This window comes from Simochromis diagramma, unplaced genomic scaffold (assembly GCF_900408965.1).
Source record: "Simochromis diagramma unplaced genomic scaffold, fSimDia1.1 OVJJ01000663.1, whole genome shotgun sequence".
Classification (NCBI taxonomy): domain Eukaryota; kingdom Metazoa; phylum Chordata; class Actinopteri; order Cichliformes; family Cichlidae; genus Simochromis; species Simochromis diagramma.
The window spans coordinates 724,208-970,003 of NW_024387049.1; the positions used below are offsets into that span (position 1 = coordinate 724,208).

At 41.1% G+C, this 245,796-nt stretch overlaps 1 protein-coding gene and 1 long non-coding RNA gene across 7 annotated transcripts; one reads left to right on the plus strand and one right to left on the minus strand.

Moving 5' to 3' along the window:
• Positions 1-13,138: 13,138 nt before the first annotated feature.
• LOC120741870 lies at positions 13,139-30,926 on the minus strand. Its single transcript, XR_005697704.1, has 4 exons — positions 30,912-30,926; positions 20,128-20,132; positions 14,444-14,450; positions 13,139-13,366 (listed from the first exon to the last, which is right to left on the minus strand). It is a non-coding gene; the product is annotated as an uncharacterized LOC120741870 (long non-coding RNA).
• rnf220a (ring finger protein 220a) lies at positions 22,099-186,411 on the plus strand. Of its 6 annotated transcripts, XM_040044965.1 has the most exons (15): positions 22,117-22,491; positions 34,816-36,019; positions 143,589-143,718; positions 151,645-151,696; positions 155,232-155,327; positions 158,597-158,639; positions 161,268-161,392; positions 162,806-162,935; positions 169,364-169,556; positions 169,664-169,719; positions 169,811-169,922; positions 175,309-175,420; positions 178,818-178,988; positions 179,409-179,483; positions 184,464-186,411. In XM_040044965.1, the coding sequence occupies exons 2-15, from the start codon at positions 35,365-35,367 to the stop codon at positions 184,533-184,535; spliced, it is 2,022 nt and encodes a 673-aa protein (XP_039900899.1). In that variant the 5' UTR covers positions 22,117-22,491; positions 34,816-35,364; the 3' UTR covers positions 184,536-186,411. The 6 variants fall into 6 exon arrangements, with proteins under 6 accessions (XP_039900898.1, XP_039900897.1, XP_039900896.1 ...); XM_040044964.1 differs by lacking the exons at positions 179,409-179,483; positions 184,464-186,411 and adding an exon at positions 179,074-179,386 and having other exon boundaries at positions 22,099-22,491; positions 161,268-161,314; XM_040044963.1 differs by lacking the exons at positions 179,409-179,483; positions 184,464-186,411 and adding an exon at positions 179,074-179,383 and having other exon boundaries at positions 22,106-22,491; positions 151,648-151,696.
• Positions 186,412-245,796: the final 59,385 nt, after the last annotated feature.

The following is a 245,796-nucleotide window of genomic DNA, read 5'->3' on the forward strand; positions in this document are numbered from 1 at the left end:
TCAGGCAGCCTTTGCAGTCGTCTTGCGTTTAGTCACCACAAGTTGCAATCGATCACAATATAATTACCAGGCAGCAGGGGCGATTTTAGCCCAAAATGAATCAAAGCACCCCCAAAGATTTCTTACTTTTTTTTGACAATATTTGCTGTTTGTGTGACACACTACTAAAAATATAAAAAGCATACAGTACTGTACTTTTTTGAGACGTAACATTTTAACAACAAATGTATAGATAACCCCCCCTCCCTCCCAAAATGGTTTGTTCCAGCTCACCTCTCCCCTACTCTGGCTCTAGCGCTCTGTCTGCCAGCGCGATAGTGGCGGAGAGACGCAGTGGAGCAGAGGTATAAGTGCCTGGCTTAAAACAGGACATATTAGCTGCATTTAACCTTCAGTTACTCTTTATATAGTTAGGTAGGAGTCAGACCATGTTTCTTTTTAGCTGAAAAACATTACACCCAGGTAACCTGCAGTGTTGAAAACGTGTTTTCCGACAATGTTTGCTACTTTACAATCCGTCCTGCTCTGTAGTAAATTCAGCAACATTTGACCGTCATGTTGCTCCCATTGAAATGTATACAGCCTATTTAAAATCTAAAACTTTAAATTGCCTGCAGCCTACTGTTGTTACCACTGTCCTGTTTGAAATGGATACTAACTAGCTAACTGACTGAATGCCCATTAACCTTATAACTCCTGTTGTGTGTGTGTGCGTGTGTGTGTGTGTGTGTGTGTGTACAGAGAGACAGCCAGGTTCATAATGGACATAAGGAAGTTTTTTCAAAAAAAAAGGAGCCACATTCAGGTAAAAGTGTAAAATCAAATGATCCGTCAATCAAGAATAATGTTGGATCAGTGTTTCAATGTTTATATCTTTTATTAGATGTTCATGTGGTTTGGTTATGTGCCTTTTGGTTGATAGTAAACTGAGAGAGGACTTTTTGTTAGTGATCTTAATAGAATTATTTTCATATTAATGTAATTTTTCATCTAATTGAATACAATCTATTTGTGTATGATTGTCAGTCCGAAGAGGGAGAGAGGAAAGAGGAGAATGTGAGGAGAAAGTACAAGGTCAGGAAGAATCAGGTAAGAAAACAGACAGGGAATAGTGACAGGCACAACAGAAACTATTAAACTGACAAAGAGAAAAAACCTGATTTTACTCACACAATCTGGAAGTTGTGTTCTCCCTATTTTAAAGCTGCTATACAGAATCTGCAAAACAAACTGGGTTGAAACATTTTGACCCTCTTTAACAACATTCCAACATAACATTATAATTGATTGGGGAGATGAAAATTTATGATATATTTTATGTGGTTCAGCCACAACTCTACTAAAACCTCAGCCAGTAATAGGTAGGCCAACTTTTGGACTGTCCAGTTGTCTGTATGACTGCCGCAGTACGTACATCACATTTGCACACTATCAGAAAGTGCCAAACAGCCCTGGTGGAGTGAGGAGCTGTAAAGAGAAGCAGAGTGCTCTGTTTATATTCTAAAAATGTTTTAAGCTTGTTTCAAAGATTCTGTACAGCACCTTTAAATGTTTTCCAAAAGCACACATACACTTAGCTTATCAGTGTTTCTCAAACTTTTTACAGTGTGTACCACCTGATAAAAATGTCAAGCTCTCCTAAGGACCACTATGAAAGCATGAAAGTCATAAATCTTACAGCACAAAATTATTATTATTAAATTAGTAAAATTAGTATCTGCAATAAAGATTTTTTCATACATTGTATACATTCTAACACAGGCAAAGTTGCCTCCATTTTTATAGTTTTTATTAATATTTTGTAATAATTTATTTGTAATAATTTATTTTGTTTTGGAAGTGTTTTTATGTATCTGTATTATATTATACATACGTGAATATCTGTCCAAAAATGCACTCAGTTTACTTTTTACTCACTATTAGCATCATTCATTATTCTCCCCCAGTAATTAAGGTTAGGATATGTATTTTTTTTTATTCCAATCCATTCTTCTTTTGCAGCATTTAAATAACCTTGATCAGATTTGATGGTTTTGTTACAGACTTTTCAAAAAAGTGTTTTGCTTTTCTTTTACAAATGTGGGGATTAAATTGTGTTAAAATGTACAAAACAGTGATGTCGTGTTTTGTGACGAGGACCCAGGCACAGAGAGACTTGATGAATTTAAGAATCTTATGATTTAATAAAGAAATTTGCAGACTTGCACAGAGATGGTAAAATTATGATGACTGATAACGGAGACAAAGACAACAGACGATGGGGACAGGGAGGAACAGGTTAAATGCACCAAAGTGACAGTCAGAGAGAACTCGGGACAACATTTAAGGATGCAGGGACTGACAGAGGCAGGTTTATCTTGCCTGGCTGGGCAGCTCTCTGGGTGCTCAGCACCCCCAAAGCTCTGATCCTAGAATCGCCCCTGCCAGGCAGCCACCAAGATTTTTTTTTTAGATTCATGCAGATTGTTGTCCTGTTTTTACACATGTGACTGAGCCATTAGCTTGCTAATGAGAGGTAACTTCATCAAGCTGTCCAGTGTTAGATGGTTTTTCGGTTGAGCTGATCTGAAGTTTGCTTGGCTAACATTACCTCAGGGTGGTGGTGCATGAGACTGGTCATAGTCTTCCCAGAGTATTTTAATTCATTTAACAAAATATGCATATTTTGTGTATCGATACAATATCACCTCGCAAAATAGTGATTAGCAGAAAGATAGTGCTTTATCCTCGCTGCTGTTTTGCTTGCTCCCAATGCCAAAGGTGAACTTAGTGAAAACTCTATTGCATAAACTATGTTTTTAATATTTAAAAGGTACTGAGTTTCAATGTGACATTCAGAGATACATCTGCATCGTTCAACAGACATGGACTTGTAACTGTGGTACAATAGAAGATGGAAAAAAGAAAAAAAGAAACAGACTAGCAAGGACAAATGTTTTAAAACAGCAGGAGAGCCATCAATCTTTCCCTAGATCAATTTCCTAAAGGCCAGGGGATCAGAAATAAAGCCAGAATGGGGTTAATCTGTGGAAATTATTTTGTTATTAATAATAATTTCTCAAATATCTAACAGCCAGGAAAGATGTACTGTAACACTAATCAAAGCTGATGGGAGAGTCTGTCTTTGCACATCGGAAAATTTCCCCTCCTTGATTGCTGTAAGTGGTGAATGGATTTAGTACCTATGTTTAAGCACCAACTAAAAGATGAAATATATTAATTCCAATGTATTTCACTTACCATGCTCTCAGTCGTGCAGCATTTTAACCTCTTCTTGATAATTGCAATGCGAGTTTTTGTCATAAACAGTTGCATTCAGTTCTATTGGTCCTTAGTAGCTCAGCAATTTTAATTATAGAGTAAATGTACCCTTATTCACTTTAATTGCTGTTTTGCTCATAAATAGTCACAATATTATGTTGTTAATCGATTCAATGGGCTAACTGTGTGTGTGTGTGTGTGTGTGTGTGTGTGTGTGTGTGTGTGTGTGAAGAGTTAAAACAGGCATAATGAAGTAGCAAAAAGCTGCCTTCATCCCCAGACCCCTGAAACAAGCAATTACGGCTAATTTGTCCTTTTAAGAAGACAAGGAAGCCATTTGTCCTAAAACACACACACATGCACACACACGAACACAATGAGAGAATATTCATGTCTTTACCTCCCCCTCCACAAACACTTAAGGGCTAATTATTGTTATTAGCATCATGCTTGAAATCCCTCCACAAGGACATGTCAGCATACTTCAACATCTGTATACTTCTTTCCGTTCATCAAAGAATTGAGAAAGATGGGGCGAGAGGAGGGAAGAAGTGACACATAAAAATGTCCTGAGATCACCTTGAAAAGGTCTAATCAAAATGTTCCACACTTCCAACTCGTTTTGTTTCACACACAATGACACCATTTCGCTACAGCAGTAATTGCCTCTCACAAAATATCGGCCTAATATAAACATGAATATTGATTTAGCCATAAGCATAACCATTCCCGTTATGGCTTTGTTATTTGGATTTTTAGTATTATTTCAATTTCAAGGACATTATGGACAAACATGTTTGTTACAATGAGCGTATGTTTACCATAAAGCGTGGCGTAGACAATAATTCCTGTTTGAGATCCATGCTATAAGCATGCATGAGGATCAGTAAACTGTGGGTTACATATAATGTATTGCAATGGAGCAAAACTATTTAAAAAAGTGTTTCACAGCAGTGTCATTTAACCATATAAACAATACCGATTGTGCTGAAAAGCCACAAAACGAGCAGCAGGTATATTCTTGCCTCGAAGTCCACCTTTGTTGTAGCTTTTGTGTCGCATTAATAATTATTAATTACAGCATGGGATGCTTGGATACGCTGCTATGATGACAACCATGCACATTAGGTAGTATTGGTTTGTAATGGAAAACCAGTCAATCCGAGTTGAGTCGTGGCGATCTTTGGCAAGTTGATCTGAGTAGATATAAGTGGAAATGGGGCTCAAGAGTACCTTCATGGGTAGGCGTTTATAATCACATAAATAATGACTCTACATTAAATTCTTTCCATATGTCTTAGCTCATCATTTTAACTTACAATGCTTTGATTACACTCAGTTGTGGACACGAACACGGGCAGCTATGGACCTGACGGCTGAGTAGTCATTCCTGTTCTACTTATTTGAAGTCCAGCGCCTGGGGCCCATGCTCAGTTGGTACATTGTTATGTAAATTCTGTGCAGGCAAGTCCGGACAGACCCACATTCTCACTCTCTGACGAAATTTATGTCGCTAAATATAGTCAAGACTTAATGGGGAATGGCAACTTGTATCCACTCATCCATCCATTACTTTTGTCATGACAAGAAGGCGGGTATAGTTATAATATAGTGTATAATACTGTCCTACATCCCATCATGTTACCAATATAATTTGGGGAAAAAGGGCCGTGTAGATATGTAGTGTTGAGGTCAGGCTGATTGTGCCCTAGGTTTCTCTGGAACACCCAGGCCAACAACCACATATGGTGTGTTGAACCCAACATGAAGCAGAGCTGCTCCTTGAGTTACTTGTTGCTTGACATTCACCCTTATCAGTCAAGAGGAGAACCACCTCCTACAACTGGTAGCTGGATGAATGCAATCAAAAAGTATATTCCATATTTTGGTTACTTTTGTCCTAGACCTCTCCTTTTTCAGATCTCTAGATGAAAGCAATGGGTAATTATTTATATCCTCAGCTGCCTTCAAATTGTGACAATAAAATCATCCTCCATTTCTGATAGTCAGTGGTGTCAGGAGAATCCACAGTCTGTGGAAGAATCTCAGTCAATAGCCTTTCTCAACAAAGCAGCGTAAATGCAAATTTGTCTCAGTTCAAATGGCAAATTTGCATTTACGCGTTTATTCAAAAACCTAAATTTGTGTCGATTTAGGTTTTTGAATAGACTTCACTTTACATTTAGTCTGAACACCGCGCATGTGGCTTTACGTTTTACATTTTGGTTTTATCGTTTTAAATCATTTCTGTGAAGACGGTGATGCACAAACAGAGTAGCTGTTATAATAATACCTGTGGCTTTCTCCTTTAAATATAAGAAATACTATCAATATTGAGCTCACCATGCGTGTGTTTATCTTTGCTATTATTCCAAAACACAGTGAATGGGTTTAACCACTTGACCGGTTGTCCTTTTTTTTGTAGTGGCCACAAATATGTGCTGCTGAATCGACACCGACACTCACACTGACACACAAAATTAACTGTCTTGCTCTCAACTCTAATGCATCTGTCATATCAGGGGTAAGCCCCTTTGATCTCTCTCTCCCGCTCTTTCTGACAGCTGGCTTGCTGCTCACTGGTCCTAAATGAATTGATATTTCTTCTGGCCACTTGAATTTGTCACTTGACTTCTCTGTGTAATCTTCACTCCTTTAGTGGCTGTTGTGTCTGCTCATGTGCATGTGCTTAGAAACCTGGGCGACACAGTTCTGTGTTTTGGATGAAAACCCGTGGCTAATAGAGTCGCTGACTGTCAGGCCACCAAGTCAGACAAAATGCCTGGAGAAGGCCTTCATGATGAACCTGTCAAAGGTGATCTCATTTTTCCTTCAAACACAACAATGGAATGTAATCGCCTGCAGAAGCATGACTAACACAGTGGAAGAGAATTCAAAATTCACTGGCAGCAGAGACTTTGACTCTGTGTGTGATTGTTCGCATGCAGCTGCACTATATTTCACTAGGCAAGTTTAAGCTGACTTACAATGTGAACTTGGCACGCAGTAAAACTTTGTGATTCGTTTGACACATACGGGTGAGACACTGTAGGTATTTCACATTTGCTTGTCTTGATCTTTATGTACCCTTGGCTGCTACATGTCTCGTTCATTGTACCAAATTAATTCTGTGCACCCAATTCAATGAGAAATGATTAAAATATAACTTCAATCCATTCTCCATCGGTGTAGAATATGGCTGAGAGTCATATATAGAGTCAGACCTAGAGGATTATGCTTATAGAGAAGTTTTTGGGTAATTGAGTTCTTAGAAGGTTCTTAAGTGCCTCGTGCTGCCACCAAATACGTTCACAGAGACCCAGATTACAGACCAAGCTCCTGGCCTATATTCTTTCTGTTGTGATGGAGCATGTCATCAATAAAGCCCAGTGCAGTCACTTTCTATCTATTCTACCTTGGATATTGCCATCTGTGCTTATGCTACACTATACGGATGCCAGGAGGAATGCCAGGACAGATTTTTTGAGTTCATCCTTCTGCAGTCAGCTACAGCTGAGTCTGTTGCTACTGCTGTAAAAGAGCATCTTGCTACCATCCTTCCTGAAGATCAGAAGAGTAAGCTCATCTGCCAGGTGTATGGCGGAGGCCGTAATGAGGGATGATGCTGCAGGTGTTCAGAGAAAGATCCAGGACAAATACCCAATGCCCACCACATCCACTGCTGTCCATATCGGCTCATTCTAACAATGTAACAGGCCACATAGCCAAAATGAGAACCTTTTTTTTCCTCACCTGGGTGGATTTTCCTTTGTTTCTGATCACCAAAGTGTACTGCTGCTCTCAGTAAAGTAGTTGCCCATGGACCACCAACACCTAGCAGCACTGGATGTAACTATCACAGCTTTGCCATCTGTACATCGAAGACCTTACCTGCTGTTTTGAGAACAACCCTGACCCTGGTGGCTTTTACCCCATTACTATCAGTCAAGAACTTTTCCCACGAAGCTGAAATACACAGATTTTAAATTCTTCCTGAAACCTTTTAACAATATCATGCTACATGTGGACCTTGTGTATGCCAAACTCCAAAAGAAGGACATAGTTTCAGTTCACATGGGGAGAACCCAACAGTATTCCTTATTTTCCAGTTATCATGATTATTATATTTATTTTTCTATTTTTTATCTGAGCCACAGGTGCGTAACCACAATCAAGATGTGTGCCTTATGTGACTTCCTTCTCAGACGTAATTGTTTCAGTTTATTCTTTCATGAAATGCTCCTTTTTGGCTTTAGCTTTGTGTATTGGATGCATACCTGTAGCTGGTTGTTGAGGGGTTTGATCCTCTCTTCTACATTGTTTGCCATCTCCCTCCATTCTTCCTCTTTCTTCATCATATACATATTTTCTAGCTCATGAACTTTTCTCCTCACTCTTCTACTCTTTGAGCTCCTCTTTGAGGGTTTCCCCTATAAATTTGCAGATGCTGTTTCAGTGTTCTTCCCTACAATTCATTTTGTTTTCTTTTATAAGCGGGACGTCCGATTGGGCTCTATTTTAAGCTCTCCTATTTCTCAGGGATCTTTGAAGTTGTTTGTTTTGTTTGAATTTTTCAACAGCCTAGCCTACAGACTTCTTTTCTATGCCTCTCTTCAGGCAGGACAGTCTGCAGATTTGTTTTGGTTTGTCCACAGCAGCTGGCCAATACAGATTTTGGCCACCAAAGGCAGCATTAGTCTGCACTGGCACAAATGCCTAAGTAATAAAACTGAGAAATGTAGTACACTGTTTAAGAAAAACACATCCAGTATCCAATATTGTGACATTTCACATTAAAATAACACAATCTGTAATACTTTTTTCGTAACACCACTGTTTTCTTTAACAAACAGCAAAGGAACATTTGAAAAACACAAATGTTCAAGCAGTATTTTTAAAAGTTCTTGCAAATGAAATTTACATTTCTTACCAAAAGCAGTGATCTGATTGGTCAGATCTGTTTATTTGGATCCAAAAAGTAGAGACTGTTTCGAAAAATAAATGCCGCAAATTAGTTTTTAAATTTTGCAGTCAGCATGAACAGGGACTAGAAAGAGAGCACATTTCTCCTTCTCTTCAGTGGCTCCCTGTTAAATCCAGAATCAAATTTACAAATTCAAGGAAAGGAATAATCAGACCCCATTCTATCTTAAAGACCTCATAGTACCATATCACTAAAGCACCACACTCTCAGACTGCTGGCTTACTTGTGGTTCCTAGGATATTAAGTAAAAAAGTAGAATGGGAATCACTGTATTATTGTAGGATCTTTACTTTAGAATACAAAGCGCCTTGAGGCAACTATTGTGGGTTGGTTTCTAAATAAATAAAACTGAATTGAATTGACGAATGGGTGAGTCCAAGAAAAGGCAACAAGATTGCAAGTTTGTTGCACACGGGCGCGACAATTTTAGTTGTGCCTCAGGCTCCAACCACTGTCTTCACTAGTGTGACTGTACCATAAGAGTGAAGCTTATCTCACATTGAACTGTTAAAGTGAAGTCACAGAGTGTGTTGAGTGACAAGGAGTGTTAAGCAGCTCAACATGATACAGTAGCTCTATGTAAATTATCTTTATGTGTCCCAACTCTAATGGTTAAAGTTATTCTACATCTTAATAACAAATGCTGGCAATGCGTAAAAAAAATATGTGAATATAATGTGAATATAGGAATGTGACTGTGGTTCACTTTGCTCTCTGCATACAAAAAGCAATGTTTTTAAATATAGATATATTATAATATATATTGTAATTGTCGGGCTATAAGCCGCTACTTTTTGCACAAGCTTTGAACCCTGCGGCTTTTAGTCAGGTGCGGCTTTTCTATGGATTGTCCATGATTTTTGTCATATCGTAAGATGATTTGTTTTATTTGTTCCGCTGTTGTGCGGCACTACGTTGCCTGGTGGAAGGGCATGTGATCAGACACACAGTATCGGGGTTCAAGAGTGGTATGTTGGTCACATGTCCATCCGCCAGGCAACATAGTGCCGTACAAGTAGCGCGAAAAACAAACTTCAAAGTAGCGCTACGCGTTCAGCAGGAGGCGTGGATGATGAGCGGCGATAAACTTACTAAAAGCAAGTTATGCTCAACTCCACCGGTGGACTCTGACAGCATGGAAAAGTGTGAAAACATCCATGATCACCAATGGATTTCGAAGGGCTGGACTGCTGCATGATGGAGAGGAGGACACCGCCACGGCCCTTCTGAGGGTGTTCGACTCCGACACTGACAACGAGGATTTGTTTGGTTTTGAAAGTGACAACGAATGAAAGACGCTGAGAGTGGATGACGAAGCCATCCTGAGCCTGTTCGTTTCCGACACTGGAGAAGAGGACTTTGGTGGTTTTAGTGCGCAGGAAGAAGAGAAAGATGGTGGTGAATGACTGACTTTTCTTCTTGTTAAAGCCGTGTCACTGCACCTGAGCCTAAAAGGTAGTCCGAATCTATTTTTCTGGTGTGCTGTAGGTTATTGTTATGTACTACATTTGTTACTCATTTATGAAGCACAGTACATGTTTCGTACTTGTAATTACCGCTACTTGTACATATACCTAAAAAGTTATGCAAATATGTACCCATAACTTGTTTTTCAAAATATTAATAAAAGGGGTGTGTCTCCAAACAGCCATCTCTTTCCTGACAATTCCCTTTGTGCATATTCTCTTACGTATGATAAGTCAACATTGAAACACCTGCGGCTTTTAGTCAGGTGCGGCTAATGTATGTACAAACCAGGATTTTCCCCTGATTTTAGCTTGTGCGGCTAATATTCAGGTGCGCTTTGTAGTCTGGGAAATACGGTATATATATATATATATATATGTGTGTATATATATATATATATACAAGGAAAAGGTGCTTTATATGCTTTTCTCTATATTGGTTTGCTTGAGTCCTTATATGCGTCTTTCTTTGCCTCTGTCTGAGTCCAATCACTCTATATCACTATCAAAAGAGCTCTTCAGAAATATGGCACAATAATATTCAGCATAAAATCAATGGCTTGTTTAATTTAAACAGGGAGGAAGTGGGGAGGCTGGGTAATTGCAGAGAAAGGCCCACAAATCAGCCGTCCTTGTTATCCCATTTGACGGACCATTAAACGTCTGCAGGAATAAACATTATTTTTAGTTTAACTACCAGCTTCTGCCGGCTATAGAGTAGATGGGTGAATCATTCTAAAATTAAATAAATAAAAGTGGTGTTTAGAGGCACAGAAGTCTGGGCTGTTTGTTTATTCCAACATATATATATTTACCCCATCTTATTTCTCTCTAGATGGTCGTTTTTTGTTTTTTAACAGTTGATCCAAAAAATGTTTCCACTCTAAAACAGGGTGACCATTTTTTTCAAAAATACATTGCAGCCTGCATGTGATAAGTAAAAGTGTTACATCCCAAGCATTATTTTGAATTGTAGTTCACACATTACTTTTCTTACAAATAAGAAACTAACACAAAAACAAATAAAATCCACATAAACATGCTAATTGTGGTATGCTCAGAAGTTTTGTAGCTGTAGTCTGCTGGTCCAAGATGCACTGATCAGCTACAACCACTGGCAGGTTAATGTACCAGCTGCACAGGCTGGAGAACATCTGGTGACAACCGGTTACATAGAGACAAATCTGTACTTCCTTAAAAGTTGCGAGTGGTTGCTTGAAGTTGCTGCGAAATCCACTGCAAAGCCCCGATCACACGGGCCTATAGACCAGTAACTGACCTCCTGATAACCACCGGTCAAAGGATAAATATATTCCCTGAGAGGTTAGTGACTATTTGTGGGAGGTTGCTTAGATTTAATTGGCTGCAAACATCTGTCTTGCTGCCCTAAAAACCTCCTTGTGTTTGTTTTCAATTTTGTGTGGAAGACATCAACTTATCTGCTATCACTTGTGGTAGCATCTCTGTGGGCATGTAAGGTGTTAAAAAAAATGCTTTACTGTAATCCAACAGACGTGTATAGATCAACAATGGATAATATGGAATGTGGGATAGAGTACGACCGTGCAGCGTTTAAAGCGTGGAAGTACTGACATTACTTGGAGTTTGATTCTGTAAAAAGTGACAAAAACATTAGCATCTGCTGTACACTCTGGGTGGGAAGAAAACTTCTTTCTGCAGCGAAAAATTTGACTTCAGATCTGAGCAAGCACTAAGCATCTTCCACGGGAATGTGAAATTCACAGAGAAACCCCTGGATCCTCCCCACTGACATGACCGCTGCGGCACTGGGAAAACCTCCACCAGCCCCACTCCTGCTAAATGGGTAAAAATAGGTTTAAGAGCAACAGGACTTAATGCTGCTGAATCTTTGATTTTATTTATTTTTGCTGTGTTTTACTTGTATCTATTTGAAAGAGTGGGTGTAAAGACAAAAAAATATTTTATTTTATACGCTGGAATATGCAGGAAATAGGTTTAAATGTTAAAACAAATTTTTCCAGTCAGAGACTGTTGCATATAATTGCATTTCTGCTTAATGCAATGAGCATAAAGTTAAAAGATTAAAACTAATAAAACAATTTTTTAAAGAAACCTTTTCATTTGATTCAATTTTATATGATGGATTATGCAGAAAAAAGAGAATTGGGCTGAAAGGTCTATTGCTTTATAATCAGTGTTGGGCAAGTTAGTTTGAAAAAGTAATTAATTATAGTTACTAGTTACTTCTTCAAAAAAGTAACTGAGTTAGTAACTGAGTTACAAGATTGTAAAAGTAATTAATTACTTGAAAAGTAACTATTGCGATACTTTAAAAAAAATGTTTAGCCCTCTGGGGTCCAGGGTATAATTGGCCGTTTTTAACTACTTTTGATGTTTCCTCTACATTTCACCTTTAAAAACTATTTACTTTGCCTTGTTTGGTATCATCCTTTTCAGCACAACCTCACGTGTCTGAATTTACAGTTATGTTTTCATTTTGACATACTGTATTAACACAATTGATCTAAAATCAGACAAAAAACATAAAATCTGAGTAGAAAAAGTTACATTTTTTACTGTAACAACCACAAACATGTTCGTTGAATCATATTTTTAAAATCCTATGCACAAGTTTTGCAAACAAAGTTATTTGCAGCCATTTACCTTTTACCCTTTTGTATAACCATTTCAAACTACACTGTAAAATCTAATTAGTTCCCAGAACTCAAAAAAAATTGAGGAAACTCGTTGCCTCAAAAAAATTGAGTAAAGCTTAGCTAAAAATGACTAAATTAGGACAACTTATTTATTTTGAGTGCTCTGTACGAGCTCATTTGTTCCCAGAACTCAAAAAATTGGATCAAGTTTACGTAGGATGACCAAGTTAGGGCAACTTACTCATTTTGAGTACACTATACAGCCTTGTTAGTTCCCAGAACTCAAAAAAATTAAGGAAACTCGTTGCCTCAAAAAAACTAAGTAAAGCTTACTTAAGATGACTGTTAGGACAACTTATACAGTGCAAGTCTACAGTATTAGGAATAACTTGATATTTCTGACTGTACAATACTAATTGTTTACCTACTGACAAACATTTCAAGTTCAACTGAATGAAAAAAACAATTTGTGGTAACCTGAATATGATTAAAAAATAATTAACAACACTTTTTGTAATGATGTTAAAATGAGCCCAACTTTTATTTTCAAACACAACAAAGTATAACAGCCAACATACTGGACACTTTTCTTTTGAACAACAAACAATTATATTGCCATCACTGTTATAATCTTACAATGAAACAAAGTCTCAGATGTAATTATTCTGAAAATAAGTTTAGGCCTACCACAACTTTGTTTTGTACTTACATTACTTATATAATCAAAATAAAATATTTGTTGTTCTGTCACAAGTGCAGTCTCTAATTTAAACAACACATTCTTTTTGCATTCCAACACATGAGCTGGAATGTTGTAATATTTTAAGGATGGCTTGTTTCCAGTCCAGGCATTACTGCCTGAATGACTGTCATGGATCCAGGTGATCCAAATGTAGGTGCAGAAGAAAGTCTTTAACTTCCCTTAAGTACAGTGGCAGTGGATGTGGGTTGGAGATGCAATGAGCTTGAACCTGCAGGCGACCATTTTCACTCACCACACCATCTGTGACGGAGGACTCATCTCTCCTGGTGTCCTGCAAGCAAACAATCATATTTTTTGGAACATGAACTTAATTGCTTTCTTAAAACATTTTTTTTTCTGCATTTGGTATAAAACAGACTCCAATTTGGACAATCTCAGGCTCCCTCCCCACCGGAGAGGTGACATTCAATGTCCCAATTGTCAGTCTGGATAGCCGTGACCACCACCCAACACACAATAATGTCATGAAAGCATCATTTTATGCAAACATAAATAGGGCTATGCAAACATGGCCAATAACTTTCATTCTAATGATGTGCAAAATGATTTGGGCACAAAACAAATTTTGCTGTTAGAAAACTTGCAGACTTCACTATATACAGTGTAGACCCTCTAAACTAAGTTTGGGGGATGTGATCTTTCAAGAAATGCAGACCAAACTGTTGTTGTTTGTTTACTTACACAGCATGTCTTGTAGAATTAACTGGAGTCACCAGCAACAGCATAGTGCAGTCATATCTCAAGTCTAATAACAGAAGACAGGAAAAGATCAGTAAAGAAACAACTTCCCCAAACCAAAAAACAAATAAAACAATAAGTAAAACAGGCTGATCTAAAGTATGATTAAAGTTCAGCCTGATTAATATAAATGTCACTGACAGTTGCTAATATATTGGAAAACCAAAATACTTACCACTGAGTTGATGTCTTTCTGTCCAACAGCAGGAGTGCTGGTCCCGAGCCTCAAAGACAGTAAGAAGCAAGCAGAGGGAGAAAAAGCAGAACATTTTTCAGAAACCGATTTGATCCTTAATGGCTGTGCAATCATTGTAACATAGAGTTTGCTTATGTTGTTAAATAAAGGCTAGATTTGACATTAATAGATGTCACAGATGTTCAAAAGCTGCCACAAAGCATGAAAAAAAATGGACGCCTCTGAAAACTTCGGTGCATTTTTGCAAATATGTGATGTCTTGATAAATCGAGCAGATATTTGAACTTTACACAACTACATTCTCGCCTGAAAATATCTTAAAGGTTTATTTTGTGACCCGGAAAAAGTAATACGTTTTTAGCCGCGCTCCTCCGCCGTTGCCGTGCTTACAAGTACGCACAGGCTCCGACAACCGTGGCCGACAAATGCGATCCTCCTTTTCCCCAGACTACCCTTTCTGGGTGACAAAATAACCTTTTAAGATATTTTCAGCCGAGAATGTAGCTGTGTAATGCTTTTTATTTCAAACAATCAACAGAAAATTTCACAGACATATTTTTATGTAAGGTTTTTAAGGCTGTGGTGTTCATTTTTAAGTAACATGAGCCCAGCGGCAGCAGCAACGCTAGGCTAACACTAACTAGCTAGCAAGATTATAAACCTGGTGCTAAACTAAGAGAAGCCACAAAATCAGTTTGAATAAGAGTAAACATTTACTCACCAAGCCTGTTTGTGACCGATTTCACCCAGCAACCACTACCCAAGCTGTCAGGGAATACACATTTTTCCCTAGTGACTGGAGGTTGCAGGGTAGTTGCTGACCTCTCTCTAGGTCTGCATGACTGAGGCATAAGTAAATTGGTCGATTATCTCGTTACCATCAAGTTATCTGATGGGAAACTCTGTGTCCTGGCAATGATGTGTATGTTACTTTAACTCGTTTACCACCTACCTGAACGTTGTTGATGACCAAGCACACCGCCCCCCCCAACAAAAGTAGTCTATTTTAGCAGGACACTACACAACAAAAATATTCATTACAGGCTCTAAGAACATGACAAAGAGCCAGGGTAGTGACCTGTTCTTCAAATTTCCCTGATTTACATACATGGGATTTGCCTGTTTTGATGGCAGAAGGCACACCTACACAGTCTTAGGCTCATGTATATATAAGCATCTTGGCACAGCATGGTCCCGTTTTAGGTTCCACGTAGAGTTAACACTAGACTCTTCGCCAGTCAGTACATTTTGTTGTAACAGTGCCAGACACTGAGCATTTCTTTTCTTTTTTGTTGTTGTTGTTAATTTTGAATAAAATGAAATTTTTTAAAAACATATATTTCCTACAGACTTGACCTGTGTGACTGCACTGCAACGTGCAGTAAATAGGAGGGTTTTGTGTGGATAAAGTAGACATTTTTAACCAACGTGTAACAATCACGTTCCAGTCCCTCAGACTGCAACTGGGACAATTTAGTGCAAGCAGTAATGTGGAAGTTAGTTGGAGTGAAATCGAATGGTTTTACTAGGTGGACGATGATAGAAGGCCCCTTCACCATCTTCACCTGACTGGCTGAGAAAATTAGTCATTCTCTTTCTGTCATTGCAGTGACCCTCATATTTTCCTCTTTTTGAGAGAACAAAGCAGACGTGTGTCAGATAAAAGTGCAGTGTGTTAGATAGTCACGTTAGCCCCGCTCCAACTCCCATCTTACTTTTACAGATAACATATTTTGTTGTTGCCCTTGATAAAAGCGTCTCCCCTTGGGAGATGTCAGAAATTAACTTTATCTGGTCTTTAATTAGGGTACATGTGCTCTGGTGCATCTCTCACACACCCCTAAACCCTTCCTGCACCCTCCCCAGCCCAGCCCTAACACTGTCATTTTCAAAGCTATTTTAAGACAATGTGTGATTATCTGTGACATTGCTTGACATGTGCCTCAAGGCTGTCTCTCTCTTCACTATCTCGGCTCTCTTCCTCTGTCTCCCTCGCTTCTTCTTTCTGTCTTTCTCTAATCAAAAAGCCAAACCGTGCAGACAGCTCAGAGCAAATAACAAGTCACTCCCCGTGGATGTTTGAAGATGATGGCGCGACCGGAGCAGTGAGGGAGAAAATACACTGTGATCGTTCCCAGTCTTGAAGCCAGCTGAATATTACACATTTCTGCACAAGCGTCATCTAATCATGTATTTGTTTGTGGCTTGTTTATTGTGTAGATTTATAGACAGGTTTATAGATATAATGCTGAAATTTAGAAATTTAAGAAAAAAGAACATCTGAAATGCTAAGCTGTACGGAAACAATCCCCTGAAAATAAGATTTTTTTTTTTTTTAAGTATAATTCATTACTGGGGCGAGAAATATCACAAAATTTGATTTCCATATAGAGATGTGTAAGTATGAGGTGAACGCACCACTTATATAAGACTTCTGAAGGCATTTTTATTACTACAAAGTGATTTTTCTTTTTTCTTTCTTTCTTCTTCTTCTCATATAAATAGTTATTATTTTGTTTGATATAAAACAAGGTGTACACAACTAGTAACGGGAAGCAGGAGTACATGATTTTAGTAACTTGACAGATTCCACTTCCAGTTGAGGCTCAATATTAAAACATCTTGTGCTGACTGTGATAGATAGATAGATAGCCTCACCTTTATCCGTATATTAACAAGCAGCGGGTTACTGGAGCTCTGGGAGGCTCTAGAAAATGGTACTTTAGTTTATTTCTTTTCTTTTAGCTCGTTCTGGAGCTATAATAGACAGTTGGTTTATGTGGTAAAGTACATGCCATATTTTCCAGACTACTGAGGTCTGAGTAACATAGATTTTGTTCTGCGATGGTGAATGTAAGGCTTTGTGCAAATGTAATACTCAACAGGCATCAAAGTAAACTAGAAGTTATTGTTGGAATTAGCTAAAGCAAGCAAAAGTTTGAGTTTGACAGAAAAATTTGAATCTGCTCTAAAGCTCAGAGGCATATGGCCATTTAACAAGTCAGATTTTGTAACTACATTTTTTATTGTTAAATATTATTATTTTCTGAAATAAAAAATATTGTCTAACCATCGTCGCATCCTCCAGTCATATAGCCTTAATAGCAATTTTGTCACAGCCTCAATATTTCTCTGAACTTAACTCTACAGTTTTTTAAGTTTAAGAGAAAAGTTTCTTTTCTTTTTTTTGATAAGTTCTGCAGTTTTTTTTTTTAAATCTCGGTGAGAGGGACGAGAGTCTTGGATACAGAGATGACATAGATACTGAATACATAATGTGTTGCTAATGTCACATCATATAGGATATTTAAAAATAGTTTATTTTTACAATAATTACCTGGTGATCAGTTTTAGTAGGAATTGTTGCCTGAAACTGGCACGTCAAGTATGATTCATTTTGTCAAACGTTTGTATTTCATAGGTTTTCTGATTCCACGTCTTTTCCCCTTTTTTTGTCGTGCCGATGAAATACAATGATAGAAAATGCTTTAAGCGTACAGTATTCAACTCTACCACTGGCAACTGGAACAAATTCAACATTTATATGAAGGCAGGTTTAGATGGCAGGCAGTGAAACATTGATGAAATTACCAGTCTACCTTCCCTCAGAACGTTACCCATGTATCATAGCCAGAGCAAATACCAAATAATTACATAATTAATCAGATCATGTATGTTTCCCTTCCCTTCCTTCATTTTTGTTCCTTTGTACAAGAGTCAAATGCATGTAATCACTTGTTCGGTAATGTAATCTGATCAGGGCCATGTAATTCTTCATTTTCCAACAGCTCCCTGGAGCATCGGATCTGAGAGGGAGATGAATGTGGCAGAGTCTGGCCCTCCTCTCTCCATCTCTGCTTCTCTTTTCTCTAAATGTGGCTCCCTCTGTGTGGTTACCCGCTTGGCTGTGGAGCTGCAGGAAGTTCGATCTCCAGCCATAAGACATTATCCCTCCTTCGCACTTGTCTCTCCATGTGTCTATCTGTCCATCTGCTCCCCTGTTCTCCTCCCCTCCTCATCTTTCCTGATCTGTCCTCTTTCTTTTCCTAAACCCTTGTTTCTCCCCTCTTTCTCCTTTCCCATCTCTTCCTCCTCCTCTCTCCCTCCAGTGGCGACACCAACCATCAGGTCCCATCTATCTGTGTGTACGTCAGCAATTAGAGCGTTGTGGCAGCCAAATGCCAGCCATGTCCCCAAGCTACATACACACACACACTCTCAAAGGCTGTGCCCTGACAAAACAGCAAGAGAACAAATCACACCATAATTTATACTCTCGCTGCGCTAAAATCTCATTATATTACAGACATATGGATTTGGCGGCATGCACGGCTGGGGAGCCAGTGCTATAAATTCCACCAATCGTAAATTATTAAAGGAAAGATAGAAATGACCGTCGCCTGTCCAGATTAGCTCTAAATCACACTCAAACACGGTTTGTTTAAGGAATTAAGTCCCATGTGGTGTTAAAGGACATTACAGGGTATTTCTAAAGTCACTGGGTGGTAGGGAGGGTCAAGTATGAGCTGCCTTAAAATATCAAAGGATTATGGGTTCAAACCATAAAATACAGAAGGGCTTCCTGGTGTGAAGCATTGTCTTTATCTGTTTATAGACCAGCCAGATCAAAAAAAGATGCAACATGCCTTCACTGCACCTGTTTTCTGTGCTTTTCCATTTAAATCGAATGTCTGATAGTGAGGCCAACAAGCAACACAAACAAAGGCAGAGCACAGCTTGTCTCAACACCCTCTCCACTGCACTCGGCTCAGTCTAGCCCGCCTCTTCTGGAGCTTTAAAAAAAAGGAATTCAATTTAAGGATAAACCCGGCCAAGCCGAGGTGAAAGCAGGTTGCGAGAGGGCAGTCCTGGCCCTCTGCTGTCAGCTCAGCTTTTCATTATCACTTGGAGATGTCAGGGGTTTCATAACACCAAAACATGACTCAGTTCAGATGGATATAAGAAACCTGCTGAGAAGAAAACGAGTCCTGATGTTAACCTAACCCGAGTCTAATAACATGTAGAAGTGCTGTAGGATTTGAGAGTCCAGGCAGATACTTTTCTGCTGTTTTAATCCAGCGATCTTACCCAGAAGTTTCTATGATCATGTTGGGGATGCAGACTCTTACTGATTAAAATACTAGTTATTGCTTATTGAAATTAAATTTCACAAAGCCTTCTAGCAGTTCTTGAAGTGACCTTGGCTCAAGTGGTTATCCATCAGTGACCAGGTGGTGATTCAGTCCCTCAGCCATCCATTTACCCAAGTAGCAAGACGCCAGGTGAATGTGGTTGTGTGTTCACACCAGAAACACATTTTAAAGCACTTTGTAGAGCCAGCAATGTTAAAGGGTGCCAGATACCATTTGTTAAAACTGTGACTGTCTTTATTGAGAGCACCAGGGAAATAGTGTGATGCTATTATAGAGCCGTACAGTCCACACAGGTACGGAGTTTCAACAAAACCACAGTTAATGACGAGAGACTCCCCAAGAATCTTTCTGAAAACCAGCACATACTAGTTTTCGAGTTAAACCCAATTTGACCATTTTTGTGGCTCTTCCTTCGGTCCAAACTGTCAACAAACAGATGCCCACAGCTCATTTAAAGTTGCACCATTTCAAACTGGTCAAGTTTTAACTTCTTACTAGGCAGTTATTTCGAGTGATGTCATGCTCAGCTAAAAGTGAGGGGGCAGCACAGATAGCTGAGCAGTGAAACAGGTGCAGGTGAATCAAAGTGCTTCCTTGCTTCCTAGTCAATACACACAGAGGCAGCATTTAAAAACAACGGGGGTGGGGGGGGGGGACTTAAGGGTGCCATTAGACTTTGAATGGAGGGGGATCTAATACATGGATGGCCCTCTTCCTCAGTCACCCCATTGACTCCAAACTGAGCCTATTAGCAAGACAACACATCACTAATGGCACTGCTACTGCTGCTGCTGCCCCTCATGTGTTTGGAGACCACCCAGCACACACACACAAAACCCGTTTCCCACGGTATTGTTAGCTAAAACATCAGTATATTATAGCGTGAAACTCAGATCAAAGTGTGAGTTCCACTGGAAAGGCAACCACTCTGACTAAATATGTTTGAGGCCATGTATGAAGACCTGAAGAAGCAGGTCTAATCTGCACAAGTTGTTAATTGTTTTCATTGTGTTAATCCTCGCACCAGAAATCTGGAATTCTTGTTTGCACACTGAGGTAGATTATGTCTTGAATGCTGATGTGAGAAAAAAGTGTATAATAATGACCGTCCCTTATAGCAGGAGAGGAGTGATTTATAGATCTCAGATCTCCTTTTACTTATTTGTGGCATATTAAGGACGAGTGGGCTTTCTTCTGTGATAAATCTTTATTGCCAGGAATTCTGATATAAAACAAAACTTAGTGTCCCCCTTTATTTTGTGTCTGTACACTGTTATAAAAATGGCTTTTTTCAGTCGACACTCCTTCATGTTTTTGTTTGTTTTTGATGAAGGTGTCACAAAGTGGTTTTATATTTTTTCCATACGTAGTTTTTTTCTTATAGTTTTTTTTAATCCAGCAGATAAAATGCACCACTTGCACAAAAGAAGTTAGCTTAGAAGACAAGTGTGTAAAGCAGTCTGTGATGTTGGTCAATTCCACGTCTGACCAGCAGAGGAGTGTAATGGAGAAGGAGACAGGGGACAGCAAAGCGCCCTCACTGTCTTTCACTCACTCTAACATGCACATATACTCATTGTGTCTTTGAGTTTGAGTAATTTCAGCACACTCCAAATGCCTTTTTTTTTCTTTTCAGGAATAGGACTCTAGTTAACAGGCGGATTATACCAGAAGCTGCAAAAAAAGGCATAAGCTAAGGAAAATACATTTCAACAAATCCTTAAAAACGTTTACTTTAAGGGCTGAGTTGAATAAGTTTAGTACTGTACTAAATAATAATAATAATAATAATAATAATAATAATAATAATAATACTACGTTCTCAACTTAACAAAAAAAATCATCTGTCTTGTTAATATTCTGCAGGTTTGGTTGATCTTGGCTGGGACTTTAGCGCACAGCTCCGGGTTTAGTGAACTTCCTTCTGTGTGACTAACTTGAGTCTCTAGTGCGCACTTTATAAGACTGTCTGGTAGTCCACCTCTTTTTGTTAAGAGGTGGACTTCATTGGCTTTATGGCAAATAGAAGTCTCTCCATCTGGTGAAAGAGGAAAACACAGAGAGAGAGGGAGAGAGAGGGAGCGAGAGAGAGAGAAGGGGGATAATTCATTCACTTTGCGCACAAAGCGCAGTGGAAATCACCCAGGGGAACGAAACACCAGACAGAGGGGAGAGGCAAGAGGAGGAGATGGGATGGTGTGGTGTTAAGAAACAGTCTCCACACATGCGCGAGGTTGGTCATTCGTAAAACAAAAAACAAACACCCCCCCCCCCAACAAAAAAAGAAAAGAAAAAGAAAAACTTAAAAAACAAAAAAAATGCCTTAATTACGTTTTATTTTTGTGGAATTCGAAAACGAAACGTCACTTAGATTAAGTTATTAAAACGGCAGGAATGTTAAACGCACGTTAAACGCTCTCGGGATATTAACACTTTTAGGTTACTAAAAGAATATCTTTCTTTCGTTCGTTCCCAGGGAAGGAAAGAGAGCTTTCCTGACTCGGGCCGCTGTGAAGGCCACGCACGATAAACACGCTCACATCAAAATGGTTCGCAAACGATTATGAAGTGAAAGTGTGGAGTTTTACCCGAGACGGGGCACACAGACGGTCTGCGTGTGTTTGTCAGTCATTTAGCGATCCGAGCGCTGCGCGGCAGCACTGCACCTCAGAGCGCACTGGACCCAGGACACCCGCTCCCTCCCCCGTCTTCTCCATCCACCCCCACACTCCCTTCTCAGAGCCTCGCGCAGCCCAGCTCCAGCCTCACACACGTCGCTATTGAGCACCCCCCTCCCTCCCCCTTCCACACACACACACTCTCACACCACCCTCCCCCCTCACGCCACCGCTCACGCCTGCCGCTGTCTCTGCGATCCTGCGCTCTCTCGCCGGCTTCAGTCCTCTTTCTCGCACTGATCGTCCCTCTCGGTGTTTCGATAGAGGGGCTGCACGCGCGATTGCGCTATTGATACCCACTTTACAGTGTGTCTGTGGAAAGTCACCCTCTCTCTCTCTCTCCCCTCTCTCCTCTCTCTCTCCCTCGCGCTCTTCTCCTCCTCTCCGGCTGCTCTTTGGTAAACTAACAGGGAGGTGTTAACTACTTTTGCTTGTCCAAAGCGCCTCCCGTTATCTCCGGCGCTGCTGCGCAAGAGCCACAGGGGCCAGAGCTGCTGATACTCTACCCGCAGAAAAGTTTTCAGCTTTTTGTGAGGATAAAAAAGAAGAAGAAGAAGAAGAAGCCGGAAACCCGGGAATCGTCTTTATGAAAAGCGGATTCATCCACGGCAAGGTGAGTAACACTCGGAGTTTTTTTGTGTTGTTGTTGTTGTTATTGTTGGGTTTGAAGCTCACACAGTTTGTGCTTCCACACCTTTCCGCCGCTTCTCTCCGCTTTGGAAGCGCGTTTCGAGTCGGGAAACTTTTTCTCGGGGATTTGTGCGCCGTAAGTGCTGCGCGAGGAGATTTCCACGCGTGGAAAAGAATGAAATATATATATATATATACATATACATAATTATATAAACAAATCTCTTAGTGAATGCGTGTGCGTTTATATTTGTTTGTCTCTTTATGTATGCGCGCGTGCATGCGCATATGCGAGGTCCCCAAACAAGAACAAGATTCTTGAAAGCACTCGCATTATTTCGTGCGTGTGTGGATGACATTGTGCGTACATTACCATGGCCGAACACGACCGCCCTACAGCCGCACCGCGCGATCTCACTGCAACCAAAGGCTGAACTTTGTAAACTTTAAACATCATCACTGGAGATAAAGACGGATCACAGCTGCTGGAAGCCACCTGAATTATCGCCAAAGCCTGCAGTCAGTCAGAGAAATGAAATAAAATTTTACAGCCTTATTATTTCTGCTCCTCCTCTGGGACCACTTTTGTCTTATTAACCGGCGATTATAAGCGTCAGTCGCGGGCCTGCTGTGACTATATTTATTTAAAAGTTCGGCTTTAGTTCTTCCCATGAAGGTTACAGGGGTTCCAGCTCACTGAATGCCTCCACCGGCGGTTTTCAGTGGAAGTTACTGTTGCTCTGTAGCACTAACGCTCGTAATGATGAGGGCATGTGGCTCAAACGGCCGCATATTGGCTCCGTTAGCTGGGGTTTAATAAACACTCACATCAGTCAGATTTTAATGCATCACAAAAAGCGCAAATAGGAGTTTATGAAGGACTTCTGTTCCACAGCTTTGGCATCACTCATCGTTCTAAACTCTTCTGCGTTTTAATCTTCAAATTGGAACTCATATTTATATCGATTATCTATTCAAATCATACAATTACTGAAGAATTATTTGAAAAGGAACACAAGAAAAAGGAGGAGAATAAAGACGCCGAGGTGATTTTGCATTTACTTCTGCTGCCACGAGCGGCTGTAAATACTCCTCTTAAAATGAAGCTCTCACAGAAACAGACGGCGTAAATTTAAACAGAAAAAGTGCCACTTTGTGTACTCCCTTGCGCTTACACGCAAGCGTGTGCACACACACACACACAAACACACGGGCCTCAACTCTGTTGGAAAACACCTGTTAACTAGGGAGCACAGTGCAATTTACATCCTTCCCCCTAAACTAGATATGCGGCACCCAGCCGGTGGAAGTCCCGGGGGCCTTCCAGCTTCATGGCCGAGCACACAGAGGCAAAGTGCGGATTCATTTAAGCGGCAGCTCCCGCTGCTGCTGCTGCGTTTGCATTTTGGAAGACCACATTTGTAACATTTTTCAGTGCTTCATCGGCGGGAAAAATAATAAAAGTAATTATTACTGACATTAACAATTAACTTGATCGTTTCTTTTATTTAAGTATTACTTTGGCAAACAGATGTCACGCCCCTATAGTCTGTGTAGTTTATGCGTTTCCTCTATTCACTTCAGGCCTGACGTGTTGAATTTTATTTTTTTCCATTTCTCTAAATGATTAAGGACTCAAGGAATCAAACAGCTCGTGTTAATAGTTAAAAATATATATATTTAACTTTTGCTCACTCTTCTGTTCGCAGTCTCCCTGTACTCTGGCCTTGTCAGTCAGTACTTTTTATTTTATTTTATATTTTTTATGACGGACTTCATAGAAGGAAACAACACAGCTCTCGAGCACGCGCCCTCATCCACGCGCATTAGTGGGCAAAGACGGAACGCTTCTGAGAGGGAATAATAAAATTAGGAGTCTGGGAAAAATGCGGCACACCTATTAGCAGTAATTTCCAAGTTAAAAAGTCCTCTCAGCTCCGGCAGTAAATCGCGCGTAAAAACGCATTTTGGAGCAAAGGTGGACTCGAGGCGGGTCATTGAACTCACAATTATAGCCCCTCCGAAATAAATAAATGAATAAGTAAATTAATAAATGAATGAATTAATAAAAATCAGAAACTCTGCTCCGGGTCCAGATCCACTGATCTGGTGAATCACTTTCGATTGATTTTATTGATTGTCAGATCAACGAGGCCTGACTTCTAAAGAGCAGCCGAACCTTTTTCATTTTCCAGCCAAACACATTAGCGAGCAATAATTATCTTTTAAACGGCAACATGTGCTGCTGACATATTATGTCCAATTACTCATATAGATAACAGTGATTTATATCCGAGGCTTCCGATGGGGACAGAACAATTTTGTAATTTATTTTGCTCTCATTTACCGGTGAAGAAAACGTTCCTTTCTTCCATATTTAGCGGTATCATTTCTCCACTGAAAGCTCCGATACTTATCCATTTCCCCCCGATATATCAATGTGTTATTGTATAACATTTCAAAGCACTAATATTCCAAAGTTGATATCCATGCATGTAGTAGTAGGTTCATTTTTTGCGTAGGTGGTGGTGTCAGTTTTCTAAAATAAGCTTCAAATCACAGTTAAATTTTTACATTTGAAATAAGAAACTTATAATGATGTATTAAACTAATTTCATTTTTTAAAAGTGTTTCTAATTTAAAGGCTCTTTTAGTCCAGCTTCTCTCGCTGGACTAAAAGAGCATTGGCATAATTGGCATTATTTTTAATTTGGGCAATTTAAAGTTGTATTTTTATCTGTATTTTTATTGTGATTATTTTTAAAATAGTTACTTTTTTCAAATTAAACGTGCCTGACTGTAAAACTGTGTCACGCAGACGCTGATGCATGATTTTATTATTTTTTTTGGCGTGTTTTCAGACTTGGTGATTCATAGGCTGCCGCTTATTTCTCGTGTCATTTGACACGAAGCAGGCTTTGCTTCATAGGCAAATTTAAAACGCCTTTTTAATACTTTACGTATTTATTTCTCTTTAAGATAATTCTTATTTTTTTATTTATATTTTTTCTTCATTTATAACTTTTTTGTGCTCTCTGTTATTAAATTCAGAGAACAAGAATAATGAGAATAATTTATAATGTATGTATCCAAAAATATGAAAGGATTAATTAATTATTTTTAATGGAAAGAACTTAAGTGCACTTTGTAATTGAAAGTATCGAAATACTTCATTTTCTTATTTTATTTTATTTTTTTACTTAGGCCTATCCTCTCTCTGTCTCTCTCCCCCCTCCTTGCCCTTCCTACATAAAAAGTCTGCAGGCGCACAAAAGAGAAGGAAAAGTGTCGAGTTCGAGGGAAAACTAACGAAAGATGATTTATTCGTCAGCGCTTTTGATTCTACCCCTCCTCCTGCCACCTCTGTGTTCCTCTCCCTCAGCAGTCAGCTGTTAATGCTCGCCGCTGATCTCGTTTGCTCCCCTTCTTTGCGCACAGAGCAGTGGACTAAAAATTAATGTCCATTTCACACCTCTTTCCCGGATCGATAGCTGCAGGGGAGGGGGGGAGGTGTTATTTCATTTGGAATCCAGAGAAGCGCCGCGTTCCGAATAAAAGGAAAGCCTCCCGCCTGCTTAATTATCAGGAAACCGGCTAAACTTTTGCTTTCACTGCGGCACCGCTGATCGCTCCAGAATCACATCTATAATCAGATGTAGATGCTGTGCGCCTCTGCCGCCGTGTGAGAAGCTTTTCTGCTGCTTCCCGTGTTTTATTTGTTCGTCTCTCTGGAGGAGGACAGTAATTAAGATTTTTTTTCCCCTAAAGGCGGGACTGTAACTTGTTGCAAGAAGCGTTTCTTTTCCTTCCAACTTTCCCCCCACCTCTCATTTCATTGTGAACAGCTCCCAGAATAAACCCGCTGTAAATTCACCGTCATTCAGATCCGCGCAAACTCGTTCTCATCCAAACAGAGGCCATTTCTCACATTTGGAAATACTAAGGCGTCATGACGCGCGCATTAACACCCCCCTCCCACCCCTTCTCTCTCCCATAGTAAATTAACCACGATCCGCTCAGTCTCGACTAGTTTGATGATGCTCTCTCCCCCCCCCCCCCCCCCGTTTATTAAGTCCTATCAATATGCACTAATTCCTCATTCTTTATTAAAAGCAGAACCAGGTCCTTCTCCACTTATCCGACATCTCCTTCCCTCCCCCCACGCATCCGAAATCCAGAGTGCGTTTTATTATATTTTGTTGTGCTAATAAACACTGGAGCTTATTTGACATGCAGACGGGTAATTGAAATAAACGCGTCGCCGGTAAATAACAAGTGTTTGAACACGCAGACACGAGAGCGAGGCCCTCCTTGGAGAGAAAGTGCGTCCTGCGCCGTCTGCATCTTAAAACTTTGTGTCATTGTTGTCGCGTTAGCGCTGATATAATCACCGTAATTAAGTGCGGAGAGCCGGATGCAATCATTTAATGGCTGGATATTGTAGGGCTGTCGCGCTTATCAAAACCCACTAAATGTTTTCCCTCCCTGGAAATTGCAGCCTGTCCGCAATGCAGAGAGTTGTTTTTTTATGAGGAGGTTTTGATTGATTTGTATAATACTTCATATTTGAACTTGAAGCAAAAGTTTTTATTTTATAGTTTTTTTGTTTTGTTTTTTGTACAAATTACTTTCATGTCATCATATCTATCGATTTATATTTAAGAAAAAAAATCATACTAGATATTTTAACATGAATGAATGTGCTTTGTCTATTTTATTAGCTATGGAAGCATTATTAAATCATATTAAGGACCTATGTGGAATACAGGCCTCCAATATTGATGTCATTATTTTTTCTTTTACCAACCAGCAAATGAGAATTCATGTGCAGTCTTAAAGTTTATCCTCTCTCTGCAAACATGCAATTATTCCTTTTATTGATGACAGGAAAGGGGAGTAGCTCACGTTCAGTCATTTTTCTGCTGGACGGAAATCACTCCATGGAGGGGATGCGGCACTGTGTGTTTAATGGTTTGATTGCATTGGAGAAGGCAGCCACTGGTAATGCCGTTATAGAGGGAAATATCACTTGGAGACGTTATTGGCAACAAGAGAAAGTCAAAGAATTAGCCTAATGGGGAGAAGGAGGTGGTGGCGGGGAGAGAGTTGTGTCGGGTGTCAGATACTTTCTATTCTCCATATTGCTCTGTGTCTCTGTGCGTCTGTCTCTATCTCCTTGCACCACCACCTTTGCCCCCCGCCCAGCCGCCACATCATATCTCTCTCAGGTTTCCCCCCTATCCGTCAATTACACTATGAACCGGATCACAGGCTCCCTGCTTGGAAAATAAGCTAATATTCACCCACCACCCCCCTTTCTCTCGCTCCTCTCTCCTTCGCACACCTCCCCAGAAGACACCGTTGGTGCATTTGCGTCCATCGATTGCACACAGGCGCTATTCGTGTAGCCTACTTATCATTTTTCTCTGCGGCCAGCGAGTCATCCAGGCAAGAAGGAAACAAGACTGATACAGGGAGGGTGATCTAAGCAGCCAGTGTGGAAATGTGCACACACACCTGCAGAAGCGTCGCCTTTTCACATCTACAAATCTGCACACAAAGCAGACTGATATCCACATAGCCACTTTATGCTCTGTGGACGGCTTATGATAAGAAAAGGATCTGGTTGTTGCTTGAGCATCCTCCTGCCGCCTGAGGCCGACTTTTGACCTCTGTGATGAGCAGAAAGGATCATCGGCGTGAACAGAAGTTTCTCTCTGGTCATATCATTGATACTTACTGCACAGTAGAGGATTATATTGCAGCAAAAGCTGTAAGTGAAAACAGTGTACCTGGCAACAGTTTTTCCTTGTTAAACTGGAGCTAATTGGCTTGCACGCAGCCTGTAGAACAAACCGGCCAGCCGCCTGTCTGCCTGCCAGCCTGCTAGATTAGTGGCTGTTGTTGTACAACCCGGCACAGCAATAAAGACTCATAGGAGGGTGGCTGGTGCCACACACAGTCAGTTCCACTCCTGCAGGATGGAGAGCAAGCATGCCACCTGTTTGGCTCTTTTGTATTTGAAAAGTCAGAATTTATAAGGATTATGTCTTCAACAGAAGACGGTCTTTTCTGGTTTTAACTTCACTGTCATAAACTCAGGTACACCTTCCATATTAACAGCACCATAGATAAAGCACAGGGAGTGGTTTAAAAGAACTAAAGAGCACAGGGTGGTCTATATGTTTAATTCTATGAAAAGCTGTGTTTATGTGCATCAAATTCGATACATCCAAAAATTAACAACATTATTCGAGCAAACAAAAAAACAACAACATGCAGATACTTCATTAAACCAAGAATCCAGCAATTACCTTTGATGATGGTGATCCGTGAGCTATGGAACAGTGTGCTTTTCTCATTTAGCCTTGCCTGACACCAGAAATTAGCTGGCCCCGCTGAAGTAGGCCTCGCTGCTGCTGCTGTCATGAATAAAAATTCCTGCCACAGGTCCAGAATCATTTCTGTGTGCAGGCCATGACTCTGCGTCTCAGAAATCACAAAGACTCATTTGAGAAAGAAATCCCTTTTTTACTTTGCAGAATGAATGTCACAGAAAGCTTCTGGGAAAGACCAAAAAAACACACAGACTCTCTTTATTTCTGCATTTAAACATTTGGAAAGAAAACACAAAATGAATAAATCGCTCATGGTTAAGCGAGAAAAAAAGTCAAGAAAATCTACAGAGTACATCGCACTCTTGTCCAATCATTATTGATTTTACTGGTGAATATTGTGTCATTATCCACCCCAAGATGATATCTGTATGTGTGCGCGTGCTCCTCTTATTAAATCTAACTGCAATATTTTTCACTGCTGATGCATACATCTGCGGTTAACTGCAGCAGCTGTTGACTGCAGCAAATAATGTGGCTACAGATTTCATATCAGAGAAGGATGAGCGAAGAAGAAAAAGGAGAGGAAAGAAACACAAGAAGAGATATTCGAAAGACATTTGGAAACAAAATTAGGGCTTTAGAGGCGAACGGAAAGACAAGGACAAATAATATGAGCGAGAACAAGAGAGAGGAGAGAGATAAATGCGTGTGATTCTTATTCACAAGGACGTTTGAGCTTTGCCTCGCGGCCAGACATGAATGAGTAGATTTCAATAGTATCGACTGTTGCTTCGGACATCAGCAAACACGCATGTACACACACACACAAACACACACACGCACGTACACACACACACACACAGAAACATCTACTAGAGCACAAACACTGCTGTCTGTCTGGAATACAGAGCGGACCTGTATGCAGGTCAGCTCACACTTTTTTATGCTAAAATGCACGCACAAGCACACTGTCCTTATACAAGCCAACAGTTTACTTATGTTTCCCTCTATGTGAGCAGTACAGAGCCAAATATTTAATATCTGACCGTTGGGTTTTAAATAGCAGTGTTTTGTCTTTACTTTCGGCTGATGCAGTGCTCTCTCAGTGTGTCTTACTCTATAGCTTTGTTTGTGCTTAAAGCTTTTGTCGTTTCTGGCAGCACAGATTTATGTTAATGACTTATTCAGAGAAGGCACCAGAGCTGCACTCGTGTCAATTACACATTATGTGGATGCTTAGTTAAAAAGCCACCTATCCCTGTTTACTGAAATGCCCCAAACTGTGACCCGAAGAGATCAGAGATATAGTGTGTGTTTTATGATTTTTTTGGGTACATGTTTGATTTCATATCTATGAAAATGACTGCTACCAAGAATATAGATATTTAGATATAATTAATAAATATAAATATATATATTGTGTGTAAACCTTTAATGTAGCATCTATTTAACTGTGCTGACATGCTGAGGTTTAATAGTGTACGTTGAAATGATTATGCTAAAACATAATGTACCAAAGCTTTCAGAATAGATTGCAGAAGCTTAGGATGGATTTTAAGAGCTGTAAATTGTATCTGAAGTGTCAGATAATATTTTGTTCTCTGAGTTTTGCTGTCTCGCTTTTACACAATATGCTCACAGTGTTAAAGTCAAAAGCCAGGACTTCAGCATGGAGGCGTCTGTTAAACTGCGCTGCATGGCTTTGTGTAGATTTTTTCTAGCGTTCATTTGTCTATACATACATGATTTGGTATGTGTGAGTGAATCTGTGTTTGTGTGTGTGTGTGTGTCCACCACAGAGATGCGATGAATGACACAGCTTGGCCTGTCTTGTAATAGAATGTAAGAGTGGCACTTTCATGCTTGTCAACAATCTCTAAATATACCCACCGACTGGGAGGTGCACGCTAACACACACACAGACACACACAGACATTTAGACAGGCCTGCGGTTTTGACTGCTTTTCTCTCCATCTCCATTAGAGAGGAAAAAAAACTGCTTTGCTTCCCGATAGTTTTGCAGATACCCCTGCACACACACACATACGCGCGCACTTGCGCACACACACCAGTCACAGTCGACAGGATATTTTTATAACAACAATTGGATTCCTCTCCGTTCCATTCCAAAACTCAAGTCGGCACATTGGAAAACTTGATTTGACAAGTTTCAGCGCCGCTTTGGAGCAGCAAAAAAGCGTCAGTTACACACTCGAAGCAGCCATGCGGGAAAAATATTTATTCCAAGCAGTCAACAAAAAGGAAGGCTCCGATAAAAAAAAAAAAAAAAGCTTGCTCTTTGTCACTAGTGTAGTTGTTTGGAGCTCAATTTCCCTCCTGCGTCTCTGAACCTAACATTCCAAGCTGTTTAGGTCTCTATACTCCACATGTTGATGAATGAGGTAATCCACTGCAACATCTGGGCGGCAGAGATAGTGATCCTAACTTATGAAAAGCGTCAGATTATGGCTGACCTGAAGTGATGTCTTGCATTCATGATTCCACCATTAAAATGTCTCCAACTCTTGTTTTTTTTTTTTCTTTTAGCTAACAAAGCAATCATATAAAATTCAATGATTATCTTAAGAAACCAATAATAACGTTTATGGCCACATTCACCAGTTATCCTATGTGGAATCTGCGACTCCACCTGCTGCCCACCTCCCAGTAACTCATAATTTCTGAGTAAGATTCCCTCTCAGAATGATGTAAATGCACATTGTTGTTGACACCGCAATTTCGCAGATTGGTACAACATTGTCAGTTAAAGTGCAGACTCGACGTGAAGAGCCCCTCTTGCTGTTTGTATTTAATATCGCCCTGACAGCTGTATCATTCTTGCACACTGTAATCAAATTATGACAGCGTGGTAAATGTTCCCCTGTGACATTTTCTATTATAAAATGCATATACCCGGTGTCAGACATTGTGTGGGTGGTATCCATCAATGGCAAATGGGATTGTAAGTGGCACGGACCGACATTATGCATATTTGCGTTAGATGTAATTGCGCTTGTATATTGATGATATACATAGGTGTATGTCATCTAGAATTATGATTGTTTTTTTAGTGATGAAGTTAAAAAAAAAGAAAAAAGCTTTTTGACACTTCTTTTCATGTAATATTACAAATACACAGATTTTAAGGCCTCGAAAACACACACACACACTCATGCTTTTGTGCGTATGCAGGACCACCAAGCCAGAAAGCAGCCAGATTATGTGAGTCACCCTGGGAGATGAGATATGTACCCTTTGCTCTGTTATCACACCCTTTCCTTCCCTCTGTCTTCCTCACCTCTCACTATCTTATCTATTTTCTTCTTCTTCTCCTTGTTTCCTCACCTCTAATTTTTCATCTCCCGCCTTCTCCTCATCTCTCCTCATCTCTCCTCTCGCCCTCCCTCGACTCGCTCCTCTCCTGCTAAGGAAATATCTAGTGTTCTCTTATTGGATTGGCTGCTTCACGTTGGCGGCCCTTCACTCGCTGCCCGCCGGCCTGTTGGGTAATGATAATAAAATTGAAATATCTTAGTACTTATCAGTGTATTACCTTGCTATCAACACCTCAGACACACTCCTATTTTAGAGGTTACAGAGGAGAAAGAGCGATCTGATATACGGCGTGAAGACAGTGGGTAGGAGCAGGGAAAGAGAGGGGGTATACTGAGAGACAGAGGAAGCTGTGGGACAAAGAAAGCAAGTTTTGTTGTGGTCACTTATGGAAGGTGTTATTTCCTGTATCGACTGCGATAGAGGAGAGAGAGCGTGGAAAGGGGCGTTGGTGGGCTAGGAGTGAGGCGTGTAATGTGACTCTGTGGCATCAGTCCAGACCAGAGAGGTGTGTTATTGTAAGCCCTTCTCAACACTCCGTGCTGGTCTACTGTACATTTGCGGTAATGTAAAACATCTCCCCCACCAATCTCTCTGTCTCTGGGCCTTCTCCTTTCTCTTGGCAGTTGTTGTTCTGCATGTTTGTGTGTGTGTGTGTGTGTGTGTGTGTGTGTGTGTGTGTGTGTGTGTGTGTGTGTTTCTGTGTGGGAGGCAGAGCAGCGTGCCAAAGCCAAGATCAGGTTTGGAAATTGATTTGAATGAGTGTTGTGGACAGCTGATAGCTATAAAAGATTTTCTCCTTTCATTTCCCAGGGAGTTTCTCCTTTGATGTTGGCTGCTAGTCAACACAGCTTTGAACCTTGTCTAGAGAGGCTGCTACTTGATACTGTGTGAGTTTGTATTTGTTGTGTGTTTATGTATGCACAAGGCTTCACGTTTGACCTTTTTTAAGTTGCATGAGTGTTGAATTTTGATGGCACGAGTGAGACTTTAGATTGCTTTTTTGGGGGGGATAATATATACATATACATGGTACACGTCATATCACTCCTGATAAGCTGTTAAATTATGCATATTTTCTCTTAATCTAGCGCTAAATCCCACCGCTGCGTATTTGTAACAAGCACATCTTTACCTATTCTAAATCTTAACATATTGGACCTTTAACAAGGCAGCCACCTTCAAATTGCCCTTTGGGGATAAAAATCTCTGCAGTGTTATTCTGTCGTTTCATCGGCTGCCTCTCTGCGTTCCTCTGTCCGACCAATCGCATGCTACAATCTAATCCCCGGGAGGGAAAGATTCTAGTCTGTTGCCACGGATGCCGAGAGGTCGTGGGGTCAAGTACGGCTAATTTATTCACTCAGTCAGATTTCCTCTGGCTCGTGGATGGCAGATGGCGAGGCCTGATATGATATCACCCATCTGAATCACTCAAGGGAAAAGGGAGGGAGGCAGAGATGGGGAAGAGAGGGAGAGATGGGAGGGATGAGAGGAGAACAGATTGACAGGAGAGATGTAAAAAGAAAGAGAGGACAGATTAAAATTGGGGGGAATTAAAAGTGGTTAGATGGAGAGATAGGGTAGCATAGCCTGTGAGGATGCAGAGTGTGTTCGCCCCACCAAGTCGGGGCGCTGAGCTGAACATTGAGCCACACAGGCTGTTATCACATGTGTGGGTGTGGGTGGAAGTGTGGATGTGTGTGTGTGTCCTTATCTTAAGACAAGTGGTTCTGGTCCAATAATATCCTGGGAGATGGTAAGAATAAGCGGCTTAGACCAAGATCTGAGATGGAAGAGGGAGGGAGAATAGCTGGCGCTAGGGAGATGAGAGGAGGAGATGTGGATGGAGAGAAGAGGAAGAAGAGGAGGAGGGGATGGATAGATTAGGATGGAGGACAAGGAGGGGGGCATTTGGAAAGAGATGAGACGTAGAGGTTTGCAGAGATCGTAATGGAAAGATGTGATGTGGAAACAGTTTATAGAAGTTTTTTTTAAAGAGAAGGAGGAAAAAAGAGGAGGGCAAACTGAGAGAAGTTTGTGGCTTGAAAAAGTTCTTGGCTTTTTGTCAAAGGGCAGGGATTTACAGGATTTGATCAACAGTGTCAACTCGAGGACACTTTTTCCCAAGAGGTTTTGAGTTTGTAGCTTCAACAACAGTGCTTAAGAACACTCTGTCCCCCAAAGGCTTTGAATTCAAGCCTTGGCTTCCAGCAGCTTCTTTATTAAAAATTTTCCACTCAGCTCCTCTCCTTTCCACTGCATACATACTGAGAGCAAGGCATCGATCTTTGTTGGAAAAGCAGCACGCCTCTTGTTTCTGAAAGTACCTATCATTAAGGAAAGATGAGGAGGTCTAAGATAAATGTGAGAGGGTGTGCAGAGGGATTTACATTTTTACTGTGGATATAAAGAAACAGATGAGCTGATTTGAAGCCCTCTGCAGGCACAGCCAGGACGTTTCTGAACTACCAAAAATGGCGGAATTGACGAGAAGTCTCAAGTAAATACCTGAATATCTAAATTAGTTTATGGGAAGCTTTCAGTTGAAAGGTTACTTTGCACTGAATCTGAAACATTATGCACAGCTCTGAGTCTCAGTTGAAATCTAATGCTTGTGTTTTGTGTGTCCTCAGTTTGGTGACCCCCCTGAAGATGCGGAATCGGCTTTGACGACCTACAGATATCCACCTGTCCCAGAACATTCAACTTAACCAACAAATCCAGCAATCAGGAAGGAGAGAGGAAAAAACGTTATCTAGAACATTCATTGTATTTAATATCAGCACTAACCTAATCCAGACTGCTACTTTAGTGAATGACAGAACATGCCCAATGGCATATACGAGGCATGGAATGATCTGAACTGAACAGAGTTTGAGTTTGGTTATTTGGTTAGAGGCAAAATAGAAAACTTTAGTTCCACTGCAGAGAAATGAACTGAATTTAAGCTAATCTGAACAGATGTTGGCTGAGTCTTCATTTTCTTCAAAAACACTCTTTTCTCACTAAGGGCTGTTTTTGGAGCCCCTTCCTTCAACAAGCCAAAACCTTCAAGTCTCCAACCCGGATTCCCTTACTTCTTCAGACCCTTTCCAAGGGTCTTGGACATTGTTTTTAATCTCATTGAGGAGGAATAATTTCCTCCTTCTGAAATTCCCGCAGCCTTCTTTGTCAATCCAGACATGGACCTCCACCGGGCAGCTTTCAAGATGGAGAGTTCCTCCTACCTGCCCAATCCCCTGGCTTCCCCAGCTCTCATGGTCCTGGCCTCCACAGCCGAAGCTTCTCGCGATGCTTCCATTCCCTGCCAGCAGCCGCGTCCCTTTGGTGTGCCAGTTTCTGTGGAGAAAGATGTCCATTTGCCATTCAACAATGGCTCTTACACTTTTGCGTCAATGTACCACCGCCAAGGCGCTGTCCCACCAGGGTTTCCCAATAGGGACTTTCCTCCATCCCTCCTTCACCTCCATCATCAGTTTGCCCCACCTAACCTGGACTGCTCGCCCATCAGCATGCTGAATCACAGCGGCGTTGGCGCCTTCCGGCCCTTTGCATCGCCTCCAGAAGATCGGGATGGGGCACCAGGAGGGTATCAGTCTGCTTTCACCCCAGCCAAGCGCCTCAAAGGGTGCCTAGATGCAGAGTCTTCACCCCATCTGCGGTACTCTGATGCTGAAGGGAAAGAGTACGACTTTGGTGGTGCACAGATCCCTCCCGGGGGCTCCCCCAGCAGCGCCCTGAAAGCAGTGGAAGACAGTGGGAAAAAGATCTTCGCTGTGTCAGGCCTCCTGTCTGATAGAGAGACTTCATCCAGTCCTGAGGACCGCATTGAACGCTGTAAGTAACCATTCATATCTGTTCCACATCTCGTTTAGCCACATCAAACTATGCAAGCACAAGTGTGACAAACCACAGGAAAAAGTAAATTAGTGAAAACCTAACAGTATGAGCATACAACATACAGTACTAACATTAATGAGGGATTATGGACTGGTGCTTTCAACCTTTATCAACACACACAGTGAAAGAATATCCATTTGTAGTTATCCCTCCTGAATTAGGCACCTGGAAAATCTATAACCAGGAATACTGGGGCATTGGTAATGTGTTGGAGGCGTCTAGTGGAACAACACTCAAACACTTTACGTTGACATGTGTGTCACCTTTCTAAACCATGTTGAAAATATCTAACACATTATTGCTCTAAGGGTGTTTTCCAGGATAAACCCGAATAAATCCCCATTTGCTCTTGTACGATGACAAATTTATACACATGCAATGACTGAGCCAGGTTTTTTTTTTGCATTATACATTAAACCTGTTCTAGATATATTGTTTCAGATATGACAGGTGGCAAAATCACAACTTAAAATATAATAATCTTGCATTAAAAAAACACCCAAACTGATACAGTGATGCAGAAGGGCAAATTTTTCCCATTATTCTACATGCAATTATAATAATAAGGCTTGCAAACTAAACAGATTTACACATAAAGGCACACAGAGTCCACTGTAATTCTAAACTAACTCAAAGTACAACTTGCTGCAGTGTGTAAAAGAATGCAAATGTTCACACATTAGCATCACACACACCAATAAACAATCACATCAATGTTTTTCCTGTCATCATCTCTCCCAGCTTTCCCTATATCCTTGTTTCAAAAGCCCACAAGCTCCACTGGTCACATTAGCATTCACCAGTGGAAGGATGCCATTTGGCCCTCATGCACTGGGAATCTGATTAGTGTGTGAGCATGTGTGTGTGTGTGTGTGTGTGTGCATGCATGTGTGAGTGACTGGTTCAGAGACCGGCCATGCTCTTTGCCATCAGCATTCATCATAGCTCCACGCTGGCAGCCCTGTTGCCAAAAGATTTACCCACATACCCAAAAGCTTGGCAAGCCATGTTTGCGTGTGTGCGCGCAATAAAAGGAAGGTGGAAGAGGAGCTGTAAGAATTCCAAGCGCAAATACGCAAGCATGGGCAAACACTCTTCCACAAACAGCTTTTAGCATGAGCGCCGACAGCTCCTACACATGTCAACAAGCTGTATCGGATCCCAGTGACAAATTAGGAGAGAGGCAGACGGCGACGTGCTTATGGTGTATAATTTAGGCAGTCTTCCCTTTTTTGGTGTTTTTAATTATTCAGCTTTTCTTCTTTTAACTTAACACAGTGTCTCACCTTTGTCGGCTTTTTCTACACTCTTCCTTTTCCCAATCCTCTTCCATCTTTGATCTTGTGTGTGTGTGTGTGTGTTTGAGGGATGCATCCTTGATGGAACACATGAGAGACAGAGGCGACGACCTGAGACTGATCCGATAAAAAAGACCACTGCGGGAAAGACAGAGAGGGTGAGAAAGAGAGGAATAAAGGGAGGAGGAACAGAAAGGAGGAAATTGGGAAGATGACACCCAGTGGTTTTTGCAGGGGGTGGAGGGTAAGAAGGAAAAGAAAGATATCAAAGTGCACAAAATGCAAGAGAAAAGGAAACGAGAACAAAGAGAAGGAAAAGAGAAAAATCTCACAGAGTATGTGAGGTTCATTATGTTCCAGATTTAGCTTGAAATCTAGGCCTGTTTCACGTGAAGCTTAACATCTGTTTGTGGCAGCACTAAGGCACACCTGCACTGCCTTGCTCAAGAGAACTCTGAATGGTGAGTAACACACTACGATGTGCTCATAATTCGTGAGCAATAAGACCGAGGGCAGAGACAGAATGGGAGATGGGTACAGGGCTTCTGTGCTGTCTTTTGGAACGGCTGAATCTGTATCTAATCAGGTTAAATCTTGGCACAAGTAGCCGGCACCTCTACCATAGGCTTCTAATGCAATTGGATGTGCAGAGGCACTGCTTACAGCAAAGAATTATGGGTTCTCCTTCACTGGTTTTGGCTATCCAAGGGAGGCGTAAAGAACAAACAACACTTTGGTACAATCCCATGAGAACAGCGCCCTTGCTGCTTCACACACACATTAGCTAACTAGCAGCCTCTCTCTGTGTGTGTGTTTGTTTGTTTTTTTTACACATACATGAGGCTATTTTTTACTTCCACTGTAAAAAAAAGAAGAAGAGGTTTTTAATGTTCAGGATCATACAGTGGTGACCGTGAGTGTGGTCTAAAAAACGTCATTATTATTGACAGGCATTTCCTCAGGTCAAATACATAAACTAAGATATCATGCTAATTTTCATTTATAGGGTGTAATGTTTTAAACTCTTAACTAAAAAATCCTCAGATCTCCAAGGAAGTTTGCTTAAACTGTCCTGCTTAGCTCATAAGAGTGCATCCAGTGTAGAAGTGACATTGTAAATTTCAGGGAACTTTGAGTCCATGTAAGCCATTAAATCTGCACCTTATCTAGGCTGGGGTTATTTATAGTACATGGGTCTAATTTATGGTTGCTAATAAAGTACTGATATCCTTCTCTCCTTCCAAAACACTAAATTAATTGCATGTGACTTATTGACAAGATTAAGTTCAAAACTTGCTTGTTGCACAATTGTAGTAAAAAAAAAATTCCAATAGGTGCCTAAGTTAGATTTCAGACTCCAGCTTGCCAGTGTTATCTCTAATTACTTACAGAGCTTTGCATACAGTAGTCGGCCACAGGAAAAGAACAGAGCAGAGCAGTTATGGCAGCAGGTATGATACTGATTAAGCAGGTTGCCAAGTGGCTTGCAGATGCACAACAACTCTGAGTAGGTTAAAGCAGCTTAAATAAATGAAGATGATCAACTGGATGTGTACAGGGGTATAAACTGAGCTGTGAGCTGCTGTGAGCTAGCTGATTGGGATTGTCTCTGTGGCCTGCCTGAACTAGTTCTATCTATCTATCTATCTATCTATCTATCTATCTATCTATCTATCTTGCTCGCAACGCCTTCACTTCAGTGCTATCAGGAGGATGCAGATCTTGTTGCTCATGAATGAATTTACACTTAAATTCAACCCATTTTCACCCCTCTTTTCAGTCACGTCTCATGCAAGTTAATCCCAGGTTAGAATGCGAGATTTCTTTTGCTCTACACTTAAAAAAAAGATTTTTGAAAAACTCGAAAAACAATGTAACCCTAACTTCTTTGCATGGAGTTTGCCTCATGCCACTCCAAGCAACAGTGGCCTACTCTGTGCTAAGCCTCCTTAAATCCCTCCACTGCACCGGCAGGCACGTTGGCTGTTAACTAAACTTGCTAACCTGTCAGCCACTAAACCGTCACATAAAGGCCCCATCATGCCTTAAGAAGACTATGCATGTCATATTATGGTAAAAGCTATTACCATTTACTGTATTCACACTGTGGGATTTTAGCAGAAGAGCAAAGGAATACAAAGTGGATGAGGGTTTATGTCAGTAAATGAGAGAAAGGAATTATGGGATGTGTGATTGGTATTAATGCGAGTGTTGACAAATGAAACAATCCACCCTTGCAGTGTACTTGTTTGTTTGTGGAGGGGATTTGACGGTTTTGCGTGACGTGTCAGTGTCACGTTCCATCATCTTTGCCCCCGTCTCCCTCTCTCTTCTCTCGTTCTTTTTCCTGCATCTTTTCCCCATGTTCCCATCCTTTTCCTCTTCCTCTCCCTGTTTATTTTTTTGTGTGTGTGTCTCCCAATAAGAGTGTGTGACAGCTGTAGTCTGTTTGTTGACATTCTCTCCGCTCTCCACATTTACAAGGCTGAGAGATTTACACTGACCCTCACCCCAAATGCCTAGTCCAACTTCCTTGCCTTTTTTTTCTTCTTTTCTTTTGTGTTATGTTCTACACACACACTTTACATACAGGAAAAGTAGGTGAAAAGCCTTATTTAGATGACAAATGTTAAATTTTAAAAAGGAGCAGAAACGTTTGGCAGGAAAAGAAAGTCCAGAAATTTTTGTAGCAACTGAATGAGGGGAAGGAATGTATGAAGGAGGGAAGAGTAGAATCAGATAAAAGAAAGGATGAAAGAGCAGTGGGAAGGAAGGATAGGAAGAAACAGGATGGTGAGATGTTGAGCTGAAATGCAGATCCCAGCTGCTGGACTGAAATAAAAGCAGAAGAATTCTTATGAAAACATGACCGAGACAGGTAGATAGTGATAATACCTACGAAATCTGATCTTTATTCAAGAGCTTCCTAATCATCAATCCAGAAATTAGACCTCAAAGCCTCGCTGGAAACTTTTCTATTTGAAGGGAACGGGTTTAAAAGTCCCATTTCTCTCTGTATTCCCATCAACCAACATCAGGCACAGCTGTTAAAACACACAGCAAGACTCCTTCTCTGCATCCTCCTCTTCGCCTTTCTTCTGTTCTTTTTTTGGTGTCGCCTCCTTTTTTCGCGTGTGTTTATGTTCACCCTCATCTAAAACAGAGCAAATGTCATGTGTGTTGTTTCTTTTTGGGGCTGAGTTGTACAAAAGAAAAAAAAAATCCACGGTAGAGAAAAATAAACTGTAGACGAAAGAGCAATGAAGTTCTCAGAAAGGGATGATGGATGATGTTAGCGGGTGTCAAAACAGATTTTGTCTTGGTTCGGGGTTTTTTTTGTTTTTTTTTTGGTCCATCTTTAGCTGTTAGCGGTCATCACTGTGGGATTCCTGCACCCCAATTCCCACAGACTGACTGTCAGTCAAGCAAAAATTCTTCTACTTGGACTCTTTCTGTCTTTGATTTATTTGGTTTTTAAAACGTTGTATTTTTTTTTGGTCCTTTCCATTCCTTTTTGGGTTCAGAAAGGATTCAGAAACACTCATCCTTCTCCTTGTCCTCACATAACAATCTGCCCTGCTCTTCACTCTTATCCCTCCCACCCACCACCACCACCACCACCACCACCTTCCATCTCTGCCTGTCACGGTCTAGTGGCAGGGTTAAGTTAAGTAAGAGTGTTCTAATAATTAGGACTGGGACTCGCCTGCCTGCTCTCCTGTGTGTGTCTTTGTGTGTGTGTGTGCATCTTCCTGTCAGTGCTTAGCCAGATGTTAAAAGGCTTGTCCCTCTCATGTTGCCTCCCTGTCAGTTGCCAATGTGTGCCACACACACACATACACACACACACACAGGATCATGAGGGACTGTCCTACTTGCGGTAGCTTTGTTTACCCTCAAGTGTGAGCCCTTCTGCCCTTCTGGCAGCTCCCCCAGGGTGAGGAGTGTGTGCGTTTTTTCCCTGTCAATAACAGCCTTTATGCATCCAACTCATATTTTCCTCATATAGCAGTTATAACATGTGAGCACATAATCATTAAAGGCTTCTATTTGAAACAAAAAGCAAAAAGAAAGGAAATATTTTCATATTTCTTGTTGTAAGGAATATGAAAATATTTATTTACTATCGCTCTTTTATGCAAACTCCCCACCCCCTTTCTCTCTCTGGGTGGTAGCTGGAAGCAATTGTCTACTTATGTGTGTGTGTGTGTCAGTTGGTGTGACTCTTGCAGTCATTGTTGCGATGCTGCGCAGATCAAGGATTAGTTGCTTCCTGTCGAGCCTTTTGTCTGCCCAGCCACTCCATTTCAACATAGATCACTTTTGTGTGTGTGTGTGTTTGTGTGTGCATGAGCAGGTTACACAAATGAGCAACTGAGCTGGTTTAAGACACATGAAGGAGCGAGGATGAGATGAGAGGAATCCCTCTGCAGCACTCTGCAAAATATTCTCCAGCCTCAAAAGTGATTTCATCTTGTCTCCTATAATAGGACACCTGCTAACACGGTGACATATAATAACCAGCTTGTTTCCACTGCTGCTTTATTTATCGAGAAAAACTAGAAGCATGTAATAAGGATAACACTCAAATGAAAGGATGTTACTTTGCAGGCAAGTGGTTGCTTTAAAATGAAAGTTTTACACATACACACACACATGCACTGGTTCCGGAATTCCACTTTGTTCCCTCGGTGACATCAGCTCAGCCAATAAAAACCCCCGTGTTAAAACTCCGCTGAGCCTCATACAACTGCAGCACACCTGGCAACACAACACACATTTCTTCTTCTTTTTTTTAATATGGACACACAAATGCACACAATCGGCCTCACACAAGACCCTGGCGTGCCATAGCCCCAAACTGACCTCTGCGGTGTGCTGGCTTTTAAATTTTGGTACATTCGCGGTGCTTCGTCTGAAGAAAGCATGTGACAGGACTTTAACAGCACACAAACCTGATTTATTGCTGTTAATGCTCGTCGGCACAACAAGACGCAAATTGTCATAAAAGCAGCTCAGATATGTTCTTTTTCTTAAAGCAAAGGTCAAGCAAAGCGTTCTGTAATTTGTGGTTTAACTTTCCCCTAAAGGAATCTAAGTTAATGCAAAAATGATTGCCGGGTTACTTTATGCACCTTTAAGTTTTTTTCCTCGGAGGAGCTTCGGGATTCAGACACCTTTTAATGCAGACGTATTAAAACATTCCTTTTTTTCCTGTTTCCTCTCCTTTATCTTATCCTGCCTCCTTTGCCCTGTTCTCTCCCTCCGCTCTGTCCTCCCCCCTTACTCTCCTCTCCTCAGTAATCTAATCTGCAGCCAGTTTGTGGATGCAGTCTACTGTGACAGACCCCCCCAACCACCATCACCACCACACACACACACACACACACACACACACACACACACACACACACACACACACACACACACACACACACACACTCCCCTCCCACTTTTCTCACTTTCACACACACAAACAGCAGGCCCTTTTCCAAAAAAGGCCCACTTCTTGGCAATGCCCCCCTCCTCCACCACTCCCTCCTCACCCCCTCTCTGCCTTGGTCACACCCTCTTTAATATTGAATTATTCATCAAATCTGATTGGTTCCTGCTGATGGCGGCCATGATGCGAGCGAACGATTTGTGTGTGTGTGTGTGTGTGTGTGTGTGTGAGTAGGGGTGTTGTGGGTATGAGATCGTTAGCGCTTCTCAGTGCATTGCTGCTTCACAAAGCTGGACCGGCCCATTCTTCAGTACATGCACACACATGTGCAATTTAATATATAATTATTTTTAATGCAACAGGAGCCACTAAATCATTCCATTTGCACCTGTAGCTTTGTGGAAGTAAGGCCCAACTCTTTGAATGGAAAGTGTGTTTTTGCATAACTTTTCTTCAGGATGGAAGTTGTCATTTAGTTATATGGCAACTTGTGTTATTGCCACCAGCGCTTCCTCACTGGTCTCCTCCATCCGAAAAGTTGCCCCCACTAACCCCTTATCACAAAAGCTTAACATCTGCTGCAGGAAAAGCCCCCAAAGTCACTTGTAAAGGTGAAACAAATCAATAATGCATGTTTTATATGCATGCCAGAGTATGTGTGGATGTGTGTCTGTGTGTGCACGCTCATATGATTTGCATACACCAGAATCTATACTATTCAATACTGGGAGTGCGCTCTGGCATGTGCAGAGATTTAAAGGTTCTATTCGCTCTTTAAGTCTGATGTCATTAAACGCTTCCAGGTTCAAACTCTCCTTCAGTTCTCAACCTCAAATGGACACTGCGGCATCACTGAGAGTTAAAAAACTGTCTAAATTCTTTCATCTTTAATAAAATGATCAGTGTGGCTGCACTGCCGGGGGTAACAATAAAGTTTAACATCTAGAAGATTAGAAGTTAGCAAACAGTTAGCTTGCTTTCCATCTAAAGATGACATACCATGTTCTGACTGAGGGATTTCTGACGAACTGAAAGGTACAACTCTACTATCACTTCGGACATAAATGAAGACAGAAAACCAAACAGCAGCAACATTTGTAGGGTTTACTGAAGTTGGGCTAGCTGGTATATAACGGTGTGCTATGTGGTGGCTAGATACAGAGCTATGGTTAGGATACTATAAAGACATTAGCACACTGACACTGAAGGGTGAACGCTAACCTTTTTTTCCCCTAAATAAAAGTTAACGTGACAGTCTCCGATTGGGTAGAGACAAACACAATCGCAGGGCAGCAAAAAGATGCTGTAAACGGACTAAACTCCACAACTCTGCAATATACTTTTGCATGGTTTTGGATCCTGATCTCAGTTTTATGTACCCATTCAAATCTTTGTTAGCCTCAGAGTGATTCTTTTCTGACCTATTCAAATATTTTGTGTCTGAGCTTTAAAACATGCCGCAGATGAATGGTGATAATAAAACCGTGAGAGGCAGACAGTGACTATTTTTAGGGGTTTGTTCAGATTAAATAGAACAAGATACAAAGCATTAAAACACGTTAAAAAGACAACAGCCTTAATGAGTACAGTGTAGTTTGGACCCAGAAGCAGGTTTCATACATCATCACTTAACAGATAGAAGATAGAAGACTATGTCCCATCATCCACTTAATAAGCACACTGCCTTAATTCAAAATTTATAGTTAGTTAAACCAAGCAGCCTTTGAAAGTGCTCCAACTAAAAGGTCATCTGAAAGCACTGGTCTGAATGAATCATCCCGTGCTCATGTAAAGATACTTCAGCAGCAAACATAATGGTGCGTGATTAGGTTTGTCCACAGCGCTGCCTGTACCTCCGCTATGCTTCTGTATGCCTGTGAAATTGCATTCATGCTGCAGACTTTGTTAAAGGCATAAACAGTCGATGATCACGGATTTGCCCGCACTTCAAAGAAAGATGTGGATAAAGAACGGATGTTTGCGCACATGTGTGTTTGCGATCCCAGACAGCTCGCAAGACACTTCACATTGACCTCGTGGTGCCTCTGCATATCTAGGAGGCATTAGAGGAGCCGAGCCCATGTGTCCACGAGTGTGTTCTTTAAGAGCTGTGCAGACTACGTAATAATCTTTGTCGGTGATCACATCACAATTTTGAACACAGTGAAATTGTGCTAAAAAACAAGAAAAAATACCATATGCACAGCCAAGTGCCCTCTTTAGGTTCTCTTCTTCAGCCTCCTTATTTACACCCCTTTCCTTTGCTTCCCCCCCTGTCAGCGGGGGTGTATGGAAACCCAGCCCACTGTTCAGCAGATGAATAATTTAGCGGTGTGTGTATCATCTGTTTACCGTGCTAATCCATCTGTCAGCAGGCACCTATCGATTCGCGCCTGCCTGGTAATTGTGCATCCGTGCCTCACACACACACACACACACACACACACACACACACACGCAAACACACGCAGATGAGCATCCACAAGCCCACACATTTAGTATACACACACACACGCTCACACACCTATATGATGTGCAGGTTAGCTCATATTCAGTTCCTGGAGTTGTCAGCTGGCTCTCTAGACAGTTCATTTACACTGAGTCAAACTGAATTTAGGGTCAAGGTCAGAAAAAGTGTCCTAACATCGGATGCAACACATTGGAGAGTTTTTGTTTTAGAATATTTGAAAAGGTTTTTTTTTTTTATGTTTCTTGAAGAAACCCCCCCCCCCAGAAACATCCATTAATATATAACATTCATGTTCTTGGATTTAATTACATTTTTGTTGGAGCTATAATGAACATGTCTGTCCATCTGTTCATCCATTCTCCTCATGTGAGACTAGGTGTTGAGCAATCAACCTTGGCAAAGAGGTACATCTTAGCTGATTGTTCTTATATATATATATCACATATTATGATGTAGTTGTGTTGCCTGTTTATCACCTACAAATGTAATGCCTTCCAAAAGCATTCTATAATTTTAATTTCACGTTAGTAATATCGTCCCATAACATCTGAATTATATATGCTATATATTTACATCATTCTTGACACTAAACACCTAAAAATAATAACAATAAAATCACAGACCAAACAATACCATAGCATGGGAATCTATTAGTTTGCAGATGAAACACTTTCTTCAGTGCCAGTGACATAACCACAGTTTTAAAACTCCTCAAAGTACTCTTCCAGATTCTACTTAAAGTAATCAGTTGTTGATCAAAGGGATGACTTTGATCTGAAAAAAGGAAGAAAGTAAAATGTGTAAAATGTGTCAGTGAAAGTGGGAATTAGGTGAAATTGAGGAAGAAAGAATAACCTCCCTTTCTCATTTGATCGTTCTGAGAGAATTATAGCTCCTTCTTCCATCCTTAAATAATCTCCTTGCTGATTTAGGCAGGATTGTCTCTAGTCATCGCAGTTTCCCATCTTCACCTTCTTTCCTTTTTCAGACAGACTTTGTAGTTCAAGTTTACGAAAAGCTTTAATATTAAATACTCAGTGCTGGGGCATTTTAACTTGCTGCACAAGGAATAAATAGTTATATACAGTAAATGTAATACTTCATTAAGTGATTCTGAAATGTTAAAGGAGACAGACAGAAAGAAAGTGAGGAGGGAAAGAGAGAGGCATCGTACTACCAGAGAGAACGGCGCTATAATGAATCCATGGGTGACCACTGATGGTTGTAATTATCAAATGGCTGGTTTTAAAAGCTCATTGATTGATGTCATTAGCTCCATGAGTGATTACTAATTGCTGTTCTAGTATGTTAAGCACACGGGACGCATACACACACAAGCGACATACACATGTGAAAACATTCATGAAACACACACACACACACACACACACACACACACACACACACACACACACACACACACACACACACAACACACACACATTCCCATGCTTGGATCTATGTGTCAGATTTGATTATATAGGGGTTTTTTAGCGATTGAGGAACAGTAAAATGAAATAATATACAGTGTGAAACATGGCAGGACTATATGTGTTGCTTTTGCATAAAAAGTCCACATTATATGATTTATTTAATGATTGTGGGTCCTTTGATCAGCTTTTTAATTACTAAGTAGGAATATCCAGAAAATTAGGTGATTATCTACTTAACTCAGATTTTTTTTCTTTTGCTGTGAGACTTAAGTCCCATTCACACCTGTTTACCCTCATTATTCGCCCTTTGTCAATTCATGTTTGTTTATCTGTACAAGAATTCTTGCATTCACTTCTAAAAGATTTTCATAAATAACAGCAAATAAAACCACAAACTGTTATCTGCTCAGGAGACACATAATCCAGGTCGACTTTAAGCTTTAAATATACTGAAGAAGAAATAAAACACATTCCCAAGGATGCCAAATTTTGCCTGTTTCTTAAAATTGCTGACATCTCCAAGTTGGGCAAAAACACTTTTCTTGAATCTGTGCCAACAAACTCTGAATGTATGGAAGCTTCTGAAAAGGTCCCTTTTGCATCACATTGACCGAACAGGTTAACCTTGATTTTTTTGTGAAGAGGTAAATTTCAACCTTAACGTTGACCATTTTTTAAAAACCTAGCCAAGTTTGTTCCTGTGCCTAAACCTATCCAGTGAGCAAAATCTACTGAGTGAAAACCAAACCAAACAAAGGTGCACAGCGCAGAACACTCTGTGAACTGCTGTTAACTCTTTGACAAACTTGTGGTATAGTTCAACGCCATGCTTATGCCTTTAAAGGAGGATGGGGTGCATAACCAACTGCATCTATGTGAAGCGTAATATGTGGTCCAACAAACGTGTCTGTCTGCATGCATGTTTCTGTTCAGACAGCCCTTTGTACAGTAGAACTTTGCTCCTCACCACAGCTGGCTGATCGACCAACAACATCACAAGCCAAGAGTGGCCCACAAACCAGTTGTGCCACATTGTAGACCATCCAGTAACAGGGCTGTCTGCAGGCAGACTGGCCATCGCCAGACAGGAGCGGACAGCGAACGCACCGCCCGCATTGAACCATAAATTCCGCTGTATTTGATCCGTGGAATGTGAATGTGTTGAAAAATAGCAAGTAAATCAGGCATAACTTTGCAGCATACCCCAGTGTAAAGCAGAATGACATTTTAGGCAATAGAATGTGGGAATACCATTAATATTTAAGGGGTGTCAACTCACGAGACCCAAAGGGATATTTCTGGAAATAAAGACAAGTGGTGACTAGCAAGGCATTACAGAAAGGCCTACAAGATATTTTTTATATACAGCTGTCCCTGCTTAAATTCTAACTATTCAAAAGGCCCACTTTGAGTCTAAATTACCATTACTGCTCGATGTGTTTATTTATGTCCTCGGGCGTCGCACTCGTTCCTCTTTGGTTTCTGCATGATTGTCTGTCCGGACCTGATTTACGACACTCGCCGGCGGTGTTGGTAGATCGTGTTCTGCTGTTCAAACCTGGATTTCACTGCCCTTCTCTCGCACCATCTCTCTGTCTCACACACGCCCACATATGCAGTCCAAACATATACACACTGAGCAGGGTATGTAGCAGGGTTCATTTCGATGTGGAACGTCTAATATCACGTCCCGATGGCAAAAATGTTCGGAATTCTCCCCTCTTGGAGAAGCGCTTCATCCATGTGTGCAAGTGTTTTCTTCCATCTGTTTTTTTTCCTATATGTGTCTGTGTGTCTCCATCTGTGTGCGCATGTGTGTGTGTGTGTGTGTGTGTGTGTCAAGGGGTGTTAGAAGCAGGCAGGGGCTTAGCAGAGCAAAAGAGAGCAAATCTGTCAGCTCTCCCTGGGCAGACAACCCTTCTGACCCTCATTCAAAGACATATTGATTCTCCTCTACACCCAACAGGGGAGCGCGTGTACACACACACACACACACACACACACACGTGCACGCACACGTGCACGCACAAGTGTGTTGCACAACCTCTTTTCTCCTTGCTTCATTTACAAGACTTTTTTCCTGCAACATTATTAACTAATCACATATGTGTGGAAAAAGTGGCAATGAAATGAAATCATTTGCGTCTACACACAGGGCGATTCATTCGAGAGAGATTCACATCTTCAAACACCGTCTGACCTAGTTTGTTGTTCTTTGGGGTTTTCATTTGTCTTGCTCTATTTCCTGTCTGTTACATACTTGGTTTGGTTTGTATAAGAAATATAAACCTAGCATGCCACAGAGACAAGCTTTTCTCTTATCTTAACACTGACACCGTATTAAACCTCGCTGTGCACTTGTTAGCTCTATCTTGTTTCTAAGAAACAAGCCTAATGACCTATGGGATGTCACCAGTCGGGGCTTTGCAGACTGTTAGGGACCCATTGTGTGCTTTCGTGTAATTGCCGGAGTGTTGTCACACAAAGCTCGGGTCAGAATTTAAAGACTAGTGGTGGGAAGATTGAAAATCAACCTCACAAATCATACTGAAGATGGTGTTAACTAAAGCTTTTTGCTGTGTGCTGCCAAACTTTGTGGAACAACTGCAGGGCCCGTAAATGACAAGGCAACAGTAACTGCGCTGGACTGTGTTTAGTCTGTGCGCCCTTCATGACACGATACCAGAGATGGAAAAAGTCAGAAAGAAGAAATTGTTTGTGTGTTTAAAAATATCTGCGCTAAAAATCTTTAAATATTTGCAACACGCATTCCTTTCAATATGAGACGCATGCTTAGCAGAAAATGCAAATTTACAAAGAAACCATTTGCAAGGAAGTGGTTGTGTTCTCTAACTGAAAATATGATCAAAACCCACTGTAAGAGAAAGTAAGATAAAGGTATCTCCCTTTGGTTTTTGTATGAAGACATTAAGTAAACTTAACCTCTGCTGTGCATTAAAAACAATTTCATACAAAAACCCTGTTTGGCTTCACTGCTAATATAGCTTAGCATAAAGACTGTAAAAAGGAAAAAACTGTCCCCCAAAATTGATTAATAAGCATGAACGGTAAAGGGAAATATGAATATTCTTTTTCTTTTCTGACACTTTCACTGCTCCATGCTTTAGCTAGTTGTGAGAACTCAAAAGATTGAAGTTGTTGGCTGGAAAACCAAAACAATGAGCTGAAAGACGCTAAAGCACTTTGTTAATTTGAGAGGAACTCTTGTGGCCATCGTGATAGTTCTCTCTAAGTGTGTCACTACAAGCCAGAATGTACACATTAAACCAGTAATTTGGCACCTCCCTCATATAAAACCCCTCAGCAGTGCAGCTTTAAAGAAGCCAGCCTTTAGATTTCTGCCAGGCTTGAATCTGTGCACGAAAAACAACACTGACTTTGCTTCAATGTCAGGAAAGCTCGTTGCACATATCTGTGAGTATTGGCGCTCACTGTTAGGTCACATGTCTTGCGACCCGGCCCAGCACCTCAGTGCAAGGTCTGTGGTAATGGCTGGTCACCGGGGGCGACCGGTCGCGGCCGTTTGTGTGGTGTTGGAAGGTAAAGACTTGACATGCTGGGTTTGCTGTCTGCAGCGTGGTTGTGCCGTGGTATAATGTCGACGGGCCACATGCTGACCCTACCACTACATACACTCACACACAGACACACACCCATAACACGGTCAGTGGTATAAGCTGAAAAGTGCCGGCTGCAGTAATGAAAGGCAGGTGCACCGGAGGCCAGCAGAGGAAGAGGAAGAGAAAATGAGAAAGGACAAAAAGAACATGTGAAAGTCAAAGCAGGTGAAGAAGAGTGACTGATTTGTGGACATTTGTGGACACACACTGTGTGTGTGGTGCGTGTGTGACAGAGATACAGGTGTTCTGTGTCTAATAGTAAGATGGATAGAAAACAAAAAAGCAGAACATGTTTCCTCTGTGTGTGTGCGTGTGTGTGCGTGTGTGTACATATGTTAATGCGCTGTAGCACCTGATGGCACTTTGGCCAACCCAGTCCTGTCATCACCGCATTCATAATTCACATCAATACACGCACCCACACACACACACGCGCGCGCACATCAATAAGTGGTCAGAATGCTAATTGTGACATTCGACCAGGGTTGACAAATTAACCACGGCCTCTTTAAATATTCAAATCCTCCTGAATTAAAGGTGCATGTCACCCAACTGACACTTTTAATTTATATAACCTAAAAGGAGAATGTGATGGCTGTGAAGGTCTTGGTTAAATGGTGTATAATCAGTGTGGGCCCACACACATTCTTACCAGGTTTGATATCACGGTCATGTTAACGCGCTTGATAAAGAATACTCAGCTGTTCCAAGCGAAATAACCCACCTATCATTTGTTTCATAACATATGTAGATATGTTGTTTCTTTTTGTTACGCTATTTCAAAATCATTCTTCCACAATTGCCTCCTAAGAAACAAATGACACAGTTTTCTTTGTCAACCACTAACATGCTGAGGACTTTAGTTCTGCTTTGCTCACGCACTCTTACAATTTGTGGATGCCACGACTTCTGATTATGCGTCTCCCATAAATGGAGGAGTGCATATCTGAATTTGAAATCATAAACAAACATCCTATACATCCCCTCGTCTTTATCTGTTTCTGTCTCCCGGTTCCTTTGTCACTGTCTCCTCTATTCCTCTCTCTCACACACACATACTTAACACACAGACACACACAGAGCGGGCCACAGATGGCATGGTGGTGTCAGGGCGAGAGGGGTTTGTTAGGATCAAAAAGCTCCAGTGTGTGGGCCCCCTCCACCCTTCACTTGCTTTCTTCTTCTCTTTCTCTTTCCGTTTGTCATTTTTATTCCTCCCCTTCCTCTGCTTTCAATCTCGCTTCCTCTCTCGCTCTCCCTCTCCACCCCACCATGCCTTTCTTTCTCTTGCTCCGTCTCTCTTCATTTTTTCCCCTAATCTGTCCATCAGAAGTGTTGATAAATTATTCATGCCCCTGTCTGTCCCCGAAGCCTTGTCACCTCTCCTCCATTCGCCAGTTTCCCTGCTTCCTCTCTCCTCTGTCGCCTTCATCCCTTCCTCCTCCTCCTCCTCTTTGCTCTCATCTCCTCTTTCCTCTTCTCCACCTCCTCCTTTTCCTCTCCACTCTTGCAGAAAGCTCGACCACACACGATCTAGCATCTAAAGCCAAAGTGGTGCGAGTTAATAAAAAGATCCTGAATTGCTCCAGAAACTTGAAGTTTATCCTTCAACACTCATGGTTTGTGTCAAATCGATTGCTTACAACACGAAATATTGTTCTGATTATAGGAAAGGCATTTGGGAAAGATTGAATTTCCCTTTACTGTTTTCTTTAGCAAAATTAATTGAAGCGAGATGCACTATTTAACTGAACTTGGCGTTTACTGTCTCTTTTAGTGGATGGAACAGAAAAAAAACCTTTATATCACAATTTAAAAAAAAATACTTATATTTAACCCCCTGCTTCCCATATGTGACCAGATCGAGTTCAGAACCAAAGTAAGTAAAAGAAAGACAGTAAAGCAAAAGAGGTCGAATGTGGGGAAATGTGCAATAGAAGAGGTAATCTTGTGGCTAATCCAACATGCTCTCCCCAAACAATTAAACACTTGTTTATGTCTGCTTATACTGTGGGGCACTTCCACACACATGAACACTCGAGTGCAGTTTTCAGAGAGATAAAGTTTGCTGCGGAAAGCTATTAATCATAGGAAATCCAGATGAATACAAAGTTAAGGTGTCTAGTGATTAGTGATAAATTGCCTTGTATTTCCCCATAGGTGGTGTCTGTTTGTGCGTGTGTGTGTGTAAGGATTGCATTTTAGATGTCTGTGTTTGTTGGCTGATGCGGGGGTGTAAAGCACTTGGGCTGAACCCTCGGGACATTAGAATGCGACTGCGTGCGGGCGTGTGTGCAGCCACGTGTGTGTTTGTGTGTGTCACGTATGGCCTCTCCCTCAAAAGATGGGCCTGTCGCAACCACTCTCATCCCGTTTACCACCACGATTAATACATTTTAAAAAATGTCCCCTCCACTTTCCCTCCGCGCCATTCACATACACACACACAAACACACACACACAGACACACTGTTCGCTATTCAGCAGAGGTTACTGCAACATCAGCAGGACGCACAACACTGCCTTTAGAGGCTGATCAATCTGTACTGCTGCTCGCACTGATGAATTACAGAAGTCAAGAATGAAAGAGAGAGGGGGGGGAGAAAAGGAGGCAGGGGAGACCGCGGAGGAGTGAGAGGGTGAGGATGAGGAGAAGATAAAAGAAGACAAAGATGTATGTCAGGGAAGACAGGGGCAGGTGGAGGAAACGGCGAGGAAAACATGAGCCATAGATGGTATGGCGACGATGGTATCGATGAAATAACATACGGGTGTAAAGGGGAGGCTAAAAGTTCTTGAAGAAAAATCCAGGGAAGCAAACACCCCAGGAATAAAGAAGGAGTAGAAGAAATAAAGAAGATAGAAAAACAGAGCAGGCGCCCATCACATGGATCTCTCATTTACTCGTGGAGCGAGTCCGAGAACAGACAGACAGATGATATACAGAAGCCCGGCGCTTGAAATTCCTCCCTTGCTGTTACAGTTTGAGAGACAGGAGGAGTTTATGGCCGGGGCGATATGTTAGGCTTGAATAGACGTCTTTGTTTTATGGAATTGAGACTCTGTGACGTTGTGCTGTTTTAAAGAGTGACATAGGGTTTGGAGGTTGATAATATGTGCTGTGTTTACAGGTGAGCAGTACTTTGCTACAAAGGCTCATACGGTCATAGACACTAGTGGTGATCTCTGAAGAATCATTGTTCAGGTGTGCATTCGTCCTTACGTCCAGGCTGGACTGGTGCAATAAGTTATTATCAGGTTGTCCTAAAAGTTCCTTAAAAAGCAAGAGTGTTGACAGGGACTAGAAGGACGGAGCATATTTCTCCCATATTAGCTTCTCTTCATTGGCTCCCTGATAAATCCAGACTTCTCACACAAAAGGTCTTAAACAATCTGGCCCCATTCTATCTTAAAGAGCTCATAGTACCATATCCGATAGAGCACTTCACTCTCAGACTGCAGCCTTACTTGTGGTTCCTACTTGTGGATATTTAAAAGTAGAATTGGAGGCAGAGCCTTTAGGCCCCTCTTCTGTGAAACCAGCTCCCAGTTTGGATTCAGGAGACAGACACCCTTTCTACTTTTAAGATTAGATTTAAACTGTTCTTTTTAAAAAGCATATAGTTATTGATTGATGAATGGATTGATCAGGTGACCCTCGAGCCTCCATTAGTTATGCCGCAATAGTCCTAGGCTGCTGGGGACTTCCTCACTCACCGTGTGTTTAGTTTTTCCTTCCCACTGTCACCAAGTGCTTGTTCACAGAGGCTCATAGGGATGTTGGGGTTTTCTCTGTGTTACTGTAGGTCTTTACCTCATAATGTGAAGCACCTTGAGATGACTGTTGTTGTGATTTGGTGGTAGATAAATAAAATTACATTGAATCATATTGCTAGTTTCACATTATTTAGCCTACATCCATTTCTCAGAAGACACTGTTAATTATTCCAGTTCATTCCCTCAAACAGCTAACCATATTCCAACTTGAGAAAAAAACGTTGCACCAGAGTTCTTCCCTCTATTCACTCATCTGTTTTCATTTTCTCCCAAACAAAAACATAAATAAACTTTACCCTCCATTATGTGAGACAACATGTGAAATATCTTCTTTTTTTCCCCCACTTCCTCCCTCTCCCCCTATTCTTGCTGGTGATAAATCCATAGCTATCTATGACAGCTTTGTTGCTGCTGCGAGGCCCCTCCTGCCTTGTTTAGCTGTGATTCGAGCCGACAGCTTTAGGAGCGTGTCTTTATTTAAGAGCTGCTGTAATTACACAGGCTTTAGCATATGTAGACGGCCAGATATGATTCAAAGCGCCACGACAGGGGAGAGTGGAGCTCAACGGGTGAATGAGAAGAGAGATAAAGCACAATGGCAAGAAGACCAAGAGAGCGAGAGCGAGAGAGAGTGAGAGTGAGGAGATGGAGGGAACGAGGGGTGGAAAGAGACAGAGAGGGAGAGATATGGTGAGCAGGGCAGACTGATAGAGCAATTGAGAGACGAAGAGAGGGCAGTCGGGAGGAGGGGGGGAGAGGAAGAGATATGGTTTGGCAAATAAAAGAGCAGCGCGGTGCTGCTGCAAACTGTTCGCCTTATGATGCCTCATTAGGGCTTAGGGCTGCAGATAGTGCCTGTTAGAGAGATCTATGGCCTCAGCGCTGAGAGAGAGGCAGAAGGAGAGAAAGAGAGAGGAGCAGATCATGACAGAGGGAGAGAGAGATGCGGTAAAACAAGAAAAAAACAGAAGAGAGAGAAAGGCAAAGATTAAAGGTGCTATGTGCGTCATTTAGCTTTAACACAGGTCATGAAGTTACATATAAATATCGCATAAATATAATGCCAGTCCACTGTTGGGTCACAGAGGGCATTTTTCTGTTGGAATCTCCTTGATTTTGTTTAAGTTAACCAAATACGAGTCCAATGGATTATCTTCTTACTGTAATGATGGCATGTGTATTATATATATATCTGCATGTACCTGAACTCCTCTTTAACATGTGGGCCAATCTGAACTTAACGGTTATGCAAAAATTGTATCTGCGGCAGAATTTTCTTTGACTCGCCACTAAATATTTTTTGTTTTGTACTCATTGGCAGTGCAGTCCTTGCCACAGATAGTCAGCTGTTTGCAGTTTAAAAATATAATATACCTCTTATTTACATCATATGTACATCATATATTTATAATAACCACGATATTTAGAATTTGTTAAAAATGCTCTTATGATGATATAATAATGAATTCCTCAGTTGTTTTCTTTCATCTCTTTTGTGGTGTTTACAGACTCTCTCAGGACCTTCATGCATATTTAGTTTAATGAATTTCCCAGGAAAGAAAACACTTTTGAAACAAAGCATTGTTGCCATTTTATAGACACCGATAATCTAATTTTGTGACAGCTCAATCTTTAAACAATCCTGTCTTTATTTTCAACTTTTTGCTCCCAGTGCTTCAAATGAACAAAGATGAGGGTTAAATTGATTGACATGATTTTATTTTGAACCCAGAAAAGGAAACAGGAAAGGAAGGAGGACACGTGGGACATGCAAAATGGATTTTTGCAAATGCTATAAAGTATTTATGCTTTTGACAGTGCAATTAATACAGTATACAGAATAGGATGGTACAAAAGTTAACAAATTTAAAATCTTGCACAGTTTTTCTAGTAGTGTGCTCTGCAATTTTATCCCTACTGAGGGTCTGCGATTGGTTCAGCTGCAATGTCTGAGCCAATGCTGGTCTGAAAACAGTCTAATTTAACATGAGATAAGCAGGAGAGAAAACAAGCAATTGTTCTAAATGAGGGACAAAAGTCGGTGAAAGGCGCTGCGTGTAAACAATCAGACGCTGTCCGGGCCACAAAGGGAAAAGACCAATGGCTGCTAAAATAAATGTCTTCTTTAGCATGTGTCAGAAAGATAGAGGACTGTATATCACTGGACTACACAAGCACTAATTAGGGACCGGTCTTTAAAAAGGATAGAGCGAGGCAAAGAAAGAGAGAGGAAGAGAGAGAGAAAGACAGGAGGAAGACTGAAGGAGGACCGTTAATCCACCACCCGCTTCTACAGCAGGGAGCGTGTTAGATGTTCCACCATGGGAGACGGCCATAAATTAACGGCACAGCCTTTAACGCTGCACAAGCTCACAATGCGATACAGATGCAGCGTTACATTGTACATGATACCAGCTGACACAAGTGTCACCACTCAGTGATGAATTACTTTCATCAGAGAGACTACACAAATCAGCTGCCAACTGCTCCCTCTCTCTCACACACACGCAAACACACACACACACACACAAACTGTGAGGGGAAGCATAATCAGGAGGCATTTTGCTACAGTTATCCAAAGTAGTAAATCAGAAGCTGTTCTTTCCATCATGAAAGGCCGTTCCTTATCTGCTAGCTACAGGTGTGTGCATGTTTGTATATGGACTGATGGTTATCTTTATCTTGTAGCCACAGAGGGGTCTTTTGTGGTCTGCTGCTGATAAGCTGTCTGCACACATACCTAACCATAAATCTAGCTAGCCTCTACATTAACCAATATTGGTGCTAATGAGGCATAAGGAAAGGGAAAGTGCACGCAGCGTGATCATATTTGTTTGTGTGTGTGTGTGTTTTAATAATTGCTTTGTAATTTCCATGGGGATCTTGTCCTGGTTTCCTGTGAAATTTATTTGGTAGATTCATAAGAGCTGGATACCTAGTGCCTCAGTGGGCCTCAGAGACTACTTTGTCCCACATACGGTGCAGCCGTGCTTGCGTTAAGACCAGACAAATGTGAACATATGCATTACCCACTGCCCTCAACCCTACTTAGGACCTTCCCCTTTCCTAATCATAGCACGCTTGCAGAAACAACAATGTACAGTTCACTCGTACGCCTCCGACCGCCTCTCCATGGCTCAGACACGCATGTCCTTCATCCTAACCACCGCTATTTCCCTAACTGCTGCTCGCCTCGCCCCAAAGGACTCCTTCTACTTGCTGATCATAGGCATGATGGCCTGCATGCAGGACGCTCTGCAGGGTGCTCTAGAAGATGTAAGATGCAAGGTGACAATTGAGCAGACCCCTGCATTCGACCACCTGTTCCCCCAAGAGATGAAAACCAGCTTGAACTCAGTGGAAGCAGCTGGAATTTTGAGGGAAACATCAGCTGAATGAAATGGTAAATGGACTGGTTCTTGTATAGCGTTTTTCTACTCTACCTGAGGACTCCAAGTGCCACGTTCACATATTCACACCCATTCTTACGAGCACTTTTTTCTATGCGTATCTGCTTTCTAACATTAACACAGAACACATTGGGGTTCATATACCAAGGATATTTGGCGTGCAGACTGGAGCAACACCACCAACCTACATTAGCAGATGACCTGCTCTACCTGCTGAACTACTACTTGTGCTCAAAATGTGATGTGGACGAACATTTGTCACTGAAAACATCTACAGGTTTTTCAGCAGGGAGAGTGAACAGGTGGGGAAAAAATCCACCTTTTAAATTTCATTATTATCATCTAGCAACAGGTCCACTTGGGCAAACAAGTTGAATTAATTAGTCAGGCAGAGTTGCAATAAAGGCTTCTAGTGCTGAACACTTCAAACGGTTAAAAAGTGACCACAGTCCATTCACACTAATAGCGGTTTAAATGGGTGCAAAATGTTTGGTCTTCCTCAAATTGTTCTTCCTAATTGGACCTATTGACTATTTGTGCAATCACAGTACATCACTATGCACGTACAGTAGATTAGAGAGTGGAACAGCAGCCTCTCCTACATCTTTTTTCTGTGTTTCTGCCTCTCCTTTTGTCCCCTTCTCAGGGTGTAATTTGCAATTAAATTGAAAGATGCTTTAGCGGAGCGCCCGTTGAAGAATTAGCAGTGTTGACAAAAAGGTTTGCAATACGTAATGATGGCAACAATACAAAGAAATGATTAAGGTATAACGCAATCATTTATGCTGCCTTTGTTTTCTCTTTGCATATCTCCTTTTGCTTTCTGTATACCAGCAGGTAAACAGCCTCATAGCTTGTAGCGGTTATGTGATTCAGTAGCGTGGCGCGTTTCCGAATGGTAATTTGCAGAAATGAAAACTTAATCAAGCGTGCTGCAGAAGTGGTCCTGAATAATTTAACAGCGAGGGGAAGGATAGGTACGAGGAGGAGGAGGGTGTCAGGAGATGAAGGGAAGGATGAGAAGAGTTTCTTCCCTGTGTGCACCACTCTGAGTTTACTTTTCTGTTCACCGGTTCTGTTTTTTTGGTAAATGCTTGTTCACGTAAGGCTTGTTGTGGCTTACATTTCTTTTTCATTTTCCCCGTCAAGTTTTTACCATCTTTCATGCTTTTGTTCCTTTCTCGTTTGGTGATTCCTGTTGTTTCTTTGCTCCCTCTGCTCTGCTACTATCATTTGCGTCTTCCGCTCTTCACCTTTTTTCAACAGTCTTTCATCTTTTTTCCATTTCTTGCACACGTCACAGCCGTTCATGATGCACTCGTTTTGGACAGTGTATATGCAAAAAAAAACAAATCTTAATTTGGAAGAGTTTATCTTTGTCAGATGCTTTCTGAGAGGGTAATTAATTACTTAGCCCCACTTAAACTTTTAATATCTTCCTTTTCACACTCTATCCTTGATTAATTTCTCATCCTGGGAAAGAAAGAGTTTCATTAATACAAAAGCCATTAGTCTTCCTGCAGAAGGGAAGCCCATATTTGGTTGTTACAGATGAATCCCTCAACCCCTTAAATGATTAGAGAGGTACAGGATAAACATTTTTCTTCTTTGCGACCAGACTGGGGAAACGCTGCAGATAAGTGCCAGTAATGGCCTACTTCTGCCATGCTTTCCCCCCCTCTTTTTTCTTTTAATAAAATCAACCATGTCACATCATAAAGACACCATCCACTGAAAAATGATTTATTCGACTCTCTTTGCAGTGGCAAAGCGTTGACTGCAAAGACAGTCAACGCTTTGCCACTCAGGCTGCTGATTGAGCTGATAGAATTATGATATTTTTGCAGCTTACCGCAGTTCTAAGTGTAGTGTTTTTGTGGTGACAGCATCGACATTTTAGACATGACTGGTTTGGTAGAGCCAGAGAGAAGCAACTGTTAGACGGTGTGGCACAGCAGCTAAGAAAGCGCTGTAGCCCGAGCCAGAAAAAAACATAAAACTTTGAATGATCACGATAAAAATGCACTTCTCCATTCAGAAGAAGGGTTGCAGTCAGAGAAAGAGCGCGACTAACATCAAGGACAAACGCAGATGTTCTGTGTAGCTTTTCTTCATCTGAGACATCCATTATACGCGTACAGCAACGCTGTAATTAGCCTTATTGCCTAAAGGGGGCGGCAAAAGTTCCACACTAAATATTTTTTTACCCGATAATTGTAATTTTTTGTTATAGGAGCAAAGAATGTCTAATTTATTTTTAAGCCTAGATGGAATTTTTAAGGACTTCAGATAAATAATAATTGATTGAGTTTTTTTCAATGCAGAGCTTCTTCATAATTGTTTCTCAGTATTTGGAGCAATCTGCTGCTAAACATGCAGACGGTACTTGTCTCGTTACTTTTCCCTGCCACTCTCTTTGTCTGGCCAAACTATATACTTGTGCAGATTGGAGTGAGAATGAACTGCAACCCCAGATTCTAGTTTGTGAAAGCTCTGCGTTCCTCTTCTCTAATGGAAATTAAGGGCTGTGTGTGTTTGTGTGTGTGTGTGTGTGTGTGACAGAGAGAGAGAGAGAGAGACTTGCCGTGCTTTTGTGACACGGCCTCGCAGGACTCCGATTTTATTAAGTACCCTTTAGAGAAGGAGTGAGAAACAAAACAAGGAGAAAGTCTTTCTCTGTCTCCCTCTCACACTGTCTCCCTCTCTCTCTTTCTGCCTCTCTCCCTCTCGCATACACAAACACACGCACCAAGACCAGACTCAGAATTTTATTAAGTACCCTTTAGAAAGAGTGAGAGTGAGACAAGAGGGGAAAAGTCACCGGCAGCATGGTAATCAGGCCTGCTAACCGAGACACCGCGAAAAGAGTGGAGTTTGTTAAAGAAGAAAAGACAGAGAGAGGGGGAGAGGGGGGAGGATGGGGGAGGTTTTCAGAAAACTTTTTTGTAAAAGCATTGAAGGAAAAAAAAGGAGGGAAGTAAACTTTACATGCAAATAGAAAAGAGTTTTCCTTTAAGAAAATAAAAAAGAAACAGTGGGAAACAGGTGTCTTTTTACTGCAGTGCTCCGATCAGCGACCTTTCTCTGGGGTCATTCATGTCCTTTATTTATTCTCTTTGCACAGTGTGCACACTTAAATAAGCTTAATGGTTTAAAGAGCTATTTTAGGCAACATGGGTTAATGTATCATTTCATATTACCGGATTTCTTCGCTGCCATAATTACATATGAAACTTTAGTGACATCACTGCTGCTTAATTAGATTTTTGGGATTTTTTTTCTTTTAGTACATCCTGTCTTTACTTAGGAAATGTTAGGTGTTTTTACGCTTCATGACAAAAAAAAAATAATGCCCTATTCTGATGTGTAAGATGCTGATGCTTCCCATCAGTCCCTTAGAGTTTAGAGTGTGTGACAGGAAACTTTGAGACATTACGTACATGGATGTAAAGTGCCTTGGGGAGAATGGGGGACAGGGAGGGACGGGAGATAGCAGAAGGAGGAGCTGGGTGATACCTTGCATGACTGCGCTTTCCCCAGCGGAGCACTGCCACACACACACACACACTGAGAGACGACTGGTGTGCGGGTGGCTCCCTTGTTGGCAAGGGTTTCTGATTTCACGGCCTACTGGGTGGTGGCATTCAGCCTCCATGAGGCACCCCTTTTTCACCCTTTAAATCCCCACCACCACCACACACACAAACTGACCCATCCCCTTTGCTCTGTCGACCTCCTAGTTTTCTAGTTATTGCTCCTTTTCCACAATCTATAAATTCTACATTCAAGGCTCATTTTAGACATAGAATTTCACTTGCGCCACAAAGCTCATCTTGAATGATTAAGGATCAATATAAAACAGGTTTTTTTCACTTTCTTTATCTTACAAAATTACTTAATTAAAAAAAAGGGATAAAATAAAGTCCATCTGAGCAAGGCACACAGTGCACAAAGTCAGGGGTTCAATTCCCCATGAACTGAACAAGACACTAAGCGGCCTGTGGTTTCATGAAGAAAAGCTGATAATGCTGACAAGCAGCTTTTCTTTTACTGAATACGTAGGACAGACCCCCTGCCTTCCCAGCTCTCCCTCTGTCTCACACACACACACACACGCTCCTAAACACAAGTGACAAGAATCTCATCGGGGAAAAATGGTGGATGGAAAAATTAGCATTTTGAGTAAGTGTGTCCACTAAAGTTGAGGCAGATGATGCATTCTCAATCTGGACAAATGATAATTGATAGAGAGAGAGAGAGCGAGTGGGGGGTCCTGTCTGGGTAGATCAGCTTGGACCGAGGGCTCCAGGGGTCAAGAAACAAGAGGTCTCACCCACAGACACGCACACACAGGCACATTGACGCTACTCTGCATGCTTTTTCTCAGCCATTCAGGCTTTGTTATGTGGGAGAATTTAGTGCTCGGCAAACGGTCAGTAAGCAATCTTTAGCTTCTCCTTTGACTTAATGAAGCTCTCCATCTCTGTCTCTTTGACTCTTTCTCTCTCTTGGTCTCTTAGAGACTCTAATGGAAGAGCTATGATGAATTTGGGTCACAATAAAATTTACAGCACAAACAAATGAGGCTCAGAAATTCATGCTCACGACTGTGGTAAAGTACTGCTATAGCAGCAGAGAGTATTCAGTTTTGTTTTCTTATTGTTGACAGGTCTCACGATAAGACTAAAAATATCAAAAAATTGATCTTTTTAAAGAATTGCCCATGTTGGCAAACTCCTCATACAGCTTTGTGCCATACACTACTGCTGCTGTTCAAAACTCATCTTGTGTTGGCTTATTATTTTCTTCACTGTGTTGAAGAAGCATGCTGTAGCTTAATCTTTTTCTGAACTACATGTACAATCCCGGGACCTGTGTTAATCCACAGCTGAAAATAGTACCCCCCAAACACACAGAAGTATTTAATAGTTGAGCAAAGTTTGCTGAGAATTGCATCCCCTAAACACTTTTACAAAATTACTGAAAATAGTAATAATAATGATAATTTTGAGACAGGATCCATATTTATGGCCTTTTATAGGATTTATAACAAGGAAAAGGTTGTAAAAATCCAGGACAATTATTAAATTAAATTAAAAAAAATAGTTAATTGCTAAACCAGAAATATTTTTAAATATTTAAAATCATGTAGAAAATCCATACTGCCCATCGACCATCTCCGCTGACAACCCGTAGTTACTCATATTGCTATACAGTTGAGTTGTGCGTCGGTGGAGCTCGGTGTCAGCAGTTAAAAGATACATTATAATTGCAGTTCTCCTATGGCAACTTATTTTTCGCAGCATGTTAGTTATCTCTTTAAATTATTATCGATTTCTTCTTGTGATAATTGATTTCTTTAAGAGTAAGTTCCCAGTGAAATGACCCGCTGGGCGATGAGTATATGTGTGAAAGAGAACGTATTAGCTGCAGACACCCTATTCATCCTCCCCGCTCTTCTCCTCACTTCGTTTTTCAGACACTCACTAAATGAATCCCCCTTTTTTGATTTAATGCCGAGCGGCACTAAGAGAACCTGTTGAAGAATCACTTTCCTGAATTTCGTTTTGGACAATAAAACACTGCCCAAACGTAATTTAAAAAACCCACACGGTCCCTTTTCCACTAGTCATTAACCTCTCATGATACTTTTTAGGAATTACACCATAAAGCCCAGAGTTTTTAATGGGCACAAATCAAATATAGGCCCATGTTAATTTAATTAAGGCCTTACTCCAAAATGTCCGGCCTTGGTCCAAATATTTGAGAAGAGCAATACTTTTTCCCCCTCCTCCAAGTTGATTAAAATATGTGATATTTCACATTAGTTTAGTTTTTATGGGCAGTGAGGTAATTCATTGTCAGTAAATGGCTTGTCAGAGTGCTCTGTGAGTGATGTAATGCTATGAAGTCTATCGTTTGAATTGCCCCTTTGCCTATTAGAGAAAATCGACTTCTGGGCCCATTATTTGATTATCTTGCAGGAAGTTTGGAGAAGGCCACTGGCATCATGTTATGGGAAAGGATCACATTTTTCAGCTTTAAAAGTGGGCCAGTGGTTTTATACAGCATCTATGCTTTTATAGTTTGAATTAAAGGCTCTGGACTTATTGGAGATATAGAATAAAAAAAAACATATTGGTATTGCTTTAACTGCTTGCTGTTTCACCTAATTGTAATAATAACTATGAAAAAATGAAGTCTTACTATATGCTTGTGACATATGCAAATGCCTCTCGATTCATTTATACCCTTTAATTAAAATAAGTCAGGTTCCCACTGGCTGTAAAAACACTTGAACACGTTCTTCAGGTCCCGTGTCAAGGTAAAGCCTAATACCTGGGCCTAATTAACACACATTTAAAAATACTCATGATGCAAATTACCATGAACATCAGAACAGGGGTGCCAAAGGGGTAGTGTGGTGGAGGGGGGGGAGTAAAAGACAAGACAAGATAATTTCAGCTAATGCATATTTATCTCATGGTAATTGGTGTGCACGGCCAGAGAAAAGCATGCACTTAATTAATTGACATGGTGTGTGTGCGTGTGTGTGTGCGTGTGTGTGTGTGTGTGTGGGGGGGGGGTTGCAAATGAGTTGGAGGCACTCAGTGCTGCAGAGGGGAGGGAGAGATGTAGCAAGAGGAAAAAACAAAAACAAACACAGTCAAAGTGTATATATAAGTCTCTTTTTTTTGCTATTTCAAAATAGTTGATTTCTTGGACTTTTTAATTATTAGATTCATGTTGTAACGACACTGGAATGTATTTTAGAAAGATATAAATATATTAATCAGCATCCAAAAACTTAACCCTATGTAGAAGTACAAATGGCTATCCTAATCCTAATCAGGAACTTCTATAAAAATAATAATAATAGTTTTTTAATTATTAATTTAGGACAGAAAACATCCCACATTTCATATGAATGAAACGGGCAATTCATTAGCCGCAACACAGTGTAGATGGCTGCAGGGAAACCACTGCACTTACATACACTGAGTAATATCACCAAGAATCAATATAAATAATCCCATGCCTAGATTTCTGCTGTGTCATTTTTAATTACTGCATAATTAAGGTTAAATTAAATGGGTCTATTTTGGCATTAAAATCATTGACCGTGCATTTTGCTAACAAGTGGGACATGGTGGATTTCCTAAACTGGCCCTAAATGTCTGTCCCAGTTAGTCACTCCATGTGTCCCTAAAGCCACATTTCAGAGTGGTTTTGTTTCCAAAATAGCTGTGTCTGTCCACCTCGCCCCGTGTAATTTGGTTTGTGTGGCTGGGCCTATGTTAAAGGGGCCCTCACGCACGCACACACACACACACACACACACACACACACACACACACACACACACACACACACACACACACACACACACAGACTCCTGTATCTCTCATTTATTTATCTACGGTCTTCCCTTTTTTAAAGGGAAAAAAAGAAGAAGCTGGTAGGACGTAGAAGCAGGACCTTTCACGCCTGCCTCCCTCTTCTTCTCATTTCCTCCCCCCCCCTTTGCTCCGCCCACTCGGGGAGGCACAAGAATGAAAACAGAAATGTTTTTGAACACACACAACACTCATCCATTTCAAGCCACAGATGGTCCTTTGAATGGAAGCAGGGGCTTCTGTTGTTGTGTGTATGTGTGCGTGCTTGAATGTGGGAGTTTACCCTCGCTTTTTTAGCCTGTTCCCCCTCTTCTTCTTCTTCCTCCACCTCCTATGTGTCCGGGCAGCCGTTTTGCTCCTTCGCTTCATTCTCTCTTTGTGCCTCCCAACGTTCTCTTTTGGAAACGTCTTTTGTTTTGGACCCACAGCCACTGACCAATTCTGCCTTCTGCTCATCTGTCCCCAGTGTCACCTCACACATCCTCCTATGTGTGTGTGTGTGTGTGTGGGGGGGGGGGGTTCAGAGACACAAAGCATTACTATCAAAAATATAGACAAGTGCCCTTATAACAGTGCTCTACAGAGATCACCACAGACAAAATATAGCAATGTCACTGTAAGATAGAAAAGTATAGACTGCCATTTAGCATGACGATGAAGACAAGTTTGGATTTATTGCAAATTTATTGTACAATTTTACAGCAAATGCAGCAAAAACTGCGCTGGCAGACACTCACACAACTATCCATTTACAACATCCAAAATATTTGGAAAATGTTTACAAAGTGCTTTTATCTTGTGGAAATACTCTGTGGAATATTTGCACACATGTGCACCTCTGTATGTGTGTAAGGGATTATCATACAGTGGCACACTGTTCTCATTGTATATTCATCTCAAGGCCCCGTGGAGAATCTGGCATTAAGGCAAACACATGGCCACTCAAATTGGTCAGGGTATCACTCAAAGAGGGTAAAAATCATTGCTACTGTATAGCAATTTATAAATCCAGCCACCTGTTTCTCTCACACACAGACACACACAGTTCCACAACGTGTATTATCTTTCTGCTTGTATGAATTCTACCAATGAAAGCAGCTGCCATAGTTGGTGGTCCCAGATATATGTTGAATTTTACTTGTATGTAAAATGAAACCGAATCCTATTTGGTGTGCTATTCCCTCTGTGGCGTTATTTTATGGCGTGATTTTAAGCGTCTAAATTCTTCTTGGACACTGTGGGGGTAAGGTTTCTTTGACTTGTGTGAATGCCTTCAACTATCAGCAGTGCATATTTAAAGAGCCACTTGTGACAGACCTAAAGGGGAAGAGCTCAGACACCATGAGAAATGGCATGTTGTTGCTTTTTCTTCTGTCTGACTCATTTATCTTCCTCTCCTTTCCTCTCCTCTACTCTCCTCTCCTTAGGTGGTTTGGGTAATAAACACACTAGCTTTCTGTCTGTCTTGCAGTGTTGGCAGGTTGAGGCCTACTTAACCAGGCGAAACCGCTGCTCTTTTCTAAGTCCCTTTGAATGCCTCCCTTTGTCGGCGACACGCTACCATGTTAATGTCATGTACCGTAGAAATTGCTGTGGCTATGGCTATTAGCTTCGGCGCTAAAGTACAGAGAGTGATGGAGAGAGAGAGAGAGAGAGGCTGCCACAAAACCCCACTGGTTTCAAATGCAGACTATAATTGCATTGCTGTGAAGAGGGTTAGCCCTTTTTCGCCCTCCCCTCTCTCTTCTCCTCTCAAACTATCTTTTCCTCGGCGACCCCCACCTCCGTCTTTCTCTCTTTTCTCTTCCCTTTTTGTGTGTGCGATTTGTCCCTTAAGCCGGCGTAACGTCTCGGCCGAGGCCGCAGAATGTGGAGAGCAAATTGGAGGCAGAGCGTGAACAATGGAACATGCATCGCTGCTGGGGCATTCTTCTTCTTTACTGGGAACTGTGGGAGGGGTAGAGGGAGAGAAAGTCATTTTGTGAGCAAACTCTAGTGCAATAGACACCCAGTTGTAGACTGTGAGTGCAGTGAAGTGTCTTGATGCTGGGTTTGCGCTAGCCAATACGAAAGTAATCCCATACTCATACATATTTCATGCATGTTGTTGGATTAAAAAATATATCTAATTATGTATTCAATGACAATAAGGTTTGAGGGGAATATGAGAAAAAGTATATAGGGACATAGAGGTAACATAAAAAGGTTCTGGCATTTAAAATGGGCCTCATTTAAAGGGGACTTAAAGTTAGGACATCATTATTTTTCTTTGGTTTTCAGGTTTTCTATAGCCTGTCTAGTTATTGTGAGTCACCCTATTTGTACCCTCAACAACTTGTAGCCCAAGTCCAAGTTAGGCTGTGTGTTTTCATTACAAAGGGCTTTTTTTTTTTATACATAGAAGGATATTTCTATGTAAGTTTCACTCCTGTGAAGTCAGATCCCACAGGGAACACAACTGACAGGAGGTGATGAAAGGAAACAAGAATCCAAGGAAAAGAGTATAGATATGGAATATGTACAATAAGCAAAGCTGAAAAGCACGAATGTCAGCAGGGAAGCGAAAAACAAAACACTGGAGAGCGAAATAGAAAAAAATGAGGAGGATCCGTGCAGCACGGTTCAGTCATTCAGCCAATTTATTTATTTATTTTTCTCTGTGTAACCACATATTATCATTTTCTGGAGCCAACGTCTTCACGTCTGACTTCAGGGTCTACCTGAGTAAAGGCACTTTTGAAGTCAAAAGTCTCAAAGGCAGGACGGGACAAGGCTGAAGGAAAAAGCTGAGAAAAGAAGTCAAACGCAGCACATGGAGGCGAAGAGAAGCAGAACAGCTTGCCTGGGCTGTTGAATAGCAGCGAGTATCATTCACATTGAGTCAACAGATTAGCGACAGAGGAAGCTTAGCTATTCCTGGCCTCCCTCATTCGATGTTTTCGGAGGCCTAATTTGATTTTTCACCTCCCATTGTTTCAGCGCTGTGTGCCTCTAATCCACTTTAAAGTGGAGGCAGCTTTCATCCTTTCCTCTCTGTCTTTCACTTATTGTTGCTGCTTCCCTCTTTCTTTTGTCACTCTTCCCCTCTTCCAACTTCAAATGCAAATGTACATTTAGCAAAATTAACAAGATACATTTTCTGAGCAATTTGCTGAAAGTTTTTTTTTAAACACAAGTGAGCTCTTACCTGCCACCTTCAATGCACATTAAATGTGCTCTAGCTTAAAATGAAGTATATTTTTGAAATCCTTTGCAATGAGCAGCTTGTTGGCTCGGTAAATCTAGTGAGATGTTAGCAAGCTGTTCCGTTTTCAGAGTAATGTCTGCTACTGATAACATATTCATCTCTTGGTATGTTTGTCCCAGCATCATTGATCAAAACATGTATTTTTAGCTAGCTAGCTGTGTGTTACTTTAGCTAAAATGCCTGTACTCTTTTGCTAGCGGTAAATGGTAAAATATTGTGGAAAAACTCTGAAAGCATTTTGCTTGTATTGCTCTGTATTTTGCAGTTATTTTCATCTTTCCATCTTTTTACTACAGTAAAAACTATAACTATATTATACATGAGGACAAAATTCATCAAATCTCCTCTGTCTTCTTGTCTCTCTCAGTTTCCTCAGTCAGAGTTGAAGAGCTCCGACAATTTCTGATAGTAATAAAAGCCTTCGGGGTTGCAGGGGTTTGGATCGGACTCAAAGCGCTCACCTCCACTAAGCCTCCCCTTTCCACCCCTGGCTGTAGGCTGTATTAACCCTGAAGAAAAGTGGCCAGAGGAGCAGAAGAATAGTTGTAAAAAAAAAAAAGGGGTGGGGGGAGATGGAAATTGCCACCAGAGAGAGAGAGACCCCCACCTCCTACCACTCCTCCTTTTTTCCCCTTCAGTGAAAACAGCAAAATGACCAGCCCCTTGGCTCAGTGACTGCGCTCAGCTTACTATAAGGGAGCTTAATGCACCCAACCCTCCACCCCATTGACCACCCCAACCCAAACTGCAGCTGAAAGAGGGGTACCCCTGCACACACACACACACACACACACACACACACATCGACTCCTTTGGTGTTGGCTCCTTCCCCAAACCATTGACTCACTGCTGTTGCATTTACACCCACCTCCATCACCTTTCTCCTCTTCCTATCATTTTATCTATCCATTCATTTTCCATCACTCCATTTTTCTCATCTTTTACATCTCTTCCTCCCATTCTCAAAGTATTTTGGGGAGCCCTTGAAGGCAGAGGTAAAGTGAAAAGAAACAGTGAATAGAGAAAAGCAGGCTGTCAGTACAATGTTGGGTGGGTGAGCGTACTCCCCTGTATTTAAAGAACCATCTGTCTGGTTTTATTCGAACAAGTTAAGACACTTTTGTTTCTCTTTTCCACTTTGTTTTTTTTTGTAATATACATTTCTGTCAGTATTTTTAACTATTTTTTGGGACTAATAAACCAAATTTTCTTTTAGTTTTTCCATAAAAGTTAGAAGAAGTGCGCACATTTCGGTCATCAGGTTTGCCCACAAATTAATAAAAATGTAACAAAAATGTAAAAGTTAACACATTTTCTGTTAGTGTGCACTTAAAAATAGCTTGTAATATCTGCTTTTGGATTGCTCTGTGTGTGCATGTGTGGGTGCGTGTGTGTGTGATGGATTAGCTCTGTTAGGGGCTCAGCGGTACACTGATATCTTTGCTCAGTGCTCACAGCATGATACACAAGATACTGGCACGTGTCTCACACACACACACACTCATATGTGAGCAGGGATTTGGTGTCCAGCAGGGTGTAGACGACTCAGTGGTGAGCTGTCACTGTGTGTGTGTGAAGCCTTGTTCTTCTAACAGTCCTCTAATCCTTCTAGAGTGGCCCTGATAGCCCTAATGACACACATTGGGACACTACAGGGTGCTGCACCTGTATGTGCGTGTGTGTGTGTCTTGGAGCTATCACCACTCGCTGTGATAACTTAACATGATACTTTTCCCTTTTCTCTCCTGCTTTTTCTTCTTTCCTCTTTATTGAAGTAACCCCCCCCCCCCCCCCCTTTTGTTCTTGCATCACCAAAAGCAGCACACTTTTTTTAATGTGAGATGCGAGCTTTGGCTTTAACCAAAAGGCAAGCCTGCTTCATATCCAAAGAAAAAGAAAAGAAAAAAAAATTCCTTAACGTAACTAAGAAGAGCGCCACAGAATAGTTCGGGCACTCGTTTAAATGTTGCGTTGACCCCAGTTTGGGTCCTGCTCGGGCTGTCGAAACACTCGAGAGAGCAGAGAAGTGTCGGCTCCTGGCACTGCAGCAGCAATGTGTTGGTGACTCTGCCAGCTCCGCCAACACTCCATGCCCAGTTAGAGCTGCAGCAAAGCAGACAAAGAAAGTGATGTGTTTGCCTGTGTGTGTTTGTGTGTGTGTTTGAGAGAGAGCAGAATGACAGTGACATCACTTCACAGGAAGTTATGCTGTATAAGTTGTGATCCCGTCCACTTGGTTCTGACTTTGGAAATAGGCATCTATTTAACTCATGTTCTAATTTGTGGGAATTAAATATTATATTTTTGGCTTTTTATTTACCTTCTGATGTTCTGACCTGCGATTTGAACTATAGTACTATATATAAGGTATATTTTACATTGTGGTTGCTAAGCAGCTGCAGAAAACAGGCTCACACACTCGTAGCACTGGAAGAAGACTTCAGAACATAAAGCTACTAACGTGCTGGCTGTCTTCATAGACTCATAAACTAAGAGATACCTGTTAACCGAAACAGGTGGCTTAACTACTGTCAAGCCCCCAGCTATGAAGCGAATGGCTTCCTGTACACACAGATGATCTACCTCTGTCCAAACACATCCTCTGACCCACAGGAAATGTGTATTTCTCCCTCAGTGACAGCTTCCAATGTATAGCGCAGACACTTCCAGAGTGTGTGAGACAGTGTTCTTCTCCCTCTGCTCTCCATACTTTTTTTAATGGCCATTTCTGTTCCAATTCAGACCACGAAACGCAAACATCGCTCAGCGCTGTTTTCACATGACGGAAATAGAGGAAAGGGAGTGAAAGAAAATGAATGGCAGAAAATTTTTACTTGGCAAGCGCTATTTTCTGTCCGCTGTAGTCAGCCTAGCTAATGTTTTTTTGTTTGTTTGGTTTTATATATAAAAGAAATCCATACAAAAGGGACGGAAACAAGACATTCACTTTACTGTTTTTAGCTCTTTATTCGAGAAACTTTCTTCTCTCTGTCTGTACCTCAAACATCCCCTTTGCTTCTTTCTACAAAAAATTACACGGCAAAGAAAGAAGGAAAAGATAAAACGGCACATGTAACAATCTGTTTGCCTCTGCGTGCTTGTCTATGTGTGCATGTGTGTGTGTGTGTGATGGTAGCTAAGTGAGGTTAGATTATAGGGTCTGGTCTCTGAGTGGGAGGTGGAGGGAGGTGCAGGGGGGTAGTGGTGCAGGGACAGCTAGTGACATGATAGGACTCCTAATGGTCATAATTGGCAGTGGCTTTGACAGCAACTATATGATAGCTGCACAATATACACAGCCGTAACTCTGTGAGTAAGCCGAGTGTGTGTGTGTGTGTGTGTAGAGGGGGTTTGGGGGGTGGGTGGTGGTGAACGTTTCTTTAAGGAGAAATTTACACAAAATTGCAGCTAGGTTGTTGAACTGCCTATTTCTCTTCTTTCTTTGTGTGTGTGTGTGTGTGTGTGTGTGTGTGAGTGTGTGTCAGATATAAATATTGTATGAACACAGCTGAGTTGGCTCCTGACAGGTGTAAAAGATGTCTGTTAAGCTTGTTTCCCTCCTACCTGTTTTCTTTTTTTGGTTGCACTTTTTAACATTTCTTAAACCATAATGCACAAACACACACTCACACACACATGCACACACCCACACAAACCCACATACATACACACGTAACAATGACACTGTCGCCATTTCTTTCAAAATGAAAATCAAACCGTCAACTGATCATCCAGCCACCTATCATGACTGTTATTGCTTCATCATATTTTACAGACAACTACATGCAGCTCAGTTATTAGTAAAGCAGAGTTTTGCACTTTGACAACATGTGCAGCATGCATAAAAATGACAGTACTACAAAAGCTGCAGTGCATTTAAGCAGGCATTGCTTGAACATGTTTGTGTTCACAAAAAGAGGTACAAACAGACATTTCAATCAGCAGCGGCTTGAAAACAAAAATACCAACAATGAAGGAAAATGTTTTATTTTGACTCAACTTTCAAAGGTAACACATCAGGCAGAACAGCAGATTTCTCTCAAGAGTCAGAGACCAAGACGGGGGAGATGCAGGGAGAGGCTCGCAATCAAAACAGCAGACGATCTCTTGCACCTGAGTGAGCAGCAGTGTGTGTGTGTGTGTGTGTGTGTGTGTGTGTGTGTGTGTGTGTGTGTGTGTGTGTGTGTGTGTGTGTGAGCGAGAGAGAGAGCCAAAATGCTTCCTCTGATCTTAGTTCAAAGCCAGTAGGGGAAGAGACTCAAAGCATTCTGGGTCCACGGGAGAGATGGAGGGAAGGAGGTAAAAGAAGGAATGGGGGATGACGCAAAGGAAAAACAAAGCAGAGCAGAGATAGATGTAGCAAAGATTCCCCCGGATGACAAATCATTCAGAGCACAGATAGATACGTGGCTTTGAAAGAGTGATTTGGTCACTTTAAACGGGTCTCGATTTGTGTGGAATCCCCTTTCATTGCTTTAAGATGATGCTAAATTGTTGATGACGTGAAGGTCGAGATGAGAAATACGAGGACTTTGGTTAAATACTTCTCCTAGATGACAAAAAAAGATTGAAGGTGAAATGTAAAAAAAACTTTGGTTTGATGCTGTTGGATCTAAAACTGTGAAATAAAGTTATATTTAATTTGATATCACATCGAAACGAGGGCTTCTGAATCAAACTTTGAGGTTATCTTGAAAAAGCCTTGCAGAAGAGCGTTACTCTAAGAAGAACTTGGTGCCACTGAAGGGCAGCGGGGGTAAGATAATCTGTGGTACTTGAGACAAACCTAAGATAGATAATACCGTAAGTCAAGAGATGAGACTTTCAAACCACAGCGTGTGTGTGCGTGTCTGTGTGTGTCTGTGTGATAGGGTGAAAGGAAGAGTCTGATGGTCTTAACAGTAAAACTAATAGTGGATGACTGCCTTAGCTGGAGGCTCAATTCTCTGCAAAGTTTCCAGCTGCTCTCAAAGACAGCACACACACAAAACTTTAAACACAGACAGGGACACACACACGCACACCCTCAGACACACACACACACTTTTTGGAAAAGTATAACAGGAAAACGAAAATTGACGGGAGTCATCTTCGTTTTCAGAGATCTCATGGGTTCATCTTAAGATAGATGGACGAGAAGGAGCGAGAGAGAGACAGGGTTCGCAAGGGAAAACAATTTGGAGAAATATACGCCTCCGTTTCTGTGCAGTTTGTAGACAGTAATGCGATGTTTTACGGCATGCTGTCTGAGTCTGTTTCCTCTCCCTTTATTTAATTTGGGCTTATAGTTTCTTCGCTATATCTTTGCTATAGTTTACTTTGAAAAGACACTCGCCATTAAATACCACGTCACTCGTGTGTGTTTATCTGTCTGTGTGTTGCTTGTCTTGGCCATAAAGTTGAAGTTGTAAAGGTTAAATGCACATTTGGCCACTAAAATATGCAGACAGTCCTTTTCTCTGTGTGCAAGTGTGTGTGCATGTTTGTGTGTGTGTGTGTCCTAACCAGTGATGGTCAAGGTTTTCCTTCGTCTGGCAGGTGGTGGGTGGCTGGACACCCATCTGTTCTTATTCCTCCCCCCTACACACACACACACACACACACACACACACACACACACACACACACACACACACACACACGGACAGGTTAGGTCTGTTTTTGTGAGAGGAAGGTGTCACGGGTCAGCGGGACAGGCCTGGCCAGCTTTTTTCATTGGTCGACCCCTACTTCCTACTTCCTAGATGACCCAGCGCCATCTGGGGAAGTGGTTGAGAAGAAGAAGCCTCTTGAGTGGTTTTTAGCGGGGTTTCCCACAGGTTACCCCTCGGAGGCCTGTCACTCCAATGAGTCGTAGAGCCGCTGCTAATGATCAAACCAGCCTGGTCACGAACATTTTCACCCTCAGGCCACTCAACCTGTCGGTGGAATCTTAAGGAAAGTATCTATGTAGATGATATGAAAATTTACCAAGAAACATAGCAACAAATTAAAAAAGTAAACCAATATACAAAGGAGTTTAAAAAACGGATAAGAGAGAAAACAAAAAGTCTTTGAGGGAAGGAGCTGAGAAAACGAGACACTAGGAGAGGATGACAAGATAGAAATGAGGGAAACAGAAGAGGACATAAAGAGGAGAGGAGGAAGAATGGGAGAGGGAATGACTTGAAGGAAGGAAGATTAAAAAAGAGGAGGGAATGTAAGAACAAGACAGAAATGAGAGAGGAGGTGATGAAAAGATAAGAGGAAATTAAGAGGGAAAGAACATGATGCGGAGAGACAACAGAATGTATAAGGAGATAAGGTTGGGGGGAAAAGATGAGCAAGGAGAAGAGAGAAGGAGACAGGAAGCTTATTTACAAGTCACCCCTTTTGAGGTCATCAATGTCAAATTTCCCTCTTTGCTACCTTCCTTCCCACTCCATTCTCTGCTACATTTCTCCCCCCGTCTTCTCTTTTCCTTTGCCCCCGCACCTTCTGCCTTTACACTCCTCTACCTCCTTCCTCTCCCAGTCTCTCCTGTTTATGAAGGTAAATTTATAGGTCTACCAGGAGCTGTTAGCTGGAGGTGGCCTCCGCTGCTCAAACCACAACAAGGCTTCGCCCTCCACATGGAACAGAAAGAGCATAGTGGGCATACTGGGCTATTTCCACTGTCACACATTACACACGATAGCACACTCACACCTCCCATTATCTGCTAATGAGCATCCCTGTTTTCTTCCTGCTTCCTTTCCTAAGGCCCTCCTCTCACCATCATGTTCCTCACAAGTTGTTCACGGTTTTGTTTTTTTCTTCTTCTTCTACTTCTTCTTTTTTTTTTTCTAGCCTTACAATGCTCCCTCTAGCATTTTTTATAGGTCTACAAGGAGCAGTTATCCAGTGGTGGGCTCCACTTTTTAACCAGCACATGTCGTACTGTTTTTCACACACTGCTGTTATAAGTCAGCTCACTCACTACATAGTTATATCATTTACGTAGTGTCTCGTCCCTGCCAGGCATTTGTCTTATTTTATGCTGTACTGAAAAAGAAGCAACAAAAAAACCCCTCACTGCTTTTTAAAAAAATATGTTGCCTCAGATTAGAACTGATCGCACATCAACAAAGTTTAAAGCTTTTAAAGAAAGAAGGGAAGCTGAGGATGAAGTTAGTACCATCTCACCTTATAGATCTTGGGAACAACACAAAAGCAGAATTATCCTCACATCCTTCAATCATGAGGGATTTTTAAAAAGCCAAATGATCTGTTTGTCAGTAAAAAGGAAATGTAACATTCACCACAAACCCATTTGCCTCTTTTGTAAAGTTGACGCATGTTTTGTTCTTTTCTTTGCAAAGTTAACTTTCTCTTCTTTTTTGTCTCCACCCCTTTTTCTCTGGTGACTTGTCCTGTTGTGTGTATCACCTTCGCCTTTGCCTTCTTCAATTCTTTTGCCTCAGGTAAGTTAATTTTTCCTCTTTCACACATTCAGACAAAACATAAACACATGCCTAATGTGAGTTCATGGCAGCGAGAGAAATGTGAAGTGACGGACAGGATGGGGTTAGTGTAGGGGGGTGGGGAGGATTGGGGATTCCAGACTTTAATGAAGTCACCACGAGGAACGGCCTCAACTTGTGTGGTTCGCTCTTAAAACTGCCCCGGTCCCCTCAGCAGCACAAGGTTACAGAGCATCAGTCAGCCACTGCTGAATGGCAAATTAGCTAGCCTCACACTCACCTTCTAATGATAGCTCTTACTATGCATACACACACACATACACAAATTCTTCTCACATGTGAGGCTCATGTGTTTTATCCCCAGTGTCTTAACACAAGCGCCTCAGTAATTCCAATTACTGGATCACAAACATCAGACAGCTATGACCAGTAATATGCTAATCAAACAAACAGTTTCATGATTCCTCTGCACAATTCTCCTGTCTTTAACTTTGTGACTCTTTTTGTTCCTCTCAATTATTTTGCTCACATTCTCTCTCTCTTTCTCTCTCTCACACGCACACATAAACACACACACACACACACACACACACACACACACACACACACACACACACACACACACGTAGTCACACACAGTGGTTGTAATTCCTTGGGGTAGTCGTGTCAGAGGTTTTTACAGATCACTTGTCATCTGGTGGGACCAAGGTGACATTTCCTCTTACGACCCTAAACGTGAAACGCACCGCGTGTCTTTGTGCGTGTGTGAGTGTCTGTGGGGTGTGTGTGTGTGTGTGTGTGTCACTCTTTAGATAATGAGGGGTCTATATGCAGGGTGGCAGCATATTAAATATGTAACAGCAGGTTGAAAATGTTGGACAGAGGTGGCTTGTCACAGTCACACACACAAATAGACACGCTTCCTCCCTTTCTTTCTCTATTTCCACCTCCCTCGGCTGTTTTGTCTTCCTTCGGGGCAGACAGACAGGTGTTTGGCTGGCTCTGCAGAGTAATTAGTCTTGCAGACATTTGACACTCAAACTTACAGACGTGTGATTTTGTGAAGAAGGAAAACTCAGTGACTACTTGTGTGTGCGCTGTTGGACTGCAGGGTGCAGAACAAACACACACACTCTAACCCTCATTTCCACTGGCTTCTAAGGGTTTTCCTTCTTAACTACAACTCTAAAAATTTGGGGGTATTTATTCTGTTAGACTTCAGATTTCCCTCAGCTATGGAGAATTTGTCCCACGGGCTCTCAGTCGGTCTTACTCGAATATCACCAGCGTGTCGGTGTTTAAACTTCTTTGGCTGAAGAGATTTTGAACTCTTAGCATGGATGAAAATGTTAATTCCCAGTGTTTTTATGCAAACCTAGCTGGACTGTTGTTAGGTTGCTAGGATGTTTTCCCAGCTATTCCACAGCTGTGGCCATGCAGTACACACACACAGCTGCAAACACATAAACACACACACACACACACACACACACACACACACACACACACACACAATTTGGCTGTTTGTACCATTCAATAGGGGTTTCCACCCTCTGTTATCCTCTAAAGATGCCCCTCGTAAAGACCCCAATCTATCTCTCTTTTGTTTTTGTCTTTCTTTGCTTCTCTTTCTCTCTTCTTCCACCTTTCCCTCTCTCTCCATCTCTTTCCCCTGCCTCCAGCCTTTTATCACCTCTGTCTTTAGCCTCTCATTTTCTCTTTACCTCTGCCAAGATTGATTTCCTTTCTCACTATTTCAAGCAGCCTTCTGCCGTGCTCTCCAATATAGTCAGTATAGCTTACTAATATGGACACACAGCACACACATGCACACAGGCACGCGCACTTTTGAGAGTCACAGTAATGGGATTAGAAGGGTCTGCTGAAATATTGAAGAGTCCTGATGCAAATAATGAATAGGCTGGCAATGTATCTGGATAAGTGTATGAGTGTGCTTTAAGGGGGTAGTGCAAGTGCTTGGCTGCACTCTGAGTGTGTGAGAGTGTGTGTGAGAGTGTGTGTGTTATTTTCAGAATGTAATGTATAGTGGGTTCATTATGCAGTTAGTACAGCCTGGAGGTGCAAAGAAGTTTGAAAGCTCAAGCGCACAAAGCAGCACATAGACACACAAGGTTGTAATACCTCTATTTATCACCCAGCACTCTTCTCTGCACACCCTACAGTGACGCACCACCTACATCTGTCTTACATCAAGAGAATGGGAGGAATACTTTTGTGATCTGTGTGCTGTGCGTCTTCATGCATGTGAGCAAAGTATGTGAGCAAATGTGACAATGGTTGCTGTGTGTGTGTGTGTGTGTGTGTGTGTGTGTGTGTGTGTGTGTGTGTGTGTGTGTGTGTGTGTGTGTATCCTACTAGTGTCTAAGGTTGCTGGCTGAGTGGAGGAGAAAATTAGACCTGATATGATAGTCATGCTTCACACTGTCAGTGTGTGTCTGTGTGTGAGTGTGTGATGACGGTCACTGGAGCCAGTAGCACACAAAGACAGCAGAATATCAACAAGGTTTCATGTGAAGCAGACTGACTGTGCACAGATATAAGAAAGCAATTGAGATAGCGAGAACTGTTGAGTTTCGCTGTTTGCTGATATTCAGCCAATGCCAGCAATTTTTTTTTTTACCAGCATCTCTAAAGCTTGATAGTTAGCACTTCTCAGTAATCAAAAATAAAATCAATGTTTAAGTAATGAAAGATTGGTGTTGGAGTATCTTCTTGGCTAGGAGTAGTGACCTTGGCATAAGACAACTAGCAGAGACTCAAACAAGTGACTGAACCCACTCAATAAAATGAGCTACATCTTTAATAATCAATATATAAAAATTGTAGAGCAGCAGACTACAGTCAGGCTATCTTCCATTCAATCCGATTAAATTTTCTGAGTTAGCGTTCAAGCAATAAGTAAATGCATATATACATAACCTAAGGACATTTGAAAATGCAGAAAGTCCAGTTTTTATTGAGTGCCGGTCATAATCAGATAGATTTGACAGATTCTCGTATGAACATCAAATAAACCAAAGACAAAATTCCTTGCAGGAGTTGCTATCGCATCCTTTGCCTTACCTCTAAGTTCTTATGCTTTATAGCACTGGTGTGGTTTAATAAGTCTCAGTCCCAGGCTGACTCTAAATTTACTCACTTTCAGCTTCAGGATGATGAAGCTGCAAAAGCTTTTGTCTAGTCCATTGCCATTTCTCTCTCTCTGCTTAGATTAGACTGTTGGAAGAAGCTAGAGACACAATCCAGAGCTGGTATAATGACCTGCTGGCTGTTATCAACTCACTCTTATGTTAAATGAGACAAGAGAATGGATCTGAGCAGTCAGTGGTTAGCCGAACGGCCACAACATCTAAGCAGCACAGACAACATTGTGATTGATTCTCCGGTTAGAGGATGGAGAGGCGAAGAGTGGAGGTTAGAGATAAAGGAAGAGGCACCAGGTAAATGAAAGCGGGGGAAGTGCATGAAACCACATACTTGAAGTTGCCTTCTAGTATGGAAAATAGAACACAGATCGTCGGCACGATAAACAAGACAACGTTTCGAAGCCAAGCGCAGACGTCTTTTTAAAAATCACTACTTCTGACAAAGCATATGAGCTCTGAGGTGGCCTGGCATGAAGACAGCGTATGCAGTTCATCTGGGGAGTGTTTGGAGTATTATCAACATATGAATCCACAAAGAGAAGTGGATTATGCATCAGAGGTTTGAAACATCGCTGATGTGTTTGTTATACTTGAACGGTTTCAGTGGCATATCCCTTTAACTGTTGAGCTGATTCTGGTATGAAAGTTCCGTGTCTTTAGACGAGCTTTCTTATTATTTTTGAGCAGTTTGTAGTCAGCTGCCGCTCAGTAAGTGTTATCCCAGTAATTAATTCATTCAGATTCACTCGTGACCGTACCCTACTGGATAGGAGGTCATGACTGACAGGTGTCTGAGCCAATAGCATACAGGTGTAAATCCCTCCCTTAGGAATAGAGCAGTCCTAATCAAGCCCTTGTAATACACTAGTTCTCGTTAGCTCCCAGGGGCTAATTAGCATTCTAATTACTGATTGCAAATGAGAGCTACGCTGATTGTGTTCCGCCTGTGAGTGGAGAGGCTCGAGAGAGATACACAAACACACACACACACACGCATATGCATCTCACACACATACGCTCCGCCATACTCTTATACACACTGAGTGATCGTCGTTAAGAAGCTTATCATGCTCTTGTTCCTCTGTGCTTTTCCAGTCCCCCCTCATCTACGGTGTCTCATTACGATCATAATGCAGTACATATACACACACGCAAGTCCGAACACACGCATTTACATAAACGTGCAAACACACCTACACACACCTGCAGCGATGAACATTAAAGCTGGTAATAAAGAAACAAACATAAAACATTATATACTGCCAAAGTGTTGCTGTTGTTCCTACCAATTAACAGAGCACTGATTTACTGCTCGGGGGGAGAAAACACACGCATACACGCAAACCAAAGACGCATCACACACTCACAAATACACACACATTAGTGTATATGCATGTGAAAATCGCATTTGGTAGGATGGAAGAGTATAAAGTGGACTGAGGGGGCACAGATAATGACAGACTAATACCTTATTACAGCACAGCATACAATATACCGATGTAGGTTTGTACATTTTTGTGTGGTTTTTGAGCAAGTGAGGGAGGGAGAGAGTGAGGAGGAGTCGATAAGAGCAGCCTCACCAACAGCAAATCATCATGTTATGCTGCTCAGTTAGGTGCTTTAACAAGGCATCTATGCTGCACTTCAGTCCAGTGTCTGTGTGAGAGTGTGTGAGTGCATTTGAGTGTGAATGAATGAGTGACTTTTGCGGTGTGTTTTGATTGTTGCAGACAATTGCAACACTTGTTTTTCTCCTTTTCCCGTCACCCCCTCATCCCGACTGATTTATTTCTAGAGGAACGTAACCTTACACTTTTATTCAAATTTGGCCTCCTTGCACCCTTACCTACAAGTCTTGAAGTTTAGTTTTTTTGTTTGTTTGTTTTTCAAGTCATATGATTTAATTTTTATTCTTTTATTTTTATTTTGACTGTTTGTGGATTTGTGATGTGGATTACAGCATTTGTGTGGCCAAGACCATGACTGCTTTACCCATTAATCAGAAGACAAACAGCATTTGTCTTTATGGTAGTTGATAAAATGTGGTACACATCAACATTTGTGGTATTTTTTCAGGATAATCTAAATTGAGTGTACATGGCTGAGGATATGCAGCTGACAGCACTATGCTGTAAATGTAAAATTTTATACAGTATAATATTTTTACTATAAGAATGGATATTGGATATGGATGATAATGGATATTTCTTTTTGAGAGTGTTTCTGTTTTAGAAAAGTTAATAGCATTATTGTTTATTATTAAAACATTTTTTATTGTAATGTTGTGATTTGATGATTATTTTCTACATATTTTGTCATCCAGTTATGCGCTGCTGCAAAAATACCATTTCATATGAATCATTTAAAAGCTAATGAACCACACACACACACACACACACACACACACAAACTGTTACCTGGGGTATTGTCTCGACTTAGATTGTTCTGACCATATTCTGTGTAAAATTGGTGGAAAAGAAGCAACAGTGAAATTGGAGACTCTCGCTCACTCTCTCTGCCAGTGTGTGTGATGTGATTGATGCTCGGCAACCGGTGTTTACTCTTGTTGGCCAATTGAAAACCCAGCGTGGCAGGCTGGGAAAGCACAATGGGGAGAGGAGCTAAAGTGGCGGTGTGAGGTGCCGAACACTGACACCGAGACAAATAGATAGAAAGCTGTTAGAGTGGAGGGGACATGGTGGGTGGGAGGGAGGGAGGACAAGGCACAGACTCCGCTGAAAGGGAACATTAGATTTGATTTCAGCAACAGAGAGGAGTATAAAAAGAGAAAAGGAAGAAGGGAAGGAGAAGAAATGATAAAGGAAAGGCAAGAAGAAAGGGAAGATATGCCAATGAAAGCTAGTGAACAATAGCTAATAAAGATACCCAAGACACGCAAAGGCATAATTTGAGTGATTGATGGACAAAGGCAGATGGTTTAAGTAACAGAGAGATGGCACATTAACGAGTGTGAGAAAGAGAGAGGCAGACTGAGAGAGAGAGAGAGAGAGATGGAGGAAGAAGGAGAGTGAAGAGAATGGGAGGGATGGAGGAATGGGGATAGTGGACATCACTGTCAGCAGGCCTTTAAATGAAAGGCGACAGTGTGTGTTGGGGAGAAGATTGGAAGGCATTAAGGCCTGGCATGTCCTGTGACACTCTGAGAGGCAGAGAGACCCAGAGCGCGAAAAGGGAGAGATGGGCCAATTGAATTCTTCTACCAAGTGCCCACTTGTCCATGTTAAATCTCTCATTGCATGAGTGTGTGCATGCATTCCTGTAGTGTGTGTGTGTGTGATCCCGAAAGGTGAAGTGATTTAGTGAGAACAGAGGCGAAGGAGGCTCTATAACAGCCATGCTGCCCTCGCCTTTGTTCACGACCAAAGCCATGAGCCTAGCTTATCGGCTGCACAGATTACTGATGTATCAATGGTACCTCCTGTATGTGTGTGCGTTGGGTCTGTGTGTGTGTATAAATGAGAAGGGGACAAAACAAGAGATCAAAATACGAACGTTAGACCAAGGACGTCTAAGGAGTGTAAAGCATCAATACTTTGTAAATTTTGACGACTTCCAATAGATTTATGACACGATCCTTTATCTTTTTGTGGGTGAGGGAACATAAAAGACCCTGAAAAATCAGAGAAAACAAAAGGTTTGTTGTCCTTCAACGTTGCCTGTAATAATGAAGTTTTTTGTACAGTAGGGGCACACTTGCTGTTCTCCCTATGCATTGATTTGAGAGAGCAACTCTGGAAGTCCTTTCACCAGTGAGGTCTATAATGTTTAATGAGGTCAAAACAACATACTGATGGAAAAACCGCTGAAACTAACACCCCTGCTTCTTTCTTTTCTCCACTTCTTTTTTTTTTTGCGTAAAAGATTTCTCACAATTTCTTTTTTTCCTTCCCCGTGCGCAGACCTGTCTATCGAGGAATATAGACAACTATTTGACACATATAATCAAGCCATCAATATGTACACATTACCCAAGACCAGCCCTCCTTAAAGCACTCAGCTCTGACGGGCTTGGAGATGCTTATTTCCTTGTTTGACCACAATGAAACCACCTTTAAATGTGTGTATGGGATGGGGGAGTTGCACGACAGAGAGAGAGAGAGAGCGAGAGAGAAAGGGGGGAAGATTAGGAGGGAAAGGGGGCTGTTTCAGAGTGTGTGTTTCTTAATAGAAGGTGGTTAGAGGTTTCACCCTGCACCCATTTTAATGTGCTCCACAATTACAGCTGTCATAGCTTGAAGATAATGTCTCAGGCTGTTTTTTTTCTCTTTTTACACACACACACACACACACACACACACACACACACACACACACACACACACACACACACACACACACACACACACACACACACACACCAAAGCGGTTAAAATATGGCAGACAAGGAGCAGGCTCTTGCTCATAAAAAAAAAAAATCTCAACAACCCCTATGTTCCATGTGTGTGTGTATGCACTAAAGATGCAACATGGCTGTGTGGTCCATGCCTCTTGCGTATGAATTATCACAGTGTGACATTGTGCAGATACGAGCCCACAAACATATGTGTGTTTGCGCGTGCTTGTGTGCGACAATATTTGCTTTGTTGAACGAGCCCCTTGGTGAGAGTCAGGGTGTGGGTAGCATTCCGCACGTAGCAGCAGAGCTTTTCTAGTCACATTAAAACACTGGCTCACACTTTAAGAGCTGCTCTAAAGCCTCTTTTACATCAACAGCAGGTACACAGGAAGAAAATATGAAAGGCTTGCATGCATCATAATTAAAAGAATGTAAAGAATACTGATCATAGTTATGCTCTGACTTTGCAACAACTGAAAGATTTGAGTCAAAGTTAAGCGAGAGTCATAACATTCAGGAAGTTAAATTCAGACCTCACTGATAGATTATTATGTCACAAAACAGCTGAAAGACTGAAATCAATCTATATAAATATATATAGGTATTAAAATGTAAGGTCACTGTGTACTTCATGGACTCACAAAAATAAGTTCTGTTGATGTTGGGCAAGAACAGTCAATAAAGGTGACTTAAGATAATTGCATGCATCAGTCGTATCATTATATACTCTGCAAATACACTGTCAAAGGTATTTGCAGGGTATGAAATTAAAATGCCTTGCGCAGTAGTCTACATGGACAGTGGTTAACAAGCCGCTCTCAACTTGGAAACAGCAGTTAAAAACAGACTTATTATAAGGTCTTTTTAAAAAAATCTGCTCTGGAGCTTTTAATGGTGTATAACGCACAGAGTTTGGTTGTGTCAGCATTGAACCAAATTACTTTTCAAGCAATTCCACTGTTGCAGGCAATTGTCCAAAGCGGCCATAAAATCACGAAGGGTTTGTTAAAGTCTCCGTCTTTTGGTGTGAGGTGGTCGTAAAACTTTAGTCAGAGCTGTCTTAAGTCAGTCTTTTTCTCACATTAATGTTCAAATAAAATCAAACATGATTAAAATGATTATACGCTCTTTTGTCTTTGGCCCGTGAAAACTGCAAAGTTCAATCGCATGATTGCTGGCAACACCTACGCGCTCTGTCCACTCTCCCAGCCAGCATGGTCTCCATATTCTGTAGATCTTTTTTTCTCTTTTGGGCCTTTATTTTTTTGCAGAACAAACCGTTCGACACACAAAGCTTTCATTTTGTAGTTTAACAGTTCTTATTCTCGTAAATTTCCATCTACAGCACAATGTCCTTTGCAATACCTTGACTATAAATAAAAAGTCTGACTAAGACACATCGTCTTCATACATGTGAGAGGATTTCAGACTTCAGTCTTTAATAAGACTTCTTCTAGTATATGGTAGGCATTACTGTAGTTGCCAGGGAACTGTCAGTGTTCAGATTTCAATTATTGTCTGAGCCGTTAACTTCTTATGAACTACATTGAAATTCAATATCATAAAATACTCTAGCTCTGAGATTTATAGCATGAAAAAAAAAAAAGAACAAAATCTTTGACAATTGTGACACTGAGTATCTGTGTGGGTCTGTTGACCTTTTTTTCTTTTTCTTTCTGTCTTCCTTCCTTCCTTCCTTCCTTTCTGGCTTCCTTCCTCCCTTTCGCTGCTTCTTCACAAGCTTGAGATGAATATGACTGCTAAATGGTGTGTTGTATTGACTTCACCTCTTCGATATCTGACCTTGCTGTCATAAGCAAGGTAACCCCAGGCTTTGAGTGCTTTTGGTATCTCCTCTCTCTCTTGCTTTCTTTCTTTCTGCCTCTGCCTCAGTCTGCCTCTCTTTACTCCATCTTTGAGTGCTCCATAGATTGGTAACATGACCTCTAATTCTCCAAAGACAAATATGTGCGCGTGGATAAAAGTGAGAAAGAAGAAAGGAAGAAAAAAAATGTCTGAAGAAGAATCGACTGTGGTGTTTTAATGTCATCCATTTAAGGCAGTGACAGGAGATTACACCACATGGTGCACGCACACAAACACACACATGCAGAAGAACTCATACACACATTTGGCTTTGGGGTGTGTGAAATCAAATCTCTCCAAATCTCTATTCTGGCGTCACGGAGGTGAAGATGCAAACACAGATGATCACTGCTCGCACATACACTCGCGCACATTACATGCATGCACGCTTACACAGATGCAAACACGTGCATTTGACATACACACACATGCAGATGCACACACAGAGGGGTAACCCTGGTAGATTTATCAGTGGAGGTCTGCAGCACAGTGGCTGCCTTTCTCATTTCATAGGCCACCGGGGCAGAACAGGCATGGGCTTGTTCAAATCCAACCCAGCAAGACCACCTCATACATACACACACACAGAGACATGCACGCACGCTCGCAGGCGCAGACACACTCGCAGATGTGTACGCGCTTTCTCTTTAGCGGCTTAACAGATGCCAACCAAAGTCGGTGGAGAGGAAAGGAGGGAGGGATAGAAAAGGCGAGACTGAGACAAGCTGGTGGAGGAAGGAAGGTAAAAAAAAAAGAGAGATATTGAGTAGTTCTGAAGAGACAAAGAGAGGATGATCGACACTAACCAAAAGATGCAGAGAGAGAGAGAGAGTCATGCAGGTTCCTCAGCACAAATACAGAGATATCATGTACATGGACAGCTGGATGAGTGGTTTCTTCTACCATTGTTGAAGCACGCACACACACACAGACACAAATGCGAGCAAACATGGGAAGGACAACTGCACTGTGTCTGAGAGCTTGTGTGTGTACGTCCTATGTGTGTTTGCACATTCTCAATGGAGAAAATCTGTGTTTTCAGAGTGCAGTGCTGTAAGACCAAAATTTAATTGGATTCTTTGGAAATGATGCAGGCTTATTGGTGTAATGGCTTGCTCATGGTGCGGTTGGAGTGAGCCCCTGTAACAATACCTAGTGCCTCGTTAGCTTGGCAAGTGACACACACACACACACACACACACACAAACATATGCTAAAGAGAGTGTGTAACAAGCAAGCAAGTCCATGGGTGGGTTTGAAGCTTTGATGAAGGGACCCTGTAAGTTGAAAATGGCTACTGTCTGCAACGAGAGCTCGGTAGGAGGACAAATGAGGACGCCATAGAAGCACACGTGTGTGTACACAACATACACATTGTATCATTTAAAGCATGTGACGCTTCCTCAGATCAGATATTTTACATTTTACAAATGGTTTGTAATAAGTTAAAATGCTCGGTTAAATAAAGTACAGTCATGCCTTTTAGCAAACACTACTAAAGTCCCACAAAGAATGTAGCCTTTGGATGATCGTCTGTCTTCGTTTCCATGGTATCACAACTGACTGGGCTTCTGGAAATGACGAAAGGCCCGACTTGCTTGTTTGTCTCTCTCACTCTCTTTCCGCCTTTTCCCTTCGCTCTGTTCCCGTCATAGAAAGATCAAAGCGTTTTGTCTTACACACTGCGATTTCAGATGAGCGGTGACACCTTGCCTGGCACGCATTCTTCTTCACTCAACCTCGGTGGCTCTAAAAAAAAAAGAAGAAAAAAAAGCAGGCCAATGTAAGCCCTACAAGAAGGTATGAGAGGACAGAAGGTTAAGGTGTTCTTTGATCTGACCAGTTTCCGCTGAGGAAAAATAAAGAGGCAGCCAGGGAAAAATATACAAGGCCCCGGGTGGAGCCTGAGCTTCACCCGGGGGAGGCGACCCAGCGGATGAGCTCTGTGTTAGGCTTGAGCGCTGCCTGGCGGGCCCAGCTCTGCTTGTGTTATTCTAACATGGTTAGCACATGGGCTAAACTCCCCAGTCATTTATTTAACACAGTGACTCCCCGCAATGCTCCCAGATGCCACAAGGCTAAAGGGAGCTACAAACACCTCATGTGAGGCCAACTCTACAGGGCAGCTCCTTTTTTCTCATAACTGCTTGTAGGTTCTACCAGTGGGAGGATAAAGGCGCATGGCTGTGCAATTAGTGCACTCCTCTGAGTCCTCTACTGCAGTACTGTGACCTGATTAACATTTTAGAGGTCCAACTGCAAAAATTGTCGGAGCCTCAGAATCATCTACAAAGCCTGTGAGGCCAGTGCCTCAAACCTGCATTGTTTCTAAAGGCCTCTTGTTTGCAAAAAGAAGTTCGATTGTATAGAAAAGCATGAGAAAATGACCTCACTGATGACTTAAATTATGACTGCAGTAAACACTCTCTGGAGAAGGTTATGGTCTTAGTTGCTAGCTTCAAGTCAAGTTCTGATATCTATGGAATTTAACAAGTCCATCACATATGAACATACAGTGTCCTCTTTTCTCAGTTATATTCGTTCTTCCTTCTTTCAGATAGCCAAAATTCAAAATGTCAGGGAGTTTATAAACCACTCTGGGCAGGACTGAAAGGCCCAATAATTAGTGAATAACATAGTGAATCTGGAAACATTGTCCACTTTTTTTGTCTGTTGAATTAATGTCTGTTTGTTCTGCAGCATGAGCTACTAAAATAATGATTCAGCCAACGGTGCAAAATCCAAATATATTCTCTTTTTTTTTTTTTTTTAGAAAACAAAGAATTGCAGCCAGTCTTCATTCATAAGAAGATGAGGATGTTTGTTTATTTTTTGAGAATAAATAACTGTTTCAGCCAATCAAGTAAAGCCAAAAAGAAACACAGCAAATGAGTGCTTTATATCATACTTGATTAATGCTTTCTTGCACATGCAGTCATTCACACACACACACACACACACACACACACACACACACACACACACACACACACACACACACACACATACCAATACACAGGAACAAAAACAGTCATTGGATCGGATGCCAGTTGGACGCTCACAGTTTTAGCCTTGTGATATTTGGCAACCTTGTTCCACAAAGAGACAGTACACACAGTCCCCTGTGGGCAGCTTGCTATACCACAGAGTGTATTTGTGTGTATGAGCGTGTGTAAGTGTGTGTTTACCTAGCGAGCACCAGCAGCTGCGTCAGTAATAGCTCTCTAAGCTGCGGGCTAATGGCAGAACTCAGAGAACGGGACTCTAACATGGATAGATGTTTAACCCCGTTTAGCCCTGATCTGGAGACCACTGGGCAAACACAATGCACACACACACACACACACACACACACACACACACACACACACACACACACACACACACACGCACACACACGCCCAGTTTTAGCCCTTACTTCTTTTTTGCTGGCTTTAGTGATGTGTGCATAAAGGAGACACAGAGGGAGAGACATATAGAAGTAAATGGGGGGTACAACATCTTTCACCCTATATATCAATCCTGCCTCTTCTCCCTGCTCCCGTGGCAACAAGACCCCACACACAACAACCAAACCCCAAATCATCAGCCCTCCCACCACCACACGCACACACACATTCACACAAGAGCAAACACACACTGTCCTTTGGAGAGCAGGAGGGGGCAGGTGGTCACATTGGTAGAGTGTGTATTGGGGGTTGTTAGCGTTTAGGGTTTGTGGTTCTGTGTGTGTGTGTGTGTGTGTGTGTGTGTCTGCATCACAGCTTGGTCATTGCTCAGCCAGCAGTCTATTGTCCAGTCCCATGAAGTGACTGTGAGGTCTAATTAGCAAGTTAACAAGTTAAGAGGTGGAGTCTGTCAAATGCTTGGCTCTTTCACCCTGAGGGTCAGCCAACCTCAGCTGAGCATGTATATGTACATGTATACGTTTGCATATATGTATGTGTGTATCTTGGACAACATGTTCTAGAGACTGTCATCAGCTCTAGAATAACTTTTTACTGAGAAGCCAGTAGTGTAATAATCAGTGTGATGATATGTTGGATCTATCTGGGCATCTTTACCAGCTTTGCTGAGACTCATTTATACCTTAAAAAAAAAAAAAAGAGCAAAGTTTAAATTCCCATCTCCATCCTAAACTCCCTCCCTACATTTACTTGATTTTCTTATTTGCAGCCTAGATGCCCACAGTTTAATGTACTGCATAGAAGCTGAAAACATTAACTAAAGGTAATTATCACAGTGTAAGCTTTTAAACTATTATTTTCTTTAATGCATTCTCTTCTAACCACTCTCTGCACTATATAACACCTGTACCATACTTTCCATCCATTCCGCATGAATAGGTGATCCATCTTTTCCCTCTTCTCTTCATCGTGCTCTCTCTTTCTCTATCTTATGCACTCTCTGTCTTTCTCCCTGTTAATCTGTCTGTCTCTATATCACTCCCTCAATGAACTGAAGCTCTCTACCTCCCACAAAGGCAGCACCATATTTCTCTTCTTAAACGTTGGAGGCACTGCACATTGTCTGCTGTTCTGTGGGACTTGCCTACAATAGGATTGGATGGCTCTGTGTGTGTGTGTGTTTGAGTATATGTGTGCATGGGGTCCCCCCAACCTCCCTTTAAGAAGACAAAGACCCCAATTTGTCACCTCATGTCCAGCTGTTGACCGGGTTGGTTCAGTTTGTATGGATGTGTGTGTTCATATGTGCAAGTGTGTATGTGTGAAAATGGGGTGAAGAAAAACGGGGAGTAGGCGGGGGGAGGAGGGGACTCTTTCTGCCCCAGTACAGCCTTTGAGGGGGGGTAGAAGGTTAGTAAGTAAAAAGAGGGTAAAAGACTTTCTGCCCCTTTTCTGTGGGAATGTTTGTGTAAGAGGACAAAGCAGAGGGCACTCTGTGTGGCTGTGTGTGGGAGAGAGAAAGTGTTTCGGGGGGAGTGGAGGACTGAACGGCTCTCAGGAGTGGGAGGAGTTTAGGCATACAAAACACCCCCAGCCTTCTGCATCTTCTTAATTTATCCCACCTTTTATTTTAAAAAATGTCAGGACTTCTGTCCTTACACAGGAGTGTGAGATTTTCTGTGTGTTGTGCACTTCTGTCTAGGTGTATTATATTTACTTTTCCAGATTTCTTTTGTACAATATAGTGTGAATTTAATCTGAAAATGCACTGATCAGAGTGTCCTTGGTTTTGATTGTCTAACTAATTTGGATAAAGTGTTGTTTGTGTTTTGAGCGATGCCTCCTGTTCAACTGTGCCACATCCAATTTCCTTAAATACATAACGTGTAATAACTTCAAAGTTTCTTAAGCTCAAAGATTTAACACATGAGAGAACAATCAACTTAAGTTACTTTGAAATTTTTCATATATATGAGCTTGCTAATTAAACAGTTTTGAAAGGAACAGATTGCATTGATTGATACTGAACTCCGAGTTGCTCCAGATGCATTCATCAGAGCGTGAATGTCAGATACAAAGCACTGCAGAAATAATTGTTTGTATGAATGTGCGCGAATGGGCGAATTAGGCATGTTGTATAAAGCACTTTGAGTACTCGAGTAGAAAAACACTATATAAGAACCAGTCCATTTACCAATAAGGATACTATTACTAATTATGAACCGTCTGTCAATCTAGCAAGACGACCACAGGCTCAGCTTTAGTGAAAAATAACAGATATTCTTCTTAATGAACCAAACTCATTCCACTTTTACAGCTTCTGTATTTTGTATCATATCCATTCTACCAAAATAGATTGAGGCAGGTTATTTAAGCAAATTAACAGCCTTCAGTAATTCAGTACATGACAGTCCCTTTTGCTGCTTGCATATCCCATTATGCCCCAGGTCTTCCTACACCTTAGCGCCATGCTGCCTGAGGCCCTCTTCGTCCCCTGGCTGGGCCCTCTCATGTTGTGACTCCTGACAACTTCTCCAATTTGCTCTGCTGTGTGAAGGGGCAGGGAACACATTGATATCTTCCCACCTACGCACACACTCAGGAGCAATCTTCTCCCTGCACGTGCACAGACACATGCACAAGCATGCACACACAGCAAAGTCATCAATATCCTTACATTTATAAATGATCTGGCCCCGGGATAGAGTTTCAAACCTGTGGGGCCCTTCTGCCCCCTGCTTGTGACACACACACACACACACACACACACACACACACACACACACACACACACTCAAAGAGTCACACTCTTCATTGGTCATTGATTGCCTTCTCAGATTTAACACAGCTCCATCCGTTGTTTGAGCAGCAGTGGGGACCTCTGTCTCTGCCCATGTTCATCCCTGTGTGTGTGTGTGTGTGTGTGTGTGTGTGTGTGTGTGTGTGTGTGTGTGTGTGTGTGTGTGTGTGTGTGTTTGCATTTGTATTTGTACAGTCACATCAGCAAATTTAGCTACCCAGTGAATCAAGGTCAAAGGAGTAGCACAAGATTACCCCATATGGAAAAGATATATATAAATCTTATAAAGTTTGTATCTGTCTTTTGTGAAAAGCATACAAGAGTGAAAACAGATATAAGATCCCTTGAAAAATTATATAAATGAAACTTGTTTTGGATACTTACTAAAACAATATATGAAAGTAATGAGAAAGTGGCCACTTTCATGTGTAAATCATATAAGCCTTATATGATTCACTATATGAAGCAAGCCAAATCTGATACAAGTCTTTTATAAGTTTTTTCTATTTCTTTTCCATATGGGACCTCTCATGTTAGCCGCTTAGTCACGTGATTAACAGCATGAAAAAAATGAACTGAAAACAAGCAAAAGAGAGAGAGATAGTGGTTGGTGTATCTGTTTCAGTTTGTATGAGCCATCCACTGACTGATGTCAAACTTTCTATTTATAGTTTCAGATCATGTAGACACATAGATGTATTCTATGTTAGACTCTTGGAGCATTTATCTTAGTCCAATTCTCAGAGGGTTAAACTTTGCTTTCAAAGTTTTGCTTACTAACAGCAAAATACGTTTGGTTTTAAAATAAATTGTCACTGTCTTTAAATATTTAGCCATTGAAAATGTGATGTTACTGAATAAAATACTTTTTGGTGATCAAAATAAATACTTAGCATGCAGAATGCAAACTTACTGTAGATTACTGTAAATTATTATGCTGTAGACATTTTTTATATTCATAGATTATCAGTAAAGCAGGAATGTTAAAGTAAAGCTCTAAAATATAATGTAAAAGACATCAAAATGTAAATGTACTTGTGCTCACTGATACTCAAGAATAATGTCTAAAAGAATGCGTGCACTCAGTGCAGCCCACTCACAGTGAGATGAAGGGTGGAGGGGGTCTTGATTTTTTTAACAATAATTTGGATGTACTTATTGATTTCAACATGTTTTGCTTTTTTCATCAAACAGCAGTTTACCTCACTGAAATCACCAAATGTAACAAAACTGTTAACCATAAAATCCCTGCAAGCCTCTTTAAAATAAAGCCACATAGTGTTTGCCATTACCAGCCCATCTATACGCACTCGCTCTGCCTCCTCACACTCCGGTGTGCTGCGGCTCAATGTAGATTCCTTAAAACCCGATCCTGTCTAAATTTGCAGGCCTTTCCTCATTGATTTCCCCGGGTGAAAATAAGAGGATAGGAAAGCATGTTAGACGTCTCCGGAATCAGAGCCAATCCATTAGGAACGATCAATACACTGGCAGAGGAGAGAGAGGGGGAGAGAGAGAGAGAGAGAGAGAGGCGGAGAGAGGAAGACGTGAGTGTTGACAAAACCAAATAAATATAGACGCGCAAAGAGAGGAGAAATCAGATTAGTGTTGAGAGAATCTAAGCACAACACTTTTAACCCCTAACCTAACAATCTGTGTTTACACCACAGTAAGGAAAGAGGGGGAGGCGGGAGGGAGACAGAGAAAGAGGAGCGCCGGGGAGGAGGGAGCTTGTGGTCGCGTGGACAGTACGTCTGTTCCCAACTTGAATTTAACAAGGCTTTTTTCTGTGTTGCTGGGTGGCATTAAAACTGTACACACATGCACACACACACACACACACACACACACACACACACACACAGAGTCAGACAGAAAATGCACATAACTGTTGACATGCGTGCTATTCACATAATTACTGTGGTGGGGAATAATGTGACTTAGGATTTACGGTCATCTTGCGGTGCCATGAAGTAAGTCTTTTCATATAAAGATCATTACATGGTTTCAGAGAGGCTGAATGTGGGAATATAGGCCATATGTTGCTTAGTAATGATTCTAATATTGTCTCTCTTTCTCTGTTTTTTCCATGTGCCTTGTTCTCCCTCTGTTTGGCTTCTCCTCACAGGTAAGTCCCCCCACCCACCCACTACCTTTTGTTCTTTCACCAGTCCACAGAATTAAACAAAAACATCACATTGCACCCAAGCTTAAAGCTGGGCTCCAATCTTGATTTGTAATGTGCACATACTCAAAAGCGGAGCATGCAGAATGATTCTGACACCCTCTAAATGAACACATAGTCCTCACATATTTATCCCCTTAAAGTAAATTGAACACATGGACATTACATACAATGGCAGAATGTGGAGAAACAGATTTTTTTCGATTGCACCTATAAAGTCTATATGGTACACAGTGTGTCATGAGCGCACCCCACCCTCAAGGTTTCACCCCTTACACACACATCATCATGGCTGTAATCAGTATCAGTGATATCTTGGCATTTGCTAAACTGAACATACGGTCTTTGCATACAGCAACGTTGTATTAATGATGCCAGTGTAAGTGCAGAAATGGAGTGTGTGTGACTGAGGGACACAAAAAGGTACGCAGACAGTCCCTTTTTTTTAATACTTCATTTTGAGGTCACAGAAACACACACACACACAAACACACACACACACATGTGCGCGTGCATGCTCGGCTGCTACCCAGATGGAGGCACAACCTGGCAGAAAATAGCTGCCACTGATTAAATATTTAGCCATCATTGAAGTGTCACGTTTTTGGGTGTTTGCTCTGCTGCCGAAGCAGTGATGCTTTCCCCAAAGAGGAGTGATTTGGAAAAATTTGTACTGCCAATAACAGTAATGCACACAAGCCAAAAGAATGTTAGAATTAGATGATATCTTACGACTTTATGAGATTTCTTTTGTTTTTTTGTATTTTTGTCAGTCATTCCTAGTTATATTATGCTTGTACTTTTCAAGATTTACCTTTCACCTTTGCTTGATTCACATTTCAAATTCTTCCTCTCTTCCTCATAAATCCAGTGTTGAGGTTGTTACTGAAAAAAATAAATAAATAATGTATTACACGTTACTTGCTTACTTTTCATAAAAGTAATGCTGTACGTTACTCAATTGCTCACTGGAGAAAGTAATTTGTTACACTACTTGTTGCATTATTAGTCAGTAAATGGACTTGAAATGCACATAATGTTATATAATTACCAGTTACACAGACCAGACAGTCCCCAAGACCAACACAAATTCCCATCCCATTGAGGACACACATACAATCTTTTTTTGATTTGTATGTATGAGCACAAAGCAACACTGAAAACAAGCCCCAGATCAAAAATAAAGACATGGTCGCAGAGATTCTACTATAGAAACATCCACAGGTGGAAATAGAGGCTACACTACTCCGCTGGAAGCCTGACTGCTTATCACTGCCTTTGTTGCCTTTGTAAGTTAAGGGTCCGGCTGCTGGGCTAGGGTTGCCATACACTCAGCTTTTGCATCACTCTGGGTGCTTGGCTAGCTTTGTGTTAACATGCTGTCTGTGCAGATGCTTGCCAAGACCAAAAGTTGTGTTAGCAGCAGTTGTTCCTGTCCTGGACACAGTTTGTGTTTCACCATCGTACTCTAGTCCTTTAATGCAAAAGTGTCCACATCTCCACTCCTGAAAAAGCAGTAGTCCACGCCACTTTTTTCCTCCTTGCACACAAACTGAAATTAAAAGAAAAAAAGATTTGTTTGATGTTTTTTTTCGTTAGACCCAGCACTGTATACATCTTATACTGGACCTTGGTGCAGCCACCCCAGCTCCCATGTCCAAAAGGTTTGAACATAGTAGGGACATCCCCAATCTTTAAGACCGCACAGAGACAAAGGTTAAAAATAAGAGTTTAAAAAAGAAAAAGCTACAATCTTCCATTTGTTTTATGAGTTTTATAATTACAAAGAGTTACTATAATGCTCTTTTTATCTATATTTTCTTTGGCAAAGAAGAAATAAATGCCTCCATTGGAGGACACCGTTGACATGTCCTCCACTTATGTAGCCAAATACACTCACACCCACACACACTAATGTACACATATTCGAGCAGACAGACATGAACCCTTCTCTGTTTGACACACAGACACTGTCATTGTGGGGTAATCATTGGCCATTAGGATACATGGAGAAAGACAACAAAGCAAAGTGTCTTCATAGCCGAACTGGTTATTTTCTTTCGCTCAATAACCATAAAGGAAAGGATGGTATTCAGAGAGCAGGCACTGTTAAGGTCATATATGTAGTTAACATCCACTTGAGCTTCAGATGAAATTATGTTATGGCTTTGTTATCCTGTTATAGTAAAGAGGAGGATGGATTCAGAGAAACAGAGACATTCACAGAGAAAGTCTAGACAGAGAGACAGAAATGATACTCTTATTCCTCTCAGTGTTTTCCCTTGCCAGCAAGCGAGTCACAAACACCAACTGCCAGCTTGTGTTTGAATTGAAGTCCAAGTGCAATGAGGCATCTAATACAACTTAATAGGATATTCTGTATACGAACCATCTTTTGGAGCATATGGCTTAAAAAAAGTCAGATTGAATACAAGACAATGTTTGAATACAAATCTATAGGTAACGACATCAGTATTTCACGTTGAAAACGGGAACCATCTATCAAAGTCAGGGTTGAGGAGAACGCCTCTTCACTCTTCAATATAAGTCTTTGATGGGAACAACATGGTAATGCATAACGATCGCTTGAATGTGATTATCTGCCGGAGGGGGTGGCCAACTATTTTCAGACTGTAGAGGGTTTGAGTGTTTTTAACAAAGTCAACCCAGACACTGGCACAAACCTCTACTGTTTGAGAAAGGGTCATTTTTATCCTCAGTATCAGCACCAGCATAGGCACATATGCTGAAAGCAATAGAGGCTGGTTTCCAGCTAGTCACTCCCCTGGAAAGTGTGGCCATTCAGTTGTGCTGAAATACTCAGTGTTTGTTAGTTATGTGAATACATATACAGTGGGGCAAAAAAGTATTTAGTCAGCCACCGATTGTGCAAGTTCCCCCACCTAAAATGATGACAGAGGTCAGTAATTTGCACCAGAGGTACACTTCAACTGTGAGAGACAGAATGTGAAAAAAAAATCCATGAATTCACATGGTAGGATTTGTAAAGAATTTACTCGTAAATCAGGGTGGAAAATAAGTATTTGGTCAATAACAAAAATACAACTCAATACTTTGTAACATAACCTTTGTTGGCAATAACAGAGGTCAAACGTTTACTATAGGTCTTTACCAGGTTTGCACACACAGTAGCTGGTATTTTGGCCCATTCCTCCATGCAGATCTTCTCGAGAGCAGTGATGTTTTGGGGCTGTCGCCGAGCAACACAGACTTTCAACTCCCGCCACAGATTTTCTATGGGGTTGAGGTCTGGAGACTGGCTAGGCCACTCCAGGACTTTCAAATGCTTCTTACGGAGCCACTCCTTTGTTGCCCGGGCGGTGTGTTTTGGATCATTGTCATGTTGGAAGACCCAGCCTCGTTTCATCTTCAAAGTTCTCACTGATGGAAGGAGGTTTTGGCTCAAAATCTCACGATACATGGCCCCATTCATTCTGTCCTTAACACGGATCAGTCGTCCTGTCCCCTTGGCAGAAAAACAGCCCCATAGCATGATGTTTCCACCCCCATGCTTCACAGTAGGTATGGTGTTCTTGGGATGCAACTCAGTATTCTTCTTCCTCCAAACACGACGAGTTGAGTTTATACCAAAAAGTTCTACTTTGGTTTCATCTGACCACATGACATTCTCCCAATCCTCTGCTGTATCATCCATGTGCTCTCTGGCAAACTTCAGACGGGCCTGGACATGCACTGGCTTCAGCAGCGGAACACGTCTGGCACTGCGGGATTTGATTCCCTGCCGTTGTAGTGTGTTACTGATGGTGACCTTTGTTACTTTGGTCCCAGCTCTCTGCAGGTCATTCACCAGGTCCCCCCGTGTGGTTCTGGGATCTTTGCTCACCGTTCTCATGATCATTTTGACCCCACGGGATGAGATCTTAAGCCCCAGATCGAGGGAGATTATCAGTGGTCTTGTATGTCTTCCATTTTCTGATGCTTGCTCCCACAGTTGATTTTTTCACACCAAGCTGCTTGCCTATTGTAGATTCACTCTTCCCAGTCTGGTGCAGGTCTACAATACTTTTCCTGGTGTCCTTCGAAAGCTCTTTGGTCTTGGCCATGGCGGAGTTTGGAGTCTGACTGTTTGAGGCTGGTGTCTTTTGCTTGTGCTCTTGAGACAGGTGTCTTTTATACAGATGATGAGTTCAAACAGGTGCCATTCATACAGGTAACGAGTGGGGGACAGAAAAGCGTCTTACAGAAGACATTACAGGTCTGTGAGAGCCAGAGATTTTCCATGTTTGAGGTGACCAAATACTTATTTTCCACCCTAATTTACGAATAAATTCTTTACAAATCCTACCATGTGAATTCATGGATTTTTTTTTCACATTCTGTCTCTCACAGTTGAAGTGTACCTCTGGTGCAAATTACTGACCTCTGTCATCATTTTAGGTGGGGGAACTTGCACAATCGGTGGCTGACTAAATACTTTTTTGCCCCACTGTACAGTGGAACCCCGAGTTACGAAATTAATTTGTTCCAGAGCACCTTTTTCCATCGCCTTTTGAGTGAGGCGATGCTGGCTGAAGACGAAGTTCTTGGTGGAGGAGGAGTTGGCGGAGGATGAAGAAAGCATACGTATGCATTAGGGGTGCAACGATACACAAAATTCACGGTTCGGTTCGGTTCAATACTTTGGTGTCACGGTTCGATATTTTTTCGATACAAAAAAATGTTCATGCTTTTTTAATTTGTCATTTATTAAAATTATAAATATATATTTTAACTCAAACGTACAGTTTTTAAATTTAATGTTGCTGAAACAACAAAGGGATAAAATAATAAATCTATCTGATCGAGAAATCACTCATCTTTGGAAAAGAGAGTTTATTACAGAGAAATGGCTCTTTCCAAAATAAAAGCTATACCATACGCTTCTTCTGGGCTATATTCTCAGCAGCATATTAAACATATCAGGTCCCCATAAGGAGAATCACGTGCTAACGGCTGTCTAAGTGACTCGGGTAAAGTTTGTAGCATGCGTGCTTGTTGTTTTTGTCTGCTTCCACTTGTCTTTGCACTAGGATGATGTTGGAATAAATGTGCAGTCATATTCATTGTGTTCCCACTAGTGCTGTCAGCGTTAATCTGAAATGAGATGAAATCTCCGTTAACGAGCTACCGCGGATCGCCCCGTGCGTGGGGCTGGGCGGCGGCAACACGTTAACGAGCAAACTACGCTAACACACTAGTTCCCACCAGTGTTGCCAACTCCACAGTAAGGAAAATCGCTATTGGCTGTCCTAAAAGTCGCTAGAAGTCGCTAAATGACGTCATCGCCTAATTTGCATAATTGGTCATGCTAATGTAATTGTAACCTGCGCTGTTGGAGAGAGAAATAACATCGTGGAAGAGAGATAAAGTCAGTAAAAAACGTCTTAAATCCATTTATAATTTATATCTTTTAGCAATTATTGTTTTTTAATGTCACAATTCCAACCCTGCTCCTTTATCCGGGCTTGGACCAGCAAAAGTGACCCGAAATAGGCACTCTGGTGGAGTTACTTTGTGTGTGTGTGTTTATAAGTATTTTAAAACCTTGTGGTCCACAAAACAACATAACAGTAAAAGAACTGACTGCGTTACAGTCAGTGCGGGAGCAGCGGCTTCGTTCATGCGCGATTCATTTGCAGTTTGGACGCATACCGTATTTTCACGACCATAAGGCGCACTGTGCTAAAAGGCGCAGTCTCAGTTATGTGTGCCCTTACTGTATTTAACACACACATAAGGCGCACTGGACCATAGGGCGCATACAAGTACCGTATGCGTATTTAAAAATAAAGCGGGAGCAAACCTGAATTCGGTACCTTACTCACATTTTTATTACCAGTAATCGTCATCATCAACAACACACAAGCATACAAGTGTGCGTATTTAAAAATAAAGCAGGAGCAAAACAAAGTTTGGTACTCACATTTTTATCATCAATCAAACCCATCGAAGTCCTCATCCTCTGTGTCTGAATTGAACAGCTGCGCTAAATCTCCATCAAACATGCCAGGTTCACTTTCTTCACTGTCAGAGTCACTTTCCGTGCCATGCGGCTCCTCGGAAATGATGCCGGCTTTTGCGAAAGCTCGAACAACAGTGCCAGCAGACATGTTAGCCCAAGCATCTACAATCCATTCGCAAATTGTGGCGTAACTCGCCCGGCGCTGCCTTCCACTCTTGGTGAAACTGTGGTCTCCATCGGTCATCCATCGCTCCCAGGCCGCTCGCAGCCTTACTTTGAACGGGCGGTTCACACCGATGTCCAGCGGTTGGAATTCCTTTGTCAGGCCTCCCGGAATGACAGCAAGCTCACAGTTCCTTTGTTTCACTAGTTTTTTTACATCGGCTGTGAGATGGGCACGCATAGAGTCACAGATCAACAGCGATGGTGATGCGTGGAAAAAACCACCTGGTCTCCTTACATACACCTCCCTCAGCCAGTCTTTCATCATTTCCTCATCCATCCAGCCCTTTTCATTTGCCTTAATGATGATTTCTGCTGGAAACTTCTCTTTAGGCAAAGTCTTTCTCTTAAAAATCACCATAGGCGGCAGTTTCTGTCCATTAGCATGGCAGCCAAGCACAACAGTGAAAGAAGACTTTTCGTGCCCCGTTGTGCGTATCGCTAGCGTGCTGGTCCCCTTCTTCTCCACAGTGTGACTCACCGGGATGTCAAAAGTGAGCGGGACCTCGTCCATGTTAGTGATGTGGCTGGGCTGGATGTTTTTGTCGCCGATGTGTTTGCTGCAGTAGGAGCAGAAGATGGCCAGCTTTTCCTTATAATCCGCTGGAAGTTGCTGCGCTACCGTAGTCCTGGTCCGGATGGAAAAATGGCACCGTTTCATAAAAAGTGAAAGTGAAACTGCTTTTAGCCGAATGGTGACCGTCGAAACGCTTCTCCCGCTCGTTCTTTGCTCGATGATCCACCGCTCGAGTCTTTCCTCCAACTCGGGCCACCTCGCCTTATGTCCGCGGAAACTCAGCTGCGTTTTCTTGACCTGCCGGAGCTTGTTTTCTAGCTTCCTCCATTTGCGAACCATCGATTCGTTAATCTTAAATTCTCTCGCCGCTGCTCGATTTCCATGTTCCTCCGCGTAGCTGATGGCCTTCAGTTTAAACTGTGCTTCATAAGCCTGTCTCTTTGCCATTTTCAGGGTTGCGCCCACACTTCACCCTTTAGCGTTCTCATGGTGTTCTCTACTACGTCCTCCTTACAACACACAGGGCGCACTGCGCTATAGGGCGCGCCGTACTTTTTGAAGAAAATCTAAGAATTTTAAGTGCGCCTTATGGTCGTGAAAATGCGGTAGGTTTGAACGTCTCCTGCCCTGATAGCAGCTGGGGGAGGACTATCCTCTGCCTGTGAGCGCTTTGGCATGGGCGAGGTGCCCATGGCAGCACCCACTGCTTATTGAGAGTAAGAGCAATACGTGTTTTCACGTCAAAAAGTCATAAATAAGGCTCCAATAACACCAGAAGAAGTCGCCAGATTTGTCGCTAGTCGCTTTTTAGAAAACAAAGTCACTAAGGGGTCTGAAAACTCGCTAAATATAGCGACAAAGTCGCTAAGTTGGCAACACTGCTTCCCACCATGTAATTGAGCATTGCGTGGCACATCCGACATAGTTTTACTTTTGTCCATGACACGCTTACCTTCAGGGTCATACTTCACATGAAGACCAAAATAGTTCCAAACGCCAGATGTGAATGAGGGTAGGGGAGGTTCAATTTGCCATGTTGCAAGGAGCTTAGCTTCTGTCTTGCCAGCTTGCGCTGCGCTCAGTCGATCTGCGCTCGACAGTGCAGCCTAGGCGGAGTAGCCGAACGCAGATCCACTGAGCTCTCAACACAGACAGCATCGTCAAAAGAAAAGTTGATAAAATAAATTAAAATTTTGTATTGTTCGATACATATGCGTACCAAACTGAAAGCACTGTATCAAACGGTTCAATATCGATACGAGTATCGTTGCACCCCTAGTATGCATGCATACATACGTATGTGTACATGTACATAACATTATGGAATTTAATTTAAATTTTTTAAATTTTCTATTCTATCTATTTCGTTACACTGGCATTTTGCCGTACCACGGGCAGAAATATTGCCGTTAAGTGCCTTCGTAACTTGAATTTTTCGTTAAATGGGGTCTTCGTAAGCCGGGGTTCCACTGTATAAATGTGCATGTTGCAAACATCTAGTGTGTGAGATTTGTTCTAGATGCATACTTTATGTCTACAGGTGGGTGTGTGGGAGGGGGGTGTAATTTATCCGCCTATTGGTTTGCTTATCATATGATTGAAAATAAAGCCTTGAGATAACTTCTGTAAACAAGTGCTTTAATATAAAGGTAGTTATATAGTTCTTTTACTTATGCCAAAAAATTTGATCCCAGTCTCATGTCTGTGAATTAGCATAAAGCTAACCATAAGTTTTTAGCGTAGCTTAGCATAGAGCATGGGAAACTGCTTATTAATTTATTTATTTTAATTTCAGAAAATTTTAAGCTTTTAGATTAGACATTATCAGGATAGTGCGTGGATGTCACTAGAACTGATATTAGTCATTTAACTATTAACAATTATCAATAATAACTGCCAGTTCAGTTATCTTTAAGGTAGCAGCTAGAAGCTATAGCTAATAATAAAACAATGACTTTAATGTTGAACCTAACGCTGTCAGTCCTACCTGTCTGTAACTACAGGGAGTTAATTTAACAGGACAACACAATTATTTTTGTCCGGAAAAGAATTATGTTTCTGTTAAAGTCCCAGATTGAAGCAGAGAAAAGTCTACCAGCGACCAGATAAAAACAGTGGCAGTCTACCTTAAAATCTCCATGTGATCAGCCAAAAAATATAGTGGTAAGTCTCCTGAAGCACATGAAATAAACAATTAAATATAACAGCTGAATCATTTTGCATGTACCAGTACAGTCCTGTTTATTTTGTAATTTTCCTGTTATTAAAAAAGCTGTCAAATATCTTTCTGGGCATCGATACCAAATTTGAAATTCTAGTACTAGATAAGCCTAGTAGAGTGTTTATATTATGAGATGGATAGATGGGAAAAAACAGCAAAACTAAATAAAATAAAGTGAAATAGAATGAAGTTTAAGACAGAGATGGAGAGGAAAGGAGGAAAAAGCTATTAATGTTAGCTAATGATTGGGCCTGTTAATAGTCATCAGTGTTTTAGGGCGAATATTATGGTCATGTAACGAAGGCCTTGATTACTTTATTAGCCTCTTCAAGTCATTTGGCTAACACTTACCGATGTGACCCCCCCTCCTGAGATCCGTTTCCCCCCTTCCCTCCAAACCCTCCGCCACCATCACCTCCACCTTCTTCTCCTTCTCCCTTCTCATCTCCCACAACATAACCCCCCACCCCCCTATTTTTTGCTGCACCCAGTGATGATGAAATCAAATTAGGTGGACTGGATGGGCCTAAATCACGGCTCGCGTTGTGGGCCATGACATAAAGAATGGCCGCGGCGAGGTTACCCAGAGTTCATGGCAGATAATGAAAGAGACAGGGAGGTAATAGCATGACGGAGTGGTGGGGTTCAGTATACTGGGGGTGGAGGGAATGGGGGTTAATACGAGGGGAGGGGTGGAGGTTCATTTGGAGGGTACCTGCCTATATGACCACTCCATCTGGTGAGGGACACTCATTCACCTCCTTCGTTATCTCTTCTTTTCTCCACCTTTTGTCTGCTCATCTTCTTTTCTCTTAAGTCCCTCTCTCTTGTCCTCTCCTTCATCCTCTGCCACCATCTTTCTCCCTCTCTGTCTTTTTCCATCCATCCATCCTTCTTCTCCCTCTCTGTCTTGATAGTGATAAAGGTTTCACACTCAATTAAGTAAAGTATCACCTAAAAGGGAGTCTAGCTGGTGTTATCAGGAGACATTCACTAAGTACTTCAGTGATGGTTAGCCACTTCCATAATGGCGTATCTCTTTCAGTCTATTTGTCAGAGAACACCTCTCATATCCACTTTTATCACTGGACCTGCTTTAATTGACAATGTACATTGTCCCTCCCTCCTCTAAAACTACAACATGTTGTAAGGTCTTATTTGAAGTCTTGTAGGCAGCATGCTATTGAGTTGAAGTTTCCTGCAGCTCAGTCAGGGTCCTCCATACAAAACTGAAAAATATTCATAAGACAATGGACCATAGCTTTGCAGACATAAAAGGCTTTCCCAAAGTATTGCCTTCGATTTCAAAGCAAACTGCTGTGATGGTCTAGTTAAGATTTTCCTCAAATAGAGCCAAAGGTCTGAGTTCAAACTTTGAATGCAAACCAGCCTAAATTGTGCAAAAGTTTAGGGACAGGTCATTCCACATAGTTTGGGCAAATACTGCAATATTTTCCTGAACTTGGGATGAAGTGCATCCATTGAAATAAGTCCCTAACCCAGACAATGAAAAACAACCCCAGACCAAAGGGCAGGAAGTGGCTGAACTGGACTGTCTGCATATTTTGACCCTGTTGTACAAATATACTGTACTCAACACTTCTGTATACTGCCCTGAAAGCAAATTTTAACACATAAAAGATTTAAAATTATTCTTGTTTGGAGAATTTTTTTTACTATTTCTTGAAAAGATGGTCATAGTAACTGTAACACTTGTCACCCACAACCAAGTATGATGTAGCATACGTGCATAACAATTTTACTCCCCAAAACTGGAGCATAAACTGTGCTGTCCATGTCAATATCCAGGTGCTTTTCTGTTATTTATTTATTTATTTTTTGTTTCAGGCTGCAAATATTTTTAATTTTTTCACATCACCTTTGTGTATAACACCTCTCCATCAACTTGATATAATTAACAGACTGGCTCAAAACTAGTATCGTTCATATTATATGAAAAACGCAAATTATTAGTTCATGGTTGGATCTTGTTATAAATTTGACGTGGACATGATTAAAGAAACCCTTTTTTTTTTTTTTTTTTTTTTTACAGTCCCACTAGTAGAATTTCAGTAATCTGCCTAATTGAGGGCTAATATTTTACTGGTGGCATGTGGAGTTCCACCATATTGGATAATCTTGTCATCTACAGAAGACAAAACACTCAATAGTTTCTCCAGAGCATTGCCAGATGGTCTCTCACAGGTGTGTTGAGTGTGTGTCTGTGTATGTGTGTCTGTCTTGGTAATTCTAACCCAACAAAACACCTGTCGCTGTTTACACTCTCTACCTCGACTGTTTTTTCCTCTCATTACAGAATACCGCCGCATGAAGTATCCTGTTTTCACACACGCACACAACGTGCTTTAAACATGCCACCAGTTAGTGCGCTCCGTCACAACAACATGAACTGACCCTTGACCCTTTCCACAGAGATAATTTGCTTCCTGTTTCCTTCTTAATAGGACAGGTAGGGCAAAGAGATCACCAGGGTCACAGTGGATATGTTGGGCAGCTGCCAACCTACACTCCTAATTAGTGTAGCTGCTAGCTTGTAGCTCTATTTCAGCTTTTCAGGATAGAAATGGGGACAGCAATAGCAACCTTTTGGTTTCTTCTGACTGAAATGATTACTGCTCAGGAGACTACGCAACATTGTGCACTTCCCATAACCACGGGTCGTCAGCTTTTTATACTGAACGTTGCGTTTGCATTCTTCAGAGCACTGAGCGCTCTTTTTGTGCGTTTTGGTTCGAAATCAAGGAGTGTCTTCCTTCACCCTCTAGCTCTGCTGTGACCTTGGGACCACCTTGTCCTTCATTCACCAAACTAGGCTTTAATTCTGTAGGCTGGGGCGACCAAACGGAAATAAAAAGCCCATAATGTGTTGCCCACGGCAGGGGCTTGTTGACTGGGTTTTATTACAGGGGGGGATGAGAGTGCTTGATGCCTTCATTTAGGGCCCCGAGCACCCGGCGCTGACAGCACTGTGACAGTACTGGTCCCTGTGGCACCGCTAAAAGAAACCATGACAGAAAGAGACACTCTTGCCGTGTGTGTGTGTGTGTGTGTGTGTGTGTGTGTTTGCGTGTGAGAGAGAGGATAATAGTGTCTGTGTCCTGGCTGTCTGCAGTCCAGACTGGCATGGTAAGACTCGCCTGTATAAACGCCCTCGTAAAGCTGACAGATAGACATATGTATGGATCCCCCATTAAATTTTACTACTAATCACTATGGATAGCCTGCCTGGCTACTAGCAGGCTGATGACTCAAACAAACCTGTACCCACTGTAGTACACAAATATGCATTCATGCGCAGACTATTTCAGAATAACACAAAAATTTACATCCATTTAGTTATCATTCACTATTTTTAGGTATTCATTCATTCCCGAACTGACTCACTATAGATCTGTATTGTACCCCTAAACAACCAACTGCCCAGCCCTCAAACTGAAATGCAGAGGTAATTTAGCTAATCTAATTAGCGTTTTTATATTACCAGTAATATTGTCAGTCTTATATCCCTATAGTCACTAGTAATAATAAAATGCTTCATACACAGAGTGATGACTTCCTGATATAAATTTGGCCGAAGTCCCGTTGCTGATAGATTGGTGCACCGCCTCTGTCAGACTGACTGGATTTCATCATTGATGATGGAAGGGAAATGGTGGTGATTCTTTCAGTTTTCAGTGAAAGAATCCGAAGACTGCTTGTCAGATTCCAGGGTAGGCCCAGGCGCTTGAGGATCACTATTTTAACAGAATGAGGAGATTGAGTGCATTTTACAGATTTAAAAATGCAAATGATCATTTGGTTACAAATGGTTACAAATGTATGACATCACATCATAAAGTAACTACATCACTGTTATCCACTATTTTCAAAGATATTCCAATAAATTCCTGTAAACTGTATGTGCTACACCATACAACAGTCAGAAGGACACAGCCACTAGATAAAAGTTATGAGAAATGAAGCAGTCTTCTTGTGGGTGATTGATCGATGCCTAAAGAGAGTTTAAAAGAAAGTGAGTGGACTTGTTACCTAATCTTTTGCTGGGTTTTTATTGAGATGTTCATAAGTGCTGAATAACTCCTGCCTTCATGGAGATTTAAAAATGTTTAATTATTAATCAAATAAAAAGAAAACACTTAATTAAGGGCTGGCAAGGACAGCAAGCTATGTTTTCTTGAAGGGTTTTTCTTTGTCTTCAATTTTGTTTGTTTTTTTGCCTTGTTGGCACGGTTCAGTGTGGTTGTCCTTTCACTCTGTAAATTGTTCTGTGATCTTGTTTTTCAAATTGACATGAATACCAGTATCAGATCAGTTGTGGTGGTGACTGGCATTTTGTATACAATTTTTATACAACACCAGAAACATCACCAGATGTATTATTATCAGAGTCTGCAGTATACAGCTTAACCTTCAAGGTCATTCCAGGAATGAGATGAAGGAGTGAATATGCACAGCGGACATGTTGAAACTACTGCATGAGGGTTCAAACTCTGCTCCATATATTTCACCATACAGCAGCATTATGCATTACCTTTCTCACACCCCAGGTCTAAGTAAAGTTCATCAAGGGGTTGGCAGACTCATAAAAGTCTATGTTGCGTATCTTAAGGCCCATCCACGTTGTGTTATAATGTTATCAGCTGAAGTGTCAAAAGGAAAAGCAGGGGTTGGGGGTGGGGAGTGCAGGAAACATTGTGAGGAAAAAAACAACAAGGTGGGAGGATACATGTGAAATGTCAGGTTCCGGCTGCAGATAAACTAGATTCTTCATTGACCTCTTTGGTGTTAACCTTGCACTTCACAAGTAACAGGGAAACCACGGAATGGACTGGCAGCAAAGATCAGTCTGGAAATGTTTGCTGATGGACAAACATGAGTGAACACAGTCTATCACTTTATCCTCTTTTTATTACTTTTACAAGGTTTTTTTTTCCCCTAATACTTGTTTAACGGCAAGTAGAATAGAAGTTGTTAACTTCTAACCTGACGTGCACCTTCTGAGAAACATAACTACACGTTGGGTCGACGATTCAAATTGTGTGGAAGGGATAAAAGTTAGGACGTAGAAGCTTAAGCTTCATTCATAGACATGTTTACCTGAAAGCTGGATTAATCATGTTTACTGCTTGGCTGGCAGTAAAGCATTTCATGCCGTATTGGCTTAATAAATAGGCAAAAATGATCAAATTGTTACACTTTAGAGGAATTTTGCATAAATATCTCAGAAAGTTTGTCCATCGAGTCAAACCTGAGGCAAGACCCAAGCAGTGAAAGCCAAAAGCTTAACAGAATGTCTTCTAACTAAGTTATTTAATTTGTCAGTTTCACTTTACATTAAATAAGCATGACAAAGCACCTGTTCTCTCTGCTTCTCTTTAATGTTTCTGCCTCTTTATCACTGGCCTCATTATCACTTACAGACTGCTTAAACAAATCTGTTATCTTGGCACACTTCACAGCTCCAAACCAGCAAGCCTTGTTTTTTTTAGCCCCAGGTTTTCTCTTTCTGTCAATGTTTCAGCAAGGAATGCTAGATATTTGAAAGAAGTGCTAGATACTAGCAGACTGAATACTAGCATACTATAAACCAGCCCAAAAGGTAAATATAGTTTAGTTAACTGTGTAATACAAAAATATAAATGATATTCTGCCATTAAAATAGGAAAAAAAAAAGTTTTTTCTTTGTGCTCCCTACTTCCATAAATTCTCAGGTGAAGCTATATAACATAAGGAAAGCTAACGTCATTCTCAGTGTGCTCTAAAGGTTATCCAAATCAGCATCATTGGGGCCACTTTATTTGGCTCTGTAACGCCCTTGTTGGTTAGATGTGTTTCGTGTGCGACATACAGTGTGTGTTGAACGTGTGTTTGCATCTGGTGATGTGGTAGAGTAAATAAACACATCGTTCGGGAGGTCACGGAGGCAAAGGTGAAACAGCGGTTGCAATCGATACCCCGAGGGTATGTGTGGGCAGGTGGAAGCACTGCGCCCCTCCTCCCTCAGCCTTTCTTTTCCTAACACCGTTACCCCACTTGTTAGCCAGTGAGGGGCGACCCCACACACTCTCTGAAAAACCACCTGACTAATGGGCTGTAATGAGAGGTGACCAAAGAGGAGAGCTTCTTTAACAGCTCACCCAGGGGACTCGAGACTCTGTGTGTGTGTCCGTAGTTCATTCACTGCATGTGGATGTCTGTATGTGAGAGCATAGGTGCACCACGGATGACCCTGTTACAACGTCACCGTGTCCTAATATCATTAGTTGAGGCCAGCATGAGGTCGGGCTGCTGTACGTAGAGCATCCTTACTTACTTGCAGTAGAACCCAGAGGGTGTATTACTGGGGCGGATGACCTGGTGAGACATTTTCATTGTTATCACAAATTATTAACTGCATTTCCTCGAGTTACCTATAGATTTTATGGTGTAACAGCAATTTAGCTAGTCTCTGTTTTCCCAACAAGGCAAAGAGGAGAGGACTCAAAGGAAGGAATGAAGGAATTAGGCATCCAGGAGACAAAAAGTAATTAAATAAAATACAAATCCATTTTTTTATTAGATGCCAGAAAATAGTAGATAAATAAATAATACAAGTTTATTTTGTTCACTATAAAGTTTCCAGCATGCGTTTTTGTTGTTTGTTGTTTGGGCTGAGCAACAATTGACTCAAAGCCAAAGATGCTTATTTCAGCAAAATTCAGAGAAAGTTGTTCTTTTTAAGTGCATTTGAGGAAGTGCGATGCAAATAAATACTTTTTGTTTCATATATAACCACCAAGTGCATACAAGTGATGCTGGAGTCAAGAAAAGTGGTTCTTTTCAGCAAAGCAAGGAGAGCTAGTTTCTTTCTTTGTAGTATGGCATATTATTTAGAAATGAATTGCAGTTTTAGCCTGAGTTTTGAGTGGAAATGGTAAAAGAGCTAAAGATTTTTGGCAATTTTGCTTGAGAAATGAAGCTTTACACTGAATCAGTTCTTGAAAAGTTTCAGAATTTAATGAGAAGAGAAGAGAAGAGAAGAAACTAAACACAAATCTTCAGCGTTCATGTATCCATTCCCAATCCTCAAATGGTCACCGCTGATTGTGGGCTGTCTGTCAGTGTAATGCTCCAAGATTAGATCACCTACAGTATGTGTTGGCTAGGCCTGAACACCAATCCTGCTCCCTCTTTCCCCTCACTCCCTTCCCTCCCTGTCTGTCACCCTCTCTGAGTCGATAAGCCTCTATTCTCCTGTTTTCCTGATATGATCGGTGTCTTCAGAAGCACTCAGACCACTTTTACAGCAACCGCTAACTAGCGTTCCAGGCAGCTTGCGGCTATCAGGGAAAAAAATCACGCGGGCCTGTCTGACTACATAAGTGTGTGGCTGCCTCTGTGTGCACGTGCTCTCTTGTGCGCCACTCCACTCGTCCATCTAGCTGTCGGCGTCTATCGACCAGGGCCATCATGTGTGTTTTGGCCTGAGCGAGGCCACAGATGCTGCAGGGCTATTAGGTGCCCATTGTTTGTTTTGAATGGCAACGGAAACAAAATTGGTCTCATTCTGATCTTATTGTGGGTAACCCTACCTCTCTCTGTGGCCATGGGAGGCAAAAACCAATCCTAATTCACTTACCCCACCCTGACATCGGCTTTTCTAATGCTTTTTGAGGGATGAAAATATGGCGACATGCAATAAGTGTCGACAGTACAGAGGACTTAAAAGCGAGAGGGGGAGATAAACAGATAGATAGATATGTATAGGGATGCCCAGATATTAAAAAAATAAAAGAAACCTTTGTTATTTGCTTTCTTTTATGCTCTTACTGCTTCACTATTGCTCCATTCTTCTCAGCTGCTTTCCTTCCTCTTTTTGACTGTCGCTCTTTCCTTTTCTGTCCTACTCATTTTTATTTACCTGTTTTCTTTCTTTCACTGCAACCAGAGCATGAGTGAAGCATTGTGAATGTCTTGTAATTTATGGAGTCCATAAGTGGAGCAGATTGATAGGGCTGTTTAAGTGGAACTTACCAAGACAGCGCTTTATTAATAAGAGACAGACCCTCAAAAAAATATAGCTTTAACCCCATTCGCCACCATTGGGCACATGTTGTAGTGCATATGCACTCATATATCTGTATAAACAATTAAACTTAAATGTTTATTGGTTATGATGTTAGTACAATGGCAAGCAAAAAGCAGCAAATAAACTGGGCCTTTTACTTTTATGACTTTGTGACTATATTGTGCTTCTAACCACAAAAACATGGATAGGATTATACAAACTAGTGCTGTGCGATACTGCTGTTATCGGTCTGATATCAGCTAAACACAGAGGCATTATTGCCCATGCAGGAAATCACTGTGACTTTTACTTTCAAAGAGCATGTTTGAGTTGTAATTTTAACACAATTCAGTGGGTTACACACTGAGCTTAGAGGATAGGAACAAAATATCAATACCTATCATGCTAGTATCGATCCAATACCAATGCTAGCGTTGGTATCGATACTATCGTTATCCACCCACCTCTACTACAAAGTGTTTAAGGAGATAAGTTGAAGAGAGAACTCGTGATTTTTTTCCCTCTGGGGCAAGGTACATACGGTGCATTATGGGAGCTGGAAAGCAGCCTTATTGTCCAACTATGAATCTCAAAGTCACATTCAGTGGTACAAACATATCTTTGTCCCTTTACGCAGATTTCTCAAACCCACAGACACAGACTCGGACTAAGATACTTTTCAGCGCACTCTCTAATATCTGTTTGTTTTGGTGTTTAAAACACATATCAGGTCTTGTCTGCCAGGTCTCGTCCTGCCTGTCAGAATAAGCTTTCCACCCTCAACTCAGCAGCATGCAGCCAATCCTCACAGGCCAAAGATCTGGGGAGAAAGACGATCCTCCCACAGCAGCCAACCCTGCCCTCTCATCTGCCCTTCATACAAACACACACACACACACACCAACACATATGCAGCCTTGCCCTCTCCTCTATCCCCTGCACACCCACTGTAATGATGTCTGTTGACCTCTAACACAAGGGCTGCCCTGGCAGATTAGTTTACAAGTGGCCTAGGGACTCTGGGTTTCAAATCTTAACCCAGATGATTTTCGTGCATTGATTATGAATCCTTTTTTTTTCTTTTCAATTTGGCCACGCCACCATTTTCAGGTCTGTCCACATGTTCAGCTTTGTGATAGCGGCTAATTTTCAAACTTGTGACTGTCATATGTATACATGTTAAACAAAAGGAATTAAAAAGAAGAAAAATATATATGAAAGGTTTTCTTACTGATGAAGACCTTCTCCATGGTCATTTGGTTCAGTTTTCTTTATATAGCACCAAATCACAAGAACAACAGTAACCTCAAGGCACTTTATATTTTAAAGTAAAGACCCTAAAAAAAAAATACAGCGAAAACCCCAGCAATCAGACGACCCCTTGTTGCAAGCACTGGGCAACAGTGGGAAGGAAAAACTCCCTTCTAACAGGTAGAAACTTCCAGCAGAACCGGGGTGAACCATCTGCCACAACAAGTTGGGTGTGATGGAAGGAAAAAAACACAAAAGACACCCCGAGTAATGAAGACAGAGAAGATTAAATGTATGTATTTCAAGCCCAAGGAGTCGTGATGACAGATTCCTTTCATTTACCACAGCAGCATTTCTTGAAATTACACTTCTTTTCCATATGTTACTTTATATTATATATTTTAAAATAGAGCACCTTCAGGTGACTGTTGTTGTGTATTGGCACTATTAAAAAAATGACCTGAATTAAATTAAATATTAACATATCACAAGGATTAAATGACAGAAAGGGGTGTTTTCACTGGCCCAAAAAGTTCAAAGTGGGCTGTATGTGGCCCACGATGTAAAATGATTTTGACATCCCTGGCGTTGAAGTTAAACTGCCACTGCTGTTAAATCACATGAAGAAGCTGAGCTACGTGCATATACTAGCCAACACAGCAAACATAAGTAGCAGCAGTCCCTAAATACATGCTTAGTCACCTCTAACCAATATATGCATCCACACACACGCGCCCACACAGTCAGACATGAGCCATGATAAGTGGAAAGTGAGTAATAGCCCAGCAGTCTGGCAGCCAGCTGCTAGGCCTACTGTTTACATGCCAACTGATTACCCTAATTCCAAACGCATGCATGGCAGTTAGGCTGATAAATAGCCCCACCACCAACACTACCTTCTATTTCCCTATTGTCAGGCACTGCGGGCTAGTCAGTCGGCCGGACCCGTGATTCCCTCTTGATTATTCAATAAATAACCCATAATTCGACATTGATTGAGGCTGTGAATGGGTTTTGTGGGAAGGGAGGCGGGTGAGATGATTGGGGGTGGGTGCAATTGGTTAGGTGGTTGAGAGGGTATCGACCAGGACTGGTCAGTGTTTCGATGACCATTGGCTGTCAGGGTCACTGCTTTTCGTATATACACACACACACACAGAACCACATTTGTATAGATGCACACACCTTTGCCTCGAGTCTGATGTGATTAGAATAAGGGTCATTAGTTCAGCCTCATTGCTTATTGTCCAAACAAAGATGTCCAAGACGAATGGAAGCTACTTAATAATTTGGGAGAAAGATGAGCAACACTGAGGCACGGCCATGTTCTCCTGCATGGTGCCTCCTTTTTTAGCAGTCATGACACTGAATTGTCTCTCCACATTCAAATAATTTCGTTCTGATCACTTTGAACGCCGAGCAGAAAGTAACAGCTGAAGCGATTACTGTTTATACAGCTCACCAGTGTGTAGCTGGACAATGATTGTAAACCCCAGCATTCTGTCGCATTTGCTGGCCTTAGGCCTATTATGTTAACAATCTTGATGAACATTGATTGCTAATTCTTATCTCTGCTTCTGGCAATATGACCTCAGCTCACTGATTCAAAACTTTGCCAAATTATCCCCATTGCTTTTGGTAGGCACTTCACCGTGACATGGTTAGTATGGACCGTACTGAAACCTTCCCCCAAATGGATTATTCCGTTCTCCTAAGTAGGATGGATTTTACGGCGCTTGCCTGATCACTATCAGAAACCTTCTAATCGTTAGTGTGTGTATTTGTATGTGTGCGTGTGAGCACGTAAACCCCGCTGCCTTGATGTTGCCATTGAAGTGTCCCTGGCGTTGTACTTATTGGACTTCCCTGATGTTAGATATTGGAATATTGATCTTAGAGAATGTTTAGCTTTCACTCTTCTCTAGTTTCATTTATATGCTCACACAGCTGACGCCCGCTTCACACACAAGTACATGCTGCAGATGTGGCAGTACATGAGGGACCCAGATCAAATCAAACTCTCAATCAATGCTGGAGGGGAAAAAAATATCTGAGCAGAAGATTTAGGTTTCAGAAGGGATTTCACATGCAACATCTTGCATGTCTGGCGGGAGACTGGAGCTAGATCAAGTAAACAATAATCAATGGTGTAAAAAGTCTTTGAAAGGGAACAATTAGATTGCATTGTTTGAATTTCACTTCATTTAAAGTTGTGTGGGGCAAGCAAATGGCAACGGGTTAAAAAATGTTTTTAAGGGAAAGCTGACATTCACCTGCAGTAAAAGATTTTACTCAACTCTAAAGCCATTCGTGCTACAGTAACGTTCGGTTAAATTGTGTTACTTTTGTCCACTTGGCAGTGCAAGACGTAGACAAGCAGACGTGAACACTTGAGTGTGTCCAGGACAGACTCACACAGTCATCACCACTTAACAGGCAGCTGATGCCTTCCAACAGAAAATAGTGAGTAGCAGCCGTCCACATTTCAGAGACACCGACTGAGCGAGCCTCCCTTTTACAACAGTTACATTACAGCGCAATGTCGGTTTCCTATTAAATACCTTCTCCCAATTACCCATTATTTCCCCCTATAAAACCACTGCAGACTGCATCGGAGGGCTGTTTTATCCCCCCGTCACCCCACGTCCTTTTGTTTCAGAAAACATGTTTCAACTTAATGCAACTGGGCGAGCTATGAGGGGAAAGGGAGAGCGAGGGAGCGCAAGAAGGGAGGGAGGGGAAAGAAAGGTAATTTAATGAAGTGAAACGTTTGATGTTGTAAATAAAAAGCAGACTGGTCGTGGGTGAGAGGCTGGGGCTAATGGACTTTGTTGGATGGTAGGTGTGGAGCTGCTGATCTTTAAAAAGCCTAAATAAAAAAATAAAAAAAGTGAACTTCTCAGATTCAATGCCAGGAAAACCTCTCGCCCCCTTTTTGCTGGATCCATCGCCTGGGGCATTCACATCATTGGTTGGAGCTTATTATGCAATCACACCAAGGTAAAAAGCACTGCCAACCCTCTCACATGAGTGTGCTGTTATATGTGTTTGCTTCCCTGTTTGTGTGGGTGTCTTACATATGCCACCTTAAAGCTGGTGAAGTTCAAATTCAGCAAAAACACTGAAAATAAATTCTCCGAGTAAAGGTGAGGAGACTAGGAGGTGATGGGAAAGACAAAACAGGTAAGAGAACACCGGGACAACAGGTAAAGCCTGGGGTTACTAAAGAATATCAAGAAGAAGAAAAAATGAAGAAAAAGGAAAGCGTAAGCAAAGGAAAAATGTTAGAGATGGAGAGTGGAGAGAATAGGGGGAGATGGGAAAGTAGAGGCATGAATAAAAGAAAAGAGTACTTAAGAAGTTAAAAGGGAAAAAAGAGAGAAAGAGGAAAGCAAAGAAATGAGAACAGACGATTATGAAGGTTAAACAATGGCAGTGGTCATTACGCTTCACTTTCAATGAGAAGGAGAAGAAAAATCACCCCCCCCACATTTATAATTCATATCCTCAATTACCACTAATAAAGTGGCATGAATGGGGCCAGACCAGGGAATGGTGCAGCCACAATTACATGTAGTATAGCCTGGCATTAACATTTTCTATTTGACAATTTTTCAGCCTCAATTTCTCTTGGAGTTAATAAGAGCGATGATCCCTCCTTGACTTTTTCATGAAATTATTGTATGGTTATAATATTCCAATCTATTAGCCCCCCCACCCCTCTTACCCACCCTTACCCCGACCCAGCCTTTAATGTATTCTACCATTTAATAGTCTGACCTGGCTGAATGCAGCGATGGCATGGGAGAGAGGGAGAGAGACTGAAGGAGAGAGAACATGACATTGATGAGAGGAGTGGGTCTTGTCGTTTTGACCCCAGAGGGGGTGAGACAAAGGTCTGATATATCCCATACAGTGTTTGAATTGAGGTCTCTCGTGAGGCCGTGCCTATCATCTGAAAATCTGTCAGTAGCAGTGCTGCTTTTTCTTACTTCTCTTTTCTTTTCTTTTTTTTTTTGCTATCATGTTAAGGAAGCTCCCTGAGTTTAATGCTTAACATAAAGCCATAAGAGAGGTGTTGATTGGGATGTACTACATAAATGTAATCACAATGATAAACCAACTACTGAAGTATTTGGGGAAAATGTGGCATTTTGGAGCAGAAATCCAAGTGTTTTGAATCAATTCTTTCAACTGCCCTTGAATTTTACTTTAACAAATTTTAATTTTACATTTTTGTCATTGTTTCCCTTTTTAGGCTCTATTCACTTTGCAAAGTTTATTTATTAGTCATCAGATAAGTCATTATGTTTGTGACTACAGGCGATCGTGGCTCAAGAGTTGGGAGTTCGCCTTGTAATCGGAAGGTTGCCGGTTCGAGCCCTGGCTTGGACAGTCTCGGTCGTTGTGTCCTGGGGCAAGACACTTCACCCGTTGCCTACTGGTGGTGGTCAGAGGGCCCGGTGGCGCCAGTGTCCGGCAGCCTCGCCTCTGTCAGTGCGCCCCAGGGTGGCTGTGGCTACAATGTAGCTTGCCATCACCAGTGTGTGAATGTGTGTGTGACTGGTTGTGTAAAGTGCTTTGGGGTCCTTAGGGACTAGAAAAGCGCTATACAAATACAGGCCATTTACCATTTAAAGACTAAACTTGCATGTGCGTGGCTGACAGCCACAGTGGGAACCTCCTGTGACTGTCCTGCCTGGAATGTTCGCTGTTTGAATTGAATTTTCGTTAGAAACATAAGAAAGAATTCACATCAAGGGTGAAACATGCCAAAAAACACAGAAAAAGAAAGAAAGAAATTGTGATAATATGTTATTTCTGCATGACACAGGTCGTGGTAGTCCTGTAAACTCCCATGTTAGCAAATCAAAAGGAGCATACGGTATAATCTAACCCAGAGACACATAAAAGCATCAGAGTTACGAGGTCTTCCTTCAGCATTGTGCATTATTATGCCGGTGGTCGCGGCTCGTTGCAGTATGGAGCCACGTGCCCCGTCCTCAGGCTGGATGTCTAATAGGCCTGTTTATTCCACCTTTCCTTCTTAGCGCTTTCCCTCCCTCCATCCCTCCATCCCTCCTTCATCCTCCCACATAAAATGGCAAAAGTATTCAGCAAACCTGCCTGCCTGCTTTTATATAAAATAACAAAGTGTTCCGTGCTCATAAAACACTGCAGGACTGACAGTTTAGCAGACTCCCCACAGTCTAGAAACTTCCATTGTTGAGGTGGCAATAAGGATCCAATGGGAATAGAATAGAATAGAATAGAATAGAATAAGTAATAAGCTGTCCCAAGTGTAGGAAAAAGCCATTATTCTAAAACCAATGCATGTAAGTTGAAGCCATCGTTGTGAGTGCTACACCTCCTTGCTAACAAACACACATAAGGAGACAAGGTGAAACACAGACTCACTTGCTTACTATCTCTTTGCTTACACACAAAAAGCATACAAACACACACACACACACACACACACACACACACACACACACACACACACACACACCATGTGGCTAGCTAAGAGCCAGCTGTTCCTTTCCACTTCACATCACTATGGGCTAACGACTGCTAATCCCCCATAGCTTTTCCCTCAAAGGAACTAAGGCAGCAGCCATGATCTAACTCCTATTGAATTCCAATTACCCTCCATCGGGATTTCACAATGAGAGTCCCCCCTCGTACCACCACAATCTCTAACACCACCCTTATTTCCCATATGTATCATACCGTAACAATAAGCACCACCCGCACCCATGCACTGGAATACACTGCACTGGACTACACTAGTTGTTTTTAGATATATCCCGGTGCCTTGCCAGTGCTCACTCATTCATCAGTGATTCTTGTCTTGAGCTAAACTGAATTAAGAGCCACCGAAGAAGACTACTGTATTTTTCCTCCCACATAGCAACAGTTGCATCCTTGACTGGACTTGCCCACCCCTTTCTTTTTATCCTGGCAGGGACGCCCCTCTCTGCCAGGCAGGGTCCCTTGTAAAAGAACAGCTTCAGTGAATGGAGACCCAGCAGGGAGCCTGGCAGGCTCACATGCTCAAACCCTCCCCGTTCCTTCTCTCTCACACACACCCTCTCTTGCCTCCTTCTACCTCCCCTCTGCAGTCTCCCCTCTTTCAGATGTAGCCAATAACTTTGTAGGCATGTATCAAAATCAGTCCGGTAATGTACAAAACCACTAACAAACAAGCCTTTATGCATTTGGGGAATAACAAGATGGTTAAAAAAAGTGCAGTACTATGATCTTTAACCACCAATTTCCATAATAAAGTATAACAAACCCCAAAAAGTTAAAGTAATACAAATCTTTCTCCACACTTTTCTCTCTCACACACATATCTGGTTTTAGTTTTATCCCTTAAAGTGCTGGATTCCAGTATTTCAGAGAACAACACTGCACAGTAAAACAATGGGTGGCTCTGGGTTGTACTTTACTGATGCGATTCCTGGTAAAGTCTGAGACAAAATGCTGGTTACAGTGGGTGGGACTGGGCCGGTGTGGGTGAGACATGCTGGGAAATTTTGTATAAGGGAGGGAAAAAAGCTCAGGAATCAGTGATACAGACGAGGATAAAGCTGTGGCACACAGTTTATGATACTGACATGTATTTAAAGTCAAGTACTAATGATTTCATTACTTTCTTTAAAGGTTTTTTAGACATGTTTGTGAAAGCAGCTGTACTTCTGGGTGGTGATTTCCACGAGGTCATTGCACAAACCAGCACAAGGATATTTACTGATTTCTTTTCATTTCAGCGTAACACCGAATTAGAGGTAAATGAAACGTTCTTTCAAAGCATAATTCAATCTGGCTAATATTAGTGATTAGCCTGGATAATAATCATCTGGGTGGTTATTTATAGTGACCCTGCTGACGGTAATGACTTTGAGAGGGGCGAACAGAAAATAGAATCCATGTTAAACTAATAAAACTACGACACGGACAGCAGTCCGCAGGCGTCTGGTGTTACTGGGACAGAGGGTAAAGGTGAACGCAAGTTTGTGTGGCATTCTGACTGTGGTATTGGCACTCGAGTTTTTTTTCCCCCCTTCTTAAGATGTGCTCATTCCCACTTTAACGTCTCCTTCTACTTTTGGATGATTACCGTATAATGGAGAGATGGAGTCATGGCATGGTTTATTACCGCACACACACACACGCACACGCACACATTTACATCCAAATATCCTCAAGGACGTGGGGAGACTTAGCAACCAGAGCGGTCCAAATAAGAAGATTAAATTTGAGTTTTCCATGCTCAGACAGTTTGGTATGTTTTGACCTTTTAAATCTGAACAACACTCAAAAGCTGTTTGCAGGAGCACCATATTTGTACACTAAGCTCCCAAATACGCACATATGCAATGTAAACAGGCAAATAAAGACACTGAGCTCTTCAACCGAAAGAGTTTTGTTGTTTTTTAAATAGTCTAGCTGCTAAACAAGACTAAGAGACGAGTTAAAGTTGGAGACGATCTCCCAGCGATCAAAGTTATACAGGAAGACCCAGATTAGCTGGAAGGGCTGTGCTCCGTTCAGAGATGACTGAGCCTTTTAATGTCATGGCAAATTAGACATGCGGGTGCTTTGCTTGTTTCAAGTCAAATGGAAAACCATGAGCAAGGCATTGTTTGGTTAATTTCCTTTTTTTCTTGTCTAAGCGTGCGTGTGTCAGCGTGCGCTTCACAGCCATCTATCCTCTCAGACATGTTTAATAGGGCTTTGGCTGCGTTGACCGAGGGTGTAAATGTGTCATACTTTATTAGAAATCCGAAAGAAGAGGGCTAACATTAATCACCGGCTCTTGTTTATGAAAGTCATAAATGTTTCACTGAGTGCTTTATTGTTGGCTGCCAGATTTGGAGAAGCACTGAGAGGTCCTCAGTGTGTGTGTTCGCTCCAGCACTGTGTCAAGACAGCACCCCAAACCTATGAGAAATCCACTCTCTATCTCGCTCTCACATGCTCCGGCTCTCTCTTAGGCTTTTTGTCATGTTGTCAGAAAGTATGACATCACCTTGCCCTTTGACCCATATAGTCAGGAGAGCGCCGATTGGATGATTGGCTTATAGAGGACATCCACATTAAACTCAATTCTGCTGATGTCAGGAGCTATTACGACTGATGACATCCGCATGCACACACAGATAGGACAGGACAGTGTCCATGAGTGTGCATTTATGTGTACAGTAATATATATATATATATATATATATGTGTGTGTGTGCCCGTGTGGGCAGGTGTGCGCTCATGTTTAGGGTTATATAGGTCAAATGTCTGAAGCCAGAACATCTCCCAGTTGAAATACCAGGCAAAATGTCAAAGACTGCTACTGTGCAATCCCTCAGATCAATAGTTCAGTTTGACATAAAGGTATCGTTCTAGTCACTGGACTTACATCCTAACAAAAACAGCTGCTTTCTTAGATTTAAATGTCCTAGTAAGCTCAGGCTATGAATCAGTATATGGAAACACAACTAAATGAGGATAAAATTACTCTTTCAGCAGTTCTGAAAGAGTAATTTTATTGCTGACTAAGTCACTGTGTTCATGTGTCACAATTGAGGGCTACTGCTAATGCTAAATGCTAAAACACTGGAACAGAAGTAGATGAGGTTAGTCAGCTATATGACAGCAGTGTCTACCCTTCTCATTCTTTCTGTTAAGAAACACTTTTATGTTTATTTTATTTTATTCTAATCAACCGTAAAAAAATAAAATAAAATGTAACATTTTTTTTAGTAGACTTTTGCTTACTTGAAAGTCTAAAATAAAATGTCTGGGCAACACTGATGATGTAACTTGAGCTGAAATTGTGGTAATGTCTGTGGCATTGGATAAGTGTTAATTTCAGAACTATTTTTCAACTCATGGCCACCAGCCAACAGTTATTCAACATCCAATGTTTGTCAAGTATTTAATCTTTTTAATCATAGCCATCACGATCATCATACCACAGGAGTGCTATTGTAGCAAAACAAGATGTTATGCTATACTGTGCTATACTTATGAATTACCCTGATGTTTGCAAGTTGAAGATGTTACCCCTTAACTTTTGCCTTAAGGCCATTACACACCAAGCTCAATATATAACAGTCAAAGCTACAGTTAAAAAATAAGTGCCTTTACACTAAGATTTGTTTCCACCACACGGTTACAAATATATAACTACTATATTGCACCAAGTCTGGTGCTGAAACATGAAGTATGAACATGTTTCTGTCATGTTTTTAACCAGCACCTTTCAGTTAATTAAGGACAATTGAAACCTAGTGTTTGTTCAGAACAGTGCTCATCTGAGCATTTCTTTACCAAAAGAAAACAGTTGCAAGCTAGAAGAACTTTAAACAGCAGACACTGAATGGGATGGAAGCCTCACAGTAGCATTTAAATTGTGCATGATACCTGAATGACATGCTCTATTAAAATATTCCCCTCAGCTTTTATTTCCACCCAAAAGCCCCATTCAAGTGAATGCTAAGTCTACATTATAGACATATTATGGAGCTGTTAGCTGACAATTACATGGCTCAGTTGTCAGATGTGGAATCTTTATTAGAGGTTCCATGTCTTCCTTCAGGATTTCTGTTGAGTCAATGTTCCTCAGACCTCCCCTCTCAGATTGAGAAGCTCACTTTAAATAGACCATTATATCCAACAGCTCACAGAGATGACTGCTGTACAGCTCCACTGTGAGAAGTCATCTTTCCACTCATGAGCTCTGCAATCATCACTGTTCTCTTAGCTTTTCCCCCAAAGTCCCACGCCAAAGCATAAAAGTCATAACAGTACATCTAAACTGACAATGGTTCACTACGGCTGCTTTACTCATGAAATCACGACAAATCATAAATTCAAAGAGCGCACTCCACACGCCCCTACCCCATCCTCATCTTCCTGCTAGTTAAATGTGGAATAATGTCATCTTAATGATTATTTTTTTGCGGCGCGCTGTAACAGCATAATTCAGAGAGGGCGTAATGATTTTTTATGCCCCTGACATATTGTTTTGCGGGGAGTGACATAAAAGCACGGTGACATGTGGCATTTTGGGAAAGGTCAGGCGCTCCATCTCGGCCGCCCGTCCATCTTCATAACATCGCCACTTGTCATATGGAAACTGGCATCACCAATCTTTGTCTCTCCCCTGTCGCCCCCCTGCCCCTCCTCTCTCATCTCCTAATTCTGCCTCTTTTCTCTGTCTCCCTTTTCTTTTCAGATTGAACTTTCTCCTCTCATTTTTTTCATGCTTTTTTTCCCCCTTTTTTGTTAACCTGGTGAAAATTAGCACCGTAGGGAATGGGAAATAAGATTTCCCACACAGATACAGGGAGAAAAAGAAGAAAAAAACACGCACTCATGCACAAGGCCTCAGGGGTGCTGAGGGGGTCTGGGGACTGCATGTCAACACCAGCTGTGAGGATTGCAGTGACGGAGAGAAGGGCTAATACTAATGTGATAAATACGTCAGCACTCACTCCAGGCACATTGCGTGTGTCTGTTTTTGTTGTTGATGATTTGAGAAAGCTGCTCAGAGCCAGTCGCTTCTGTCAGACGGATACGCAGGCAGCACTTGTGCCACATTTCACCCCACACAAAGATTCTAATGTGAATGTCATGGCCAGAGGACAGAGGAGAATATGATTACACGGAACTGGGAGAAGAAAACAATAATTATTAGTCAATTAAATTGTTTCCTCATTAAAACTATTTGAACGTAACCTCAGCTTGTGTCGTCACAAGTTTTGTCGCTAACGCTTGATGGCCAGTATGCTCTTGAATGCTGGTCAGTCTATTACAGCTCACGCAGCATCAGCACCATCTCATCATGTTTTCTCTCAGTAACTGCCTCTAGTGCAGTGATGGTGGAAGATTTATAGAACCCAATGTAATGCACACCAGTAAATAAAATTCTAGTTAATATGGGGAAAAAAACACAGAATATATCTTTTTTTTCTTAAATGATTTTAGGATATATGTATCCTGCTCATGTCTTTGCCCTATTTTTTCCTGTCTTCTGACTTTTGCCAAACGTCCTTTATCATTTCACCAACTCCTGTGGCAGTTCCTTATCCTTTCTACTTCAAACTGCCATTTTTCTGATAGCTGTGTCTTCGACTAGGTCTACCTCCCACCGCATTTTATCCTCTGCTCTGCGTCGTACAAGCGCGATCCTGCTAAAATACTGCACACACTTGTGTATTTGGCAAACAGTGGTAATCTGTTTACTCCTAGCTGAAAATAATATGGTCCCAAGATGCATGATGGGGCAGATTCAGCCTAATGGAAGGACGGGCACAGAGACACATGCAGATGTGCATTACAACCATGTAGAGTTTTGGCTGTGTGGGGTCAAATGGAGAGCTTGTGTGTGTGTTTGAGGATCTTACAGTGTCACGCAGGGTGAGTGAGGTGTAATTTCTGGGCAATATTACTCGACACTCCAGCGCTGACAGCTTTAATGGTGATGGCCTTATTATAGAGAAGACGCCTTGTGTGTGTGTGTGTGTCGGTGGATGGCTGGTGTGTGCATGGTGATGGCCATGTTATAGTGAGTGAAAGACGGCTAAAAGGCTTAGATTTATTCTGGGCTACATTTATGGACATAAGAATAATAGAGCAGAACATTCTGTATGGCATGTATATTTGTGTGTGTGGGTGTGTGTGTATGTGTACATGTGTTTTAATGAATGCCATCTGGTGACCATTGAAGTAGTATAAGTTTAATGAGACCTAGTCTATGCTGATGAGGAGAACAGAGTTTTAAACACATACTGCAAAATAGAATAGAATAGAATAGAATAGAACAGAATAGAGTCTGTATTATTCATAGCTCTCTGATGACATATAATACACCCATCTTATCAGTGTCTGGCCCTTTTCACCAAAGCACTATTTCATATTAACAGTACGTTATGAAACATGTGTGCGTGCTTGCGACGTGTACTTCCAGTAAGAAGAGAGTAACATGAATCTTTGGGCCTGTGGTTTGTGTTATGTTGGTCTGATTTACAGTACCACACCTTCACACCTCTCAACAATTTTCTCTCACAATCTGCACCCAGTCTCCTTTTCCCTTCCTCCTCCCACCACAATGTTAGCTAATTCCCTCGTCTGCCTCTGCTGTATTCAGAGTACAACTCACTTCCTGTAACTACGCGCTGTTACAGGACCAGCACCTGCTGAGCCGTTGCTGTAAAGGAAAGGGGCTGTGGTGGCGGTGTGTGCGGTTTTGGGAGAGTCAACGGACAGGCTGTAGTTACACACTGCAGCTTACGCTGTCGGGCAACGTGGGTTAACCTCTTCCTTGTATTACAAAATTAAGACTGAGCCAGGCCCCCTGTACTTTCTTTTCCCCCCCACAAAAATCAATCACTCATGACATGTGAGGGTTTCTCTAAATGCGCATTTGTGTTTCACTGACATGAGTCCAGGGTACAGGTTTCATTTAGATTCAGAGTTCAAAACAGTTAAACAGCCCTGAACAGATGATTTGCTGTCTGCTCTTGTGTATTTGTGCGTCTGATTGAGAGCTTAAAGGTAGTTTATGCTGACAACATTCCTCCTCCAAACAGCGAAAGCACTTGATCCTAAAGGATCCTGCCCTCATTTCGGTCTGTAAATAGACCCGCTGTTGCAGGAGTAAATAAGCCTGTGTGTCCTGGAACACCACACCCTGTTCCCCATTCCTTAAACACAGACAGGTTCTTCTAATAGTTCCCGTAAAAAGACATATCATGAACCTTTACTGCTCTCCCAAATTGTGCGCATGGCTTGACATGTATGTACTTTGGTGCATTAGTTCACTAAGCGAGCTGTGGATAACAAGCATTAATATGACCCTAATGTTTTTATGAGTTCATAATCATGTTTTTGTTTGTTTGCTCAGGATCACCATGTAGGCCTCAATATGATTACCATATTTCTTTATTAGCAAGGGTAATAATGGCCATTAAATTGCTACTTAAAAACATGCACTTGACAGCCATTAGTATAATATTAAAACACAGTTTGGCTGTTGTCATGCACTCATTGCGTACATTTACGTCACATAAACAGCTTTATAATGTAATTAATGCAACATAGCATTACACAAGTTAACTATTCTCTATTTTGAGTGAAAAATGTGTGGAATTAAAAGATGGTCAGATCAAATTTTAGTTCATTTATTGTGGCTTTTTTAAATGTAATTAAAAATAAAACTGAACAGCAATACCATAAAATAAAATACAAAAAAACCCCAATTACTTTTGTCAGTGTGGCTCACCGAAACAAGCCTCACAACAGCATTTCTTGTTGAGTGTGCCTTTTTATGATATTTGTATATCTGACTTCAGCTTCAGCATCAAAGAAGTGCCATTGTCAACATCTCTGCGCTCGACAATGGGAAATGCACAGCATTTATACCCGGAGCCTGCTTCACTGATAATAGCGTGCGATGAGACGCTCTTTATTGAATAAGAGGCTTTCCCGTGTGCTTAAGGCTACATTTTCATATCTAGTGATCTCTCCAATGTGCTCATATTTGTGTATTGTTAGATGAAAGCTTACACAACCGATTGGCCTGTTATCGCCCGTGTCTGCCTGCTCGCGCTCTGTAATGGAAATGAGCTGCAGTTCAAAGTGCACTAGTAGTGCTTGACAATATTCACATATATTTACATCTCTTTGTGTATATGTGGGAGGCTGGCTGTGTGCGGATTTCTGCCTAAAATGGCAAAGTGTTGTGTGTTTTGCGTGTTTGTGTATGTGTGTCTGTTTGAATTTACCAGCTAACACCCACAGAGACACACACCTGTCACATCCTGTGCGTGTGATAAGCCATAATGACGATACCCTGTGATTGATTGAATTTTTGATTTGTCTGCTGATGTGTCTTGCTCCCATTCTTTAGATGTGAGAAAAAAAGGCATGTCAAGTGTGTGTGTGTGTGTGTGTGTGTGTGTGTGTGTGTGTGTGTGTGTGTGTGTGTTTGTGTGTGTGTGTGTACCAGCCTGTGCGCCTCTGTACACAGCAGGTGATATTTGCCAATTTAACTCAGCAAGTTAAGCTGTATTTGGGTTAAACAGTGTGTGTTTAAAGAAAAGCATATGTGTGTTTAAGGGTTATTACATTTTTTTTTTCCACAGATACTTCTTAACCACAACTGACTACTTACTGGTATAAAACACTGGATTCAAATTGGTGTAACATATTCAATTACAGGACTTAATGGTTAAAAATTATTTTCAGACAATTGACCATGAAAAGAGTTAGACTATCTTCGTTTAATGTCATCCTATAAACTCTGTGTAAGACTTGATTATTCAAATATGCCATAAACTTATTTTATATCTTAATATTATGATTTATTCTTTACCCAATTACATTTTTTCACACATGTATGAATATATCACAATTTGTTTTACAGGCTCAGATCCTTGTATTCAGCCTTTAACTGCATTTGTTGCTTGGTTTAGTAGGCTAGCTAGCCCTATAACCTGCTTATTTACCCAACTCAGAAAAAAAAAACTCTTACCATTTTGATGAGTGTCATCTAGCAGTTGTTTGAATAAGTGCGTGTAAAAAAAAGTAGTCTTGGTGTCACCACTTTTAGTTTAGGTGGACAGCGACATCCAGGTAACTTAGAAAATGAATGATCCTTAATTACTATATGGATCATTTGTGGGTTGTTTCTAAAACAAGTCAATGTATGTGTGTTATTTGTGAAAGACTGGCAAAGTCTGTGTTTGAACATAGGAGTTCGAATGTTTACCAGAAGATTAAAGGTTGAGTTTCGCTTGAGTCCACTTTAAAATTTTGCTTTCACTCAATCTGGTTAGTTTTAGGCACATACTGTTTTAGGGTTATAAAAACTGTGATCAGGGCTAAAATGCACATTTTAAAAATGGCAAACACTTGCCAAAACTGTAGGTCCACCACCCTTAAAAATGCCAGCAAATACATATTCTGATTACCACTGCTAGGCTGTTTGTACGTTAGCCTAGTGCTGTTGCTTAGGCTAACACTGCTAGGACAAACACAACCTAGCTTGGAGCCAAACTCAAACCAACAGTAGCATTTGCGATTTAAATAAAGTTTATATGTCACATTGCTGACAACAGTCAGCAACACTTTGCAGATAGCAGCCCCTCCCCCACCGCCCTCAGGCTTCATGCTTTTTCCATGCCTCGCACTGCTGAAAAAGGTGTGTATCCATGTGGTATGATCGCACAGCTCTCTGTCCAGATCCACCCTCTTGCCCCCTCTGTCCTCTAATCTTGTTTGTCAGAACTAAATGAGCTGCCCCAGCGAGGCGTGTTAGCTACTAATGAATTTATTGCTTGATAAGAAGGGGCCCCATGTAGCTATAACTTACTGCAGTCATAAAAAAGCTGAAGAAAGAAAAAACTACATAATTAACCTTTACTAGGTGTGTGTGCTCAGTGGTAGTGCTTGATGTGGTACATATGTAACAGTGGGGGTGTGTGGGTGTGCGTGCTTTCATTTGTGCTTGTTTACATGTTTGAGTTTTTACTTGGTGTGTGTGTGTGTGTGTGTGTGTGTGTGTGTGTGTGTGTGTGTGTGTGTGTGTGTGTGCGCGCGCGTGCGGACTTCTTTTTTGCATTCACAGCAAGGAGGCAGCAGTGTTGATAACGCTGCAGCTATCAATTAATCGTTAATCGTGTTCTACCAGATTAATGCGTCATCCAATTGACTCCAGACTGACTGGAGACAATAAATACATATAGTCAATAAAACAGCAAAGCACCATGGGAGAACAGTGAGGTAGGTGTGGGTTGACACATGTGCCAGGGTGCCAACATCATAAGCTCAACCATAAACCCGATGTTAGTTATGGCTTTACACTCTCTTGTCTTATCTACATGTACTCAATTAATGGAGGGAAGGAGGAGGGATCAGTGGTAGCTTCCAGAAAAGGAAAGAGAAGAGACTGATGTCCAGACTTTCTCTCCCAATTCATTCACTAACAGGAAACTGTTTGTCGTTTAGCAAGACATATAAGACCCACAATTCTTCTTTTCCTTCTTCTTCTTCTACTGAGCCATTTCCTTTATTGTCAAAGACACATACACACTCTAATGGGTAATAGATACAGGACTAATGCCTGGGCTGAGGAATAGAGATAGATAGATAGGGAGGGAGGGAGGGAGGGAGGAGAAAGAGAGGGAGAAAAAAAAGAGAAGTGAGTTATGAAGCAGTACCCAGGGGGTTAATTTCTCACTAGCAGTTTTTTCATACGCTACACACAGTAAAGGTGATGTCTGGACACGGCAAGCCGGTAGCACGCTAGTTAAAAGTGAATAAGTTTATGGCCGGTGTAGGCCCTCATACATCAAGGAGCAGTTTGTTCAGCCAGCAGTGTGACAGGGTACAGTAGCATGGGCAGGGCTGGAGAGTGGCTACAGCTGTGATAAATGGAAGATTACAGGAAAGCTGGTGTCTCAGCCTCTGTGTGTGTTAGAGAGACAGAAAGAGATATCAAAGTGTGTTTTTTAGCTCTCAGATTAATGGCGATTCCAGTATTTGATCTAAGTGATCCCCCCCCCTATTTGAAGAATGTCTTTTTGAAGCTGTAAATATTGCAAACACCCTTCTCGAGACATGTCGCAGCGCCTGGTGTGAAAGCATATTCGGCTGCAGTATTGACAAAAGCTTATGGGTCGTGCTGTTAAATTGCAAATTTTACTTTTTTGAGGAGGTGAAGATTTTCTGTGAGGTTGTAAAAACAGCTAATCTCATCTAATCTTATCATAATTACCAACATGTCTAGTAGCATTATGTCCTCAAGTTTATTCCAGCGTGGATCATAGATGCTTCAACATTTTTTACTTCTCTCTTAGAGGTTTTTAAATGATCTAACATATTTTAATATTAGACAAAGATAACCAGAGGAAATACAAAATGCTGTTTGACTGTATTTATTAGGTGGGGAAACTATCTAAAACTACCTGGCTGTGTGCAAAGAAGTTATTGAACCCTAAACTTTATGACTGGTTGTGCCACCCTTGGTAGCAAAACTGCAATAAAGCAATAATTGGCAACGAGTCTTTTACGTCACTGTGGAGGAATTTTGGCCCACTCTTCTTTGCATAATTGGTTTAATTTAGCCACACTGGAGGGCTTTGAGCATGAATGGCCTGTTTATAGTCTTGCGAAAACATCTCAATCTGATTTAAATCCAGCCTATGACTAGGCCACTCCAAAATCTTTATTTATGTATTTTTTTGTTTGTTTTAAATCATTGTGCTGATGCATAACCTTCAACTTCAGGTTGAAGGTTATGCAAATTGACAGGAAGATAGAATTCATTGTTCAATCAATTATGGCAGTCCATGTCTTGAAGCAGCCCAGAGCATCACACTACCACCACCATGTGTGACAGTTAGTTGTTTTCCTGTTTAAGTGATTTCTTGAATCAGTATAATCAGTAATGTCCCTATTGGTTAATTTTTCTGCTAGTGTCTCTGTTTCTGTCTCTGTGAACATTATTAGTTTATATATTTTACCTGTTTCTGTTATATATGATCTCAGTCCTTCTTCCACCAGTGTTCTTCATCACATCTTCTCCTCTTTATTTCAGTTATTCATTCCACTCTCAGATTCTCTCCATGACTTCTAGTCCTCCTTTTGGTCATTCCTCTTTCAAGTCCACCATGATGCACCCTGCACATGTCATCCTTCCCTCTTCCATGCTTACTCTCCTGCCTCCTTATCTCCTCCTCATCCTTACTCCATCCTTCCTTGCACCAGTCTCGGCCCTGCACCAGTCCAGATGTGGATCTGACTGTACCACAGTGCTAAAAAACAATAAGCCAGTCAGCCTGTGTAAGTGCATGTGTGTCTATCAGGATGCAAACAATAGGCTTATTCTTACTTGACCACAATAAGGACAGCCACTCTGTTCTCATTTGTTCACTGTTGCCTGTTAGTTGGTGAGACAGTAGGACAGACAGATGGAGAGGAAGACAGGGCAGATGCAGAGCCAGTCGGGACAATAACTAGACAGCTATGGAGACAGACTAACAGGTAGATAGGCAGCGAAGGAGCAAGCCCTGCTACCCAGCCTGCCTCCATTTCTCCCCCAATAACTCACTTTTCTCCCCCTTAGAGAGGGAAAACAATAAGATATAACAATTGGAAAATGGCTGAGGCAGGCGGAGCATTACAAATGAAATGTAATGTTGTTACAGTTTGGAAATAATGAATTATGAGGATAAGCGGGGATCTGTAAAATCGCTGTAGCGATTTACCGGGGTTTCATTTTTCAACTGTATTGAATTATGGGGAATTGGCCTCAGTCAACTGCAAAATACAAAATGGGGAAAAGGAGGATGATTCACCGTTACAATCTATGTGCGTGTGTGTGTGGAAAAGAGACTGTATGCAGTTGTGTGTAGGCATGCACAACCACTCACTGTTTATTTGTCTGTTTAAGTGCACAGGTGCTTGCACATTCACATGCATGCAATGTGGAAGCATTTCTGCATGTCTATATGCTGAGTGTGTATGTGTGTGTGTCTGTCCTCCCCCTAGACCTGTTGAGGGCTTTTTCTCACTCACCCCGCCGCACATGTGATAAATGTCCCTTATCGCCTCTGTCATTGTAATAGTCCCACAACAGGCCCAGAGAGAGAGAGAGAGGGAGAGCGAGACTGGGGGTGGAGGGCAGGAGAAGGAGGGGGTCAGGGCAAGGGGGTGTTGAGAGAGTCACAGTGACTAAAAAGGTGGTGAGAGTGGGAGAAAGAGAGGAAAGAGAGAGGGAGAGATGGCATGGTGGAATGGGATAGCTGGAGTTATCAGTCGGTCTTGTAGAGGAAGAATACGCATCAAGCTGCCAATCATCCGGCCTGAAAATTGCTCTGAGATTTGAGTCCCCAGACGGAGTATGTATGTGTGTGTGAGTGTGTGTAGAGAGGGAGTATCCAAAGCCCCTGTCGTCTCTGTGCTATTACTGCCCCCCCCTCCTTCTTCCTCCCATCCAGCCATCTCACCCTCTACCCGTTTGTAAAGATCAAACTCGAAAAAACACGTCTCTTTACTCTCTGTCACTAGAACCTACACTCAGGCTGTTTGAAGCACTGTTGCCGTCAGTGGCACTGGCTATTAGGGGAGGGCATGAGACAGAGAGAGAGAGAAAGTGAGAGGGGGATGATGATGGAAAAGATGGAAAAGAATGGTGAGGAAAGGAGAAAAGAGAAGGAAGGTTAATGTGTGAGCAGAAACCATTTCAGTCGCTTTAATTTTCTATTGATTTCAGCTGCAGACTCCCTCCCCTCACCTCTTTGTGTGTGTCTGTGTGTGTCTGTGATTGGGCGTTTGGGTGTGTGACAGTCTCCAAGCTGTCTCCTTGTAGAAGCCAACAATACCAGAAAGTAAACAAAATTAGAGATCAATTGTTGTCCAGTTCAAACCCAGCAAAAATTCTGACAATTTTAAACTGTATTCTCAAGTGAAAACTATGTGTCCACAACTTTTTATGAGTCAAGGAACTCATAGTTTTAATCTTAATCTCAGACAGAAGCATGTGAGGACTCAGATCATGTGGAAATCTAAATGTCACCAAATTTAAAGATAAGTGATTTTCAGTGCTGTGAAAAAAGTGAGTGAGAGCATCTTTGAAAAGTACGCACTTTGACATCAGTTATAAAGACGTTGTGTTCAGAGTTTTTACATTTATGAAAACTCTACCGATGCTGCTTTGCTACCAGCACAGTTTCATTTGGTCTCCCAGTTGCTCAAACACATTTATGAGGAGGACGATAAATGAGGATTTAAAAGAATTAAAGTAGAGATGTAGAATGTTATTTATTCAGGGAAACACTACAAATGATGCTGCAAGAGCAAAATGTAGTGGAACATCGCCCTCTATTGGACAATGTGATATCACCCTTCAGAGAGAGGGAAAGGACAGGACATGGATGGAGGAATAATTGATAGGCAGAGTCGTATAGAGCACAGAGATAGCAGACTGATAAAGATCACAATGATGTCCAATTGCAGCTGAGTGATGAAATCACTTGTTACACACATACACACAGTAGCCTCATGTGTGACCTGTGCAATGACCCACTCCAGCAGATAGGCATCTGTGGTTTTCTCATATCACGTTACCACCCAGATATATAGTTTGTATACAGACAGACAGACCGAGGCCTCGCGGTGAATGCCATGTGGGTATTGGATATTCTTGTAGTTAGGACTAGCACAACTTGATTTTTCCATCTGGAGTGGGTTTTTCCTCAAGTGGTACAAGTCACTGTGGTTGACGATTTGTTGTAATGTTCTTTTATTTTAACCTAGTTTTATTGGGCTCTAAAATCTCATTTTAGAACAAAAGTGCTCACATAAATTAGATTTTGCGAGTGGTGTTTTAAATGATGCTCTCCTGCATTATGAAATGCCGTGAAAGTCGTGATTTACATAAGCAAACTCTTGAAGTCTGGACCCAGTTTGGTGCCAGGGACCGCTCTGATTCTTGGAACTCGGGAGTGACCCACAGCAGCCACATGTCATGAGGACATGGCAGGCAACCCAACCACACTGCAGCACCCTAAGGCGTAGGCGTGACCGAGAACTTAGGAAAGTTTTCATTATCTGGCTTGCAGTCATTTTTCCAAAGGAGCCTGTGGCTATTTTTTTTTAAATCCCACCAGGACAACTGACACCTAAAGAAAACACAAAGTTCCCAACTCCTTACTTGAAAGTTTATCTGCAAATAATTACACGGGATTTGAAGCAAACTTTTTACAATCTGACCAAACTTGCGAGAAAAAAAGCAGTGACTTTTATTCCCATCAAACTCGCCATCTGAGTTGTGCCAACAGAGATTAGCGAGATGCAGGAAGTTTGCTTTGTGTCTGTTTGATTTCTACTCCAGTGAGATGGGTAATATAGCAGACAGCTAGACAGACAGCTAGATAGATGGAAGGCCAGACTGCTCCCCTTGTATGAAGGATTATCCCCTATCCTCTGTTTGTGACAAGAGCTGATAAGGGCCTAAGAGGAGAGGCAGCAAGAGGCTGAGAGGGCCGGTGACACACATATACACACACCCATACACACACATGCGTATATAATCTACAGTGAAAGAGATATCAATCCATCATTTAGAGCCGGGGATTCTGCAAGAGGAAATAGGTCCTTCTCAATCGCTGACAAGCAAACACGCACATGCACACAAGCGCACACACCTGCATCCGCCGTACAAAGGGACTCATGAGCATTCAGAGTTGTAGATGGGGCTCTTTGAATGACTGTTCAATTTCACCGATTTATCTGATTTACATTTGGCTTTTGTTGTCACCCAGGCTATATATCAGCGTGTGCTTATAGCTGTTATTGTGTCTGAATGACTGGTGCTAATAGAAACCATAAATTCAAATGTTCTAATGTTACTTATTGCACTCTATAAATCCAAGTCGTGGATGAGCCAGAGGAGATGCACATGTGCATTTAACACAGCCGGTAATAAATGTTTTAATTTAGCCTTCATTAGCAAAAATGTCGCCAGAGTAAAATAATCACATTTATTTTTGGATCCCACTTTTTCATTTTGCATGCATTACAGTGACATATGAATTTGAGGAGTTGTTTAGATGACTGTTGTGGGAGTGTGAAATATCTTCCTGGTGAAGCAGGCTTGTTCTCGCTATTCTAGAGCGAACACAAAAGCTGAACATGGAAAGCACATAGGAAAGTACACCAGAAAAAGGAATAGGGGAAACAGGAAACTAGTCAAAGCACTGCAATGGTCAGGCTTCACATGTGTGTATGTGCATAAATGAATCTGCCACCATTTGACAGATGAGCCAATGATGGGAACATGAAATTACCCATTTCTTTCTACAAGACCACATCTCTAGAGGGATATGTTGGATATGAGTGTATGTATCTAAGAGTTAACGTGTACTTGATATGTGTCATCCACCTCAGGAGGGAACCTCTGCCCTGATAGAACATCCTAAGACATGTAGTCATTCAGGCAAGGAGAGCAGAACACAGTAAACTTATATCAAAGTATTCTATAAAGCCTGATTTCTGCATTAGAGAAACAGATAATACTGATTAGAGTTTTCAAGAGCCAGTCAAAAGGCTTCTATCAGTAAGTGGAATCTTATTGGAGGTTAGGGACTGCTGGGTTGAATGGGTTAGATGGATGAGTGCTGTCTTTAGAAACTGTAGCCAGTATCAGCTAATTCAAGGTCATGTAAGAAGTTAAGGCATCTTTTATTGCACCAAATTTAGATGTTTAAGGTCTGGCTTGTGTATTTGGTGTCTACCTGCTATGTCAAGAGCCAGTGTGGCTTATTTATACCCTAAAATATGAGTCATTTACCGTGTGCCAACCTAATTTAAAGCAGAAAAATCTTACATTTGTAGTCTTTCTGGCTGCATAGAAAAGAAAAGAACTGCAGCCAACTGATACTAATACTATGGAAAACTGAAAAAGAAAAATACAAGGTGACACAGAGAAGGTGAAAGAGATACAAAGAGTAAGGAAAGAAATAATGTAGTCTAAGTAGGACGAAGACAAAATGTTTCAGTGAGACAGCGAGAGAGGGAGGGCGTATTTGGCCCCGCATTGCAAAGCTCCAGGTTAGGTGGCAGGGCCATTTGGCGAAGGCGCTGGTGCTAGACTTGATGGATGAGACAAACTGCAGGCTCTTTTCTCTTGTAACTTTAAAATCATTAAGCCTTTTACACGGCCATGCAGATTTTTATGGCCACCTCAGACAATCTGCCGGGGTTCATGTCTTTAGATCAGCAAGATGGGAGAAAGCAGAGAAAGGAAGAGGATGGGCATAATGTTCAATCTTTATGTAATGCGGCTCATGTCGCTCAGTAATGTTAATTTAAGGTTTGCTTTTTAAAATTTACAGTTATTTCTGGTCAATTTCATATTGGTTGGATTTAATTAAATAATATATGTAAGAAAGTGTTATGTCTTTATTTTTTTCTCCTTTTTGTGTACAAACATCAGTAATAGCCTAGATTTTGTTGATCAGTCACAGCCTACTGTAAAAAGCAAAAAAAAAAAAAAAGAAAGAAAGAAATGTGGCCTTACATAAAATGGCAACTGCATAAAAAATAGAAAACTGAAATGTATGTATAATTTTGTGCCTTTTTAGGTTAATTTGTCAAAATGACTTCATTAATATTTAGCTATTTAAATTTTAGCTAGCTAAATACTATTATGATTGCTAGCTTTAGCCTTTGCTAACTTTCGCTAGCGAAGGATAAATTAACAGCAAATTTTCAATGACTACTGTTTCTTTAGGACAGAAATCACATTAAATTGTAATATCAGAGTCTACATTTGTGATGACAAACTAAACAGTAGGGACCTGAACAGCTATGTAAAGCTGGTAATAACACAGCCAGAGTGATTTATGGCTAGGTTAAGCCTGGGCTTAGCAGCTAGGCTACATTCTTCTACTTTGGACCGAAAACATGGTTTAGTAAGGAAACTTACTAGGTATATGAAGGACAGTTTAAAAAATTCAATCAAAAATAAAATGCAAGAATCTTAAATACAGCTTGCAGAATCCACGATGCTGCGTGAAAATATTCAAATCTCCTTCAAATGACATAATGTGAAATTTAGTTTTATCCTTTTCCCGTCTCTTCTGATCCTCCTATCATAAGACAGGTGAGAATGGAGTTCAGCAGGTAATCCGCACTAAGAGGACGCCATGACAGTGATCTAAGAGTCTAATCTGCTGCTCCTCTTTGCCAGACACGTTTTGCAATAACAAACACAGAGAGGAATAACCAGGAGATACACAGCGAGGATATGAGTTGCATTACTTAAATCTAGTTATCTAAGATAAACCTTTAACCAGCAAATGAGGGGAACGCACATGCTGGCATAACATATTCACATCACCTTCTGATAGGATTCTATTTCCTTTTTTTCTCTAAGGGTGGATATCGGTACAAAAGGCCAGAAATGTTAATGATAAACCAGCAGCAACAACAGTGTGGGAGGTACTATGATCCGCTCTAAATATTATCAATAACAAATCTGTGCGTGTGTCTTTATCCATCCATCCTTCTATCCATCCATCGCTCTCATTCTGCCTCCACAGGCTGCCTCCTCCGCTGTTAGGATTCAATTAACACGGTGCAGGCAGCCACGGCACCCTCATTAAAGCTAATTAGTTAAAACATCAGCCAATCTAGCGTTAATTGGCTTTGGTAATTAATTCAGCCGCTAGACCATATGAAAGCAGCAGGGAGAGCGATAATGAGAGGCAACAAGAGAGGCAAATCAAAGCAAGGGGAAGGGGGGAAAAAAGGAGAGTAAATGAGAGACATAAAGAAAGAATAAATAATAGGGAAGTAATATGCAGGAGACTATTTTTTGTGTTGATATGTGCTGCTGAAGACCAGCTCTAAGTGTGGATTAATAGGGCTATTGAACACAAAGTCAAGCAAGTATGTCAGCTATATGGAGAACAGTCAGCAGAAAATATCAGCATCGATTAAAACGCACTGAAAGTTCCTGTTAATGGGCAACAGTAGCTATCAGACGATAAATAAAGTATATAATGTCAAAGTGTGAGCTGAATTTGTGTTTGCAGTAATACTATTCACTATATTATTTAGTACAGCACACACACACACACGAGCGTGCAGGCGGGCAAGAAAACAGGCTGTGTTTGTGTGATTAGGGCTGACTCGGAGTATCTATTTCAAACTTGCTGATGTCCCTGTTTGCCCACTGACACGGCATGTTCCTGTCATGATTAGGCCCTTTGGGATGGAAATGAGTGCCGACAGGCCTCACACCCACACCTCTCTCTATTCGGTATCCCTCCACCTCCACACAGCTGAGGAAGGAGAAATGGAATAGAGTCAGTCAGCACAGACAGGGCATAGGTCAGTAAAAGCAGAAGTGTCTTCCCTCTGTGTGACTTAATTATAAACACACATCATACACTCCTAACTGCAGGCATAGCTTTCATATCCCATGTTCTAAAAGGATGCTAAATAAGAACAGTGAATATTCCACTTAGTCGGCTTCCTGCAAACCACTGGCACAATACATGTGGCTGTGTGTTATTGGGATTGGCCCGTGGCTGCTGCTTGTGCCTGTGGCTCTGTGGGTCAGCGCTTGGTTAATGCTCCATTAATTTACTTCTTTCTCGCTCGCCACTCTTGGACAGGGGCATGCACGCGCACTGACAAGGTGATTGATTGAATAAACAGCTGTCAGTAGTTGGAGATAACCTTACAAGCATCACTCCACTGTCTTCAAGACGAACACATATGCCTGTTGCCAGGTCCCAGGAGTAAAAGCAGCATTATACATGCTGACACACACACACACAGACACACACACACACTGGGATCATTAGATCACAATTTATCACGTATGTTCAAACTAGGCAGCCGGTGATTTATGATGTGCTGATCTCTTGGGCTTTCCCTTTCTCTTTTCTAAATCCACCAAGTTTGATTTTAATTCCTTTTGAATTCTAAGAGTGTGTTTAAAAGTAAGGGGCCGTGAAAATATTCTTCTGACCCAAAACCTTTCCCCAGTGACACAAAAAGTATTGTGCATATAGTAGCAGTTGTGCAGTTCCTATCGATGTAAGACGAATGCATCTTCTATTCATTCTGCCTCTTATTTACCCACAGAAAAATTCCAATTGTCTTGAACAGACAGCATACATCCATACTCCTGCACACACACACACACACACACACACACCTTTCCACTTGCTACCCCTCAGTCGGCCATCTCTTCATCCCTCCTCTCCTCTGTACGGCACCGACATTTCATTTGCTTTTCTAAAAGTGACAACCCCAGGGAGCGAGGGAGGGATAGTGAAAGACCCCGGTGATGAGTTTTGAGCAGGGCGTGGAGGAGTGCTATTTAAAAGTGCCATGCATCACTGTCAGGGAGTGAGACTGCACACAAACACACACACACATACACACATATGCTCAGACAGACACAGGGAACGCACACGCTCGCAGAGAGCAACGCAAAGCAGCCCGGGTGGCAAACTGAAGTTGACCCCCGTTCCATTTCATCAAATGTCCCCTGAATGAGCCACACAGCCTCATCTATTTTGCACGCGCGCCCATACGGAGGCAGTGATCAGCCTAGTGTCTAGCCTGGTTAAATCACAGCTCACTTAAGAGAAAAACCATATCACTTCACCGGGAGACCCACGCACACACACACCTTGCTAGTCCCATTTGTGTTAATGCGGCCCCCTGGTTTTGGGCTTTAGGGCTCATATTCGCCATTATGGAGATGATGGCTTTACGGAGCCCCTCTCACCTCACCTTGCATCGGTCTCGGGGAAAGACAGGGGAGAGTCGAAATGAAGGCTGACACCTCGGCGGGATTTATTTGATTGCGGATGCGAAGCAGTGTCATTCTGGAGAAAGGGAGAATGCAACGGGAGGAGGAGGTGGAGGAGGAGGCCTGGACCCGGAGGCTAAGTGAAAGGAAGAAGAGGAGAAGATGGTGGGGTGAAGGGAAAGAACGACAGAAATAAAGGAAAGGAAAAGAAAGAGATTGGAAGGGAAGGGAGGAGGAGTCGGGGGGAAGCAGAAGTGGCCCTCTTTCCCTTTCGTGAATCAAATCAAATTCCCCTTATCGCACATTATTTGAAGAGGTTATCGGGCGCGGTAATGCGGTTACACGCCGGGCCGCGGCTGAGAGATTTCCTTGTTTACCGATGTTGGCGGGTGTTATAGCTAACCGGCCGGGCGAGCGGGAGAGGGGAGGGGAGAAGAAGGGAGGTGGAAGAGGAGGAAGGGAAGACGAGAGACAAGAGGGTTGTAGGCATAAACACTTGATGCATGTCAGAAAACTCATTTAGGGGAACAACAAGGAGGGGGAATGGAAGTGTGTGCGCGCGCATGTGTGTGTGTATACACATAAGGTGAAGACAGTTGTTCAAGGACAGAAAAACAGCCTCTACATGTAGACACTTTGTAATTCCATTTGGGGAATGTGCAAGTGTGCCTGTTGCGGTGTGTTTGTGCGAACGTAGCATACAAACATACTCTGTATATGCCAAGCCATAAATCCAGCCTTCCTGTTTTCTGACTCTTATTGTTGCGCTTAAATTCAGTTTACATGCTCGGTGCTCATTAGCTGATTGTGTGCACCCTTTACAAGTCAATACAATTCCTTGCAGAAGATATAAAAAATAGAAAAGAGTGATCAAGTTCATGGAAAGTCAAACATTTTGGTTTCTTTCTAAACTCCTTCATAAAGAGGACACGTTTAACCCAAAAATCTGTAAGTTTTTATAAAAGTGCATTTCTTACTGCCATGTGCCATCAAGGCAAGCTATAAGAAGCGCATAGAAAAAGGGAAGGGTTCAGTGTACACCAGTCTCCTGCTTCCTTAGAGGCCGCCATGTTGGGCGAGATAAAGGCAGACAGATGACACGCAATCCAGGTCATTAAATGGGATTTGGAGCCACAGTTTTGTGAGTACATGCTTTGCCTCTTAGCCCATTGAGCCATGAGGACACCCCAAATGGTGTTTTATCTCTGGTCCCATTGAGAGAGAGTATTGAGCTGACAATCCCTGTCCTCTCTGGAGGTGGCCTTTTACCTCAGCTCATTGTAGTCTGAGACTGGGAGCCTGTGCTATCTAGCATCTATTGATTCCCACTTCATCTGGACCAAAGCAAGGAAGAGGGAGACGGGGTAGCACCAAGAGACTGAAGAGAGAGGAGAAAAAGTTTTTATTTTCAAAAGAAGAAGAAGAAGAACGCCAGTTGAAGTAGTACAAGAGGTTCAAACTTTTTCATCATTTCGTGATGACTAATGATTTACCAATTTTCAGCAGCTTTTGGCTGCGCAGCCTCTGAAGTCTGAGATTTTTGAAAATAAGGATCACTCATATTTATTAGTGCACAATAAATATGAAAAGGGATATGAGGAAGAAAAGGAAGAAAGGAAGAAAAAGCAGTGTTGCAAATGGGGGAAATGAGCATGTAGAGTTAGGAAAGCAGAAAGTAAGGCTATTAGGATGAAAGTGAAACAAAAGGAAAGGAAGGGATGACAAAGAAAAGAAGATCCCTCCTCTTTGCTCTCCACTCTTCCACATGATCTGGCTTTCTCCTCCTCAACATCTGCTGTCTGTAATTGCCTGTCTAGTTGTGTTTGTATGTGCGGCTCCTCTCATTATTTGAAAAGCCTAATCAAGGACGTATTTTGGGGTGATCATTGATTAAATTTAACATCGTTTCTGTTTTTTTGAAAAAATAAAAATAAAACAGTCTTATGGTTATCTTTGCAATTTTCAGTCATTCCACTGACAGATTCACAAAGCTGAACTAGGAATTAGCTACTCAATTTGTCGTGTTAGACCAGCGTAAGTGTCGTGTCAGCAGTACAACAGTCAGTAAATAAATCAGACTGGCGATCAGAAAAGTCAGAGGATATGCTTCCTGCCAGCTCGGTGACTTATTGTTTCGTGAAGCCACTGAGATCTGTTAACTGGCTCAAGTGACAGAGATGAAAGAAGGGAAAGTGGTGACAGGAGGAAATAAGGAAGAAGAGGAAAAGAGAGAGATAGTGATCTGGAAAGGAGAAGGAGTAAGTAAAGACAGATGGAGGGACTGGGAGAAGGAGAAAGAAGGAAAAGGAAGTCAGAGAAAGAGAGATAAGACGATCCATCTTGGCACATTTTGTAGGGTGGGAGGGTTCAGGCCTATATTCCATCATGGCTGTCAAGGAGACGCACACCTTCTCTCGGCTCTCCTGCTCCATCCATCCATCCATCCCCTCATTTGGGCAGCCGACCAGTGCTTCACTGAGGAGTCTCAACACTAAAAAGTCCTGTCAGTCCTATTTCCTTGTTATTGTCCGGCCGTCTTCTCGCTCCAACCCCCCCTCCATCTTCTGCAGCTCCGGTGCCTTCCCCGTGCTACCCAAGATTAAACGCTCCCTCGTCGCGCCGCAGGGGGAGTGTGTGTGTTTTGAGTGTGTGAAGTCTAAAGCGGGACATGTGGATACACACATGTGTTTGCGTGTCGCCCCAACATTAATCATCTTTAAGGGGCTGACAAGCAGGGTGTGCGACATCACATCACATCAGCACCACCCCACCCCCCCATCCCTCCCAACCCTGCTTCTCCTCCTCTTCCTCCTTCGAGGGATTTTTCTGTCCGTTCGGCTCTCCCCATCGCTCACTTCCCTCGGGGAGCACTTGACAGGGAGAGGGGAAAAATAAGAGGAAGGGAAAAGAGAAAGTACATGGGAAGTAAAAATGACAGGAAAGGAGGAAACACCACAACAGCAAACAAGTTTAAAAAAAGAAAAGAAAGAGATGAAGAGTGAAAGTTTTGACAAGACTTTTAGGGCAAATAAACATTGCATGGCATTACATCTGGATTAATTGGGGGCCCGTTTTTGACTGAAAGATGTTTCATTTGCTAATTTTGCAAGTTTTATGTGATAATTTTCATATGGAGACACACTTGTTGCTGATATATTTAATATTTTTTAGCTTTAAAAAAAATCTGACTTTTAAAAAAATGCAAAGTTTCCCTTCAGTGTTTGATTGAATGCTTTGTGTTGCAGGATTTATGAAATTATCTATTTATTTTCACATATTGGGGCTGATTTTATATTTTGGTCTACGTTTAGTGCTGCTTTTATGTTTTTGGTGACAGCAGTTCCCATCTCTGTTGGATCTAAAAGCTGTTAGCTGTATTTATTCCATCACATCAGAGAAAGTCAAATTTGCATGTCTTAGGAATATGTTTGGTGTTAATGTGCTGGTTCATATTTTCTGTAAAAAAAAAAAAGTTTGAATTCAAACCACTTCACACAACCCAATCATTCCTCCACTTTAGTATGTTTTCCTCTTATTCATTGTTGCTTTTCTGTTGTCGTAAATGTGCAGCTACATGTCTTTATCATCAGTCTGCCAGTACAAAAATAACCTCATTCACAGAGAATCTTTCAAACTTCAAAAGAAAATCACCTCTTATTGAAATACACAAAGTAAACTTTCACCATGCAAAACAAGCGTTTGCACTTTTTTTTTGGACTCAACAATAATCAAGCATATGTTTGTGTGCGTGTCCGCGACCTCCAGGAGTGCGTTTGTCTGCAGAATAGAAAGCGGCCCCATCGGCTGCAGAGGGGGATTGGATCTGTTCTTTGTTTGCTGTGGCGGATGGCGGACGGCTTCAGCATGACTCAAATTATCTTGTCAAAGCAATAAAGGGGAGAGAGGTGTGCAGGGGCTGAGAGGGGGGCTAAAAAGGAGATGAAGAAACAAGGAGAGAAAGGGAAAAATCAGAAAGGAGAGGGGTAGTAAGGGAGAGAGAAAGGAAGAAATGAAAATAAAGAAGATGAAAAAGAAAGGAAGAAAGAAAAAGCAAAGAAAGGATTGTAGGGAGAATCAGAATGCAAAAAAGAGAAGGAAACATGTAAAAAAGAGATAGAAAAAGAGAGAAAGAAGGTAATCGATTACCTATTTTTCAAAGTCACTTAACGTGTCCAGTGCTGTGGGCTGTGTTAAGCAGCAGTGCAGGAGAATGGGAGGCTAGTATGCATGCACACGCTCTGAAAAAAGAAGGGCAGCGGCGGAGGTGGGTTGTGGAGGGGGGGGGGACGTTTGTGCGTGCTTTCCGTTACTAGTTGTATCATGAGTCCTTTTGCAGGAAACTGTGAGCAAGGATAAATGCCCCCCAAGGGCTGCATGTGTATGTATAGGAGTGTGTGTATGTAATGTTTGTGCATTAAAAAGAAAAGAAAAAGAAAACGGTTCACTAAAGACAAGGCAGACAGGGAGTCCCCCCGTACCTGGTCCCCTTGTTGCCGTGGTGACAAGCGGTCTAAACGGGATGTCCTGGCTGAGGCGGGGCCTATTGTTTGCGGGCTAAAAAAAGAACTATTTGATTGGCTATCCAGGAAATCAGGAAGTGTCCTCCAACTCTAAGCACTGATATGATTTCAATAGATGGTATTTTTAGCCAGGTTAGACAGACAAAGCACAAACACAAAAATGCATACGTTCCAACACGTACGCAGTGCTCGACACAATAACACACACACAGAGAAACAGGTGTGGCCCCACCCTATGCCCTGCTGATCAAGGACAATGAAGTGAGGTAGTGTTGGCAGACTCTATACAGCATTATCTCATCCATGGCAGACACTTCTTTAACTCCCCTTCTAACACCACCTCCCGCTTTGACCCCAGAGCAACATTACACAATGGATACTGTAGAGCACTCTAGTCTGCTTTTGTAAGCGTGTAATCCAGAAATGTATACTGTGATGCTTGCTGAGGATGCTGGCTCCTTAAACCCATTTTCTTGCTTTTACCCTAAAACTTCTGCTTCACTGCCACATGACAAAGTCTGTCAATACTATGCAAAGAGATTTATGTAGGGAATTTATGCAAGGTCACCACATGCTCTAGCATCTTGTCAATCCCAATGTGGCCGTGTCCTAAAGCATACCCTGCATGTTTTTACTGTATGGAAACATATTTTTATGAAGTGACCATTTTGACTTAAATAAGGTTTGACGTGAGTGACTGAAACAATGATCTAGGAAAATGCCAACTGAAGTTGTAGATGGAGTGAGTAGTAGGGTTTGCGATAGGACCCATTTTTGCACTCATAGAAGTTGCCCCCTGCTGGCCATTGTAAAACTACATTTTTAAGGTACTTCCACACTAGCTTCATTTGTACTCGATGGGATTCTGCAGTAATAAAACAACAGTAATAAAAAATAATATTTGAGGTGCATTCTGATACCATATATTTAAACACACTCAACATGTAAGGTTTGTGCATGAAAAAAGAAATGGTTGGGTGCTTATATCTCTTATGCTGATATTCTTGTCACTGTGTGTTTCTCTTCATTGGTGTCTCCAGGTAAAAAGAAGATGTCCCTGTATGACAGCCAGGCTCCAGTCTGTCCCATCTGCCAGGTGTTGCTCAGGCCTGGAGAGCTACAGGAACACATGGAGACAGAGATAGAGAGGCTAGCCACCATCTGCCTCAGGTAGGACTGAGCTCTCTCCTTAACAGAGTCAAATATTTATTATAAGCGTTACTTTAATGATCTGTAGGTATGTATATATGTCTTTATATACCCTGTTTGGGTCAGTCTCAATGAAACTGTGCACGAACACGTTAAACAAACTATTAACATCTATATGTTTAAAGCTAAGTTTAACCCGGTGTCTTACAATAACGGACATGGTTGAATGAAGGTATAATGAATCCTGTAATCTTGAATTGGAAACATTGTCCTGGGTATGAAATAACAAATTGGGATGTCTCATAATTTCATTAAATTAAATAACATGAATCATATTACCAGGATATATTGGTTGATACAGAGTAATTTTGAAGGATTATTACCGCCTGTATTTCAACTCAGATTTTATGTCCAGCTCGCTGACCTATTTTTTTATTCTGAACAAAGATTTTGGTATCATAAATCTGCATAAAAGGCAGGAGCACGCTGTCAATGCAAAGCTAAGTGTTTCCTACAGGGATTAGGATTCAAACCCGTGACCTCAAGTTCACTTCTGCCCCCATTTTTTCCCCACACGGCAGTTGCACGAGCTGTTTTACGATGGACAAATCAACTCCGAGCCCTTGTAACGATGGAACACAACCATTAGGACCCATATTTCACCTTGACCACGCGTCGGGTTTTGTGTGTGCACCTACGTCTGTGGTTGTGACCCGGTGTCCACCTAAGCGGCCCAGTTTTATGATAGTACCCATTAACCTGAAGGAAAAGGGCAACAGATAGCGTCACCCCAAGTGGAAATCACACTTCATTTACCCACCGTTTACACTGTGCGCACCCCTCCTCTTGTCTCTCCCTGTCCAAACACTATACCACTTGTTTCTTCTCTTCCATTTATTTGCAATCATTTATTTATTTGATTTTTTTTAATCTCTTCCTACAAATCTGTTTTTTCCCCTTTGCTTAATAGGCCTTTACTGTTCTTTTTTCTCACATCTCATCTATGTTTCATTAGTTATTTCTTCATGATCTTTTGATTTTTAAGTCAGTTCCAGTCATTTAAGACCAAAGCAATGGCCTAACTTCCGGAATAAGTCAATTTATATATATTTTATATAGCTATGAGCTTTCTATTGTAACCCAACAATACTACAGAGAAAACCCCAACAATCAAACAACCCCCATTGAGTAAGCTGACAGCTGGAAGTAAAAACTGCCTTTTAACGGGAAGAAACCTCCAACAGAACCAGGCTCAGGGAGGGGCAGATGTATGGAGGGTAAGATGTATGGAAAATAGGACAGTGCAGGAGAAACCGATGGACAGAGATGGATTGCCTGCCAAAAAAAAAAAAATGAATCAAACAAATAATAGAAAACAAAGAAAATGTAAATGTATAATTATAAAGAGCATATATGTATGGAAAAGAATGGAGGAAATGAGCAAACTGAGCATCAGCCAGGCATTATTGGACAAATAGCCAAATCTTGTTTTATTTTCTGAGCTATCAGCCACATCTCAAGGCTTTAATCCGTGGATAGAATTGGTTCAGTTGTCATCCAGAAAGCCAGGAGATGTGGCTGGGAGCTCTGGGGAAACGTGGGAGCCATGCATCATCTAATAATATGGCAAGGTGTCTGTGTGTGTTTTAATAATTAATAAAGGTTAGTAGTTTGTCCTTCCTTCTGGCAGTGTGGGATGCTAGCCCTGGGAAGCCTAGTTCCGATGTCCACTCTCTGTCTCTCTCTCACACACATACACAGTTATTTAAGGAAATAGCATCATCCCGGCCTGAGAAGGGATGGTGGCTAATGTCACAGCTGGCTGATTTGCCTACTTGCCATTAGATCCATACGTACACCACAGAAAAAGGGAACAAGAAGAAGCAAGAACGGAGATGTTGAAGATATTTTGTAAAAAGGACTTCCTCTGTGTCTGTGAGTGATCTAAAGAAATGTGAACAGGAGATAAAACCGAAAGGGTTGTGTGCATTATATCACAAAACTAACCCGCCAATTCTAAATGGCACACCCACCCACCGTGTCTCCTTCTCTCTGGCTCTCTGCATGGGAGCTGCCATTATTGGAAGTGACAGTGGGAATTTGGTCCAATTTGTGGTAAATGTGCCTTTAATGACGAGCAGCGCTTGCTGAATGAAAGAACTGTGGGTATGGAAACGAAGGTGTGTGTGTGTGTGTGTGTCTGTGTGTGTGTTTAAGAATCATGTGTTTCTGCTTGTTTTGCCCTTCTGTCCTAGTTGCTCTTGCTTCATGTAAATGTACAAGTGTTTGATTGCAACTGTCAGTCCGTGTCCTCTCTTCTGACTGCGAGCTTTGTCACTTGTTCATAGGACATGGCTTTTCATGTTTAGTCATCGAAATCACACACACACACACACACACACACACACACACACACACACACACACACACACACACACACACACACACACACACAGTTTGGCAAATGGAAATCTATCATGCCCTGTACATGTCAGGTGGCTTGGGGCAGGCAAAGTAATCTACATACCCCATCGCCCCCCTCCTCACCTCTGCTCCTCTTCTTCTCCCTCCTCCTCTATAATCAATTTGCCTCCACTCAAGCCCCCACCTCTCCACCAGATGACACAAAAAGGCAAAAAGCAATCAGTACCTTGAGTTTAGTGCCATCCCTACATTCTTCCATTCTTCCCTCCATCTCCATCCACCAAGAAACGACTTATTCATCTTTAGTTGGTTCTCTCTCTTTGCCCCCTCTGGTTGGGAGTGGAGGTGTGAGGCCGTCACTACAATTCAGTAGCACTGTGTACGACCGATGCAGATTTATCCAGGATGGAGGTGAGTGGGCAGATTTAGTTAATTGAATTCCATCAAATTACTGTTCAAACCAAATTCAACAGGCACTGCTAGCACTAAAAAATAGGATAAATATACAATCCTGTTGTTGATACTTATAGTCTGAGTAATGTGAAATACTCCACAGTAGTTGCATAGTGAGATCAAGGGATACTTTAAACAATTACAGCAGTCTGAGATTGCATATCTGTGACACAGCTGGAAATCGCCACTATTGCATACACAAATTATTAAATCTCTGGAAGGATATCTGGATCTGAATAGTTTCATATATTGTGTTGAAAACTTGACAGTGATTTTCTTATCTCAAACTATGTATAAGTAAATAGTTAATTCCAAATTTTGCCTTGTTTCTTACAATCTTTCATTAAAAAAAAATCCAGATTCAGATCTGGAGCACTTCCAAAGCTGAATATTATAATAATAATAATATTAATAATAATAATAATAATAATAAGCTTTATTTTAATAGTATTTTTTATAAAGCAGAGTTTATAAAGTGCTTTGGCAAGCAGGCGGAAGCAAAAGCAACCAGAAAGCCAAACATTAAAGTCACACCCAGCCCTGACGAGTAAAATTCTGCAAACAAATGTGCCAAGCAATTCGCATTACTCCTTTGGCAGAGCTACTTACTTACATGCAGAGCAATAAGATGACCTTCAAGTGTAAATGGACTGTGTTTACCAGGGTGCAAGGGACTTAAATAAGACACTTTTGAGTTGCTGTATGAACAGCATCGACAACAGCAAATTTTCTAGCTTTATCTCTAAAATATTGACTCAGGAAGGTGTAACAGCCTCCAGAGTTCTTGAAGTGTTCCCTTAATATTTGTGAAAAGAGCTTCAGCACAAGAAATGATTGCAAGATAAATAACAATAGTAACTTAAATATTAGTGTATGTAATGGTTATTATGTGTACCTTTGCATAACATAAAATTCACAAAGACAAACCGTCTATACAGAAATCAACTTTTTAGACCCTGTTAAAAATAATGATGAACTAAAAATGTAATAATTAGAATGTTTTAATATAATGGATCAAATTTCCACAGCTATTTCTAGATTTGATACATAACCCTGTACATTTTATACATATCTTCCTACAATTTTTAAATTTTTCTATACATATTCTGTACATTGTTACCTATGCACAATTCGGCTGCTTATGTTTATAGGACCACCTTCTGTCTTCCTTTTATATTTAATTTTTTCCTTGCTGTAAGAGCTCTGTAACACTGAAATTTCTCATCCGTGGGACAATAAAGGTTTATTCTATTCTATTCTATTCAAGTTTTATTTTATTGTGGATGGTAAATGACAAAATGTTACTTTTGACCTGCAAATTTTAATATCCATCTGATACCAAGTAATCATCGGGCCTACGTTACCAATACCAATATATTTAACCATAAGTCAGCTTATGCAGGGAAGAACAGTGTGACAAGACTCATTAATTTGTAATTTCTGAACACATTTTAATGACCACTAAATCACTCCGAGTTTTAATTTCCACAATAATTTGTTAACAAAACAAAACACGCCTTTCAGCTTTTCATGCATTTTGAAACTGTTGTTTTTTTCTGTTTTTTTAAAGAACTGCAATGTAAATGTTCCTGTCTCTAAAGGACTTTGTGTCAGCATTTGTTGTTTTTTAAAATACATGGTTGAGTATATAGTTTCATTTCCCCAAAAACCCTGAAAACTGATTTATCGCCATTGTTTGGACTAAATATTAAACTTACAGGCTATAAACACAATATCAATCCTATCATGCTGGTATCAATCTGATACCAATACCAGCGTTTGTATCGATACTATTGTGCTAGTATCGGTCAGCACTGATATTATTGACATGCACTGATAATATTTATATATATTTGGATCAATCTACCTACCTCTGCAAAAAGCTATAAAAACTATTTGTGTGAGGCACCGACATGCCCTTACCTCTCCTACACGTGCCTCATTAGCAACACATTTTAAATCGCATCTGTCATTCATCCTTGCCTCCTTTTTCCCTACTTGCTTGGTGTGTTTGTTTCTCTTTGCTTTGCTGCTCATTTCCTCACTCTTCTCCTCGCTTTGACATGGCAGCCAGCTGGAATTTCCAGCCCTATAACCCTCGCTATCAAAAATTCATAGAACTGGGCACGCAGATGTGTGCAAAGCGCTGAGAAGAAGCGGCAGCACACCAACTCTCCCATCACTCCCTCTCTTCCTTTCTCTAGTTTTCTGTCTCCTTTCATCTTTCCCTCGCACGATGTCTCTCTTTATGTTGCCCGCTCGTTCTCTCTCACCACATTTCTCTCACCTCACATTTCATCCCCCCCAGCTACCCCAACTCCTCTTTCATCTCTCTATCACCCCCTCTGTCACCGTGGCAATTTTCTCCCATCGTGGCAGGCATGCAACTGCTGTCCTCTCTCGCTCTCTTCCCCTCTCTCTGTCTCCCTCCTTCTCTTGTCGCTGTTTGACACTGTCAACAAGCAGGTAGAGTTGGCTGTTATTGTTGATGCCTCTGCAGAGGTTCCAGGTAATGAATAAAAGAGCGATAGAGGGAGAAGGAGAGAGAGATGACAGAGACAAAGATAGAAAAGGGGGTAAGAAAGGTGTGTGTTTGTGAGTGTGCTAGTGGTGGGGTGTTGGCAGATTCCCCTGCATTACACGGCAGCTTGACTGTGTCACCCATGTTTATTCTCTTTGTTGGCGGAGGTGTGGCCTGCTGTTCTGTGGTTACACACACAGTTGCAAAACAACATGCAGGTGCATATGCACATCCACAGGTAATGGCAGGTTTCTACATACAGATTCACCATCAACAGAGACATAGAATATATACATAAGCAAACACCCATCCTGCACACCGAAACACAGGCGTACTTTCTAGGTATGCAACTAAGTCATCTCCGAACAAAAATAATCAGACATGAGAGAAAATAACAACTAATAACTAACTACTCACTAACCCTATTTCTTTTCTTGTGACATTGTATAGCACAAATATTTCAAAGTAAATGGGAGTACATTTCAAGTTCAAATCCTTGCATTGTTGTATTTTAGTTTAATTATATACACTGCTAAAAAAAAAAAAAACAACTAGGAAGACTCATCAGATCTCAATGGGAAAAAATCAGGATGGATATATCTATACTGATATGGACTGGATAATGTGCCAGGAACCAAAGCATGACACATTATTTGATGGAGTTGGAAATGATCAACCTACAGAGAACAACACCCCAAAAATCTAAGAGAAAAACTGAGTTTGCTGAAATTTAATTTCAGCAACTCAAAGTGATATTCCTTGGTTTGCATGGCCTCCACATGCTTTTATACATGAATCACAACCTGTGAGGGTCTGACAGTGCTCATTCTGTTCCTGCTTGCATAAAGGAGCAGATACCAGCCCTGCTGGTGAGGTTAGGGAACTCAAGGATGCAAATGTTTCCAATCACAGAAGCCTCCCACGAAGAGCTCTGTTGAAGCATAGACTGTATGTAGAAGATGTAAATGGCCTCTGAGGCATCGCCAATTGTTTAGCAGCATTCTGTTGCTAAAGCCTTAATCTGAGTGCCATATTTGGTGTTCAATGTGATCTGGCTGAGAAACCAGGAGTAACTGCACAATTATCAACTAGAGGCTTGTCGATCACCTGATTGAATATGTTTTAGGACTTACATTTAGAAAACATCACAACATAACGATGTATTCAGTATGAACTGAAACTCCCAACTGAGGCCATAATCTCATCAGGAAAGAGCAAAAGAGCTGAAACACAGAAAGCAGGCTGAAACAAACTTTTTTATGCGTGTCGGATCAATATAATTCAAGGAATCTTGTTTTAATTTGATTGAAAAATGAAAAAAAAAATGAAAAAAGCCTGGTTTATGTGGTTTACACATAAACCAGGCTTTATGTGTAAAGTTAGCCGGGTTCCTCTTTAGATACGCTGACAGTGATACACCGAGTGCTGCTGTGCACAGAATCATTTTTTAGGATATATATAAAAAAGAACTACACCCTGCTTCACACGTCCTTTATAGGAACAAATACTTCCACTGCACTTTGACACGTCCATCACCCTCCCCACTCCTAGCTTCCTCTGTGCAGCTCTGCATTATATTTCACCGCTCTTATATTGCCCTTGTCTTGCTCTTACTCCTCCTTGTGCATCACTTTGTAAATTCTTCACTTCAGATAAGTGACATATAAATAAGGCTTCTTATTCTTATTACCCACCCATCCATCCATTGAAAAAGGAAATTCCTTGTCTACCAGGGCATGCTGTCAGATTAGAGGTTGTGCTCAATTCAGTTTTAGGCTCCCTTCCCTTTGTGGTCTGCCACCGTCTGTTTGAATCTGTTCGTGTGTGTGTGTCCAAGAGGGTCTGGTGAGCTAACAGGGTCTCAAAGCAAACATGACAACCCTGTCTCGCTTCGTCAACGTCAGGCTTGTCGCAAGGATTTGTGAAGCTCGGAGAAATTTATCTCTGTGTTTGGGTGAAAGTCTGAGAGACAGAAGATGGCAGAGGCAGCAGATGGGCGAGAATGATGGGGAAGGTAGACAACAAGGCGGGGGAAGAAGAGAAGAAAAAGTGGGCAATAAAAAACAAAATGAGAAAAATCAATTGAGAGCAGAGGGGTCCGTAAATGTGAGGGGGGGGGGATCAAAATAAAGTAATGTGTCTGTATTTGAAGAATAAAAGCATTTATTTGGTATGCAACTAACCCCAGCTTTGGGCACCTTTGTCCTTATAATATTTATTTGCTGACAAGTCAAACCACTGTTAATCATCTTATTGCCTGCTTCTGTGTATGAACATGATGAGTGAAAGCAGCCAAGTGAACTGAGTGCGCTGCTGCATTTATAAGTCATCATAAAGGGTCGATGAGAATAGAAGAGTGATGGATGAAAGTGAATGAAAACATTATCAAGAGTCTGATAAACTGATTTGCAAGTGAGTCGCAGGTGAAATTCACAGATATTAGTTGTGTGTTAGTGTGTGCAGGGAGTCAGAACGTAACCAGAATCCACTCAGGATCACAGTACGTCATGTGATCTCACTGATTTCCTTTTTCTCTTCTTTCTCTGCAGCAGTAAGAACCCGTCACCCAAGGATGGAGCGGCCACTCCAGGAACCCCCAAGGTGAGCCCACGCTCAGTGTTTAAAGCAACACTGTGTACTGTGTGTAGGAGATAATAAATTTTATTTAGATAGAAACATATACATATTCATGTAAGCTAAAAACAAGAGGAAGATGCAGGATTAGACAAGGTTAGATTTCAAAGTATTATGCCTACTTTTCAGTAGTGCAGCGTACTTTCTTTACCATCCAGCTACCAGAGTTGTTACTCAGTTTCTGTTCCTCTCTGCTGCACTAAGGGGAAATCAGCTGGACTGTCTTACATCTTATACAAACCAGTGCCAGTCTCCCTTGTCTAACGGGCAGCAGGACCAGGAGGCACTGTACTGTGATTGTTCCAATTAGAGAGACAGAGAGAGAATGCAAGCAGAAAAAAAAGACAGAAGAGATCAAACTGCAAGAAGACGAATTTATGATCCCATCAGGAAGCCTTTTCTTACTGTTTCTGTGTCTTCATCTGGCTGAGGCCTCTTTTAAAAGACTTCTGACATCTCGTATTGTCAAAAGACCCAATATAATACTCCGACTCTACTCACAACATGTGAGCGCTGTAATGACTATACAGTTCAGCTCAATTCAATTTTACTTAAATGGCACCATATCACAACAACAGTACCCTCAAGGTGCTTTATATTGTAAGGTAAAGACGCTACAATAATACAGGGAAAGTACCAGCAATCAGACGACTCCCTCTGAGTAAGCACTTGGTGATAGTGAGAAGGAAAAACTCCATTTTAACAGGAAGAACCCTCCAGCAGAACCAGGCTCATGGAGGGGCGGCCATCTGCCATGTCTGTACCATATGTAGGAGAAGAAAAGGAAAGAAATTTTTTCTCATATCGGAGAAATCATCCAAACTGCCTGATTGTGGCACTGTGTTCATTGTTGTGGCTTGGCAGGGGTTACGCAGGTTTGCATTAAACAAATTATAGTGGATTACTGTATTCACCCTGTCCGTATAAGCCAGTGTCCAATGTACTGCTGAAATATCGGTTTCCAGACCTTTATAGTGTGAACTCTCCTATTAACAGGGTGTCAACAGTTTATAAAAGTAGGATATATTAATTCATCCTTCATCGTTAATTTTACAGGCGTTTGGTGCTCTGGTAAATCATTTATGTTGGTCTGCGGTGTATTCTGGATTTGTGTTCCCTAAAGATCCCTAAAGTCATCAAGTTCCTTCATTATCTCCACATTTGTTTTAGCCGCTGACTAAATACCAGGTCAAAGTCTTATAGGCCACTGCAGGAAGATGTGCACTTGGATTGCAAAAGAATATACAATTCAGGTTATTCGCTTTCATTCCCTTACACCTTTGGGTGCTGACCCGGGCTTAGAGCAGTGCTCGCAGCACTGTGGGTGGGCTTGTACTTGAGAGAGGCAGACAATGCCGGGTTGAGGGGTGAGTGCTGGCCTTCTCTTCCAGCCGTGACTGCGCATCACACTGATGTTGTTTAGTATTCAGCTGCAGGCCATGGAGAATGGAGAAGGCCAGTCTGAAGCACACGGGCCTGTTGTTGTCGTTCCCAGCTTGGTATGCATCACCCAGCTGTGTTAAACCGGAGATTAACCCCGACACATCTACTCATGTGGTACTGTGCCCACTTGCTAAGCTAAAGTGAGGGGGAAATGTGAGATATGTGTCAGACCGGACATAAATTTGTGAGATGCTGCACCACCCAGTGTGCATTTGAGCAAATTTAAGTCCTTTTCCCAAACAAATAAATAAATATGTTATCATTTACACAATGCATGTTTCTGACATTCTGACATTTCCAGTGACTCACCTAACTGTAGCCTTAAGCACAACTTTTGTTAGGAACAGACCCTTTTTTCACGTGTTGATTTAATTGGTTGGTTTAAAAGACCAGATTTTCAGGGAGATCTTCATTCATAATTTCTGTATAGAATACCGTTAAATGTCATATTGTAATGATAAAACTTAAGCATATTCCCAGAAGGCCCTCAGGTAAATGATTCCTGACCTTTTAAAACCTGGATAAAAGTAGAAAAGACCACACACACACACACAAGCATAAAAGCACCATGCATAATGTCCAATTTACTGTGGCAGCACTGGAGGTTGGTCATTTCTCACATATTATTATTAGATTACTGCTGTCAAGCACTTAAGCCTCTGCTCTGCCCCTTTCCACTTGATTAATAGGAGACGACTGTAAATACAAATATTTCATAGCTGCCTTGTAAAATAAGGCACAGGAACACATGAAAAAACAAGTACACACACACACACACACACACACACACACACAGAGCTACGACTCTGTCAGAGCTAAGCCTTGTAAAAAAGTGATATTGCTTTTTTTCCCCCTTCTACCATTCACTCTTTTCCACATCTTTCTTTTACCTTCCTGTTCCTCATTCCTCAGTGGAATTCCCTGGACTCTTTTTGCCGCAGAGTGGGTTAGAAGAGGATATTGTTTTATATGTGTGTGTCTATTCCAGGGAAAGAGAGAGCATGTGAGCAAAGTGTTGTGGGACAGATTTATGGACAGGCAGCATCCCGTAATGTCAGACAGTTAAACTCCTCCTTTTCGGATATTTACCCTTCCCTCGCCTTCCCCCCTTCTCCCAATCCTCTCTTTCCAATCTCTCATTCTTCCCTAACTCCTCTTAACGTCCCATAAACATTAACTCTAATCAGTGGAAGGGATTTTATAGACAAAGTCAGGCGGGTTACAGTCGTCATCAATGACATGTCGCTCTCAGCATTTGTGGCAATAACACTCTTGAAATTTTCCAAGGGTAAGGATTCACTCTGGCTTCTTTTCCTTTTCCTGTCTAACAGATGTTTTGCAATAGTGACATGAATTTCAGAATGTAATGTTTTACTTCTTCCACAGTTTCACAGTCAGCAGTAGTAGTTTTGAACCGAGCACGTTAAACTGAGTCAGGCTGTGCTACATCTGCACTTTATCTGCTTTCATAGAGACAAAAGCGTCTTTGCGTACCTGCTGATGCTTCAGGTCTTTTCAGGTCTCACACCTATGAAACTTCACCTTTTCTCCTACAAATTATTTCATTGCTTCTACTTTTAATTGACTTCAGTTTATACACTTGAACTGCTTTCTGTCACTGGAACTCACACTTTCAGCTCAATTTGTCAGCCACACTGAGTGCTTGAACCTCAGCTGAATATTCAGCTTAGTTCAGTGATTTCATTTTAACTGCTTCTGCTAATGAACTTCTTCCACTTTTTATATTCTGATTGTCATGTCAACTCCAATTTCAGAGTGTTGGCATAAATTGCCCAGAGCTCACAACCACTCAAATAAATTCACTTCACCCCCGGCATGCTTGAGTGTTAGCTCTACAACAGTGAAATTATATACTTTATATCCTGAGGTCTGAATTTATCGTGGAACAGCGTTACTCTTGTGTTTATCGATTATTCCCATGCAGCAGCTGTCAACCAAGGACAAGTTCGGTGCTCATGGTGCTTATGGTCCCAGAGGCAGTAACGTAGAAAGATCATCTGCATAGAAAAGACTTTTTTATTCCTCTGTGTCTTTCTAGTCCATGCTGCTGTCGGTGCACATCAAGCGTGAGGGAGAGTCTCCTGTGGTCTCGCCCCTGTCGTCAGAGGATGCCCACCACTCCGACAGATACCAGGTCACACACACATGGGCACACACACACATACACACACACACAAACAAGGGCAGCTTGAGAGAGTCATCAGAGTTTCCTGATTGCTATTAATTTAGGATATTTTGGCTTTGTTCAAGTGTAATGCATCCTGTCACACGTATGAATGTGTGACATGTAGATGTGTTCATTACAGCTTATCAGCTCCATATCATTGTACAGCATCAAGGCTGTAGGCTAATATATGGAGGGAATTAGTATCAAAATAGAGGTACATGACGTACGCGAAAAAAATGTTTCATTTCAGTTACAAAGGAGTGTTTCGGTATAAACACAAATACCAAGCAATTTAAACACAAGCTCGCTAAATATTAAACTTTTTTTTCTTTGAAAAAATCTTTCTCAAAAACATTTCCTGTGTATGTCTAAAATATTTGTGACATTTATTTCATTATACAGATTAAAAGTGTGTGCAGATGGCTCATGTATTTGCTCCATACAGATCCACAAAGGTGTGCTACATTCAAGCACTAGCCGAAAAATCGTGCATCTGGCAATTGTTGCATGATCTGTGATGATTTCGTTATGCGGAATTAAAAAGTAAATAGAAAGAATATCATAAACATTTTTAGACAATATTTTGCAAACGAAGCTTTATGAAAGCTTAAATGATCAGATCTTTGAGACTTAAAGTGTGACTAGTTTTTTTTCATGTATTTGATGATGTTAATAATTTTCCGATTTATCAGCAACTGATCGGTATCAGCATTTATAAATGAAGAAAAGTAGTTGAGATTGCACCAGAGAGTTTGTCCACCAGAGAGTGAACCAGCTGACACGGCAACCAGCTGATCCAAGCAGAGCCCAGGAGAGTGCGGATAAATACATAAATAAATAAATAAACAACAATATATGAAACATGTTAGGCGATTCAGTTTCATGTTTTGTGTGTCTGAAAAAAATATCAGCTTTTATGGGAATATGGGATATTGGTATCGCTATCAGTCTTAAAAATCCTTTACTGGTCAGGCTCTAATAGTTCATGTATGAGTGCCCAAAACTGCACAAAAATATTTTTCATTTATATATAATGAGTTATTATGAGCAGACTAATGCTCCTTTCTGACATCGACTTCTATAGGACCCCTGGCCCAGTAGACTCTGTGATGACTGGTTAACAGTGCAGCTGACCCACTGTGACAATATACTGCTTAAAAAATACATAAATAAATAAGGACCTTAGACCTGAATAAGACAACCCATCAGGGTTTGCGCCACCTCCAGACTCTAATTCTATACTTTCACTGATGTTAGAATTAATTGTAGACAAAAAAAAGCAAACCACTTTCTCAGCATTTTTTTTTGTGTCTTTATTAACAATCCAGCAAATCAAGTGAATTTCTGTAACTATGACATATCACAGTACAGCTGAACATTATGGCAGATTTGGGTTTTTATGCCTCCTCAGCAGTTAAGTTGACTAACAGGCCAATCTGCTTAAATCTCAAATGTCACCATGACTGCTTTTATCTCTTAAATTCATCAAAGTTTGTTCGAGTAATTCCTCCAGCCATGATGTATCTCAGGGTTAAGTGGGCTTACCCCCCGACACCATAAAATAAGAACTATTAAGTCCATGCAGACGTAACATCCATACGTTGAGGATGACACAGCTCATAAAGACCTTATAGCAATAAAGGAGATTTTCTCATTAAGTGAAACTGCTGAAATCACCTTATATTATACAAATGATTAAGTCAATGGTGACTCTTTTTAGCACCCTGAAAATAAAGCATAATGGCAGACTTTGCCACCTCCTCTCTGCCTGTCAGGTGGACTCACTCTGCCTCTCCGCTTCTTCTAAAAACCTGACCTATCTGCAGCATTGGCTGAGTGTATCATAATGATACGGTAGCAGAGGCGATGCGCCGCAAGTAGGCCTATAACTCAAGTGTTGGCGGGGAGGGGAGAGAAGCAGCGAGTAGAAGGTGAAGGCCTGGCTGCTTGATGACTCCCGCTGACAGAGTACGGGCTGTCGGTGAGGACTGAACCTCTGCTTGTTCACTGCTGTCCTGTCAAAGAGAGGGTATCCATAACTGCGAGTGCTTTAGTCAGCATACAGTTAAAGACATGCAGGCCATGTGGGTTTGAACCCCAGTAGACCTGAGCCAGACATTCTGCAGGAGACTGAAGTAGACTTGATAGAGAAATCATCACTTATTTAATTTCACAATGCTGTACTTTTATTGCTAAGACTATTATTTTTAATGGAGCAAGGAATTTACTAGAGGCAACATGACCCAGCTAGGACCTCAAAAGTTTCAGGTTCACTCAGATAAATGTACGATTTATCATTTCTCCCACTGATGGCAGTAACCGAGTTTATTCACTCAAGTGCCTTAAATACTTTTAGATGTTGCCTTCACATACAAAAGGGAGATACAGTTCCGTTATTTGAGTTTGCATGTTATAAAAATGTGTATATCATAAAAAAGAAATATCAAAATGTAAATTTATATAATGATAAAAGTTGCAGTGACTCAAGTAATAAAACTGTTAACATCACCTGCCAATGCATCAGTATTAGCACTCTGATAAAATAATAAATATCAAATATAGTGGACTGAGGCAGTCAGGAGACCAAGTTGTTACTTTTGACAATTTAATTACATTTGCTAACATTAAAGCCCCTAAGTTTCACTAACTCCCGACTTTAAAAACTCTCAAACACTATCTTCACACTTGTCTCACTCTTTTCTAGCAGCTTATATAAAGAAAAGCAGCTGCCTGTCCTTGGCCTGCATGTAAATCACCAACTTTCTCAGTGGGTGAGGCGTAATGAATCTCGTTGCTTCTCCCTAGCGGCCGAGATGCGAAACGACGGGTGACGTTTCCTGACTTCCGTTTCCAGCGCGGTCACATGATCAAAACAAGCCAACATGGCGTCGAACATGAGCAATATTTGCCGAAACGGGCGCCACTTTCAATCCTTTTCCATCCGTGTGAATATGTAGACAGAGCGCTTAGTTTGCACTGATGTTCGGTGTGTGGAGGCTCCGTGTGGCACCTCGCAGACAGAGTTTTAGCGGCTGTACACGGAGCTAGCAGAAAGCTAGCAGGCATGGAGGAAGTGGAAAACAAGAGAGAAGTACGTAGGATTGTTTACAGTGCTCTCAGCATCCAAAGCAATCCCATTATAAGCAGTTATATTAGTGCTTGTAAGCATATTATAATGTTTCCTCATCATCTAATGAATGTTTGCTCTGTCTTTTTTTCCCCCTCTCTGCTTGCAGACATTTTTACGAGTTCGGGCAAACAGGCAAACGAGATTGAATGGTATGTACACAACTCTTTAGTGATTTAATATCTCTAACTATATATATGATATAACCCTGGATTGATATACTTGACGTGAATGCCCTTATTGAGACTTAATTACAGTGCTGGGACTTCTTATTGGTCCTGAGCAATCATACTGATTTACGTGGATGTTATTGATGAGCGTCAAATAAAGTAAAAATTGATCTCATAGCTGTAAAGTCACACAGCTGAATAAAAAGTTAATACAGAAGTGAGTGATGAAATGAAAATGAAAGTAAGTGATCATAAATAAATGATGACGTGTGTTACTGTAGCAGTGTAACATCAGAAGAGCTGTTCTCTGCTGTGCTGTGTGATATCATCAATTACCTGTTGTTTAATCACTTATGGCAGGTGTGTTCTTTCATTTAAAGGAACTTGTGATATTTTTGTGTATTTTAATTGGCTCTCAAGTTTTTTTCTTTGACTGCCAAGACTAGAGGTGTTCCAGAAGGGGCATCCGGGGATTTTACTGGGATGCTTTTTGCATTAGGAATTTTCCGTGGGCTCTTTGTGTTAAACGCGTCCACTCGGTGTCTTGATAAATGTACTACAGAATGCCTTCTTTCTTTTAATATGCCAAATGCATCTTGTCCCTATGGGAGAAGCTCTTTTCAGCTCTTAAAAGCGTCACTTTGGGCTTTTTATGTTTACCGCTACATTCCCAGAAGGCTGTTAAATGCAACTTAATGCTGCTCTGAGGGAATTTTATGGAATTCTCAAAGACGAAAAAAAGTCATTTCAAAGATTTTTTTTCAAAGCTTGCAACCGGTGCTTTCTGAGCCATGTAACTGGTTACATATGTCCTTAATCTGTTTGCAAAACACAAGTTAACTATATTTACATTGTTTAAAATAAAATGCATTACATCATCACTAAAATGGAAAGAACGTTTCAGAATGTCCTACTGTTCCACTGAGCAGTGATTCTGGTTTTATAAAACTGATCTTTTTGGGTTAGCCATTAAAATTTAAGCACATTAGTATACTAATGAATATATTAGTGGGAAATTTCAGGCACATTATTTGGTCTGGGATCATCAAGGTCACTGAATATTCGTGCTAGCACCGTTGATGGTTGCTGAGGGACTGTGTGGCTGAATAACTCTCCAGATAAGCTGGCTTTGATGGTTGGTTTATTAGCACTTAGAAAGTAAGCTAGCTTTTACCAACAACTGTTGTTTTCATTCTAGGTAAACATATATATATATATAATATACTTGGAACATATTTGAACAACATGGAGGGTATCTGTTGATATACAGTTGCTGGCCACTTTATTAGGCACACCTTCCTTGTAGCAGGTTGGCCCTCTTTTGCGTTAGTCTTTTGCTCTATGCCTTAATTCTTTGCAGAATAGATTCAGAAAGGCACTGGAAACATTCTAGTACTAAGGGGGTCAAAGTCTGGCCACTGTCCTCTGATCTCCGGCATCAATAAAGAATTTTCACCCAGAGAAGTTCCGCTCACTAAATATTTACTCGTTTTCAGACTGTTTTCTTAACAGAATGGTTTCCGTATGGTTGGAAATGCCCAGCAGATTAGTTCAGTCATTTCAGTTTCTGAAATGATCACAGCAGCCCTGCCATGTTCAGAATCACTTAAATCACCTTTCTTCCTCATCCTGATACTCAGTTTGAACTTAGCGGATCGTTCGACCAGGTCAACATGCCTAAATGCATTGAGTTGGTGCCACGTGATTGGCCAATATATATAGTTGCGTTAACAAGCAGATGAACAGGTGTACCTAACACAGTGGCCGGTAATATGCTTACCGTCTTGGTTTCCAAACTTAATGCAGATCATGAAACACCTCCTTTCTTTTTATTTTTAGTCCAAGTCTATGACAAGTGTCAGTGAAGGCTTAGTTTAGAATGTGCCCTTCGCCCTCACGTGGAACCAGGAATCACGTGGGGTACAAAAGGTGGGAGTTGGGGGAGGCAGGGAGCCCTGCCAGACCTAATTAGCAGTCTTTTCCCCTCTCGATTTAACAATGCTCCTCTCAATTAGCGTCAGGGGAGAAATAGTAAGGAGGAGGAGGCCGTCTCTCATTTTAACCCTCCCTCATCTTCTCCCCCTGCAGTTATGGCGTATTGCCTCGTGTCCCGCTCCTCTCCCTCCACGCCTCGCCACAGTCCCTCTTGGCTTCCTTTCTTTTCCCAGCCAGCTAAAAATTAATGTCCCCACGCGCCATTTGCAGTTAAGAAAAAACGACAGAGACTCGGGGTGCAATGACGGCTGTTCTGCTCTGTTAAATTTCTAATTAAATGTGCGTGTGTGGTAGGGGGGTGGGGGGAGAAGGGACAGGAGGGAAGGGCAGGAAAAGGAAGGAAGCAAAAGGATGGAAGCAAGTCTCATAGCTATAGTGAGTAGGAAGGAGATTTAGAGTGTCACATATTAACACATGGCAGACACACAAGCTTTCTTTGAAACTCCTGTTGGCTTGTAAAGAACTGTCATACTGGTCAGGCTTGTGAAGAATCATCTGACACAAAATTCCTGAGATCTCTCCCCAAAACAGTGATGTTATCCTCAGAAACATTCGCGGAAGCTTACTTAATTTAAACCATGTACCTTCCTTTTCTCTCTCTCTGTGCTTTTCCAGCCCGTATAGGGAAGATGAAGAGGAGGAAGCCTGAGGAAGGGGGCCAGGTATGTCCGCTGTGCAGCGCCCCATTGGCTGGGAGCGAGGAGGAGATGAGTAGACATGTGGAACAATGCCTGATCCAGGTAGTACAATCTGGGCCCTGAACCCTGCCTACTGCTGGTTGGACAGCCTGTCAGCCCTTCCCTTCCAATCACTTCTCTAATTCTTGTAGATGTCACGTCAGTCCAGTAGTGCAGAAACCAACCGGTAGCAACTGTTCTTCCCCTGCCACCCCTACTGCCTCTTAACCTCCTTTACATGGTGGTGTTGCAGTCACATCATATTGGATTAACTGCCTGAATAACCAAAGCATTCAGAAAAACAGTCCAGTGATTTAAGTATAACAGACCTTACTTTGATAGGACTTCTAGGTATACATGTGTGTAATATGGCAACTTATTTTTAGCCTGTCCAAGCAAATACTTCAATATTTTAGTAGTGCAAAATTTCTTTATTTTGAAAGTTCAGCCACTGTTAACCAGCAGCCCTGGCCTTATCTTCCCTAACCGTGGGCCAACTGGCTACGTCAAAGTTGTGCAGTCCTCGATATTAGTCGTGGCTGTCTGGACAGCTGGACCCAACCACAGCACGAGAAACGCACTGTGTTGTATTACATGAGTGTTAACTATAAGTCATCCTACTTAGATTTGCAGAGGATTTCTTTTTATAGTATTATTAATAGATCCTTCAGAAAAGTTTGGGTGCGCACACGCAAACCACGACTATCACTACAGCTACGATCTAAATCTACAGGAAACGATGTTTAGACCTTTTAATTCTGATAAGTATTCAAGCATCAGTTGTTACAAGCAGTTTATCTGGTATGATGTGGTTGACTCCTGTGCACTTACATGTTACTCTTATTTGAACAAAAATCAAATTAAGGACAATCTGGTTTTCTTTAAATTCTCAGTAGTGTTATCTTTTCCTGCCACAGATCACATCACTCCTTCTCTCCTGTAGATTCTAAACATTCTTTCCTAGAGTAGACTAGAGAAAAAACCTACTCACTACTCCTCCTGTATCTCACCTCACTGATGGCTGTCCATTACACTAAGTAGAGACACTATTACGTTGTTTTTTTTTTTTTTTTCTCTCCACTAGCATGCTTTGTTTATTCCGGTACTGTACCAGCTGTGTCTGTAACTGTGCACCAGAAGATGTGGTTAAAGAATTAATTATTCATTATCATAGTTGTTGAACAACAGGAACAACGAAACAAATCTGCTGACTAAGCTAAAGCTAGAGCTGGAGGAAACCATTGGAAACGTCTAAAACTTTGACCACATGATTTAGATAAGCAGCATCTGGTCTGTGTGGTACAGCTCAGGTAAAGCATGCTGGGGAGATCTGGCCTGTTATCCACCGACCCTTAACTTTAAGAGAGGAAGCAGTGTACTGTTGAAGTCGCTAAGTGGTGCTGAGCTGTTCCACACTGATCTGTACACAGCACTATCTGTGATTAAAATGTGTCCATGTCTGTTTTTGTGCATCAGCGCGAGGGAGCGTTAGGCGACGATGACTCTGCTGACATGGATGGAGAAAATGGGCGGGGCTTTGAGGAGTACGAGTGGGCGGGACAGAAGAGGATCAGAGCTACAGCTTTGCTGGAGGGAGGCTTCAGAGGTACACACACACACACAGACACACACAACTCGCATTATTCAGCACTGCTTCTTATTTCACACTTACACTCACTCAAGGCCGGCTGTTTGCGCATCCTCTGGATAAGCAGTTTGTTCAGCGGTGGCGGTGTGTGTGTGCCGCACCATGATGTAGATGTCTAGCCAGCCGCTTGCTGGAACACTGAACGACCCGTCACGATTTCAGGGTCGCGTCCAGTCACAGCAGTTTGGGTCAGCACTGTTTGTCCTCTCCTCTCTGTCTCCAGCTTTGTTTCCCTGCTCATCCATCATTCACTGTGCTCATGTGCAGCGCAAGCACTGTCAGGCTGAGAGACTCGGCGGTGAATGCAGCCACGGGAGCTGTAATGCTGCCAGCGGTCCAGTGGCAGCGCAGGCTGGCCTGGGGTCAGCCCGGTTGAGCTTGGCTCGGCCCTACACGGCCCTCTTGGCGAGGGGGAAGGAAAACACATTTAGCTGGGCAATTGACCCGCTGGTCAACGTGGTGTGCTCCTGTGTGTGCGCCCAGAAATGCAATTATAGAACTAGATGGGAGCGCTGGTCACTGGGGAATATGAGTGTGACACCACACACCTTCAGTGCTCCCACTACAGCTCTCCATCACTTTTTTCTCTCCTCCTGCTTCCATAAATTGTTGTTTTTTTTATCTTAATTATGTCTTTTTCTCTCTGCTTTTTCACACAATTTTTTAAAATACTTCAAGGATCAAGTGTTGACAAAGTTATGGAGTGAGGCCTTTCACAGGCAGTCACAGCATAAGTGTAAGGCGCTTCATTGATTGCTTTTATTTACTAAATATTAGTGCTGTCAGTGTTAATCTCGTTAAAATGACGTTAACGCCATAACTGCATTAACGCGGCAAATCTCCGTTAACGAGTTACTGCGGATCGATCGCCCCGTGCGTGGGGCTGGATGGCGTCAACGGGTTAGGGTGTTGGGTGTATCCCGCCTCTCAGGCTATAACTGCTGGGATAGGCTCCATCCCCTCTGCAGCCCTAAACTTGGTAAGTGGAGGAAAAGACTGATTGATGGTTGTGTTCCACATAGATGCCCCATAGTGGCCTCAGTTGTGTTTATGTGTGAAACAGGAAGAAGAGAAACGCGACTCATCAGGATTTTCCCAGGTGGATCCAAAGACTCGTCGTTGCTTCTAAGAGGCTCGTTCAAACTCTCTTGGCTCCGCTTCTTCTTTCATCTGTCCTGCTGCCCGTTGGCCTCCCCCTCTCCTTGTTCGATACATTGTTAAACACACACACGCTGAGCCTCACCTGCCTCCCTCCCCTTGCTGAGAGAAGAGAGGAGAGAGATCAATGTCGAAGTCTCAACTAAACCGCGACAAAGTGCAGCTCACAGGGTGGGAGGTGGTTTCCCTACCCGTCCATCCATCTCCCTGACGCTCCTTCCATCCGTCCATCTCGCTTTCACGTCGTTAAAGCGAGCAGACACAGGACCCTTCTGCCACACTCTAATAGGGCACCTTGTGATGTGACACAGATAACCGAGGTGGCCTGGGGAGAGAAACTTGAAACACACGCACACACTCGGCAGAAAGCTTAGAAGGTGGATTTAGTCTTGAAAGCTCTAAAGTGGTTCTAACACACACTGCTGAGTCCAGCGGGCTCTTGAGAGCCAGCGGCTGACTAAACGGCTATAGAGATGTTGCAGGGGGGCCTCCTCAGCTGGCGAGATGAAGAGAGGGCCTATTCCTCTGTGAAGTGCCACCATCCTTTCCTCCCTTTCAGAGCACAAGGAAGAAAGGCAGAGGGAACAGGAGCTTTTAAGGGAGGGAGGAAGGGGGAGAAAAAAAATCGAACAAGATCCGTTTATGATTCAACCCAGTGTGAGGGAAGACTTCCCTCTGTCTCGCACCAGCTTAGCAAGGTTGAAAGGACCCATATAGCACAGACAGGGATTTCTTTATCTGTCTAGTAGACTGTCTGTCTGTTTTATGGGTAAGGTACGACTTTAAGTTTGCAGTTTACAATAAAAGGTTTACTTGTAAGGGTGTGTGGTTTAGTAGAAATGCATTTTCCCTGTTATTTAATGTTTTATAATATAAAATATAATATAATAGTTCTTTCTCCAAAGACGGAGGTATTTGAAGATGTTCTGTTTTTTTCAAAACTTCCAAGCTGAATTTGAGAAGATCTTGATCTTCTTTTGCCTGGCTTCCTCATCATTTAGGATTTCAATATGGAAATTTTAGGAAAGATGGGAGAAAATGTTGTCTCTTCAGGTAACATTTAGTCATGTACGCTTATCTGGACCTGGTCACTGGATCGGCAGCCTAAGCAGAAATGCACAGATCCCATCCATCAGCTACCTCCTCCGGCTTATCTGGTGTAACACCAAGGGGTTTCTGGGTCTGCCATGGGGCCTCTTACTGGTGGGACATGCCTGGAACACTTCACACAGGAGGCATCCAAGTCAGATGCCTGACCACCACTGCTGGCTTCAGTGTGGGGGAGCCCTTCTCTCACGACTGAACTCCTCACCCTGTGTATAAGGGAAAGGCCAGGCAACTTTCAGAGGAAGCTCTGAAGCTTCCGCAGCTTGTATCGGTGATCTTGTTCTTTCAGTCAGTACCAAAGCTGGCGATCATAGGTGACAGTAGGGACGTACATTGACTGCTACCGGTCAGCTTTGCTTTTACGCTCAGCAACGACGAACTGATGCAGTGTCTGCATCACTGTAGCCCCAGTCTGTCTGCTAATGTCCCAGTCCCCTCACTGGTGAACCCCGAGATGCCCCACTTGGGGCAGCAGCTCATCTCCGATCCAGCTTCTTAATTTATTCTTGGAATACTGAGAGTAGCTTTTCATGATTCGATTCCCCTTTTATCAAGATCACACAGATCCAAGAGAAGAAAAAAAGTCTTTAAAACCTGGTGTGTACAGCAGCCGAAGTCTAAGCTTTTGGCTCGCTGGGATTAGTTGACTGACTCTGACTTCATTGGGTGTCAACCCAGATAATCATGCCATGAATATCTGTAGATGTTTCTTTTAATTGCTTTCAAATACAACATGTAAATGTTCTGTGTTTCCCCCACATGTTATTATTTGTGGGTCCCACTTTTCTTTATTCCTGTCTTTCGGGGGGGGGGTTGTTTATTTTTTTTTACCTCATCACTAAGTTGTAAAATGTATTCAAAGTTTGGAACACAATAGTTGATCCGTCACAGATGGATGACTAGAAAGGCAGGCAGGGAGGCAGGCAGACAGATCCTGAGGTTCGATATTGGGTCATTCTGAGAGCACAAGTAGGGAAAGATGGGGATTATTGCAGGATGAGATGGCCCAGAGGGATTGAGAAGAGGAGAAACCTGTGCTTTGTAAATGGACTTCAAAGATGACCGTCTCATGTCTTTGTGTCTGTGTGTCCCCCCCCCCCCATACTCTCTCTCTCTCTGTGACCTGTAAATGGCAGAAAGATAGTGTGATGACCTTTGACATGCCTTCTTTCTGCTTCTTAGAGTCTCGATAATTGCTATGGTAACGGGATGTTGCTGAGGTGGGATGATTTGGCTGAGCAGCGCTTCCAGTAGGCCTGATGAGTCCTTTGATCCTCGCTGCCTGTTCAGACCTGTACTTGTGGCCTTGTTATACTGATATGTTAATAAATTCGGGGCCTCTTTTGTTGCTGCCATGGCAGCATGTAACCTGGAGGATAAAATGCGTAGTTTACATGTTAAAGAGTCAGCGACGCTCACGAGAGGTTAGATAATGAGACAAAACAGGGTGGCCCTGTAGGAGTGTGTGTTTGTGTGTGTGGTAGGAAAAAGGGGACATAGTTCAGCAAACAGGGCTAGTACAGGAGAGAAAACAAGTGATACATGAGTGGTGGGATGACAAAGTGAAAGAGAAGCAAGGGAATGGAAGAGAGGGGAGGAAAGTGAAGAAATAAAGGTGATAAAAAAGGAGTGATTGTAAGAAAAGGTGAGGGAGAAAAAGAAAGAAAAAGGCAAAGAGGGTAAAAAAGAAAGTGGGGAGGGGGCGTTGATGAATAATGTGAGTGAAAGGCAGTTAGAGTGGGGCTGACCTTTCCCTGGCCAGATTAGATTGGCCTGCCAAGACTGCTTACAGGGACAGATAGAAGCACGGTAACGCACACATACAGAGCAAGCAGGCCACACGTACACTCTCAGGGAATACACTAGAGTCAGGGACAGTGTGTGTTCACACAGCCCAGACCATGTGTGGCATTATATTTTGAAGTCCAGGTGGTTGAATTAAAAAAAACAGCATCCATGCATTCATGTCCACCACAGGCGAAACTTTTAAAGGATTTTTTTATATATGTATATATAAAAAGTCAAAATTTCTGTTTACTGCATCCTGCTATTAAAGGGCATTAAAGTGATACTTCAACAGTTTTTAAAAACAGGTGAAGCCACAGTTCATTGCTCATGATTTCAAAAGACTTTGTTGAATACCTCTGGTGACTGGTTAAATATTACCTATGACCACTCCTGTTAGGATCGATTTGTTCAATGTTTGATTTAGTTTAAGGATTGAGATGCTGTAAACTGTACAGTGTGAGGAGCGACAGCCATTCACAATAAAGACATAAGATGAGGAGGTAATGGGGATGCGCTGATCCCATATTCGCATTCAGTGTCTGTTTGAGCTTGACTTAAACAGCTGGATCTGATTTTAGTTCGACGTTGTCTATATGAGATAGCCAAAAGGATAGTAGCTGTGCTATCAGCTGATGTGGGCTGGCGTTGATCTACACCTGATCTTCCAGGATGGAGGTGGCCCTTCTGAAGTAAGGTTGGGCTTGATTTTCTGATAGTACAGAGACACTCACGTTAAGTCTCACGCTTTGAAAATGTAGAGGAAAAAGTGTGAAAATCCAAATGTAAGTCACTGTACATGTCATTACATTAAAATGTATGAATGTGACATGCACGCTGTTCTTCTGCAGTGCAATAAACTGATGCCCGAGGACCAAGCAGACTGCACGGCCACTGCCGCCATATGTTCCCTTCTAACGCTGAGACCAAATAAAAATTAAAAGGTTCTTTTTATTTGATCACTGAAAACCATGGGCCTATTGTAAAACGGCTTAGTATCTGTGGCACCTTTTTTTCCCCTCCTGTGAGTTACATTGTTAGGTGGGAGGAGAAGCAGTTGACGTTTAAATCCCAGAAAAACTTTTATGAAAGCCAGAGTGTCGGATTTGCACTTTGACTAAGACTCTGTAGTGGAGTGAGATGGGGAAGAGCAACTGTTATGGGAAGTCTAGTTTTGAGACTCGTACACCAGGACAGGTAGGTTAAATAGGATGGCTGTCAACTCTTTCTGGTCCTCCATCCCCCCACAGACACACACACACAGACACACACACAGACACACACAAAACACTAGTCCAGCTGAGAGCTTGTAGAAATTGGAATAGGTGTAAATAAGATGGCTGTCAGGCCTGTCACTGGTAGAGACACACACAGACACTTTCAGAGTTACAACACACATGGCTCCAATAGTCAAGGTGTAAGTGACACACACACATATATAAATATTACCTACCTATCTCTGTGTGGTAGATAGACATGGTGTAAGTGACGGGTAGACAGACTTGCACATGCACACACACACACACACCTTCAAGGGGTTGGAGAGACAGGGGCGTAAGTGACAGAAGGACAGACAGCCTCAAACAAACACTGAAGAGACACCTCTAAGTGACGGACACACACACAGAGCCAGCTGTGTGGCTAAGTGGAGCTGAAGGGAGCAGTCAGGCAGCGGTAAGAGTTTGTCTGAGCGTTCATCACTCGGTTTATAGAAGTGCCACTCACACACACTCCCTCTCCTTCTCTCTTTCTCCAAGATTGATGGGTAAGGTGTCAGTCTGGTGTCAGTTCAGCCCAGCTCTGTGTGCCGTCTCCCTTTCACCTCCTTGTCTCTGACCAAATCTAGCTCTCTTTCTCACCTGTCCAGGTTATTGAAAAGTCTTTAATTTGGTTTGGAGAAGCCGAAGTTTTAGACGAGCTAAATTTAGCATCGTCAAGTTCTGAAGTGTGTCGGAAAGTTACTCCAGGTCTTGGTGTGGTCTGTGTCCTCTTAAGCTGGTTCTCTCTGGATCTGTATGTTGATGATGTGTAGAATAATGTCTGAGCAATGGTAATTCTGCACTGCACTTATAAAGTTGCTTAAATAGACAAAGCTCTTCACAGTTTTGCCTTCCAAAAATGTGTCTGTAGTGGTGCTTTTATTTTGATAAATCTTGTGCAGAGGTGCATATGACACGGAGCTGCAAGTATATTTTTACTTGATTTTGGACTTTTGTTAATGTCAAAGTGTGATGTGGAGTTGTTAAATAAATGCAAATGTTGTTGCCCGCATGGAGCGTTTTTGTTTTGCTGTTAAAGCGAAGTAATGGCCCTCTTTACTTTTTCTTTTTCCTCAGCAACTGGTTTTGCTACGTGTAGCATCAAGGAGAGCGCCGCAGACAGCGATGCCGACCTTGATGTGGATGGAGACGACACCTTGGAGTATGGCAAGGCTCAGTACACCGAGGCCGACATCATCCCCTGCTCCGGTGCTGGAGAGGACCAGGGAGAAGCCAGGGAGCGGGAGGCGCTACGGGGAGCTGTGCTCAAGTACAAAAGCTTAACTAGTAGATTTTCTGCCAGAAAATCTGAAAAATCACCTGAGTTTGTAACCTTGAGCTGCCACTTACATGGACATCTGTGTCTCTGTCTTACAGCGGGGGGATGCCTTCTAATAGAATAACACCTGAATTCTCCAAATGGGCCAGTGATGGTAAGTAGGGACAAAATAACTGTCTCCTCAGGATATGTTGGAAAGGCTAAAAAGCCAGCACTGAACGGGTTACCTGTCTCTGTGTCTACAGAGATGCCTTCAACAAGCAACAGCGAGAGCAGCAAGACAGACCCCAGCACTCCCTCGTCTTCCTCCTCTTCCTCCTGCGCCCCACGCACCTGTAAAAACAGCGAGATTGAAAAGTAGGTGACAGAGAAAACACACGTGGACACACACTAGTTGGATTTTTGAAATAGATCAGTTAAACGTGAAGTGGAATGATCTTTCGACTGCCTTCTTTATAAGGCTTAGTGATGCATTTCTCTATTCCTGATATGCGCATTTAAGGCCAATTTCCTGGAGTTGCAAGGTAATAATTGAATTGTTTGACTGTATGTGTGCTTACAGTTTTACATAACGTGCTTCCATCAACTATTGGAAGGCTGAATGCAATAAATGTTTCACTGAAATAAATCAATCGGCACTCTGCATGTCCGTGGTCCATATTAAATATCAGTAGAAGGGATAACTGGCGAATAAGCAGAGCAGCTTGAACTGTATTGATCAGAAACAGCACCGTGAGGCAAGAACTGCGTGTGTTTGCTGAGCGAGGGGATGCATTCAATAAGTTGTCGTCTGCAACGTGATCGTTCCAGTTTTAATTTGCATGTGACCGAGGGAAAAAGATGCTGACAGGTTGGTTGGCAATCTGACCGCACTGATTGGTTCTCCACATCCAGTGTTATGTAGGGACAGGTTTCCTTCCTCACGTTCTTCAGCTTGACTGACACAAATACTCCTGTACAGCAGACTCTATAACTGCATGTGCATTTGTTTTTTGTTGTTGTTTTTTTTTTTTTACAATGCTGGTGTTGGTGTGCGTTTCCATAGACACGACACTCTAGCTGAGGTTTTAGTGGCCACCAGGAGCAGAGCATGGCTTAATTTAAGTATCCATTTAAAGGAGGCCAACTAGCTGCTGAATGATTGCGCTGGAACAAGCAGTCAGCCGGCTGGCTGGAACAATTCCCTGCATCACTCCTCTCTGCTTACTATAAATGCACGTATTTGTGGAGCTTCTGTGCTCCTCCGTCCCCAAATGAAAATGAGATTTGTCTCCTTTCGTTACATTGATACATTGTGTGTCTGTGTGTGTGTACGCGTGTGTACGGTGCTTTGCACAGGGCAGCGTTAGTGAAATCTCTCTCTCTCTGATCCCAGATGGGTAATGATCTGGTCGCCTCCCGGGGCGTCCTCGTTCCTCTGCTCATTCCCCTGCAAGATAAATGAGCTCACACATACACACACGCATACATACACACGTACAGCGCCTGAGACGCTCTTTCCCCTCCAAGATAAATGGCCCCTCCAATGCCGCCAATGCGATTGCTGCCAAATTTGGTGCTCCAGCTGGAACAATGCGGAGAGATTTCCATGTGGTTTCTGCAAATAATTGAATCTGTCCTCAATTTGGAAGTGATGAAGCTAGATTTGTAACCCCCTCCTCCCCATCACCTACACGTACACATACACGCCGCCCAGCCTGTCTTCGTCTTTTTCCTCTCATTCTTCGCTTTATTGCTCTGTCGCTAAGCTGCATGTCTCTCGCTTCCTCCTGCTTTTCTCTTTCACATTTCTGTTGTTCGTTTCTTCCCGTCCCCTGTCTCAATTATTCTGAGGCACTTACAAGATGCCCCTTCCCCCCCTTGCCTTTCGCCATCTGAGGCCTACGCACATATATATTGGGCAGGGGAAATCAATAGTGACTTAAATGTTTTATCATGGTGTGTGAGTGTAGTTAAGGCCTCGGTTAACAGGGTGCAAAAGAGAACGATGCTGCTGCTGTTTTTTGTTGTTGTTGTTGTTGTTGTTTTTACAGCATGTAGATGTGAGAAGTTTGTGTCTCCACCTGGTTGATAAAATGTTTGCAATGTGCTGCAAAAAATTAATTACCGTCTAATTTTATCATTTCTATGTGCCTGTGTTGAGAGAGAAGCTGAGTGAGGCTAAAATGTAGGTAGACAGTAGATTAAGACACAGGGCTGATTGAGATAGATGGTAGAGATCTTCAGCTACGCACACGCACACACTCTAATAAAATGAGGAATAGCCCCACACAAGTTGGGGACAGAGCGCTAAATAGAGGGGAAGCAGAGCCATCAATCTGTCTCTGTCGGGCTTTCCTGCTTGCTTTTTTCACCACGGGGATGAGTCGAGATGAAAATGCATCGCTATTTCACCTTCTTTCACTGACATGCATGCACACACACACACACACACACCGTCCAAAAAGCCCCGTGGGGCAGTAAGCACATTGGAGCAGAGGCATGTTGTATTGATGGCAGTTCTGTTTCAGTATTTATTCTGGTTTCATGACTTTAGGCTCAAAGATCAAGGCCACAAGCTGAAACCTACCAAGCCTGGACCACATTGTATAAGAACGCACACACACAGTGTTGTTAACAATTAATATAATCATATGTAACATCCTCAGACGTGGACCCAACTCTACCAACAAGAGCTCCAACTGCCCCACTCACATCCTAAAATATGTAAGAAAATGATCGGGCTGCATCTCCTGCTGCCGCCTTCTCGTGAGAATTGGATGAACCCAGAATCTGCGTTTCTTCCTTTTCTTGTATACTTCATTTTTTTCCACAGTGCCTGTTTTTGAGAACACATTGCCGTGTATATACATTACATGGTGGTGTTTTTGTCATGCGCTCTGCGTGTAGAGGTCTTAGGACTGTTACAGAAATGTCTTACCTTTCAGGTTGTAGCCCAGCCTAAGATGTTAATGTGTTTCTCTGAGTCCACATGATGTGTTTTCGAAACCTGGCTCCCAGAGTGAGATAAATTTTCTTATTCTGGCTCAGAGACTGAAAACCCCAGAGCCAGCTTAAACTCAAGGATTTTCACTTGTGCATGTTGCTCTGTAAGAGGCTGTTCATCTCCCTGCATGCCACATTTAGCCCCAGAGAGTTGTCTTTCCTTTTCTTGGCCCTGTGAAGTCATCCTGTTCCCTTCTTTACCTCCATTAAATCTCTGCACCTCCTACATTCCCCACCAACAAACACACACATAGACACACACACACACTCCCTCTCTAGATTTCCACAGCTGCATAAAGAAGATGAACTTGTTTTACCACAAAACAAAAATAAGTAGAAGTGAGCGGTTAGAAAATGACTTCTACACACTTGTTTGCAAAAGTAAAACTGTTTTTTGCTGGCTTGTTTCGTTTCGCGTCAAACAAGACAAGAAACCCTTTTGGAAGAGTTTTGTTTGCGACAGAGGACTTTACTGGAGCTGATAAAAAGAAAAAAGACGGCTTTGTTAGAGGGATGACTTCTGTCCAGCCCAGGGTCCACGGCTGCTTTATAAGCTAGAGGCTAATCAAGGCTAAATGGCTTTTTACAAGCTCGGTGCTAATAAGAGGAGAGGGTAAAGCAGTTTATAGGGCACCAGGGTGGCAAGTCAAGACAGGCCTTTACAAAGGTGGGAGGATGATGAGGTTACAGGAAAGAGTTAGTGCAGGTCAGCTTTTTTTCCACAGATCTGAAAGAGGGAATAGGGAAGGATGCTTTGCTGGTCCGGAAGCATTTCAACCACAACACGGCAAACAGTCATCCTGCTGAATCTTTAGCAAGACGAGTGCCTACGAGCTGCAGCGCTGCTGTTTTTAAGCCTGCTGTAACATCAGTCCAACCAATGATTTTCATGATCTTTTATTAGTATTTTTTTAAATAATAAAGCAATCCTTCACTGTACAAGCTACTAAACACAATTTCAGGGCCAAATGCAGACTTTCTTCATTGATGATCTAAGAGATATGAATTCCTTTTGGGAGAAAGAAGCCAAAACATTATTCGGTCCACTGTTTTTATCACTCTGTCATTCGTTCATCAGCTTAAATAAACTTATTGTGATATAATGCCAGAATCTCACCAAAGAGACCACAGACGTGGGTACAGTCTCAGGTTGAACCCCTAGAATTTTTTTCCTCTACTAAGCTTATCAGATTATCATGGAGGTATTTGAACAAGTCTGCTGATCACCACACAAACCTGAAATGTTTAATTTTAATTTAATCTTCAATTTAGTTTAAATGTTCAATTTATTTTAATGAGCTTGCTTGATGATGTGAATTCATGTAGATCTACCGGTGTGGTCCAAAAAATAGATTTTCAAAATCTCAGACGTTGAGAGGAAATTAAGTAAGTTGAGCCCCGTTTCCTTTCCCCTGTACACTTCCCCACTACTGTTTGAGTATGCAGCAAATGGAGCCATGTCCTAGGCCACACACACACACACACACACACACACACACACACACACACACACACACACACACACACACTCAGCCACTTACTGTGTTCATCTCTTCCTTCCTTCTGCTTGTCCTTCCCCATCCAGATCAATACCATAGATCAACTAGCTATCAGGCTGCAAAATGACCACATCACCATAAATACGCACACTGCTTATACCTCACACGCACACACACACACACACTCACACACACAACTATTGCATTTTACCAGAGAATGAGTGGATAGCTATAATAAACACCAGCTGGCTTGTGCGGCTCGTCTCCCTCCACCGAATCACTGTCATCATCATCATCGTTGCGGTCTGTGCGTCTTCCCTATTGATCTAGTTATCGCTGCTTCATATGCTGTCGGACAGTGTTAAACGCACATTTTCTGTTATCATGCTGCGCATTAATCAGAGGCCACTCACCGGTAGGGAGGACAGGGGATATAAGGAAAGAGAAAGTTGGAGGAGACGGGGATGAAGAAGCAAGGACATGTGGCGATGTGGAGATAAATACAGAGCCATGGTGATAGACTGGCATGGGTGAACATGGGAAGAGCTACAAAAACATAACAGAGAGGATGGACGCTGAGTGTGAGACTTAAAAGCAACACAATAAGATGTTTAAGCGAAAGTCTGCGACACGATGAGTCCTTTGAGAGTGCAGACGTGTTAAATAGAAGGATGTAAATACTCTGTTTGACCTGAGGAAGAAGAGAAGTCAGGAAGATTCAAAGAGGTCTTGTTGTTTATTGAGCTACAAGAAAGACAAAGCGTATCGACAAAGACTTTGACTTGAAACATGTTGTACTACACAGGAGCGTGCACAGGGCCCTAATCAGATGGTATAGAATGAACATGTGTAGAGAGTGATACATCTCTAGAAAGATAGTAGTCCATTAAATTCATATCATAGGATTTAACACAAATATACTGCAGGATCACAGTACAGTGATGTTGTACTGTGACTAAGGACAATGTTGTTGATGATAAAAGATGACTTTTTTCTTCTTCTTCTCCTTCTTCTTTTTCTTGTGTTCAGCACCCAGCAGATTCATCCAGCTTCCACTGTTTTGTGGAACTTTGAGACATTGTAGCATAAAATACTCTAAATCTCAATGTTCCTGTTTCCTAATGTTTATTTGTTTTTATTAAATGGAACTGAAAACACAACTGTACAATTCTTGTTACAAGAGTGTGAGAGAGTGGGCGCGTCATCTGTGGTGTAGACCTATACTTAAAACCTCTATCGTCTCTCTTGCTTGTTCCCAGGGTAACGGAGGAAGAGTCCACGGCAACCACCATGGAGGCCCTGAAGGCTCGAATCAGAGAGCTGGAGAAGCAGATACTCCGAGGAGACCGATACAAATGTCTCATCTGCATGGTGAGTATAGCGTTTACATGAGTGCTGTCTGCACGTCGAGCTTCAGTGGAAGTGTTGTGGCTTTGTCAGAAGGCAGCATTAGCATTTGTCGAACTGCATGTAGCACCATAAACATGTGAAACTGCGGTTGGGGGGGGGCTATAAACTGGCCTTCCACTTTATTAGGCCAGATACGTAGCAAGGGCTGATAAGGTCTGTCCCATGTCACAGGCTTATCTGAATACCAGAATGTGCTGTATTTTTGGGACAGTCAGTGCATTCAGTGGATGTAAGTAGCAACCACTGATCACTTTCTACCTTGAAGAGGGATTCAACCCTCTACCCTCACCTATTTTTTTTCAAGCAAACATAAATTAAAAATATACTCACTGTGGCCAGAGTGCTTACCTTGATATCTAGCTGCTCGGTTTGAGTGACCGATTTTTCTGTTCGATAATGTTTGTGTGTTTTACTATAGGTTGTGTACTTGTGCTGCAGAAATATGTGAAGCACCTGCATGTAGGGCTGTGCGATATGACCAAAATCTCATATCCCGATATAAGAATTCTATCGTCCCGATAACGATATAAATCACAAAAATGTAACATTTTCTGTAAATTCTGTGAATCTCGGGCAGCTCGTCTTGCAGGAAGTGTTTCCAGCTGGGCATCGTGTAGCTGGAGTCGAGTGTTTTAACCGATGCATGAAACGATACATTTTTAGACATAAGTTGTAACGGCCACCGCTTTCTTTGTGAGTATTTATTACACGGCGTGCTGCGGGGAAAAGCCTGTTCTAACGTTTGAGTCTAAGGTTTATTTTTTAGCACCTGGCGGCTCTGTTTTTTACTTCTCACCCGTAAATAATCTGCTCTTTCACGTGATTCAGTTTATTTTGAAAAGTCTCAACAGGATCTTGAACTTTATTGTGAAAGGTTTATGTGGAACATAAACAAGCAGACATGTGATGGTGTTACCGTCGTTGTTGCTAACCACAACGCATAAAAACAGGCGCTTGTCCGTCTGTAGTGTGGTTATATTAAATATAAGAGAAAGAGAGAACTTTAAGAAATTAATATAGCCACTACAGTGACCATCAAAACGATGAAAAAATATTGCCGTAAACAGTTTATTTTGCGACACCACGAAACAAACGATAGCGTAAAATGAAACGATAGACGTTTTTATATCGTCATCCGATATCTATCGTTATATTGAACAGCCCTACCTGCACGCATCTCATTTCTGCTCTTCGTGGGAGCATTTTCACTGTCCCGAGTGCTGCTGGTGTTGTGTTGCTGTTGTGTTGTGGCCCTTTGCATGGCTTTGCAATTTGGCACGATTGTCTGCTATCACATTTCCAGAGCGAATCATTTTTCTTATCATGTCATGCTTCATCTCAGGAGCACAGAAATATGTGTATGTTCAAATTCTGAGATAGCGCCCTGACTGTGCTGTGCACAAAGCAGGTTAAATCTGTGAAAAATGTGTCGAAGTTTGGCTTTTTAGGTGAAAAGACACTCCTGTACGTCACAGCTTGTATTGATGGCTGATTGGACCTTACAGATCAATAGTTAAAGCCATGAGGGACAATATAGAGGTCCATCAGACACTTGAGATGCAGTTGCGCCTACACCTCACATCAGTGTTTGTGTACCCCCACTTTGTGTCAAGTACCCACCCTGTCATTCTTCAAGCGTGTGGACAGTGCAGCGTCGGCATCCTGTGCTTGCTGCGTGTGTGTGTGTGTGTGTGTGTGTGTGTGTGTGAGAGAGCCTGTTGGTGTGTATGCATGTGAGGCGGGTAATTACCAACGCCTGCGCTTCCTAAAGGTCGCTGGGTGCCTGAGGTGACACGGAGGGCAAGGCACAGCGATCGATCACTCACTGCCCCATGAGCACACAGCTCTTCTCTGCTCATCTGTCACTGTCCCTCATCTGTTTTACGCACACACACAAACACACACTAAGCCATACAGAGAAATACAAATATGTCTACACACACACACACACACACACACACACACACACACACACACACACACACACACACACACACACACACAGGCCTCTTCCATCTAATCTGTCTCTGTCTGTCTTTAACCTGTCACTGGGCTCCCTCCCTGTCACTGGGTCTGATCTAAATGTCATCAGATTACTCTCACTAACTGGCAGATTTTGAAGCAGCTGGAGATTCCACCGCATCAAGTAGATGCACAAACACTTTGAGCAGATGTATGACTCAGTCTAAACGCCACCGCTGTCACCTCTACACCGATATTTCTGCAAATATTTCTTACTCATATTTACCTTCTGATTGTCTGGTGGAAATGCTCGCCCTCTGTATCAAGTTGACTCAAGTTCTCTGTTAGCCTTTACTGATGCTGAGGTTATCTCAGTGATGCAGCTCAGCACTATCTGTGGGTTTCTACCCCCATCTATTGGTCATTTTAGGGCAAGGAACTTAAAATGTGCTTTAAGATTGTCCTAAACTACTTTTGGAAATTCAATATATTCAGATATTTAAATATTGAGATATTTCAGTTTTAAAGTAAGGTTGTTGATGGGCTTGATTGCAAATATTTAGACTGTTTGAAGACTACTTAGATGTACTTAATGTCTGTTTCCATATAAGGAAATTTCAACGACATTTAAACATGCCTGAATTTTCAGATTAGCCAGTGTAGTATTGCTCTTTGCTTAAGCTGGGTGACTGTAAGAGACCAAGTTTAAAAAATACTACAAGGACATATTTATCAAAAGAGCGTTTACAAGTAAACCGATAAATAAGACTGTAATGTGAGCCTGGTTCTGTTGGAGGTTTCTTCCTGTTAAAAGGGAGTTTTTCCTTCCCACTGTCACCATGTGCTTGCTCATAGGGTTTTGGCTGATTGTTCGCGTTTCTCCGTTATTATTGTCGGGTCTTTATATACATGTAAAGCACATTGAGGCGACTGTTGTTGTCATTTTGTGGTATATACATAAAACTTAGCCCATTCTTCCATTAGCAATGTCAGTGAAGGGTCAGCATAAAAAAAGCCATTTATTTTACATTCACGCCTCAGTTGCACTTTCAGAGTGTAAATGTTTCTTCGCACTTGTAAAATATAACCAATGAGCTAAAACTCCTGAAGATCCGAGCTTTTCCAGTTGACTTAGCATTTTAGCCTAGTTGTCAGCTATCCAATCAAAGGTGGAAGAAGTTGTATTCAAAGCCTCACTTTACTTTCTGGCTGTCATTAGCACACACGGTGATGTTTGTGTGGGTTTGTGTTTGTCCACACGCGTCTTCTGTTGCTCTTTGGTGTATGTGTGTGCGCGATCAGTACAAGCCTGGCTCTGTGATTAGCTGCCACCTTTCGCCCCCAACCTCTCCTCTCCAACCCCCACCTCTCCCTCCTCCTCCTCCTCCTTCCGCAGAGGAAGCCTGCTATCCAGTCAGGCGCGGAGCTCAAGAGCATAGGGGCCAATGAGGTCGGAGAGAGGCAGCCTAAGTCCCTCCCCCTCGGCCTGTATTGCCTGTACAGGGGCCTTGTGATTGGTGGCTACAGCAGCGGCATAAAGAGGCTCCTCCCACAGCCCTTACGGAGGGTAAGGCACTCCCTCCCTCCTTACCTCCTCCGCTCCTCTTCCCACCCTCACCTCATTCCTCCCTCATCTCTCCATTCTTTTCCAGAGGGAAAGAAAAGGACGCCCAGCAGGGCTCGTTCACGGCTTCCTCCCTCATCTCCCCCCTCCCTGCCCGTTTCCCTCTGTCTCTGCCCGTTGCCTGGCCGATGTCGTGTTTGTGCACGTGTGCGTGTACGTTTGTGACCCGCAGATTGCCGGTTCAATTTCCCATACGCTGCCTTGCTCAGTGGTTCTGTGGCTGCTGGCTGTCTTTCCGTGGTTAGTGATTTCATGCTGTTTGTCGGTCAGGGATTGTGTAGCGTTACTTGTTTGTTGCTAGCTAAAGTGAGTGTCCCGTGAATCCGATGTAGTTTACATTTTTTTTTTTTTTTTTTTTTATAGGACTCCTACACGATGCCGCTCACCTCCATCCAGTGCTGGCACGTCCACTGTGAAGAATGCTGGCTCAGGACTCTGGTACGCTCAAACTCACACACTTCATCTCACTCGCACACACACTCAGTGCTGCGGGGCAAGTCCTCATGACATGCAGTTATTGCGGCCTCATTTCATAGTCAGTGAATTTTTCTCTGTATTCATGCCCCGTAGGGAGGAACTAAAATGGAATGTTCCCCAAATGACCCGTTCTCTCTCAGCACGCTCAGTGCAAACACTTGTAGCCTCAGTCAGGGAAAGGCTTAGATGGAATGGTCCCCAAAAGGCTTGTTAAAATGTTGGAATAAAGTGGTCAACTTCAGCCTCCACTGGCTTCTATGTACTGCCTTAGGTCTACACACACACACACACACACACACACACACACACACACACACACACACACACACACACACACACACACACACACACACACACACACACCACACACACACGCCCCTCCACTGTGGTTTTGCTGGTTATTAGTTAGTCTAATATATTCAGTAGTGTGCAGTTAGCTGTTGCTAATGTGGTAAATGGAGCGCAAAAGAAAATAGTGTTCCTACAGCTGGAAGGGTAAACAGAAGGGTAACAGCTTTCTCTGATGTCTTTGCTCTTATCGCCTCTTTTCCCTCCATGAAATATCTGATGTTGTCAATGTTCTCGTCTCACCTTGTTTCCCCTGCCGCCCTTTCCCCATGAAGCCTAATTGTACTCATCAACATACCCACAGGCCCGTCCCACCTGGAAAACGATCACAAATAAGCTGATCATTAGTGCCACATCATTGTATACAGTATTAGTTGCATCAGTGTCCTAAAAAGTTTTATTTTTAACTTCATTGAATGATGTAAAAACATTGATTGCTGGAATATTTTGACTAACCCTAACCCTGGGGAAGATGTTAAACTTGAGTACACCTTAGCCAGTACACTATTTATACAATTTTGAAGAACTTCCTGAGTAACATCTGGGTTAGTGTGCAGACAGCCTTGCATCAGCAGTCCTAGGGTTCTAATCGAAGCTGTCTTCTTGAGTCTTTACGAGTCTAAAGCATCTCGCTGGTGTTTTGAATGAAGAGAATCACCTTCAGTTTATAGATGCAGTTTCAAATCTCTAAAACTCTTCACACTTTGCTCAGTTTATCCTTTTTGGGCTTAGGCAGGCTGCTGATTGGTGGACCAGCTACCACTGTCTGCATTCGATTCAGTGTGTTAAACCATGTGACATCGTCTATGTCAGGGGTCAGCAACCTTTAACACCCAAAGAGCCATTTGGACCCGGTTTTGACGCAAAAGAAAACACTGGGAGCCGCAAATACTTTTTGACATCTAAAATGAAGATAACACTGTATATATTGTTTTTTACCTTTATGCTTTGTGTGAACAACTAAGGTGTGCTGCTTATGAAATCCATAAAGTGCTACAGAGAAAATTACATTTTATTTATGTAATTAACACATTTTGAACTCTTAAAGAAATATAACAAAAGTAAAGACACCCAGCTGAACTAAAATGATCCATGTAGCAAACAACAACTGTTGTGAGTCGCCACCCTCATATCGCCTTTGGGCTTGTGGAGCCTTGACCTGACTTTTAAAAAATAATTGGAAAAAAAGCGCTATGCTGCTAAAAGATGAAAAATAGATATTTGCAAAATTCTGCCTAAATATGTATTTTACCTGGTTTATGTGTGTGGCGGGGCGTGGTCTGCAGCACCGCTGCAGGAGAGGCCGACGCACCTGAGTGGCACCCTGCAATCACGCCTCGCCACCTTAACGTCTGTGCTCTCTATGCTGTTGTTGGTATGTGTCGGGCTGAGAGCTGCAAAGCTACAGCCGGCTGTATGCGTACAGCAACCGTGTGTGTAAAGTGTTCAAAAAAGACATGCTGAAAAGCATGTTGATGGAAACATCGTCGGGTCTGCCGTGATATGTTTACAATGGGACTTCTGCTCCTGAACCTCTGCGCACAGCGTCTGCAAATCGGAGCTGTACGAAGTCACTTTCATCTTTACGCAGGACTGTAAGCTGTCATCTGTGAGGCGTGAGCGGTGTTTGTTTTTAACATAGTTCACGGTGGAGAATAGCTGCTGACATAATGTGGATCCGAAGATCCATAATTGGCCTACCTGGGGTTGAAAGTCTCGATAAATGCGCGGCGTTTCGGCGGGTACACCGGCTTCTGCGAGTGTGACGCTTATTTTGAGCGATGAAAAAATAATAGAATATAATTTTATTTTTATATTTCAATATCACAATAATCTTCCAATTTAGAACTACAAGTTAAAAAAGAACTAGCATAAATAAAATACACTTCAGCTAAATACTTCTAATTTATTTTCCCAAACCACACGGAGCCGCAGTATAAGGACAAAAGAGCCGCAGGTTGCCGACCCCTGGTCTATGTCAAGGACTGAATGGAGTAGACTTTATTTTTCCAGGGATTATGATGAATGATGCATGGGAATGTCTGATGACTATTTCAGCCTTGTATGCAGCTATACATTTTAAATGTGGTGTTTCTGAAATGGTTTGGTCCAGTAGAATAGCTACATGATAGCAGATAAAAGCAACATAAGCTAATGGTCCCAACCATTACCACCCTTATTCATGCTAATGAGTACGAGCAGAAAGGCAGTCTGGGCCTGATTAATAAATTAGTTAGCCTGCTTTCTAATTCTTCTGTTATTAATTGCTCAAAAGAAAGCACTCCATTGTTTCCATCTGCAGCGTACCTGTGTTTTCTGTGTAGGTGTGTGCACAGACGTGCATCCTGCCACTGCTGGTTTAATGTATGGGGAATTAAAGTCATAGCCTGGAGACAGCTATAAAACCGGGAGGGCCAAACTGATCAAAGTAAATGCCCAGGAATCTAGTTAACGTCAGCCCAGCCTCTTACCACTTTAATGAGCGAGGCAGCTGGAGCACAGTGTAACAGGCACACACCCATGCATGCTCACTGCCCACAGTAAACAGCAGAAAGCTTTGACGGGCCTCCAAACAAACAGAAGTGCTCCCTCAACAGAGTATCAATAAAATCGCTTAAATTACACTTAGTTAAATTTATAATATTAAACAATGCTTTGATACGTGATTTATGAGAGGTATTTCTGAAGAAAATGTTCATTACTTTTTAAACCATTCCAAACTCCTCTTCTTTCCATTTTTTCCCCCCATACACCCCGCATCCCATCTCTTCTTCTTCACTCTGGACTTTTTTTTAGTAATGTGGAGCAACATATCCTCTTAGTATGTGACATCTGTCACTCCCAAATCACTCCCATCTAGGCCCTTAATCGGTACACCTGCTTTAAAGAGTTTATTCAGGCGCTTACAGGAATTGAAGCCTATAAATCCTCGGGGGTCAGAGGTACATTTATGCTGACCGATTAATGTTTCAAAAGTGCACAAAATACAAACGAGATCTCCAGATTGTGTTGGACCCATGTCAGATGTTACACCCTACGTTTGTGTGCCGTATACTAAAGTCTCAAAGTCTCAGTTCGCAGTTTAGAGACTGATTAAAGCACCAGATAGTTTAGTAAAAGGTGATGAGCAGTTTTGTTATGTCTAACAGTATTCAAAATGTCATTCACTGTTTCCCATACATCATCATACATTGTGGGCCATATACAGTCCAATTTGATCTTAAACAGGCCATATCAATGAAAGACATTTAAATAAACTAAGCTCTTAGATTCAAAGAAGTGCAGTTTCAACATTACAGCTCAGTTTTCCTACGTGATTAATATGTAAAATTACAGGAAACATTACCGATTTTTTTTTTTTTTTTTTAAACTGTGGACCCAGTCTTTAAAACAAAAAGACATTGCTGTAGTAGACAGTTTCTGTCCTTGTATTAATTTTTTAACTGTTACTTAACTACTTTGGTGTGGTATGAATGGCCACGGGGGAAGTCTTTATCAGTGGGAAACACTATACTACAGTTAAAAGTTCAAAATCTACGCACGCATTCACAGTTTTCAAAGCCTTCCGGTGGGGCAGATTAGAGTCTCCTGGTCCCCAGGCCTTATTTTTGACACCCCTGCTATACATGGACTTTACCTGAGCCTCTTTGCTTGAGAGAATGACACTTTCAGAAAGTGACTGAGTAGTAGACCATTCGCTTGATCTTACTTTGAAGGTAATGTAGCTGTGAGTGTTGGGCCTTCAGTCTCATGTTTTAATCGTGCTTCTGTTGTGGTGGTTTCCTTAAAAAAGTTTGTCCCATGTTCACATACTCCAGTTTGTCTGTCTTGGACTGCAGCTGACATCGGGTGGAGAACTGATTCATGAGCAGCCATGCCAACCTTATGAAGCTCGGCAGCAGAACAAGGAATAACATCACCAGCTGCGGTCCAAGACGCTGGAGTCGCTCAGTTATTTATTATCACAACACCAGCCAACCACCCCCACCCCCCCATCATCTACAACAAATAGAACCTAGATCTGTGGGAAACACAACGGGTGCATTTCACTTCTGATGTTAAGACTTTCCTCATAGCAATGACATCATATAATCCTTTCCTAGTTGACTCCAGCTGTGCCACTATTCTTCATTTGTTTATGGTCTGTTTTTGGCTTCTTTTCTTTTTTCTTGCGTCATTAAGTGTAAACTCAGCACAGTGACTCTGTCAGAAAGGGATGCGCCTGCAGCCAGCAGTTGTTGGCCAGAGTTGGTGCGGGAAAGCAACAGGGATTTAGGACAGTGGTGAGACCACCCATTCAGAATCTTGTTATGCTGTCAGCCCTGTGTTGCATATTATCACCTGCTGCTTTACTGCAGATGGCACACTATCAAAGCAGTGCAGAGGGAGAGGAAGAGGGCAGAAGGGGAGGCAAGATGTGCAGCAAACAGGTTTAGATTCACACAGGAGGAGGAGGCAGTAAGAGCACTGGGTAACTTGTATTGAACTTCATGCTCATAGTCCCAAATCAGCAGAGTGAGCACTTCATTGTTATGTCTGTTGGTACATTTTTCTGAGCTACCAAGCTAACTGTTGCTTGTCTGTCCATCACAGGGAAACAAGAAGCTGTGCCCACAGTGCAACACCATCACCTCACCCGGAGACCTGAGGCGTGTCTACTTGTAAAGAGCACAACCCCTGCCTTTGTTCTTTCCAGTCCATTCTTCCATCTTGGATTTGTCTCCTTCCCCGTCGATCATCTTTAGTTCTTCTCGCTCTGTCTCTCTCTGTTGCGCGGCCTGGGTCAGCAGCTGCCAAGCCTCCACGACAGCTGTGTTTGAGACTGTGCCAGTTCTTCCAGGAGGGCGGCTTGAACAAATGACTAAGCAAGCGCACTTTGGCTGAATCTGACTATGGTCAGCAGTCTCCTGAGTAACCTGCGCAAAAAATAAAGGGGAGGAAAAAAAAGGGCCCGGAGACCTGCAGTCCCCAATTGCCAGCAGTTGTTTCCGCTGCCTCAATGACACAAGAACCTCTATAACTGTCTATAAAATAGAGGGATCTTACACTGAAGGACTAAGTCAGTGGAAACGCCCACTAAGACCTTGTAGCTTCACACTGCTGGAGGTGGACCTCAGAGGAACTTCTTAATACAGGATCTAACTCCCCTCCTCCCTGCTAGCTCTTCGGCAGAACTTCAGTGGTGCTGGATGGCGGGCTTCACCCTGATGACTCTAGAGAAAGCTTCTTTTCTTATTTTTGTTCACTATTGAAGAGACAAACTGATAGCTTGATCCAGCTGTTGCTTAAGAAAAATATAAATATAAGAGCCTGTCCACTAAAACTGAGCTTTCAACCAAACTGAGGAGCCTCACAACCTTGAAAAGGAGTTTGACACTCGCCCTACTCGTCCTCCTCTCCTTCTTCTTCTTCTTCTCTTCACAAGCCCCGCCCTTCTCTCTTCCCCTCTTTTGTGGTGTTCTAGTGCAGTAAACCAAATTTTCTCCTCCCCCTTACAAGATGCAGTGCAAGCACATGTAATATAGTTCTATGTATGTTTACAATGTTGGGTGTAAATTACATAGACACACACACACACACACATATACACACATGACCATCAGAAGATACACACAGAAATATATAATATCAAAATCCAGTTTTTTGGTTGGAAGGGGTTGGGGGGAAAAAATGGCTGGAATAAAAGAAGCCTTCTGTATTTTTTAAAAAAGAAGAGATCCTTTGAAAAATCCGTTGACGTTTTATTTGACTGTACAGGAATTTAAAGAAAAATTGTAAGTAATAATAAACTACTCAAACTAGATGGTCAAGATTTAGGTGGTGTAATTTTTCTGCAGAGTACCTCAGAGAAAGGTAGATCTGATCTCGGTGTGCGGACAAATGTTGTGTTAGTTTTATTAAATGGAGAGATTCCCGTTGTCCAAGAGTTCCCGCAAACAAGCAGAACTGTGGAACTGCTCTTTAGTTCACATATTGTCCAGCTGAGCTTTTTCTTTTTTAACCTCTACTTCTGCTTCATGCTAATTGGAATAACATGCTGAGATCATATTCTAGAAGTCTTATTTTTTGTTTGTTTGTTTGGTTTACCCCTACATGTCTCAAAAGAAGCTTTTTCCTCCCACATTGTTCTCATTCTGCTATGCTGCAAAAAAAGAAAACAACTTTAAAAAAAAAAAAAAAAAAGGTCCTTGAAATGGCAAATTCCCAATGGGCAGAAAAGTCTTTGGAAAACAAGGATGGCCAATGCTGAACTGGCAGCCTCCAGGAACCCACAACCTCCCCCCTCCCTCAATGGCAGCAGCATCAGCAGCCAAGGTGGTGGTGTGCTTTGTGTTTGTAAAGCTATGTATTCTGTGCCGTCTTTATTGTTGTAAGAAATAATGCAAAAAAAAAAAACAAGAAAAAATAAAATTTCTCAAAATTCCACGACTGGTCCGTTTCATGCAGCCGGGGGTGGTGAAGTAAGACGTGTTTAAGAAATGTGTTCATTGTTCATTCGTTCATTGTTCGCTGGAAAAATCAATAAAAAATGGGACAAAGATGCCAGAGACGCATTGTGAATGTGTTTTGTAATAAGACTTTGTGTCTCATTGTCAGTCGTAGCTTTTAAGTGGATCATCGTCCACTATAAAAAAAAAAAATGCAAAAGGCACACAGCTTAAAAAGAGGAAAGTGAAACAGCCCGAGTTGGTCAGGCCTGATATTTGAGGACACTTCTGCTGAAGAAACTTGATTTTGGCTTTTCCACTTTGGTTTAAATGTCTCAAACACGTCCTTATAGGATATACTGGACAGAAATAAAGAGTGCTGTGATGCTACGCTGTTCCATTCACACTGAACTTGCTGATTTAAAAGACGTCCCAAAGATGGAAAAACTGCACAAGAGAGTCAGAGTGAAATTGTGTGTTGTAGATTCTTGGAAATGGTACATGTCCTTCCCATTTGTAAGCTACATTTTGAATTTAATTAAATACTCGTAAATGTCAGTTTCCCCAACATGACTTTCTTTGTTTTGTTTTTTCATTTTCCTCACTGGAGCTTGTGGACGTGCCTAGGAAATAAGTCAAGGTTTTTGTTTTGACAGTCTTTTTGAGCAAATGATGCAGCTCTGCAGAGTAACCTGAAATGTCAGACCAACCTCATGTATCTGCTGAGGTCATAGTTTCCAACTTGTTTTGGGACACTTCCTCAGACATTTCGGTCCATATCGACATGACAGCATCACACAGCTGCAGCACATTTATCAGTTGCACATCTTTGATATCAATCTCCAGTTCCTCCACATTCCAAAGGTGTTCTATTGGTTTGGTATCTGGTGATGGTGGAGCCCATTTGAGTACAGAGAACTCATTGTCCTGTTCTAGAAACCAGTTTTAAACGACTGTATGACACAGCATGTTGTCTTTCTGCAAGCGACCATCAGAAGAAGGATCTACTGTGGTCATAAAGGGTCACCAACAATGCTAAGGTAGGCTGTGGCATTCAAGCAATGCTCAGTTGGTACCAATGAACCCAAAATGTGCCATGAAAATATTCGGACACCACGACACTACAACCACTACAGGCACAACTATTTTTTATCCTGTCTCCCTCCCCCATCCCCAGCCGTTTGCACGCATGGCTGCCCCACCCTGAGCCTGGTTCTGCCACAGCTTTTTTCCTGGTAAAAGGAAGTTTTGCCTTGCTTGCTGATTTGGTTATCTCTATTATTATTGTAGGGTCTTTACATTGAGCTGACTTTGCTGTGTTCTGGCATTATCTTGTACATAAAATTGAATTGAATAAAATAGCATGGATCAATACTTTCATGTTGTTCACACCAAATTCTGACTCTACTATCTGAATGCTGGAGTGGAAATTGAAACTAATCAGATCACCCAATGTTTTTCTAGCCTTCTATTTCCCGTTCTTAGCTGACAGGAGTGGCACCCAATGCGGTCTTCTGCTGGTGCAGCCCATCTGCTTCAATGCTCGGTGTGTTATGCAATCAGAGGTGCTCTTCTGCATACGTTAGTTGTTACTTAAATCGTTTTTCTTCACCATTCATATGCTTGGTTTGAATTTTAGCAGGTGTTTTGGCGATATCTATGTGCCTAAATGTATTAAGTCGCTACCTTGTGATTGGGCACTAAGATATTTACATTAAGAAGTACATGTGCAGATGTATTTAACAAAGTGGTCACTGAGTGCAGTCATCCAACAATGTCAAATTCAGTTTACAGAATTTTAAGCAAACTTGTCCATTTCTGACATCCAGTAGAGCCGGGATGTTCTGACACTCTGGAACTAGAACAATCTGGAATGGGATTGTGGTACCTTCAATTAAAAAGAGATTAAATCCGATTGGCAGTATAATGCATGATTCCGTTGAGTAAGTTAATTTTTTATGTGTTGCGGCCTGGCTTTCTTTTTGTTGGCCATTATTAGGAAAATAATGTCCTCCCACAGTGCTACATACACCCACAACACATCTTTTTTTCATTTCCTCATTGCTGTGATGCCTTCCTGATTCAGACGTCAATGCAGATGTGGTTGTGTGTTTAACGTAAAAGTAATTTCAATTGCAAGTTTCACCAAAAACATTAATGACAAGCTGTTCATAGGAAGTTTTACATTTTTTAATATATAGTTAATACTAGCATTATTTTTTAGCCAACCAAAGTCCAGAAAACAGAAAGGAAAAATATTGCTTTGCTGCTTATTTATGCAATTATTACAAAGGAACCTGGCATGTTGCATACAGATGAAAAATATGGTTCAGCAAAGGCAGAGATTTTTTTTAACTCGTTGTTCATATTACAGTGCAAGTCTAGCTGAATTCTTTGACTTTGAAGGAGTTGGAAAAGCCCAGAGCCATGCAATGCTATATTTCAGTTTTTTACTTTCAGTAAATTTGCAAGAATTTGAAGCAATCCTTTTTCACTTAGTCGTTATGGGGTATTGTTTTTCACATTTTGAGGTGAAGCAGGAATTTAATCAATTTTGGAATAAGACTGTAACATGACAAAATGTGAAACAAGTGAATACTGTGTGGATGCACTTATCTTTTTAGACTGAGCTTAGCATTTTGGCCATTTGCCTTGTCGGTATTTTGAATCCAGATGTGGCCATTCCTGCTCACATGGTAGCGAACTGTCAATCACAAAGACGGCCCATCCTAAAGCTTACCTTTCCAGACTCACTGTAACGGGGACTGTAATTCACAATAAAGACTTGAAACGAGAGTCTTAGACCATAAACCCATCAGGAAGATGTTTACTGAGGTCATAGTCTTTCTCTGGCACACATCCTGTTGCCACTGTCTTTTACACCACATGCATTAAGTCTCTATATTACTATTTACTCACCAGTTTTCTTACCAGCATATGTTTGACTAATGTTTGATTTTGAAACACTAAGCAAAGCCCGAGACATAACTTCCCTGTGTCACACTGTGACATCGTGTAACTCTGATAAGCACCACTGTTTGCTAATGTAAGGTTGCAGTGATGAGGACAGGCTATTTTTTCAGGTAAAAGAGAACAGGAAGACAGCATTGCCATCTAGAGGTCTTTAACAAGCAGTCTCTCAATAAAACTCCACATAATCTCACAGCTATAAGCAGATTGCCAGATGGGGTCCGTGTGCTTTGGGAAAATGTGTTTCTGTGTGTGTGCCTGCATACCCTTATTAAACAGTGTTACAAAAACCAACCTTACCAAACATCAGAGCTTATTCAGCAGTCGCCTGTAACATTAATTAGCTAAAATTACAACAGCATGGTCTCTATTAAAGCCCTTTGGTGCTCAGATCTCTGTCCAAGCCTTAACAAAAGCAGTATTTGCTTTCTCTTACCCTGACCAAGGTGAGGCCTTATTAGACACATCCCCGAGCCCTGCCCAGTAAGCGCCTCTGTAAATGCTGTCAGATGTTAATAGAGTTGTAATGTATGAGCGGCAATCACAGCAGGATATAAGCATTGTAAAATATTATGTTAAAATGCTCAACTTCAGCGACTCTTAATGTAATTAAAATCAGGAGTGTAACTGTATGCTCTAGGTTTCTGCTACACTAACCAGAATCACAGTTTTTTCACCACTTATTTGTGGTGAAATAAGTGCTATTAGTTAAATAATTCAAACAGATCAGTCATATTAAAAAACAGACAAACTGTAAATATTGAAAATAAAGTTTTCCAGATTAGTAGTCAGAAATGATGAAACAGGTGGAGCATGTTGGGTGGAGCCTGTATGTTTAAGATGACAGTGTCTTTAGAGCTGTTCAAGGCCTTAGGAAATAAAGTGCCTTTAAGTGTCCCCAAGGAATCTAATAATTTAATTTGAAAAGAATTATTAGAATGCAAAGTAAGTGGCTTAGTTTCCAAATAACTGTGTATTTGTCCAGGGCTGCATTTGAACTCATAGGACATGACAAGAAAAAGAGCATTTACTGACCCTTACTGTAAGTATACTAGATCCAAACTACAGCCTTTGACTCATTTACTAATGCGGTGAATCCACAATGGAGTTGTTAACTGTGACATGCACAAATTAGAAATGTAAGTTGAACCAAAAGTGGACCTTTCAAGAAGATCCTAACAACCCAGGACTGGCTTAGAAAGAAGAAATAAAGGCTCGTGGAGTGGCCTATAAAGAAGGCCACATTTCAGTGAGGTAAACAGTTGCGGGAGGATCGTTCTGTTATTCTACAGCATCTTATGAACTAAACTGTATTGCAGCCACCTTGGTAAAATCTGGTAATACATCAAAACAAGACCAAAAATGTCTTTCTGTGTTTGTGTTTCTGTGCATTTGTTAAACTGTTGCCTGTATTAAATCTATAAAAATGTCTCTTGGAGATGTAACAGCGTGTATCCTGTGCAGGCACAGAATATTGACATTTTATAAACACACATGCTCAGACTTGATCAATGAGACCTCTAACAGTACACTCCATGCTGTCTCTTCTGCCCTGGACCCATACATCACATGTGCACAGTGAAAATCCAAGCACACATACACACACACACACACACACACACAAGCCCGTTCAGCTATCTTAGTGAGGACCTCCATTGACATAATGGTTTCCCTAGCGCCTTACCCTAACCCTAACCATTAAAAGTGAATGCCTAACCCTAACCCTATACCTAACCATAACCTAATTGTAACCCTGACAGTAAAGCCACATTTTGAGCATCAAAAAGGCCTTCAAACTTGTGAGGACCGGTGAGTGTGTCCTCACAAGTGACTGTTGGTTCTCAGAAGTATAGTAGAATGCAGATTTCGGTCCTAACAAAGATAGCTAGACAGGAACACACACATACAGTGTTTAATGCAAACTATATATTGATTGAATGACTAACTTACTCTGTGTGAGTGAAGAGAATGCTGCTGGCCACTTGACATAGACAGTCTGTGTGTGTGTGTATGTGTGTGTGTGTGTGTGTGTGTGTGTGTGTGTGTGTGTGTGTGTGTGTGTGCGTGCGCGCGCGCACGCACATGTGTGTGTTTAGGTCCAGGTAGGGTGCCAGAGGTCGCAGGAAATCTATCAAAAAGGCGCCTGCTGGAAGAGGCAGGAAATTGAACGAGTTGACAGAAGAACCCCCTCAAGGCTGGTTTACAGTCATTAGAGCCATTTACCAAATCAGCCAGCCCCACCCAAAGCCACTAGCTCTGTTCCCATGGTTTGTATGTCCTTTTCTTGTTTTGCTGTACAGTATAACTGAGCTGGGACCAAACCAAAGACTTTGTAATATAGCCTGTGACTAAGGGTGTAAGTCACTCTGTAAATCAATGGAATTTAATACTTATTTATGTACTTTACTTGAAATTAAAATTAAATTATGTCTACATACAAATACTTGAAGGTACGTGCACTACAATAAAGGGGATAACAAGTCAGGTTTTCACAGGAAACAAAGAATGAATTACATTGTAAGAAAATTTGTAAGTAAGAGTAAGTAGAGCGTAACTAATTTTAAGTACTTTAATTTCCTTCTGATTTTATGGGAAAATACCCAGAAATTACGGAAGGTTAAGCGACTTCATAATATCTGAAAATCTACAGCGTGTTTACTGGGGAAATATTGTTTTTCCATTAAATGAGAAAGAAATGACAGTGCTTAAAATTACATATAAGACTACTTAAATTTAATTACAGTATAATTATTTCTTTGTGTCCTTGTCACCCCCTTATTCGAGTGTGCCTAGCTTTAAGTATCTGCATGAAAATATAATTACATGACATGACGTTAGTCGTAGGATGTATTACAAAGTGTTGCCGTCTGTGTAATGAAAAATGAAACTTAGGTGTAAAAATAGGCAGGTTTAGACCCTGTTTGTGGGATTGCTCAAGCCCCCTCAAATTTAATCTGAGCACCCCTAAAAGTACCTGTATTAATAGTACTAATAATAAAGCATTTTAGTGTTATTTTCTGACATTGGCTAACTTGTCCGCTGACAGCAGTACAGGATAGAATGAAAACAGGTTTTATGTCCAGTATTGTTGATGTCATGATGTTACAGTACACTCACAGCAGCGTGGCTTGTCATTAACAGCATTAATAGGACTTTGGTTGCTGTAGCATTTCATGACACTAATCAGTCATGCAGATTTAAAACACACTTTGACTGAAATATAGCAAAAGTTCAAAGTGTTCTGATAATGTGGGCACGTTGCTGTGACTTATAGAGTGTGTGTTTATTTTTATTCGTTCTTTTAACCTTTAGCTAACATAGCTTCAATCACTAGAAATTATTAATTTTAACCTTCTGATCCACTAGTCAGCTGGTATATCAGGAGTTGCCTGCTGTACTTTATTATTTTAGTTTGTTACAAATTTCTATTCCCAGAAATTCAGTTTCAGTTTGTTTGCACTACAGCTCCAGATCCAGGTGACAGCAAGTCAAAAAGATGTTACCTGTCAGTGTCCCCATTCAGCCCCCCCATTCCTAAAATCTGTCTATGTATATTTGGTGAACTGCCTCCATTTTTTAAGGCAATTAAATAGCTATTTATGCATGTTTCTCATTTTATCTGCTTTGCCCCAAATATTTATTTAATTTCTTATTCATTTCTTATTTCTTTGGCTCAGTTTTGATAGCTAAAGGTTCCACACTAAAGCTGGTTGAAATTGAAATCTTTGATTATTCACTCTGAATTATTCTTAGAAAATACAATGGGTCATCCAACCAATTAGGTTGCTTTTGAAGGTAACATTGTAATGTGCATCCAATTGAATTGAGGTTTTCAAAACATGAACAGGTATGATTGCATTTGCAAACAGCATGTTCCCATATTGGGAGCTGAGCCCCCCCCCCCCTTAAAAGTTTAAGCCTAGGATCGCCCCTAGATGTAGCTGTTGTGTGTTCAAATGTAACATCAACGTGTCCTGACCTCGTGACCTAGTGTGAGACATGACATAAATTTGAAAGCTGTAATTTGCAAACTGTAATTTTACATGCAAAAGCAAATGCAACAGCCTGAGTCCAACCTGGCATGCTGCGTGTCTGCTCGTTCTTCTTCTTTCCTTTCTACACTGCACTGCTAAACTGAGAAATAAAGGGAAAAAAGAGCAAAAAATACTGAAAAAAAGAAAAGAGTTATAAGGAATTAGAGAGTATCAGAGATTACATTCATCTGCATTAAAATCAGCTCCACCATTTCCTAACATTAGCAAAGACCTTAAATTGCCATGCAGAAATGACTACTGTTCCAAATATAATATGCAAAAGAAAACTGCTCTAGAAATTAGACCAATTTTATCCTCGATAAAATATGTGAGAACATGTTACTTATTTTAGTTTAGTTAGTTTAAATCAAATGAATACTTGTGAATCTGAAGGTTGCCTGCAGTAAGCATGGGATAGTACCGAGAGCAGTAAGTGTACCATTTCACTTCAATATACACACGGGCATTTAGAGGTCTAAATAAGATCATGATGATAAGTGCTTTATCATGGTTGGAGATTCTCAAGTATCAGGCATCTAAGTAATACTCCACTCTCACTGTTCCCTTGCTGTGATTCTTCGTTTTTCCACAGGGCGGCAGCGTTTGATAGCAAAAGCTGTCATGCCTTACTGATGGATTTTTTTTATATTCTTTTTTGCCACTGTGCTAGCAAAGCTTGATTGTGGAGCGCTGATTATCTGGTAAAACGAAATAAATAAAAATGCAGAAAAGTGAAAGTGCATACATGAAACATAATCTGCAGATTCTGAGTCAGGAATTCAAGGGTGGGATTAACAATAAAAACAATCTTTGAATCTTTGCAAATATATGGATCAGTGACATATATGTAAAAATAGATAGCAATGCCAGCAGATACTAAGGAAAAAGAACAGATCAAGCTGAAAGAAAAGCTGAGGTGCGAGGTCATCTCATTTGTTTCATCTGCTTCTCCAGCCCCCTTCACCACTCCACCTTTCATCTTGGTCAGCCCCCAAGGGGAGAACACTGGTGCTCTGTGTGTGTGTGTGTGTGTGTGTGTGTGTGTGTGTCAGGCAAAGAGGGGGGTGTTTCGGGGTCTTGCCAGAGGATCCCCATATCTTGAAAGGGGGAGATGACAACATGAGATAATGGTGAACAGGAGTGAGTGAAACGTGTGTGTATAAGTGTGTGTGTGTGTGTGTGTTTGTGTGTGTGTGTGAGATGTGACACTCATTTCCTCCCCAACCCCCCGATTCCTAAAACCTCTGATATTCTACCTGCGTTGCCTTTTATGTTACTTTTTATCATGTGACAGATGGTGTCACTACAGGAAACGTTGTGGGCTCATCAAATTCAGCTGGTGTTCGCTCTTCATAGAAATTTACACAGAATGCGTTATCGTGTTACAAATGTGACTGTGAGATCCATTCTCTGAAAAGTTTTTTTTTTTAAATGATTGAAACTGTCTCCCAAACCTGTGGCTTTACTTCCTTTTCAGCAGTCATTTTTGGACCAACTACAGCAGCAATCTGAGTGACAGGACAAACTCCAGTAGCTACTTTCAGCGGCTCCTTCAATACAAGAGTGGGTAGCATGCGCTTTTGAGTTAGCAGAGTTTTACCCCAGGTGCCCTTCCTGACACAACTCCAAAGAGGATTAGTGTCACTGCCTGGGACTGAAATAGCAACCTTTTGCTTGGCACCAATAAAGCCCTTTTAGTGATTGCTGGAAAGGAAGAAAAAGAAAAAGGAACCTGTTCCAGGAGGGCTTAGGTGGAGGTCATCTGGAGGAGGGAAAGATGGTGAGAATTGTTAAGGAAACAACGTCACAAGTCTAATGAACACGGGTGGCTTGTGTTGCTTAAGGGCTCGTCCCTTTTTATCTGTGCTGGAACTCAGAGCCCTAGAGACACTCATCAGAGCAAATCAACTTGTGTGGTTTGGTTTCCTGGTGATGTGTAAAAACCAAATATTGACTTCACATGTTACATTTGGCATCATACTATTTCAGGTCAGGTTAGGGACACACACCATATTAAATGGATAATTTATGTAACAACCACAGACTGTATATAAAAGATGGCCATAGCCACCATCACTTCACCTACTGATTTCTGCACATTAGCCTACATTGGTCCTGTTTGGTTCCTGGAAAGTCATCAAGCAGCAGACATGAACTTCATTTTGTGAAAGACACTAAACTGGGCCATCTATACATTCCTCCTACAGGAGCTGCTCTGCCATGGAGTGCTGATGTTACTGTGTCAGCAAAGTGTTGGCCAGTTTTTCTATGGTTCTAGGCCTTCCTGAATCCATGCATAAGGCATCAAGTCATAGGCTCTCTTGTTGTCAGTCCAGGCAGTGCAAGGGTTGGTAAGTCTGGTCTTGCAGTGTCGAATGACTGCTCTGTCTACCAGGTGCTGGTGTTTTGCCCCTCTGATGTATCTGCCAAATCCTTTCTGGGCCTCAGGCATGTGCCTGTTCTTCTTAGCCACTATGATGCCTAACAGCAGCTTCCATGTTGTGCTGAGGCAGGTTATTGGCCAGTAGTTGAATGGGACTGGTCTCTTCTAGGGATCCTTGGGGATCTGCACTGTACAGCGTTCGGTTAGCCTTTCAGGGTGTGTCTTAACACCTGACGTGGACTTGGTTAATCCAGACAACATCTGAGCTAGTATGGTTTCACTTAAGTGCCTCTCACTCATATTCCAGTTGGGTAACATGGGCGCTCATGAGGGCCCTTGTTCCAAGACTAGTAGTCTTGCCACTATGCTATCCTGTTGCTGTAAATATTTTTGTTACAAAAGTAAAAATGTAAAATTTTAGTTTCAAATCAAAAAATATTTACGCAGCCTGTTGCATGTGGTATATGCAAACAGAGCTCACATCTTTCACCCGTGTAAGATGAAACAACTGAAGCATGATCTGTGTTTACTGAATGATCCACAACCAGCTCCCAACCGTACAGTGTGAAAAGAAGACAACGGTTGACATATTAGGTGTGACGACAGTGTCAGCTGGGCTGTTCCCATTGTGTGACTATAAACTATGAAAATAATAAAAAGACAAAAACATTTAAAATGTACTTCTAACTGATAAAGAAAGGGAACACTTTCAGTATTTGATTGGTGCATTGGTCACATTTTACAGCTTGCTGTGACTTCTTTTTATTATCTCTCGTGCTTTGCAATGCAAACAGCTGCCATCTTAAAGTTGACCAAAAGGATTTCAGTCATTAGATAACAACAAGCTTGCTCTCTGGTGCAACTAATCCCCCTAAAGCATCCCTGTAAGATAATGATAGGTTTTTGTTTGCATGGAGCTGTACGTAATCACTAAAGTTCTCAAATAAAGATCAACAAAAGGTGATAGACAATACACACACACACACTCACACTTCTTCTAGTTGTATCTCAGTTGAAGGATTTTCCACACGTGTCTTTAAAGACTGAAAGATGTGAGCAGTTCTTCTTTCATGAGAAGGAAATGAATGCAATCAAAATGAAACTGAGTCTACAGCCTTTGGCAATCACCAAATGTATCTAATTTAAAAAATGTTGGCACAAGTAGAAAAAAAGGTTGATTATTTTGTTTTGTTTTTTGGACTTACACAAGAAGAGATTGTTGTCAGTGTTTTCCAGTCTGTGGAATTCCACTGAACTGTCCTTTTATTGTGTTTGCTGCGGGGCTTATGTTGCTCTGCATTTCTCTTTAAAAGGTGTTGGATTCAAGTCAGGCAACGTGCTCGGCCAGGTCACAGGTCTCGCTGTTTTCTTCTTCAGAAACTCTTGTCTGATTGTGACTGTGATCGTCATCTTATCAGTCAGTGTTATGATGTATCCACATGTGTTTATGAGGCTGGGATGTCATGACTATGTGTCAAGTTATAGTTGGGTTGTGTTATTGTATATTATTAATTTGGTGAAGTTCTTAAATGTTACCCCTGACAAATGTCAACATGATTATGATTAAGAAAACCTTAAAGCTCAACACAGAAATGAATGCAAACTCACATATTTAACAATAAACGCATAACCGAAAGGAGCACAGATGCTCTAAACAAAACTAAAGTGAGTTAAAAACAAAAATTTTAATAATTATAAAAAAAAAACCAATACCTCTGCATCACACTCCAACACCGTCTTCACCGTCAGGAAGTCATGGCCAGGTTCACTAGAAACATGCTGGATCCAGTCTACTGTAAACAAACTTATTTCAGGTTGACTGAACCAAAAAAATGTCGATCTTAGTATTCGTTGGGCTTCTACGTCGATCGATGTAATCTCTTTTGTTTCCCTGATTTTCTAGTTCGGGGTCTGAATTTTCAATAGTATTTTTTTCCATTAAAGCTTGTGTTTGATTCTTCACAAGTGCAAATACATGCCAACTTCAACAAAATAATATTGCCCACGGTGCTCTTTTACATTTTAATTAATGAGAGCATTATTAAAAAATACTCGTTTCAATATTTCAGTATTTGGATGTCAGTTTAAAAGAAAATCAGCAAACAGATTTGTGATTTGTGGATTTGTTTGGCAGTGAAACATTAGGAATGGAGAAGATGTAACAAGAGCATATTATTAAAGGAGCATTAATAAAATCTCAAAAAATCTTAGAAAACAATCATGTAGAGACTGTGAAGGAAATATTGCAAATACATTTGTTACATTTACCATCTGGAACATTTTCTTCTCCCATTTGCGTGAGTCTCTCCGGCAAAGCAACAGCTCCAGTGTCCCGATTATTTAGTCGATTTTGTTTGTTTCCATTGCATTCGGGCTGTTTGCTTTACAACTGAGTAGTTAATCTGTTGAAAACTGGAGCTATTTGCTTTAACAGTCACATCTGTGAGCTGCTGTTCATTCTTTTGAAAGAATGAGGATGTCATAAACTGTGATCCTGGATATCTGTTAGTGTTCAGTTAGTGTTTGTGAATGAAGCATTAGTGTTTGTTTTAGCCGGCTGTGGATCCTCTTCCTCAGTTCCCTGTAGATTATCCTTCAGTAATCAGACCCCAACCCTTCTAACTGACAGAAACTAAGCTACATCGTAAATCCATTATTAAGATGTCAGTTTGTCAAAGGGGAAGAGTTCAGTTTGGCTGTTGCAAAGATATTTATAAGCAAATGAGTAAACTCTGCGTTCATACTCAAGCAAACAGTGGAACAGTGGTTGGTTAGTGAAGGTTTAATAGACACAGGGTTATTCCTGCTGTTATAGTATGTGTACACAAGCGTGTGCACACCCGCTGACAAGGACCCCTGCAGACTGTTTAAGCAGGGTAGTCCTCCAAGAAGATTGTAAGAAACACTTTAAATGTCTTTGGATGGGATTTAACAAGCAATGAGATTTAAACTTTTCAGGATTTGTGTTAGGAAATTAAAGTTTTTGGATTAATTGGCCATTGTTGACTCCTTCTCAAAGAACTGCTTAGGAGTCTCTCGTTCAGCTTGGAATTCTCTGACTTCCAGTTTATATTACCACCAATCAAGGAACAAGCAAACATTTCCAGCTGCAATCTAACTTCATGGTACACCTCACATAGCATTTCCTCACCACCATCTTGCTAACCAGCTTCTAGCAGTGTCAAGGAGTATCCTCTTTGGACTAGTAGCAAACTGCAAAGCAGCGTGCGAGTGTGAGTCACTCAAGCTGACTGCAATTTTATAAAATTGTGCTGGATAATAATAATAATAACAATAATAAAGAGTGTAAATACTATATACCGGTACTGAATGGAAGGAAGGATAGAGACTTCATGCACATCATGGTGATGCATTGATTTGAAGTACATAGTACCTGCTCTGAGGAGTACTGCAACCATAACACTTAAAACTGTAATGTATATTACACACTTCAGTAATAAACATGCATAAACATAAGTATCATGCACAGTCACAGTGAACTCACTGAAAGACAAACCTTTCAGTGATTACACTTTGAAGCTAATGCACAAGTTGAAAATCTCCTGCAGTGATCCTTCATTTTAATGACAATTTGCATTTTATGACTGATTAAGCCGATGATTGTATGCACAGTGGAATATTTCGTGGAGGGCCGATGGCTCGCTGTGATGCAGAACAAACTGCAGGTAACTGACTAGTAACACGTGAATAATGAAAAGCGTAGACACGCTGATGGATCACATTTCTATTTTTTTTTTCCTTTGAATGTTGTGTCCCTTTTCTGTTACTAAAGGTCTGTGTCCTCATTATTACAGTGTTTTTATTCATTTATTTATTTTTGAATACTAGAGGTAGTGATTAATGAAACTTTTGGTAAAGCAGACTTTTCATCAAAGCAATGCTGAAATGAAAACATTTTACAGACATAATAAGACACAAAGACACTTTTGTAAATGTACCTTGTCCAAACATGAGCAACCACTAAAGCAGCATCAACAAATATACAGCGGTTGTGGTTTGGCCCGCTTTTGGTCACATTACGTACTCGGTGAGAACAAACACTTGGCGCAGTCTGCTATAGCTAGAACAGGGACAGAAAAAAAACAATGGAAATATTATTTGGAGTGAAAACCACAAAAGAAAACAAACAGAAAAGAGTACAAGGAAGTGTTAACGTGTGTGCTTGTGTGTGTGGTGGGGAGGTGTCATTCCCAGAGAGGAGGGGGGCGAGATGACATGAGGAATGAATGAGAACAGTCTGCCTATACGAGCTGTGTTGCTGAGTAGATGAGAACCATTGTTGCCTGAGGCTGCACCTGACAGGCTGGCTGGCTGCCTACCTACACATCACTCTGTCACTGTACGCACCTGTTCTAACACACCCGGAACTAAAGGCGAGACGCGTAGTTGTAGGCTGGTTTCTGAAGTGACTGAACACTTTGTACTGCTTCATCAACTTGTTCCAAACTCTTCCCTGTAATTGACTGTGTAAGCCACAGTTCAGTGTTTGTTTCTATTGGTCTAATATCATGACTAGTATATATGCTGTTCATGGGTTTTGATGAACAGTAGAATGGACTGACTGGAAAAAAGGAACATGGTGAATGGAAAAAACTTTAATTTGTTTTTAGGATATATAAGAGATCCGCTTTTGGTTGTTAATGGTTTATAAATTGTTAATATCAACACTTGCGTCCTGCAAGACACATTGCCGTGGAGCTCAAAATGGTGGTGTGCCCCTAACAGTTTTATTACAGAATCTCCCTCATTGTAGTCTAAACAACAGTGTCTCAGTAACTTTCCACTAGAGATGGTCTCCTCTTGTCTACATTTTCCCAGGCGAGCGTGAGCGAGAGTCTGCAGCTTTCTACTCCCCAAGGACACATGGTCTAATGCCTTTATTTTTCAGGGCCGTGTCCACTTAATACTACACTAAATAACTTTATAACACTTATTAATAAAAAAGCATAGCATTATTGAGGTACTGCAAATTATTTAATCCCAACAAAATTCAAGACAATTATTTTCCAAGGAGCACACTGACAAGATACAATGTGTGCAAGTGTGGTTCTGGGCCAGCGCATGATGGAGAGAATTATGTTATTACAACCGTATATCTTGGAAAATCCCCACCTAGAAAACTTCCTGTATCCAGATCATCACCATGGTGATGAGGAGAGAAAATAAACCCTGAACTTTCAGTCTTTTAAGTTTTATATTTATCTCTTTGGCAAATGCATGAAAAAAAGAGTGAGCCCTTCCTTATATCGCAAGGGTGTCAAACATAGAGCCCAGGGGCCAGATTTGGCCCACCAAAGAGTCCAATCTGGCTCACTGGATGGCTTTGGATAATGTAAAGGGGCTCATAAATTTTGGATTTTAACTGTATTTTCATATGTTTTACAGCTCACACCTGACATGCACCTCACTGTGGCCGTTCATACTCTGCCGCTTAGATAAACAAATAATTGACAGAGTTCCAGTTTTTTTTAATATCTACTATAGAAATGTATGATTTTTGTAAAAAATGAATCCACAGTGAAAGACATACAAACCATTTCTTAATATGAACTCAAACTTATTCTTTTATAATTACAGGATAGTCTGGAGAGAACTTCCTCTGTAATCTTACACATTCATTTCTTATCGTTTAAGTCTAGAGAGTCATGATGGCAGATTTTTTTATTTATTAGAGCAGCATTTCTTTACCTTGTAGAAAGGATTAAATATGTAGTTAAACTTCTTTGCACTGACAGATGGGGGAGTGTCGCTGGTCCGGCCCACTTAAGATCAAGGCCAAGTATGTGGTCCTTGATGCAAAATGAGTTTGACATCCCTGTAATGACAATGGTGTGTTTTTGTGGGGGTTTTTTGTGTTCCTTCATTACATTGAATGTAAGTCATTCTCACAAAACCTGTTCCAGTGAAGTAAGTGTTGTTACTGCACAGTTAAAAGCAGTGTTTCTCCCTGCCTTGGTAAACTTAGACAGGTGATGCCCGGGGAGTACAGGGTGAAAAAGGTAAAGGTGTAAAAAAAGGAGTAATAGGTCTACAAATAGACCTCTGATCAACAAGAAGAACTCTTATTTATTTTAGATTTTTGTCATCCTGCTCCTGCTCGAGGTTTCTTCCTGTTAAAAGGGAGTTTTTCCTTCCCATTGTCGCCAAATGCTTGCTCAAAGTGGGTCATCTTTTTTTGCAAGTTTATCTCTAATAGTGTAGGTCTTTACCCTGGAATATAAAGTGCCTTGAAGTGACTGTTATTGTGATTTGACGCTATATAAATAAAACTGAATTTAATTAAATTGAATTCAGGACAAATTTTAGTCGTCCTTGAAACACAAAGAGACACTGGTATGACAAGCTTGAAATACCTACAGCTCGCAGCTTCAGTAGCTTTTGCATCTGTTACACTCCCAACATCGTTTAAAAAAACAAACAAAAATAAAGTCTTCCATCCTCTTACTCCCTTCTCCTCTCCATCTTCCCCAGCCCGTTTGGTGCCTGCATAGAGACGAAGGGATTTTGATGTTGTCCCACACAATGGACAATTTGGGTGATTTCCTGTGTGCCAGTGTCATATGATTTTGTCCTGAGGCAGAGCTGTTTCAGAGCCTTTTGTCTGTCTGGCCTGAGCCCTGGAAGTCAGACTTCCCTCTTTCTCTGCTTCTCTTTTCATGTGGGTCTACGTGAATGAGATGAGTCCGCGGCTATTGTGGTGTGATTTAGTGATTTATCCATTGGATCCAATGACCGAGGGTTTGACATGCAGTGTTAACAGAGTATTTGATACCACCAGCCAGAGCTTTCACAGGGATAGTCTCTCTACGTAGGGAAGACTTGCGCTTTGTGAAAAACAATGGCTTTTGTTATCCGGGATAATAGATAATGTTTTAGAAAAGGTATCCATGTTGCTGTGGTGTTTTGATGTCTTAATGTTTAAGTTGGATAAAACGAAGATGATAAGTTGGATAAAACGAAGTGGCCTCACCATCAGATTTGTGTGTGTGTGTGTGTTTGTTCTCTCTTAAAAGTTCAGGTTAAATAAGCTGCTCGTTTTCAATCCCTTATATACCCTTTAAAGATTCACTGTTGTGGCTAATTTCAAGAGCATGCATCTGTGGAACTGACATGTCAAGGAGCTGAGCAGAAGTGACATGGTTCAGTGCGAGTGTGTGTGAGTAGAGAATGAAATGCCAGGTAATAAACTACACTGACATGGATGCTGGAAATGATCTCAATAAGGAAATGTCAGCTTCAATTTAACAGATTCTTTCCGCCTCGGCATGTTTGTGACCCGAGGATATAAAAGAGGCACGGGGATGTGGCAAACTGCAGCAAGCTGGTAGCTTCAGTCAATGTTCTAGTGAAAAATCTGATCCACAGTTTATCGCTTACAGTGGTAGAAGCTTCAGTTAATGATAACAGGATGGAGTTTGGAATATATTCAAATACTCAAATGTTTGTTGGAGGAAGTGCAAGTTCCTTAAAGGGTTATAAAAGGCTGGGATGGTGATTCATTTAAAGCTTTATAGGCTCTTTAGATCACACAGTCTTGCAAAGAAAGGTTCAAAATAAAAGACTCAAGAGGCTTCTTCCTGTTTAAATGGAGCTTTTTCTTTCCACTGTCACCAAGTGCTTGCTGACACTGTAGGGTCTTTGCTGTACAATGTAGAGCGCCTTGAGGTGACTGGTGTTGTGATTTGGTACTACATAAACAAAACTGAATTGATTCAAGCTGAATTTGAACTGCAGAACAAGAACACGGGACTGCATCCATCAGAATGTGTCCTCAATCTTCAAAGTTGCATCTCACAAACCATCAGACATTAAGATTTTAGATGGCAAACATTTGCTGTTGGTAGCAAGAAAACGGCTCTGAGTCAACACGTTTTCTGACCTGCACCTCTATATGAATGTGTGCTGCATGAGGGGATACTGGAAGGGAAGTGTGCACAGCTGGAAAGCGAATGTAGATAGCAAAGGGCCGTGTTTATTCTGGCAACAAACACATGTTGCGTGTGATCTAAATGATTGCTGTAAGCAAGATGGCCATTGTTTAGCTAGTCAGTGATGTACAGCACTGCACACCTTTGCACTTTACATATTACAAAGAAACGAAACTAGGTACCAGGAAGCCAAACGTGAGCTCGATTCTTCTGGCTCAAACTTAACGTGTTTTCCATGATGTGTTTGAGTGTTCCTGGATTCCTGGAAAACCTCTTGCTTTCTAGGTAGTGGCAACGCTGGTGTACTAGTTTAAACAACCTGACGGTCGCCACTACATCAGTGCCGTGCAATACTTTGGTAGAGTAGGTCAAAAAAACAAGTACCTGACATTCAAACATCAAATAAAAAATGAACACACATTTGATTCTCTGCTAATAGTTATGAGGAAATAACTGAGGTTGCATTCCTTCCCACTACTAAATACCAAAAACAAACAAATGCATCAAATCAATTCTTTCGAGATATACGTCACTGCCTGACAGCCTGATCAGACCCCCTGTGATTGTGCTTGTTCTGCCACAATGTGCATCGCACACAGATATACACAGAGGGGCCTCCATAAAGCGTATCTATCTTGGAGATCAGCTCCACCGCTTCGCACTTATAACAAAATCATGGTGCGTTTGTGTGTGGGTGTGCGTCTGTGTGTGTGGTGGTGGTTGGGGGGTCCTCTTGCACAAGACTGCGTACAAGTTGTGAGTGAAATATTATGATCAAACCTGCTGATACTGAGAACTGAGGAGTGCCTCAGAGGAGTGCAGCGAAGAGCGCAGGAGCAGAGTCTGTGTGTGTGTGTGTGTGTGTGTGTGTGTGTGTGTGTGCGTGTGTGTGTGTGCGTGTGCGTGTGTGTGTGCGTGTGTGTGTGTGTGCGTGTGTGTGTGTGTGTGTGTGTGTGCGTGTGTGTGTGTGTGCGTGTGTGTGGTGTGTGTGTGTGTGCGTGTGTGTGTGTGTGTGTGCGTGTGTGTGCGTGTGTGTGCGTGTGTGTGTGTGTGTGTGTCTCCTCCACATGTGATCCTCTCAGAGTCAACAGAATATTAAGTAATGAACATTTTCCAAATTCCACACCCTCAAAGTTATCTCTCTCTTTAAAAAAAAGTCATTTAAATATATTAAGGGCATCATCGCACAAACAAATCATCATTACATATGACTGGAAATCAGATTGAACATCAAAGTAGTCAGTGCAGTCTGAAAAGCAACACAAAATATTCTGACAGCCAGGAGAGATGATCATTTGAAAAGCATCCAGTACATAGCGTGCTGCTCTTGCATAACCTAATTACACGAGACATGTCTAAACTGAAGCTATGTATCAGCATCATCATGCAGACCCCAGATGTTCTCAGAGTACATGCGCACGGTTGACAGTACTGTATACTGCATAGTACCAAATCTGAAATGCTGTCCTGACTTTATATCTTCTAAAGACTGAACACTGGATAAGAGACACAAAGTGAAACAGGCCCTTTATTTCATGTATGCAGGTGTAACACACAAGGCAAACGCATAGTTTGCTCTACGGTCCTAATGTTTCAAAAATTGTCTAAAGCCAACCACTCGGTTAAGTGTACCCACCAGCTCACCTTTTATTGTGTTTTAGCAGCGCTGTGCATCAGCAATAATCCTACTGTGTTTATTCATCATTTAAATAATGGAAATCAGTCTTCCTGAACACATGCCGACATTTACATAATCTTAACCAGACCAAAAGCATTTAACCACGTACGTATGAAAGTGCTGACAGCTTTGCCATGCAACCAAACTGACTTCTGTTTTGCTCACATTCGCATTCTTGCTTAACCTCAAGATGTGAAGTTGTGAAAGAGAAACAGTAATTAAACAGCTCGGTTTTACAGCCTATTCGTACTCATTTATGAGGTCGATCTTATCAAAACAGCATGAATGCAGGTCAGGTATCAGGATGTGTGCTCTCATGTTTTTATGGCGCTGTCTTTTTATGACTGATGTGCAATTGTTTTGTTTTGGCTCTGAGGATGCCCCAAGGTGATGTGCATTAGATTTTCTCTTAATGGTTAGGGTTAGGTCCAGATGAGCTATTCAACTCATAAAAACTTTTAATTTCTCAACCGTATTTTGGATGGGTCTCATTTCTTGATGAGTGTTTGCCTTTAATACTAACCCCTAATTTAAAGGGTTAAATTTTAAACCTAAAATTTAAGCCTTTAAAATCATTTGAGTGCTAGAGGTCAACTAGATTTTGTTTTTCAAAGAGTATTGTGCTGTCACCAGAAAAGACATCGTTTCAGTCTTTTAATGTTTACTTTCATCTGATGGCATCATTCCTCTTTATAGTCTTACTGGTTGCTTTGAGTGAGAAGCAAAGCAAGTCAGAAAGACTTGAAAAGCACTACAGAAATGCCATTCCGGCTTTCAAACTCACCCACCATGATGAGCAAGTCTTGTCTGCCATTCAGAGCAGTAGAATGCTTCACAGCTGGAGCCAAAGAGTGAGCCTTTTTATTATGATTTAGTAACTCAATACAGATAGTTATCTAAAGTGAGCTGATATGCTGGCAATCAGCCACATTTACAGCAGTGGCAAAGTTACGTAATGTTTGGAAATAATACTACTTCTCAAAGCTATTGCACAATGTGCACCTGAGAAAGGACCAGCACAGCTGTCTTTACAACAAGATTCAGATTACTGAGAGTTAAATGTGCTCCGATCAAGAATTAATCTGCATGTGCAAAATTGTTTTTGATGGAAAATATATGATTTTTATTCAAATAATAACGAAAGAGTCCATACCTCCTGTGCAGGAATGATGTGTCTTACTGCCACACACCACCAGATGGTAGTGTATTTCAGTTTGAGTGAATTTAGCTTCTGTCAGTGTATTGTAGGATGGACATGTCAGATAACAATCAGAGTACTTAAATCTTTGGAATAGTACACCCCAATGCAAATTTTTAAAACAATAATATGACTAGCTTTGCATACAAAAGTGATCTATATGAATATACAGTAAAAGAAATTATACTTTCTAGGCTTAAGTGTAATATTAAGAAAATGAAGGATTTGTTGAAACAAATTAACAAACGAATCAGTTATACTGACCAACCAGTAGGGGAGACTGGGGGCAGCTGTAACACACCTTAAAGCTGAAACAAGAGTGATCATACCTACTCTGCACATGCTTGCTGAGATTTTCTCTCTGCAGTGGAAGAAGTGCAGAGTTACATTACTTTTACAGAAATTGTCAGAACCAAAACAGATTTTGATTTAAAATGTAACTTTCTGGATCTAAAGTATTTTTTCCCCCTGCTGCCTACAGTTTAAGTGATTGTGATTTTAAACTTACCTTATTTTTATTTCTGCGTGTTATGATTGACAACTCATCAGTGTTAGAAATTAACAGGAACGACCCATGACAATTTGGGTGCTGTGAGCTAGAATAGAGTGTAACGTGTGCGCCACTCTGGAGGCAGTTGTAACATGTTACTCAGAGGCAACTGTTACAATTATCCCTGGGTTACTACTGCAAGCACCTTGAGTGTCATGTATGTTGATGATGAACTTTGCTGTTGAAACTGTATATAATATATATGCTTTGCACTTCACTGACAATAGCCAAATGCAATAAAACAAACAAACAAACAAACAAAAAAAAAACCCCAGAGAATATGAGGAGGGAAAAATGTCAGTATCTACCACCTGTAAAACAAAATTCTTGTTTTGGGGGTTGTCTTATTGTGCACTTGTTGTTAATTTCATTAACATCAAAGCAGCTGAAACTGATTAACAACCCCCTCTGATACTTAACTGACCAGATCAACATCCCACAAGTTAAACAGCCTCGGTGCTGTACTCTAAAGCATTTCAAGTCTTTATTTTTCTGGGGGGAAAAATTGATTTTTAACTTGATTGCATTGCCTCCAATACATGACGTTTGAACAAAATTGAAATTATGTTTTCTACAACTCAAAAACACCCACAAAACTACTCCAATAAGGTGTTTTTGAAGAATGCATCTGACATATAGTGGGTTAATACAATGTACTTTTTCTGTTCTACAATTACCCTTACTTATCTACTCTGACTTCTTCCGTTAAATTAATATTATAGTCTTGTTTTTATTAGGAAGAAGATAGCCATTGTACTATTACTTAGGACACATATTTGCTGTTTTTCTCAAATGATAACTTGGGAATTTCCATCGATTCCCTATCATGTATCCAATTCTAAATATGTAAAAAAGAAAAAAAAAGAAATGTTACAAGCGTCCCCGTTGACCCTAGTGCAAAAATTGCCGGTAGCATAGTGTTTCATTCTCTCCTCTTTATTTGTGTACTTCTTTATCATTGTTTCCTTCCTCCTTCACACAAACATTTAATTATGCACTTGTGCAGGTACACTATTAACATATTTGTGTGCATATCTGATCACGTTTTCTTCTTAGTCCAGAGACTTGGCTGCCTTTTGTTTGTACTGCCTGGCCTGTGATAACCTATCAGAGTCCGCCAAGAGAAGCTTGTCATTTCTAAGTGTAGTGTGTGTGTGTGTGTGTGTGTGTGTGTGTGTGTGTGTGTGTGTGTGTGTGTGTGTTTGCGTGCGTGCGTGCTGTGGGATAAGATGAAGTTAATTCATCACGTCTCCTCTTCCTTATCAGTCAATTATGTTTTTGAGTTGTCTGTATGGACATAATGACTGTGCAGAACAAGGCAAGAATACAAACACACACACACACAAACACACCTACACACATGCAGACACACACAAACCTTCTGTCCCAGATGGCTAAACCATCAGGAAGGGAAATTTATGAGGTTTATATGATGGTTTATAGAAAGAATGTGGTTTTTAAGTAAAGAACATACCGAGTGGTTTTGCCTGAATCGGTTTGCTTTTTTGATAACACACACTGTAAACCCAGAAAGGAAAGCTAAGAATGTGGCCAGAGAGATTATGACTGGACATGAATAACTTGGAAACTTGAAAGCTTTGACAAAAAAAACACATGACTTGGAGATGTATATCAAAGTTTAAGACAAACAAATTTGCTGTTGAAGTTAGTGTTTATACTCAGGCATGTAACGTATATATATATATATATATATATATATATATATATATATATATATATATATATGCACACACACACATATACACACACATATATATGCACTGTCTCTTCCTCAAGCCAAAGACTTCAAAAAACCAAAATATGCAAATACGTGAGTGAGCACTGATACCCAGGAACATTGTGAAAAAGAATGAGGTCAAACAATGACCAACGACAAGATTCTAAATGTGGGTTTTCCTGGATGTGTGATCGTGCTGCTGTGGTGCATTGCTGCAATAGCATCTTAATAGAAAATCTCTCTGAGCAAATGAGCATCCCATCTTGGGCTTTGAAGTTCCTCGGCAGCGAGACCCAACACTTCCTCTTTGCATTACAGTGCCAGTTTGTGGTCACGTTCTCGAGGGAATTAACAATACGTGCCTTGATTCATGTTTGTTTATATGTATTTGTATGTTTTTTTCCTCTAATCCTGCAAGGCAGACTACACTGGACAGATGCCACAGTGCTCCAAGCCGGAAAGTTCTTGCACATAGCTTCGTGTCTGCAAGTTCACACACACACACACACACGCACACGCACACACACACACACACACACACACCAAAGCTCATGCACCACTACATACACATATTGTGCAGGGAAACACGAGTTAGTCTAATGATGCAGTAATGCACACCACTTTGATGCCAATTTGCTTGTGTGTAATGTAGCTTAGTGAAATCCTTGATAAGAGAGTAAACTGAGCACTGTGCTGATAGCATTTCATTGGCATTCTTGTTAAATGAACTTGGAACTACAATTATTGTGTGTGCAGTATTTCATCAGTACCTAATTATGAAGTAAATAGTGGTGGTGTTGCAGCCAAAAAAAGAAAGAAAGAAGGAAAGAAAAGAAGAAAAAGAAGGTCTTGAGGTTGTTTTCATTTGCTTAAGTAATAAAACATCCATAGAAATGTCTCTCTACACATTAATATAGATGGCTTGCTTAGTATGTTTCAACAAAATATGATAAAATCAAAATTAAGGTGATGCATTGGCACCTCAGTTCACCTTTTTTGTGAGTCTTAGCTGCAAACCCATTAGCTCTTTCTACTAAAGACTAATTTTTGCTTCAGAAAATAGATTGTTGCGACTTTCATCCGTAAATAAAGCCGCGGCCGGCTGAGTTGGTTGTGTCCCTGTGACGCGCCTCCAATAATCCATAATGAGTCGAACTTCTACTTTGCGCATTTATTTTAAGAACAAAACAAAAACGAACATTTGCGCTTTCAATCACTTTACAACTAGCGCATGGATTAACTGGTGTGCCAAAAAATGACGGTCAACAGAAAAGTTTGCCCACAAACCACTCACCCAACACACCTGCTGCGAACACCGACATCAGGTAAATAGACTGTTACCACACCCACATACCATCACCTGAGACGCAGGTAAAACTACACACCTGTGCCACCAAAACAAAAAGGAAAAACATAAACATTGACTTTGGCTCTTACATAGATTAATAACCTCTTAATTAATTAATTAATTAACCTCTTAAAAAGCTGAGTGCCGATTTTAGCAAAGGTCGCTCAAAAATGAGTGAATGGGCCATTTGATGGAGACTGTATGTTTGTTGCTCTTGAAAAATGGCAAAACAATCCTATTTTGCATGGTTGGATCTTAACAAAGTTCAAAGATGAGCTTGAACATGCAACAAGAAGAAATGGGAGAGAGACAAAACATTTTTGCTACAAAAATGTTTGCTACAAAAACCATTTTTGCTACAAAAACAACATTTTTGCTACAAAAATGTTTTGTCTGCAGGCTGTTTTAGGTGAATAAAAGTTTAGGACCACAACTCCAAAACAAAAAACCCTGTAAACCACCCAAAACAGAAATAAAAGTTTCAAGCATGAATGAGTAGCTCCACCATTGTTGTTGATCACTTCAAAAAGGTTGTTGCAGCATGCTTGATGCAAGCGTTTCCATAAGGTGAGTGGGAACATTTCTCCAAGTGGTGAAGACGGCCGCACGAAGGGCATCTACAGTCTGGAACAGTTGTCCAGTTTTGTAAACTTCCCTTGCCATTCATCCCCAAAGGTTCTCAATTGGATTTAGATCAGGGAAACATGCAGGATGGTCCAAAAGAGTGATGTCTTCTCCTGGAAGTCCCTTGTCCTGCAGGCATTGTGTACTGTAGCGTTGTCCTGTTGAAAAACCCAGTCGTTACCACACAGACGAGGGCCCCCAGTCATGAGGGATGCTGTCTGCAACATCTGGACATGTTTGACGCCCCTGCACCTCCTGAAGCTCCGTTCTTCCACTGAAGGAAACACACCGCAGACCATTATGGCGCCCCCTCCTCTGTGGCGCATGGAAAACATCTCAAGTGGGATCTGATTGTCATGCCAGTAACATTGGAAACCATCAGGACCATCAAGGTTAAATTTCTTTTCATTAGAGAATAGAACTTTCTTCCATCTTTCAGTTCCCCATGTTTGGTGCTCTCTTGCAAAGTCCAAACAGTCAGTTCTGTGGCGTTCAAAGAGACGAAGCCTTTGAAGTCATTTTTTGCCCATCAGTCTCAGGTGATGGTTATGGAGCTGCAGCCAGCATCAGTAACAGCCTTAATTTGGGTCGAGGATCGTCCAGTGTCTTGATGGACAGCCAATTGGATCCCCTGGCTCCAGTGCTGGTGAAATTTTTGAGGGTCTTCCACTTGACTTTTTTGTTCCATAACCCTCAGAATCACTCATCAAATTCCAAATAACCGTCTTACTGCGTCTCACCTCAGCAGCGATGGTGTGCTGCAAGAGACCCTGTTTATGCAGTTCAGCCACCCAACCATGTTCAAAAAGGGAAAGTTTTTTACCTTTCCCATCAGAACGTCATGACACCGTGACTACCTGACAGAAAATTGACAGTGAATGCACATTTTTGCAGAGATCTAGCACAGATCCTAAACTTTTGATCAGCTGTAAAGCAGCCTGTTTCAGTTCAAGCGCTGCTTTTAATAAATTGCATGCTCAAAAAATGTTATGTCTCACTTCCATATCTTCTTTCCAATCATGCAATTTTTTTTTTGCCATTTTTCAAATGGTCTTAAACTTTTGATCGGACTCTACCTTCAGGCTCAGAAAAATGAAGCCAAAATGGCATTCTATCTGAAGGCCACCAGATGGCGATAGCTGTGGTTGCAAAAAGACTTCCTGTTCTATACAAGTCTATGGGAAAATGGCTTTCTCTCTTGACCTCTTTGAGCACTTTCTTGATGAGTTTAGTGTCCCAGTGAATCATTTGCGGGCATATTAAGCAAAAAATTAAGTTTCTTTTTTTTATTTCAAACATGCCATGTTTCAGAATGGAGGATTACCTGGATGATCTCACAGTCATTGGCTGATGAGTTGTCAATCATAATAAGTCACCTCTGGGTTTTTTTTGTTTTTTTTGTTTTTTTTTGGGGGGGGGGGGGGGGTTGCACCAAACATGACAACAGCAGAAAGGCTCATCTGCCTCAAGATAAGCCTTTCTGCTGTTGCTGTTAGGAGTGGGATTTCAGAAACCAGTGGGTGATACCATGGCAGCTACATTGACATTGACAACTACATTATTTGGTCTCTGGTGACACCTAGTTCATGTTCACCACTATAGCCCTTGAGAATGGAGGTGTGCCAAAACTGACATAATAACTGCTGCCCTGCTGTGGTATCATTTAGGATTGTAATACACGTCTTGATTTTTGTCAAGCAGGTGCAGACTGCATGGCTGTCATGTCCAGGTTGAAGACACAAGTGTACAAGAGGGTAGGTTTATTATTTCATGGATTTATCAGTATTTTATAAAGGGAAATGCTGCTGCACCTAGAAAAGATCAAGCACGCTGGAGAAAACATTGAAAAGTTTTTTTTGTCTTGACTTCTTCTATTCCAGCACAGGTACAGAGGCTATTTTCTGAGTGGGGACACCTTTTGTTCAGGAGAAGTTGAAACAGGGCATCATGGTAATCACAACAAAGAACTTTATGACTGCAAACTAACCTTTAGACAGTATGTGGGGTGGCCAAAATCTTGATAATGAAAGAATATTTAAGAGTGCAAAGGTCTGTCTTAATAATCCCAACATCTTTGGACTAAAATGCAGCTCTAGAGGAATAAGAGCTCCAAGTACTTGATCAGTGTTTGGTTGCTTCTAAACTTGTCATGAAAACTTTTCAATTTGAAATAAACACATGGTACATATCAGTGATGACTATAGAAAAAAAAAACTTCTTCACAAGCTTATCAAAATGGTTTGGTATTACTGTACTATATTGATATAGAAATCCTAGTCATGAAAAAAATATTTCCCCCCGCACAGAATTTAAAGAGCCTCAGTTGTGATACGTCTCCAAAAACTCAGACATGCTGACAGTGTGCTTTTATCCGCATGTACCATTGTGTCTTCAGGCCAACAGTATTTGGTGTCCTTTGTTTGCTTTGCTTTCCACACTCTGCAGGTGCACTGGTAAACATTATCAGAAAGTCTATAATCACTCTTGGCTCGCAGCCCAAACTCGTATCTACCTTTATAATTTTTTTTACCTGATAGCATTCAAGCTTCATCCAGCACCTGTTAGAAATTAAATATTGTGTGTTTGAATGTTGAATCATAATAGTGCAGCAAATAGTGTATTATAAAAGGGTTTGGCAAGTCATCTCACTTTTGTAAAGTTAACACTGGGACTAAAGGCGCTAATGGAGCACTTGGAAGCTTTTATATTGTTAATGGTTCATCAGGTGGGAAGGTGGGAATACCTCCACTCTGTTATTCCTCTGCTGGTTTAAACTCCAATCTTTTGAACATGATGCAGCAGGTTCTGTGTCAGACACGGGGTTGCAGCTGCTCCTCATATGGTTGACTGGCAGTTAGTGATTAAGGTTCTGTTTCTTAACAAAACACAAACTTAACAGTTTGTGTTTTAGTGCTGTGCAATGCTGCAGATTTTGGTATTGATCCGAAAGAGTAATACTTCTACCCCATAAAGGCAGCTTATGTAGGGGAGACCAGTGTGTCATAATTGATGAGATGGATTATCATTAATTTGCAAATTCTCATCACTACAGTTCCATAAATATTTGAACAGAGATTGTTTGAACTTTTTCTAATTTTGGTTCTGTACATCACCACGATGAATTTTAAATGAAACAACTCAAATAAAGTTGAAGTGCAGACTCCCAGCTATAATTCAATTCTAAAACTAATTCTAATACTTGGTTGAAAACCCTTTGCTGGGAATGACAGCAAGACTTGAACTCACGGACATCAACAGATGCTGGGTTTCCTCCTTTTTTAATGCTCTGCCAGGCCTTTACTGCAGCGGCTTTCAGTTCTGTTTGCTTATTTGCTTTCTGTCTGAAGTTTAGTCTTCAACAAGTGAAATGCATGTTCAATTTGACTGCATTTAGCTGGATTTGAGCAGACAGTATGTCTCCAAACACCTCAGAATTAATTTGGCTGCTTGTGTCCTGTGTCACACTATCACTTCTTTCCATTTCCAATTTCTTGCCATCATTCTTGGTTTCATCTGCCCAAAGAATGTTTTTCCAGAACTGTGCTGGCTTTGTTAGATGTTTTTTGTATAGCCAAGTTCAAACTACTATTTTTCAAGCTTATGAGTGGCTTGCAGTGAGTCCTCTGTGTTTACTTTCATGCAGTCTTCTCTTTATATGTTAGACTTGGGTATCGATATACCTACCACCTGGAGAGTGTTGTTGTCTTGGTTTAATGTGGTGAAGTGGTTTCTCTTTACCATGGAAATGATTCTGCGATCATCCACCACTGTTACCGTGGACATCCAGGTCTTTTTGTGTTGCTGTTGCTCACCAGTGCCTTTTTTTCTTTCTCAAGATGTACCAAACTGTAGATTTTGCAAATTCTAGTATTGTAGCAATTTCTCTGATGGTTTTTTTTTTTCTGTTTTCACAGTTTCTTCCTGCACAGAGAGCTTCTTTGGCTGCATGTTGTCTGTTCACAGCAAAATCTTCCAAATGTAAGCACCACACCTCTTATCTTCTTAACTGAGATAACTATTTATCCAGTTTGAATGTGAATACCAAAAATGAGAGTCTACACATTATGTCTATGTCCATTATATAACTATAATTGGAACATGTTTCAGTAAACAGTGTCAGTGTCAGTGTTGAAATACATATGGACCTAACTGTATTTTTGCTTTAAAGCTCCAGCTAAAAAGATTCTTTTACACAACCTGTTACTAAAATAAACTTGTCACTGGTTAACACACAGAATGGTAGAATTGGTCAAAGTATATTTTTATCATTCATCTACTTTAGTTTTTTAAAAAAGAAAAAAAAAAGACAATTGTTGGGTGCTGAGATACTCAGTTCAGGGGTTTGTTTACCTAAACGTCTCCAACAACTAACCACACAGTCAGAAAGTTCCTTTGCCTGCTTATTCTATCCTCTATCTCTGACTTTATATTTGCCATGTCCGCTCCAATGGGAAGTTGGGAAGACAAAGCCGGCCAGTTTCCGTCTTCATGCTAATGGTACTGTAGTCTCCAGAGGGGTAGCATTTCCTCCACCGAGGGAAGAACATGCACAAACTCAAAGAGTCACAGTAGTTCCAAAGGGGGATCCAGTCTCCTTCCCCCACTTTGGCTTGTCTCCATCAGTTAGCCCCACATTAATAAGAGGTACCAGTGGGGACTAGTTAGTGGTCTGGCCTGGCCATGTATGGCCTCATTCAGTCTGTGTTCATACAGCGTATCAAGAAAAGCCGCAGCAGGTTTGACTTAATTAAAATTTCGAGGACTTTTTGTATGTTCAGTTGCAACCACATTGTTTGACCAGGGAAGAACCATTCCACTAAATACTTACATAGAGAATGTAGGGCTGATGGGGTTGATTTAGATGTTTTTTTCAACTACTAAATCCATGTTGTGTACTCTCTCTCTATATATATGTATATACGTGTGTGTGAAAGGATTCTGTTTTGATTGTTCTTGTGAGGATGTGGGCAGAATGTCTGAGGACCATTTGAACTGGGGTTCACAGGCCACACAGAAAATGGGGATTCCAGGGGGGTTTCCCTCCACATTCTACTTCCACGGTTGAGGTGAACAGTGGAGACAAAATTGTGTGGGAAATATTTATATCAGTCAGAGAAAAAGTGCAAGTTGGAGAAATGCAAGAGAGCTCATGCCTTGAAGATCATATCATTAACCTGATGAGATGAAGAGTAAATTATTTAGTTCCTGTTGCAGCTCCTGTCTGCACTCTGGTATATTATTTCTCTGGTCTGTGCATTGGTTACATAAGCTATGGTTCTGGAAGCTATAGGAAAGTAAACACTGGCGAATTCACAAATGGTGTGGAGTCACACCTAGAAGTGTATTTGCTCTGGGAAATATACTTCTTTCATAATCGATATTTGTGTTTGTAATCAATGTTCCCTCTAATTTTTCATGTGTCTGAGCGAACACACAAACTTCCTGAGCGGTCCCTTGGACCACTGTGAGCAACAGTAGACGTGTGCACTATGGTCCCGCCAGCATTGAATCCATCCAAGTTACATGGTTTATTAAAATAATCAAATTACAGCATTTATGTTAGACTACTTTTAATTAAGTGCTTTAGCCCACTTACAATGAAAATTAAAAAAAAATCTTGTTCATGACCTGTGTAGTATGTTAACACTATTGGAAGTAAAAAATAACTTGAACTCCAATTTTGAAAACACAACTTTTTTTATTTTATTTTTTTTTCTTCTTCTTCTTTTTTTTATTTTTATAAAGCTCTGACTTGTATTATGAGTCTGTGGTCTGGGAGAGAGTCCTGTAACTCTCTGTCTGCAAAATACAGTAAATAATGACCAATCTTGGGCAATTAATTATATAGTTACTTCTTCAAAAAAGTAACTGAGTTATGCAAACAACAACGTTTTTGCAGCTGTTTAAATGCAGTCTAGGCGTTTTTTTTTTAAATAAACATTTCAAACTATTTACAGAACAATCAGCTGTTCTGCATCAAATTTGATGCCACACAAATTATTTGTGCCACTCCAAAAAATAATTTCTGTCAACTATGAGATAAAGGAGAACAACAGCCTGATACCTGCAGGCCGGACAACAGATGTATCACTCCTGTAACACCTGTAACCTTCAGCAGTCGCCTCATTGTTCTGACACACACAACAAAACTATTGACTACACTACACACTAACTACACAAGGTTTGCGCTAAACGTTGCAAATCTCTCACATCTCAAAACACCACCGTCACTCCTAAAACTTCCCCCCGTTTCTTAACAACTAAATGCCATGTTGCCATATCATTTTTTGATTGGTCAACATGGTACATTTTTCGACCAATAGGAAAAGGTGGGGGTTTTTTTGGTTTTGTTTTTGCTCACAGACGGAGAGTGCTTTCCAGCGTTTTCCTTATAAAACGCCGTTTTTACCGTTTCTTCCCTGCAGTACATATAAACAACGACAGTATTCAGGAAGAAAACCAAACCTTGCATATATTTTTATCATAACTCTGGTTTTACGTGGCCTATCAACACAATTTAAAAACTGGTATAAAGTCCACACTTTTTCCGTCAATTGTTCCGTCTGTCCTGCTCACATCTCCAATGGTTGTACACATTATCATTAACGTGGCTTCACTCCACATCAGCCACGCACATAAGGACGCTGTCATAGCCTGTCAACGACGTTGATTAGCTGCGTATATACGAATGTGAATCACATCATTGGCTGGACTATGGGATAAGGTTCTAATCCCATACGGGAGCAGCCAGTCACTTACTGACTAACACTGCAAAACAGAATTGTTGAAGTTTTAAATTTAATTTCAATTCAGGTTAGACTTTTTTTTTTCTGTGCGCAAGGCAGATTTTCTGTGCGCAGAGACCGTGCCAGCAGTGCCCAATTGCGCAAGTGCGCAGTTTAGAGGGAACATTGTTTGTAATTATGAAGTCTTAATAAACGTGGTGTGAACAAATGGACAAATGGTTTTTGAATCCATGAAGGAGGATGGAAATCCAGTCTGACTGCACCTGCAGAGACAAAGAAATGAATCTAAAAATAAATTGTCAAACTCACACTGAGATCAGGCTATTGTTAAGTCTGCATCAAAAAGAAGATTACTTAGTACGTTACAGTTTTTCAGTCAAGTTCTCTGGAACTTTTCGTACACGCACACTGTCACGGTCCTGGGTCATTTGACCCAGCGTTTTGTGTTTATTTTTTATTATTTTGTTGTTGTTATTATGATCCTTTGTTCTAGTTTGTGCTGATTGTGTGTTTGGGTTTACACCCTTTGGTTCTTAAGAGGTTTGGTTTTGTGCTCCCCCTTTTTTGTGTCTGCCCATGTGTTCCCTCTGTCCTGTCTGTACCGCATCTCTGAGTCCAGTCTGTGTATTTCCTGTTTTATTTTGAAGGTCTGTGTCTTTTGTCAGTGTGTTCTGTTTGTGCTCTCCCTGTCTCGTCAGTGTAATCAGCGTTAACCTGTTTGCCTGCCCGGTAGTTTATGTTTTTCCAGTATAGTTGTCTCCGGTTCAATTTGCAATAAAGCTGTTTGTTTTGAGTTTCACCCTTGCCTCTGTGAGTCCGCATTTTGGGTCCTTTTCCCTGCCTCCCTGCACACAGCCATGACACAGACACATACACAAACAAACAATAAACAGAGCTAACCTTACAACTGTCTTCATGAAAACCCCAGTTAGTTTCACACCATTCAAACATCATACTGAAGTTACTACATTTTCATTGGATGTCTCCCTCTTGAGTTGCAAAGTAATAAACAAAATATACAATGATAAAAAGTTTATCTATAAACTGAAATAAAATGAGAATGTAGATGCCATCACTTGCAACATCTATGCATTTACATGATGGCTGTTCTTTGTTATCCCTTTGAGGTCCACACCAAGAAAAAAGCAATGGAAACATTTTTTGTTTGCATTTCTTATTGATTTGGGTGAGTAATAACGACAATCAATATTTTTTTTCAATAGACCCTGTAGTTTTTAAAATATTGATCTCTACCAAACAGTTGAGATGTCACTTATAGTAAAAGTATGAAATGCCATGCAAATACAAGTACATTAGATAATACAGTTGAAAAAAATCAAATAAAGGGCCAAATTATAATTAAATTAATAACAAAAACTATCCAGGGCATTGGATACAGTTTGTTTCTAGTAGCATGGCAGTAAACATTGCTGTTTTCATTCCATCAAAGGAAAGTATTATATCAAACAACAAAATACATAGTTTTCTAATCTGCAAATGTGAAAAATGTGCTACAGCACAAAATACTCAAAATCAGGCCACTTCTGATTGAATGCTACTCTGCAAAATCATTTTTGTTTTTAAAAAAATAAAATAAAAACAGTGCAAATCAAGCACATTTGCTTGTGGTTTTAGGGTGTAGCATTGATTCTGTGGTCTTGGAGAGCTGAATCATGGTTGTCCATCTCTAGATGCTGGCTTGTTAACTTGGTTCAGACACAGCCAGGTGGAAACCTTTTGAGAGCCATCGGTTTCTGGTCCAGTAGGGCACAGTCCCTCTTGTAGACCAGGTATTCAAGTCAAGGATGTATCCGAACATGCCATCTACTTAACTTGTAACTTATAACTTGTCTTATACAGGTGTAATAGCATATCAGAAAGTTTAATTCCTCCCATATGCTAATAACATACAGGGATGAGTGATGGGCATGGAATGGTGATCTTTGCATTGGACTCACCGTCACCGGCTCCACCGTTTGACAGATGAAAGAGGCATGAACCCACAGGCATTGTTTAGAAAGTTGACACATTTCTTGTCAAACCATTTTATTGCAATCAGCCCTTCATCAGACCTGTAATAACAGGTTCCATGGCCCTTCTTCATCAGGTCTTTGTCTGCCATCAAGGGAGCACCACCGGTGCAGTTTGGTCATACAGTACCAATGCACCTGACACCCAAGGAGGTGTGCAGGTTCTGGACCAAGCTGAAACTTGTGAAGAGGTTCTTTTATGGGGTTGCATACTGTTTTTTACAACTTTGGCCCCTTAGAGGTAGCTTCTGTTCCTTTTCACTGAGGGGAGCATTGAATAATGTAGATCCCCATTGATACAGCAGCAAGTCGTGGATGATGCCAGATGAACTTGCTTGGCAGAACAATTTAAAGCCCCACTCATCTGGTTTGTTGGCAATATACTGGTGGAGAATGCCAGCCCTTGTGGCTTCATATGAAACCATGACCTCAAACACACTGTGGTTGAAGATGGATGGTATCATGAGTATCATGCCACAGGACCATGTGATTTTTAGCCATATAATTGTTTAGTGTCCATATAGTACTTGTTAAACATGAAATTATAATTTTGACAATTTAGTAATATTAATTTACCAGCTACTGTAATTTCCACATGTTATTCTTGATTTTTATAATATTTACTAATATTAACTCAGAAAGTTACAAAAATGACTTACTGAGGAAATTTTTTCAGCATATTCTTGCTGTGCTAACACTTAATGTGATTTATCAATAGCAATGGATAAACAAAATGAGTCTACTGGTCTGATTTTATGGCAAATAATCAATTTTAATAACATTTAGGTTATGTTAGCATTAGCACCATAAAGGGACAAATTAACCGTTTGGTTGACCAGTTTTAAAAAAAAATTATTAAACATTTAATTTCACTTGCTGTCAAGTGACATACATCTGTTTAGTAAGTCCTCTAACACTATCATATATCAAAAATGATATCTTCCTACCTTAGTTTCAACAAAAACACTGTTGGATGTTTTTTTGTTTCTGACTTCCTGGTTGGGAGAGGTATGAGAAGAGCCAACAGTTTCCATTCACAGTGCCTTCTGGTGGATTTTTTTTTTGGCATTACAGATGTAAACCAATTGGTAGAAAAGACTCAACAAGGTAGGTCAATTTCAGTGAAGGCCTCAGTTAGATATAGGGCCTGAAAATGTGCTCTACCAATTAGTTGAGCAGAACGCTAAAGGGATTTATGCTGAAAAATATAAAATCTGAATGTGAATGATGACTCCATAAACCCACACCCAAAAATGCACTACATTGTTGACAGTACTGGTGAATTCATGAATTGTGAAACTATCCTAGCGCTAATCTGTTGTTTATGGTTTCTGTACTGTATCTTCTCACTAAGTTCCACAGAACTCATCTAAAAAAAAGCTCCAAGCTAATGCAGGCTGAACTCAAGAAATATGGCTTAGTGGTACAGAAGAAACTTTATGGTTTTCCTCAGTTACTCTTTTTGCATATTTCCAGTCACCCTCTACAGTCTTGTTGTGGTCAGATAAGATTTCACTTCCCATTTATTTAAACTGACCTCAGTTTGGCCACCATGCTTGATGGGATGGAATTTTGAGACTCTTCGATGTCCATCCAGTTTAAAAGAAGGGGTGAAGCTGATTTTGTTGATATACAAATTTGTGATGAAGTAATATAAATACCAGAAAAAGGAGTTTTTGCAGGGCTCATATGGAGAGTCCTATAATCACTCAACCAGGTCATCAGCAGTTGAAGTGTCTCCAGATAGCACACACATTTAGCCCTAATATGACCAACTTTTTTGCATCTGCAGTTAAATTACGTGTGTTGCATGTACTAGATGTGGCCCAAATGTCATGAAACAACTGACATTTGGTTCATAGAAGGCAGAAATGTGATTGAGTTGAGGATAAAAAACTCATCCTGATTTGTCAGCTGGTGTCAGTTGAGGTCAGATACAGTCCTTAAGAAACTGCAGATCTAGCTACATTTGAGCCAAGCGCTTGCTTTAGTTACGTTGTTGCAACCAGGCGTGGCCTCTGTGAATCAGACTTTTTCATCCAGCACATCCCACAGATGTTTGATTTGATTGAGATCTGAGGAATTTGGAAGCCAAGTTACTACCTCAAACTCGATTTGAAGTTTCATTTCAGTTTAATTCAGTTTTAATTATATTGTGGAACCACAACAGTCACCTCAAGATCCATTATATTGTTGCATCACTGCTCATCTTGTTTTCTCTTGGAGCTTATAAATTATTCCTCAACGTTTCAGTTTGACACTCTAGTTCCCCTCCGGCTAAATACCAGAGAGATGTTGGATAAGACAGAGCAATGCTGACTCGCTTGAACTAAACAGCTCTCGCTGTCATTACCATCATTACAGGACGCAATCAAGTTGTTGGGGTGAACAAGGTATGCACTCGTGTATGTGGGGGCGTGTGCGTGAGTGCATATATGCTGGTGTGTGAATGCCAGCAGAAACGCCAGAGGTAGGAATTCCAATTGGCACAGCAGGAGATGGGTGTGGGTTAGACTCAAGCCTGTCCGCTTATATGTGGATGACTAGAGGTGGAACCCATCTAAAAAAACATGCCACTCGATTTCTTCTTCAGTGTTCCCACGCTAAATAAAATTACCATAGTTCTCTTTGACTAAATCTGATCAGTTTTGTTGATTCTAATTAAGAGTGTAAGTAGTGATAAACAGTCACACAAATCTGCTCTGACATTATTTTGTGTTCTAAAACAGTTCATGTGGGAATCAGTGCTTAGAGGAGCAGGAATTTTAATTGACTGAAACCATTTGACAGAACGAGGTATTTAAACTGAAATAGCAGAATAATTATAGCCTAGAGTAAAGGGTGTTTACTCACCTGGTACCTGCTTCAGAGCTGTTCTTTGGTGTCTGTGCTGTCATTAAGAGAAATTACATACTTAGAACTAAAAACGTAGCTCAATGAGTCTAACTGTCAGGAGGGGACTACCTTTCAGGTGACATGTGGCATACAGGAACAGGTGACAGATATTACAATATAGTATAATTTTAACTAATTATTTTGTTTAAATTAATACATGTAATTCTCTGAGAATTATATAAGTACTTTTAGCAGAAAAGCTAAGACTGCAAGGCAGAAATTACACCTGAAAACACATTCTTTCAACTCTCACCTCAGACATTCAGATAAGCATTAATCACACAGTTCGTGCCACATGTGCACTAACATCATATGTGTGTCAAAATGGCGAGTGGGCCAAGAACGCAATGCAGCTCAGCCAGAAAAGCAGGTTAATTACATCAAAGAATCATCAATCACTTCTTGGGAATAATCACAAAAACAGATTGTTGAGAAGCCTGTAGCTTTTCATCATATTTCACAACAGTTTGAACACCTCATGCTATGACACACAAACTGTACAGTTTATGAGCAAGAGTTACAAGATCTTACCTGATTTGATACCACTGAAGCTGACACCTAAAGGGTGACCCTCAGGGCTCTCTTCATTTTCCAGTAATAATGCCCTCATGTATTTGATATACTTGCCTCTACCTGGTGTGTCAGGATAGGAACAACAATGAAAAAATGTTTGCTTTTCGGGTAAATACGGAAAGAATATCTTTATTTTATCCCTATAGTTTCACCAGACCTGACACCAGAAACGGCTAAGTCTGGCTAACTATTTAACCTTATTTATTTATTTTTTAGCTATCTGCATTTTGCAGGGTTTCAGGTTTGTGCCATTTTCACTATGCATACACTTCACGCTGTGTGTGGTTTAGGATACTACTTTAGTAAAGTTTAAGATTTAAGGTTTTTGCATTGCATCTGGGCGATTCTACTTTTGCAGTAGCCTTTTGATAAGATATCTGGTGTTTCTTCTTGAAATGAGGCATGCATTTGAACTCTTCTTTAATTGTGTTGTGCTCTGCTAATTAGATGAACAAATCAGTGATACTCTTATTTTTAAGTTTCATTTAGTTAAGGCTCAATCACAATAGAGTACAAATAGCAACAGCAACTTCCCTGCAACTAGGAAAAATATATCGGATTTTGACAGCCCTGAGGATCAAAACCCATGTTTGAAACCGGTTACCCAACTCAAGTGGTTCACAACTGAAAGCATTCTGGTTATATTCCTACATAAAGGCAAGGATGCAGAGTGCTCAAGTCATTTTGCAGCTAAATGTAAAAAATGTAAATGAAAGAAAAGAAATGTACATTTCTGTGTACGTAGACAGCAACAGACCTGCAAAAGACCACAATAGAGTTGCCATTTTTGCTTTTTATTACACTTGATTGACTCTTTCAAACAAATTGCATGTAGCTGCCAACCTGACCCCATTCAACTGCAGCACTGACGGATAATGCACTATTCTTATGGGTAACAGTGATGTGCAACACACATTTGAGTAGTTTCATGATGTTTCTTTCTCACATTTAATATAATACACTTTAATAGTGCCACAATAGCCACCTAGCAGCAGAGGACAATAAAGTGACCCTTGACTAATCCCTGTAGGTGAATTCTCATCTGCTGTGAAGTCAAAGGTCAAAGTCAGCTACAGTGCAGAAGCCCTGCAGCTGTAATGAGAGCCTGGATCCAGGTCTTTTAGATTTCATCCTACCTGTGTTTCTCACTCAAGCCACACTAGATGTTCATGACAGTACAGATAACTGATCGTAATCAGGCTGTTAGCTCTAACTCAACATGACCTGCTAGACACCTGAGCTGAGCTTTGTACTGTCATGCTGCACCTTCCAGTGGGATTAACATCAATCCACACCTTAGCAGACACACACACAGACACGTGTTCATTTAAAGGGTCACACACACACTTCCACTTACATGTCTCTTATTCACAGATTTGCATGGACACTCCCCTCACACATACACACACACACACACACACACACGTGACATGGATCAACATTGTCTCTTAAATTGTCTCTTACAGTCTGATACAGCTACAATGCTACATTTTGAGGGAACCATATTTACTAAGTCTTTTAGTATAGAGTATATTAGTATATAGACTCATGAGTGGTCAGGAATCTTGGATTGAATTCTTCCGAGGGATTTTTATTCATTAATTAGTTGATTTTTCCTTTGTGTTTTATTATGTTTGATTTTGTGTTGTTCCTCACTCCATGTATGGATAGGTTTAGGTTAAACAAACACTTTTTGATAGGAAAAGATCATTAGTTGGATTTAAATAGATTTTTTCACCAACTGCAGTCTCCATTTCCAGCAAGGCTGATGACTCCCATCCTGCACAATATATGATTGATGGGTTGAAAACAGGTGACAGCAGGAAACATGAACATAAACAGGCAACAGATCTGTGAAGACTTGTCCATTATGTTAGTAAAACAATCTGGTACAAAAGTGTTTCCCTAGAAACATAATTGAGAACAGCATAGGAATGTGACATTTAGGACAGCGGTCCCCAACCCCTGGGTACCGGTCCATGAGTCGTTTGGTACCGGGTTGTGAGAGTTGAGCAATTTATGGTTTTCCGGGTTTACACTGTTAACTCGGTTTCCCTGGGTCTTTTCCTGTGTTGTAGTTGTGTGTCTTATTTTGAAAGAAATATTTACGCATTACCATAGCGACCAGAGAGCGTTAAGGGGTAGAGAGGAGGATGTTACTCTCAATGTTGTTGGCGCATTTCAGGAGGACGCTGCTAATCAAGTTACACAATTACACAGTGAATTTGTGTTTATTATTATATTTACAAAATACTACAGTTTTTGTCTTGGTTGTATCATTTTATTTTGTTGTATTTATTTGCGACACCTTAAAGGCCGGGCCGTGAAAATATTGTCTGACATTAAACCAGTCCGTGGCGCAAAAAAGGTTGGGGACCGTTGATTTAGGAGACAGGGCTCGCTATTATATATGCTGTTGGTTCTACAGACCCCCAAACCCAGATGGATAGCGCAGACATACAAACCAACTCACATGCATGGGCACAAAAAGTGTAAATCTTCACACACCCTTCCATCTTAAATGGATACAAACACACTGATGCATACCTGCATGCACACACATTCCCTCTCACACACTTACACATAGATAAGCTGCACTAAGTACACGCAGGGAGGACCCTGCCCTCTCATATTGACACTGCTTACTGTAGATTGTTTCTCACTCACTGTTACATGGGCACTTCTTCAAACACTGTGATCCCTGCACGAAAGATTACTGCAAGTATTTGTTGTTGATTTTGCATCGTCATTCTTGCCAGTGACAGGTTGTCTGACACATCCTGAAGTGTGGCCTCTTTGTTATTATTAGGTGTGTGAATAAGGAAGGTTGCATCTGGTCAAATGTAGAAGGACAAGTCTGGGCTTAAGTTATTTTTCTGTGGCCCATTAGGCCGTGCATGTGAAGGGTGTGTGTGTGTGTGTGTGTGTGTGTGTGTGTGTGTGTGTGTATCCTTCATTTGTAATCTTGTTGAGGACCAGGTTCAGTTTTGACCCTGAGAGTGAGGACAGTTTGGAGGTGAGGATGCTTTGGCTCATCAACAGTTTTTAAATTGTTCTACAGTAGCCTGTAGCCTAGCAAGAAAGCAAATAAGTTTACACACACACACACACACCCTTGGTATATTCTTGGCCACTGGCTATTCTTGGATATTCTTTACAAAGTCACAAATCAACAAAGCTTTATAATAAGTCCCCCCCCCCCCCAAAAAAAACATCACTCAAACACACACACATACACACACAGACAGAGAGAGCAATGCTTTATTCAGCACAATAAACAAGTCCTGACAGACTTACTTAGTGTGTTTTGCCAGTGTGAGTGTTCCCTCTCCTGCAGTGTTATTGCTGTTATCCCAGGACACTGAGGGCGTTTGATATCATCCCCTGCGATGCTCTCTTTAGACCCTCTTTAGCGCCTGGTGGGGCAGCCCAAAGGCTAGGGCAAGCCTGGGATTGTAGCCCCCTGTGGTGCAGGGAATGAGGGGCCTACCTCCCTTCAATTACACCCAACCCAGCCCCATAAAACACAGGGCTTTACGGCTCTTATCCAATATGAACCCCAGGCAATAGAGGGCAGGGAGAATAGGCCAGCAACAGGTAGTAATGGAGCTTAAATGGCAACAGGCATTCCACAGTATGAGGCCTCTCCCACTGCCAGAGACCAGTAAAGTGACAGGTAAGGGATGGATGGCACAGCAGAAAGGGTTCACGCACAATCACACGTGAATGTTGGTACACCAAAACATGTCTGTGCATGTGCACAAACACACACACACACACACACACACACACACACAGTCATTGTTTATTACTACAGGACATTTCTCAAGTACAAATATCTTCACGTTTCTTGCAATTACTTGAAAAGGTCGTGAAATCTAAAAAATATTTCAGCAAATTCAAATTGCTTGTAGGATATAAACAATTTACAATTCTTCTATAGACATTAAATCTTAAGCAACTACCTTAACAAGCCCAAAAGGTGCTGCGCTCCTCAGGCATGGTGTCCATTGGGCTCAGTTGGAAGGTTTGATCATGTATTAGCTCATGGCACACTTCAGCAGGTTGGGATGAATGGGTCATCACATACCAACTACCTCGTTACCATTTTTCTAAGAGAATTTTACAGCATTTTTAAAACAAACATCTGCTGGGAAATTTAGCTATAGGCCATCTATAAATAGAAGGGAGTCCAGGAAAGGGGCTGGTCAGGTATTGTAACCCCTGCTGTGAGAGTCACTGGGCAGCCCGGGGAAGCTTAGAAGTGGCACCACATAACAGGGTCTGTTATAAATCAAAGCAAAGACTTTAAATGTGGTTCATTCTTATTTGAAATTGGAACAGATAGAAAGGTTGATGAAATATAATATGCAAACAATGCATTCAACCTGCAAAAATCACATAAAAAATAGAACACAGCTCTGGTAAATCACATTTTTATATTAAACATTTGTGTACCCATATGTTAGGTTTGACCACAATATGAGGGCTTACTGGTGTGATCAACCAAAGGGAAAGGTTCTGCCCACATATAATTAGTCCTGCTGCTAGCCAACTGTGAAACACCATGGAGTAAACTAATGGCACCCCAGCCCAGTTCCCTCCATTTCTCAGGTGTGGACTTAAATAAACTAGCATTGTTCACATTTTGCTAAAGGTATTTAAAGGGCAATCATGCCCTGAACACCCAACAGTAACTTGAGATGCATGCCTTCTATGAATAGTGATTGTGATTTTATGCTAGGGAGGAATCCAGGAAAAGGGCTGGATAGGTATTGTAGCCCCTGCTGGGAAGCCCACTGGGCTGTCCCACGAAGCAGTGAAACAATCAGCTATAAATCAGATCTTTTGTTGTTGTTGGCTTGTTTTACCCTGGAATGTTAAAAAGGCTGATGCATTCATTTTTGTTTTGTCTGCAAAAGAAAACCTTCTACAGATGACATTTAGAAGTGATTGCAATGTTTAGGCAGTCTGATTTTTCACTTACCAATACAATTATCTAAAGCATAAAATATACAGTTTTAGTGAAAGATCATAAAAAGCCCATTTTACTGATCCACCTTTAGAGTCATCAGTGTGACTCTGACTCATGGTCAGAGTCCACACCCTGAAAGAAAAACTGGTAGGCTAAAGTTTAAACTTCCAGTACAAACGGGCATTACTGCACACAATCATTGCATCACCTGTGCACACACTGGATATGGCTACACACATTATGAGTACCTCGATCATATATAACAACACTGACCACACAGCAAAATCATGTTTGACTAGTACAGTTTCATCATCTGTATTAAGGCCTACTTTATATTAGTCACCACTGAAATGAACAATAATCAAAATCTTCCATGCCAAGTTGCTATGGAACCCTCTCCGATGTGACTTCAGTGACTTTTTAAACCAGACTCTCCCTTGTCACCTGGCCTTCATTTCAATGTCCATATTCAACTTTAAAATTTCATAAACTAATCTTAAAATACTTCTAAGGCCCTGACCAATCAGAACAGAACCCTCACTATGTAAAGAGTACAAGTATCAAAAGTGGGAATCTCAGTCTTTTGATTGTTGTTTTTGGCTTTGGATCATCTGCCCAGAAACAATTAAGAAAACTCACTCTGAAGTTTTATCAAAGTCACAAATGCCACAGTGAGCGAAAAAGAGAGAGAGGGAGAGAGAGAGACCGTGTGTTGAGTCAGAAATGGAAAAAGAGCAGGGGCACTCTAGTGTGGAAAAAACACTAACAGTCACTTTGCCGGGCAACGGAAACCGGCAGATCTGTGTTTATGGAGTTATGGACTAATAAACCAAATTGTGCAAAGACAACATCAGTTTATTGATGTGACAGATATTACTCTAGGAGGTATAAACTAAACTTTATCTCAGAAAATGTCAGGGTATGTGAAAACAGTCATTAAATGCGTTTCAAAGCTTATTTTCACATTCCACTTTTAGTCAGCCATTATCAGATTTGACAAAAATAGCACTGAGTGTCAGTTGGCTGACTAAGACCCAGATGCAGGACATCAGAGGCAGAAGGACTTAAAACAAACTTTTACAGCTGAAACCAAAAACAAAATAATTGTTGAACATAAAACCAAAAAACATCTGAAACACAAGGATCCAGGAGGAACCTGTGGGGTATACTACAAAGCGAGTTCAACACAGTCAAGATTTCTCTGCGTTAGCTGGCTTGACAAAACCTAAAACCTCTTCAGAGCCACCTATCACTGACATTGAAAACTCAGATTTTAAGCTCAGCAAAGCTCATGAACTGATAAAACTCACGTCACAGTTCACCCCTCTGAAGTAACCCAAGCAGCACATGAAGGAAACCAAACTGAGGCCTTGACAAAGTAAGGAAGTGAGTGAAGACAGACAGGAAGTAAAACCAATGTAGCACGACCTCTCAAGGGTTGCCACTCACATGCCCCACCTCTTGTCCTATGACAGCTGGAATAGGTTCCAGTCCCTCTGTCACCTTCTGCCTTAATAACAGTAGAGTCTCATCAAGCTAAACACTTGTTTTTGTCATTCCTTTGAACTTTCAGACATGCAAAGGTTTTATCTGGTGGCATCATCGCACTACAAAAGTGTTTCTATTGTGAGTGGGCCACATTTGAATATGTAATAAAGTTGCATAAGCCCCCTTGTAATTTCTTCTGTGAAGCCGACCCATAACGCTAATGTGTGGACTGTGAGTTGCTTGGAAACATTTGTCAGAGTGCTTCCATCCAACATAAGAGTCTTAGTTTTATTACTATATAAAATCCATGCATCCTCTTACGCTTATGCAATTCAGGGTTTTGTGTAGGGCTTATGTCTATCTCACCTGTAATAGGGTGTGTTGTAGGGCTAAAACATAGGGACTGGCAACCATTTACATTCACTTTCACACCAATTGCCAATTTAGAAACACCAACCCAACAAGCATGTCTGTTGATTGTGGGATGAACCAAACATAAACATAAACCTTCCTAACAACGGTGCCAACCACTGTTCCATCCCGTGAGTTTAATATGCAAGACTAAATTGAATATAGACATAGACAGTTAAATCTCACCGGTCCGTTTGGGTGTCACACCATGCAGATACCTGTTTCTGAGCATTCTACAAAAAAATAAAAAAATAAATAAATCAGGCACATTAATTAATAATAATAATCAAAGCGCTTTAGAATACCACTATTCATTCACATTCATACACTGGTGAAGGCAAGCTACAATTGTAGCCACAGCTACCCTGGGGCAGACTGACAGAAGCGAGGCTGCCATATTGCGCCATCACCAGTAGGCGGTAGGTGAAGTGTCTTGCCCAAGGACGCAACGACCGAGACTGTCCAAGCCAGGGCTCGAACCGGCAACCTTCCGATTACAAGACGAACACCCAACTCTTGAGCCATAATCGATTAGCGCAGATGTTGGTTTTTTTTATTCTTTAAGGACATCAATTGATTTTCTCCCTATTATCATTATTATTAACTTGTTTTTCATTGCAATAATAATCATAAATGAAAAAGGAGAGATTTTGAAGATCGGAGCTTACCAGTCCAATCTCTTTGATAGTAGTGGCAGCAACAGAGAAGGCCCTTTCACCCTCAGCTTGCGGCTTCGGTTCCTGAATCACTAAATCCATTTTCACACATGAACTCCGGGGAATGTCTCTGGATGTGACATTGTCTGCAGCTGACCATAGCGTGTAAGGGGTGCAACACAGGATAAACACTCGCTAGCTGTGAATTTACCAAGCTATCCTACTTTGCAGGGGTTTTGTACTAAAGGGGGCTGGCAGGTTAAAAGACATTTTGTCCAGTCTGAATGTGTCTGACATTTCCATTCTCACCTGCACTTCCAGTGGGTAATGTTGGCTGCAGGTTGCAGCCAGGCACACATGTTTACAGTAGTCCTGAGTTGTATCTACCTGTGAAACCAGAGTTGAGCCCTCTGAAAGATGAAAATATTTTTTCTATGATTTGCTTTTTACATGAAGTATTAGGAGAACAGGGGGCGCTATGGAGCCGCGGAGCAAGATGGCAGCATAAAGTGGTTGCTCCGTGTAACCTGCATTAAAAACCCAGAACAACCCAAAACTAGAAACTTAATTACTATTGGAAAATGTAAAAAACAACTAATCTCAAGGACTGTGATATTTTCACCCGAAAACGCGGTTCCCAAAAAGCAGTTAAAACCGATATTTTGGCAACGCCTGAAAACAGCGAGGGAGCTGCTAGCGCTAGGAGCATGAGTAACCTTAGCACGGTGTTAGCTGAACTTCGGTCATTGCGCTCCGAGTTTAGTGGATTCGGAACTAAACTGGACAGCATGGGTGAAATGACGAAGTCAGTTGCTGCTTTGGAGAAAAACATGACGGAGGTAAAGCAAAATGTTGCTGCAAATGCTACACGACTGGAGGAAGCTGAAAACAGAATAATGTCGGCAGAGGAGCTCCTGGAAAAGAGAGCGTGGCCGATCTCAGCAATGCCATGAAGCGGATATCCTACCTGGAGGCAAAAACTGACGACCTGGAGAACCGGGGCCGAAGGAAGAACCTGCGGCTGTTTGGCCTCCGGGAGGGCGCCGAGGGTCAGCGGCCACTGCTGGAGTTTATAAGGGAGATGTTACCGCGCTGTCTTGAGACCGACAGATCGTTCATTATTGAGAGGGCTCACCGCACCCTAGCACCTCCAAAGCCAAACCAACACAGAGCTGTCCTTATCCGATTCCTGAACTTCCAAGATCGGGAGTTTGTTTTCCGCTCCACAAAACACAGTAACATCGAGCACGACAGAAACAAACTCTTTTTTGCCCAGGATTTCTCAGCTGAGACCATCCGGCAGCGAACCGAGTTCAACGCGATCAGAAAAGTCTTCGCCGACAAAGGAATGTTCCGCGGTTAATCCATGCAAGATGAGGATCCTCCACGATGGGAAGATACGCCTGTTTTCATCTCCAAAGGAGGCCAAGGATTTCCACCGTAGACACATTGGACAGGACTAACTGTAGCGGTGAGCGTTTCACTCCCTGAACTGCAGAATCAGCTGCTCATAACTAATAGACGAGCTGTAAAAATCTGTATTTTCGCTCAGTTATAATATTTGGCTTTGTGCTACTCATTGACTTGCCATGTTATTGGACACAGGAAGTTTTTTTTTTCTTTTCGAGAGCTTGAAAATTTTCCATTACGTTTTAATAACGCTACTACAAACGTAATTTTTTGTTTGTTTGTTTGTTTGTTTGTTTTTCCTTTTTCTCTCTTTCTCCCTCTTGAACACAAGAATGTTACCTACTTTGGTTAAACTTTTATCCTTTCAAGAGGGATTCTGTAAATCACAAAAAGGACACTGCCATGGGATTATTCTAATTTAGTGGCTAGTCTGATATGTTAACACATATGGGTTTGTTATGTTTATGTTTTTGAATATGGTGTATGCATGGTTGACGGACACCACAACAATGTTTGAACAATGTTCTGGACATTTTCCAGTCTGGTTTCCGCAAATTGCACTCCACTGAAACCGCTTTGCTTAAAGTGTCTAGTGACATTCTGATGGCAGCAGACTCTGGAGAGTACACTGTTCTGGTTATGTTGGATCTCAGCTCTGCTTTTGATACTGTTGATCACAGCATCATGATAAATAGGCTGAAGGACTTGTTTGGGATTACTGGCGTTGTTTTAAAATGGTTTATGTCGTATCTATCTGAGAGATCCTTTACTGTCTGTATAAATCATGTGCTGTCGGAAACATCAGTTCTGTCTTCTGGGGTACCTCAAGGATCTGTTTTAGGTCCTATTCTCTTTTTGCTGTATATCCTCCCTCTAGGCCACATTATCAGACGTTACAATAATATTTCTTATCATCTCTATGCTGATGACATTCAGTTGTACTGTTCTTTCAAAGCTTCTGAGTTGTATAAATTGTCTTGTTTAAATAATTGTCTGTCAGAAATCAAACAATGGTTAAATGACAATTTCCTTCAGTTAAATGCAGATAAAACAGAAACTTTGATTATTGCACCTGATCACATGCTCTCAGAAATTAGGCAGCATATCAGTTTTTTAGACCCTTCATTTCAGTCGAGTCTCAGAAACTTAGGTGTTATATTTGACAGTTCAATGTCTCTTGAGAAACACTCTAAACAACTTGTCCGGAACTGTTTTTATCATCTAAGAAACATTTCTAAACTCAGGCTACTGGTGTCAAAGGCAGAACTTGAGATGATTATTCATGCTTTTATCTCTTCTCGTTTGGATTATTGTAACGATCTTTTTACGTGTCTTAACAAATCAGCTCTGGATCGCCTTCAGTCTGTACAGAATGCAGCGGCAAGACTTTTAACTGGTACAAACAAGAGGTCACACATTACTCCAGTTTTGGCTTCTCTTCATTGGTTGCCTGTAAATTTTAGGGTTCATTTTAAAATTTTAGTTGTAACTTTTAGAGCTCTGCATGGTGAAGCTCCCCAGTATATCTCTGACCTGCTGAAACCTCATGCTTCATCCCGAGCACTTAGGTCTTCAGGTCAGAGGCTACTGGTGGTCCCACGTACTAGATTTAAAACACGTGGGGATCGGGCTTTTCAGGCACTGGCACCTAGGCTGTGGAACTCTCTGCCGTTGTCTTTACGCTGTCTAGACTCTACTGACTCCTTTAAAAAGCAGCTGAAGACATTTTTATACAAACGGGCTTTTAATTAATTTTAACTTGTATGTCTGATCTTATTGTAAAGCACTTTGTGATTTTTATCTGTGAAATGTGCTATATAAATAAATTTTACTTACTTACTTACTTACCACTGTTGCCTTTGTTGGGTTGGGTTCTTATAGTTCAGCTATTCCCCTTTGTAGTGGAATAGCACAGCCCCTAGTTTACTACTCTGAGTAAGGGTGGGGGGGGACTTTAAGTGTTATGGGTCAATGCCAGGTTTTTTTTTCTCTATTTTTTTCTCTATTTTATTTTATTCAAAGTTTACTTGTCACTTTTGTTTACTCGACATCAGCATCACGTGTTGTTATCTTAATATTACAGAATGAAAACTCTATGGACCAACTAAACACCCGCAATATCTCTGACCTAAAAGTCACTAGTTGGAATGTCCGGGGTCTCAGGAAACTAATCAAACTGAAACAGGTTATAAGCAGGATCAAGCAATTGAAATCAAAAATAGTTTTTCTTCAAGAAACACATCTGACAGACTGTGAACTAAAGTCTGTGAGGAACAGATGGCCTGGCCAGGTGATCCACGCATCATACAATAACTATGCGAGAGGTGTAATTATTTTGATTCATAGAAGCATGCCATTCCAAATGACGAAAATAATAAAAGACCCTGCTGGTAGGTACGTAATCACTCAGGGTACCATCCTTTCTATTACTTTAAACTTGGTGAGTCTCTATGGCCCAAATGAAAATAACCCCAAATTTTTTGAAGATCTGTTTCTTACTGTATCTGCTTTGTAAGGATTGTATATAATTGGAGGAGACTTTAACTGTACTCTCAATCCGAGTATACATCGCTCAACAGGCTCAGATACATATAAAGCACAAACTAGACGACTAATAAATCAATTTATATCAGATATCAACTTGGTAGAAGTGTGGAGAGAACAAAATCCTGATCAAATAGAATTCTCCTGTCATTCAAGTATACATAAATCCACGTATAGATTACTTTCTTGTCTCAAGAGAACTTTTATCAAGGATCAAACAGTGTCAGTATGATAGCATAGTGATCAGTGATCATGCAGCTATCTCACTGAGTATCCATCTAGGAAAGTTTATCCATAACCCCCCTCACTGGCAGCTTCAAACAAAATGACTGCAGAATCCAGAATTTGTTAAATTTATAGAGGAGAAAATAGAAAATTACTTTGAGTTAACCACAGATCAAACTTGTGCCTCAGTGAGATGGGAAGGATTCAAAGCATATATTAGAGGTGAAATTCTTAGCTTTATGAGTACAAAGAATAAAAGCAAATGGAAACCCTGGATAAACAGATTAAATCTTTGGAATTAGACTTAAGCGTTAGCGACGACTCAACAAACCAAAGTGAGTTGCTACGTCTGAGAACTGAATATAATAAATTATCATCTGATGCAGCAGCAAAAAGTCTAATGTGGCTGAAGCAATCTTATTATGACCAAGGAGAGAAAGCAGGTAGACTTTTGGCATGGAGAATTAAGAAAATGCAGAGTGAAAGAGCAATTAATAGTATAAAGACCTCTTCAGGGAATGTAACAGTAGATCCATTGGAAATTAATGACAGCGTTAGAGAATTTTATGAAAAATTGTATAAATCAAAATGTGCTCAAACCTCAGAAGAACAGGACATATTCTTAGATCAACTTCAGTTTCAGACGCTAACAGAAAACACAAAGCAGGAATTAGTCAGACGTCTAACTATTGAAGAGATATCACAGGCTATCAAAAGCATTAACAGTGGTAAAGCACCTGGGCCAGATGGCTTTCCAATTTAATTTTATAAAACTTTCCAAGACAAATTATTAATTCCACTTTTTAACATGTATGAAGAAGCGTATCAAAATGCTCTCCCACCCGCTCTGAGACAGGCAGTGATTACTTTGATACTGAAACCTGGCAAACCCCCTGCAGAGCGTTCATCATTTACACCAATAAGTCTGATGGGTGTTGACACTAAAATACTTTGTAAAGTTTTAGCAAGAAGATTAGACCCCTATATATCACATTTAGTTCATAATGATCAAAATGGCTTTGTGCCAAAACGTCAAGGGTTTCACAATATAAGAAGGGTTCTAAATATAATTCATGAGAAATTTGATGCTAAAGATACAGCATTATTATCACTTGACGCTCGTCAAGCTTTTGACAGAACTGAGTGGTCATATTTATTTACTGTTCTCCCAAGATATGGATTTGGAAACAATTTTCTCCAATGGGTTAAACTTTTGTATACAAATCCCAACGCTAGTGTTTTAACAAATAACATAGTTTCTAACCCTATCACATTGGAGCGTTCCACTCGCCAGGGGTGTCCATTATCTCCAATCTTAGCTATAGAACCCCTGGCGATGACAACTAGAATGAGAACTGACATATTTGGTGTCCAGTTAGGAGATCAGGAGCATAGATTGGCTCTGTATGCTGATGACCTGATAGTGTTTCTGACTAGGCTGTCTATTAGTATACCAAAATTAATGCAACAAATGGAGTTATTCGGACAATTCTCTGGCTATAATATAAATGATTCAAAATCCTCAATCCTATTTCTGAACAAGGATGAAAGGCTAAGTCCTATTATACAAACCCCATTTATTAATGCAAAAGAAGGATTTGTGTATCTTGGAGTTAAAATCACCCCAGACATTGATACCATTGTAGGAACAAACTATGATCCTCTGATTAGTGAAGTGGAGGAATCTCTAAATAAATGGATGACAATGCCCATATCAGTGATTGGCCGTATAAACATGATTAAAATGAATATATTACCCAAATTTTTATATCTCTTCCAGTCACTTCCTCTGCCTCTTCCAAAAGAATTCTTTGATAAGCTAAACGGTATCTTTAATAGATTTATTTGGAATAACAAAAAACCTAGACTAAGACTTCGCTTGTTGTACCTGCCATATGAAAGAGGGGGGTTAAAACTCCCTAATCTTAGACTGTATTACTGGTCTGCACAACTGCGCTCAGCCATGTTCTACTTTTCCACTGAGACAACTCCGGTCTGGTTACAAATTGAACAAACATCAGTAACAAATCTTCAGTTAAATCTGTATTTATATTCTGCAAGCCAGAAAAAAAAAAAAAGACAAACAACCCTTTTTTAAAAAACACAATAGATATTTGGTATAGGGCCCATCAGTATATGGGAGATAAGTCTTCTGTCTTGATGTTTTAAAGCAGGAAGAGCTGATGGGGGTTTCAAAATTTGGGCAGATAAAGGTGTACAGAAGGTGGCAGATCTTTATAAGGATGGCAACCTTCTTACATTTGATCCGCTATGCCAAATATACAGCATCCCCAAAAAACTCCTGCAAGCTAAACGCTTAATATCTTTGTATTGGAAGAAAATGGATGTACCCTCAAGTCATATGTGGGTGAAGGAGATGACATCATGTATTGTATTGGAACGACTTACTTATATTGTCAGAGGAAAGGGAGTAGACTTTAAAGAAATATGGTTACCTTTAACTGAGTTTCTGAGACATTATGAAGGGAATTAATTTAGAAAATGATACTTGGTGCTGAGTTTTGGGGGTTTTGTGTGTGTGTGTGTGTGTGTGTGTGTTTTTGTTTTTTGTTGTTGTCTGTTTCTTTGTTTTTGTTGTTTTTATTTTTCGTTCGCGTCTTGCTTTGTTTGTTTTACCCATGCTGTGCATCGGTTTTGTTTTATTTTATTATTTATTTATTTTTATTATTGTTGTTGTTGTTGTTTCTTTTAATTTATAGTTGTTTATTTTGTTCTGTAATATAAATCTCATGTTAATTGTACTATTATTCTTTGCTTGTTCTGTAATATAAAACTCAATAAACATACTGTTAAAAAAAAGTATTAGGAGAACATAATACTTATATAGAAGTGATAAATCAGCCTCCATCTTAGTTTGACTAAGGTGGATGGGGGGGGTGATCAATTACAGGGACAGGTGGTGATAAGTGTGAAATTTGACCTGCAGGCATTTAAAAAGTAGAGCAGTGGATTAGGATCCCACTGTTTTTGGTGGAATCAGCTTCCCTGAACTCACCAGGTGAGATGAGATGGGGTACTCTCCTTGCTGAGCTTAGATATGTCCAGGCTGGATGGACCCACCCCCAAGGTGCCCATGGCTCTTTCTATTGTGCAACCCCACCCCTGGTGACCTTGTTAACATGTGACAAAATGAGGACCAACATATGGGCAAGACAGAATAAGTGCAGATCTGTGTCTGTGTGTGATCCACTGTTGGTGAATAAATGCCGAGGTTTCAGGCGTGCAAGTCCTCGAGATGCCAGTGTCACAGGTGTAACAGATCTGGGAACAACAACTTGTGATACAGTCAGTTTTGGTTATAACATTCAGTTTGTCAGCAGGACTGCAATCCAAACCGTAGTATTTTTTTTACCATGTGATTTTCTGGTGACAAGCAGAACAATTTAAGCGTACACTGAGAAAAAACTGAGAGTAAGAAAACAAGAGAGAGAAAGAGAAAGGTTGCACGGAGACTCTTGTGTTTTTATGTGTGTGTAGTCTTGAAATTCAAGAGTGGTTTGGCTTGTTACAAGTCAAACACTGATGCGTGGGAATATGGCCACACATAGCATAGACATCCCACACAAAGGGATCTAAGTTTATTCTAAGTCTTAAGTCCTGTGATCAGTGAGTTACACACGGGTAACCATTTAAACTGTGGAATAACTACCGTAAACTGTAAATTAAAAGGCCTGTATTTAAATAATGACAGTCAAAAATAGTAGTGGGACCATGTACAAAAAGAAAACATTGAAGAATAACCTCTAGAACTCCCAGGAGTACTTTAGGATAATGAACAACGCTACATCTATCATAGTATTAACTTGATAGCAGTAGAATAGTTTGCATGACCTGACTCTGTTGACTGATGGACTTAGTATGGCTGATTATACATACTAAAGTAAATACTCAAGAACTTTGAATCTGGAGGCTATTAATTCACTTGTGTAATGCCCACTTGATAACAAAATGTCATATGTAAAAAAAGAAACAAACACATACATAAAAAAAACAAAAAAACGGAAAGTTCTTTTGAAAAGCTAAGTACAACCTTACAGCTTCCATGGGAATTAAGAGGGAAAATAGCAGCCAGATCCTGCTAATCAAATGCGTTTGATTAGCTAGTGTGTGAAGAGTGATCACCTCTATAAAAACATGAGCCTTGGCAGTTTGCTAGGCTGTAGCATTCAGATATGTGTGCTAACACAACGTCACAGTCTTCCCAGGAGTGGACGTCCCAGCAAATTCCCAAATTTCCCAAGGTCAGACCGTTCAATGCTCAGAAAAATTGAAAAAGGAAAAGAAAAACAACAGGAGCTACATCTCAGACTCTAAAGGCCCCAGGTTACATGTTAAATGGTGAAGTTCATAACAATACATTTAGAAAAAGACTGAACAAGGTTTGTTTGAAAAGGCTAAACAACAGTAACAGCTGGTTAAAAACTAGGGTTATAAGCTAACTTGAAGCAATTTTTTCAAACCTAGATTGTTTGGGATCAGAATCTGACCAATCAGAGCATTGCATTTGTAGCTCGTAGCTCAAATCGCACACCATTACTGAATATGCAATGATATGAAAATAGTAAAAGTAAAATACAATGATACTATTTTACCTCAGACCCAAGCTAGACGCTGTTCAGAAACACTGCTCTCTGAAATTATTCCTCTTCTTCCTCAGATGTGGTTCCAACTCAAATTGTCTCACTGATGGCCTGAAATATGTTCGAAAGCTACAGCTTCATCTCCCGGATCCAACCATCAAATTCTCCCTGATGCTGCCCAGTTACTTGATGTTAACTTCATTTTTAGCTAACTGCAGCTAAAATAGGCTAACCACAGCTAACAGTGACAAAAAAGCAGTGCTTACCAAAAGAAAAGTCCAGGATATCCTTAACAACTCACCTCAGTATTGCTGTCATTGGACAGAAGTGAGCTTCACTGACTCATCGATATATATCAAATCCCTTTCATAAAGTTTTACAGCCTCCTCCAGAGTAAACAGATGTGGACCCTTCTGTGTCGGCACACTGACTGCTTGCTGAGGTAATCAGCAGACTGACAGCCTATACAAACTACGGAACAGCGGCCTGAGTTTTTTAAGAGACTTGGGCACAAAATATTTTATTGACACATATTGATTTTGTTTTCCTGATTTACTGCTCAGTGTTAATATTATTTAAATATGCTAAAGTATGGCTTGCACATATATGTTTCATACACAAACAGTCATACAAACATGGGTATTTTGGCCTGCCACAGCCATTCTGGGTTACAGTGTCTTTCTTCTAAAATATGTTTCTGCAACAGTGGCCATTGTAGCTAGGATTATGTACTTGAAGAAGATTCAGTTGAATCCAACCCTCAAACTACTAACATCAAGTGGTGATATTTTCTACACTGTACACGTAAGGTTGTACAATTAGAATGCTAAACCTATAAAAGCACTTTTTGATCTTGCTTTCTATGCATGTATAAATCAGCATGTGAGCTGAAACTCATGCAAACACAAATTAAATTGGAATAGTTTATACTGGAAATACTGCATATTTATTACAAAGATTTCATATCTTTAACTACATGTGCCCTTACCATGACTCCATTTACAGTAGAAAACCAACATCATCCTAAAGAAAGGTAAATATAAAATACATTATTTAAAAAAAGAACATAACTTAAGCTCTGTCTCCCAAGATAAATGTTTTTCCTCCCCTCAGATATGAAAATTCATTTAGTGCCAACTCACAAACAAAGCTTGCATGCAGTCTCCCAATGTTTTTCCTCCCCTCAGATATGAAAATTCATTTAGTGCCAACTCACAAACAAAGCTTGCATGCATTTGGATGCCAGGTAGAAAAAAAGCTTCACCCTTCAGTTAGCATTACCTGTTAGAATAACAACTGCTTATATGCAAATGAGTTTCCCTCGACTTTATGATTCGGATGAGACCTGGTTTACAGTAACCTTGAACAAAACAAGATGAATAACAGATCTAAATGACAGACAGATAACAGCATTTTCATGTGGCATGCATATATACAATGGAGGTCATGCACATCATTCTCTGTCTGCCCTGCAGACTGACAACTAGCTATTCTGGGAATCACTGAATGTGTGCAGTGTAATCTTTAAACCTGACTGCAAACATTCAGTGATTACCAGAATAGCTAGTTGAAATGGTGAAACAGCCATGCTTTCATGGTTGTATATATTCAGTCAGACCACTGAGTTGGCATAGCGTTGGGACTTCCGGACGTGTAGCAAACTCTACCAACGTCCTCGTTCCACTGAAAATTTCAGGTGTGACATGACAGAGCAGGAACTCCTTAGTCCTCAGCTGAAATTTTCCACGGAAGCTGAACAAAAGCTGGAAAACAACCCAACCAGTTGGGTGCAGCCAATTCTTGCTGCAGTTTTTGCAAACCAGCAACCAAACTGGGCAATTTTGTAAAGACTGTTTACAGCATCTGTACAAAATGCTTTTTTTTTTTTACAAAGCTTTTCATCCACACTTAAGATAAGAGTACCTTTTTGTTTTTGTTTTTTTTAAATCACGGCATGGTTAGCTTTTTGTCTGAAGCATCTTCTGTGCAGGGCAGTGAAACACATAATAAAGCAAACTGTAAAGCATTTCAATTAGTAAAATTGCCTCGTGAAGGACAACAGGCTTAATTAAAGTGGCAATTAGCTAACGGTCACATCACAATGACATTTATAAACTGCTGCTATCTTTACTAGGCTGATGTAAATGTTTTCTAAAAGCTAATTTTCCTTGCTAACATTGTAGTAAATTATGGTAATTAGCCTGTTATGATTATATGACAAAATCTGTATATATTCTAATCACCATCCATCCATCTGCTCCCACTTATTGAATTCAGGGTTGTAGAGGATTTGGAGCCTGTCCCAGCTACTACAGGGCGAGTGGCAGGATACACCTTGAACAGGTCACTGATGTGTTGCCTAGCTAACAACAAGGGGCAGGCAACCACTCAGGCTTACATTCACAACTATGGCTAGTTTGGAATTAATAGTTAACCTTCAGACCGTGAACCTGGAGACAACCCACGAAGGGAGAACAGGGCAAAGTGTAAACTCCACTCAAAAAGGTGCCAGTCTGGATTTAAATCCCGTCTTAATCAGTGCATCATTGCGCCTTCCACTTTCAAGCACAAACAGGACAACATAACAAAAAAAATAAGCATTTTATATTGCTCAGCTGACTTTGAACCTGTAAAAAAACATTGATGCTTTATTTCTTTCCACACCTTTCTAATGGTACGTTAAAGTCAAAGTAAATGTAATTTTTTATGCTAATATCTGCTTCATCTGTATTGTGTTGGTGTGGTTCAGTGATTGATGATGAAAAGTCTTAATGACTCCAGCCCCCTTACTTTGACCTTTGTAGATATCAAGACATTTAAGCACCTTAATCTTCCCCAACCTCTAACACAGCCCTTCAAATAGATGCTCTGCAGTTTGCCTACAGACTCAATAAGCTGGTGAATGATGTAGCACCAGAATCTGCTTTTTGGCTTTTTCAGAATTTTATGCCAGGCTACATTTAGTTAATTATCATATTAATTATCATTATTATACTGCAGTTTATTTCTTACTAATTAGACAACCCATTCTCTTTTTGAAAGTACTTTCTTTAAAGATATACCAGAATAAGGGTTGAACTTGAAGGAAAGTCTGATGTGCAACACAAAAGCAAGCTCAGAGGTCAAATGTGACATGATATTTGGAGGCAAACTATAATGTGATGTTTAGAATCACCATATACCAGTTTCATTTCCTTAATGCTACCAGTTCACATAAAGGCAGTAGAATTTTAAGCTTTGTTTTAAAGATAAAATGCATTTTGTGAAAGTTTTACCTGGTGAAAGACCTTTCACCTTCTTTCACCTTTTACTCAGAGGTCTAAATGTTACATGTAGAATCCCCATATATCATTCCCTATATGTGCATGTGTTGTCAATACCAACAATGACAGTAAAAAACCTAGTTTTAACGGCTCTATATAGCATGATTATTATCGCTGTGACCTTCATATCAGTCTGTTGACCTTAAAGGAGAGATCAGAGTCAATTGTTACATGATATTTGAAATATTTATACAGTAATTTCTATGTGTTGACAATACAATACAATTAAAAGAATTCTTGTAAGAATCAAAGTTTCTAAGTTAAAGGTTTTTTTTTGTCAATTTTCGACCGATTAATCACTAAGTTGATTTTGGAGACCTTGGTGTCTTTGACTTGTTAACATGACCTCACTCTATATCCACTGTGTTATCAGAATGTATTCAAAGCTTTTCGAACTATTGTGTTCACAGACAGAATCACAGAAAGACCTGCATGCACACGCATATGCCTTCATACAAATGTTCCCCAAACATAGAGGTAAAAATAAATCCATGAGACAGAAAGATAATCAAAAAATATTTCACATTATTATTGTTATTTTTTGTGCCTTTCTTCAAAATCTATTGTTAGCAGTATGTACCTGCAGAGCTGTCTTGTCCGATCCCTCAGCACTCTATGACATTTTTTAAAGACATCATAAAAAGAAGTTTAGTAGAAAGTGACGATGCATGCACGGAGGTAATTGGGTGAAACATCTCAACTTGAGCTGTGACTGAAATAACTGAATTATAAAAAGAAGTAATGCTTTGCATGTATGTCAGCACAGTTGCAAAGACGAACGCTTTCCCCATCACATTCACCCCTTTTGTCACTAATATTAATGAATGTTATTCTGTCCTTCGCATGATGCTATTCATGTTTTTCTTTTACAAAACATGTGTTTTGTGAGTATGCAGTGTCCCCATTGATCATCAAGTGTTTCCATCCTCACTTTATTTGCAGCGGAGAGAGGCACTTGGGTACAAAACTCTCATAGAAATTACGGGCTGAAATCTGAATGAATTTTTGTTTGGCTTGTTTTTTATCCTGCAGCTGGACACGACAATGTAAACGCATATGTTTTGTTTTGAAAATTGCGCTGTGAAGGACAAGAGGTCCACTTGGAGAGACAGCAGTCATGCCACGGTCTCATGAAAGAGATTTTATGTGAGAATCCTTGTAATTATTCTCACAGGGTTTTTCATGTATTGTATCGTATATTGTATCAGTGGAACGAGCTTACATTTATTTCATTTTCTTTTTTTTTTAAATCTATGATTGGCTATCAAAGTTGGTGAGGACCTACATTAACTTTAATGAATTCTAAAACCTCATTATGTATCTGTCATAACTAAAAAAATAAATAATTTATTTTTATTTATATATTTGTGAGCTGGAGTGTGTGTGTCACACTGCCATCCAAACTGAGCAGATGTTTTAGGCTATGACAGCTGTGCCTTAGATTTAGCACGGTATTATAAATGAAGAATTAGTGCCGAACGCTGTGATGCCGAGTGTATCATGTTTGATGCATGAGTGTTTGGGAGTTTTTGACACGTCTACACAGTCAGTGTAAAAGTTTTTTTTGCCATTTATTTTGGTTTTACTGCAGGAAAAAACAAAATTAAAACTAAAAATATTAAAATTAAAATAAAAAATTCCAGATGTAGCAAAAATGATCCAAATCAAAACTAATATGTGGAACTTATATTTATTAATTTTTTCTTATTAATCAGAAGTTTGAACAAACTCTCCATTTTCAAAAGCATTTAATTGGTTCAGGGCTAACCTGTTCTAACTTTGCTCTTTGAAAGAGTATAAAAACCAAGGGTCCAAGGAAGCACAAAGGATCATTCATTGTGTATTTAAGAGAAATTACTTTATAACTCATTCACAGAAAGCTGCAATCATAAATGTAATGCTTTTAGGGGACATTTAGCAGTATACCCCAAACTACTGCCTCTGATTGTTGAACAAAAACTAGAACACAAATACATAAATAAATAAATGAAACGTTGACACTTCATAATTCACAACTAACATATCCCAGTGAAAACTAATCCACAGGTTTAGGGTTGGAACTATCAATTCATCTAAAACACTAATCTAAAAAGCTGTTCCTGTAATACTGCTACACAGCTCATCTTAGACCCTAAAAAACTGGATTCTTAATGCCACTTAAATTATAATATTTAACATATGAACAACTGTACATTAAGAAAGCATCTTTATGATGCACCAGCTGCTCCCCATGCTCAATACATACAACCTATTTCGAGTCATTGACCACATTTTACAGAAATGGCCTCAGAATGATTTCTTCTGTCAGCTTTTACACAAGCCAGTTTAAAAAAGCTCCAGTGATTCTGCTGTTTAACACTGACAGAACTGTGAGGAAAGAAAAAAAATTACAGGAGCCATTTCTTCACTTCTATTTGCTTATCATACATCCGGGTGGTGACTCAGATGATATCAGTTAGAAGTGAGTCAGATGTCTCAACTAAACTGTCTTAAATGTCCTAAACTGTGTCTGTGTATATATGTGTGTGTGCGCGCGTCTGTGTCTGTGTGTATGTGTTTCTGTTTATGTGCGTCCTCTCACACACTCCTTAACATTTTCAAATTTTTCAATTTAATGACACGTGATTGGAGATTTAAGTCAATGTGTGAGCACAGCATCATTAGTTCATTTTAATAACAGTCAGATTTGCAGGTAAAGAGGTCTTTATGTTACATTGTTTCTTCATAAGATGTTTGAGAAACCGAACACAACACCTCTAGATAAGTTTAGTCACCGCTCATGATTATAACATTTGGCTTTCTAGAGAAGAATACTTTTCAGATTGCATCATTAATTAAAGCTGCATTCCTCTACAGTGCGTTGTGGGTTGTATGCTGGTACCTCAGTGCTGGGATTGTCAAATGGGAGAGTGCTAGGTTGTATTTGTTAAATAGATCTATCTTGTTTTTATCTACTCTTGAAACCAAGAGATTTTTAATTGTATTTAGGTTTTTACTTGGACAAATAAGTAATAAGAATGTAACATTACTGTTTTGGGAGGACATTTTACTGAACATAGTCAAAAACTTTTCACCATTGACTAATTTTACGGCACCGCGAATTTGATTAAGTTTAGTTATTATGAGAAGTTTTGTAAATGTTCATAAAG

Coding starts and splice junctions, on each gene's coding strand:
- rnf220a (XM_040044962.1), top strand. CDS start 35,365: ATGGACCTCCACCGGGCAGCTTTCAAGATGGAGAGTTCCTCCTACCTG. Junction 161,393..162,805: donor TGGAACAATGCCTGATCCAG/GTAGTACAATCT, acceptor TTTGTGCATCAG/CGCGAGGGAGCGTTAGGCGA. Junction 169,720..169,810: donor CTCCAAATGGGCCAGTGATG/GTAAGTAGGGAC, acceptor CTGTGTCTACAG/AGATGCCTTCAACAAGCAAC.